This window comes from Perca flavescens, chromosome 8, assembly GCF_004354835.1.
Source record: "Perca flavescens isolate YP-PL-M2 chromosome 8, PFLA_1.0, whole genome shotgun sequence".
NCBI lineage: Eukaryota > Metazoa > Chordata > Actinopteri > Perciformes > Percidae > Perca > Perca flavescens.
Genome location: NC_041338.1, coordinates 21,620,732 through 21,904,845, shown reverse-complemented (window position 1 = coordinate 21,904,845; position 284,114 = coordinate 21,620,732). Strand labels below are relative to the sequence as shown.

Below are 284,114 nucleotides of genomic sequence, written 5' to 3'. Positions count from 1 at the left end.
GCTGGCTTATCTGCCGCTATCAGAAGAGAGGAGCCGAGCCAACTTTCCTTCTCTCTCTCTCTCTCTCTCTCTCCCCACTGTGTCCTACAGCCCTGTTGCTCTGTCAGACTGCAGCAGATTTGTGTAATGACATCAGAGGGAGACTGAGGCCTGGCGACAGTGGCCCAAAGGCGCCCGAATCGTAAACCTAATTGTTGGCTGTCGCAAGTTAACTACATAGCAAATTTCCACATTCTCCCTGTGCTGCTTTAGTATTTGAACGGCGGCGAACTGGGAATAGTGATTTTAAACAGCTTTTGTCATTTGTAAGCAGCTTCTGTAGCCTATATGGGGGGTTGCATGTTGTTCAGATGTATTTATTCACATTATTTAAGTATTTCAGTACAAGAAGTTGCTATACCTTTAGTTCTACATCTGTATATCTATATCGTTTTTGCTCAGCTTGTTGCATGCTTAACTTTGCCTTGTAGTGAAGTTTTGGGAACATGAGGACAGGTTGCTAGGACATAATGAGGGAAATGATGTGCACATTTATGAAGGATATTTGCCTTCTTTGCCTGAGGAGCCATTATAATGATGTGTAGGCTGCTTTGGTTACACAGCCATAGTCACTGCACGCAACCACAGTACCTCTGCCGGAGGCACCCACTCTGCCACCACATTCAAAAATACTGTTTGGCCCAGCCAATCAGCTGGCTCCACAGCCCAGGGTTAAGCGGCTTCCCAACCTCAAAGCAAGGGGTCAGTGTGGAGGAAAAACATCACACAAGAGCCACAATTGCAGCCCTCAAACATGAAAAGTCTCTTTTTATTTCTGACAGGGATCCCACTTTTAATGGCCGGGTCTATGTGCTGCATAAACAAACAGTGAGGCTTGGTCTGTGCAGGTAGCCAACAGCGGTGGCTTTGGTGGTGAGCTGGATTACAGGCTACGATGGAGCTGTGGTTAAGATGGCACACACTGAGCTCCACTCAGACTCTGTGACAGTCAATCGAGCTCTCTCCCACTTTGTAACAGCAGTGGTGACTGCAACATTTCCAGATGTCAGAGCTGTGGCTTCTACAGGAGCCAATCCACACTGCAGGCTCAGTTAGGTGTAAAATATTTCTTGCATCTGCTGTTTTAATATAAACTCATACTCTGACTGTGTGTGTGTGTGTGTGTGTGTGTGTGTGTGTGTGTGTGTGTGTGTGTAGAAAACATATATGTTTAAATCATAAACCTTATATCACTGTTTCACCCCTGTAGGAATAGATGTATTGTTCATCTTAAAAGAAAGCAGCCTCAGTTTTTGAGTAAGTCAGCTTTTAAGAGGATTTGTATCACTGTATAAACTTTAAATGCAAAGTCAGGAGTTCCCTGTATACAATAACGTTATATCTAATCCCCCTCATCACATATCGCTCCTGCTTGTGTTTATGTTTGTGTGCTGCTGCTGCTGCTGCTCTGATGAATCTGTCTTTTCTCCTCCCATTCCTGCTGCAGCGCCTCCTCTTTCCAACACTGCTAATGACAGTAAGTTTAATTAGTGCCAGCAGATCCCCCCACTAACTATAACTTCATTAACCGCTGTCAACAGGCTAAGCAACGTTACACATAAACACGGCTCATTATGACTCTGCCCTATCTTTTGTCTCCTCCCTGCTCCAGAATCCCATACTATTTATCTTTCTCTCTCTCTCTTTCTCTCTCTCTCTATCTCTCTCTCTCTCTCTCTCTCTTTCTTTCTCTCTACATATACATGTATAAATCTCACACCATAATAAGGGTCCCCCAGTTGGGATGGATGAGAAGCTGTAAGGTCATTTTTCACAGACTGTGAAGCAGTAAAAGCATGCAAAAGCCAGGCTTTTGTTTTAGTTTCCCATTAAAAGGTGGAAACAGCTGTGATGTGGTGTGTGTTTCGTGTGGAAAATCCTGGTTTTGGCGGCTATTATCCAAACAGTAAAGTGATGGTTCATATCAAATGAGTCTTAATCATGAGGCTATTGAATACATGGTGGAACCCGGGTGGAACCCATGTGAAATTCATCTCATATGGATTTATTCTCTGATCCATAAATCTAAAGCATATATCACTACTAACTTTACAGCTCACATCAAAATGCATTGATTGACCCCTGCACAATCTTTAGCAGCAATATCAAATTTCTCTTATAAGGATCTGTGATGTTTAGTATAGGTTTATGCATCCCTAACAGTAGTTCCGGAAACGTGTTAGTAACATTGTGCCAGTAAATCACGGAGTGATTTATAGACTGCAAAGGGTGAGCTTTCATGTATTCATTTTCTTTTCTGGAGAGCTGTGTATATGACATGTAAATGTGATCATTTGTCTGGTCAATTATCCTCCATCCTTACTCTTTGGCTGGCATTGTGCAGTGTATCAGCACTGTTTGACTGCTGATATAGCGATAACCCCAAGCCTTGTTAGATTCCTGACAGGCGCGGCTTGTCAGTCTGTGGTTCTGAAACCTCCCTAATCAAAAAATCTCTTGGAGCGAGCCAGTGGATTCTGCAGGGGTGAGCATCATCAAAGCCTTTCATGTTCCCTGGCTAAAGGGAGAGAGAGAGAGAGAGAGAGAGAGAGAGAGAGAGAGAGAGAGAGAGAGAAAGGGAGGAAGCTTCAGCAGGTACAGTGTGCTCTTTGTTTACCCTTTCTCTTACCAATCTGGTGCACAGATGGCCAACAATTATTTCTCTGTGTGCGCATTGCCGCTGGCGAGCCACCATCTTTTCAGAGATTGGTGTAATCCTTTATTATTTATGATTGTCTGGGATTTTTGGATCAAGATTGAACACAATCTGTTGAATAACTGAAAGAAGCAGGAGGCAGCAGTGTGGAATGAAATGCAAACAAAGAGAGTGGAAATGGAGAAGTCAGGGCATCCGTAATGAAGATGTGATGCTCACTGTTAGAAGAACTGCTCCTGAATCCAGCACACTTTAATCCCATTAACACTGACTAAATATACCATTTGTTTTAAGCTTGCCAGTGGTGGTGTTTATGCTAATAGCCTGGTCGCTCCAGGCGATTTCAGAAGACGTTTGGAGGGCACTGGCTAATAATTAGATTTAATAAGGAAGTCAATTTCTATCCTCATTTGAAATAAAAATAAGAGGCTTAGTCTCTCGTAGGACAGGCATTAATTCGTTGATTTGCTCTCGCTTTCTCTCTCAGGGCTTCTGTCTCCATAATTCTTTAACCCGTTTGTGTGCTTGTTAAAGGGAACAAAAATACCCTGATAGCAATATTCTGGGGACCATACACACCTACACGATCAATCACTCTGATCACATGTTAATGATCTACTGATTCCCAAATTACTTACTGTAATGAAGGCTGCTGAACGGTGAACAGTGGTGGAACGTAACTAAGTACATTTACTTAAGTACAAATTTTAGGTACTTGTACTACAATATTTCAATTCTCTGCTACTTTGTACTTTACTACATTTTTGTGTCAGCTGCCGATTAAGAATTTACAACCAAACCAAATGATCAGTTTAAAAGATATGGTCCATTGTTTGTTACCAATTAAACTACCCAACAGTATTTAAAATAGACCAACTGCAACAGCTTTTTAATACATTTTGCTGATAATACTGAATTAATACAAAACCATCTGGGAAGTTTATTTTAGTTTAACTGATAACAACTCATAGACATCTGAAACATGGCAATGGGCTCCAACTACACACTGCTTTTTTTGTAAGAACTCACAAGCCAGTAAGGTTGGGAAACCTTTAACTTTAACAACACATTATATTTATAAACTAAACAATGCTAAACAATACTTTTAAGTTAACGCTACATCTGTAGGGTAACTATTAAGTAACTAGAGCTGTCAAATGAATGTAGTGAAGTAAAAAGTATATAGCATATAGTAATTCTTCCCATGGAAATGTTATGGAGTGAAAGTATAAAGTAGCATAAAATGCATAGTATACTCAAGTAAGTAACTCCAAAATGCATTGTAGATGTAGTTAGTTATTTCACTACTGCTTAAGTACAGGTTGATTTAAATACCTTCTCCACCAATGATGCTGAAGTGAAGTGTTGTGGTGCAGATGTGGAGTTGATATACACTTCAGTGTGTAGGTGATACTGCCATGACCTGTCCTGTACAGCAGAGTTCATCTTCCTGGTCGACTGCCAGGCTCGTGAGCAGGGGTTCCAGCTGGAGGAGCTCTCTGATCTGCTGTCAGACGGCAGGCTCACTCTCCGCTGCCCTGATAACTTCCTGAGCTCTCTATTATTCTTCTCAACCCAGTCAAGCTTTTTTTCTTCTCCCAATCCCGTCGCTCTGTCTCTCTTTTTCAACTTAATAATGGAATCAAGTATCCCTCCAGAGCAAGCAGCATAGCTGGCTGCTGGTGAAGGAATCATTTTCGGAGCATGTGTCAGTCAGCAGGTATAGGAGCACTTGTGGAGTCAATTTGGCATGGAGGAGTGGAGCTATATTACTGTGTGCCAGGGAATATGAAATGCTCCTCAGTGAGGCAGAAGTGCTGAAATGCATTATATGAGGAGAGAAGCTTGCGGTCTCATGAGGAGATTTCTGAGATACTACACAGATCACATTGTCATTATGAAGCTGGTTAAAGAGCTCTGCTACTATTCATTACACTCTGCCATAAATTCATCCCAGCGTTGACCTCTACAAAGTTTCTTCTTTACATTTCTCACCGTTGATGTTTTTTTTCTCACCCGTACACGGTTACATCTCTGTTTGATGTCAGCCAATGTAATGTTCACCCTCGTGAGACACTTCACAATTCACAGACTCTGACCTCAGAAGCGATTGCACTTTTCTTGCATGGGCTGTTACCTTGACAACACATTTTCTTTCAAGACATCATTACAGTCATGTGAAGTCATTCCCATGCCATGTGAATTTAATCATGGACCATAACTGAATTTAGGCCTAAAGAATCTTTTTAATCACATTAGCTATTTAGCAAACTGCATTACGGTAACACAGTCGTTGTTGAGCAGCTCAAGGTCTTCTCAATCAACTGGTAGAGCTTGACCCTCTGATCAGTTTAATGTTGAATCTTTTTATAGCATTTGTGTCCAGATGGAGGCTGCCAGCAAGGAATAATTCAATGCACATTGCTACTAGCTGTGAGCCTGTAACTAGCTGTAATCTGCAGGTTGTTGTTAAAATAGAAATAATGCAGCTATACATTTCCTGAGCTGAGGGTCTGTTGAACAAGCTCTCTCACTGCAGGAATTCTGATTCTGGATTATGCAGTGTGAAGGGTGTGAATGAAATTTAGAAGGGCTATTGTGTGCCACCATCACCTTTCTGAAAGTATGCTGCCGTATTTAAGTGGATAAGAATATAGCCCTCCAGCTCTGCGGTGTGTGGTGGACACAGAACAATCAGTAAAGAAAAATACTTTGCACATCTACAACGTAAGACAGATGCGTCGGAGGGGGACAAGTAGGTCAAAAGTTGCGAAGAAAACTCCTGCACACTGTCTAACTTGCAAAAATATATAAAGTTTAATAGTAGGCAACGTTTCGGTACTAGACCATCTTTAGGCAAATGGTGTTACCATAGACTGTATATTATTAGTCTATGGGTGTTACAAGAGAAGCCATCTTTTGTAGGAGGTGACTGTTTTTTGTGCACCAATCAACAACTTCCACATGAAATCAGGCATACGTGCATAACATTCATTCACATATCCATTAATAGATAGAGCTTAAACTACAACCCCTGTATAGTAACCATAATCATATTTATGATCATACCAGAGCAATCTAGTACATGGATGTCGATTTCTAATGAATCCATACAACAAATGATGTAGAGCATTCATATTCAGGCATATTTCCAAAACCTGCTGGTACCTTATCTATTATAACACAGAACAATAACAGCATAGCAAGCAGTGGTGGAATGTAACTAAGTACATTTACTCAAGTACTGCACTTAAGTAAAAAATTTGAGGTACTTGTACTTCGCTTGAGTCTTTTCTTTTCATGCCACTTTCTACTTCTACTCCACTACATTTCAGAGGGAAATATTCTACTTTTTACTCCACTACATTAATCTGACTGCTTTATTTAGTTACTTTACAAATTTATATTTTTTTCCACACAAAACACATTTAGTCTATAAAATACAATGTTTGATTATAAATTAAACTACCTTACAATATACAGGCCGGCAGTTTGCTACAGCTGACATGATTAGCTGATTAAACACTTGATTATCAGAACTGTTTTGATCGTTTCCAGTTTCTAAAATGAAAGAATTCTTCTGCATTGAGTACTTTTACTTTTACTACTTTAAGTACATTTTCCTGATGATTTCCTTACATACTTTTACTTGAGTAACTTTTTTAATGCAGTACTTTTACTGGTAACAGTGTGGTATTGAATACTTCTTCCACGACCACTGAGAGCAAGACAACAACTTTGTGTGGAAGGACAAGGCAGAACGAGGAGGAAGAGGTGTTGGTGTATCAGCTGTGTGAGTCCTGCTGGGTCAGCACTGAGACGTGTTACAGATTGGACACAGAGCAGAGCTTCTGAGGCTTTCTGTGTCTTACAGTTTTACTTTACAGCATCACATTCTTTACCTGCATGGACTCATTGTGCTGAATTAACACAGTGTGATTTATATGACTAACTGTAATTGGAAGATGAGGACATGTCATGGTTGCCAGAAACATGGATTAACAAACACAGCACAGTTTGGATTGTTACCCTGAGCCTTTTTTTTAATTGTCATGTTAACTTTCTGGATGTTAACAATGTTCTGCACTTTTCATCATCACTTTATGTTACATTATTAACACACTATTATGTTTAGTATGTATGTTAGCATGTTAAAGCACTTTCCCCAAACCAAATGATGACAATGATGACACACGTAACACATAATAATCTTGGCAGATAAAACAAGAGTATACATATGCTTTCAAGACATATAATGTGTCTAATTTTGGTGTGTTATAATTGTACTGGCAGCATGCGTTGAATTGTAATAGTGACATGCAATAGGAACATGGAATATGTTGAGAACCTTTTCAACTATAAAATATTTTGACACATTTTTCGTTTTCAGCTATGGCAAGAAATTGGTGTGAGATAATCCTCCAGGAAAGGGTTTACATGACATATTTCTGAAAGAAATTGTGGCTTATTTACATGAAACAAGATGCAAAACAAGTAATTCAACTCTTTCCAGAAGTGAAAAATGAAAACATAAAAATACTTAAAAATTATTCTTGTGTTCTTTTGGAGGAAAAAAATTAACCTAAATTCACTTGAGATTGACCTACTTGATCACACTCACGCATAAAGCAAACTTTACCATGCATAGTTATTTGTATTGTTAATAACGTCTGTATTTATCAGTAAGGCAGTAAAGACTTCTTTTTGTTTTGAGACACTCTTCATGTCTGCATTTTTCTCCTTATAAGGACTTTCATCCTGTTTTCATTGATTACTGCCTGATGAGTCATCCTGATAATACTCTACAGGCATTTCATCTTTCCACCCCACAATAGACCCTTTGTTGCATGGTCTGTGTGACTGTGTGACTGTGTGTGTGTATGTGTATGTGTATGTGTGTGTGTGTGTGTGTGTGTGTGTGTGTGTGTGTGTGTGTGTGTGTGTGTGTGTGTGTGTGTGTGTGTGTGTGTGTGTGTGTGTGTGTGTGTGTGTGTGTGTGTGTGCTCGCGCTCGTGCATGCGTGTGTGTGTATGTTTGTGAATTTCTGCCTCCTGCCTGCGAATGACGTGGCTGCGATACATAGCGTGTGTGTGTTTGTTTGTGAATGTGCAGTATGTGCATCTCCATGTAAACAGCATGCCAGTACCCTGAAGTGTAAGTCACTGCAGTATACAAACCCAGCCTTTGCAGTAACAGGGCCCTCATTTTCTGCTTCATGAACAGGAAAGTGAGCCTGCATGAGAGAGAAAAATGGCCAAGTGTTTTATTAACTGCAAGTCACAATAATGACCCAACTCTGTGTAATCTCCAAAAACATTGAGTAGGTTGATGATGAATAGTTCAACCATATCGTTGATCTTTGCTCTGCGGCTGCAAAACCTTGATTTCAAACAGTACCGATACCAATTTCTCCACAGAAATACATGCAGAGTGTGACTGCTTGGACAATAAGCCTCGCAGTAATTCTTATGTGGAACAAGCAAAAATATTTGCTCACTAGCTATATCTGAGCTATGTGGAAAGTGAGTTGCTCCTCAGTTCAAAGTGGCAGGAGTGAGGACAATCCATGCTCTGTCAAGATTAAGAGCCACCTCTGCAAATAGGCCAGTGTGTAATGCCTGAGGGTGGGAGTTTTACTGAGGCTGGGGTTTCCGTGTAAATAAACAGTGTGGGGGTCTCAGTAGGCGGAGGGCCCCCTCTCCCTGGGGTTTGGCCCGGCCTTTTGTTGCCTTTAATCCAAGCACTCTCTATTGACAAGCATGAGGGGGTGCCTGGCTGAGATTAGCCCGCCAGCTCTTATGTGTGCTTGAGTTTCTCACAGACTGCCTCCATACTTTTGGAAATAACACAGTCATCCCACATCCTCAAGGTGGCTGACAAGAATGACAAGTAAGACCACAACTGGGCAATCTCAGACCTTAACATGACAAAATGACCTTAGCATTCCCAAAAAGCTACTGCTATACTAGCTGTGTGAAACATAGCTGGTTGTTTCACAATTTAGTCACTTTATAAAGGTCTTATACAGACCACACTTTAAATTTGCTTTATTGATAAAACCATAATTAAGTTCCATTTTGTATAAGATTACATGTTATAAATGTGTTGTGCACAGACTCCAAATGTCTTGCTAATTTAACAGCTTTGAATGTGTGTTATACATTAAAAGACTGTAGATAATTTAATTAGGCTGCTATTTTTATTCATCTGGCTGTTGTTTCTCCTTATTTCTCAGGCTTGATATCACAGCCAAGAAATAACATACAACCGGTTTAAGTAGCTTTTTAAAAAACAAGAAGACAAGTGTCTTATTTTTGTGTGTTTGATTGTGGAAGCACTACATCCCTCCATACATCATAATATTAATATTACTCTCAGGTTTAATGTTAGAACATTGGCCTTTGCGATAAACAGAACAGGTTTATAAAAGGTAAACAGAACCCTTTGTCTGCTACATAGGCCCATATGTAAAGGAAAACTACAGGTTGTAATGTTACAACTGTTTGCATGCTTCCTTTCTTCCTTTGTTTAATGTAGGCTCTCATTACCACGTGGTGGTAACAGATTGTTTGAACTGGGGAGAAAAGCCATTCGAAGCTAATTAAGCAGCCATTCCAGGCTCTATTCACAGGCAGAGGACCGAGGAGCACAGGCATTTGTCAGCGCTTGACCCCGCGTGGTATTGATTGACAACGCTGCTCCGTGAATGACAGGCTCCACGCTGCTGGGCCAATGGGAAGCCAGCAAGTAAGTGCACCGCGCTGCCATTGGACAAGAGGCCTTAAAGCCGCAGAGGAGTCCCACGTGGGGCAGAGTTGAACCTTCAAAACAAGGCGTAGAGGCTGCGTTCAGACATGGCTCATGTTCATATCAGACAAAGGCAATCATCTCTTCTCTTCCCGCAGTACAACTATTACACAAATGCTGATAGGTTGTTGTGCAAGAATCGCGAGCTATTTAAGGCAAAAAATGTATGTCGAGTCGGCCTCGTGGCTTTAATTTGGTGGATAGCGTCGATCGATTGGTCATTAGTGTGTCCTTCACGGTGTACGTGTGTTGGGGGGAGTTTAACCCGCACGTTTCTGATTTTGGCTGTTAGTTTGGCTGTTTCATAGTAACATTGCTTCACGTTTTATAACCATGTATTACAAACAGGCTCCCACATCCCCTCCCTTTTCCTTGTATGGGGATAACAATTCAAGAATGCTTGTTGCACCGCACACCTCCCTCCCCGTCCCGCTGGTGGTCTCACCCAAAAAAATTATCAACTTTATTTGGGCGGTAAAAAAACACCCTGATGAAGCGCGGATGTGGAATTTGTGCTATCTCTGTCAAATTTGGATATCATCGTCGGCACATCAATGCCTGCTGTTGTTGTTGTACATGGGTGGACGGATGGATGATGCCTTGTGGATCCGCGGGATGATGTCATGTATCGTTGCACCCCACGTGGGGGCCGTCGCTCTCCGATAGGCAGATGTGGCCGTATTCCTTCCGAGTAATCCGATTGGACAGATAGGCGCTTTCACGGCAGTTCAGCCCTGCTGCCTGTGTGTGGCAACCGGGGTAAACTGGACAACTAGGGGAAATGCGAGATTGCGGAGAGTACCATGCTACGCTTTTAAAGAATCTGCAATCTCTTCGAGTCGAAAGACAGATTTTGGAAGCATATATTTTTTTCCTTTTTGGGATTAACCAGCCACTAAAGGCGGACATTCCTCGGAGGTTCGCGGCTGATAATAGAGTAGTTTAATCGAGTCCGACCGCACCAAATTTTCTCCCAACTACTCCCCCATTCTGGCTGGGTGCGCTCCGGAGAGAGAGGATGCTTGTCGAGATCCGCGTCCACCACGTTTATGTTAGGGGGGATTAAGCACATGAATTATAGCCTACCCTGTTTTTTCTTCTTTGGGAACAAAAGTCGGACGGACGGTTCGGACGCACGCACGGGTATGTATTTCCCAGAGCTGTTGATTTCTTTTTCAGTTTCTTTGGGCGTACGCTCAACAGCGCACCGTTTCCATCGCTTTCCGCGGAGTCAAACAGTCGGTGGAAGCCAGCTGCTGGCGGTCGTGGCCTGCCTGGAGCCGTCTAGAGCGGGGCTTTGGTCATTTGACGAACATCAGTCAACATTGAGTCCCAAACAAACGAATTTGATGCAGGCGTTTTAATTTTGACGGCGAAAAAGTAGCGTCTTTATTTGGTCTACGCTGTGTTCGCAGTAGTAGGGTATACATTGAGATGTTTTAATATAAATATATCGAGTCTATCGCTGACCATTGACCGAATAAGGTCAAGAAGACCGAAGCGCAGGACTAGTGCTGCTTTTTGACATGGCTGTAACTGCCTGCAATGACTGAAACTAGTTTGGTGTTCTGACTACTTATTATACAACAACGTGCACTGTAGTTGTTGTTTTTTTCGTCTAAAGATTAAACCGCGTCATTTTTCAACACAGGATTTTCACGACCTCCCCTGCCCCCCACCCCAGCCTGCTGAGACCGGTGTGGCTGTGAGCACATTTCAACCATTTTGCCAAAGGACCTGTACACTGGAGAGATAAACAAAGGATACATTTCAAGATGTATCCACAAGGCCGACATCCGGTAAGAAGCGCTCCCTCTATACTTAGCATTCTAGAGTTTACCTATTTATCTTACAACACTGATGTTGACATAGTTCCTGACTGTGTGTGCTGTTGATCCTCTGAAATCTGCCCTGCAAAGCGTGTTCCAATCTTAATGCAGCTCATCAGATCTATATGGTTATATCACAATGCATGTATGCTACACCAAAACATGCACACAGTGGTAAATGGATGCAGATGGTTTGCATGCCTGGATGTATTTACTAATCCATACACTAACATATGACTCTGCTGAACATGGGGACAGGTGGTGATTTTTATTCATTTTTGAGATTAGATTTCATTTTCAGTGTGAAAGCCTGTTCATGTTGTGTTATTAGCTTCTGGAAGTGTGAAATAGATCCTCCTCTCTGGTGTGGTAATGTCTTACTTACCACAGAGGAGATATTATCTAGAAAGTAGTCTAATGTGAGAACTTTCGTCTCCCTTCAGCAGCACAATGTAGAAGGAAAAAAATGAAGCTTTCTCTTGTGCCTGGACTGATGTGATTATTGCAACCTTTTCTTTCAGGCTCCACATCAGCCCGGTCAGCCTGGCTTCAAATTCACCGTAGCAGAGTCTTGTGACAGGATTAAAGATGAATTTCAGTTCCTGCAAGCCCAGTATCACAGGTAATGATTACAAAGTATGACGGTGTCAGCGTGTACTCTATCAAATAATAAAGGTTAAGGTTAATATTTGGTTGTTAAATGAAATATACACCGTTGTCAAGTGTTTAAGTGTGAGTGAGTTATTGAAGTGATAGAGATGCCTGAAATTGACACCTTGTCTTCTATTTTAGTCTTAAGGTGGAGTATGACAAACTGGCCAATGAGAAGACCGAGATGCAGCGCCACTATGTCATGGTAAGATTATGTTACAATAAGGAGCAATTATGGTTCCAAATTGCAAGGCTTGTTGGAGATCTAGTTGGGGTGGAGCGAGACAGGCTATTGTGATCACCTGTGTGGTGGTTAGGGCGGGTTGAGTGTCAGGTACAGGCCTGTGAAAGGCCCCGGGGGGTTTGATGTAGCTGGTTGTTATGGAGGAGCTCTTCCTGACAGACAGGAGGCAGTGGGCTGAGGCTACATTAAAGCGCGCCCCTGATCTCCAAGGGTCGACTGCAGTGTTGCCCTCTGTGTGTGCTGATCTGATTATTCTCCTAGGAGACTCCACGCTCAGACATATGCATGGCCATAAATTAGGTGTGAGCTGATGGTGAAGGGCCAGAGCAGTGTGTGGGAAAATGCACCACAGCAAACAAAATGGAGGACGTGGAACCTGCTGCAGCTTATTTTGCACTAAGTCGACCTTAGTTTCTGTGTAAACCTAAACTATTAGCTTTTATTTTAGCAGCCTTTTAGAAAAACATAGGCATGCTTATGATGCAGGAATTTAGCTCAGACACGATGCAATCAGGAGGTTATTCTGTGGCGGTGTACTCTGTTGTCCCAGGTCAACACACCACGGATGACTTAAACCAATACATGCAGGCTTAAGTTAAACATTCTTTTCACAGGAAAACAACATGTCAGCCTGACAGGGAGGAGGTTAGGTAAACATGTAGGGAAGTATCCCACAGCCAGCACTGGGTGTCAGGTTACGCTACGGCTGTGGGGCTCTGATCTCAGACAGAATGGCTCTCTTGTTTGAGAGTAATTTTCGAAGAAGCTAATGGACTGAATAATGCATTGGCCTCATCAAATAGACGCTGACTGGAAAGCCATTTCTGCCCTGGCTGACACTTGTGGGATCCACGGATTACATTTCAGCCAGTCAGACTGACCTGGCTTGAAATATCAAGAGTGTTGAGCAATCGCATTATGATAAGTAAATAGACATCTTGGAGATCTGAGGGCTTAAGATGGTGATCGATAAATCTAACCCTTTCTTCTCTGTGCCCACACTATAAACAACAAAATGTTGATTTATTCGCTGTTACGGCTGAAATAACTCCTTTCTTGTCTGATCTTAGTTTATCATGTTTTCCAGCAGAAGCTGGATTGTATTTAGGTTTTCAATCATAATGTTAATTTCCCTTTGACATCATTTGGTGATGTTATTAGTGTTGTGATCAATTAAAATATTGATATGTGGCTATATACAGTATGTTAGTCACATTATGATGATTATAAGAAACAAAAAAACAAATTTTTTTTTTAAAAAAAGTAATCGCATACGTATATTAAATGATCCACAACTTGATTGTAAATGAGTATATTTTGACTTCATTAATCACAATCAAATCTTTGCTTTCGTTTCAGTATTATGAGATGTCCTATGGACTGAACATAGAGATGCACAAACAGGTATGTACCATGATGTTCCTCATATTTTTCAGCTCAGTGGTTTTCCACCGAGTCAGGGGATGTCAGACCCAGGAGGAGCCACTCGTAAGTTGTGAACTGAACTGAGCATCAGTAATTACAGGCTGTAAACATCTACTGCACACAAACAAGGCAATACAATTGGAAACTTGTACCACCACTTGTACAATTGCAGGGACCGTTTTTACATGTTTTGGTCAGTGGTGTAAAGCCTGGATTTGCCTCAGCCTTTTGATAAGATTAAAGGTAGACTTTGGCAGGCTCGGCCTTTGACTTAATGATTAAAGAGAGAGGATTGCATATGGGTCAGTATTTCTTTTTAAGATTAACGGTAATTACAAGAGAGGTGCAAAAGTCCTTTAGTCACTTATTGTGCTCTTATCTTTATCAAAAGATCCTATCTTCTGCTCCACGTTATCAGTCACACTGATGCATGCAGAGATAAAGAATATATCAATGAGTAATCCAGAGATTCCCATGCATGCTGCTCTTAAACCAGTGAGGTTGTTTCCTCTCCTGCGACAGCCTAGCCTGGTTAATGAAAGCGTTGGAAGGCATGGCGGATTGGTGTGGTAGGGTGATCCATCAGTGTCTGGGCCGTGTGTCACACTGCCACATGTCTGTCAGGGCTCGGCCCGCTCTGATAGCTTCTGTCAGGCACTTATCGCCAACCAGAGGAAAGAGGAGGGGGATGGGAGCTGGAGACGAGTTGGGAGAATAGAGCTGGGGGAGGGGCAACAGCCCAGCTCTGTGTAAACAGGTTAATCGACTGATCCATTTTAGCGCCTGACTTTTATCAGGAACCTCAACAGAGCCGATTGAAGCGCTTGAATAATTCATCAGTGGGGCCCTAACCTGCTGAACGGCGTGTTTGTGAGCAAACAGTGTGGGCCCGTCCATGCAGCTCCCCCAGCTTATAGCTCAGGCAGGGGAGGAGGAGAAGATGGGGAGTGGTTAACAGGCAGGGTTGGAATGGATTATTGGATGCACATATGAATATTATTTTCCTGCCAGGAGATTTATTCCACAGTGAGGAAATCCATTCCTCTAACTATGCCTTTTTTCATTACAGTGCAGGGACATAATTCAGATTTCAGAACACACGCACCGGCACAGCTCAGATGGACTGATGTGGCAGTGTCATCTGATCCCTCTCTATCAGCCGTGACAATATGTAGATGCAAACGGCTAATTTCTGCTGTGTGATGTCAGCCACTAATTAACATCATCTGGTGCTTGTTTCCAAGAGCTGTTTGGGTTTTGGATGTTGCTGAGGCTCAATAATATTTGGCTGTTACCTGTAGTTGTATCACAGACCTGAGACACATGGCTGCAGGAATCATTTGCTAAGTAGCAAACTATCTGCCATACCCAGGGCCAAAACAAACTTGGTCAGCCAGTGGACTGTCTGCAGTGTTCATACTAAAGAGGCGTGCATTGAAAAGTGGTGGGAGAAACTGTGGCTGTCAATGCTTCCATATCCCCAATCTGTCATGTGGGACTGGACGGGAGTGTAGTAATTACAGGGTGTGAACTGTTAAGTGTCAGGTCCACTTATATAAACAGAAAGTTATTGTATTTTAAGATATGGCATGATGAAGAAGGTTATTGTTTTATGCTGTTTTTGTAATAATAAGTTGGTTTTAAGTTCACAGGCATCCTTTACCCAAGATAATCACTGCTGCAGCTCACAAGGTTAATCATAGTAATGACTCATGCATCCATTTAGGCAGGCTTTGGCCTTACTCAGATCAGTACAGATAACTTCAAATGCCAATTAGAAATGTATTCTGTACTTGCTTCACATTAAGCCTCTGAGGCTTTGTTTAACATTTCAGTTTAGAAGAAACGTGTCATTTTCTGGCTTGCATGAGCCATAGGGAAGTGCTAATCTAATTTTCTTCCTACTAGAAAAATCAGGAAACGGGCGATGCTGTCATCTGGGACAAATTGGAGGCCCTCTAAATCTGACTTGTCAAGTATTGTTTATAGATGGATCATGTGTGACCAGAGCCACCAGTAGTTTTCTCTCTGTATTTAATACTCAATCAGTGTCTCAACTCCGTTTTTTCCACTGCTGATAGCAACAGGTGAACACCTTTCTGCACACCATTGACAAGCCAGCCTGAGAGGGCTCTTAAAGTGGTGCTTCACAGGTCCGAGTACCTGTAATTGTGTAGCAGCCGCACAAAGCCGGCCTCTCAAGGGCCAAGCTGTCATCTACTTAAAGTGACAGCCCCATTTTTTATCTGCCAGCAGAACAAAAAAAATCCTCCCAGCACTGCACTGTATGTATTCTGACAGCAGTGGCAAGCTGAGTTGATGCCTTTTCCATGTATTTGCATGTAGTGTTGTGAGTGTAGAGGCTGCCAGTTGTTTAGGGAGCAGTGGATCAGCCACCTCCTGACCTCTCCCAGCCAGCTGTCACCATGACACTAAGCTACAGAGGAATGGACTGTGCGCTCAAGGCCTTTTCACAAATCCCGTCAAATGTTCGACTTCTATTGACATGGCTTATCTCAACAAACATGGATTATACAGGCTCTGTAGTGTTTCATCCATTTCTGAGGGCGTTCTTGAGCTCTTACTAGAGCACTTACGACATTGCATTAATACTAATGCTGACAAAACCTTCATCTAACCCTCTCATTGCTTTATTGGTTGTAGGTCACATATATAGTGTGCCCGAGGAGGCTGAAGTTCAGAGTCTTCCTTTTCTGCAGACAGTAATCAAGTTCTAATCAGTGTTGTCTTATGGACTATTGTACTTTCTGTAACGCATGCTATCATATATTTGTTTCACATTATTGCCTCTGATCTCAGGCTTTACTCTGTCTCATCTGATATTTCATCTTCAGCTTGTTGTTTGTCCTGCTGGCTTGCCCGGCTAAGTGGCTATCCATGTTGCAGCTAGGGTCAGCAGGTCTCGTTCTGTTGGACATTACTCTCCAATCTCTCTGGCTCTGCTCAGAGGTAATACGTCTGGCTGCCAAAACTGCCTGCCATTTCTGCCATGTGTAATAAATAAGCTGGCGGTCTGCAAAGTACATTGTGTGTGCTGCTCCAAATGAAAAATCGAGAAAATCCCTGTGATGTGTTTGTGTTCCGCAGTGGCCTTGGGTTGAACTGCAGCTCATAAATTCCATAGATGATGTAGCTTTGGCACTGTTATTTTTCTGCTCCCAGTGCAGAACTTGAACCTGAGAGTCTCATCTCCCATCCCTGGAAGAAGAGGGAGGCAGAACAAGCTGGCTGTGCGGTGTTTTTACAGGGGAGGGGGGTGTATCGCACCCACTCTGCACACCTCCCATTGCTCTTTTTATCCACCATTCATTTGCTATGTTCATGTGATTGACAGGCTGAAAATTCAATTTAATGACCTGCCTCCAAGCACGTAATATGATTTTAAAGCCTGTTACGGTCAAGCAGAGGTTCCATTTGCATAATGATCCCAGCAAGATAGGGCTGCAACCGTTGCCATGGCAGTTGGTAGACAAGCAGAAGAATGGAGGCAGGGATCTGTGGATGGATGGGAGGTTGGGAGGGTGGTGGGCTGGGCAGCTGATTGCAGTGAGAAATGACCCAGGCGTCTTGGAAGGACTGCCCACTGCACTCTTAATGTTTACAGGCTGGTAGTTGTCTTCTAATGGTATTGATCATAGATTTGAGGTGTGTTACCCTCGAGGTCATTATGGTTTATAACCTTTGCTCAAACTGCAGTTATAACCCTTCAATGTAAATTGCCCACACGGTCACATGTAAGTAAACCATGCAGTCCGGTTCGTGGGCCTCACTTCCTGGGGTGTGGTTGTGTGGTTTAACTCTGAGGTTAACTGCAGGACAGCGGAGTTGCAGATGAGGGGAAGGAGGGCAGAGTGAGAGAGGATCCTCTCAACACAGCAGCACTCTGCCTGCTCATATCCGTTTAGCATGGAGTGCACTCTCAGCACAGCTGTGCTCCATCCCCCTGGGCTCTCCTAATGTTTTAAATATTTCAAATGTCAATATCACGCTGTTTAGAGGATGTTGAGTCAAGCAGTTCTGATTGCCGCAGTAATTGACTTAATCGGTGTAAACATTAAAGGCGGGGTTATATGAAGTCACTGTCTGTTTCATACTTTACCGTCTCATTTTGCTCCCCTTTTGTTTTCCAGACGGAGATTGCCAAACGGCTCAATGCGATTTTAGCTCAAATTATGCCTTTCCTGTCACAAGAGGTGAGTTTTGAATGTTGCTCTCCAACAGCGTCACAATTTAGTACTAAAATAAAGTCGCTTATTGTTGCCTGTATTCTAAAGATACTACTTCAAAACATGTTTCAGTTTAAGCAATTTTGAGTAATTGTGTGTGGCGTTTGCCCTCACTTTTAAAATTGCAGCAGCACTATGAATATTAAGTGTGAAATTCTCTGATAAGTGAGTGTGGGTGTGTGATAGATGTTGGCATGCCCCAATCATCCTTTTGTAAATGTCTTCCCACAGCACCAACAGCAGGTTGCTCAGGCAGTGGAGCGGGCTAAGCAGGTGACTATGACTGAGCTGAATGCTATCATCGGGGTACGTGGACTTCCCAATCTGCCACTCACCGTGTGTATACCCCCTTTTATTCCTTTATTTGACCTGCATATAAGATGATCACTACCTATCAATACTTTTCTATGTAAATGTCTTCATGCACCAACTAATAGTCTGAACTGTTAATAGAATAAAATATGATGCACCACCTGCCAAAGTTACAGTGCTGAATCAAATGTGTTAATATATATATTTGTTCTATTTAGTTCTATATTCTTCACCAAAATATTCAAACTATATACAAGTGTAGCTCTCAAGAGCCGGTCTGTTGCTCCAACTTTGGTCTCGGCGGCATCTTCACTGCCTTGTTGTGTGTTTATAAATGCGAGCCTGAGAGCTCTTGAGATCCCTTTTGCAGCCTGTATTGCTTTAATTGGCTAAGGTTTTAACGAGGAGCCTCATCCCTCACTGTTGACCTGGATAGCTGTGGGAATTAAAAGGCTGAGGGTGAGCAGAACACAGCCAGCGCTGCAAGCTAGCTGAGACAGCGCAGACAGCAGTCAGCCATCACAGCTCTGCTGCACAGTTCTGTTTGCACACCGCAGCACTGAGCTGTGATGTGTGGTGTTCATCGCTGCTTCAAAACCCCATCTGCTCCTCATTGATCAGCTGTACTCACCCTGCCCTCCTGAAACAGAAGTGATTGGTGTCACCCTCGATACAAAGCTCAGGCTGTCAGTGGTCTTATTACTACAGTTGAATCTTGCAGAGTCTTTAGCATGCATAAGAGGCTGGCTCAAAAAGCAGACTTGATGACTGGAGGCGCATATTGGAATTCAATTAATGCCCCCTTGGTGACCTTTTGTTCCAGTATAATTGCTCCCTAGAATTTGTCTGACAAGGTGTCTTGAGGTGATGGAGAGCTGCTGGTTTTTATCTGTTGGACTAAAGCAGATGCTTTATTACACTTTCACCAGAGCAGCTGCAAGCTGCAGATGTTCCTAAGAAAAGCTAATTTAATTTGTGGCTCCTTCCTGTGTATGTGATTTCTTTACATTTGGAACAATATAATGCTGGAATATTTCTGTGCCTGTCTGAGTCTTTCACTGTGGCTCTCTGTTGGTCTTTGGCTATAATTTAAAATTAGTATCATTTAAAAGTCTACATTTTATAAAATATTGGACAAGCCCATTCATGATTTTAGTATATGGTCCTATTTGGCACCCGGCCTGTTTTATGAAACAGTCAGGCCTCCACCCAAGTCACGGCAGTTGCTCATGTCAGAGGAGGTGGAAATATAGCTACTGTATGTTTTACGAATACCTTTCCATTAGTTATTCATTGAGGAGAAGCTCTGTAGGCATGCCAAAAATCCTCATGCATATTGTAAAGCAAGGTGGGGTAAAAGAGCGTGCCAGGCAGACAGGCAGCATCCAGGAGCCAGCTGCATGCCTTATTGATGGGGCTGAGGGCCATTGATAGGATGCAACTAGGGCAGCTGCTTGCGTTGAGATGAACCTGACTGGTGGTGGTGGATACTGTTTTGATTAGGAAACACAAAATATTGAGCCAAGAAGTAGTTCAGATAAGCCCACATGTCTCCCAGCGACTGGCCACCTGGATAAACCCACACAATGGCTTTGTTTTTAAAAAGATGTAAAAGTAAAATATATTTATTTTGTCTGTAACACCATTCATTGCAGTATATAATGAGTATAATAATGGAGAGAGGGCGTCTAGAGCAGCTGTTGCCCTGACTGTTTTCTGTCCTCCTTTTCAGCAGCAGCAAGCTGCCTACCCTGCTCTCATGGTCAGTGGCATCCAAATCCACACACATCTGTGTATGTGCCATACTGTTGTTTATTGACTTGGTGTGTGCACACATCTGGGCTCGAAGGGCTTGTGCATGTTGCATGGCACTTTTTCTGTGCTATGCGTTTCACTATAGTTGGTGTAGTTAGTACACTAGAGATATACTATAATACATTTGCTCAATTTTTGCCTGTGTGTTTTTTTTGTTTTTTGTTTTTTGTAGCCCCACTCAGTCTGAGAAAAAAGGGGTAAAGAGTAGGTCTTTATCTTGGAATATTAAATTAGAGGAAATAGGCCAGATTCCTTTCTTTATTTATTATTGTCTTCATTTATGGCCCTCTAATGAGGGCTCTTGCTGATCAACCATGCATATTACCCATCAGTGCCTCATTAAACACAATGAGCGAGGATGGCTCTCCCCTGCCAATGAACTGGCTCCTTAATTTCCCACATGGACACAATATTATCTCTCTCTCTCTCTCTCTCTCTCTCTCTCTCTCTCTCTCTCTCTCTCTCTCTCTCTCTCTCTCTCTCTCTCTCTCTCTCTCTCTCTCTCTCATTGTGTCCTGGGTACATTTTGTAATTGGATTGACATCTGCCCAATGGAGCAAAGGACAAGGTTGCAAGTTTAAAACTTCACTACTTTCCAATCTAGTCTTTTCCACCTTCAGGGCAAATAATGTAGAAGCAATTAAAAAGACCCTACAGATAGGATTTTGAGGGCATGTTTTTGAAGTAGGTGCCCTTTGTAAGATCTACGACTGAATATGTTGTTTGAAAAAGTACATTTGAAAGATAGTTCCTGCTAAGTTAATGCATTTTTAACTATGTGTTAGGCAAGCCCACCACGTTGTACTGTGCGTTGTACCAACTCCCCTGTCATTACAAAGTGCCTAATATTCTTAAAATGGCCATAAATGGTCATTGATTGAAGTCTGTCTTGTAAAAGAGAGGAGGTGCGCGCTGTTACAGCAGCTGAATTATTCAGCTGGCTCGTAGACAGGTAATAAATTGCTGATGTTTTTATTGGTGTCTCAGCTAAGTATTATTTAACCTTGCTTTAAACTGCTTACTTCCATGCTGAGTGCCTTTTAACTCCCATCCATTTCCCTGTGCCTTTCAAATATTGATGGTGAATATTGGAGGGTTGACTGAGTGCCAGCATGGGACCCCTGGTCCTGGCTCCCACAGCAGCCTTCCACACACACACACAAACGCACTCAAATACTTGGTGTGAGAGGGAAGGAGTGCCAGCTTCTGGCTCTTAGTGTTCCCTCAGCCTCTTAAAGTATGGGTGTGCAAATGATTCATGTTCTGTTAATCCAGGAACATGACTATGAGAGGAGTAAATAGATGCTGGTTATGTTTTTGAAGTGTTGTAAAAAGCAGGTAGTTGTTTAGCCCACAGGCTGACAGGTTCCTACACAGCTTCATGTTCCTTAAGAGGATTGCTCAACTCACTGATGGCATAGGACGGCTGTAGTATGATAAAGCACTAGTTTACCTGATGTAAAATGATTCATCTGCATTAAGCACAGGTTAAATCACACTTTGCTTTGTCATTAATGTAGAATTAAATGTTTTTCTTCCTCTTTTTATTTTTTTAACTCCTCATCATGCACTACTAACAGTGCGATGGATTGTCTTTGAGCGCTGTGTCTTATGCATTAGACGTGTTGAGCAGGTGATCATAACTTCAACTCTCCTCAGCACAGATCTAGGGCTTATGCCACCCTGGTCTGGTATGGAAATAGCACTGAGGGGGATTGCTGTCGGATCCTGACAGTAATAGATGTGTGAAGGTGCTAATATCATCCAGGGTTTAACTGATCAGCTTCATGTTTAGTGTGTGGTTTCTCCTTGTCTTTTCCCTCTGACCCACTCGGTTTCTGTCTGTCTATCTCCTACTTACAGCAGCAGCAGCTCCAGGCACAGCACCTCTCCCATGCTGCTCATGGACCTCCGATCCAGCTGCCACCTCACCCCTCAGGCCTGCAGCCGCCTGGCATCCCCCCTGTGACAGGCTCCGGATCAGGCCTGCTGGCACTAGGTGCCCTGGGCAGCCAAGCCCACCTCCCAGTAAAAGATGAGAAGAACCACCATGATCTCGAACACAGAGGTGAGAAATTGAGCTCAGGATTATTGCTATCCAATTGGGCATTAGCTGCTGCTTAACCAGTTTATTTAGAATAATTGAAGTGTGTATTCATTTTAACATTATTGCATAGATGTTAAACAGGGGAAAACAATTTAGTGCGGAGTGCTTCTTACTCTCTAGAGCAGAATTGTATGGCCCTTAGGTGAGAAGCACATCCTGTCTGTTCACATTCTGTCTGGGTAATGAGCTGGTACATTCCCAGCCCATGACTGCATAAGCTATTCAACAGCTGCAACACACGTTGATAAGAGGGGCCTGGTGCCCTGCAGCTGATTCTCACACGTTCAGCCAGAAGCATCTATTATGATATGCTAACTGACGTGTTTTTCTCTTTGCTCTACTTGGTTTCCTCATCACCTCGGCCACCATTGTGATGTCTGCGATCCAGAGAACACGGTAAGTGTCCAAACCCGCAACTGTCTTTTGGTTGCAGGACTTGTTGGTTTCATCATTTATCACACTTTCATCTCCACCACAAATGTCAAGTAAAAATTCATGCCAGCAGCATGCTACTGGCTGATTTCATGCACTGTTGTAATCTGCTTTCAATAAAATGATTAATTGGAAATGAGGCTTGGAATATAACTCCTGTGTGTTTAATCCAGAAGGGAAATGACTGGTATCATGCTGGAGAGATTAGAAGCCTTGTAATTTCATCACAATTAAAGAAAGACTTTGACTTCCCCTTCTTAAAGGATTTATTTGATCCCTTCTACTGTCTCCCTTGTGTACCAGCTTGATCTCCTCCTTGGCATGGAATGAATATTTATGAACACAAATGGAGAATTGTTTTGTTTTTCTCCACCCTATCTGGCTGGACCTGCTAAAGCGTTTTATTGGAATGGCTGCGATCTCTGATGGCTTGTGATGTGCCTGTGAGATTGTGTTTCTGTAGGCTGGGCCAGCTGAATGGGTGCAGTCATGTCTGAAGAAATGGAACTCCTGGGCGATTAGCAGGCCTGTTTTGTTTCTCTGCTCTTGTCCCAGGTCATCTGATAGCAGAGTGGTGACTTTGGTTAATGAGTCACGCTAAGCATCTCTTTAAAGGTCAGCCATTATGCAGACAGTGGCCCTTTGCCCAGACTGCTAGTCTATTGGCCATTGTTCACTTCTCTGGGCTGCCACTGACTTAGTCCATGTTGTTGCTTTGGTCTTCAGAAGAAGTGACCGAGGGAATCAGGAGAACTTGGCAGTTTACATGCAAATGGCAAACTCCTGCGAAAGCCGCTGGACACCTGCCTAGTTCCTCCCATTCTGTTGCCGTTTGGAGTGAGCTGTCCCAGCTTGTGTGGGCAGGCAGGCTCCATGAAGAAGCACCAGTCAGTCCCACGCTGCCGTGCCCACTGGCAGGATATAGATTCTCTTTATCAGAGCTCAAAGCCTGAGCTGACATGGTGCCCAAGCGCGCTGCGGCAATCAATGCCCACAACATACAGTTTCTCTCTCTCTCTCTCTCTCTCTCTCTCTCTCTCTCTCTCTCTCTCTCTCTCTCTCTCTCTCTCTCTCTCTCTCTCTCTCTCTCTCTCTCTCTCACGCTTAGCCTGAATGACTCCAGAGAAAAGGCCCTCTGTTCAGCCACAACACACTGCTCATGTCCGTGTGAGGCTGTTTGTTGTCCAGTTATGAGGAGGAGGGAGCCCAGCTCAGAAAACAAGCCCTCCTCCTTTCAGTTCAGATAACGGCCCATTCTGTTGTTTGGCCAGGGACAGGCTTGTGTGTGAGATTGGGCTTGGCTGGTGTCAGGGTACTGCTTGGAGCTGGCCTACAGCTGCATTTTAAGAGTCCACAGCATCCATAGTTGTGTGAATGGGGCATTTTTAGTTTTTGGATTGGCAAGGTGTGTTCTCTGTGAATTTGTAACAGATGAATGACTCACTGCTCTCTTTTATAATGAAACACAAAATGGTAATGAAGTATGTTTGGTTCTCTCCTTGCAGAATAACTCCGTATCCCCATCCGAAAGCTTACGCACAGCCAGTGAGAAGCACCGCAGCTCCTCTGACTACAGTTTGGACTCTAAGAAACGCAAAGTGGAGGAGAAGGACAGTATGAGCAGATATGTAAGTCATTAAAGGAATTGTTCGACATCTTGGGAAATAACACTAATTCCTTTTCTTGCCAAGATCAAGATAAGAAGGTCGATATGACTCTCATGTCTCACCGTTAAATATGATGCTACAACCAGGAATTGGTAGCTTAGCTTAGCTTAGTGAAAAGACTGGAGACTGGGGGCACCAGCTAGCCTGGCTCTGTTTGAAGGTGAGAAAAACTGCACCTGTAAGCTCACTATTTAACACCTTGTATCTCGTTTGTCCGGACAACACCAAAGTGGAAAGACAACACATTGTGGTTTTATGGGTCGTTACATGCGAGACAATTTTTGGCCGGCAACAGTGACTTTCCAGAGTCTCGCGCTGGTTGCCTGGCAACCTCACCGTGACTCCAGGAAGTTATTGCTCCTGGCTTCAGGCTCATCCAACTCTCGGCAAGAATAAGTATATTTCCCAAAATGTTAACCCTCCTGTTTTCCTCGGGTCAAATTTGACCCATTTTCAAAAAGTTTCTATATCTGAAATGGGTTTCTTTGAACTCAATTGTCAAAAAAAAACATGGATGGTTCCATACAACACTCTTCACAAGTAAAATAAATGTTCAGTTTACTACTTTCATTGAATTTGGGTGTTTTATTAAATTTTATAGCATTTGAAAATAAATTTATGAAAGAACGTTGAAAAAGGTGACAAAAGCTTAAAAAACCCAACAAAACCGCAAAAAAAGTGCAGAAAAAACGGCAAACATCGGAAAAAGTGACAAAAAAGTCGCAAAAAGTGACAAAAACATAAAGAAAAGCGACAAGTGTCGCAAAAACACCAAACATTGAGAAAAAAAAAGGTTTCAATTTCAAATTTCAACCCAGAAAAACACAAAGTTGCATGGTCAATGGGAAGACAACACAAGGGTTAAAGTACTCCTTCGACCCTTTTCTGGTCAGACGTATTTCAAAGGTTTCGTTAAAAAAGGTGTCTAATTTGCTAATTACCTTTACAGGACAGTGATGGAGAGAAAAGTGATGACCTGGTGGTAGATGTGTCTAATGAGGTGAGCAGAGCAGCATGTAATTGTAAATGCCATATTGATATGTACTGAGATGAAGCTGTAACAATGTCAAAATCTATTGCGGTTTCTCTCCAGGACCCTGCCACTCCGCGGGCAAGCCCTGCCCACTCACCACCTGAGAATGGCATTGATAAGCCCCGCCCCCCAAAGAAGGACACACCCAACAGCCCTGCATCAGTGGCATCCTCTGGAAGCACCCCATCATCCAAGGCCAAGGAGCTCAGTCATGTAAGACACCAAGAGTTAAGAACAAACTAGGACAGAAAGGGTTTAAATGAGAATTGCAGAGAGAGCAAAGGGATATGTGCAAATAAATCTAGGACGTTTTCTGCAGTGGATTAGGAATGGCTGTCGGTGCTTTAAGTGCATGACTAAACGTCAGGGATAATATTGTCCCGCATCAGGATCAGTCAGGTCTTCTCTGTTAATAGCTCAATGTATTTAACTCCTCCAGGATTTTTTTCCCCCCCTGTGCCTCACTAAAAGATTAAAGCCAAAGCAGTAAGGGGATAAAAACGGCCCCATCTCCATTGTGGCCATAATAGGTTTTAGAATAAATAGCAGTTTATGACTCTGCAGGACTATGAGGGTTGTCAGAATTAGATTGGATTAAGTACAGTTTGGTCTCAAATTGTCAGTCTGCACAGTGCCTGGTTTCCGGGATTGTGAATGTGCTTCCTCTCTCGTTCCTTCAACAGAATGACAAATCATCCACGCCTGGCCTCAAGTCCAACACCCCCACCCCCCGCAACGATGCCCCCACCCCTGGCACCAGCTCCACTCCCGGGCTCAGACCCATCCTGGGCAAACCACCAGGCATGGAGGCTCTTGGTTGGTACCGCTCTCTTCCCTCGCTAGCAACTGAGATAATCTTTTTTCCATCCTCTCCCAATGTACTGTTATGTCACATGCCAATATCCTTCTCCTTTCTCCTGTCTTTGTCCATAGCAGCCCCAGCTTTGCGTACCCCTCTTTCCATCGCAGGCTCCTACCCTACCCCCTTTGCCATGATGGGCCATCATGAAATGAATGGAGGCCTGACTAGTCCTAGTGTGTATGCTGGTCTGCACATCTCCCCTCAGATGAGCGCTGCAGCAGCTGCAGCCTATGGACGCTCCCCCATGGTAACACCCTTTCCTGCCCTTTTTATGTAGCTGTATTTGGGATCACTCAAAAACACTGCACATACTTAAAAGAATAGTTTGAAATTTTGAGAAAGACACTCATTCTCTTTCTTGCCCGGAGTTGGATGAAGATCAATACCTCTCTGTATCTGTCTGCTAAAGGTTCCCTGTGGAGTTTTAGAGAAGTGCTGTGGAGCTAATTTTCTATAAATGGGTCCCTGTTTTGTTTGTCTAAGCACGCAAGGACTTACTTTTGGACAGAGCCAGGCTAGCTTTTTCACCATTCCCAGTCTCTATACTAAGCTAAGCTAACCGGCTTTAACGGACAGATGTGACAGTGGTATCGATCGAGAAAAACACCATGTGGATCATTGATGGTCAGTAACAAGTCTGTAATTCAAAAGTTTCCATCTTGTCATTTTTCAGGGGTTTGATCCTCACACCCACATGAGAGCTCCAGGCCTTCCAGCCAGCCTCACATCCATTTCTGGTGGCAAACCGTAAGTGTCTCACCAAATTGTTCTAGTCACACATTTAAAAAGAAAAACCGCAGTGATTATAAAACACTAACGCATGTCTTTTACGTCAGGGCTTACTCCTTCCACGTCAGTGCAGACGGTCAGATGCAGCCTGTGCCCTTTCCACCCGACGCCCTGATCGGCCCCGGTATTCCACGCCACGCCCGTCAGATCAACACGCTGAGCCACGGCGAGGTGGTGTGCGCTGTTACCATTAGCAACCCCACACGTCATGTCTACACTGGTGGCAAAGGCTGTGTCAAAATCTGGGACATCAGCCAACCTGGCAGTAAGAGCCCTGTGTCCCAACTGGACTGTCTGGTGAGCACCGCTGCTGATTCACGTTTCACTCATCGTCAACTTTTTTTACACCAAGTTCTGTTTGTGTAGTTGTTTTGAAAGGTAATGAGCTGTATACACAACATCATTCCATTCACAATGGGATAATCCTTTGTTATACACGAGGACCACAACAGGCATTTCACATCTCAGTGGCAGTTACAGCAAATGCACTGGTACACAAATACAGCTGATGCTTTCACTCAGTGTTTGTGTATACAAAGTACTTCTGGCAACAACAAAAGAACAAAATAATAAAACGCATGACATTTTCGGATAAATTATAGTTTGCTTGAAATTTGAACATCACCAAATAGATGTGTAAATGTAACAAGCTAGAAACTCAAAATATAGAAGCGTAGGTTTGATACCCTTAGCTTGGTTTATTATGACAGAAGGATTTTCATCCTCTTTCCCACCGGCTTGTTCCTAAATCTCTCTCTAGCTCCACTGACCTGAACATGTATTGATTTGCTTTGTCCTGTGTGCAACAGAACAGGGATAACTACATCCGCTCCTGTAAGCTGCTGCCTGATGGCCGCACATTGATCGTTGGAGGCGAGGCCAGCACATTGACCATCTGGGATCTGGCCTCTCAGACACCCCGCATCAAAGCTGAACTCACCTCCTCAGCCCCGGCATGCTACGCCTTGGCCATCAGCCCTGATGCCAAAGTCTGCTTCTCCTGCTGCAGTGATGGAAACATTGCAGTTTGGGACCTGCACAATCAGACTCTTGTTAGGTTGGAAGAAAACACTTATTCACACTGTGTGGGCTTTGGTCCCACAATAGCATTGCTGTTTTAAGCAATTTTAAAAGGTGATGTCAATAAATATTGGTATGCTTTCTGACTTTGATTGCAGGCAGTTCCAGGGTCACACGGATGGTGCAAGCTGTATTGACATATCCCATGATGGCACTAAGCTTTGGACAGGTGGTCTTGACAACACTGTTCGCTCCTGGGATCTGAGGGAGGGTCGACAGCTGCAGCAGCATGACTTCACTTCACAGGTACAAACCGTAACAGAAGAGACGGATAACAAACACACACATACACAGACTTACTGTAGAGGGCAGTTTCCTTTTAGCCCCAGAACTGTCAGTAATTACTGTTCTGTCTCGTTCCCAGATCTTCTCCTTGGGCTACTGTCCGACTGGAGAGTGGCTTGCTGTGGGCATGGAGAGCAGCAACGTGGAGGTGCTCCACCACTCGAAGCCTGACAAGTATCAGCTCCACCTGCACGAGAGCTGTGTCCTCTCCCTCAAGTTCGCCTACTGTGGTATGAACACACAGACATAAAAAGAGGTCCTATTTTATTAAGTGCTAAAACTACAGTGTCGTTTGTACAGTCTGAATGCCTATTGTGTTCTGAAGGTTACCTGCTAACTCAACTATATAAAGCTCAAATATGGGCCGTTTTACGAAAATTGATGGCTAATTGCAAATTTGGTAAGACATGTCGGACTTTAGGAGTAAATCCACAAAGTCACCCTTTGTGGATTACTACACTACCGGGGCTCCGCGGCCGGCTGCTGGCATAACTATAATATATTTACAGTTTGAATTTTGTTACAGCACTTATATCACAGCTACCCCAAGGTCTTACAAAGCTAACTGTTGTGTCAGATTTCAATTTAAGGTATTTTTATGAACGTTAGGAGTAGTGTTTTGTTAGGAGGAGCAGCTAGCTAGCTAGCTATATGTCCCATTCAATACAATGGGAAAAGATCATGGCTAGCTAGCTACACTTTCGGCATAACTATAGTATATTTACAGTTTGAATTTCGTCACGACACTTATATTACAGGTTCCCCAAGGTCTTACAAAGCTTTGCTAACACTTGTCCGATTTCAATTTAATGCATTTTTGTGAATTTCAGAGGTCTCGTTAGGAGGAGGCTAGCTACCTCTCATTGAGTGACTCCAGCTCACCGCGTGCTCTATCAATGAGACTCGCGGACAAGAGGCATTTATTTCCCCGATCGTTTGTTTAAATAACTCAACACACATGTCCATTATAAGATTAACTGGAACCTGCGGTAAGAGATTGCAGGCGTAACAAGCTCGCTGACCTCGCTCTCGGTCACACACCGGCCATTTAGCAGGAAGAGGGGAGGGAGAACAGCGAGCTGCAGGCCCTGGAGCTCTGTCAGAGCAGCGGCGTTTGGTAGTCCAGTAACTCAGAAAGGGTGAGTTTGTGCAGGTATTGAGCACCGCGGGCTGCCCACCGTGACGGAGTTCCATCTAGCTCACAGCAGGCCGGGGTCTGTGAAGGAGGACAGGCAGGGCGATGATGTAGCAACCCAAGCAGCACCGGCCGCTGAACTCAGACACACAGTCGGACAAAATTTGCAATTAGCCATACATTTTCATAAAACGGCCCATATTTGATCTTTACATAGTTGATTTCTCGCATAAAAAAGTTTCAGAAGTGAATTTTCTAATGGAATAGCAGAGATCTGCACGACCTAGATTCAGAAGACTACCTGATCTCAGGTCAGTTGTGTAGCCTATGTAAATGTTGGGGCGTGACAAAGAGAGAGACTAGAGCCAAATGAGGAGGAGCCGCCGAGTTGACGTCAACTAGGCGGCTTTTTTCGGAGGCAGTTTCAAACTGTGAGATTTGCAGAGGAAAGGGGTGTCAATGGGATTTTGAGGTTCTATGTATGTCCTATTTACCCACCAAACTGTCATTTTTTCAACTATGACAAGATAAAATCGGTTTTGCATTCTATCACCCCTTTAATTTGTAGCCATTTTTTTATACATACAACTTGAGGCCTGATTGCACTGTTTTCTTTGCAGGTAAATGGTTCGTAAGCACTGGGAAGGACAATCTGTTGAATGCTTGGAGGACTCCATATGGCGCCAGCATATTCCAGGTATGCAGATCAATACACTCTGTCTGCAGCCAGTCCAAAAGTATGCACAGTTGTCTCTGAGAGGAAGGGCACAGCGACCGCTGTCTGACAAGACTCTCCTATCAGTGAAAACTGAACCTGAATTATTGACCTGACAAAGAAGTCTTTTCTGAGGGGCATCAGGCCAGAACTTGATGTCATTGCAATCTAATCTTGCCCTGTAGTCAGCTAATCTTCTCCACTTAACTTCAAATGTAGATGAGTTAACTGCCTCCTGGACTAACATGTTTTTTTTTTTTTTTTTTTTTTTTTTTATCTTCTTCAGTCCAAGGAATCCTCATCTGTCCTGAGCTGTGACATCTCGACAGACGACAAGTATATTGTGACAGGCTCTGGTGACAAGAAGGCCACTGTATATGAAGTGATCTACTAGAACAGACTACTTTGGATTGGAGCATGCTCATGCTCAGGAACAGTAGACTCTTCCTCCATCTACCTTCCCTCACACAGACAGCATGGATGTTGCCTGCAGCCCCGGGGTGGATGGGCAGGAAGTTTGGCAGTGCCAGACTGAAGTGGACGTTGGTGCTGTCGTGGCCATGGATGCTGTGATCTTCGGCTCTGCCCTTCCTTCCTCACTCATGCAACAAACACTTGTACATCAAGTGCAGTTCCCCAAGGCACTAAGATGAAAATAATGTCTTGCTGTTTTTCTGTTTGTTGGATATTTCTTTTTTTATTCGTCATTTTTAATGTGGAGATAAAGTTCCATGACACAACTAGAAGCGGCGCTTCGCTCTGGAGCTTCTCCATGGAGGTCCTGTGAAAAGTGTACATAATGGAGTAATAAAAGGCCTTTTGTAGATTTATATTTTGGTGTCCAGTTACGCTTGTGATGGTTCTTTCTTGTTCTCTCCGTGATTTTCTGTCCCCTCTGGGGATGGAAATTAGATTAGGACTTTGTAAGAGGATATTCTATTTCAGTTTTTTCCCCTCCATTGCTTTTTTTATGTTCATTGTCCAGAATGACCTTTTCGGAAATCTAATTTGGATTTTTTTTCTTCTCCCTGACGACGGCATTTTTCTTCGCTATTTGCTGTAAGGCGGATGTTTGTCCCATGGATTTTAACAGTGGAGTATTCCGGAGAGGCCCTTTTTTCAGACTGGAAGGAGAAAATCTTGGTTTGCAGTTACCCTTTGGCCCTGGTCAGAAGGAAATTCAACTTTATAATGAAGACCTATCACTAAACACTGGCTTCTTTCAATGACATTGGCAATGACAATGGATAACTATCAACCGGAGGACTTATGGGTTTTATGGTGAAGGAGCTGTGACTTCAGTTCAGTCTGTTGACTTGACTATTGTATGAATCTCAATTTCTCCACTCAGCAAAGTTCAGTCATCAGTCTAAGAGTTAATTATTGCCTCTATCGTTTGACTGGGACTGATGTGCAAGACTTACGTGGTTACCCATAAAGGTGGCAGGCAAAGCCATTACAACATTGACATTTTGGGTATGCTCCGTTTGCTTTCTTCAGTATTTCATAATGTTCAACTTCGATCTTCTCATAGACAGGAATGGTCTCTGCATAAACACACAGACTGTGTAGCATACACATGTCAACATCCCTAAGGATTGTACAGTTGACAGTTGTTGATAAATCAATAAACTGTTTTTATATAAAAAAAATAAAATAAAATCTCTTGGCTGAATTTCTATAGTACTGGTGCCTTGCTACTGATACACGTTTTAAAGGAAAAATTTCATATTTTGGGAAATAAGCTTATTCACTTTCTTGCCAAGAGTTAGATGAGAAGATTGACACTACTCCCATGGCTAGTGGTCCGCAAATAGGAAGCTGCAGCCAGTTAGCTTAGCATACAGGTTGAAAACCGAAAGAAACAGCTAGTCTTGCTCTGTCCGAAATTAACAAAATCTGCCTATCAACAAGTAGTTTCCATGAATCTCCAATGGTTGCCTGGCAACCTCACGATGATGCCAAGACTCCAGGAAGCTCCTGGCCAAGCACATAACCCATCATAAAACCACAATGTGTTATTTTTACATTTTATGGTTATTGGATTAAACAAACAAGGTATAATGTGTTAATTAGTGAGCTTTAAAAGTGTTGGTAGGCTGACTTTGTCACCTTTGGACTGAGCCAGGCTAGCTGTTATCTTGTCTACTCTTAATGCTAAGCTAACTTCATATTTACCGTACATGAGCCTTGAAAGTAGTATCAATCTTCTCACCTAACTCGGCACAAAGACAAAGAAGCTTATTTCCCAAAATCAAACTAGTCCTTTAAGGAAGACAGTTTTAGAATATAGACACAGTAATATCTGCTGCAGTGAGACAGGGAGTGTAAACCAGCTAAAGTACCAAACTGGGGGAAATACACTACATGTATTGACATGCTGAATCTATCCTGGCTTGACTGTAAACCAGAAATGTGTCCTCAAAGTGTACATTGCCCTGAGCACTTGTATTGAGGGCTCTCCCTTCCTATTGTCTGCATATAATGTAGATATAGACTTACTCACAGCCTCTCCTTGACTGTAAATGGCTGTTATGAAAATGCATCCAGATAAGACTTTACAACTGTCTCAGGAGAACCGCAGGCATGAGGGGATGACGTGCTGTTAGAGAGGATGCTAGGGACCTCTAGCAATGGCTTTAACTCAGAAAAGTACTGACTTGTTGCAGCTTTCAAAGTCACAGTGTACTGTAACAAACTGGCAGCTGTCAGCCACCATCTTTTTTAGGGTTGTATCCATTTATGATGACAGCAATGAAACCGCACAGCCGTCTCAGAGTGATACAATAAGGCAGAGTATTTATGCAGTGCCACTTCAGAAATATGACGCAAACACTGCTCTTGAGTTCTCTTGAGTGGTCTTTTGGTAGTTGAGTACTTTTAGACAGGATGAGGTGAATGGCCCTGTCCTTCCACTTCAGAGCAAGGCTCTTCTAGGACTCTGTGCGTGAAGCTGTGAGCTCTTCATATGGCTGCCTCTTCAGAGATGTTGTTGTTAGATTATAAAAGCAGGGCCGGATGCTTTCAGCATGGAGCCAGCCGCCATGCTCGGCTCTCACGGGCTCATTTGTTAAAAGCTATAGTCTTTCTTTTCCCATATTGCTGAAGTGTGTACTTCCTGTGTGCATTTGTAGCTTAAGCTCGTTGCTCAAGTAGAATTTTCTTTCTCACTTAATCAAACAGTGAAATATCTGCAGATGAAAGGTTGTACCTCTGAGTGGCTATTGCTGGACACTGAGGGGGTCATTGTCTCTCCTTCCGCTGATCTACCTCTCAATGGAGGGCTTTAAGCAGGTTCTCATGCGAAAGCCCAGCTGCCTTGTTCTATTTAGAGGAGAGCTACACTGTAGACTAAGAAACTAGAGTGGCCTACGTGTTTTACAGCAGCTCTAAACTTAAGAACGTAGTCAAATTCTCTACTTTAGCTTGGATTGTTAGAGCCAAGACTCAAGGACCCTACAGAAAATCAAGGGGGGTCTGTAATGCCAATATGTGGGCTTGCATATGCAAACCACTATGAATGCTTTTTTTAGTTGCCAGGCATTGATCACAGTCCACCAGAATTCTGGCAGATTCTTTTGGCTGGCTTTCTGTTTTCCACCCTCCCCCATCCATCACACAGCAAATCAGGGTTTTTTCTTGCACCGTGCTGAAATGCAGAATAATAATCCCCTAATCACCTGAGTATTGCCAGTCCTAGGTTTTATCTGCAATGGATGTGAAAGCCCCCAGTGCCTAGTGATTACAGCATTTGATCTGGGTAATAATGTCTTCACTGTTGCCCTGCCTAGGGCCCGAAGGCAGTGCAGCTCTAATCCACAGTGCATTCTAGTGGAATCGCATTACACAAAGACCACCAGGGTTCTCCTCTACAGGGGAGGGGTGGGGGGTTGGGGCGGTTAAAGGAGGAGGTTGCCATGGAAACAAGCTTCTCTCTCTCTCTCTCTCTCTCTCTCTCTCTCTCTCTCTCTCTCTCTCTCTCTCTCTCTCTCACACACACACACACACACACAGAGACACACAAAATGCACACACACACTCTCTCTCTCTCTCTCCTGGGATAGATAAGCAAAGGACAGGTTCTACAGCCACCGACCACTGACAGCAGATAAGCGCCCCAGCAGAGCAGAGCAGTCATCTCCCTCCAACCAGGATGAACAAACCTGGGAGACCCGGATTCATTTGGATTAGGCTGGATTGCTACTGCTTTTGCTGGCGCTGCTGTGTTCAGACTACTGATGTTCACAGGACTTTCTACAAAAGAACTTGATGTTGCACTTCACCCCTGTGGAGTCTCAGAGCTTAATCTGAGGACACGGGTACAGTAATGGACTGGATGCTATTTTAGATATTGAGGTTAAGGGAGTGTCTGCACTGGGCAGGTTTGTGTCATCGCAGCTAGAGGACTGTTAAGAAAAACTTCATTCCTCCTGATGTGTCCTGAGGAGCAGGTGACCACACATTATCAGTATGTTATTTCACCAACTTCTCATTCCTGCCCTTTTTGTAATGGCCCTATTCCACTGGAAGGCCAGTTGGGACATTCCTTAGTATTTGTTCAAAGTATCCACTAAAACTCAGTAATTCAATACCCAGATTATTAGATTTGTATGATACTAATGCCCTGAGAAGGAACTAACATGCTCTTTGATGTTGATATTAAGATAACTACAACTACTTCTTTATTATATGCATTATGCTAACATGGTAATTATATTTCCACACACATTCTTTGATTAAGGCACAGCTGGAGGTGTACAAGCAACATGACTAATTACAGAGGAAATGGCGGTATTGAGCTAGAAGTGGTGAGTGCTGGATTTCTCTTTGGCCCCTTCTGCCTGTTTACTTGTAAGATGTATTTATTTATTTTTTATAAATCTGATTAACAGCTTGAGCACATACAGTGAATTAAAAGAGGGGGACTGTTTGTGTCAAAATTATAGTTTGAGTTGATTTTACACCATGTAATAAATACATTCTAGGATCAATATATTACTTATTGCACTTTAAACTGAATGAGTCCTTCTTTATCTAATTAAATGTTAACATGACCATAGTCCTTTAGTTTAAATAGGATATTATACAAGACTTTGATGTTTTGGTAGGGTCATACTGTACATACAACTGTACACTAATTCTATGAAGCTACACCCTCATTGTAAATGTTGAGGTTGCACATCAACACCTCCACATTATAAATCAGTGAGACAGACATTTTCTGATTACATTTCTAAATAATGTGTAAGTTATGTAAAAATAGTAAAACTTGTCCCATCCCAGTCACAGACAGTTAGGGCACCTGTCATCCCGTGCTCTCTGCTAGTTTACTCTGAACAACTTCTGCCAGCTGAAAACAAATAACTGTTAAGCCTAACAATAGTTTACCTTTAACATTTCGGCCAGTAAGCTATCGCTGGTAACTGCGATTTCAGCGTGACTTTACTACACACAATAATGTTATTTACCTGCCACATCTTGTAAATAGGCTAGAGCAAATGTTCCAGCTATGGATTCTAGCTAGTCATTTCGGGCTAAACTAGCCATTAGCTAGCTATAACATAGCCATATACGATACGATACGATACAACTTTATTGTCAGCCAAGGCTGAAATTCTTTGTGCATACCTGGGTAGCTCGTATAAAAAAGAGGACATACAAACATACATAAGATTAATAACACCAACAGACATACATGAAACATTACCACAAATGACATAAACTTCCAAGTAGGAAAACAAAGAAAACATGTATAACATCAGAACATGACATGAACATACACACAGACAATGTCTTGAAGACGTATAACCTTGAATAAGTATTGCACTGGATTTAATGTAGCTAGTTTTTAAGTCTGATGCGATTAAAAGAATGAACTCTAAAGCGTCTGTTTGAGGGCAGAAGCTGATATTCACTGTGCAAGACGTGAAGAATCGTTTGAAATATTTCTGCCCAGCATACTATTATTGTGAGCCTCCTGAAAGGAATGTGCTACAGGTAGTCCTATAATCTTTGAGCAAATTTTAAACTGATTAAATAGCTTTGTTTTGTTTTTAACTGAGTATAGAGCATGATACTCTGAATTATCTATCTATTATATAATCTGATGTGAAAAACAAAGAAATGATTTGGCTAGTAGCTCCAAAGGATCTCAATCTATGAAGAAAATAATCACGCTGTTGTATTTTTTTGCAGATGAATTCTATATGAGAGGTCCATGAGAGTTTTGTCTATCATGACACCCAGATATTTATAGACTGAGACTTGACTGATTACTGAGTTATCTCAGTATCTATGGCTACATAGCTAGAGAAGAGCTGAAAAATAACCAGGGGCATGGCAAATCAGCAAATAAAAAGGCTCAGCCTGAACCCTTATTACAGATTATTTTGAATTTAAAATATTGAAATTTGTTGTCCAGATTGATATGTCATACATTTATACTGGATACCTCGTGTCACTTACTGTATGGAACATTACTCTATGACAACATGTTGCTAAGGAAAGTGGCTCACCAGTCTCACATCAAGTTTTAGATAGTACAGTTTTTATCATAGACTGTACATAATATATATGTATTTACAGTCTATGGTCTTCTATCAAGTAAATTGGATCCTCAGAAAGTTTGTTACAGAAAGTTTAGTAACTTAGTAGGAGTTCTTTTTCTTTAAAAAATAATGTGGCTCAACATTAATACACGCACGCACGCACGCACGCACACACACACACACACACACACACACACGCTATATAAAGCCTATAGAAAATAGGCCCTGGGCAACCCTAACTATTTGCTTATCACATCAACCATACTATAACCACTGCCAAGTTATCCATGTACTGGTAGACTACTTTGAATAATTTTAATTGAAGAATCAATAATTAGTATAGCCTATGTTTTCTTCAGGACACATATCCCGATTACAATTCCATAAGGACTTTCTTAATTTAGATTTCAGCCTTATATTGTTCTAGCAGCACAGTTGACTAGTGTGAGGGAAAGGTCATATTTTTTACCCATTATCTGAACAATGTAACTGTCTCATACGTAGCATCTCATACTCTGTTTGGGAATACTGGGCCTTTCCTCACAGCAAATGCTCTCATTTCAGTATTGCTGTATTGCACTGTAGTCATCATTGGAGAGGTGCAGAGAGCAGCCTACAAGATTGTCCACCCTTGTCTTTTTGGCTTTTTGGAAAGCCCTTACACATAAGTAGTGAAGTGCTGCATGATCTCTGTGCTGGACAGCTCAGCTCTGTCCAAATACTCTGTATACTTGAAGCTCAAGTGTTATTCTTAACCATAGAGTGATACACCTACTGGGCCTCAGGAACAAAACGTTTTGTTAAACAAAGTTTATAAACCATAACTAATATATTATAAATCCAGTGGTCGGTAATATTTTTTAAGGCTGCAACTAACGACTTCATTGTCGATTAATATGCCAATTATCTTTCCGTATATAATTGTTTGAAAACAAAATGCCCAATATAATTTTCCACAGCCCAAGGAGATCTATTAAAATGTTATGTTTTATTCAACTAACAGTATATAACCAACAGGTATTCAGTTGACTATTATATATAACAAAGAAGCATTTGAGTTGCCAATTAACTTTCTGTCGATATATTAATCAATTTAAACTAATAGACTTACTGTTGCAGCTCTAATATTTTCCTGAAATGTGCTTATTTATGGTGACAGGAGTAAAACCATAGGCATGATTTTATGAACAAGACAGCTCTGCAGGGTATTTACTTTAAAAAATACATATAAGTAAACCCAGGAAAATGTTGACACCAGACTAATGAGATTTATTTGATGAAATTGTTAGTGAAACTGAATTTCTTGCCCCTGCTTCCGGTCTCTGGTGATTTTTCCTTTCCTGGTAAACACTTCATTTTTATTCCTGTTTGGTTCATTGAAGCATCTGTCATTCCCAGTGCTCCCACTGCGCCTGACAAAAGCAGAGCCATGTTAGATTGAAAAGAGAGAGGGGCAATCTTTCAAATGGATCTCTTTTCGAAAATATATTATGACATAATCATGTTTTCTCCCTAAAAGCCCAGGGGAGGCCTGTCTGTCAGATTGCAGTCCTCTCTTGGCTGCCTGGCCTGAACAGAAACAGCAGTTGTGTGTTAATAGAACCCAGAGGCACTCTGAAACCTTACCCATTCTGCTTTACGCTCTCAGCAAGGAGATTAAAGTCAGGGAAACATTACAGGAGGCTGGATAATTGCCCCTGTGTCTCGAGCAGACAAAAGGCAACGCTCCGGCAATTCCCTCGGTAAATTGTCAAGAGAGGCTCAAGGATCCTTCAAGGCTGCAGCAAATTGTACAGTGCTGTCTAACAAACTACCAATCTCTGGATATTATGAGGCTTCTATATCCTTGGCCATAATGACAGCTTGTACTGCTATAATGGAGTGCAGGCACAAGATAGCTTTTGTGAACACACTTCCAATAGAAAAATTACTACTTTAGTTCCCAGTCTGCACTTTTCATTTTTTTCTTTTGTTCCCATTTATATTTTTGATTTATTCTGCTATGATTTTTATTTGCGCTTTTTATTCAAAGCTGAGTGTTGGCTGCTGCCACCAACAGATGATTGCAACCTTTACTCCTGAGGGCCACTTGATCCCCTGACAGGAAAAAAAAAAAAAAAAAAAATCTGCAAGCAGTTAATGAGTTGCCATCCATGCCTAGTGTTAAGGGTGTCTACAAATTAACAGAGGCTTTTGTCAGGGCTCTCCCTCGCTCCCTCGCTCTTTCCTGCTCTTGCCTCCACTTTCTCTCTCATTCTCCTGCCCCCCTCCCTCATGTCGCGCTCCCTCCCGCTCTTCAATTTTCTCCCTCTACCTGCCTTCTTCACGCTCCAGTAGCTCTGTGGCAGGAGCAGCGCTGTCTGGCTTTGGCTCTGAGCAGCACTCATTGTCAGTGCGGTTCATGTTTAGAATTAGCCATTTAATGAGAACAAAAGAAATTAATTGGTGGTTTAAGCCTAATGAGACGTCTGTGAAATTAACGGGCCTCATCAATAGAAACAAATAAAATCCTTCAGCTTGTTGTTGTGGAGCATTATTCTGACAAAGCTTTTGACACAATGATGAATAGCAGGTCAGGAGAGACCATCTGTGCTTTTTTAAACCCCTGCAGGAGGGGGATGGAATGTGGGCTGGCTCGAAGAGATGGTGATAAAAGAGGGAGAGGGGGGAAAGGGGAGAGGGATTGGAGAAAAGAGAGGAAAAAAAGCTGAGAAAAAAACAAATTCACCGGCTTTATTCATCGCCCTTTAGCATGATACCGCTGTCTAACCATGGTTACAAAGGAAATAAAAAACACGAGCATTAGCATGTGAAAGGCACTGGGTCTCTGACTATGCGTCCAGAAAGCCAAAGAGCTCTGATTTCGAGGGATATTTAACCTCCATTCAGACAGCAACAAAGGCCTGGCTGTCGCGTTGAGAGCAGTGGTTCAGGCTGATTGGGGCTCGGGAGGAAGAGGGGGGGGGACAGGCAGGATCACAGACCTCATTTGTTCCCCCTCTTTACTTTAGCCTGTCTCTATTCCCACTGAAGAGTAGCATTTCCTCTCTATAATCCCCTCCTCCACCTCCTCCTCCTCTGAAAGTTGTAAATATATGACCTGAGGAATAAATTGGATGGGAAGGAGCTGAGGAGGCAGAGGAGTCAAACATCTCTATCATGTTCGGTGACCTTTATTTACCGCGCATTGAGCAAAATTGTTGTCCATGTTACGTGTCTGCCTCGCTTCCTTTGCTCTTAATGCCCCAGTATGGATGTTGTGTACGTGATGGAGGTGGTTATCGGCCTGTCTGCAGCCCCACCAGTGACTCTCTGGCCACCCGGCAGGGCTGGCCCAGCCCAGCCTGTTTGTGTATCATGGAGAAAATGTTTGCTTTCCTGCGCTGATCAAATAAACAGGCCATGTCTTTGGGGGGGTGGGAGGTTGGAGGAGTGGTGTATGTGTGTTGTTTAGCTTTCTGGGTGTAGATAAGGAATTGTTTGATGGGTAAGAGAGAAACGAGAGCGATTTAGGTCAGCTAATCTGATTTACACAGAGATGGTCTGGCCATTGCAGGGAGCAGTAATTACATAGAGGGATTAGAAGCCCCCCAAAGCTTCCAACCCACGGAGAGGAGAGAGGGGTGGAGGCTTAAAGGCCAGAGAACTGTTCGAGTATGTTGCTGCTGCAAAAACAACAGCTTGAGCAGTTCTTGGTGCAGATTAAAAATGGCTGAGATTGAGCACAAACAAAAAGAGGCATTTGGCTAAAACAGTATTACTTAGCTTGTTTACACACATTTACATCTGCTGCTTTGATCCCCAAAATGATCAGAATTAGTTTTCTGTTGCCAAATATCACAGTTGTCAGTGTCTGCCAGGGAATCCGGCGCTACCAGCTGATGTCATCAGTGTTGTCGTTTATCACATTGTTTTTTCTCTCTCCAGGAACTTGTTAACAAACTACTCAGCATAAAATCACGTTATGTTTCCCATGCTCTCGATCACCCTCTGTCATTGCCGCAGCTGCTCCGAATTTGAGTCCGCTTTGTGTGATACACAATTTGCAGATTGATCACTTTTAGCCTCGACATTCTGTTCACGACTAGCTATTTTTTCCATGTTTCCTATAGGTACAATGAGCAAATATTCAACGCTTCTCTCGTTGCCATTTGTCTGTGTATTTAAAATGCACAGCTGAATAATTGCACTGCCAGAGCCATTACTTCATCCACAGGAATGACTTGCACGCTTGGCTGCTGTTTCTAGAGTGTGCTTGGCTAATCCACTCATTGCTTTGTGCATTCAGTGCTGTGAACCATAGGGCACCCGCTTGGATGCCCGTGCATAAATTACTGCCATGGAACATAAAGTGCTGGGAGGATTTTCCTTAACGATCGCCAACGCTTTAAACGCTTCTGCTTCAACAGTCGATACTGCTCAGCCCATTCAATTATTCAGCGGCCCGTCCCTCATTAACAAAATCCTGACCTTGACATGTCTGCCCTATTTCTCTCCCTTGACAGACTCAGCTCTCCAAAAGACTGTTTGCTCTGATATTGGCTTGGAAATCTATGCATATTGATAAGTTGTTTGCAATGTAATTGAAAATGTCAGTTATGAGGCCCGTGCAGACAAAGGTTGGGCCCAAGAACAAAAGCTGTCAGTCTGCAATGTATATATACATACATATATATACATGTACATATATATATATATATATATATATATATATATATATATATATATATATATATATATATATATATATATATATATATATATATATATATATATATATGTACAATGTAATATATAGTATAGAGATGGAGTAGGATCACAGTTGAATGAATTCTGATTTATACTCTTGTATAAATCTTACTACTTGAATGTTTATGTGCCAAAATGATTAGTAAAAACAGAGAGAACATTTTAAGATGTTTTAAGTCTGAGGTAATTACATGACTCCACTCTCCATTTACAGTTTTATGGATTGGTTTGTGTTCACTTGATTGAAATTCTAATCTGTCTCCAAAGGTCAAATTGTTCATCATTCATATCTCATGGTCTGGGTAAACATCCACGGCTCAAACATTCGATAAGACTTATGAATATGCTCATCAAATTGGTAACCCACCATCTCTCGAGGAGTCACAGGTGTCCTGGGTGCTGTCGTATCGCAGGGAAGTGTTGTACCTTGTGCCTCAGTGTGATGTGTCAATCAAAAGTCACCACGCTCTGCATCTCAGAGCACTACGTGCTCACAATCGGACTGTCTTAATCTGCTCCACAGAGGTGGAATCCGAGGTTAAAGTGCTCGCCACTATTTCTACATAGACAAAGATTTGAACCTCAATCCCCAGGAGCCTCAGCTGGCCGACAGGCCCCCACCCCTACCATACCCCGTCCTGCCTGCAGGCAGAGTGGTGACTGCCTGCTGGTTCTTTAATCGATTGCTAATGGGTTCTATTCCATCGTTGAGGAGCTGCTTGGAACCTGGCCCTGAGACTGAATGAAGTGGAAATACTATTTGCAGCTTTATGAGCCATTATACTGCAGCGAGAGACCTCTATTCGGCATGCTTCATAGCGCTGCCGAGAGTTTTGCACCACCGCTTGATGGTTTTTCTTATGCCGGCTTCTACTGCTTTCGTCTCAGTGCTCTCCATTTACACTGTGCCCTTAAGCATTTACATCCATTCAATCTACAACAAAATTGCTTTGCTTTGCTGCATTTTTCACAAGGCTTGATGTGTAGGGTAATTACCATAGTATATATCCTGTGTACACATGAGAGCCCAACAAATTCATTCCATCTTTAAGCTGTGATATTATTCATCGTTTTTTATCAGTAGCATGTACCTATGGCCCTGTGTAACTCAGAGGCTTCTTGGATCACCGTGTCTTATTACCCACAGCAATGAGCATGCAGTTCAGACAGTATGAAATATGTGAGTAGTGGATAAGTTATAAAACTGCAGTTTTTTTTTATTGCAGTAACATGTTTCCACCTTCTGTAGATGTTGCAGTGAGAGAGGTTGTGTCTCACACTCCACACTCTCCCTGGTTTACAGATCTGCCCAGATTTCTGCAGTGCTCTTATGAGCTTGCTCTGGCTGAAATGCAAAGCTAAGCAGCCAACACTGCTCTACATTTCACATCCAGTCCCAGCAGACATGTGCTCTTTGAAGCATTTCTAGGCCAGGGATACAAGTCTTGTTTGTTCAGTACTTCTGGCGAGAGAGAAAAAAAAGAGAGAAAAATGTAAGCTATTTTTTTCTTTCACTATGGCAGAGAGTAACATTCTTTGACGTCTCAACAGAAAGTCTTGTATTACAGCACATGCTGCCAGATGCCTTGATAGAATCACCCATGTCAAACAGGAAGAGAAATAAATGCTTCATTGAACTAGAGCTTAGCTTAGTGATGGTGGGAGGGAGGAATGGCAAGAAAGAGAGAGGGAGGGGCGAGCAGGCTGCTATGTGGGTGTCTGTGGGTGTTGGTATACTAGCGGAGGGTTATTCTCAACCCTCAGTATAAGCACTTTCTTAGATGTGGTGGGAATAATTAGTGAGCCTGGCCTAGAAAGTGTCATCAATGAACATCTAATCTTCTAAAAAATAGGAAAGAATAAAGCTGTAACCAAGGAAAGCAACGATTTTGGTAGCTGACCTGGTGCCAGCAGTTGCAGCAGGGTACAAAGCACAGTTGTGTTTGTTCTTTCAGGCTCATCTTCCAGCGCCAAGTAGAGTATGACAGGATTTACATGAAGGTTTCTAATCTCTGTAAGCGAACCTGTTTCGGGATGTAATTCACATGGTATGTCTTTTGATTCGGATTAGTCTGAGCAATCCTCTTACCCGTGGCTCAGTATAACTTATCACTGACAAGGCCGTCTCGTGGAGCAGTGCAAATCCTCATATCCACCCCTCCCAGACTTCCAACTCTTAATTCTAATCTGTCCAAATCTGATCTGAGACTTTAACTTCCAAATACCTCTTGAAAGCCAGCGCTCAAGCTGAAGTTCATGCAAGGGCTTTGGATTACATAAATTGAGGTTAGGGATTTCCAATATGGCCTTATGTTTGAGAATAGAGCAGGATTTGGATGCGGGTTGTCGTGGCAAATCTCCTGCATTTTTATCATTTTTTCTCTTTAATGTTGAATCTTAAATAAAGGGATCATCACTCATGTTCTACCTAATAATAATCCTTTGGTAATTGATATTGTACCTTTTGTGTGAATTTACATAAAATATATTCCATATGTATAGTCCTTCTTTTGTTAATGCAGTTCATTTATCTTTTGAAAATTAAATTGTGGTTAGAAAAAGTTTTCAAACCAGCATACTTTAGTTGATGATGTGCTTTGACGTGAAAATACCATAACATATTTCAATGTATGAGTCACATTCCTTATCCTTTAAGGTTCTTTATAATTCAATAAACAGGATTTAAAGTAGAGCAGGCATGCTCCACTTTTTCTGCCTCAGCCGGAAGGCCACAAACGGGCTCTTATTAAACGTTGTAAGATTATGCCTTAATCTCACTGAACACATGTTGGGTGGAATAAAAGCAATTTTATTTCTGAAACAGTGCATCACACAGCTCTCTCTCTCTCTCTCTCTCTCTCTCTCTCTCTCTCTCTCTCTCTCTCTCTCTCTCTCTCTTTCTCTCTCTCTCTCTCTCTATAATCTTATCCCAGCTTCTGCTACAGAATGAAAAGTCTTGTTGGCTGTGTGTTTTGAGGAGGCTAAGAGATCAAGGTCCTAACTGAGAGTTAAAATCCATTAACGTACCTGTGCCTGACTTGGACTGCACCTACTGCCCAAAAGCGTAGTTCCCAGTCTGAGAGGATTTGGGTGCCATGTTCTCTGCTCTTGGTGAGACAGTGGTGTGAAGATGACGATAAGCCAAAGCTCTAAATCCTAGACTCAGCTGTCTTATCTGGAGCTGCTGGGCCGTGTGGCATGCTTTAATGGTGGCGGCTCACTGTCTGAGCTTTAGCTACAATCGCATTAAGATTCCCCTTCACCTCAACTAGGCTTGTTTGTTGGCAGTTTTTGATTGAATCTTGTGAATTAAGGTTTCATCTTGGTTAAGTCACCCCACGGTTTAGTTCTTCTAACTACTGTGTCCCCAGGAAGTAACAGTCTAATTGAATCTCTTTTCGTGTGGGAGAATGACAATAATACTACAACTAATACAATTAATATGCTGACAAATAATCAAACCTTGAATCTTCTGTAAAACAGATTTGCCTTTTCGACCTCTTTGTTTGCTGCAAAGGAGAAAACATTACAGTACAAAAAAAGTGATAACTTATTTTTATGCACATGAAATTAATTCAAGTTCTACTTCAAACTAAACACCACTTCTTTTAGCATCTGATGACAGAAAAATGGCTCCTTAACAAAGCTCTTTTAAAATAATACAGTGCAGTTGTTTGAGTATTTTTTTAAGGCATTTGCTTCTTCGCTCACCTTTTTTTCCTGTCACCTGCAAGTAAGACATTTTATTCTTAAGAAAACATAAGCCTCATACAAGTAAACAAAATGTTTATACAGCCACAGAGATAACTCATGTCACATACTCTTTCTATTTTCATTCAGAAGATTTGAGATGTAGGTGATAATGTGATATGGGTGAAAACTTAAAGGTTAAGATACAGGATTACATATGAGAAAGTTGCAATCCTAAACTGTACACAGTAAAGATCATTTTTAACTGTGTGTTTAAGTGTCCTTTATAGTCAGATGTTGACTATAGACTAGGAAACATTAAACAGATATTCCACAAGTGTGTTTGTCTATTGTCTGTTGTCTGTCAGCGTAGTCTGTTTTTAGTATCATTCGACTTTCGTAACCACTACTGTTGTTAATGAGGAAAAAGTTGTACATGAACAAAAGTAAATCTAGATCATGTGCTAATATCCTTTACCTGTTAAATAGTCAAATAATATTTTGTTAATCAAAAGAATATGAGGAATAGGGCGGATACGATTAGTTGATTAATCAATTAATTGATTGACAAAAATGTGTTGACATACTTAGATATCAATTCATTATTTATGGCACTGATGACACTGATGATATGGTACCGTGTACGGGGTCAGCTGGCAGGCCCTCGCAGCCATAGGGTCGTGTAGAGGCAGTTTGGATTGACCTTGTTTCAAAGTGATAGCCTGACCTGGCAGTACCTCTGGCATTGTTGTGCTGTTGCTATTATCTTTCCTCTGTTTATCCCGACCCCTCCCCTCCCCACACCCACCCCCATCCACCCACAAACACACACATGCACATGTGCACGCAGCACACTGATACCCCCAGTGAGTCCCAGTGTGTTTACTCAGGTGCCTGCTCGCTCTGTGCAGTGATGAACTCCTGTGCAGACTTTAACACTCCGCTGCCTCTCAGGCAAATGCCAAAACAAATCTTGTCATAATTAGCAGTAATCCTGCTCATTACCGTCTGCTTAATTATCCTATTAATAGCACTTCCTGGGAGAGCTTGTTTGCTACGCAGGCAAATGTTTGTTCCTAAATTAGCAGACAAGAAGACAGCTCCATTGTTCAAACAGCAGCTTTGACAAAGCAGAACAGGCAGGATTAACAGCAGACAGAACGGGCCACAAGCTCATCTCCGCTTGGCGCTGACAGGCAGGGAGGAGGCAGCCTGGGCCAACAACAGCACTCTTATCCTGCAAGCTGCTGTATAATCTACATAGTCAAGTACACACAATCAGCAACTTGTCATATCAGAGCTGCACTGTACTATGAAATAAGCATGAGTGACAAGAATAGAACAAGCTACAGGTGCACAGGGATTAATGGTAATTGTATAGTTAATATACAGTGTTTATAAATGTGTCTGATGGTTAGTCTTTCATCGCTGTGGATGGAGATAAAGTCACTGTGTTGCTCTTAATAGGATCCAGTCAGATTCCTCCGACCGGAGAGCCAAGAGCATTACTGGAGCACCCTGCAGACAACAGCCCAACTAACCTCATTACATTGCAGGTAACAAGACACTAATGTGGACTTACAAGGCTGTGTGACTTTCAAAGGGAGAGTTGTGCCTACTCCCAATCTTGTAAGGCGATAGGCTCATCATTGCAAAAATTGAGGTATTAGTGAATTGGATCTGTTTTATCCATGCAACCTCCCAAGTTCCCCAACAAGGCTCCAGAGAAAAGCTTTTAAAGTAAATAAGGCAAGTGCTCAGAGGGAGGTGAAGACCAGCCACACAGAGCTATGCACACTAACCTAAGCAGACCCAACACCTCACGCTCCAGCAGGCCTATACATTATAAATGACCCTCTCTCTTTACCCCATGCACCAACCCCTATACATACACAAGAGTGCCATAGCTGGAATAAGCAGAGCCCGGTCTGTGGAGCCCCCAGCACTGTCAGCCCATTGATGTACAACACTCTGCCCTTTGTTCCTTTGTACACAAACACACTTTCCACATTAATATTTCACAGGAAATGTACTCCGTGCTTGTGATTTAAAGCCTTTTCTTGTTAACAATGCTGTTTTCTCTATTCTGTTGCACTGAATTATGAAGGCAACTTGTCAGAAAGAAGACATGCCCATTAGATTATAATTCTACTAGAGATAAATGATTACTGGCAAGGCACATGTGACTTAATCCACTGTGCCTCGCTGTGTTCTATTTCAAACATTTTCCCTGCAGTTGCGCTTGCAGCTATTAGTTAAGCGGTGCAGTGTGCATACAGTATGTGTGAGTGAGCATTTGTAATGTGCGTACACATTGTGCACATATGCATATTATACGTTGCTTCATTGCCCATGCATTTTTTTTCTCAGATCTGTTTGTCGGAGTGTGAGAAAATGTACAGCCATGTGATGTCGCTTGTTTGTTCCTGTTGTCAGAGAAAAGGCAAGGATCAATGGATTTTCCTTGCAAGAGTGAAACATGACAGACATAACGAAAGCCTTTCATGAGAAATGAATGAATAATTCATGGGCGCTCTCTCGCTGTGCTTTGTTGTGTCTCATACAGATGGGATTACAGAAGGCTAGATCTTGGAAACATATGAAAGATTAATTTGTGATCTGGGACACTGCTTGCTTACAAAAGGACTAAATAATGATTTTACTGAGAGTGGCAGGAATGGGTGTGATGTGCACAGGGGGCTGGACACAAAGAGCCTGCAGAGAACACAGCACTCAGAATAATGTGACCTGACAGATATTTAAAAACTTTGTGTGAAAAGTGAACTTCAGCTTTCAAATATTTCTCTCATTACTTTGATTGATGTTGTGATGCAGTTCAATAAAAAACTGAAAGATAAGTATGTGTTGGAACAGCATTGTTAATCATACCCCCCCCCCCCCCATATTGATCCCTTTAAGAGCAATGTCAGTTTGCTTTACTAATTTTACACAGACATGTCAGACACATAGCAGCTACAAAAGATCTTTCCGAGCTGCAGAGATTTGCTGTCTTGCTCAAGGACACTTCAGCCCGCCAGATGATTTTTGAATCCAGGCCCTCCAGCTAAAGAACTGACTTCAAATTAGCAGCCTGCCGCCCAAGCTTTAACAACTGAAAGAATCAATGCTCCTGTCTTCACAGTTGCTGTATGTAGCATTAAGGGGTTGCCTGAAAACAACTCCTATCTTTTTAAAAGAGCCCTCCAATAATTCACCAGGGAGCACGAGAAGCTGTTGCCTGGTGTCTCCCAGATGGCAGAGACTCTAGGGTGGCACTGCTTGTTTTTGATGAGCTGTGCATATACAAAAGCAAAACATCTGGAGCCGCCATGTGGCCTCTCCATTTGGCCAACCCCATACCTCTCCGAGCCAGATGCACCCAAACAACTGTGAGCTAAACGGCATGAATGATTCATAGAGTGAGAGGCATGGTTCACACCAGACAGACCTGCCAGCCACTTTGATTGGAAATCTGAAAAAGCTATGAATATGCACAAGAAATTAAGGCTTCTAGGGTGGATGATTTGTCAAATGATCTGTATTTGACCAATATGGAGAAAGCTCTTGTGGTTTTTCTGATTAAAAAATAAGAAATTGAATGTCCAATTGCCAGGATCATTAAATTATTAAGACGTGTAAATGGTTAGCAAGGTGCTTTGGACTGGCATGGTGCTGGATTGCTGTGTCAAAGATATGCAGTGTGGAAGGAGAGGGATTCACACCTGCTCCATGACTCAGTTAGATCAAACCTAATTAGATTCTAAATTGGAGACACTTTGCATCTAATATCAGACCATTTATGCAAAAATCTATCTGTGGAAAAAAAATCAGTCAGAATGAACAGACGACTGTGGTGAAAATACATTCGGTCATTAGATAAGTAAGTGAAAATTTTGACTTATCATTTCTTATTTATATCCCATGAAAATCACAATTTTTGAAATGATATCCAATGAAAAGTAATTGATTTTCTTTTAAATACCAATAATTATATTGTAAAATATTGTAATAAGAATTGATTAAATTTCATTTTAGGGATTAAGATAACAATATTTTACTTGTTAGGGTGAGTTATTTCAGTACTAATTAGAATAAAGTTGTAGTTGTGGTTTGCTAACTTGCTAATTAATAAAAACTAGGGCTGAGCAAGTTAACGTGTTATTATCGTGGTAACTCATTAATTAATTAACGCCGACAATTATTTTATCGTGCATTAATGCAGTTTTTATTATTTATTTTATTATTGTAAAAGTCTGTTGCTCACAGGCTTTTATTTTGTAAAAGCCTGTGCTGACTGCTGCCACGCTTACAGGAACCGGAAAAGCCGCCATTTTTGCAAAAATAGGCTAACGATTGTGTCACATAGTAGAAGAATTACCGTATAGTACAGGAGAAGCTTGCAGGCAGTTTCGACTTACATGAGCTTTTTAGGTTTAATTACGAATGTTAACTAGCATGTTAGTTAGCAATAATTAGCCTGTGCCCATGTTATCTCCTTACATATACCTACGCTCTCCGTCTCTGCAAGATTGGGAATGATTGAGATTTCTCTTGGCACAGCTACCAGAACACTTACAATTTTCAGACTGGTTGCTCACGTCACATTTACTTTGTCTCTCTCATTTGGAGGCTGCGCAGTAACGCTCAGCGCTCACCGGAAAAGTGCTTCTAATATTCTTCACTGGTCTCCGTCCAGAGCAACGAGATCTGTTGGTCCATTCTTATATACTGTCTATGGTTCTTCCAGACGGCACAGTCGACAGAACCAAAGTTATTTGTAACCACTGCAAAGTTGAATTACAGTTGATACCAGCAAATCATTCAACGAAACAAACAGTGGCGCAAGACTTCGGCAGACTACGTTAGATGCAGCGTGTGGGAGAAGTATAGATAAACAAAGGCAAGAGAAGCTAACAAATGCCATCGCAAAGTGGATAGCTACACACTGCAGGCCGATTATTGTTGTGGAGGACGTTGGTCTGAGAAATATTCTGAGAACTGCAACAAATGACAGCAGGTATGAGATTCCCTCGCACCATCACAAGCAGAATACACGAGTTGTATGAAAAGGAGAGGACCGCAAAAGCGACAACTTTACAACGTGCACCCGCTGTTACTCTCATTGGGGACTACTGGACATCACTGGGTAACCATAATTAGGCCTACCTCAGAGTTACAGTTTTAATGTTTGATGATTGTGGCTCAGGATTTTGTGGGCAATTTTTTTTATACATATATATAACAAACAGAATAACATGAATGCCCTGGCAGTGGCAATAAGCTTTAATTTTGTATTTGCTTTGATTACATTGTTTAAGTTGAGATTTACACTAAATATTTTATTTATCTGCTAGTGTATAAACAAAATGCTGATGTTAAGTTGTTGCAGAACAAATGTTATGGGACTTTCGTTCATATGGCAGAACATTTAAAATAAAATTGCGCTATACACTACTTTTGAATTCATTATTGGAGGATTTTGTGTATAACAATGTGATTAATCATGGTTAATCAGGGAAATCATTAAAACTTTTAATCGTTTCCCAGTCCTAATAAAAACGTATTGAGTCCATGCAATATGCAATTTTTCATACTGGAAACGATGAGAAATATAACTTTCCCTCCAGTACAAATTGTACAAATTTCCTGTGAGATCAGAATCTAATGTGATTACTGAGTGTTACTGAGTGAAAAGGCAGAATGTAAAATTTGGGGGGTCACCTGTAAGTGCATGATATACCAAACATGAAAAGGGACTAAGACATCTTTACATTTGCTTTAAAATGTTACTGGACTCAGCAGTGGACAAAACAGACAGAAGTGCAGGAAGCAGAAAAAAAGACAAGGAATAGTTTGGTCCTGGTGATGCCAAGTTGTGAAAACTACTATCACAACTACTATCACATGTTGTTAAATAGGTACATGTTAGCTAAGGGATTTATGGAATATGGACACATTCGTACTCAATCTTGAGATACTAAATGGGGCCTAGAAGATATCAGGCATGCCTTCCCTTTAAGAAAAACGTATAAAGCTTTGACTATTTTGTCCTTGTGAATGATGTTGATGTTGTTGGATGTCTTTTCATGTCTGAGTCATTATTATTTATAAATATTCTGCACTTGTACTTGCACTTCTAATTCAGTTTTTATTTGCTTGAAACATTCTCTCTGGTGATGGGGTATGATTTACATAATCTGACAGGATTTAGGATATCCCATCATTTTTTAATTTACCTTATATACATGACCCTTGTTGTGTAAAATGTTGTTTTCAATATTTAGGACTACATACTTTTACAATTATGGCCTTGTAGGCTATATTTACGGTGGCCCTGAGAGGCCACAACACACAACATTAAGAAAACGCACACAAATAGACCACAACACGCAACAAAAAAACAACACATGCAAATAAACCACAACACGCAACGAAAAGAAAACGCACACAAATAAACCACAACATGCAACAAAAAGACAACACATGCAAATAGCCCACAACACAACGGAATTGTTTGCATGGGACACTTTTAAGTGATGCACACGTGGCTGCCATTTCTCAAAGTCAAGGATCCTTTCTGGGTAGGACTAGTCCTTCCAAGTCTGGTCCTTCAGAGGCTAGGCTCCTCCTTAGCATTCAGAGAACACGTAAATGGAACAGGCTAGCAAGTGCACTTCAATGCGTGCTTGCGTCATTGAAAATGTTTCACCTTCACTTCCGCACTGCATTTCAAAACACTGGATGAAATGGATGTGGAACTATCAACTGTGCTGTTGAATTTTTTTGTTTGTTGTTGGAGAAGGTGAATCAGTGTCAGTCTGCTTGTTAGAGGAGAATATTCTGTCGGCAACTTTGCCCGCAACGTGCAAAGGTAGGTAACGTTATCAACACTGATAGGCTATAATGCAAGCAATAGTAGTTTTCTCTTATTTATCCCATGTCAATAAATTAAAAAATTGTGGGAGTTCATGTTTGTAGTTGTCATAACACTTACCAGTAAGGAGAATTGCATTAATTAGTCTTAATTACATTAAGTTTACAGTAGCTAACAGTTTACATTAGCTTGTAGTTTACTGCATACATGTAACATTAGCTCATTGTCCAGTAGCTTCTAGCTTTCAAACAAATGCAGTGCAAAATACAGCAACTACAACAAGGTAAACGCTACCAGCTAATGAGCTACCACAGGCAGTATGATATGCAGTAAACTGCAAGTGAGAAAGGTTAAATAGTACTGTAGACACACAAGCTACAACCAACATATGAAAAGTCATAATAACAACACCATTGATAAACACCCACTAACACAGTAAAGGTAGGTGTTAAGTGTGTTAAATGGTCAACAGTTGTCAGACCATGATGAAGAAACTACACCACCACACAGTTGCATGAAGTACCTTCATGTTACAGTATACTTAAATATACTTGTGCTACAATTCTAATCTTAACCAGGACAGGTTGGATACTACTGGCCTAACCTAAAGGTTGGATAACAGAAGGAGAAAGCTTTAGGTTAGTCCAGACTAACCAAAGCTTTCTCCTTCTGTTTGCAGTCTTGAAGCAACCCCATCATCGGCAGCTGTGTCTGATCGCCGCTTCATGTTGAATATACTTGTGTACAGTTTATAGTAATGTTTGAATAAATGTTATAATAAAGATACACGTTTCGTTAATGTCTTTTTAGAGCTTGTATACCTAACAAGTTATTAAAACAGGTAGCATCTGAATATAATTATTCAGTTAGAAGTTTCCTGTGTCCAGGTCATAGTTTGATGGACAAATAGACATTGAAAAACATTTATATATATATATATATATATATATATATACACACCCAAAAACTTAAAGACACAGACAAACCAGTTAATTTAATGCATTTATTTTTTGAATGGCATTCGCTAATATAGCAAATAATCTAGTCAACACCTCTCTTTGGCCTCTGTCTCCCTGCTCTCTTGTGTTTTGCTTTCCCTCTCCTCCTACTCATCTCTCCCTTCTGGCTTTTCCATACTCAGTGACTGCCTCCATTTTTTCCTTAGTCCCTGTTAAAAGACAGCAAACACAAGAAAAATATGTTTACCGTTATTAATGCTAACGTAACGTTACGGAACGTTATACTTTTTACATGGGAAACTACTCATACATTTTAGCTTTCATTTAACATTACTAGTGAAGTTAACAAGGTGCAGCTTTACCTCCCATTCTGCAGCTACAACTGATAAACACACTAATTTCTAAATTTCTGCTAACGTTATGCATATACAGTAACGCCATATAAAAAGAGACGAAAAGTGGCTACTGCCACCCCTTTACATTGATGTAACACATTAACCAGTCCCTCCAGAAAAACGTGATTATGCGATCGCATAATTCAATGCACAATCAGCCAAAGTCTGCATATTTATGCGGGGGTCGCATTTTCCGCGCAAAAAATGCGGGGCTTGCATGATTTCATAATCCCCGCATTTTTGTTGCAAAAAAGTCATATATATCTTAGCAGAAAGTTGAAAAATGTTGCGTTTACTTCACACAAGAGCAGCCATTTTCCCCTGTTGCCATGGGAACGTTATGAAGTGATGTAATTACGCGACGTGAACATCATTGAAAATCAGGGTGTTGGGGGAATCACTTTTTTTTCTCTTTTTCATCAAACCGCAGTTTTTGCCAGTTCCCACAGTTTTTGCAAGTTCCCGCAATTTCATTGCATAAAATTGCATAAATATCCTGTATATTCCTACGCATTTTTTAAGAAAAAGTGCCGCATAATCAAGGATTTTTGCCCGCAACAATCCAAAAAAAACTCCGCATTTTTCTGGAAGGACTGATTAACGGTGATAACAAATGTACGGCAAACACTAAAGATCCGTACATTTAAATGATTATTGCGCTGTTAGCAATGCCGCTCCGACCCCACTTAGGTCCGCCATTTTTTTTTTTTTTTTTTTTTTTTTTTTTTAACGAGCCGGCAAAGCCGCGCGCATAGGATTGTGTGTGTTTTGGGAGCGCGAAGGTTACACATATGCATCCTTGGAAATTCTCTGAACAAAGGACTTGGTGGAATTTGGAGGATCCTCGACATTGGAACAGTCCTTCGACGGACTTTGATGACGTAGCATCCTCAAAATTCCGGCTTTGGAGGATCCTTCCCTGACTTTGAGCTGTATTCCTTCTAGCCTCAACCATCTGCAGCCATGTGTGCATCACTTAAAAGTGCCCCCTGGAAACACTTCCGTTGTGGTCTATTTGCATGTCTTGTCTTTATATTGCGTGTTGTGGTTTATTTGCGTGTGTTTTGTTATTGTTGCGTGTTATGGTTTATTTGTGTGTTTTGTAATTGTTGGTGTTGTGGTCTATTTGTGTGCATTTTCTTATAGTTGCGTGTTGTGGTCTATTTGTGTGTGTTTTGTTATTGTTACGTGTTGAGGTCTATTTGCGTGCGTTTTCTTATTGTTACGTGTTGCGGTCTATTTGTGTGCATTTTGTTATTGTTACGTATTGTGGTCTATTTGTGTGCGTTTTCTTAATGTTGCATGTTGTCATGTGGCTCTCAGGGCCACCATATATATTTCATAATATAGTTTACTGTTGAGTTACTAATGAACCAAACCACATTTCCAGATACTTTTTATGTAATCAATAAGGCTTTAAAACCTGTATGTCCTTCTGCATCTCTTTTTTTTCTCGGTTTCTGTACCTTTGGGATATTTTCTGTTCCTGCTCTATATGTGTTATGCATGCATTATGATTATTTCCTAAAAGTCTTTGGGATATGTTTGCAGTAAAGGGAGAGAAACATTAGTAGCAGTCTCCTGCTGAGGCAGTTACTAAGTATAATCAGTGTTGAAATAAGTTGATAATACGTTTAGGAATATATAAATATTCATTGTCACAAATTACACATCAAATCATTTTGTAACTTTAGATTTAGAAGTGTATTGTGATGTAGAGACAGATGTAATGGTCACCATCTATAAACAGACCAATAAACATGGAGAGCTGCTGCAGCAGGTCTGTGGAGGAATGTGTCATCAGAGCTCTGACTCAGCACTGATGCCATTCACTGTCTAATGAGATGAGTGCTCACTGCTAATTAACCCATCCATAACTCCCAGTACTCCATTCATCATACAAAGCTACAGTAAGTGTAAACAGACACAGATAAAGACAACAAAATGTTCAGACCTACTTAATGTCACTGCAGAGATTCAGAGCAACAATATCACCTACAAACAGTATATGTATATACTGTCAAGTTTTGGCTGTGGTCTGTGGAAAGGAAACTGTAACTGGTTGTTTGCATGTTTATAGTGTACTCGGAACTCGGATTTTACGAGGTCTAAATCGGAAAAAACGGCCCATGACCTCGGATTTCCGAGCTCGGAACTCGGGCAACGACCGAGTACCCCAAGCTCAAAATCCAACATGGCTGCTCCATGCATCAACAGTTGTGAAAGCTGTAGTAACATACAGTTATAAGCACTTCTGTGTTATTTGTGTCTCACTAAATCAGTCGTACACATAGTCCTGTCCAACTTATATCTGTAGACATGTTGCTACACTGTTTGTATGCACAAAAAACTGCGTAATGGGTTGTTATAAACTGGCATTGTTAACAATGGCTAACCTGCCTAGAGATAATGGAAACAACGAAAATCAGACTTGTAACTGGAACGAGTTCCGCCATCCATTTCTAGATACCCCAACTCCGACATTGACATCTAATTGTCTGAGTGGCAGCACTTCCATTGTTTTCAAACGTCCCACCACTCCGACAATTTTTGTTTCCATTAGGGTTAGGGTTAGGAGTTAGGGTTAGGGAATAGAAGCATGTCAGAATAGCGGCATGTTGGAATAGCGGCATGTCTGAATAGAAGCATGTCGGAGTGGCGGCATGTCGGACTGGCAGCATATAACCAAATGGAAAGCAGTCAACTCGGGTGTGACATCATTCCCAGCTTCCGAGGTAAATGGAACGCACTATTAGGAGAGTTGTCATTCAAGTGGTCATTTGAGATACTTTCCTAATGTCTTGTGTGAACTGCAATCTGCCTCAGTTAGATCTGCAAGTCAGTTTATTTTCACAGCTTCTTCTGGACATTTGCATTTATGAGGACAGTATTTCACTTTGTTTTGTTGTATATGAGAAACAGGGACTGGTCGGACCTTGTGTTGATTTGGGCTAATCTGTCTGATGGCTATGACATTAACCCATAATCCAGTTAGTAAAATCTGACACCTCTGTTGGCAGAGTTTTAAATGTCTTGTGTTTTGCCTCTCTCTGCAACTTCCTTCAGTTTACTGAGCCCACTCGCAGCCCTCCTATTGCCACAAAAGATAAACCCCTGCATGTTTCCTGTTCCTGAGCAACTGATATTCTATTGTGTGCAGGTTAGCAACAATAATAGAATGTGTGACTTATTAGCTTTATCATAGACAATGATTGTGCAGGGAACATTCATATTGATTAGTACATTTACATGCACACGCATTACTCTTTTATTGTAAACAATTAGATTAATGTAATACTTTGAGGCATTAAATCATTCATAGAAACCAGCCTTCCCTAACGATCTGAGTTCATAGGAATTGTTTGATAGTTAGGTCAATGTCAGGAAGGTTGTGTTTCCCTACGCGGATTTTCGGCATTTCATACTACTCGCTACCATAGTCGTGCTGTGATCACGAAAGATGCTTCCCATTGAAATACATTAGTTTAAAAAAAGTGCTGACCACCACGAAAAAAACGAGTTAAAGGTGTCTGAATACACGAATCAATAGATTAAATAACGTAACCACTTCACGAACTGCCGTGAGACTGGGTTGGCTGTAGCAAACAGACTAATAAGAGTTCACAGCGTAGTAGCAAACAGAGCAAATCTTTTTGCTCTGTTTATATATATATATATATATATATATATATATATATATATATATATATATATATATATATATATATATATATATACACATATATATTAAATGTGGTTACGTTTAGGGAAGGATGATGCTTAATGGCAATTAAAATATGGTTACAGTTGGGATGCAAAAACACTTGGTTTTAGGCCTAAAGGAAAGGATTGTGGTAACAGTAACTGAAAGGAAGCAAACGGTACATATAGGGCACACTACTTCCTGGGGACACTGGGCTGAATGAAAAGACTGTAGCTGTTTATTGTTTCTTTTTTCACTTTTTAAAGTATTTAAACTCAACAGAACTCCATAGAGAGCTGAAGTCACGCCCTTCTACTTCCGGCCTATCTTTCGGAAAAATATGAACGAGAGTCAATGGAGAGATAATATTATTTTTTGATCCCGTTTGAATTGAGCCATGAATTACAAATATGATGTCCGTCAATTTAAAAGATAATTTTTCAACCAAAGAAAGTCTCAGTTTATTGTTAAACTGTTGAAGTATAAGACTGTGAAAATACGTAATAAGAAAGATTACATACTTCAAAGTCGCATGGATGACGTCTCGCTGAAGCTACGATGTCTGTGTGTATCGTACCGGGGATGTAACGTTACTCAAATGAGCAGAGGATCTCGCTTATCTGCTGAAAACACTTCACTGGATAAAACACATCAGGTAAGATAACGTTACATGTGTTGTGGAACAGAGCTAAGCTAGCTAGCTAGCGAGCAAGTTGAGCATCAAGCTAGGTGACGTAAAGTGTGTAAGACGAGAGATGTAATTCACTGAGCAGTTTCACACAAAACTAAGTGGTCATATGACAAACTTACGGCTAACTGAGACTTTCTTCGGCTAAAAAACATCATATTTGTAATCCATGGCTCAATTCAAACGGGATCAAAAAATGATTTGCCTCTCCACGTTCACTACCATTTTTTCTGAATTAAGGTCCCATAAGGTCCACCGGAAGGGGCATGACTTCGGCTCTCTATTACAAGCCTTTGTGGCTCACCATATTGAATTCAGTTATGCAACCCAGCTATCTTTATTAAATCATGGTTACTCTTACAATTACCTTAATATGTGTAAGATAACCTGGATAATGTGTTGACCTTTCTCTCGTGCTAATTGGATTACAGTAGTATAGTGTTAACAAATGGAATGGTGCATTGTCTCTTTTGGGCCAAACTAAACGGCACAGTGGTCTAAAATGTCTCCACATGGAACAGTGAACTCAATGCAGCGAAGGGAGTCTGATGAAAACCCAAACTAAGGGAAAGTAAAAACATAATGACCTAATGCTGGAAACCTTTTATTGTTTGTGTCTGTTGGTTTCGTACATTATTCACAACTCTAGTTTTCTAATGTAAAGATCTTGGATTTTTTGTTTCTCAGCTTGTGTAACAATACATTGTGTTACAGTGAGGGACACAGATGAACAGCATTAGTGCCCTTGTATGAGAATTAGTTTGTATGCCCTTCTGCTTGTATTTGTTTCTGGTTTATTGCATTGATGGCAGCTTTCAATTTCCCCCGGTTCCCTTTGGTTTCAGAACTAAGCTGCGTAAAAAAGGATTAAGATTATGCTTTGAACGAGTCATCACTTTAAACTACAGATGGAGTTTACAGTTCAAAAGGGATTATAAATATTAAAGAGGGCATTATTTTTTTCTTCAAATGATTGGGTTTTGCTCCAGTGCATTGCTGAATCACACAGCATACACAAAATTCAAAGGATTAAGCAAACATAAATCTTCAAGGTCTCTCTTATGACTGGGTCTGCATTTGAATTACCTCTGAATGATATCCAATTAAATAATTCATTGTTTCTAATACAAACAGTCCTGTCAGAGCGGCTGAGTGAAAGCACAGGAGGTGAAGTCCACAGATAATCGGTTTGCTTTGATTTGCAGAGGGCTTCATCTGATCAAACGGCTCGGGAGCTTTTTGCTCTTTTTGAATTTTGAAAGACAGCGTAACTTTTGAACAAAAGCCTTGTTTCCTCAAACAGTACACTTTACTCTTCTGATCCCCAATCACTGTGGGAAAGATTTTATTGTTATTTCATTGATTGTTCTCAATATGTCACTACCGTAGTCTGTACTAAAGTGAATTTTAAGTGACCATCATCTTAGTATAAAACAAAACAACAGTAATGTGCACAGTTAGACATTTTCTTTTTTGTAAACATTGTAAAACATTACACATTATTGATTAAAGAAACAACATACAAAGTTAATTAGTGAGCCTTAGAGGTACTGACAGGCTGATCTTTAATCCTTGGACAGAGCCAGACTAGCTGTTTCCCTGTGTTTCTGGTCTTTATGCTAAGCTAAGCTAATCAGCTGCTGGCTCTGGTGAGATTTTCTAGTAAATAATTACATTACATTACAATAAAAAGGTGCTCTCCCATGCCTGCATAATTTGATGTGGGTTCATGGCCTCAGACGTTTTTAAATTGAATTTAATCACTGAAAGTGTTTCATTGTGGAAGCCTCAGCTCTAGGAGAGTGTAACAGAGAAACAGGCCATCATGGAATAGAAACCTCATATCTCAAATCAGTTTGGGAGCAAATTATTGGCGGGGTCGATGACCAGTAAGCACATGAATGAATCAATATCTTCGCTCTGAGGAAACAATCTTCACTTATAATGACAATGTATTGACTTGTTAATAACCGCTCATGTTTCAGTAGCGCTAATCATTTTACTTCCTCTGAAAATGGATCCGTGTGTGTGTTTGTCATGCATGGATAACTGGCTGCATGTAGCATTTGTGTGTGGTGTGTGGCATCTGTCTGAGGCTGAATGGATAAGTGTGTGTGTGTGTGTGTGTGTGTGTGTGTGTGTGTGTGTGTGTGTGTGTGTGTGTGTGTGTGTGTGTGTGTGTGTGTGTGCGTGCGTGCGTGCGTGCGTGCGTGCATGTGTGTCAACATGTGTCTGGGTCCCATTTATGGAATTAAGACGAACGTGAGACGACTAATGGCCCCAGTCTTGTCAAGTATCCCACCAGCTGCTTAAATTAAAAGTTTTTTTCTTTTTTTGTGGCTGTAAAACGAGATGCTTCTGGTAATTGAGAGCCACCTAACGGGTCACTTTGACTCTTCAGGTATTATGATCCTTGAACTGCCTGCCTGGCTATTCGTTAGTCCAGAACTGCAGGTTTGGAGGTACAGTGGCCAACATAAGCCATCCTGTTCGGACAGACTGCCCCACTAAGAATAAATGATGGACTGTGTGCGCAACGGTCAATGACTGAAATATCAGCACTGCTGACGTGCTGCTGCTTTCATCTCGCCCTTATTTCAAAGCTGGGAGGTGCAGGCTGCTCACACAATTTCACTAATACAGCATCTTTTGTTAGAGGTTTATGTAATGATCAATACAGCAGTGTGTGCTTCATGTAAGTAGTGTGTTATCAAATCAAAGTGTAAGGTAATTTTTTTCTGCTTTGTTTAAGCATGGTTATACATGTATACATGTGTTTATAGGTGTTTTTCTGCTTTCATGTATTCTTTTTCTGATTTACTGTATGTTTTATTCTTTCTGATTTTACTGTATATTTTATGTTTACTGTTGTTACTGTTACTGTTATTGCTGGTTGCTGTAAAGTGCTATATAAATAAATGTTGATTGATTGATTTATATAGCATGCTAACATGCTAAACTAAGATGGTGAACACTGGAATCTTACCTGCTAAACATCAGAATGTTAACATTGTCATTATGAGCATGTTAGTATGCCGACAATTTACTTTAAAGCTTTTAATTTCCTAAAAACACAACCAGTATAGCAGCTCTAAATCTGCACTTTATAGATAGATAGACTTTGCACACAGACTTGATTTGATTTTTATTATCAGGGACACTGCAACAATTGAATGTGGGGTTGGCTAAGTTCTTCTACAAACAATAACTTGTGGCATCATAATTATTTCAAAGATGCTATAATAACTTTGGCTTTCCTATTTATTGAAAGGTCAGAATCCAGAATTGCGGGTTTTTTTTAATCTTTTTGTGTGTTTTTGCATTTAATATCTACAATTCATAAGTACATTCAGTACGTATACGCTGTTTTTGAAAGCTGTGACTTTATTATGTGGTCAGTAGGAAGGAAGGAGGGAGGAAAAAGAAATTACCAAATTGCATAAATTCCTCATATTGTGTTCTTCATCATTTTGTGAGGAGAGCTTGTCCTGAGGCAACGGTGATGTTTTTGCATGAAAATCAAATCATTAAATTTTGAGGTACACTGGTAACGCTGTTCAGTTAGCAGCTATAAGAGCTGCCCACCTGTCACATACACTGTTTGTCTCAGCCTTGGATGTAGGCACTATGATAGCAGAGCAGAATTCATATAAATTAGGGCAGCAATGAGTTTTCAGATTTTAATGTGATAACAACTAAGCAGGCATTTGGCTGAGAAGCTCTGACATTTCTATAAGTATAAACTAAATGTTGGCATAAATTCCTGTTTAGGATTGGAAATACTTGCCTAATCTGACTTGCAAATTTGAAGGCTGATTTTTTTCTGAACTCGTTCTGTCTGAAAACCTAAAATCATTCCATTCGTGTATTCAAACAGAAAGCATAAAAGCTTTTGTAATATTGAAAGTCTTATACCACTCTCCATATTATCTTATAAAACGTAACCTGAGTGACAGATGGATTTGTACATATAGGTGGAAAGCAAATATAACCCAGAGTGCAATTTTCCTTCCCACTTGTGTCTACCTCATTGCAGTATTCAGAGAGAAGAGAGGAGCGAGAGGCCCTGTGTTAAGTGTCTTATTAGTGGGAAATGACTGCAGTGTCAGACAAGCCCAAGCTGTTACAGTGCAGCCGTCATTAGAATAAGCATGAGAAGCTCTTGTCGTGGATGGAATCACATTTTAATCCCCACCACATTATTACTGTGGTAAGGAAGGTCAGCACTCAGGCACATTTAAGCAGGAATAAACCCCCTTGAGAGCTTATGATAATGTCTTCCCTCAATGGGAAATATTGGTCATATTTTAGTTGCAAGCTTTTTGTAGACTACGGCACGGCTAATGAAGAGCCTAATGTAATGCAGCTGTGCGGGCCGCCATGGTAACCATGAATAATTCAGCCTACTTGTTCTTTGGTTTCCTGGTCTCAGGAGGGTTCTGCCTATATTGTCCATTATGACAGGCCATTATCCAGGCTTCAGCCTGCTAGCTCTCAGATGGTGCGCAGAGCCCATTTGTTACCCCTCTTGCCCCTGGTAACCTTCAACCAGCTGGAGAGAATGATTGAGACTATACTGTTATATAAACATGAGAGCAAGAGGTGCAAGAGGCAAGAAAACCAAGAGACCCCTCCACACCAGGGAATTCAAGGAGGCCCTTCCATTTCATTACAAGTGCATATTACATCTGCCTCCTAAGCCATCAGTTACTCTTTGAATACAAATTGCACCAACAGACCAAGACCACTGTGATATATTGACGTGCATTGTGCATGCCCTGTTTTGAGCAGTTGTGGAAGACGCATTCAGATGCTTTACATAAGTAAAAGTAGCAATACCACACTGTGAAAATACTCAATACAAGTGAAAGTCCTGTATTTGAAAAATAAATGAAGTATTGTCAGCAAAATTAAATTGTCAAAAGTAAAACTATAATGAAGAATGGCTTCTGTCAGCACTGCTACCATTATTATATATTATTGATTCGTTAAAAGCAGCACTAGAAACCGACTTTTACACATCAAAGTCTGTTTACAGGTTTGGGGAGTACTACTGCAAGTTGTACAAAGCCTTTTGTGGTTCCAGAGGGAGCTGTGCAAAAAAAATCATTTGTGACTGAAGACTGCAAGTTTAAAAATGAAAAATAATCTAGATGTAGAGTTTAAAAAAAGTGAGGTTACAAGACCTGTAGCCCGCTTGTCATCTCTGCTTGATGCTAGTGGCTTGATGCTACATTAGCTGCTACTAGCATAACACAACCAAACTGTCAGTGGTTGAGTTGAATTGTGGGTAATATAGGCACCAGGTTTATACAAGGAATAAGAATGCATAGGAAAAAATGAAGATATATCTGGTTCTGCTGCATCGATTCAATGGAAATACTAAAGTGTAAAAGTAAATACTCCAGTAAGGTAAATACTACAAGAAAATATTGAAGTACAGTACTTCAAAAATGTAGTACCGTAAAGTACCGTTCTTAGTAACTGTTCTTACACCACTGGTTTTCAGCTGTTTTCTTGTTGCAGTCTCACCGATATTTCATTCATGGTGAATATCAATGATCAAATCACTTCCTATGGATTAAAGTAAAGAAGGAGCTAAGAATACATTCACAAATCTAAAAGGGAATTAGTTGTGTGATTGTATTTGGTCTGGAATGTAGTCAGTATTGGACCTGCCAGTTGAGGAGGTGTGATGCATTTGATCTAGTCATTAAGACGGGCAGGGTGCTCTGCGCTCTCGTACCTCAGCCATTTCAAATCAATGCCTGTGGCGGGTCTTAAATCAATGAGCGTGTTGCATCTCAGAGACTCATCAGTGGGCAGTCCCCAGAGAGCTCAGATAGCAAGGAGGAAGGAGAGTGAGATAGACATTGGGAGAAATGGAGGGAGGGGGTACACTCTTACGCTTACTCTCGCTACTGACCTCCGTAATTACCCTGTGCTACTGCCTGAATCCAAATGTGATCCGATGGAGATAATTGCCTATTGGAAACACCATTGAACCTTACTCCAGTCACAGCTCTCGCTGCTCTCTGCCTGGACAATCCTGAACCTATGTCATGCTGTGGCCGAGCTGCCGCTGTGCTAAGGCCTGATATTTAGCAGAGGAGTAAATTGAGACTGGTGTTTGTGTTCTTGTGATTCCAGCTCAGCCATTGTCCCAAGGGCAGGGCAGTGTAATCAAGGCTGTGATAGCATCTCTTGGGGGTGGGGGGGGCAAGGAGGAGGAAGTAGGGCCTGTGGGCTGATCCAGAGGGCAGATATATTTATCTAGGTAATGAGAGCCCAAACACTGTAGCTCTGTGGGGAGGGCCGCGGACATGGCCTAGTGCGCTGAGAGACCCGCCAATGCCATGGCGGCACGGTCCCCGTGCTGCTCATTAAACTTCCATCAGCGTGTGGTCACCATGTTCCTGCCAGGCCTCCAAAGTGCCCGTTATTAATTCATGAAAGCACACTGCACATGTGATTGAGTCTGGCGAGCAGTGAAGCATTGAGGCACGAGAGATGGGGGAAATATTGTCTGTGTCTGAACACCCAACCCTCCACCAAACCCCTCCCACGCTTTCCCTCTGGCAGTGTGCCCTTCAAAAAAAAAATCGGAGACAGACACAGATACACTATGTTGTGAAACATTAATAGCCACTGCTGCAGTTTGCCTACAGCTGGAAAGAGAGCAATGCAGGTCATGTAAGTTTGTGTGTGTGGGTGTGTGAGAGCATATTTATGAATGTATATACGTCAGGGTGTGCATGCATGTTTTGAGCCCATTATCTTTAGTGTTTTATAAATGTGGAGGAGTTGGTTGTGTATTGTCGAGACATTCTACTTGAATATATTATCAACAGATGCAGTGTTGTTTTGGGATGGGATGCTTGTAAGTATGGTGAGCCAGCTGCTTTTATCTTCGCTGCACAGACGTGCTCTCTAAAGCTTGTGTTGGGAGGGCCGCCTTTAAAAAGGAGACAGTAAATTGGCCTGGATATGGATTGTTGCAATTGAATTTAAAACATTAGCTCCAGGATAATAAGGGTTGCTATAGAGAAAATCTAGGAAATGCATTTGGTCGTTAGAGCATGGAGGGATGGGACTAATGGCGCACGGGGGTGGGCTGGGGGTGGAGGCAAAAAAACGATGAAAACCATTTTTAGGATGAATGGGTTATTTCAGGAAGAGAGCGAAAAAGAGAGGGAGGGAGAGGAAGGAAAATAGAAAAGGGGAGATGAGGGAGACGGCAAGAGAGGGTTGTTACATGATTTCAAATTAACCATTATTGTAGGCTGTGACATGTATTATGTCTCCTGAGGCTCTGAATCTTGAGCTCATTTTCACGGAGAAGAGGGGAATAAGAGTCCACTGTCACAGTTTGAACGTGTACTGCTGGCTTGAGCTCCTCATCTTACAGCCAATTATAACTCCTCTTCTTCCAAATCCTTACCCCAGCTCTCCAAGGCAAATCTCACCATGCATATAGCTTATTGTTAGCCTTACTCAATGTCCAATTAACACAATGTTCCTTTCACTCCCTCCCCTCCCCCTGCAGTAAAAAATGACACCGATCAGTAAAACTGTGTTAAGCTGCAGCACTCTTTTATCAGTATAATGATAAGATAATAGAAGTGGGAAGATTTAGATGTTATGTCTAAGCAACATTATAATTGTATAATAATTTCCTGATAAAGACATTTTGTTGCTCTCACAAGTGGGAAGTTATTAGCTCTGTTCTTTTTCTGTTTGCATCATAATTAAAATTACAGTTCAGGGACTCTATAATATATCTATACCTTTGCATCAACACAGGCAGTATTGGAATGAAAATAGTATCTTAATCACTTTTGTATGGCTTTTCATAAATCAACAGTTCATATCTGCTTTTTCTGACAGTAATTGAGCTGTTCTCTGTGGTATGAGCCTCAAGTTATGTATCTACTCAAGTTCATCTCATAATTGGTGTTGGGAGGCACCAGAGATTAGACAGAAAATGAAATTGACCTTTTCCTAGCCTGTGAGGAAGACAAAAAAATACCTCTGCGTCAGCCTACCTTACATGGCTAGTCATGTAGAAAAGACAAAATGGCAACAGTCGAGTGAGAGATGAAGTCTCACTAGATTGTATTAGCTTGTGTTTACTATCTTGAAATGTGAAAGGCAGTGGTAATAATGTGCTGCTTTCCAGCCCAGGAGCATCTCTGTCAGATTTCATCAGAGTGCAATTAATAAGCAAGGCTGAAAAAGATCTCTACGTATTAATAGCCGCATTAAACTGCAGTGTTTATGATATCATTAGGCCAATATTTCTGGTGTCATTATCAGATGGGTGGAAAATGTAGCACTACAGAAATACAGAGAGGTTTAAGTCTAGTGTGAAACAAGCTATAATTATTTCATGAATTTCATTACAGACCTAATCAGCTATTCTTAGTTGTTTATATGTGCTATTAATTAATTTGGGATGTTGTTTCCTGGCTTATGCAAGTACATCAGTACCAAGGACCTTGCCCTCTTGGTGTCCACTAAGGTTAGCCAGTTATAGATACAAGAAATAGATACAGCATTGAAGCCAAAACAGTGTGAGTACAGTGATTAGACATTCATATATCCTATTTAATGGCTCACATGACCTACAATTGTGTACAAAATGACAGGGCAGATACTTATAGAAGAACAGGGGTCAAGGTTCTGTGAATTGATAACTGGGATTTACGATGGCAATCATAAATTTTACAGCGACAGTCACCTCAATATTATGGGTTTGCCATCGTAAATCAAAAGCATGACACCAGCAGGCGTAGTGATGTTGTCCATTCACCTACTGTACATAGGTGCTTTTTATTTTACCTTGCAGTATAGTTGACAATCATGAGAAACAGAAGACATTGTGATGCAGCACCTACAGACTGTGTTATAGTCTTTCTGACCTTATATTGGCAAACTGATCTCTCCTAAATTTTCCAGAGTTGGTAAATCAATACAAGCATTTCCCAAGGTAAAATTGATAAATGTTTGATTTTTCGGTTAATGTGTGTGTAAAATGCTTGTTCCAGGATCCCAAGATCCCAAAATCTCAAAGTCCTTGACCAAATACAGTATACAAAGAAGACTTTTTGCTACTGTGTCAAGAATTTTTCACTCTCATTAACTGAGAAATGTATACATTAACAACCTTTCCACAATGATTGACCATATGCAGTACTGTTTGGAAACCTGGCCAAATCTGGCATCAGGATGAAAAGCATCAGGTTGCTTTCATGATTATAATTATGCACATTACCTATTAACTGTAAAACAGCATCATAAAAAGTAAAGTAAAGTAACGTAAATTACAAGCTTTATTCAACTTGCTTCATTACTCTTAACCGCAAACAGTTAGCAGTTCATCAGGCTCAGGCAAACCAGTCACTGTTCTAGCAGTGTTCATGTAGGCTTTGTATGTTCGCCCAAAAGAGATGCAAGAAACGGTGCATGTAATCTACAGCAGTGGGTGCCAGCCTCTGGGTTGCAACCTCCACAAGGGGTCCTGAGATGAAGCTAACAATATCCAGTCTAGAACATAATAATACAATGTTTTTGTCTTGTAAAATACTATATAACTTTACCTCTTCAGGCTTCTGAAAATATTCACTTAGTATAGTCTTAAAGGTGCTGTAGGTAGGATTGTGAAGATCCACGACTTAGCCAAAAAATTTGAACATCGACAACTCAGTCCCTCCCCCATTTCCACTACAGCCCAAAATGGCCTCCTAAGCCCCTCCCCCCACAAGGGAGAATGAATGCGTGTGCATGAGCAGTGATTGACATGCAGTTAGGCAAGGCAAGGCAATTTTATTTGTATAGCACAATTCAGCAGCAATGCGATTCAAAGTGCTTTACACAAGACATAAAGACACAGTTAAAAATGTCATACAAATTGGTAACAGATAAAAAACAGTTAATACGGGAAAAATAATTTATAAAAAATAAAATTGAAATACAAAAATGAATTAAGAAAAGGCTGTGTTAAAAGAAAGGTCTTCAGCCTTGATTTAAAAGAGCTGAGATTAGGTGCTGACCTACAGTTTAGCTGTAGTTTGTTCCAGATGTAGGGACCATAGAAGCTGAACGCAGCTTCCCCCTTTTTTGTTCCGACTCTGGGGATGGCAAGCAGACCCGTCCCTGATGATCTCAAAGATCTCTGAGGCTCATAGTGTAGTAGCAGATTCGAAAGGTAAATTGGTCCTAAACCGTTTAGTGACTTATAAACTAACATGAGTATTTTGAAATGTATTCTTTGGTGCACAGGAAGCCAGTGTAAGGACTTCAGAACTGGAGGGATGTGTTAAATTTTTTTGGTGTTGGTAAGGACTCGTGCAGCAGTGTTCTGAATCAGATGCAGCTGTTTAATAGACTTTTTAGGAATACCTGTAAAGACACCGTTGCAGTAGTCAAGTCTACTGAAGATAAAAGCATGGATAAGTTTTTCCAAATCCTGTTGGCACATAAGTCCTTTTACCCTTGCTATATTTTTAAGATGATAATAGGTAGTTAGACCCCCCCCCCCGCTTCAAAATAATGGGTTAAAGGCAAATAGATACCTATGATACAGGTACCATGATACTTTATGTGGAAGTCAACTTAAGAGCCACAACTGCTGGGCAAAACAACAGGGGTTAGCTATTTGGCCCAGCTGAGTAAAGCACAACAGGTCCAGCATTAGTAAACAGACATCTCTGATAGGATCAGCTTGGGTCTGAAAATGTGTACATGCATGTGCATACAGTATACAAATATACATCGACACAGGGACTCACACACACATAGGCTCAGACAGACACACACCACAGACGTGACTCCTCTTTTGAACAAACCCCTCTGAGCTCCTCCAGAGAGCAATTTCTTGTTTCACCTTCAGAGTGAAAGGCGTACAGTATTAGTTCATGTTTACTGCAGCTTGGAGAGAAGCGTGCTCTCTTCCAGCAGAGCAGAGATTTACCACAGCCAAATGTGTGCCACCTGTCTGTCTGCCACCAAAGCTGCTGCCCAAGAGGAACCATTAGTAGACACTGCCTCAGCTCTTACGTCACTGGGCAGGACATCATCAACTTTTCCTTTTTTAGATTAAAGCTCATTATAAAGTAAGAAATAGATTGTAGATGTTGCAATGATGCACAAACATTTTGATAATGCAAGAAAATTAACTATCTAAGAAGCATTATGTTGTAATTTTAGCTTTCAAATTGCTCCTCCAAACCGTCTGCTAAGTCTTTAGATACAGGACTTTCTGGAGCAGAAAGACATCTGTGTTATATGTGTCAGAAATGTGTTAGTAATGTAGTTGTCGCAAGGGGCGCTGTGGAGGAACATGTCCCACTGGGAGACAGATTGCTGTGGCCACAGAAGTGCGAGGCGTGTGCTGGCTCTGCACATTCACTGTAGGGCCAGATCTCAACACCTCACCCCTTTCGATTAATCAAGCCTGCTTTGGTTATTTAAGGCCCCCGATTAATCATGCAGGATAACTGAGGTGATAGATTAGGGTTAAAGGAAAAGTTTGGGGATTTGAAGATAAAAGGTTTATTCAGGGTTAGTCTGGCACTGCAGCTAACAATCATCTGACCAAGAGGCTGGTATCAGGGTATCAGGACCTTTTCGTGCAGTGAGATTACATAGTAAGTAATGTGATATTTTGACTTGGTGAGCTGTGTCAGTGTGAAGTTACTTCTCTCTCTTGGTAAAATGTGAATGATACTGCAGGTGGAAATGCAAAGGTGTTAATACGGGGAGTGCCCTTTTTGAATTCATTATGAAGAAGTGACGTTAACCTTCCTTAAATGATTGTTTTTTTTAAATCAGAGGTGACATAAGTGTTAATTCATTCTGATAGGAAAGTGAGGCAGTGAGAGCTTGAGAGCAGTGCTCTTCAGGCCTCTTCACTGGTAATTTAACTTCAGTATGTGAGAGGATATGCATACATCAACACTCAACACCTCAACACTTGCGATTGGCGGGGACTGGGGGAATGTATGTGTGTGTATGTGTGTGTGTGTGTGTGTGTGTGTGTGTGTGTGTGTGTGTGTGTGTGTGTGTGTGTGTGTGTGTGTGTCTGTGTGTGTTTCTGCAGCTCAGCAGAACATTGGCATTGAATCTGCACAAGGAGGAGCCATCAGAATAACATTGGAGTCCCTCACTATGTTAATGTTAGCTGATGTTAAGAGTTGAGAAATCAAGATTGCAATTACTTGTGTTTATGAAAACGTGTTTCACGTCTCCTTTCAAGCAGCAGGTCTATCAGTGTAATCACAGCATTAGGTTGTAGAAAATAATGTCTTCATGAGCAGGCATTCCCTCTGCACTGCAATAACAAGTCCTTGGTTTGCTAATGAGCGTCTAAAGTGAGACAGTCTGGTGTGCCGTTAAATGGCAGGGAGAGCTGTGAGGATCTTATTCTAACACTTAAAGCTGACTTGATCTTCTGTCTTTACTTCTGCCAGCTGCTCTTTGCTCTGACAGACATGAGCACATTCCCTGGAAAGAAGATTCTGGTTGAGTCATTTACCTGCCAATCAAAATCAAAGGGGTCAACCCCCCCCCCCTCGGGGAATAGCATGCTCTCACGGCCTCGGCTCGTCATGCACCGCCGGTCTCCAGATAACCCTGTCGCATGTGTGTTGATGTTGGATCATTTGAGCATGTCAGCCTGCAGGCCAGCACACAGCAAGTACACCACGTCTATAAGGGGCCACAGTTAAGTTTACACTAATTAATGGGGCTGAACTTTTCAAGGCAATGCATAGCTTTCCAAGCAGCAGGACCACAATTCTATATTTAAATCTTACAAGCAGCAGGTTTATTTACAGCTGGGAACATTATCCACCACCTCATTTTGCTGAATCCAAATGAAAACCACCACCTGAGTGCACAGATTGGGAGACTTAAGAGACGCTTGGTTCTTCCATTTTTTAAATATATGTTCAAAATGTTACTTCTGTAAAGCACAGTAATGTCAGCAGAATATACTTTACTTTTCCCTTTTAGTGTTATATGTATATTGAAATATATGTATATTATTATTATTATTATTATTTATTAGTATTAATGTATTAACTTGCAAACAGAATTTTAATCGTATGGTTGATCAAGATGGTATTTTACATAACTGCTTGAAATATGTATAGGTAGTTTAATATATAAATGTAAGTCATTGTTATTGCTGTCTATCTTCGCAAGAACACTCTTGAAAAAGATATTTTTCATCTCAGTGAAGTTTTCCTGGTTAATGAATGCTTATATTTTCTATAGAAAAGTACTCGAGTAAATGCACTTTTGTATGTATAAAAGGGAGGACACAAATATGGAAGGATACTGTGGCATTTCACAATAGCAGTCTAATCTGAGCTAACCCTCTTTAACAATGTAGCACCTGATTGTTGGCTTATCCAGGGGCCTGTGGTTACTGAGGCCTGTCGTCCAGCCGGTGCCCTGCTCTCTTGGGGCTTTAGTGAAACACTACTGCTGGGAAGGGGAAGGTGAATTGCCTGCTGAAAGGGGTGGAGTGTGTAGCAATGTAGGGGTGCTGAAATTTGTGCTCATAAGACTCTCTCCTTCTCCCATTCTCAGCAGGTGCCTGTTGCCACCTCCCCCTAAGCCCCACCACCCCACCCCCCCTGTTCCTTCCACATGACAGAGGAGCCGACGGAGCAGCTGGGGTTAGGGATACTTGTCAGCAGGGCGATTGTGTGTCCTCTGAGTCTGTCCCATAGCCACGTCGACTGACAGCCAGCATCAGCTGATTATCGCCACTGTGGCAGTAAAAGAAACCCACTTTGGCAGTGACAGGCTTATGACCTGCAAGACATGCTCATATTGAGTAACCAGCACTTCATCCAGAGGCTCAGGCTGTGTTACCCTAGCCTTGAGAACACACTACTGGGCAGATAGTCTGACACATTAGCAATCTGTTTAAGGTTAAAGGATCAAATCATAGCCACAGTTATAAATTGCATCTGTTACCCGTACAAGATGTTTATATGTTTGTACGCTGTAATTGAACTTTATTGCTCCTTTGATATCCAGAGAAGAGTGTTTGCAACGGGCTAAATGTAATTCTAATTATATCTACAAAAACACGTCTAGTTGATGATTAAACCAAAAGATTTCTTCATCATTAAACTGGTGCTTTGCTATGTTTGAATAAGTTATATTACTGACCAAAGGCAAGTGTGGAAACGACAGTATATGAGCATGGAACTCAGAAAAGTTATTTTAATCCCTCCTGGCCAGTCGTGCTTGGTGTTTGTGTATTTTGAGAATCTCTGAGAGGTTAACACCCCATGTGCTCAGAGGCTCAGACAGACTACTGGTGTCTGGTATCAAGCTGAATTAAAGCTATGTCAACACATTCAGTCAGCCAGGCTTACATGACAGAGGCCCCTATTCGTGTCTTATCTGAGGCACAGACATACAGTCAGCTACATTACACACACACACACACACACACATTCAGATCAGATATTCCACTGTTCTCCGTGTTTATTCTCTAAATATATTTTTGTGTTGAAATTTAAATGAGTTTGGAAATCTTTCTATTGTCTAACATGAGGGCATGTTTGCCTTGTTTACAATGCACAAAGATTAGAAAGCACTGAGATATATTATTTATTGATGGAATCCAATTAAAAGTCTCATATTGGTACCCAAAAGCATCAGCATTGGAATTTAATTATTAAGAATACGTTTTTGGGGTTTTGTGCTGGCTGGAGTATTGTTCTGGAGTGGCAGACATTGTAACTTCCTTTGCTGACTGAGTGTGTTGTCACCAGCCTCGGGCCCTCATGCTGCAGACTAACAGTAACTGACTAGCTCTGGCTTATGCTGTTATGTAAAGAAGCCCGGTCCAATGGGAGAGGTGGATTGCTGCCTGCCCGCCTGCTAAAATCAGCGTGAATGAGGCGAGGTTGATGTTGTCCTCAGACTCCTGTTGTTGTGTTGTTTGCCTGTGTGCTCGGCTTGTTAGGCTGCTGAAAGCATTGTGTTTAGCCCCAGAGATGGTGGCTTGAAGGTGACATCTGTCTGGGAGGTAGAGGGGAGAGGAGAGAAGAGTGCTGCGCAATGCTGCTATAAATACGCAGCGGCTGTGACAGCTCACAGAGGAAGCAGCTGAGAAGAGGAGCTTTGCTATGCTGCATACCTCCTAGTGACCCTGTCACTTCCACAGAGGTCTTAATTATTCTGCACTGGCAGCTCCCCTCTGCTTACTGCTGAAGCTGTGACACACAGGGGCCTGTCAGAGGAAAGGGCCACACTGTTTTCTCTAACTTACAGCCCCCACATAACATGTAAACAGCAGTTTGGTTCAGTGTATGAACACAGTAGTCCCTATACAAATCTGTCATTTAGGTTTTAAATGAGTGTGCCCTCCCTGTTTACTCCAACTCTCCATTTTTTTGCAGCCTGATGCCATTTATTCTATGATTATTTTGTACTTACTCCTGAGACTACATGCTGACACACTGAATTTGTCATCTTTAGGCTTACAATTACTTCAGTGGCTCTGTAACTGATATTGCAAATTCATATTCTTTCTTTCCTCTCTATTTATTTATATAGATACACCCATTAGTTATGGTCACACCTGTTTTATTTAATTTTACAAGTTCTTTCTTTTACTGTGTTTGTCTCTACATTTCACCACATAAATGATTCAGTTAGATGTGCAGTTTCTAATCTTATACTCAGGGTTGCAGTCCATAAAACAAGTCATATTTTAGCATAGTGTGAATGACCTCTGTTACCCTGTGAATGACGCTAGTGGCTTTAACGGCTGGTACTGGTATGGAGGTACATCTTTATCACCTTTGCAGGCCTAATGGCAACTTATAAATGGGGCTAGTGTTTCCACACTCAGGTTTCAGTGTGGTCAAGGTCACAAAGTTCCTGTTACACATGCAAATACTCACAGACATACACAACATTGACACACACATACTGTATACACGTGCACATTTCAAATTTCTATATTTTTGTGTTTTTTCTGAAGGGAAAACAATAATGTTTTCCAGGAGTTTAGGTTTGTGTGTGTGTGTGTGTGTGTGTGTGTGTGTGTGTGTGTGTGTGTGTGTGTGTGTGTGTGTGTGTGTGTGTGTGTGTGTGTGTGTGTGTGTGTGTGACACTAACTGGCACCAGTGGATAGATTACCTAATACAGTCCAAGCACGTTATTAGACCCCAGGGCACTGGCTAAGTCACTCTTAGTTCTGTTTCTGGCCTTTTAATTATTCATCAAGGTATTGCCTGGGATGTAACCTCAATTACTGTGGGCTATGGGGCCAGGTCACGTGTTGTTAACACTGCGCTGTGATCAGAGCCACAGGGAAGGCTGCCAATGGGAAGAAGTGCTCTGTGGCTTGGCACTCCACCCACCTCTGCTGATTGGCTCACATTTAGCAGGATGCTGGCTGCACTGGGGGCAGGGAGGGGAGGGGCATTCCTCAGATTCCCTGTAGCCACAATGGGGACAGGAGGATGGTGTAAATACTGTAAATCAAAGCTTGATTGGTGTGATCAGCATGGTGTGAGCAGCCGTATGAGGCTGGAGGAGGGAGGAGGGGGAGGAGGGAGATGAACAGCTGAAGGTTTTAATGAGCCAAGAGGAGGGTGAGATGTGTGCTCTCTCTCTTGGGCCCACCTGTAGTGGGCAGACAAGCTGTGCACCTGCAGTCCCGGAGCCCTTAGCACACAGAGCAGAGGGCGAGAGGAACTGGCAACCCAGCAACACTTGAAAGAAGGACACAGGGATGAGAGGCTGGTTTGATTTAAGTGGCTGGAAGGTGCCAAAACTAAGGCCGTTTTCCATAACATGCGCCCAGTTTTAGTCTTGTCAGACACGTTGAATTATCTCACCTTACTTCTTCGTGTTTGAGAGAAACTCAATTGAGCATTTCTGCCTCTCAATTTGCACCTTAACAAGGCATTTGCTTTTTCATTTGTAACATCCATGAAGTCGAGAAGCCAGAGCTCAAGTTCTGTACTTCCATCAGATTTGGTGAGAGTGATCAGACATCCCATTTCTCGGCTGATTTGTGGCTATCATGTGTGGCCGTCCCCTGTGCCTGCGTCGCTCTGACAACCATGTCATGCATATCCAGGTAGTGATAATGAGAGCTGCTGTCATGGCGATCTATGACTAACAGCAGTTTCACGCTGTGTTAAATCAGAGCTGCTGCCTTGTTAGAGTCTGCTCCCTCAGGCCACACCTACCTTTACCATCTGATAATGAGGCCCCCAAATCCTACGAATTAGGATATAAAAAGATGGTTATTATAAGGTGACAAATGTACAGATATTTTTACTGACAGTGTTATCTGCACAAATAATCCACTGTCCCCTGATCTTTCACTGCAGTGATCCAACACAACACCTGCCAATTCTGCTGCTGTGAACCCTGTGCCCTGGTTAAATACACAGGATACTAAATATTACTGTAAAGATTAGTTCATTCATTGAGTAGTCAATCATCAGAAAATTAAACAATTTTAACAATTTCTGATCAACAATTTTAATGATTGATTAAAAAAATCTATGCAAAAACACTAAACATTCTCTGCTGCCAGCCTTTTAAATGATGATAGTATGATAGTTAACTGAATGTCTTTGAATATTTAATTCATTTTGTCCAATCAAAGTTTTCCTACATAACTGTAAAGTATAGAAGTAGATGCAAGTATGTTACAGAATAACTAATAACTAGTGTCTAGACAAAACAAAATATATATATATATATATATATATAATATACATATTAATTTACTTCCCAACTTTTTTGTTTTTATCTGGAGGTTTAATTATGTCTTCTCTCTAAAGGTCACATAAAACGAGCAATTTGAAGATCACAAGAAGTCACCCAGCTCTAGGAACTTGTGATGGACATTTTTCACTTTTTCAGACATTTTATAGAATTGTTTTAAATATTGAATGAATTATAAAAATAATTGTTAGCTGCAGCAGTGCGAGGATGCACACATGCGGGTGACGTGATACCAGTCCGACCAACGGCATCACATTATTCCACTGACCTACAGGTGGTGGTAATACCAAGAAACGCATCAATGGGCCAGCAAAGGCAGGGAAGAAGAGGACTACAGGCTAATAATTGAGAAGGAGGAATGTTACTTAATACTTAAATGATTAATCGTTGAACAAAATAGATGCTTATTATTTTTATGTTTATCAACTAATTGAATAATTGACTAATCGTTCCAGCTCTAGATCAAATAATCAGCTATAAGAAAAATCTATTGTTGCCTCCCTCCCTGAATCATATAAACATGTCTGGAGACAAACTGTTTTGTCTGAGCTGTAGCTCCGCTGCTGTGGGCGACAGTATTGCATTACACAGAGGAGATGAGCAGATGTCCCAGAGAAGTGCTACTAGAGCTCCAGTTGAAAGATTTAGAGGCAGCAAGAGTGTTCAGTGAAACACGTGGACAATGTTTAGAGTTATGCCCTGTGAATGACATATTATATTTAATTCATTTTGTACGATTAAAGTTTTTAGTATATAAAAGTAGATGCAAGTAGGTTACAGAATAACTAATAACTACTGTATACACTAAGCAAAAATGCACATATTAATTTACTACCCAACAGCTTTTTGTTTTTATCTGGAGGTTTAATTATGTCTTCTCTCTAAAGGATTTGTTTAGATAATGTAGTAGGTGCTAATTAACCAGCTCGTTCTCCCACTTGGAGCTAAGGTCACAATATTGCTTTGTTCATGTTGATCCAGCAGCTAAGCCATAGCTCTCGGCTTTCCATTATGCTTAAAACCAGAGAACGCTGAAGTAAACCTACAAAATGAATTCTGGGGCAAGAAATGCAAACGCTATGCGAGCCTTGTGAGCTGAGTGGATTATCTATAGCTGCAGTCCTGCTGCTTCTCTGGGATAATGCCTTTTATTATGGAGTGTTTTATTGCTGCCAGGAGTAAAGCTGACAAGGAAGAGGCAGCTATAAAATGAAGCCTCCCAATCTTGGTCGTCTGCCACCTCCTGTGAAAGCTCTGCAGTCTGTATGCATGCATGTCCATGTGTACTGTATGTGCATGCAGGGGATTGATGTGCATTGTGAGGTTGTTTGTTTGTTCAGTTGGTATTAGATGAGAATAAATATTCTAGAATATAAATTCTAGAATAAATATAGCATCAGTGATTACTTGTGTGTCATTGTAATCTATGTGGCTCTGATACCTAATCTCTACTCCAACCCCGAAGTGCATACAGGAGTGTATGTGTAAAACAGCATCAGTAGGGAGTTTGAAAAATGATTAATTTTAATGTGCTGCCACATCTGTTTTTAGGCTGACAGAGTTTTGGCTAAAATTAAATGTCCCAAATATTTTTCCAGAACCCACAATGAGCTAATGGCCCCATCCATAAAACAATATTTCAGCAGTGCTGTAGATCAGTGAAGTGTGTTTGTGTTTCACCTCATATCTCAATTAGTTCAAACGATCAGGATCAGTAGTTATAGCTTCCCTGGTGGACAGTGGGACACACCCAGGGAGATTTTTCCAAGCTGTGTGTGCATGTGTGACAGCGTGCAGATGACCATGTTCACATGCTTTGCAGTGTGGAGCAGCAGGGATCAGTGGAAGCACAGCGCTGACAGGTTGACCCATACCAAAGCCCTCTGTCATTACAGGGATCAAACTGTTCAAGGCCACAGACTTTCACTTTTACTCCTCCCACTGAAAAAAAATGCAGCTCCTGCCCTCCTCACTCACACAAGTAAAATTACACGATCCTGTAGTTCGAGGACCACATCGGTTTAATTCTGGCCTCTCGACATTACTGTCAATGGTCCCTGTCTTTAGCAAATTGTGCATAAGTGTACATTATGCATGCTTTAGTAGATTGTAGCCTGACTGCCACTCATGTGGAAAACACTCTTTGGAGGCTTGAAAGTTGCCCAGCATCCATTATTTTACCCTTGTGAAAATGATGCAGATGCTTATTTTTGATTAAATTACTGTACTACTCTGTGACAATCCGTTGAAGTTTTGCACATAGATATGAAATCTCTTTTACTTTTATGCTTATGAGAAATTAATGTTTTTCCTTTGCTGCATTGCCTTTGGCCAAAAAGTCTCTGGCCTGCTTTCATTGGGCATTTCATGCAGGAAAAATAAAGACAGATGGGAACAATGCAAGTCTTCCAAAACAGCAAAGACTTGATATCAGTTTCCTACCCTGTGTCATATAAATTACTTTTATATACGACAGATTTGTTTTGCCAAATATGTTTAGAAGGAAACATAATTGCTGGCCGGTTTACAGACAGATGTTTTTCCCATTAAAGGAAATGCTTAGTTTTTGTACAAAAGTCGTTGGGAGGCGGTTACTTGACACAGGAGGGGTTCACATCCTTTTCTGTGGTTAGGTTTAGGCAACTAAAACATTTTGGTTAAGGGTAGTGAAAGATTGTGGTTTTGGTTTAATACTGTAAAATTAGACATGTCAAGTTGCACATGTCAATGTTGATTTTTTTCTATATTTAACCACAGACCACAAGCTTTTACTAACCTTAACCTTAAAGTGATTTGAGTGCCTAAACATAACCATAAACAAGACTGAGAGTCTGCAGCCATGCTAGCGGCTCTGTAAGGCTGTACTCTGCATGCTAACATGCTCACAATGACAATGCTAACATGCTGATCATTAGCAGTTAATGTTCACCAGTTTTAAGCTGACAGGACAATCTCCAATAAAGGCAAGAAGTCAAAATGACGCCAGTCTTATTCTATAATTGTCTTTCCAGAAAAGGATGAATCGATCACAGGTTCAGCAGTTGTGTGAGCAGTATATCTGGTACCATAACAGTACATTTGTACAATGTGTACATGTGTTTGTGTGTTTATGTTTTCTAACAGTAGGGGGAAAAGGAAGGTGTCTGTTGCGAGAAAGCGTGTTTTCTCTCCTCTCTCCTTCTCTGATTACTGCTGTTTTGGCAGCTGACACCCAGTAATGGAGATCTGGCTGTCAGGGAAATTTGTAGCTGTCTGCCGTAGCGCGGCTCTTCATTCCAATCAGCAGCTGTCAACCCAGCCTAGGTTGTTATTAATGATGGCCACTAACTGCCTCACAAATTCTCGGCACTATTTGAGAGCCAGCGTGAAATAAGGTTACACTCGCCCAGTGTGCTGCTGTGGGTTAATGGAGAGGTCTCAAATATCAAACAACACTACAAACTACTTCTGAGCCTTCTCTAATTTTGATGAGCTCATGCAAAATATAAATAAAATATGTTGTGATTGTTGAATGTAAACAATAATAAAACTAAAAAAGGGGTTGTCCTTGAAAATAGTTCAGCTGTTGGAACAGTTTGTTCGATGTGTCATTGTTATCATGCTGATGCCTGCATCGTCACGTCTGTGTGTACATGGCTGAAGTAGTTGCTCTACTTGATTGACTGAGATAACTGTATCATAAAAACTTCTTTATATCCTTGTATGGTAGAGGTTGCACTAATAGAATTGTGTGTGATGCCATAAATGCGACCGTGACAGAAAAAGCATGTGTTTGTCAGCTGTTAAACATGGGCCATGGGCATTCACAACAGCACACTGGGGAACAGCTGCCATATAAATCACTCACCTTTGAAATGCTGTGATGAGCTCTCCGCCCTCACCGTCACTCTGCGGGTGAACAGGGAAGCGATTCAGGGCAGGGAGCGGCTGACACCGGGAACATGACACCACCTCCTATCTGCCTAGAAGGCAAGGCAACAGAGAACACTACCGGACACCTCAAGGCAAAACGGTGCGGTGTGGCACCGCCCAGAAAAACACAAAGAATTTTACCACACGCTACTTCTCTACGTGGTTGCATTGACTCACATGGTTTCCCTCTTATCCTTCATCTGCCAGATTACTTACCCACCCTTTTAGGTTGATGAGTTTTACCACAAAGAAGATTGATGCTCTTGGCTATTATGGGCCTTGTAAAAGAGGGAAGATTCCTGTCCTGTGACAGGTAGCAATTAAGTCTTAAAGAGGTGTAACAAGGTCCTGGATTTTCCTTGTCAGAGGTCATATCAAAGAACAACATGTCTGCTATTTGTGAGTTGCTATAGAAAGATGAAGTAGATGGAGTAGATTTTGTAGTGGATTTTTTTTTTTTTTTTTTTTGTCTGACCTTTGGTTCACAGGTAATCCTTATCTCAGGAATCTTGAGCCTCAAAGGTGCGGCTGTTTCCTACCCTCATTTACAGGACAATCAAGGAATGCTCACACACCGGTAGCACTTCACCCAAATGTGAAGCCTGTTGTGAGAATCCAGCAGAACAACCTGCTTCTGCTAGCACATGCTGATCACTCTTCAGATAACAAGATGGTGTTTTGGCAACAGCCAGACTATTTGAAGAAATGATAGAGCAAAAGAAGGGATGATAGTTATAATGATAATAATAATATTAATAATAATAATAATAATAGTCACTGTTATATGAGGTGGTGGCGCCCCAGAGTCCTGCAGCTGTTTGCGGTTCATTAAGACCTGTTCTCCCTCTGCTTTAGTGTTGAGCCACATTCCACAGGGTGTTAAGTTGTTTGTTACTGGCTGTGTCGGTGCAGTGGAGGGTGGAGAAAGGGATATGTGTGTGAGTCAACAGCTCCACTCATCTGGGATTGAAGAAAGAGCTGTGTGATATATAGCTAACCGCTCAACCACCTGTCAATCCACACACACTGTTACCACCCCACCCTGTAGGCACATCATTGGAAAACCGCTGACAATTACAGGATGCTGTAGATACAATTTCTCTAAGAGGTGGAGCGAACAGTTCTTCAAGTATTCCATGGTATTTGACCTGCAGTGTCAGGTTTATGATTTAAGTGCAGTTGCGTCAGGCTGATGCTCCTCTGTGGATTCATCTCCCATCGGCTGGAGAGTGACAGGACAAGAAGAGGCTGGTGGAATAACTTATGATTGCCCATCACGTTTGCTCAAGACAAGCAAGGCAGAACAGTCAAGCAAAAGAATACAGGAGCCTGAAGGCACTCGTGTTCAAGCATTATGTCTAGTTTCACATATCAGTTCAACTAGTTGTCATTTGTTGTCAATCAGTTTGACTAATTGTTCATAAGTAACAAATATAAGTCTGTGAAGTTTGCTGGCTGCTTCCTCCTTGTTTGTGGTGTAATCACAGTCGGACATGTAACACCATCACACATCTGAAGAGATGAAAGGAGAGAGTGATGCGACAGAAGGTCACAGATCCCAAGGCAGCCCAAGGCAGCGCTAGGCAGGCGATGTGTGACGCAACACACACAGCAAAACCAGTTCCATCAATTTGTTCTTTGTTTTTCTTCTTGCCTCCAGTTTTCCTCTGGCCTGTGTTTTCACCAGTTGGATTGATAGGCAAAATCACACCCAAATATGTTATTATTTCCCATTATTAGTTCAATATTGGCATATTGATGAGAAATTTTAAAGATCGGTCCCCTCCAAAAGTTCATGACAGTCCATCCAATAATTGTCGAGATATTTTACCGAAAACCAAACCAAATGTCAACCTCGATGTGGTGAAAGAGAGAAAGTCAGGGGATCACCAAAGTTATTGGGATTCATCCTCTGGGGGCCATAACTATCTCTGTGCCAGATAGCAATATATCAAATAGTTGTTGAGACATTTTAGTCTGGACCAAAGTGTTGAACTGACCAACCGACATTTCCACTTTTAGAACCACATCGCCAGCGTGGCTAAAAAAAACAAAGATAATTTATTTACATAAGAGTTTCTGGCTTTATCTGAACTTAATGCTTAATAAAAACATGATTTTGACACAAAAACTTGATTTGTCTCTCTCAGCAAAGATTCACTGTGTCATAAAGTTTCCACTGTAGTTGATGAGAGTGAATACACTTTGATAAATTTCAGTCAGTCAACCTAAACATATGTGATCTCACAGCAAGGCGTTATCTCAAAGATATTTATTTTCATAGAAGAAACTTCAGCCATCATCAAAGCAGCAGGAGAGTAGCGAGCAATAGTATTTCAATTAAAAGAAACGGTGTCGTATCAATCAATCCCAACTCTTCAAATCAATAATGTTTTCTAAATGCATTTTTTAACACCGCAAATCTAATAAAACAGTAGATGTTTGTGTGGTATGCCTGTGTTTTGTGTTTTAACTTTATAATTACCGTTATATATTTTTATAGTGACTTTAGAGACTCTTTTATATATATTTATTTATTTACCTGCTTTGCACTTTTACTGATGTTTTGCACTGAAAGGACTGCATTCAATTTTGTTGTACACGTACAATGACAATAAGGACTATTCTATTCTAGATATTACAGTACATACATTATGTTAATTTAATAAATTAAAAAAATTAATCAATTAGATCTAGTTTCTGTTTTCTCCTAATAAGTTATCAGATGACAGAAAACTAATTGCCAATTATTTTAATAATTGATTCATTGTTTTAGTCAAAAAAGGCTAAATATGTCCAGGTTCAAGCTTCTTAAATGTGAAGATTTCCTGCTTTTCTTTGTCTTGTGTAACTGTAAACTGAAAATATTTGTGTTTTAGACAAAACAAGTAATTGTTAGACATATGATAGCTGAAACGATTAACTAATTAATCAATAATGACAATAGTTGTTAGCTGCAGCTAATAATAATTAATCTCTAATTGTATCATGAATGCTGAATTATGTCAGAGCTGGGTACAATTATTTCTTTCTAGTCATGGCTGAAATTAGCTTCTGTGTTTTTTTCCGTAAAATATACATACAATTTTAAACACATAATGTAGAAAGGACATATATTTCTTTGTTAATTGACTCACAGAATCTTCTCCAGAACAAATCTAAGCAATGCTAGGATCTGCTAAATCCATCAGCTTTTGTAAGTGTAACAGCAGACTGTCAGGGGACATGGTAAACCTCACTTTTGTGCATGTCAAACATAACATGATGAACAGCCATAAAGTCGCACAGCATTAAAAGTTCCCTTTTCCCACGTCGCACTGCCACAGAGCAGGGCACGTCTGCAGAACCACAAGACCATAACTCATGCACGCTCTGTAAACTAATCACTTCCTGGGTTTCCGCACACTCAGGCAAGACTGTTTCATCTCTGTGCAGATGAAAAATCTGGGGTTGTGAAATTTACACCCACTCATGTATCAGCTTATTCTTAAATACTCAGTGGACCAAAAAAGCGCAAAAAACTATTTCATAAGGGAGCTGTTACATTCGCAGAGTCACCGTTCTTCTGTGCACTTTTATGGATCTAGTTTCAGGTCCATGAAATAAGATTCCTCTGTCTGAGTGAGACCGAGACATGGATGTCTGTAGGTGTCGAAATTGAACATCTGTGTGGCTGGGAAGTTATTTTAGCTCAATTCTCTAGAGGAAAAGCAGCAGTTAAAGGGCGCTTTCTAAAGAAAGACCGGTCTGAGTAACAACCACTTCAATCCTCAGTGGATTTCACACTTCCATACATTCACATTTAAATGTATGTTTTCTGGTTCACTTTAGATGAGGACTGCACAAATTGCACCGAGGCCTCGTGAGGTTGTTTCCATTGAGTACATTATTTATTGAAGTGTGAAGTGAAGGTTTCTGATCTTACAGACCAGTTCCTAAAAAACACTACAAGGTGTCACTTTAGGATGAGTGTCACAATAATTTTGAAATATGTGTCTTGCTCGTCATTCAATCACCACAGCAAAATGTAGGTAGGTCATCGATTTATTCAATAACAGACCGGATTGTTTACGCTCTCCACATGATGTGAATAGTGGAGCATCATGCGGGTCAAATCAAGTTTATCAGAAGACTCACACTAAATGATAGTCATGTTAATGTACCATGTAAATAGTTTGATTACTTTTGACAAAATCTCCCCTCAAGGTCCATGTAGTAACTCTTCTGGAGCTTTCAATCACATTATGTTGACGCTCTGAACACTTTGAAGCTTAACTTTAAAGGTGCAATGTGAAGAAAATAATAGCAACAGAATTTTCAACAGAATGTAAAGAAGTAACAATTTTGACATGATGTCAAGGATGTCTATGTATTGGGTAGCAGAGAGCTCTACTGAAATCAGCATGCTAACCAGCTAGCCGAAGTAGAGCTACAATGCACAGATGCAGTGTAAAGGTTGATTTATATTTGGGCCTACGCTGTTGTGAGAATTTACACTTGTGTGCTGGTGTGTTTGCGTCGTTCTAGCATATCTCTTTAAGAGAATAGCAGAGCCGGTATGTGTGTATGTGTGGGGAGAGTGTGGTAGATTGAGTGAGAGAGTGACGGGATTAGCTTAAGCGGAGCGAGTACTGACTCTATAGAGTCATAGTGAGAGAAACAAAGTGTCTCCCCTGTGCTTTCTGACCACAGTCGGAAAGCTGATGATTTAATGTTGTTTACGGAGAAGGAGAACCTGGAAATGAGGAGAGGGAAATGTGATGCCTCCAAGCCCAGCCGAGTGGACCAATCACAGTTGTTGCGGTCTGCGTCAGCGTGACGTGTAGTTACATTTCTGGGGAGGTGTACGTCCGGCTAGGGTACGGCGCATACCTACAGCGTAGATTCAACACAGAACAATAAATCAAGCTTTAGCAGTAAAACAGTTAGCAGTATTACACCTAAAACCAAAACTAAAATTAAAACCTACAGCCGAGTGCACAAGGTGAAATCTTTTTTGGAGCATGTGGCCAGGAACTACACATTGCACCTTATAAAGCCATCATGGATGAGAAGTCCTTAAATGGTTCAGAAACAGAATATTAGTAACATCCACAATTTCATAGCAAACTTGGCAAACTCTGCTGATTAACAGTGCGATATGATCGAAAGCTCCAGAACAGCTACTAAATAAATGTTCATGTGAGATTGTCTTGTCAAAGTTTCAGAGGCAAGTTAGGAAAGGTAATAAAATTATGCAAAAATTAGGCACTTAAAATAAAAGCCAAAAACAAGATTATGGCTTTACATTTTAGTCACAGCCAAGAACAATTATGAAAAGCCAAAAGTAAGAGTAAAGTGCTAAGTAAAGCAAAACAACATGGTTTAAAGCAGGGATTTTAAAAAGTGATAAAATCTGCAATCTGAAGTTTCAAAATTGTTATGTCAACTTTAATTTTAAGGCTGAATCTGGATCTACGCTTATGTTTAGGCTCTGAAGGGGTTAAAATAAAATCTATCCCAGTTTTAAAATGAGGAATTAGCAGTTATTTTAATCAATTTACAAATATTAAAAATGTGCATTACAAAAGCCTATATGAACAAGACAATGATATCATTTTTCTGATTCTCCCAATTTCGAAGTGTACTCAACTTTCACTTTAAATTCCTCGTGGCCCATATAACCTTAATTGGCTAATAGATTTCTGCCAGATCTTTAAATCAGGTGTAAAATAAACAGGAATCCAGAATTTGAAAAATACGGCAGCTAATATTTCTTCTAATCCTCGTTAAAAGTGTGGTTGTGATTAACTTTATTGTAGCCAAGTCGTTTCATGGATTAGATCACATTATTACAGCCCACATTTCAAAATAGCTACCTAAAATGCACTCCTGTATTATTTTAAGAGTGACCCAGTAGACCTATTTATCATGGAGGGAGCACAGTGTGTACGGCCTGTAGGCTTTCATGACGGTGCCCATGATGGAGTGTCATGCTGAAACAGGCTTTGTAAAGAGGCACCTACAAATATAGCAGCCTGTTTCCCTGACTGAGCGTTTTGGGGGTGACAGGGCTGTAAATTGTGGGTAAGAAAATGGATCATGTGAAACACACGAGGCTGACAGAGTGACACTGAATATCTGTCCATTTTATACACTGCCAGAGAATACTCAAAATAAGGAAAGGAAACCATGGAAATTAACAATTTTGTGGCTAAGCTATTAGTGGCGTTTTGGCTGCCAATGCTAAAGATGGATAGCTTATCTGACTTTAATAGCTGGCACAGCAGTATTAGTGCTGAGCTGGAGCGAGGAGAGGAACAATACGGCACATTAGAGGAGCAGCCAGCACATGCCAGAAACTGCTCCAGACTTCTAATTAGCATTCATTAACAGTAGGGGAAAGAGCGATTATGGTCTTTAAGTAGTGCATTAGCTAATGTTGCTTTTTCTCATGTCAGCAGATTTAGATAGGGAGGAGTGTGCTGCCACATTAGAGCCACTGCTTTGTGCTGACTGGGAGGTTTTGGTTGATGTTTGTGATGACCTTAAAATACACTGCTGCTGTTTGTTTACACTAGTTATTACTGCTAACAAGGCCACAGGCTCAGTCAGACATGACTGACTGCTTGCTACCATCACAGCTGCTGCAGAGGCTTAGCTGAATGTGTGACCGCCCTCACATTGTTTTTATGTTGCTACTTTACAGACTTGCTTGACAGATATAGAGGAAATGCAGCTTTCTGTGTGATATATTAGCCTGATTATAGACCTCTGAATCACTGCTCACATCTCAGATTCAAACAGTCAATAATGAAGTGAAATTAAATGGCAATTCAGTTAAATTATCTGCTGTGTGATCTACAGTTTACAGTATGTATACTGTCGAGGTATATGTATGTTTGTATGTATGTATGTGTGACATCACCTTTTAAAGAGCCCTGGCAACTTCTAACCAGTGAAAAGATTGCGATGAAATCACAAATACAGAATCAATAACCAATATTTTAACTTCTTGTTAATGTGGGACCCCATCACTCAGAGCACTGGTTTATAAACTGTATGGCTTGTTACAGCGACGGCCCATGTCACACTTTGCAATCCTCTACAGGTTGTAACCTGGTCAAGCAAAAAGTCATTATCCCATATATATCCTATATATAAGTTTATTTAATTTCAATATTTTTACATGCTTAAAGAGGTTAAATTCTACTGTATTTAAAAAATAAAAAATAAAAATAAAATCTTGTTTAGCAGTAATGTATTTTTCCTTTTTCCTATCATGTTCATCATATTGGGATCATTCAGATTTAATTTGCAACCCTTTGGGGGTCCAGACCTAGAAATTGGTTATCAGAGCCCTAAGACCCATACACCCTTACAAATAGAGTATGAATGATAGGAATAATCAACATACCACAATGCTGATCAATAACATTTTACTCAGATTGGCAGATGCAGAAGCTCAATATTTATTTGTTTGTTTTTGCAGAATCTCCAGTAAATTAAACTGTGCTGGTGGATGAATCCTGAGCAAACAGAAGGTGCTGCTAGCTGATGGGTTTATAAATTTGTCTTACTTTATAATTGCACATGAGGCAAAAATCAAACATTGTTCAGCTGCCCTCTGTAATTAAAGCTTTATTCAGCCACACATACGCCTTATGCCACTACATGTTTTATTTGGAGAAATCACGGTTAAGGCCTTTAGTACTGACTTTGTTTTGACTTTATTCAGCCACAGCATATTTATTAAATGGAAGATTTAATGTAGTAGTTGAGCAATCTGATAGTGAGAATATCATAATCAGGCTGTTTATATTGGCAGCTGTTTGACCTTGAATAAACTGGAGAGAAAAAAACTCTCAAGTGAAACCATCTGAAGTGTTGAGCTGTTCATGTAGAACTGTCAGCAAGTCCAAGCTCGACTGCACAGAGCGCCCTCGGCCAGCAGAGTGAGGAACTCTGACGTCTAACAACAACATCCACATAAAAGACAGGCGATGAAAGAAATGTCACTCTTGTCAAACACGGAAGCCACTGAGGCAAAAGTAAGCAGGAGTTTGCTTTCTTCCCTTTTCTTATTATCTTTATTATTATTACTGCAGCCGGCGGTCAAGGTTCACTAGCAGAGCACACTTAACCGTGTATCCTGTCTCACACACACACACACACACACACACACACACAACTCTGTCTCTCTCCTAACACCAGTCCTGCTCTGTGTGCTCTGCTAATATTGACTCTCCTGACTAACACTGCCTCTATTGAGTCAAACACAGAACTGTTTGACTAGAATTAGAACATCATTGAGATAACAGCCGTGGACCTGTCCAGGCTGGAGCTGTGGTGCTAATGTAAAGCAGAGCAGGAGAACCGCAGCCGATGATTGTCAGTGAAGTGAGCTGAAGGTGCAGAGGTGGGGCTCGCAATCTGGTCCCTACACAAATGTTTTCTCACTCTGCGACTTTTATCAGCGACGCACAATAACAGCCACTTGTGAAATCACACACAGCATTCTTGTTCCGTGTGGGCAAAGCTGTGTTTATGTGCGTGTGGTTTTTCTGTCATTAAGCTCATTGAGTCCTTGAGGGTAAAATGGGCTTGTCACTGGGGCCATTGTGTTGTTTGTGCCTCTGCCCCGAAAACAAAGTTATGTCAAACTTGTTGGCAGCAGGAATAAAAGCTTGTGTTGTGTGCCAAAGCACGTTTTTAATCTGAATGCAGGTATTAAAATCTTATCTTTGGTTACACATTGCAGCTACAGTATAATGTTAACAGCTCTACTCAACCATAAAACACACACACACTCACACGCACACAAAGAACACACAGATAAGCCAACCTACTAAACTACTTTCAGGCCTACTCACTTTATCGCTCTTTATCTCTGTCGCATACACATTACCTAGACGCAGGCTGTGTCCTAAATCAATTGCTATTTACAATATAGTCCATTATATTTACCCTCTGCCATTTTATTTGAGTTTGTAATTTATGTAGTGCCCTGACAAATGTTCACAATGAATGGAACGGAAAAAAAACAGCATCCATGTCATTTACACTTTCTGCAAACAATACCAAAATGCAATGTGTTGCCTTTTACAGATGCAAAAATCACACCTGTCTGTTAGGACACAAAATGACGATGATTGATAAACGTCCAAAATCTTGATTCACTGAGAGTGAACTACTGAGAGTCTATTAACGAAGGAGCGGTTTTTGGACACAGAATTACTCACTTAGTCTACTGTTAAGCCTGTTTTCTCATATGAACTCCAGACGATGTCCGTAGAATCAGGTGCGGACATTGTCCGAAGTTGCCCTTTGACACAGCACACAGACTGAGATTGTCCATGGCAGACGCGTTCTCACTTACTGGCAAGACTCCCATTTTGTTTGGACGAGGGCTGCGCCTTGGTAGAGCATGCAGGAGGCAGGACATGACGCAGATTACACTGCAATCACAGAGCCCATTCATAATTTAGTCGTAACCCACCGAGTCTCTTACCGCTAGTTGAATTTTCTGACGATTTCGGTATCGGCCATTACCGACAGAAGTTACTGTCGTCTCTCCAGTTAGACATTTCTGTTGCCGTCTTCGTGTAAATCACCCTTCTTCTTCACCCTCGGATGTTTGTTTTCTTCTGATTTTATATGCATTTTTAGTTAGTCGGTTAAAAGTTGGCTTATGTTTAAGCAGGTAAACAGTGTTTTTCATTATGGTTTGCTCTTATGTTTTTGGCTTTGGATCCTTTAAACTCTTTAAATACCAAGTATGTCTCTTTTTTACAGCCCCATGCTTCAAAAAATCTGGCCAGGGCTGGTGGTCAATCGCTGTACAGGGGAGTTGTTTAGCAAACGGTCAACTGTGCAATAAATGTTTCTGTAAATTATCACCTGCTGTTTTTATCTGAAACTCCTTGTTGGGCCCACACATCTGGGTGAGGGGCATGCCACATGAAAGGGGAAGAGCTGAATAAAAGGCTGTTGCAGATGGCAGTGCAGCAATCCTTCCTGCTTATGTGGTTTCAGTTTATCCCTCCAGGCCATTGTGGTATTTTGAATTGCCCTGGGTTATGTATTCACTCGGTCATGTAGGCTAAATGAACCATCCATAATGTAAATGAGAAAGAAAGAGAGATTGAGAGAGAGACAGAGATGCTAATGCAGTGGTGCCCCTGGTGTTAGGAGGGTAGAGAAAGAATTGTCAGCATTTTCCCATATTTCACTTTCAAATGAGCCACAGCTGACTGGAGAGTCAAACCTTTTGCACTGCATACATCAAACAGTGCAATTACTTACCAAAAGATTCAACAATATGTGAATTTAAAAAGTCAAAAGCATCACAAATGTGGTATATTGTGTAATTTATAGAAAGGGCTTCTCATCCTTGTCTAGGATTTGCATGTAGAGAGATGATTCAGTCCCAGCTTCATCATTTACAGAGTTGCTGACTCTCTCTGATGCCTGGCAGGAGTTATGTGCTTTTGTGTTTATTGTGGTTGAACCTCCACCCCCACTTCTGCAATACCCACTTAGCACACAAAGTCCCAAATGCACTGTTTTCCCATTTAGGAAACGGAAAGCACTTTTTTAAATAGTTAATAGCTTTCCAGGGACACGGGTTGTGTTATGAGTGCAGAATATTCACTGTTCAAGTCATAACACAAGGTAACCACATAACAACACTACTGTTGTCTGTACTCTATCTCATTTCAATCAGTAATCACCCGGCATATTTGCACTTGGCACTGCAAAACATGATGCAAGTTATTTTTCTGTCCTCAATGAGAAATAATTCCTGGCATTTATCTGCCTCCAAAGTGTTACAGCCAATTTGATATTAGATAAATATTTGAGCTGACATGCCATGAAGCGTATGTCATTTGAGCAAAAAGCACTGGCACTATGGATGCATTTAGCTGCTCAAAGGGAGGAAAAAGACAAGGGAGAGGCCTTGTCTGTTCTCCATTAGATTCCACTCAGCCCCTCTACAAACAGAGAGGATTCAAGCCAAACAAGCTTATTCAAGGGGGTTCTGTGTGGACCGTGTTAGCTCAGCAAATCCAGCTCCACAAACATGCTTCAAAGAATCCTGCTATCTCCGCAGAGCCTTTGATGTGGGTATTGATCATGCAGCGGTCTGTGAGAAAGAGGGTTGCAGTGGAGGTTTAATATTGTGTTTTTGCCTCGGATAGAATAGATAATAGTAAAAACATGAACTCCCATCACGGCGCGCTGTGCTTTAGTTATGACAGCTGCACAACCATTTTCTGGCTCTGAGGTAGATGTGATTAGGAGTAACAGACAAGGGAAGAGCAAATCAGATCATTTGCCCTGAGGACAGGTTACACTGACACACTACGTTTACCAGGAGCCCGAGCAGAACACAAATAAAGTCAAATCATTGAGATGACAGACACACCTCCAGGTGACAGTATAGAGATTTGTCCACCTACTTCTAAAAACATTAAAAAAAACATTACTATTTTATAAGGTCACCTAATTCTCAGGCGGGAAACAGGAACAACAGCAACACACTTTTTGATGGTTCCTGGTGTTTCAGTACATTGACAAGAAAAGCAAACATAAACAAAGCCAACACTTCCAGAATCACACAGTCACGGTGTATGCTATAGAAAGACAAACAAAGTCTGTTCTTCTTAGCATGGCAAAACAACCACCCACAGCCCTGCTCCTGTCTCACACTGAGACCATTAGTCACGATGATTTCTCTGCCAGCTTTCCTGGTGTTTGCTTAGGCTAGCCTCGCAGGCAGGTTGAGCCTCATTTGAATTCTCACTTCAGTTTATTAGGCATGCGCTGGATCATTAGTATCCAGTAAGGCCCATGCAGATGTGTTCCTCAGGTAATGTTCAAATGCAAATCTGAACGGCCATTAATCATGCGGATAAACACACCATGAAAATAGCGTGCTCTGCGAATTATATGAACCCACAGTAATCCAGTGTTTTTGCTTTTTGGAACAACTGTCCTGTTCACCTTGTCAACAGCAGTTGCAGCAATGTGCTCTAATCTTATTTGTGCACATGGATGCTGTAATGTCCAGCCTTTATACTCATACCTGGCCCTGTCTGATAAGTTACTGCTTCATTAGAAAGAATGAACTTAACCATATCTAATATAAATATCTAATGAATGAAGTAACAACTCCTTAAATCGCCATGTGTAATAATTGCTTACCATTTACAAAGTGCAACATGCAAGGTACTGGGTAAGAGCAGCAGTGCGGCAGACTATTTTAAGATAAACAGCTGATGTGTGCGTTCAAAGTGGCCTTTGTGTTTGCTTTTGTGTGGGATTTTGTGTGCAGGGACCTGACTGAGCTTTATGCAGATATAAAAAATCATGTGGTGCTATTTCACCCTTTTCCAAATGCCACCTATGATTGTTCACAGATAAGCTGGTTTCAGTGTGAATAATTTGCATGAAAGCATTGGCAGGATAAAGGTTTGAAATACCATTCTACTTCTCACTGTAGCAAGCAAGGAATCAAAGATATCAGTTTCACAGAGATGTTTCTAACACTCATTTATTCTTTGTATTGCAGAACTGAAGCTAGAAAATCCATATGTGAGAAAGTTGAGTCAATCTCCACCACATCCTAAATACCATTTAGTCATCATACATCATCCTGCATTGTGCCATTGTCAGTACAATCATTTCTGGCATCTCCTCTCCTTTCATTTCATCAGCAAACTGCTTGGAGCACTGCTTAAATAATCAGCCAACTGCACGCAAAGCCCGGTTACGCAGCAGCATTAACTAGATGAGATCAACTACTTGTAAAAAAGAAGTCAGATTTTTCTGAGGGACACAATGTGGTTAAAATGAAAGTGAGTCCACGGAAATCAGTCATGGCATACTGTCACCACAGTAAGGACACAGCCAGCTAAAAGTGCAGCCAAGCCACATATACTGGGCAAAGAGAATACACTCAACTGACAGCTGCAAGCACTTAGTCGGCTGCCAAGAACAAAGACAGGGAGGAAAAAACACTATTCAGCCCAATTTGGCTATAATGAGCCTACACAACAATGGCTTACAATATTTTCAATAAGAAATCAGTCATGTCTTGAATTACGTTTGTCAGAGGTCAACTCTCAGTGTTGATGTGTAACCACAACAACAAGCATGAGGACAAATGGATTCTTCATTACAACTTGAACTCAAAATGATAACGTCAGGAAATCAAATTGACAGTGACAGACTCGGCATCTGTTTAAGTCATCTTTGGGAGAAAAAAAGTCAACAGCATAAAGTAACAAATCAGATCGGCGAGATGTAGACTGTCTCACAGAGTCCGAGTGAAGCAGCTAAGTGACATATCGGGCTAAAAAGCAGAGCAGGAGGAGGCAGCAGATGGGATGAGGTGTTCTGAACCACTAACCACTTTCTCTTAAGGGTCAGAGCAATTCTCATCCAATGTGCTTCTAAACAGCTGAAAAACCAAACTCTACCTCCAGGAGTCTCTGCGGGTTTGTGACTCTTTGACCCATCTGCTCGTCACTGCAGCACCAGCAGAAAAGGGTGCGTGGGAGCTTTTACCTCTTATTAACACTGAACGCGCTGCCTCATACCTCCACTATGCATTTTAGTATGCATTAAGGCAGAGGAGCGTGAGGTGAGCAAGCAGTGAAGAGGAGCCCAGCAGAGAAAAAAAAAAGCCAGATGAGTCCCAAGAGGCTGGGAGATGGGCTGAATGACAATTGACTGGCTGTCAACACTCATCTGCGTTCGCATATCTTTCTGGCCCGACACATTTAGCTGGCAGGCAGCCACGGTCTTGACATATGAAGACGTAGTGTAGGCTACAGACCACACTCAGAGCTTTGGTTTGCTCTGCTCTCATGCAGTATTTACTTGTTTGCCACTAATTGGCTTTCATTGTCAGAGAATTGTTATCCTCGCCACTAAAAGAAAGGAGAAAACCTTGTAATGGGTTTTGGTTTAAAGGAGAGCTGTGGCTGTGATCTAGAATACTTGCTTCGACATGTCCTTCAAATCAGCAACCATTCAGATGTTATGATACAGCTTTGGAAGCAAATGAAACCGCCATCATACCTCAGATGCCGTACAGCCAAGTTTAGAGTGCTACTGGATAGGGTTACATTTCATCACACCTATTTAAACTCATGCCCACTTTTCACAGCCCGATTCAGTGCAGCGTGTTAATCATGTGAGCAGAGAGGTCATGAACCTGCTCCTCATGTCAAATTTACCAAAACAAAATAGCTACTTTAAAGCTGCTATAATCAATATTTTATGTTAATAAAAATGCCTGTGTAATGTAAAACGTGTCACTTGTAGTAACAAAGCTACAGCCCTAAGGAGCTTTAAAACATCTTTCAGCTCATTGTTTAGATTTGTGGGCCCTCAACTTTATTGTTTTGATTCACTCTCACCGCTCTAATAGCGATGATTTTAGCTGCAGCGGGCAGCTGTTTTCAGTGAAAAATCTTTAAGAACTCACTGTACACTACCTGTTCAACAACCAACAGCAGACAGACACAGTTAGCGACCAACTGATGAACAAAGTGAGCAGAGCATTTAACAGCTAAAGAGCAAGATATTTCCTGTGTGGAATATTGGACTAAAGGACACAAACATGACTCCAAATGAATGCTAATGTGTTCAGTGTCTGCTGAATATTTGCTAACAAGTTTGCCAAATCAACTTAAAAGGTGATATTATGTCACGTAATGGTTATTGCAGGTTTAAATTATATTAAAAGGCTATCTTTTGAGCTATCAATGAGTGAAAATAACATGTAATGAAAGTAAAACAAATATGGTTTAACTCAGATAAGGTTTGAGGAAATAATTAAATGACAGGTTAAATAGTGGACAGTGTTATTTTGAACCATACAATTATGAATGGCCCTCATCAGCATCATAGATTGGTGTGAAAATTATGTAATCATGCAGTGCCAAAAGGCAGCTTAAGACCTCTTTATCAGAGTAATTTAAGCAAAGAGTCAATAAAACATTGCAATTAGGCTTGCTCTTTTAAAATCGGAGATGGTCTAATTGACTGTGTATTCATGTAGAACATCAGAATTCCCTCCAGCGAGCTTAATAACATTGATAAGCATAATGTGTAATCATAAGCCTGAAGCTCTGAAATGCAGAATGATGTATTCTTACCATACAGTTGGATGAACAGTGTTGTCTTTAGAACTTATACTTATTGGAGGCCTTTGTGTTTCATTTATTTTCCCCAAATGTCTCTTTGAAACCGGTGATGTAGATCAGGGATTCAACAGGAGTTTCATAATAACATCTTTATAAAACTCGCACCACTTGGTTGTGGAGGGCTTGCAGTGAGGAGCTGGGGATAATAGTGTGGTGCAGCACACCAAACAGAGCCTGGTCAAAAAGCAAAGCACTCGATATCTCATAGGAGTGAATTTAATGGCCACTGGTTGCTCTGGGCTCTTGACCCTCTCCAAGAGGCTCCATGTTAGTCACTCTCCAGTGCTTTCCAATTGAAACCCAGCCAGACTGGTAGTAGATGAGATTTCAACTGTCTACTCAAAGCCTGGATGACTGTACCACTAGCTTTAGCTGGTCATTACACTGGTGATGCTCAGTTGATAAGAGATAGTGAAACTGGACACTAACATTTTAGTACATTGGAGTTTTGTTGCAGTTCTCAAGTGTAGGGTTTTCTCGCACTCCAGTCTGCTTGTAGTGGTTTGAAATGCATTGTAGATTGTTTTTCAAGCAATAATTTAGTTTTCTTTTCCTTTTAATCATAACCAAACGCAACACAAATACATATACAGTGGTGGAAAGTACATTTACTCCAGCACTGTAACTAAGAACAACGTTGAGGTACTTGTACTTAACTTGAGTACTTCCATTCTAGGCTACTTCATGTTTCTACTCTACTACTGTACATCTCAAATATTGTATGTTTTACTCCACTACATCTATTTGACAGATGTAGTAACTAGTTAAAGATCACTATAATACATACAAAACATATGATCTGCATATAAAATGTGATGCATTGATATAGATTAAATTATCCCCAACAGAATAAAAGGTAGTAAAAATCTAATATAGTATTTTATGGTGGTATAAAGGATCTTATTACTTTTCCATAAATACCAACATTGGCCCAATCTCTTTGTTTGCAGACAAAAGTCTAATACTGAAAAAGAAAAAAAAAAGCTTGTACTGTAGGTAATGACCGACGGTGAAGGCCTGGACATACTAAGGCTTTTTAATACCTGGGACCCAGCTGACTTCACCTGAAGGCAGCCAACCGGGCTAATTTAATGTGGATTTATATACAAGGTGTCTTGTTTAACATAATTGAGATCTAATCAAGCATGAGCACAAGAAAGCAATTTATGCAAAGTAATTGAAAGCAGACTTTGTTTATATGATAGAAAATATTGCTACATTCTTGGCAAAGGATCACCCAGAGCTCTAACAGGACTTTAAATCTCTTTCCCCCATCCTTTTGAAATAAACGGGTGGTATCTTATTAGCCCATCAACAGTTCTGCTGACTGCCAATCTGCTAGCATTTTATCATAGACAGTTAAACTATGTGCTTCCCTTCAGTGCCATTCATAAGTTAGCATTTCTTGCCATATTGTTAACATGCATACAGAGTATAGTATAAAGCATCATGTGAACCTCAAGTATTCCTGCAATGCAACTGAACCTGTGTTCAACATGTATAATGTACTGCTGTCCTGTGCTGCCATCTAGTGCTCAGAAATGATCTTGGCACATTATGCATTGTGCTGTCAGATTTGCATTGTAGTCAATTTATTGCGTATATACACGACAAACTGGTGCTTCAAAGGAATTTTAATCCTGAGTGTACAGTGAAGGCAGGAGAGTTTAGTTCCATCAGTGGCAGAAGCTAATTTTATAAAGACAGAAATTCAAAAATAACTGGATTATTCAAACTCTATAATTCACCAATCAAGAGACAGGAACAGTATGTAGCAGACAAATCAACATTGTGGAAGCTTCACAATGACTCTTGTGCCAAGTAACAGATGTGACTATGTTACACACAAATGTGCAAACAGACTCTTTTCAGCAGCGCCACAGTAATATGTGCCACCATCCTTTACTGAATCATGTAACACTTGCTTTCTATTGGTTCAAATAAAACATAAAATATTTTTACAAAACAGCTTTGGTGACACGTATATACACTGCATATATAAAAGCTTGGAAAATGTTTAAATATCATCACTAGAGCTAAATATAAAAAAGTTCAGACTATTGCACAACAGCCAGGTGAGGGGAGTGACCACTGGAGCAGCTGTCAGCTGCTTTTAGGGTTTTCTGCGCCTATAAAAGAGAATAAGGTTAATAAAATACTGTACTGGAAAGGTAATGCTATTCACAGATATGATCTATAGACTGCTTACTTGGTGATCCCGTGATGCTCATAGCCAGGACCCATGTTTGATCCAGCCCTCATCTCCACCGCCGCAGAACACTGAAAACATAACACAAATTAGGACCCAAATCTACTCTAAAGTTTTGTTTCATCTGGAAAATAAACACTTTGTTGCTTCTTTGTTAAATGTCAGTCTATGTTTGGTTGTGTAATGTTAAGAGTGCTACATGAAGGGACCTGGGGTGGATTATGTCCAAAAAAAATAACAGACACACACACACAAAGTGAGTTACTAGTTAAATCATGTACATCTCTACTGTAACCCAATACAAGAGCCCTGCAATAAATCCTATTTTATGGTGCTTGTGTTCTGTGTATGGATTTAACTTCCCTATAATGTTTAAATCTGTAGTTAGAGGGTGTTGTATTGGGCTGCATTGTATTCAGATTTGAAATTATTGATTGATTGTTAAAGGTCCAATATGTAATATATTTACTGTAATAAATCCAAAAATGACCCCAATGGGTCATCAGATATTAAGGAAACGTGCTAAGTTGAAATACTATCTTTAGTGACAACAATGCTAATGACAGTATTTTCTCCTTTTGAAATTTCCGTTCCGTGACGGAATTTCTGTTTGTGTTTTGGCCTGTGTGTTGTTATCAACTGCCTAGTTTGACAGCCAGGCCAGGTTGCCAGATATACCTGTAAAAACGTAAACCCAGCGCACTACAGCTGTAACGTTAGTACAGCCATGAAAGCAGCAAAAAAACGAACAGGATCGAGATGTAACAAGCCTGGGTAAATATTGGAGATGTATTTGAAAGATCGAGACAGCTTAGAGCCCAAAAGGACACAGAATTGGCTAATTCTCCTCCTGAACAAGTAAGCATTAGGTTCAGGCTAATTTATCACGGCTACAATGGACAGGCATTTGATGTAATTTCAACATTTGTGTATTCACATTGAATTATATAGCTAGAGTACCCGAGTTGGTTACTCGCAAAAACAAATTGAGACTCAGCCAGTAAAGTGGTCTGGTCCTGGCTAACGCCGCCATGCTAACCCTGCTCACTGCTAACGTTAGCGTTAACAACTCTCTCCAGTATTTTGAATTTGTAGTGCAGTAACTATTTTAAACACTAGCTGTCAGCATTACATATTGTACCTTTAAAGTTATTTTACTACTCGTCATGGGGGATTTCTTAGCATTGTAACTCAAAAAAATTAAAATAAAATTGCTGACAAAAACTGACAATTTATTATGAAAATAATTGTTATTTGTAGCTTCTAAGTATCTAATTATCATTTTTATCAGATCATAACGTCTAACTGAAAGAACAAAAGACATGTTCGGATGTGGCCACCTAGCTTCTATACATATACAAAGTCAAGTTCATTACATTAACCGGCTGCTTTCTAAACCAAGACACAAGCAATGGTAGTTTATTGGAGACTAATTCATATTATCCTACCCTTGTCTCCACATCAGTCCAAGCTCCATCGGTGTGATTTCCATTGGCAAGTGTGCCTTCTGAAGATTTTCTTTTGCGCCTTCAGACATAAATGTAAAGTAACAAAACAAAATGTTGAAACATCATTGTAACACCCAGCTAATCTGCAGCTAATAACAGTCTGTCGGCTGCTACCTTGGGACTGTGGTAAGCTCCTGTTTTAAGGTCTCAATGTCAGTGAACTGGACAGCCTGTCCTCCTCCTCTGGTTTTAATCACTTCACCCTGAAAGATGGAGAACAGGTATGAGGTAATAGCCAATTTTAATTAGTACTTCATCCAAGTTAGTTTACAAATAAAACATAGTAAGTTAGCCAGTGCAGCACATGTTAGGATTGTCTAAAACAGAAGTTACATTGTGGGTCACACCATTGCCTTAAACCACTGTTAGCCGCTAGATGCAACATACCAGGACTGGCACAGAAAAGGCATAACATGCTTTAAAAAAAAAAAAAAAAAAAAAAAAAAAAAAAGAAAACTGTTCATAGATGATTGCTTTGCCTTATTTGATCAACTGTGAGGTTTAACCTGCCAAAGGCCTACTTCTTTAAATATTTATAGACCAGACCCTTTGTGCAGTTTGAAATATCTTGCTTTCCTAAAGCCACCAATTTAAAATCGAGCTGTTGTTCTACTTCAATCCATTAACCGAAGGATCAGTATTGGTTCTCTAGGACTTAATAACCAGCCTGAAATGTGCCCCTTTAACAAATGACATGTGGGTTGACATTCTCAAGCAGTTCCTGATTCAGCGGTGTCTGTCTGGCATACTTTGTGTGTAGGATGGCCAATTTAATCCGCCAGTCTTCATCGATATAGTAACAAGTGTCACGTATCACTCGCTGTGAGCGCTGTCCAGCAGAAATAGAAGCCATAGAAGAAGAAGGAAAAAAAAAAAAAGCAGCTTAAAACAAAAGCTTGCAGATGCAACTTTAGCACTAGCAAATTAACTAGAAGTTAAGAAATAGCTTGTTGGCCTATTTTTAGAGATGCACCGATAGACGTTTTCACGTGCTCGCCCATGACTGGCGACCGGCAGGTCAGTCTTGACATATGCCGCTTTCATGCCGGTCAATGCTACAATTAACTGACAACATAAGCTATATGAGTTACAGTTCTCAAGGACGCATGCACACACGGACGCGACAGCACGGTCTCTTTTTCCTCTCCCAACTTTTCCACTGTGTGTCGCGCGTACCCGCTCGCGGTGTGAAGCACGTGTCTGCGCTATTCTCGCACATGTAGGGAACCTCGTGAAGTAACCTGCAACATGTCAGCTGTTTGGGAATTCTTCAGCTTGTGTGCAGAAGATAAGTTTGCAATATGCAACACCTGCAAGGAGAAAGTAGGGCGTGGAGGGACGACACCAAAAAACAAAACCAAATTTTTTTTTTTGGGATATAGGATGTGAAAAGAAGGAAATGGTTCTAACATTGCACTTTAGATGTGTGAATTTCCCACACCAGGAGTAATTTATATAGTTCTACTTTATAGTGATCCATTATCTGTTCAAAAAACATAGGACCAGCTTCCACTGTGACTGTTGATTAGGTTAATAATAATTAAAAAAAAAACACCTCCTTAAAAGAAAAACAGCCAACATGAACATGCTAGCAGACCGTTAATCTGAATGAATTGCTATTTGGTTTCACTTCACTTCTCAGGCAAAGCATCTGGCATCAGATGCAGACTTTTCAAAACGTGCCATATATCCTGTTGCAGCCTACTTACCTTAATAAGTTGGGTCTGGATCTCGCCATCAGAGGCAACCTCCTGGTGTGTTAACACGTATCGGTCACACTTTGACAGGGCCTTCTCACTCGGTGTAGACACCTGGATGGAATTGGGGATAACAGGCTGCAAAACTGTACCCAAGTCCAAGCTGGACGAGGGCTTGTGGTCCACCCACTTCTCCCCGCCAGCGGAGCGGGAGCGACGGTGCAGCGGCCGCACTGGCGTCACCGTCTACAGAGTGGAGATGCAACAGAAAAAGAAGAAATAAAACATACATATAACTAGGGCAATGGATAAAATCAAATCCTGACAAAGCTATTCATCATGGTCAACAGCTGGGGACATCTTCAGTTGTAGGAACCCAATTTTGTGAAAAGCTGAAATATTCTGCCTGATTAGTGGAGAGGATAACAAAATCCTGATCAGAGACACCGGTTTTTACTATGAAACCTCAAACTGCTTCCTGTAGCTAACTCACTGACCCTGTAGCTTCTCTCAATTATGTCTAGATCAAATGTAGGGGAGTTGTCCTCTTCTTCCTCTCTAGCACAACACACAGCTCTCCTCCTGGCCCTGCTGGCTGAGGAGCATGCTGGGGACTGGGTTCTTGTGGGTGTACTAGGGGAACGGTAACCCTGCCTGCTGTCCTGGGCCACCCGATGCTCCCAACTAGAGACGCAGTTAGCCACAGACAAAGAGGTACTGGTGCTGGGGATGGGGCAGGACGGCCTTGGGTTCATCTCAACCTCCTCAACTCTAGTGGCACTGACTGGTTCTGGCCCTGGCCTGACATGGGGAGAATCGACAGGGCACTGGGGAGCAAAGGGGAAAGACTGCACAATTACATACATGCACGGTTAGATACAGTTAGTACAAAGAAATCACATGAGAATTAAATTTTACAGTAGCTGGTGGAATGGAGCAGCAGCAGACACCTGCACAGTCTAATGTAATCAAATACTACAACCTGGAAATACAGTCGACCTTTGTGAGGATTATGTTACAGTTGTGTTGAGACCGTGTGAAAGAGTGTCTTCTATTTTGAGTTTGGCGGTTCATCATTTTAATTGACTGTTCGATAAATCATTTAAGTTATTGTTCGAGCAAAAATGCCAAACGTGATTCCAGCTTCTCAAATGGTTAGTTGCTTTTCCTTGTCATCAATTATATTGATATTGGACTTATTCAGACAATACGAGACATCTCATGACGTCACAATGGCCTAAAGTACATTGTTTTTACAAATGATTATTCAATAATGAAAAATAATCACTAGTTGCATGCCTACTGTATGTAAATGTAAAATAACACCTTTGATTATATTCCAATGTAGAGCTGAAACCATCAGTTGATTAATTAACATTTTTTCCTGATAAATAATCAGTTGTTGCCATTTAATTCCAATCATTCGCTGTTTGAGCTTCTTTGATTTGACAATTTGCTGCTTTTCCATGTTTAATATTGTAAATTAAGTATCTTTTGAATTTGGACATGACATTTTTCTTTTGAGTAATTGAAAAACATTATCCATAGATTTAATCAATAATGAAAATAATTGTTAGTTGCAGCCATATTCACAGCCAACTCAACATCACAACTTTAAAAGTTACCAGAAAATTGAATCAAAGCGGTCACATTAAGTTTTACAACAGTAGTTAACTAGCCTAGAAATCTAGACGCACCCTAGCGGCAGCAAATTTAATTTGCAGCCAGGGGGGTCTAGGCACTCTGTTGACTTGCGAGCTGGAAAAACCAAACTCTGGTCAGGCCAATCACATCGTGTATAGAGTCGGTGGGCGGGGCTTATGGCTGCTGCTGCTGGGAACAGTAGTCTTCTGGAAGACTTTGAGTTAAGCTTTTCTTTGAGAAAAAACAAAGAACAGCACTGAAGTCATTCTTAAAAAAGGAAGATGTGTTCGGAATTTTGCCGACCGGATACGGCAAAGGTTTAATCTATCAACTAGCTTCGCTACCTTCTTCATTGCTCTGCCTGGTTGTAGCGCTATCCTATTACGTGCAGAGGGAATTTGAAAGACAACAGTTTATCCTGCCCCTCAGATTGAGCTCCGTCAATGGTGAGTTCCCAGACCCTACATCTTGATGTGGGTCTGGCTTGTCAGGCTAGTAGTTAACTGCTGCAGGAATAATGCACTGTACTACATTATGATGTACTGGTGTTTGTATGTGCATCTACTGCATCACAGAGGGATTAGTAATGTTAGTCCGGTCAGTAAATTATTAGTTTTAGGGAGAAGAGCACACTAGCTGTTAAATTTATAAGGGACAGAATTCTGTTTATCTGCCACTGTTGTGTCATCTAACAATATTAAGTAACAGCTGCATTAAACAGGAGCTAGGCAGGTGATCTAGATGTGCATCATCAACACAACATACAGGGACAGGTGAGGGCGAGGCCGATCTCTTTGCAGGGAGGCGTTCCTCTCTGGAAGGCCGCTGAGGCTGACTCTGAGGCTGACTCCGAGGCTGAGTCTGAGGCTGACTCCGAGGCTGAGTCTGAGGCTGAGGCTGACTCCAAGGCTGATTTTGACGCGGAGTCTGGCTCTGAGGCTGACGCTGCGTCTGACGCGGTGGAGGATCAGGACGACCAGGAGTCTTGCTCTCCGTCACTATGGCCTTAAGCTGCTTCAGTTTCTCGTCTTTCACCCAGAGCTTGTTCTGCATCTCCAGCTGCATCGCATTAACACGTCGGTCCTGCACAACAAGAGGCGTAATGTTAAAAGGTCAACACCAGTAACTTTATAAATGATCACTGGGAAGAGGCATGACAAACAAAATAATCCACAGTGGATTAACAAACTGTGCTACATTAGCAGGCTATAGTACACAGAAGGCTACCTAATATATCAGCCTCAGAGTAACTCACACATTCTTTCTCCCACTTGTACTGGGTGTCTGTGACCACGCCTTGCATGCGCTGCTCCAAGCGCCTCTTGTCAGACTGCTCCCTCTGCAGCCTCTGCTCTCTGGTTTCCAGTTCGTACTTCAGTGTACGCTGGTCGTCCTCATAGATTTTAGTAGTTTTCTGCAGGATGTCAATCTGGAACAGAACCATGTTGGGACATTTAAAAAACAAAGCAACATATCTACCAGACCAACCAGCAATCTACGGGTTTGAATGTTTTTGTCTCTCACCTTGTGTTCTTGCATCTTGGTTCTCTTTTCCAATCGCTCAATCTCTGCCTTGTTATTCTGGATGATTTTGTCCTTGTCCACCAGTTTGCCATTTTGTTCATGAATGACATTTTCTTTGGAAATGAGGTTGTTGTCCAGTTCCTGAAGCATGGACTTCATCCTGTTGGCTAAAATAACATGAAGGAGAGAACATGAGAGCCAATATAAGAAATCCAACTCAAGTAACCTGAACTGTCAAAGCCGTGAGGCGAGAGTCGCGCTAGGATGTGAGCATGCACCTGCATTGTTGTATTCATCAATCATAATCTGCCGGATCCTGTGTCTGTTGTGCAGAGCTTCGATCAGCCTGGGCAGGGTGATGTCATCGTTGGGGTCGGCCAGCTCGGAGGAGGGTAGAGGTGGGAGGCAGTGCACCATGGAGTTTATAACAGAGGGCACATCTAAAAAGGAAACAGAATTAACACAACTGCTCATTTGTGTTTTTAAGTGTACAAATATAAAGATACTGGTCTATATTTTTCTGCAAATTAGGAGTTTCTTATATTTGAGGACTAATGCCATTATGCATTAATATAAGCAGAAGGTGAACGTATGAGCTTTATAGGAGCGTAAGTATATGACTGCATAATGAACTAAAGGAATGAGCATTACCACAAAGAAACCTACCAAATACTTAAATTCACTGCTTCATGCTCATTCTGAGATTAAAATTAGAAATGTCAATGGGCTATGGTTTGACATGTTTGTTGCGTTTCATTTGAATAACTTAAGGTCATGTTTTCACTTTTTTCGTTTTTAATCAATCGACATTATCAATTGACAATATATTTAAATATTAAATATGAAAGGGTTTTATTTATTTATAAAAATGTAATTTCTTCTAACATCTGGCTTTTTCTTAAATTCGTTTCAAAGTGATATTCTAGTAAAGCGTCATAATTGACCACAGTCTTATTTACCAGGGTTGGCTTGTACAGTGCATAACTTACCTCCGTCTATCGGACCACCGCGCTCGTCCAGCTTGCGAGACAGTTCCTCTTTAAATGCCTGGTTTCTATGGCGACGGCCCGGGGTGAAGCCACAGATGGGCCTGTCCACTGGCCGAGCCACTTCGACCTCCTGGGTCATCTCTGCAAAACGCATCACCAGCTGGACAAACAGAGCGCGTCTTTTGTGTGTCAGACAGAAAGCAACTTACACGTTCATAAAAATACCGTAAAAGGTGCAGGATGAACTTACCAATGTTTCCTCGTAGTCATCAGCTTTGGGATTGACGCAGACAACCATTCTGACTTTTCCCTCTCCGTCAAAGTAGTTCTTGAACAAATGGGTTACTTTAGAGTCTCTGTAGGGGACCATCTGCAAGAGAAAAATAAAAAAACTTACATTTACCTACATGGTTCATCGGTACATATGACAGTCTTCAACATGGTGATTCATACCCTGTTTGTGCCACAGATCTGGTTTTCTCGAAGTATCTCGATGCACGTCCGCAGATTCAGCAGAGACTGATTGATGTTACCTGTGAGGTTAGAATGTTGTTTAATCTCACAAACTTCAGCTACAAATAAACTAAACTTTGATGTTGTTGATGGGTAACAAACCTGCTTCACGTATACGGGTGCCTTCTGCCCCTGTCCTACCGGTGCGCTCACTTCCTGCCAAGTCCACCAGGCACAGCTGACTAACAGCCACCTGGTTTTTATCCTGACAAACACAATCAGAAAATACTTCAGTATTAAACCTGGAGCTTTTGATTCATCCAAATAAGAATATGAAACCAGATATTTGGTTTCAATTTCAACTAGTCTCGCTTTGCTAGACCTTCCTCCACAGCGCTGCGGAGGAGGGTCTGGCTAGGCCACAGCATTCAGGGGTGGGAGAAAAACATGTTCTGGTGTATTAGCATTTCTTTAAACCAGTCACAATTGTCTTGGGCAGCGCTAAGCTCCGGAAGGTGCTACTGTGCCACTGCAAAATAGCCTCGGGAAGTTACTTGTTTTGGTGGAACGTGTACGTTCAAAAGTTGTTTTAGTCGTGCAACAGAAAACTCAGATTGTACAAATAGTCTAGCTAGCCGTTTGGATTTACCCTGCAGAGATCTGAGGAGCAGTTAACTATTATCCTCATAAATCCACCGGAGATTAAAATTCCAACACAAAGAAAGCGTAAGGAAACAAACATCGGCTGAAAAGACATGCATCCGGCGGAATTTCCGGCGGCACCGGAGCAATCCCAGAAGTGGACCGTCGTGGATATAGACTAACATTTTCAACTGACCTGGAGAATGTTGTCGCCATCTGCATCCAGAGGAGCCTGAGCCAGTTTAATAATGAGCACACTGTGGGAGCGACTGGACTCTCTGTTCAAGCGGGTGTTTGCAACCTTCCTCTTCTTCTGACCTGGAACAACATGGAATAGACAACTTTGCAACCATGTCTACACACAGATAGCATCTTTGCATGCAATTTCAACTAAACTATTTTCGGGACAAAACTTTTATATGACCTGCTCAGAGAGAAGATAAACTGAGGTCATTTCCTGGCCAGAGCCAACCCGGAGGTCAGCAATGCCAGTTCAGTCACATCTACATCATCAGTGCAGTGTTTTTCCTTACTCCGTTTTTCCTTTAATCCCTTAAAACGCTTTGACTTCCAAATGCTGGTCTTACAACAACTTACCTCTCCAGAATACTTGAAACGCCTCCTCAGCAGACTTGACTTCAACCTCCATACAACCAGCCACATACATGTTGTGGTTCTGATCCTCTCTGAGGGTTTTAGATTGAGGCGGTCTACATTGAGAGCATAAAAGTGTTAGTTACTGACGACACAGAATTTCTTTCCCCCCATGCAACAGATATACAGTATCAAACATTTGGAGGGGGATATTAATGTTGCTTAATTCCAGCCATAAAAAAAATAAGCAGCGACAATCATGAAGCAACAGACAGCAGGTTTAGGGACATTCAGGAGCTTTGCCATTACAAAGACTACAAGCAGTAGCAGGGGGTGATGTAATGATTTTAGGACTAAATGAGCACTCATCAACACTGGAGACATAAGGTAGTGTAGCTTGCAGCTCTGTCAGTCAAGTTTTGGATTGGTGGTAACAAACCTCAATATTTTATGGGCACTGACCGAATGAGTCTGAAGCACAGAGTGCTTGCTTAGATTCTTTAAATCTGCCAAACCATTTGATTTAAATTGTAATTTTCCCAATTAGAGATTTTATTCAGGCAAAGTTCTTGTACCATTGCTTGTGTTTGAGAACATTGGCTTTAGGGCAGCAACTAATGATTATTTTCCTTATTGATTCATTTGGCCCTCATTTTGTGGTTTAAATCAATTGATCATTTGATCTATAAAATGTCAGAAAAGTCACACAAAAAAGCCTGTTACAAATTCCGAAGTGATATCTTCAAATTGCTTGTTTTCTCTGACCAACAGTCCAAACCCTTATTATGTTCAGTTTACTAGCACACAAGACAAAGAAAAAAACAAGTAAGCAAAGCAAATGCTCACAATGGAGAATAGTTGCACATTCTGGTAATTTACCAAATGTTTAGTCATTTCAGCTGTATTTGGTGTTTTGCCATAAAGGTTTATTTCTCAAAGTAAGGCATCAACTGGGTCCATGTTAGAAATAAGTCATCATTTTAACAGCTCATTTCTTCAATTGGTGTATTTTGTAAATAAAATTTATAAAAGAATTGTTTAGGTATCGGTCCTGAAACGCAGCCCTACTTCTGTTCTTTTAAGTAAAAGAAGTTTCCATAACAAGTCTGTAAATTAAAAAGAAAATTCTCCAGTGTTGACAAGGCTCAATTTGTGTAGCATGGAGAGTTTATCTTAATCAGGCTACTAGTCTGGTGATGTACAAATATTCACTGGTCACATACGTGAACTCAGTGTTCTGGCGCAGAGGTGTGCCTCCACCATTCCACCTAGTAAAAAGAAAAGACAATTGTCTTCCAAAATGAATAACCTCTACAATTTAGATATAACATGTTGATGTCTCTGAACAGTTATAAGAGAATGCTGATTCACTAGTCATCAGTCTTTAAATGCATGTTTATATTTCTGAATTATGCTCCTTTCACTTTACATTTTCCGGACTCACTTTGGTTTGATTGCATCCTCCTGATTTTCCTCCAGGAGGTCATAGATGTAGTTGTTGTAGATTTCTATGTAGGAGACAAAGACGCTGTAGCTGCTGTCCTCATCCACACCTTCGGTTTTATACGCCTCCTCTGACTTAACCATGTCAGCAATTTCAGGATCAAGCTTTTGTCTGAAATCAAAGTAGTGACTTACATGTTATATATCAGTTACACTGTAGCAGAAGACTGGGGTTTAACAGGACTCAGACTTACCTGGAGGAGGATGATTTAGGAACAGACGAGTTGTTTTCCCGTCTTTGGCGCTCCAACAAAGCATCAACTTCATTCTGGACCTCCATACCGTTTTTGTCATCAGTCTTGAAAATCTGAAAGAAAACAGGAGGAATTAAATTTGATTAACACATGTACATACTATACAAAGTATTAGAGCCTGAACGATATATCGGCGGGCCGATATTATCAGCCCATATTAGGCATTTTCCAAACTATCGGTATCGGCATTTATAATGGCCGATAAATGAATATTTAAAAAATAAAAACGGATGAAACACCCTTCAACCATGTTAAGAGTGTTGGCGTTGCATAGTGTGTCCACCAGAGGGCACTCTACAAGAGTCATTGGAATGGTTATATGAGTTTTTTCGGGTTGAATGGTGGTCGTCTTGCTTCCCACTAGCGCCTGTGAGCGGAAAAACCACCCTTGCAACTTGAGACGCCGAAGCGCCAGGAAGTATCACGTGATATCCGGTCTCGCGATATCAAATTGCTTCACGGCACTGCATAGATATGCACATTCAGGAACCGGCTAACAAGGTAGCGATAGAGTTTTTCACACTATTGTCATGGCTGAGGCGGCTAAAAAGAAGCAGAAAGCTAGGAAAGCGTTGTGGGAGGAACAGAGAAAGAGGAAAGGGCAGACTGACCGAGCGAGGAGTCAGACACGAGTAAACATCGGAGCTGCCAAATATCTATTCCGAAGCTGTAGGGAGAGCTCTATAGAGAAACCTGCAAAACTGCATAGCGCCTCTTTAAGTTTCATATCTTATACATTTTATTTATCAGAACTTTAATATATTTTGATGTTCCTTTGTCCTGTTGTTACAATAAAACACGTTTATTTTTAAACTGCATTATCATATTATTTTAGTGAGGATTCAAATAACTACAAATAACTAATGTTAGGGAAATCTGTTTTGTTACGCATTTATACGCATAATTAAATATATCAGCCGATATATCGGAATATCTGATTTTTAAAATCACCAAATATTTGTATCGATATTGGCCTTAAAAATCCTTTATCGGTCGGGCTCTACACAGTATTATTAAAGTGTGGCAGTAAAAGAGATGATCAGGTTTACTGTCTTACATATCTTTTGGCCTGGTAGGGTCCTATACTGTTGAAGATCATGTCAAGGGAGCGAGGTAGAAGTCCACCCTGACCGGGAGAGCCAGTCATGGTGTAAGTCTTTCCACTTCCTGTGACCCCGTACGTGAAGAGCAGACCTGCGACAATACAGCAGAATTACTGATGTTTAGTATGCAAATTAGGCAACTGGCTATAGTTAAACTGTTATTGTTTTGGGGGGGAACATAAACATGGCTTCTTTTTTGAGATGGCCAGTGGTCCTACCATTTTTTCCATGAATGACGTCATCGACAAGAGGTTTGGCCACATGCTCAAACAGCTCTATCTGAGATATTGACACTCCAAATACTTTTTTGAAGGAATACTGTGTCTGAGAAGCAAAAGAGAAATGAATAATTTAGTTAAAAATATATTACAGCTAAAGCTGGCTTAATGACATTTTTTTCTTATTGTCAACAAAAGCCATAACAACTCTAAAACCAACAATGTTCTAGTTTGTCTCTCAATACTTTATGCCTACTAAACAACACGCTACATAGACGATACTTGTTAATAGGAACAATATATTGTTGGTTTTGGACTTTTCATGGAATTTGCTTACTCTAAGAAAAACACGGACTGTAACCAGCTGTATCCTTTCAATTAAATTAGCCAAGTTAAAATACATTAACATTGTGTAAATGATAACAAACACCTCTGCTAGAAACTAAGGTTACTAGATCGGTTACCTCTTTATACTCTCCATTGCGGTTTGTTTTGAAGCCTTCAGGGGCATGCAGCTGGATGGTGGTGTTGCTGATTACCTCAATGCAGCACTCCTCGTCCTCCACACCCAGCGGTCGTACACGGCAGTACACCTGAGCAAACGTTACAGGAGAATAGATAGACACTTTATTGATCCCAAGAGGAAATTCAAGTTCCCAGTAGCTTAAAGACATCACACACAACATACACATAGCCTAAATCACAAACAAGATAAAATAACAAATCCACATGAATAGCATGGACAATAAAAGAAAAGATACTAAACAAAAAATCCCCATGAATGTACTAAGGGATGTATAAAAATGAGACGCTTGCAGTGACTGACCCTGTTATTCAGTCTACATGGTAAGGTGCTCTATGAATCTGTGTGTGTCATGGTGGTAGTGCAAATATGTCCAATAGTGCAAGGATAAAGTCTAGAGACCAGCATTAAATGAAAAGGAGGATGTGTTATTAGTTTTTACTCCAAGTGTACTGTGTGTATTTAGGGAAACAGTTAACTAGTAACAAGTTTGACCTTATAACTAACGTTACAGCTTGCCAAACATTTACACAACACATCCCAAAAGTACGTTAATGAATGCTATTAACGTTAACGTACAGTTTGTATTCTTGAATAAACTTAAGCGACACTCACCCCAACCGGGTCTTTTTGGTTGCTGGAAGGCTTTTTATGAGGCCTCCGCGGGGTTTTACACTTCCTGAAAAATAATATTTCATTAGCACTGTAACTTACATTGTTAGCGGTAGCTTTTTATTACAGTAATAGCGATGTGATGCGTTAACAAAGCCGCTAGCTAGACGGCTTAGCCCCCGGCTAACTTTAAGCTAACTAGCTTGTCTTCCATTGTTTGCGTTGGATTTCGTCGACAAACCCGTAAACTGCAACACGACATCAAGCATGAGCATAATACGTGTAGTCAATGTACTCAATTATTTAATGAAAAGTTGTAACTCTACTTACGCTTGTCGGATCATTGTACCTAGCTGGTTCTTGGTGTTTTACCGTCCCTGTTTCTACAATTTTGAACTTTCCCTCCGCCTCACGACTTTTTCAAAACGGGCCGGCAGCAGCCAATAAGATTTCACAACAACAAATACGTGTTTCCGCCTCTATTTTCGAGCCTTTTGTGGAAACATCAGAAATGTGAAATATGTAAAGTCTTCAGAACATAGCAAAAAAAGCGTGACAGCCAAAAGGTCTAAGAAACCATATGCAAACAAAAATAAACAGCAACCAGGAGAACTGGAATTTTCACGACAGTTGTTTTATCATATTGTTGTATCTAATCTAATCTAAGTAATTTACATTGTTAGAGATTATGCTATATAAATTAAAATGCAGCCTATATTACTTTTTTTATATTTTATTTGTTATTTATTTTAACTTGCACTATTCTGTCTTAGATTCTTATTTATTTTTTTCCTTGAGACCCAAGTTTTTTATTGACTTCATTTGCATTGCTTTTGTAATTGTTTTATTATTAATAATACAAACTTGACATTATTAAGGTTTAAACCGAAAATAGTATTTACAAAGCTTAAATGTATGGTATTAAGCTTTTTCTTTCTTTTAACATTTCATTTTAATTATGTAACTAACCGTCTTATATTATTTATTAATGTAATCAGTTATATGTGTCACTCTGAACTCCATAATAATGTGTTTTTTACGTAGACTGTACTTCATAAATAAGGGCACTCAACAATCTGATCCTCAGTTTGTAGTCCTACTACCTGAACACCAAACATGGCGCCCTCTCAGAGTTGTTGGGAGATAAAACCTGACACCTACCGGCTACCAGCTGTTACACACATCAAAGTTACAAAACAGACGTGCAGCCACACGTGTGCTGCTGCGTTATGCAAACATTGGAGTTCCTGCTGCATTAAACACTGAACGCCGCAGGTCAGCCGTCTGTTTAAACTTGATCGTGGCAGCTAGCTGGATGACTTAGTGTCGAGTCAAATCTATGTGTCGTGTTGTGCAGTAACAATCTCTATTTTTTAGTGGGGAGAAATGAAAATGAGACCGAAGAAGTCAGCAGATGCGTCTGAATCAAAGAGTAAAGTGAAGAAAAGAGCTGGGGAGAACTCTGGTCCAACTCTCTCAAAAAAACTACGAGAAAGAAAAGATGGCGAAACATCTAAACAAGGTATGCAGCCCTGACCGAACAGCTTCAGTAACGCTACATTGCACATGAAATGTTCTTATGACAGTAAAGTTGGTCTTGCAGGGCCTCATCTCAAGTCTGCAGGAGCCCAAAAGAGAGGAGGGTATGGGAGCATCCTGCACTACATTTACAAGAGCACTCTGGGACAAAGTCTTCACTCAAAGATGAGACAGGTGAGACTGTACAAATACACAATTTAACAGTTTACATTCAAATATAATGCCATCACTGTATGTGAACGTAGGAGGGTTCTCTACATGTATTACAATTTAATCATTCCATGCGTGCAAGGTATGTGTGCATCATCATTATCATTTCGTAGAAACAAGTCTTCATAGCTAGAATATCTCGCAGTTGTACATTTAACTCCGTTGTCTCTTCCAGTGTCTCCAGGAACCTTTTGTTCGCTCGCTCTCATCCTATCATTTCCACGGTGCTACCAGCCCTTTCGACCGCAGAATCACCTGTCTGGAGTGGCACCCCACTCATCCCACCACTCTGGCTGTGGGTTCCAAAGGTGGTGACATATATCTGCAGGACTTTAAGGTGCCCACGAAGAAAACTTTTCTTCAAGGGGTGAGTTCCTGCACCAGATACTTGAATGACCAACAGTACTAGTTGTTCAACAAATTATCAGTTTTTTTTTAAAAACGCTGCTTATAAATGTTGCAACACTTTGAGGACAGTTGCATTTTTCTTTTTTTTTTCTTCTGTTTATTTAACACGGACCATACAAGCAAACATAGTTACAATACAAAGCCCGTAACCGATGCGCAGCATATAGAGTTTATAGCTAGAGCTAATTCTCAACTCTTGTCCCTGGTTGGGCATTTCTGAGAACATTATAAAACCAATACATACATAAGAAAAAAAAGAAATTTAAAAGGAAAAATCATAGGCATTTCTTCATACACACACACCTTCACTCACTACACAAGGAAAATAAGAAAAAAAAATAGTACTAATACTAGTTAAAAATGGTTACAGTTTTGATTTGCCTTTAGCCAAAACTTAATGCTGGAAGTAAATTTTTTGAAGTCCGATATGACCTTAATGTCAGCTGGTAATGAATTCCATAGTCTACAGCTCTTAACTGAAAAGGCAGTCTGTGCAAAGCTTGTCCTACAGTATGGTATTGTGCAGTTATGATTTGTACTGCTTCTGGTAACTCTTTGGTTGCTCTGCATTTGAATAAATCTACTAAGTGGCTCAGGTGCTAAATTATTAATACACTTAAAAATTAATTTAAGAAAACATAAATTAGTAAAGCTTTCAAAGCTTAATATATTATATTTTTCAAGGATGTAACAGTGATGGTAGCGGATGGGCTTTTTGTCCATAATTTTTATTGCTCGATTGTAAAGTGAACCAATACGTTTTATTTCAGACGGAGCTGCTTGCGCCCAAACTGTCATGCAGTATGAAATATGTGAAAAGATCATAGCATGCATGTACAGCAGGGCTGCCTGGTTTGGTATATAGTTTCTAATTAATTTGAAACAGTTTAGATTGCTTTGTATTGTTTTAGAAATTTTCTTTATGTGTTTAGCAAATTTAAGTTGAGGATCTATGACCAATCCAAGATATTTAAATTCTTTTACAGATTGATTTTTTTCATTTTGTAATTCAATCTTAAATCTCTCATTTAAATCCAATTTCTTAATAGAAAAACGCATGGAAACTGTTTTTGTAAAATTTAGCACCAACTGATTATGATTGAGCCACTGTCCAACATTAGCCAGACATGCAGATAGTACATCAGCTGCCAACTCTGGTGACTTAGCGGGTACATAAAGAACTGCATCATCTGCATATAGCTGGACGCTGGCACTTGAACAGTTCAACGGTAGGTCATTAATAAAAAGGCTGAACAGTAAAGGGCCAAGTATAGAGCCCTGTGGTATGCCCATTTTAATGTTCATGATTGATGATTTTTCCTGGTCAACTTTGACACAGTGTACTCTAGCCTGAAGATACGATGCAAACCAGTATACTGCCTCCGTAGAAAAATTAAAAAAAGACATTTTGAGGCTGTGATTAATTCTCAAAATCAGATTTACTTGATGACACACTTTTATTGGTTCTCTGCTTAGATGGGGGTTGGAGACACAGTTACAGACATGAAGTTTAACAAGTTAAATCCCAGTCAGCTGTTCACCTCGTCAATGGGGGGTACAACAGCACTGCGAGATTTCAATGGAACAACTCTAACAGTTTTTGCCAACACAGACCTACTGAAGTAAGACCAAGTCCCCTTGTTTTCTGTAAGCTACAGTCTGAAAGGGTTGTAGATTGTAGGCCTGAGCATCAGTCTTTTTGTTGGGTGGCTCTCATGCAAAATATTTGTGTGGTAGTGTAGTGCTGATAACTGCCCTGTGACAGGCCTGCATGTGTGTTTCTGTGCACAGAGCGGAGCAGGAGACTTCATCGCTGGGATGAAGTTTTGCCCGACAGACCTTTCCAAAGTCTATGTAGCATCTGGTGAGGGCACATTGACCATGCAGAGCTTTGAGGGCCGCACACCCACCGTTCTGTCCAGATCTCAAGACTGTGGTCACGATCACCACAATGTTTGGTGAGAAAACTACAGAAAAGACTGATGCTTAGCTCAAAGAGAAGCTGTGATCTTGTTAATGTTATGCTAAACTATAATGTGTGCATCTCCAACATTTCAGCTTTTCATGAAATAAGAAAGAAAGCTTTGTGTTATGATTTGTAACACTGCACTTCTTAGATTATTCAATGTGTTTTTATAAGTGTTTTTTAGCTTGAGACCTATAGGATCAATGTGAAAACTTTAAAATCCCCAAATAAAAAAATAATTCTCACTGGACAGTAATGATGGGGAATGTTACATTAATTCATGTGGTCTTTTTCAGATATTAACTCGCATCCCATAGAATATTTAAAAAAAAAAAAGTCCCTATGGAATCTTTGGCTTCATCTTTGTTTAATTTTTCATCCGTTATATTCCGTAAACTCACTTTGTTCTCTGTTTCTTACAGTTACTGGTACTGCTGTGTTGATGTTTCTGTTAGTCGACAGATGCTTGTGACAGGAGACAATGTGGGACAGCTTGTACTCCTGGGTTTGGATGGCCAAAAGGTAGGTGTCCATTATTCTACTTTATATTAATGAATGAACTTATGGCCACTAAAGATATTTGTTCGGTTTTAATTTTGTAGATTTTCAGTGACAAGTTGCACAAAGCCAAAGTGACCCACGCAGAGTTCAACCCCCGTTGTGATTGGTTATTGGCGACAGCCTCAGTCGACCACACTGTGAAACTTTGGGACCTGAGAAACATCAAAGACAAGAAGAGTTTTCTCCACGAGATGCCTCATGAGAGAGCCGTCAATTCAGGTAACACTCACAGTTACTGCTTTCCGTCTTTGCTACATAAGTTTTTTTTTTTTTAGAATATTCTGCAACATTTGTCCAATATAAATGATATGAAAGTAAATGATAACACTAAGTGTAACTTGTCCATGTTTCTCATTAATAAATATAGTTGTGTAGTAGTAGTTAAGTGTCCTTGTTTGTGTAATCCAACCCTGTTCAGTTTTCTTAATTTATTTTATAAAAAAGGTAGGTACAAGAACCTAGAAGATGTTAATGGCCTTGATTCTTATGGATTACAGTTGCTATGACAGGTTGTTAAAATAATAAAAAACCTATAGATTATTTTGTAAAGCTGTTACTGTCGGTTCCTCACAGCCTACTTCAACCCATTGGACTGCTCCAAGTTGCTCACCACAGATCAGTACGATCAGATCCGGATCTACTCGTCCTTTGACTGGTCGAAGCCTCAACACATCATCCAACATCCACACAGACAGTTTCAGCATCTCACACCCATCAAGGTTTGTTTCTTCTCTAGATGTGTATGTATCCTTCTGTAACTTATCCTGAGGGATCATGACTGACAAACATAGTTTACTTGCACAAGTGATCGACGCACATACACAAACCGCAAGAAAGCAATTCACAGACATCATTACCTTTGCAGATAATAAAGAACCAGGTGGTATTTGAAGAGACGTGTCGGGGGGAAGCAATGTCTTGTGTGAGAATACAGTTTGTGACAACATATTTCTGTTATTTCTCTGTAGGCCACATGGCACCCTTTCTATGACCTAATCGTTGTGGGCCGCTACCCTGATGACCGAGTTTGCCCCGGAGATCAGAGGACCATCGACATCTTTGATTCCAACACAGCAGAGCTCGTGTGTCAGCTGCAAGATCCCACCACTTCAGGGATCAAATCTGTGAGTATGTTTTTAAAGCACCAGAAAAACCGTAAAGACGTGAAAACACGTTACTAACACAGAGAAATATGTATTTACAGATCAACAAGTTCAATCCAATGGGTGATGTGATTGGATCTGGAATGGGTGAGTTTTTCAAAAGCACTCCATTGATAGATGTGTTTATCTGATCAAACTAGTTCTATGAGAGGAGGTCAACGTGTGTCACTAAAGCTGCTTAATGTTCACTCACAGGTGTAACGGTGCTGGTCTGGGATCAAAACGAGTCACTGATCAGTGATCGGCACAAAGCACAGGAGAAAACCTCGACCTCAGTGGACAGTTTAAGAGGCCAGCGAAGGAGAAGGCAGCAGCGCTCCAGCAGGGACAGGAGAGGTCCTGTTGTGGATGCAAAGCTTAAGAAGAAACTGGCTTCTCTGGAAGAATCAGAGACCAAAACCAAGACCCACGCTGGGTGTGCCAAACAAAAACAAGCACAGATGAGGAAGAAGTAAACTATGTAATGGTGTGGATCCATGTATATATTCCTATGTTTACTGTTCGTTATGTCTCTAACTTCAGGGATTGTTTGAATGTTTGGAAAAAATGTTTCAGATGTTGTTTTTTTTTATATATAAAGTGTTTTTCTACTGTACTATAATAAAAATGATCATGTTTGATACACAATTGAGTATTTATTTGACCACATCGATACTATGAAAACACATTACAAGAAGATTTAAGGCAAGTGATTTATTGCATACACCTTTATCTCATATAGATAGGCAGTTTGTGTATCATGCATAACTGGAGAGATAGTTTCCACGTAGTTCATGGACCGTGACATTTGCCAGCTGGAGGAGCACTTCACTCCAGGCCTCCTTTTCCTTTCTTCTGTCCTGTTGCCAGGCCTGTTGGGCAGAGTACACCATGCTCAGGACAAGAACATCAAACTGATCATGAGTCAGCGGCCTGCTTCTCCGATCCTTCAGTGTGGTCACCGTCTGCACCATGGAGCTCAGACTTCTGGGGATGTTGTCATTGATCTGAGACAGAAAAGCCCGCCCCAGCCTCATCGATGCCATCTCCTCGTCGAGCATTACAATGTTGTTGTCCCGGTCGATCTCCACCCCGCCCAGCAAGAACTGCACAAAGGGTAGATAAGGAAATATGCATCACTTACTCTGCAAGTAAAATATGGCACAGTTTGTGATTTAGTGGTGTGCAGATGTCTGTTAACTCTAAAATGAAGAACTTACCTCAAACATCAGGTTTGCATCAGAGACTGATGAGCCAGTTTTTTGAGAAGTTGGACTACTGCCTGCAGCCACATCTAAAGTAGAAAATACTGAAGTTTAACTAACAATAAAATGCAAAGAAACTATCAGTGCCTGCATACAAATTTTTTACTTTTTACTGCATATTGATCAGTGCATGCAGTATCATTATATAACAACCTAAAAATGCTCAAATGCAACAGAAGATATTCTGTTTCTACTTACCATGCAGCACTTGTTGAATTGAAAGCCATAAGATCACCTGGAAGCAGATTTTAAGTTGCTTATTCATATGCATTTTTCTTCTGATTATTGCTAACTGATAAAACACCACATCCTTATCTCTTCTCCCTCGACCACTTTTGTGAATTCTGTCCGAAGCAGCTCAGCCTGAATACCACTCGTTTTTCCACCTTGGAAAAAAGGAACCAAAAGCCAGATGGCTGTGATTCAGAACAGAGGGTAATAAATAAATCCTGTTTCTTCATCCACAGCATGCAGAACTTTGAGTTAGCAGAACTCTACTCCTTTCTGTCCTAATTCAAGTACAAACATTTAAGCTATTACCTGAATGATGAATTTTCCCAGTATATTCTTGATGTACAATACAAAACAAAACAAAAGATAAATAAAAACAATCATTCATGTAGTCTGTATCAATTAACTAAGGCTAAGGGTCCTTCTCAACATAAATAAGTTGAATAAAAGAAGAGGTGTTAGTGCATTTTTGGAATTTTTTCATAAACTGATGGGATTTTGCAGGTAGCTTTAGTTAATTTTTCTATACGTTCATCCGAGGCTTTAACCTTTGAGTATTTGCAACAATTAATTAAATATTTACCCAATAAAATCAAATTATTCACCACAAAATCAAAATTTTACTACTTTACATTAAAAGTCAATAAAAGCTTTAACGGGCATCAAATTCAGTGGGTGAAGCCATCTTTGAAAAGATAGCCAGAATTCCTGCACTAATTCACACTGGATAAATATGCTCTACAGAATCCACAAGTACTATTATCCCAATTAAACCTTTTATGCGAGAATTCATTGGATGAATAAATGTAATTTGAAAGCTCACCCCTTTGGTTTTAGGTTGAATAGGATAAGACAAATATATAACATAACCTTAAAATCTGATGCTGTTGCTGTAGATTAGACCTATACAGTGCATGCTGTAACAAAGGCATTATCTTTATCACACCATGCCCTGGAGTCATTAACTATGTAGCTAATAGCAAAAAAAAAAAGTAATTAGTTAAGTCTCCAACCTAAATAACGGACTCCTCAAGCAGAGCCCGTTGAAAATGTGCCTGTTTGGAAAGGGACGATTGCTTGGCCTGTGGTATTGCTTCTTGTAGAATTCATCAAAACCAAATTGTACCCCAAAATGAATTACAGAAGGACCCCAAACCACTTCAAATGCAACTCCACTGTATACCCTACTACTGACTTACTGATTTACCTGACAGAGAACGGGGCAGATTCAGAATGTAATCACAAAATATCACAATGACAATGTGGAGTAATCAGACATTAGCCTCATGGACTCATGGTAGTGCCCTACCCACCCGGCCTGTTATGAGAGTTATGAGAGCTTGTGTGTGTGTGTGTGTGTGTGTGTGTGTGTGTGTGTGTGTGTGTGTGTGTGTGTGTGTGTGTGTGTGTGTGTGTGTGTGTGTGTGTGTGTGTGTGTGTGTGTGTGTGTGTGTGTGTGTGTGTGTGTGTGTGTGTGTGTGTGTGTGTGTGTGTGTGTGTGCAGAGAGACGCTGTTGTCTCCTGTAGTATGAGCAACTCATGAGTTAATTTAAAGAGTCTGGTGAAAGATCTGAGTGAGTCACGACTCAAACAGGTTTAGTGCTGTCAGTGTGCACTGTGAGAGGGGGAGTGACCAGCGGCCAGAGCGGCAAAAGCCAATGTGTGCTTCTTTTACCAACGATATCTTTTTAATTTCTAATCCAAACAACGTCAAACTTAGCACTGCACTTACTCGTGCCCGTAGAAAGACACCTGTCAAGTTTGAAATCCATTGGGCTAACGGTTCGAGAGATATGCGCCACACAGACAGACAGACAGACGTTCCTGCAATTTATAGATAGATTATAGATAGATAGATAGATAGATAGATAGATAGATAGATAGATAGATAGATAGATAGATGTCTACAGCATTATTTGCATTAGAAGTATCCTATTTCCAAAATAACAGTTGTAGTAGCATAGCTCCACCACATGGAGGCAGCAGTTGATACCAGCGACTCGTTTCGTATGTGACCGATGAAAAAGTTTATTTACTTCCGGTGAAGAGTTCAGCTGCTCCTGGATATAAAGGTAACGACGATTGTTTACTTACTACTTCTTTTTTTTTTTTTTTTTTTTTTAAGCGTTACAATTCTTTTGCCTCATTTTCAGTCCTAGTTATAACTCTACCTCCATGATATCGCGGTTGAATTGTGATTAAACGTTAGCCAGTTATCTAGCTAGCTGCTGTTGGCTGCTCTGTATAACCGTAGTAAGCGAGTTGTTTTTCCTAGGATGGCGGAGGCATGTTCCGCCCTACTCTGCTTTACTTTGCCTCTGATTGGCTTACCTTGACATCCTCACCAGAAACCCACTCCTCTTGCCTAAACCTAGCCAACCCAACCAATGGAGGCAACGAGTAGTAGCCAATCAGAGGGAGAGTAGGACGGGTCATGCCATTGCCATCCTAGGATTTTGTTATTGTTGCTAACCGTAAACACAACATAGCTAGCGTTAGCCTGTCAGACAGAGCCTCTGGCGTTAACTTAACAAACATAAAAACGTGTTTCATTTAATAGCAACATAACCAAGCTTTGGAGCAGCTGCCTTGTGTTTTTGCATATTATAGCGATAAACACTCTTATCACATTAATTTCTAATGTAGCTAAAACTAATGCAGTGTAATTTAACAGTAATGCAATAAGTATGACTTTTATAAAGGTGATCATGTTCATTTTTTGTTAAAAGGTTTTAGAGGGGTGTTAATTTAACTGTATGGTGATTTTGGAGTTTGTCGTTTTGTATTGTGCTGGTATGTGTGTAGTCTTTAGTTGAGATAAATGAGGTGGAGAAATGATTAGAAACACCTTTCAGCAAAATGCAATACAATTTAATACTACAGTCTCCAAAATGACCAATACATGATCAATACCAACGCTAGAGGGATAAATCAGGCGCACCGATATTAGCGTATACTGTATATTGATAAATCGGCTGATAGGTAACAAGAAATTGCAGTACAGAAATGCCCAAATGTGTTTGACTCTGTCACCACTATTAAAGTCCACAAAAAAAAAAATCTCCTGTTCAGTACATATTATTGTCACTAAGAAAAAATTAATGCTGTTTATAGTTATATAACATATGGAGAAGATCAAATATCACAATATTTTTTTTACCAAATACCTCTATCGATATTGCAACAATATTGTAGGGTTGACTAGTGGTGCTTTCACTAAATATTTACACAATGAGATTTTTGACAATCATCAATAATGTGGTTATGAGTGGGCAAATAATAGAACAGATAAAACAGTCAGGTAAATTTAGAGAACTAAATCACTTTACTGTAATGTAGCCTTAAAACCAGGAAAAGACAACATATTATGATATTACGATATCCAAAATCTAAGATAATATCTAGTCTCATCATAACAGTATTGATAAAATGGTGATCTATTGCCCAACCCTATGTTATAGTTTGTAAAATACTCTGATGTGAAAAATATTTCTTCTTAAAAATGTATTTCCCACATAACAAGTTAAAAAAAACAAGCTCTTTCTTTCTAATTGACAAATTCTTGATCCAGCCTTGCGCTAGTTTGTCCGGTGAAAGAGCAATGTGCATCAAGATGGCTAGCGTAGAGGAAACATAGGACAGTTTCAGTCATACACGTTTGAGCCTCAGTCAGACCCAGACTCATGCCGAGATGAGGAGTCTGTTGTGCACCAAATTCAGTGACAAGCAGATGTATCAGAATGATAAGTGTAGCTTGCATCTTATATTTGTTAATGTTGTTTGTTGTAACCATCAGTGGCTGACACAGAATTAGTAGTTGTGAAATGTACAATAATATCGCTGTCTGTAATTACAAGTCCGCTCTGCGCTGGAGGTTTTAGGTGTCTTTTCCGCGCTTTTGCATATTAGACAGTGATTGGCTTTCAACGTTGTGACGTAGCCTACCAAATCTAGCTTGCCCGGGACACGTTTGAATCTCTAATTTGTGTACACAGACAACTCCCCCTTCAGGAATGTTAAAAACACATATCTAGTGACAAACTGCACAGATACAAGTCAGCATAGTCAACGTCGGACATCTTCCAGGACATAAACATAAGATAAACACATTTTTGAGTAGAGGGCGTCTTTATTGTGTTTCGTATTAGACTGCATTAGTTTTAGATATATCTTATAAACTGGCAACTGAGTGTAAATGGATACAATGCTGTTTGGTGACTTTGTTTAGGCAAGCAGCAAAGATGGAGTCCAGCGAGGAGGGAGGCCTCAGTGTCGGGGGCTCTGTGGGAGAGGAGAACTACTTCCTGGGATACACCTTCACCGACCGCTCCCACTCCAGCCGGGTGGTGAAGAGCATCATGGACCTGTGTCTGGAGGACGGCCTGTTCGCTGATGTCACCATCACCGTGGACAGCAAAGAGTTTCACCTACACCGGCTGGTGCTCTCGGCACAGAGCAGTTTCTTCCGCACCATGTTCACCTCCAACCTCAAAGAGTCCCACAACCGCTCTATTGAGCTGAAGGATGTCAGCGCCACTGTCTTTCAGCTGCTGATTGACTACATCTACCACGGCACGATTAAACTGAGGGTGGAGGAGCTTCAGGACACCTATGAGATGGCAGATATGTACCAGCTGACTGCACTATTTGAGGAATGCTCCCGCTTCCTCTCACGCACAGTAGAGGTCAAGAACTGCCTGCAGGTGATTCACTGTTTTCACAAGCCTCTGCTGCTTGATAATATATAATTGTGTAGTATCAGTGTAATGATTACCTGTTTTTGCCCAGGTGATGTGGCTTGCAGACAGACACAGTGACCAGGAGTTGTATACTGCAGCCAAGCATTGTGCTAAAATCCACCTGGCCCAGGTGCATCAGACTGAAGAATTTCTTAATCTGCCTCTCTGTCTGCTCTTGGACATCATCAAAGGTATTACCCATCGCTGTCCTATGTGTCTCTATGTGCCAAAACGTCTGAAACAGTGTTGTTCCATTTACTACAAGACATTTGCTGTATTGTTTAAATTACTCCTTGCCAAATCATAATGGCTAGCAGTGACGACATCATACATAATTTAAAAATAAATAGTTAATAAACCGTTATAGTCCTGTCACCTTGAATACACATTTTATGGGCGTCCTGGTAGCTGAATGGTAAAGCAAATTAGGAAATTAGCCAACCGCCCCCCTTGTTTCTTGTCTGCCTCTTCACTTCACTTCACTGCCACTATCCAACAGAGGGGAAATGCCAAAGAAATAATATAAATTGTATTAATCGGACTCGCGAGGTCTGTCTATTTGTCTTGTCTTGTGTTTGTGTTCAGATGGAGTTCCGAGCTCCCAGAATCCAACAATGGCCATCGAGTCGTGGATAAACCACAACAAGGTGGAGAGAGAGGAGTTTTCTTGTATCCTCCAAGAAAATCTCAAGGTAACATTCTTTCATCTAGAGCTGAAAAATATTTTTTAAAGAGGGTGCTCTCATTTGATGTCTGCTGTAATTATTTGTATCTCTGAGGTCTGATATGTCTTTGTCTTATATGTCTACAGGAAATTGGGGAAAATGTCCACATTTACCTGATTGGTAAAGAGGAGGCGCGGACTCACTCCCTGGCTGTGTCGCTTCACTGTGACGAGGACGATGCGATCAGCGTAAGCGGCCAGAACAGTTTATGCCATCAGATCACTGCAGCCTGTAAACACGGAGGTGACCTGTATGTGGTGGGGGGGTCCATCCCTCGCCGCATGTGGAAGTGCAACATGCACACCATGGACTGGGAGCGCTGCGCCCCACTGCCCAGAGACCGCCTCCACCATACAATGGTCTCTGTCTCTACTGAGGACGCTATCTACTCTCTAGGAGGTAAGACGTTGCAGGACACACTTTCTAACGCCGTCATCTATTACACAGTGAAGGACAACATGTGGACAGAGACCAGCCAGCTGGACACTGCAGTGTCCGGGGCTGCTGGTGTAAACCTGGGAGGTACCATCTACCTGCTTGGAGGGGAGGAGAATGACATGGACTTTTTTACTAAGCCGTCTCGACTGATTCAGTGCTTTGACACCGCCTCCCAGAAGTGCCAGATCAAACCTTACATGCTACCGTTCGCGGGCTGCATGCACGCTGCGGTCCACATGGATGTGATCTTCATCGTAGCAGAGGGAGACTCCCTGGTGTGCTACAACCCTCTGCTGGAGAGCTTCACCCGCCTGCGCTTCCCTGAGGTGTGGAGCTGCGTTCCTTCACTGTGGAAGGTGGCCAGCTGTAACGGCTGCATATACGTCTTCCGGGACAAATGTAAGAAAGGTGACGCAAACACGTTGAAGTTTAACCCGGCCACGTCTGTCATCTCGGTTATCAGAGGTATAAAAATCCTCCTCACAAACTGGCAGTTTGTTTTGGCCTAAACCAGCCTCTGGATGTTCATAATGTGGTCCACACAGCTGCCACGGAGGAATCAGGGAAGACTGTTGGATAACTTACCATGACTTCACTGTTCAGACATCCTGTGAGGAGACCTGCTTTAAATGTATTTACTCAGCTGGTTTCTGTGTCACTCATTCCATTGTGACACCAGACCAGTAAAAACAGCTCAGCGGTGTGTGTCTCTTTCCTCTATTATTCCAGTGTTTCTCATTGTGGACACTTAGAAGTAGCTGAGAAGTCAAACAATTGAAGTCATTGACAATTGATGCTGTAACCAGTGATGAACTAATCAACATTGTTTCCTGTGCACTGCTTGTTTATTGACACGCATGACCAACTTCGGTGTAAAAACATAAAACATCCTTCGGTATATCGTAAGTAAATAAATGTATCATGATGTTGTAGGTTAAATATTCTCAGATGTCAAATGTGCATAAACATGATAACAGAGGATGTTTTCTAACTTTTCAATTTTTCACAGTTTCTTGTCTTGAGATTGTATTTTTTGATGTTCATGTTCAACCAAAATCAAAAATGGGAAATATATCGCTGTAGCTACTGTACAAGCTGTCACTGTTGTTCTGATATTTATGGCCCTTTAGCCTTTATGCATTAACCATGTATTACCAGAGATTTAGGATCTTTCATTCTTGCAATTATACAGCGATGCATTTAGAAATGGTGTGCTTTGTTGCGGCGTAGCTATTGAAAGCTTTGCCACAACAAAGACATAACTCCTAACAGTATTTATCTTTGGATTGGTAATGCATCTTGTGAATGGCGAGGTGGTAAAGGTGCCTGTTTTGTCCTTGGGGGAGGAAAAGGGGAGTTGAAGGAGAGAAAGCTACTACAGAGAGGCCAAAACTTTGATCCCATTGATGTGTTGCAGGAGGCTGTGCAGCTGAAACCCAAGCCCAGTAACATGTCAGACTTTGTGAACTATTCTAGGCATCAGTTGCTGACGCCAAGATGAGGGGTGGGGGTTTCTGGGGGCACATATGCACCTCCATAAGAACTCGCAATAGGAACTGACGGCCACTACGAGCACCATCTGACATGCAGTCGCTTAACGTTGGGCAATAACGCTGTTTATAGCCCCCATATCACAGTTCACAGTCCCACATGTGAGAGTCTGGTGAGATCAATTTGTGGATGTGTGTTTAATGCTCCAGAGGGTTGTAATGTGTAAATGTGTAGTCCAGTGTTTGGTCAGTGAGTGAGGTTTAGTGCAAAGGTAGATCGCTAGGAGCTGTAGTGACCTTGGGACTGCTTGCTGAGGGAAGGACAGAATTCCTGAAGGGACACATGGTCTAGAGTGACAAGGCCATCTGCTGTAGCGCCAGCAGTAGGAGGAAGGTGGAGGGGGTTGGACACAGGGGGGGGGGGGCTGAGAATTCCTTTTGCTGGGGTGTGGAGGGAGCAGATATTCTGGGATATCACTGCTAGCACTCCGCCGGGAAACGTGTTTCTTTGGCATTTTTCAAGCGGAAATCTGAGGGAGAATTTTTAAACACTTGATGGTGAGAGGGGATCATTGCAGGGTTAAATGGGGAAGATATTTTTCTGGCTCTCCGCGAAGCGACTGGTGATAATGGTCTTGGTGTGTTGCCGTTTTACTTTGGTGGATCCAGTTTCCTCTCCATCTCAGCACAGCCGGAGCTGAGAGAGCGGGATCTGGCAGGACTTCTGGCAGCGGCCTCTCGGAGGATCGTCTTCAAGGGATCTTCTTCGGAGTTGTTCTGTGCATGGCAAGGATCTATTTTCTTGCTGCCTCACTGAAATTGCATGGCCTAAACGAATGAATATTTTTATGAGGCGCCTTGCACCAGAGATGGGCCAGGACCAAACCAAGCAGCAGATAGAGAAGGGCCTGAGGTTGTATCAGTCCAATCAGACAGACAAAGCCCTGCATGTCTGGACAAAGGTGCTGGAGAAGACCTCAGATCCTGGAGGGAAGTTTCGGGTGTTGGGGTGCCTGATCACAGCTCACTCAGAAATGGGAAAATATAAAGATATGCTCAAGGTAAGCCTCCTAAATAACAGTATGCTACATTCCATAACATTTATAACTTTTTTTCCCTTGCGGGATTAATAAAATATGTCAAAATAAAAATCTAGTTAAGTAACCAATTTTATATATATATATATATATATATATATATATATATATATATATATATATATAATCAGTGTCCTACTCTAAATATCTGTGTTGTCATTTGGTTTAAATAATTCATTAAGACATTTCTCACATTTTTACTATTGTGTGTGTGATCATATTTTGTTATGCAACCATTAATGTGTGTGTCACTAAATATCCCATTGATTTTATGTCATCATTATCTCCACTCAGGAGTGGTACAGTTTGTGCTGTAGTTGCATTTTAACACTTCTACAACGTCCAAGTGACTATTGAACAAGAAGAGGTCAAAGGTCACCCTCTTGGTTCCATTTACAGTAATCTTGAGAAGCATGGGTTAATTTGTGGCTTCCACACGACGCTGAGTAAATAAGTGCCCTGCAACCCGAGTATCAGTGTGGGGTGTCTTGTTGACATAACCACAACTTTATTCAAGCAGCACCCACTCTCTTTCACCCCGCTTTAATGAGGACTTAATAAAGTAGAGGCCTCATGTCTTTCTAATTATATATATTTTTTCTATACATCTTTTTATTTAGTATCTATTTAAATTGATTCACAATTTGCCATCACCTCACACTCACTCTCTCTTCGCAGTACGCTCTAGATCAAATCGACACAGCCAGAGAAATGGAGGACCCAGACTACCTGACGGAGGGCTACCTGAACTTGGCGCGCAGCAACGAGAAGCTGTGCGACTTCCAGAAAACTGTGTCCTATTGTAAGACCTGCTTAAACATGCAGGGAACCACTGTCAGCCTGCAGCTCAACGGCCAGGTATGTCTTAGCATGGGCAATGCCTTCCTGGGCCTCAGTGTCTTCCAGAAAGCTTTGGAGAGCTACGAGAAGGCCCTTCGCTACGCACACAACAATGACGACAAGATGCTGGAGTGCAGAGTCTGCTGCAGTCTGGGAAACATCTATGTCCACCTTAAGGTATAAAATCAATGAGATTTGATTTTTCTGAAAGCTTTTGCTCATTTTAATGTGTGCTGCACTGCAGATACTACCTCCTAGTCTTTGCTCAGCATTACCTTTTTGACTAAATGTCTTCAAAATGTATTCTTGTATCACATAATAAAATACAAGGAGTCTGATTAAGAAACTTTCCTTTCCTGAAAAAAAAAAAAAACAAAATACTTTGATCGTTGCAGACTTCTCAGGTATTTTGTTTGGGTGAAACATGCATTGGACTGCACGTGTGCCTTGATTGCGCAATCAATACTGATGTTGCCAACGTGTTTGTGGTCGGAGTATGATAACGCTGCCGAGCATCCAAGCAAACATCATCAATGGCTAGCTCATGTGGGACTGGGCATTGTGAAACAAGGGCGGAGTGAGTGGGCTGGCCGGCGGGGGACTCATGTAGTACCCTTGACATCAGAGATTTGTAAGAGTAATCCCTCGGCTTCCTAGGGAGGATTGGTTTAAATGGGATTGTGATGAAGTGGCGTTTGAAGAATGCTCTCATATGACTCGTTATTTTATGAAACAATTGGAGACACGTATATCAAAAATACAAATTTTCTAAAAGGTTCTTTGTTTAAATACTGTTAAAGGTTGAATTGTCTTAGGAAGGAATGACAAACCAAAAAGTCCATGCCGGTAGTTTCTAAATAGAATGTCTAAGATACTGCCATTTGTGGGCAAGGTCTTACTCATCAATAACCTCTTCCAACAGGACTATGAGAAAGCCCTGTTCTTTCCCTGCAAAGCAGCTGAGCTGGTCAATGACTACGGCAAGGGTTGGAGCCTCAAGTATCGAGCCATGAGCCAGTACCACATGTCTGTCGCCTACAGGAAACTGGAGCGCCTGCCAGACGCCATGGAGTGCTGTGAGGTATGGTTTTATAACCGTCCAACACACGATAACAGTCCTCATAGACGGGACTCACCCCCACAAAGACAAACTTGCATAACTTCTGAAGAATGTGACAGTTTTTGTTTCCTCACAAAGTCGCTGTCCCCTGATGTGTTTGTCTGTTTTGATGTCAGAGCTGGAGAAACAGTAGATGTTGCGCTGCTGACAGGTGCAAGCACCAGTTGTTCTGTTGTACCAGGCCTTGACAAAAATATGCTCACAGAGGCGCTGGTTTAAAGTGTTAATGAAGAGGGTGGCTTTGGTCTTTACTCTGTTCTAATTATGTACTGAGGGTGAAAAATAACTTAATGTCATTGCCTTGGACTGCAAAAGTAAAGTAACAAGACAGCAGGATGCATTTCAGATTTATTACCAAACGCATTTAGACAAACAACTTACAAATGTAGTCATATTTACAATACCAGAGTACAAAAGGAGTCCTAAAGGTAAAACAACATCTTACGTTTTGCATCACTTATCAGTCTAGTTTTATTTGAAAATATCTTGAAACTGCTAAATGAAATAATATGCCATTTGTAAAAGTAGTTTCAATATGACCTTCGGTTTCAGGGTTCGCACATCTTTTCATTATAAACAACTCTCTGCTTAATGCTCTCATCCACAGAATGTTTGTTTTTGAGTTAAACGTACCCAATGAAATATTTGCATCCATATTAGGCTTTATTTTAGAAGGCATATTATACATTATGTTACTGTATAGTTTAATACTGCCATTCAATTAAAATGTATCTGCTAATTAAAAAAAACCTGACTAACTTGAAAGTCCAATTTCCATCATTAGAATTTGGTCTCACAGGTGAGGGGGTCAGACTCTAAAACCCCTGTCTTCCACTTGAACAGGAATCTATGAAGATTGCTCTGCAGCACGGTGACCGTCCTCTGCAGGCTCTGTGCTTACTAAACTTTGCAGACATACACCGCTGCAGGCGTGACGCTGATGTAAGGTGCCACCATTTGTGCAGACTTGTTGGATTAACAATAAGATTTTATCTTTTGATTTATATATTTTTGCATTTCTCATAGAAAGTTTTGACTGAACTACTTAGTATTTACTTAGTATTTTCCTTACACTGTTTGTTGCTCTGGCATCTATATGGGGAGCTTTATTTTGGCATTTTACTTCATCCATCTAGAAAGCATTCCCTCGCTACGAGTCTGCACTGGGTATCATGACTGAGATCGGAAACCGTCTCGGACAATCGCAAGTCTACCTGGGAGTTGCAAAGTGTTGGCTTCTGCAGAAAGAATTTGACAAGGTACCATCATTTTATATATATCTCAGTCTTATGACGGATATAATTGTTGTATTATTTCTCATAATAATGTAGTAATTATGTAATGTAATTGTGACACACCCTGTCTCAATGTTTATTTCTCAGGCTCTTGATTCTTTACAGCGAGCACAAGAATTGGCAGATGGGATGGGAAACAAGGTAACTGATGTTACACAGGATACATGTAGAGCTGTAACTATTAGTAGATTAATCATTAAGTCATTTGACAGAATTAATCTGCAACTTGTTTAATAATCGAATAATCGCTTTAGTCTTTTTTTAAGCAAAAATGCTTTGTCACACATGATTGTAATCTGAATATCTTTGGGGTTTTTGACTACTGGTCGGGCAAAACAAGACATTTTGAAGACATCAACTTACATTAAAATGATTACCTTTAGTAATGTTTAGTTTCAGCCCAGCCCCACATACTAGCCTGGGAACAAGAAGAATCTGCCCAGCTCATGTTTAATTTGCTCAGGCAGATATAAGGCAGAGTCTACATATCACGTTGTCTTTTTTCTGATTTGTATCTTAAGCTGTGTACGCTAAAGGTGCACTGCCTGAGTGAAGGGATTTATCGGAGCCGGGGGCAGCAGGAGGAGCTCAGAGAGCAGGTGGTGAAGTTCCTGCAGTGTGTCGAGGAGCTGGAGCTCTACTGCGGCATGTGTGGAGAGTCCATCGGGGACAGGGACCAAAAACTGCAGGCCTTACCCTGTTCCCACATTTTCCATCTCAAGTAGGTGTTTTAGCGTACTATTTAAAAAATGTTGTCAAACATTTCAGAAATGTGTATTTCTTTATTTTAACAGGCTTACAAGCCGACAGATAAAGCAGTTGACACTCCGCCTTTTTAATCCTTTCAGGTGTCTGCAGACAAACGGGACAAAGGGTTGTCCTAAATGTTTCAAGTCCTCCATGAAACCTGGATTTGTGTGATTGTGAGACTGTGTTTGTGCGTTGGATCCGCAGACACAGCGTGAAGCCTCCCAGGCTCCTGACTGATCTGAGAGAAGCAGGCAGCCTCGGGATGTGCTTTGAGGAGTAATAATTCACTGCTCTGTGAAGAGGATGCTGAACCGAACCCAGAGTGTCGCAGAGTGCGGCTCTGAGGACACATTCAAGGCATCCATCTTATTAACAGACATCAGTCTGTGAGTTACAGCTGGCTGAGGAGGTATAAACGACAGTGTTACATTTTAATTTAAGCTGCAGAAGAAAGAGCCTACATTGTTTCTGATGACTGGACTTTTTGTTGCAGAATTTAAATCTAGAGGAATATGGACCGTCCAAAGAGCATTTATAACTTGTCATTGCTATTTCATGCATTAGAATTATTTTTCATAAATCAAGATGAAATGATCTTCAGCGATCTGAGTCGCAGGGTTTGTTGTTCATAGTCTGATTACCTTTTACACAACATCCACTTTTTCTTTTATCAACAATTTTCTTTTTTTTATCAGAACACAGAGCCATTTCTGAATTTAACTAATTTCATACATGGTATATTTATTATTGTATTCATGTACATTCTATTCTCATGTTAATTTGTTTAAAAGGTTTGATTTATTTGAAGTATTTTGTAAAACCTAAAATGCGCTAAAATCTCTTAACCATTCAAAAACTAGTATGTCTTTACAGAACAGGTTCATGCAGCTGTTTCTTTCCTTATTCACTGAGATTAAGGAGCCGGATCAACACACATTGTGTTCATAGAAATTCCTTTTCTGTCCATGTTTTACTCTTAAGTCTGACATCAACATATTGTTGCAATTTAAGGACAAATATCGTTGAGAAGGAAACCTATTGGGAAAGGATCTTCTTTGACCAATTACACACTTGTCAGATAACTATTTAGAGGAGATACAGTATGTTTTAATGTAGTGTTTTCATTTGTAGTCATGTAAATATTGATTGGTAAAATGTCAGTAGTCAGATTGAGATCATTTACTTGCAGAGGCATTGTAAGGTTGTTTTAGGGAGAAAGCCAAAAAACAACTATCACATCAGTTAATGTTGCATGTATTTACAATGCCAAGCAGCACAGGATTACATCAAATGATGTATCCATGTAACTATATTTACTTATTTCGGAATTGTTTATTATAGTATTTCTTAATATTCAGTGGCTTTTATCATTCATATTCCTTATATATTTGTTCAATTTATTTGAGATATATTGTGATTTGGGACAAAAAAAAAAAAGCCATGTCAAATAAAAATCATTGTGGCTGAAACAAGGTTTTTTATATACAGTCGGTTTTCCTCAAACTGTAAACTCTTACTAAATTTTAGTAAGACTAGTTACAGTGTACAAAAGTACTCTTTTAAAAAACCTTGATGTGAAACACAGATAATATGGTGAAATCATATGGTGAAAACAGGATAAATTGTTAGTGCTGCGGGGACAAAATCATTTCTTTATTAACCCTTTTTGAAACATTCATAATGAAAGCAAACTTATATAACCGAACTTGAGGAATAAATACAATACTGCAGCTTTAAAACATGAAGTATTTTGTACTCTCTCTATACAACGTGAGTCGGTTGACAGCATGAGAAGAGAGACCAACACATTTACTTTTACTGCACAAGCACTTATGTTTCTCACACATCACTGCTGGACCTCACTTTCTGAACAGCACCTGGTTCTTGTTTGAGGTCCCTGCATCCAAAATAATGTTGATTCACTGTCTGTTTACCTGTAGTACAGTCAATGTCAAACTCTTGTAAAGCATGGACATTGTCTATACTTTTTATTCTTGGTTCTGGGGTATAAATAAGATCATCTTTAACTACCTCTGTTTTTGCCTCTAAGCTTTGCCCTCAGAGGATTAATGCAGCAATAACACAACATTTAACTACATGTAGAATTATGTTTTTCTAGACATCATGTTGATACAATCATGGTTTAATGTCTGACTAAAATGCATTGTTAATATATTTATGCATTGAGTCAAACCATGTTACTTTGTTGAATATGGAAAATAAAGTGCACCGAAAGGGAATGTCTCTTATTTCACTCACACACGGTTTTGACATAGTATGTGGAATGCGCATTTAACCAGTCGTACTAGTTTGCCAGCATTTTTAGAAGTTACAACCAAGCGTTCAGGGTTGTACCGCCTAGTTACAACAGCTCAGGGGAAGGAAGTTTTCCTGTCCCCTCACTTCACAGGAACCCTTAAGCCTGATGGCAGCGATTTCATTCTCTGAAGAGGACTTACTTTGTCCTCAATGCTCTGAGATTTATTACCTTCCTGTTCTCCTAAAATGTGGCCACAATATTTGCAGAGTTTGTTTACAGAAGTTCTGGGAATGGAAAGGATGTCGAGAATGTCCTGTGTGTCGCACTGTGTCTGTCCCTCAGAGGCCTCCTATCAATTTGCTACTAAAGATAGCTGCGGACGAATATCAAGTGCAAAAGACAAGCAGGAATCAACAAGTTTGCCTTCTTCACAATGAGAAGCTGAAACTTTTTTGTCAGAATGACGAAGTGCTCATCTGTCTCGTCTGCCAATCGTCAAAACAGCATAAAGTTCACGAGTGCTGTCCAGTGGAGGAGGGGGCCCAACAGAGAAAGGTAAAAATAGAAACAGAAGAAACACAATTAGTCATCTGTGAGAGCAAGAATGTGTTGCTACTGTGGTTATAGTTTTTTTTTTTTTTAGGTGTAGAACGGAATTTAATAGGGCTGCAACTAACAACTACTTTTTGTTTTCTCAATTAATTGATTTATCATTTAGTCTGTAAAAAGTGTCCCATCACAATTTCCCAGACCAACCAGTCTGAAATTGTGTTAACGATTACATAAAACAGAGAAAAGCAGTTAATCAATTATCAGGGAAATTGCAAATAAATATTTTGTCTATCGACTAAGAGATTCATTATTACAGCGACTATCTAAGCGATGTCACATGTTTTTTAGGCTACATTTTTTGTCACATACAGCAAACATCTCACTATCCGCGAGCTGCCTGTCCCCTAAACATACTGTAAAAAAAACACGGTCTCTGTAGACAGCCCAGGCTCCACAAACGGCAACAAAAACAAACCTGCCAACCTGCACCACCAAACATAACAAACAGTCTTCCAGCGTTCCAGCCAATAACCGACAAGAAGGATTTGGGGGTGGGGGTTGGGGGTTAGTGCGTGGAAGCATGGAAGGGAGGGAGAGGGGACGGGATGAGGAGGAGGGAGGTGCGAGCTAGCCTTGTTTTGTTTGAAAATACTTCAACAAGGTCAACAAGAAGTGCCATCACCCAACATCATTTAGAGCACCTTTAATTAACTTTTTTTTAACATTTCAGACAGAAATTTCAGCCATGCTGGTGTCCTTGAGTGAAAAGCTCAGAATACTAAACAAGGCCAAAGCGCACTGGGAGGAAACCAAAAACTATATACAGGTAAGAGTTATTTATTGTGCGTATGAGTTTTGTTGTACATCTACTCGCAGTTATATTTCACTATTTATGGAGCTTAACTGTTGGACATTTAAATTCTGAATCTTTACTGTTACTTTCTGCCCAAAAATCATCAACATATATTTGATTTACTGTCAAAATAACCAGCTCTCTCAACATTACAGAGTCAAGCTTATCAAGTTGAGGAAGCGATTAAGGAGGAGTTTGAGAATCTACGCCGGTTTCTTCAGGAGCAGGAAAACCGTAGACTGGAGGTGCTTAAACAGGAAGAGGAAATTAAAACCCAGGTGATGTGTGAGAAGTTGGAAAACATCGAGGGCCAGATCAAAACCCTCTCTTCCACCATCAGTGATATTGAGGAAGCCCTCAGAGCGAAGGACTTACCATTTCTACAGGTACATTTATAGCCATTATGTACAACAATATACTGTATACAACTATATATCAAGCATATTAAAAAATATCTCAAATTCATAAAAAAAAAATATCCAAAATAGTTGAGTACATAAGGAAATCTTATTCATAACAAAAAGCAGTTTGTTTCACCACTATACACATATACAGTACAGGCCAAAAGTTTGGACACACATTCTCATTCATGTGTTTCCTTTTTATTTTCATGACTATTTACATTGTAGATTCTCACTGAAGGCATCAAAACTATGAATGAACACATATGGAATTATGTACTTAACAAAAAAGTGTGAAATAACTGAAAACTTTAAAGCAAAGTCCTCAATCAGAGCAAAGGGCAGCTACTTTGAAGAAACTAGAATATAAGACATGTTTTCAGTTATTTCACACTTTTTTGTTAAGTACATAAATACATTCATAGTTTTGATGCCTTCAGTGAGAATCTACAATGTAAATAGTCATGAAAATAAAGGAAACTCATTGAATGAGGTGTGTCAAAACTTTTGGCCTGTACTGTAGGCCTACATCATACTTTTCTAGTAACGCACACATAAAATACACAAAACTCAATTAACAGCTTCATTTAATAACCTTTTATTGTCCGAGCCTGAAGTCAAATCAAGAATATGAAACATTTGAAGTAAACTTCCATATTTTGAAGTTAGATATATTTAAGGTATAGTTTGTTGATAGTTGTCCACATTCTTGACAATAACATACATGTTACACGTATGTTAGAAAAACAAATCATCTGTATTTACTTGTACAGTGGTGTTTTGAGCTAAATGTTAACGACAGCATGTTAACACATTCACAATGACAATGCTAACATGTTAATGTTTTAGGTACAGTTTACCATGTTCACTGTTTTAGTTTAATGGGTTAGCATGCACAGTTTCCCAGGTATTTGGTCATAAACCAAAATGTTTACTTTCATGTTTGTACTATAAACATCCGACTGGGATCAAAACTTTGCCCATTTAAATAATTGTGCTTTAGTGTCAGTGTGCAGGTGTTACTTTTTGTATCACTGCTGATTTTCCCAAAGCCTTGAACCTACATGTGATGTGCATATAGCAACACACCTGACATTTTGTTAATTTTTTTTTTCCCCACTTTCTTTTGGTAATTTAAGGACTACAAGCAGACAAAGAAGAGGTATGCATAACTCACTATCTCCCAAAATGAATACAAACTGTCCCCTCTCCATAACACAATGTAGTGATTACTTCAACATGTTTCAGGGCCAAAAGCAACATTCAACAGCCAGAGTGTATCAGAGATATCCTGATCAACTCTGCAAAGCATTTGGGATTACTGAGGTTTGGAATTTGGAAGAAGATGGCCAACATTGTCACATGTGGTAGGTGAACAGACAACGCCTTAAAAGGTAAAGTTTACGATCAAGTATTTTCAATGTACTGAATTTTGTTTATACTTCCAGTTCCCATCACCCTGGATCCAAACACTGCTCAGTCCAACTTAAAGTTCTCTGGAGAGTTGACCTGTGTACAATACAGCAGTAAGCAGCTCCTACCTGACAACCCTGAACGTTGCACCAGCCGTGTGTGTGTGCTTGGAGCGACTGGCTTCACATCCGGGAAGCACAGCTGGACCGTGGAGGTGGGCCAGGGCAAAGACTGGTACATTGGAGTGGCACAAGAGTCCATCAAGAGGAAGAGTAGCGTCTTCCTCAACCCGAGCGAGGGTTTTTGGGTGATCGGCCTGTGCAATAGAAACTCATTATGGGCCCAGACCTCGCCTCGCACCAAGCTTGTGATGAAGCAGATGCCTGAGAAGATTACTGTACAGCTGGACTATGACAAAGGAAAGGTCGTTTTCATCAACGCTGCTGATTTGACAACAATACACGCATTCAAAGACAAATTTACAGAGAGGATTTTCCCCTACTTCTCCCCTGGATTGTGTGCAATGGGGGAAATGTCAATCCCACTGAGAATCTGTCCTCTGACAGTAACTGTGTGTGTAGGGTAGTCACATACAGGAAAGCACATGGCACTAGAGCTGAAGAAGACTTTGTTTGTTGAGTGTGTGTGTAACAGGTGCTACAACTGACAAAAACACATTGCATAGTTTCAATTTAAAAATTCAGCAGCAAATTGTATATTACCAAACTGTGTCCAATGAAGGTTAGAAAGGAAACATACTTTATATTTGATCGACTTAATACTTTCAAAACATTTTTATTGTTTAATCTTGTTCAAAAACAAAGTCCCCGGGTATGTTAATGTAGAGTTGATTTGGTATCATTAACTTTCATTCTCTTTGTCTTTTTTTGGTTTCCTCTGTGATGACATATCTTTCAGTTTAGAGTCCAGTTTCCTTTGCAGATAGGCTTTCTTACTGGGGTCCATGGATTTGTCTTTCTTCCCACTCCCGGCGTAAAGAACGCCTTCTTTGCTTATTCTCATTCGAGCATGAGACTTGGCTTTATCCCCACAGCCGTGAACCTAAAAAAGGATAAGAGCATGACAATCAGATCAGAAATTTTCTTACATTTAAGAAATTGATTTTTCACACATGTGGTGAAATATGAATATGCAGACTTTTAAAATACTTGGCATTATCCATGCGTTTTCAATACAGCAACATACTAAAAACCCACAAACCAAAACAGCTACTATTTGGTTAGGGTCTGTTCCTGTCCTACCTCAGGTATATGATGACTGAGACAATACTGCCTGTTGCAGAACAGGCAAAGCTGTCCAAGTGTCAGCACGGAAGCTTTACACTTGACAAAACTGCATACGCTGTCGGCCTTGATGACAGCGTTGATAAGTGTGTCAAAGTCATCATCTGGAACGGCGGCAGCAGCGATGCCGCAGGCGCCTGCCTTCATTCGGCTCTTTCCTGGGAGAGAAATGGTTAAGAGCTGAATTGTTGTAAACATATCGGAACAGACGGGTTCAAATAACACTTTAAAATTAGAGGATTCTATTACAAACCTTTAGCCGACTTGGGCTTCTTTAATGACTGGGCCTGAGCTGGTGGAACGTTGTTCTGTTGCTTTTTTTGTTGAGCATTTTCTTCCCTCTTCTGCTGCTCCCTCTTCATTCGCTCTAAATGTAAACTTTTGAGGTCTAATGGAGGTTGACACAGCGGCTCTATTTGGGGATTAGGGACTGCTTCTTCTTCCTGAGCTTCTTCAGCTTGTCTTGGCTCCTCAGCTGGTGTTGACACCAGGGGCCTGGCAACAGTAATACACCTGTCTTTCCCCTCGCCCTTACTCTCATGCACGAGGCCCAGCTCCTCAGCAATCTGGTGCACCAGCAGGCGGTCATGAGAGTTAAACGATGATGGGAACTGTAGTTCACTCTGATTTGAGGCCTCTAGAAAGCTCTCCACCTGCGCTCTGATCTCAGCATATCTGTTCTTCTTCTGCTCTTCCTCAGTCAGTGTGCTTATGCAGGACTTGGTGTTCTTCTCTGTACCAGCAGCATTTCCATTACTGCTGCTACCAGTGGACTTCTTTTGTTGTTGCTTGGCCCTGCTGGGAGGCTGATCTTTGACCTTCTGTTTGGTGGACGTGGAGCTGCTGGCAGACGTAGAAGTCTTTGTGTCTTTGTGGTCGCGGGTGTAGTTTTGTGGCACGATGTCGCTGATGTACTCAAATGCCGTTCTGACCTCGCCAAACTCAGTCATGTGATTGATCAGGGACTTCAGGAAAGCATGATTCTGGACAGTCTGGGTGTCGCACACAACAGCGATGTGACGTCTCGCACGTGTAACAGCCACATTAATCCTTCTGTCCTCTGCCAGAAATCCAACTTCCCCTAAAATTAAAAGAATGAAAAAATGAATAAATGAATGCTGTCAACATTCATGGTGTGGCAGAAAGAAAAAAAGAGACTTCAGAGCAAAAATAAAATACCCTTTCTGTTGGACCGAACTAATGACAACACCACAGCCTCTTTCTCTCTGCCCTGAAATCCATCCACTGACTTTATCTCCAGCTCCGGATGCCTCGCAGAAAGTTTCTGACGCAGAAGATCAACCTTAACGGAGATAAAAACATTAAAAATCACATCAATGAGTCATTTTGAGACACTTTAGATTTCTATTTTAACAGTAAATTTTTTCTACCCTGGAAATCCATATATAAATAATAATAATAATAATAATAATAATAATAATAATAATAATAATAATAATAATAATAATATATGAATTTGCTCAGCGAGTCACTCTGGCATTGAGTAATGATGCTCATTAACTATGCCCTTGTAGCCGTGCTGCACCAATCACATCGTTGTATCTGATCTAGGCGGGCCAGAGGCGAGCTAAACAGATGACGACAGTTTAATCTACCAGTTAGCTCTCTGGTAGCTAAGCGCATGGGGCTCTGGATACGTCACCCTGTGTATTGTTGTGATTGGTCGTAATGTTAGCTAATTGCGTGCAGTGAGATTTTCAAATGCATGCTTGGTGCCGCCCCTCGAGTTGGGTCATTTTCATCACTCAACATTCAACATTCACTCAATGCCAGACTCTTAATCTTTCAGATTTGGGTCTGGATTTCCAGGCTACATTTTTTCATTTTGGGGGATTTTATTTTCATGACTGTGAAAGTGTAAATGTTGTATTCAAAATATATGGACACTTACCCTATGCAATATTGCTTTGACACAGTACAGTAGTAGCAGTTGAGTTAAGATCTATTTTACAGTTCCTTAAATCAATCAGTGACTTACTTGTAGATTGTAGGGAGCAATAACAGCGATGTCTTTAGCCTTAACCCCAGCTTCAGTCAAGGCCTTTATGTGCAGTTCAACAATGTCTGCCTCACCTGAGGATAAAGTAAACTTACGGTTAGATCCCACAACACCCTAATTATAATAAAATGATTATTATTTTTTACAATTAAAATGACTAACCTTGATTGCCTTTGGACTGCTCATCTGTGACCTCCATCTCACTCAGACCGCAGCCCGCAGTGTCGATAAGAAGAAGTGGCGTGCTGGTCTCTTCAACGCAGGTGACTTCTGGTAGATCTCTTTTGTATCAATGACATCATTTTAACACTTTAATGAGTTATCATTCACTGAAATACAAAAGTGAGATACTTTCCATCATCAAGCTTGCACTCACTTTAACAAGTGTCTTTCTACAGAGCTGTGAGCGGTTAGTCTTCCCTGGTACATCTCTTTGGAGGTCCACTCCATGATGGCACTGTGCATGCGGTACTGAACTGTTAGCATACGGACCACTGAGTCCCCATACATCTGGATGAGTCGCTCCATGAGACTGAGAGACAAGCCTTTTGATGCAGCCCTGTGGAGCACAAAAAGAAAAATGTGCAGCAAACTTTCTGAAAACGTATTTCTCAATCAGCTTCTCAATTTGGCCGATGGAGTCCTAAAGAGAACAAACATTTTCTGCCAAAGTTAGAGCAGATTTATTTTTTTCATATGAGAGACACCACAACAACACCTTCCTGATGAAGCAGATTAGCTGAGTTTCAGAGTGTTAAAGCTCAGAAAAAACACCCCAACTTGTTATTTAAGAGCTAAACTCTGATTGTTTGTCATAATTGTCATAATTATTTAAAGGTCCCATGGCATGAAAATGTCACTTTATGAGGTTTTTTTAACATTAATATGCATTCCCCCAGGCTGCCTATGGTCCCCCCAGTGGCTAGAAATGGATTTCAAACGAGCAAAGTGGCAGTTGGTCAAGGCCACACCCCCACCCTCCACCTTGCCCCCCCTCTCTCCTCCTCAATAGCTACAGACACAGAAATGGCATATCCTAAGGGACTGGCTCCAGTGGCTGTAATTCTGCACCAAGGCTGAATTTTGGGAAAGCGACTTCAGATACAGTATTAGGGGACCACTAAGGCCTATATAAAAGCATCCAAAAAGCAGCATGTCATGGGACCTTTAATGTTATGACGAAAGACTTCACATATGTTTTCAGGGGCTTTATAGAAAATGTTTTAATTGTTGTCACAGGACAATTTATTTATCAAGAAATGCATTAAAACCATACCTTTGTGATTTGATAGTAGGCGGTAACTGCTTGTAGTCTCCAGCCAGAATGCACTTGCGCGCTCTGAGCAGGGCGATCCAGCAGCTGCTCTCCAGGGCCTGAGCACACTCGTCTATCACCACCCAATCAAAATGCCCTGCTGGCAGGAACTTCAGAGGGCCATCACCAGAAGCACCTGCAGACACAGACAAGTGCTCTCTAATTGCCTTTTATCATCACTGCAACGACTGAAGTACTTTTTCTTCACTCGAGGCTAATACTGACCTGTGTTAGTTGATAACACAACATCCGCACTTTTTAGGATCTGGGCAATGGCTGTTGATTCCCTGGTTTTCAGCTCTTTTCTTAGCTCCCCCATTTCCCTTTTAAAGTTCACCCGGTCTCCTTTTTCACGCATCTTCTTAATTCCCTTCTGATAAAAATAATAATAATAATAATAATAAATAAATATATATATATATATATATATATATATATATATATATATATATATTCCAAACCGTTCAAGATGTTACACATTCTATGAGGAGCACACCAGGGTTATTATATTAAAATAAAACAAAAATAAGCAGTGAAAAATATTTTAATTAAACTAAAACTAACACCAAGAAAATATAAAAGTAAACTGAAACTATAGTGCCAGGTTAAAAAACTAATGTGAATGTGAATCATTTCAGTTTTAGTTTTATAGCGATAACTAATAAATAACATTTATAATATTTAGATAACACTAAAATTAGTTTTGCGTTCACGAGCAGCTCCGCTCAAATATATCACAACTACATATATAAAAACTAAACCTTTCTGAAAAACTGAAACTAAACTACGATTAGCAAACACACTCTGAAAAAAAAAAAGTTAAAATAAAAACTAATTAAAAATTCTAAACTACAACCTATATAATAGGTTATAGTTATAACCTTGGAGCACACACACTCAAATACTTACAATTGCTTTATCCATGTCTTTACGGATGTCTGCGATGATGTTTGCATTTTCACTCTGAGCAAGGATGGCGTCTAGTGAATGTTTCTGTATGGACTCAAGCAGTCTGGCAGGGTGACCTAGCCTGAGGACCTTTGCCTTGCACCTGGCTAACCTCTCCACTAAATTATCCACAGCCACGTTAGAGGGGGCACAGCACAGGACCTGCACAAACACAGAATCCAAATATGAAAAGAATACTGTCTAGACTAAAATGCTGAAATTACAATTGCAGCAATAAAAGACAATGACAGAACAGGGTAAATGTAACTGAATTTCTGCACCTTTTGGCCTTGTTTGACTGCTTGCAGGATGATCTCCACCACTGTGGTGGTTTTCCCAGTGCCTGGTGGTCCATGAATCACAGCCAGTTCTCTCTGAGACAGAGTAAAGGACACAGCTTCTCTCTGGGAATCATCCAGGTTTGAGTTAAAGAATTTAACTTCATCTGATGAAACATGATAGAATACCCAGAATTAGTCTGTGTATTGTATGGTCCATGCTGATTTGCAAGTTTTTGAAATCAGTGTATGCTGCATACTTGTGTAAAAGCTACCACCAAGCACAATTACATAGAGTAACTAGTTTTTGATAATATTTGCTTTGTGAAGCGCAACTTGCTTGGCTGCGATTGAGAAGAAGGTTTTGTGTCGCCAAAGAGAACATTTATTAGATTGGCAGCTGGTCCATTGCTGTATCCATTTAATGCATTCAAGGCACTGCAAGCACAAAACACACAGAAAATAAGTTGTTACACAGTTTCCTAACTCACTTGTAACTGTCTTATATTACACAATGTCACTCACTTTTTCATTCGTTTGTAGGTGACGTCATTTGCTAACTTTAAGAGGTTGTGAAGAGCATCTGTATCAAAGCTAAGGCCATCCTTTGAATCGTCAAAGGCCACACTTATAGAAGCTTGGCTAACCCTCGTCACTATTCCTGTGCCAATCTGTGAAGCTGCGGTGCATCCGCCAGTGTCATACAAGCCAACAATGTCCCCTGTAATAAAAGACATAAATGTCACATTAAGCAAAATATGAAACAAAAGTAACAAAGAAACCTAGAGATCAGATGGCTTATTCTTCCATCTCACCAGGTCCAAAGCTGTTGCTTGGCAGAGATGAGAAACCAAGATACTTTCTTGGCTCGAGGACGATGACTGTGCGACCATACAGGCCTGTGGACTGACTTCCTATCTGCAATTTCAGAAGGCATACTCCTTTATTTTGAAGATCCTTGAGAGAGATGTTCTCCTGCCATATCCTGAGGGCACAGAACAAGTCATTTATAGTGACTGCTATCTACAACAAGACAAGGCAGGGAGATACTACCAAGTGCAATTATGGTAAGTGTAGGATCCCGTGTTTTTGGAGCTTGACCCATACCAGGTACAAAAAACAAAATAACTCTGTTGCTTTATTTTGGACCACTCTTTAAATCTGTCTCTTCCAAGTAGGGCTGGCTACCGAATTCAATACTTTTTAGGCACCAACCAAATTGCCTCTGAAGTATTGAGTATCGAAAAATTCCTCGTCATTCAATACCCAATTTCAATACTTAAGGAGTAAATTTCATGATCGTCAGTGAGCCAATAAGCATGTAGCATGCTTCTACCAAGATCTAATAATGTTGGTGATTGGCTGTTGCGTTAGACGTTGTAGAGATACAGCTCACGTAGTAGGAGCTGAAAAATAAATAAAAAGATCTGTGATGTAATTTTTTAATTTCTTTTTATTTTATAACATTGGTATCAAAAAAGAATAATTTAGGAACCGGTATCAAAGTCACAGTATTGGTATCGGTACCGGTATACAACATTTTTGAACGACACCCAGCCCTACTTCCAAGTACCCCAATTTCATGGAAGTGCAGAGCAAAATTACTGAATGATCCCTTTATTTAGTGAAATAACGCAGTCTGGATGTTATTTTGCGTACCTGGTCTCCTCTATTTCAGCCTCCCTCTCCTCCTGCAGAAGCTCAAGCGTCTTTAACACAAATTGTTCAATCGCCATCACTCACTGAAAAGACCCAAAAGATGATCAGTATTACAGCATACCGCTCCAAACCAAGAGGTCCTACTTACTAACTACTGGTAGCTTTTAATGCAATACAAAGTCCAGGTCACATTTGATTGATAAAACCTTATGTTGTAATTCATGGCTAGATTAGTTCTCCCATTAACGAGGGTGAATCTCAGCAGTGGTGGCATGTAACTAACTGAATTTATTCAAACACTAGTATATCCATTTTATGCTACTACAGTATATACTTCCACACCCACTAGCTGCATTTCAGAGGCAAATATTGCACTGTTTACTCCATTTTATTTATTTGTAATACAAATTCATGGAGTGATTTTAAGTTGTAAACGTGCTGTACTATTACAACATGAAATCTTGCATCCAATTACATGAGTTATATTACATGTGGGTACATTTATGCTGATATATAGCTATATATTTGAACGTGTAACGTAGGCTAAGTAACATTTTGAATTCAGGACTTTCAATTTAAGTGGAGTATTTTATTACAAATAATAATAAAAAGCCTGAATATTTTTTTTTTAACCACTGAGTCGCACAGCCTCACATACATATTTCAATATTGTCCGTCGTGTTATTGGTAAATATATAACGTTACAGCCCCATGTTTTGCCTCTCATGCATTATCATTATATTCGATGGTTGTTAACATTACGGGTAATATATGAGGAACCATGCACTAGCAGGGTTTAGCTTAGTATTATGTTAAAGCTTCATGAAGAGTTTTCATTTCCAGAAATGCTAACATGTTAGCTTGCTAACCCTACTGCACCCAAACTAGCTACTTAGCTACTTTAGCTGCAGTTAGCAAGCGAGAATGACACTCACCCGTTAATGTCAGTTATCTGGAGAGGCAGAGGACAGAAAAGCTAATATTAATCATGCGGGACAACTTGAAACTTTCTTGACAATATATTCTATAGCATTAAACCAGTGGGTTTGTTTGACTCATGTTGTCTTCTTTTATTGTGCTAGATTTTTAGCATTCTAGCTACACTGACCCCTATCTGCTAAGATGACTAACTAACGTTAACGTTACTCTTCGCTCACTCACACAAATTTTATTTTGAAAAACACACAACGCGGAAGTTACCCAGCTCCGTTGACGCGCAAGAAACACGTTGAGCTTATTAGTTGTCAATCAAACTGGCACCAACCGCCCGACAGCCAACACCAGGTTGTTTGTTATAAATTGGATATTTTAGCATTGTGAGCGGGGCCGTTTTGGCCCGTTGGTCTGTGTGACTTCAAACCGCAGGAGGATATGCTGTTTTTTTATCTACCAGATCTCAGTCAGGAAGGAAGTATACTTGCACTGCAAACCTGCAGACTCTGAGCTAACCCATTTTATATGTAACTGCTTCATCACTCCTGTTCACTGCGTTTTTTGGAAATGAGAACGACATTATTACTGCTGCATGCCATCTCATGCTGCTGGTTGGTCACTGCCACTCTTTCAAAAACTGATGCAAAGAAATCGCATAAAGCTGAGGCCGAGGTGAGTTAAACTTCCAGTCTGTACCTTGAAATGGGTGCGAGTTGTGTGTGCTGTCACAGGTCATACAGGTCCTCTAGTTTCCCAGGCGTGTCTCTGGACTTACCTCCAGAATCAGGAAGAAGCCCTTATCATCGCCTCTCATATGTCCAGTCATGATGTTGGTTATCTGTCACTGAAATTGTTTTTTATTCGATCTCACTGTTTAGACATCTCCATCTGAGTTGTCTGTGTTGGAGAGAGGCCTCGTTGTGTCAGACCCGCCATGGAAAGACATAGTGAAGGAGGAAAAGAGACACTGGGCTCACATCAAGAAAACATTTCAAGGATCAGTGCTTGGATATGTCACACCTGTAAGTCACCAACATATCTCTACACGCTCCCTTGCTGCTGTTTAACATTTGACAACACAGCATTAAAGGATAGGTTCAGATTATTTCAGGTCTGTCCTAATGCTACACTAATGCTCACTCTGCCCATATGCAGTGGCAGAAGAAGGCAAGTTTGTTTATACAGCACCATTCAGACACAATAAGGCAATTCAAAGTGCTTTACAGGGGCACAGACATACATTAAACATAAGATGTTTAAGAAAACATTAACATTGGATTTAATAGACAATAAAAACAAAAAGCAAAAGCAAGCAAACAAATGGTTACAGATTAAAAAGAAGTTATGTATCTAATTTATTGGAAAGCTGCAGTAAACCATAATGTTTTGAGTCCCCCTGATTAAAATGAGCTGACAGTTTAAGCATACTGCAGGCATTCAGGAAGCTTGTTCCACAGGTGGAGAGCATCAAAACTAAAATCTTCGTTGTGTACAAGTAAATCAGAGATGTATTTAGGTCCGAGATGATTTGATGCTTTATAGACAAGTAATAGGATTTTAAAAGCTATCCTTTGACACACAGGTAGTACATAGTCTGGCTATCACCAGACCAATCTCAATCTTTTAAGATTGAACATAACTCTGGGGAATCTGCTCTGTATTTTCTCTGCACAAGAGGCGTGATCAACGGGCATAGTTAAAATGACTCTGTACGAAAAAAAAAAAAGCTGAAATAGCTGAATAATCGATTCTCAGATAATTAATTGTCAACTTTTTTGATAATCAATTCATCATTAACACCTTTTTCAAGCAGAAATGACAAACATTAGCTTATGCCTGGTTCCCTACAGTAAAGATTTTATGCTTTTCTTTGTCTTATATGATGGTACATTTTAGATCTGTGAATTATGGTGGCCATTTTTTACTATTTTCTGAGGTTTATTAGACCAAACAATCTATTAATTAAGAAGATGGCAGGCAAATTAATCAACAATGAATGGAATTGCTACTTCTGGCCCTTAACTTTAGAAGTTACACAACGTGACTGTCTCTCGTGCTGTAGTTGTACAAGGAGCTTTAGGGCCAGTATGTGTAGGGGGAATGATTGCAGTGGCAGATAATTCTTTCAACATAGATATAGAAATGTAGCGGTTGTATTAAGACAGACTTAAAACGTTCCTTTAATGTGAACCTATTCTTTGCATGTAGATTGTTTTGAGTCTTCATCTTTAATCGTCTTATTTTTCCCATCCTCCAGTGGAATTCTCACGGCTATGACGTTGCCAAGATTTTTGGCGCTAAACTAACTTCAGTGTGTCCAGTTTGGCTTCAGCTGCGCCGACGGGGACCTGAAACCTTTGACGTCAGCGGACTCCACGATCATGACACAGGTAGAGGACCAACGTCACTGACCAATGTCCAATGGGAAGTGTTTTCTAGTGACTAATGTACGAGGGTCTTTTTGTCTGTCCAGGCTGGACCAAAGCTGTACGCAAGTCGAACAAAAAAGTCCGGATGGGTGAGTATATGTCCTCCCCACTGCCCACAACTCAGATCTGTTAATGTGTGCAAGTGCTTTCAGATCAAACTGTTATTGTTTGGTCATTTGTTTTAGTTGCTTAATTGTCTTTACCCTCAGTGCCTCGGCTGTTATTTGATGGCTGGTCTTACCAGGACTACATGAGCGTGCTGGGGAGTGAAGATGAAATTGAAGAGCTCGGAAGTGAGCTGGTGGATGTTGCAAAGGTAATTAAGTGTTGTGTTTATCTTTAACTCACTCGCAATAGTGTTGTGTTTATCCAGCGTCTGTCTAATGAAGCTGTGGCCTTGCAGACGGAAGGTTTCGATGGTTTCACGTTGGAGCTGTGGAGCCAGCTGGGAGGAAACAAAAGAAAGTGAGTTATTCTGTTAACACATCTGTATTACAACCTGTCCATCATTCTTTTTTTTTGTCTGAGATTATTCAAGAAGACAATATAAATAATCAAACGTGCAAAATATTCTTCATACAGGGAGCTGGTCCATTTTGTGAAACACATATGTGAGACTTTGAAGGCTAAAAGATTAGACTGCATTCTTGTCATCCCACCTGCTGTGACAAGGTGAATACACTTAATTTACTTTCAAGGACTATAAATACTATATAAAGATTGGTGCTGACTTTTCTTTGCCTTTCTTTTCTTTCCCACCATAATCAGTGTGGGGCAGCCGGGTATGTTTGGCAGGGAGGAGTTTGAGGAGTTGGCCCCAGTAGTCGATGGATTCAGCCTCATGACATACGACTACTCCAGCGGTGCCAGGTGAGTTTCACAGACACTTCATTGTGGTAGAAATGTTTTAGGTAGTGACATGATGAGTAGAGTAACAATGTTCTAAATTATCTGGGTTTATTGTTTTTGTTTTTTAATAGACCGGGCCCGAGCTCCCCTCTGCCCTGGATGAGAGACTGTGTCCTCCAGCTTGCACCCACCACTCAGTGGAGGCAAAAGATCCTTCTTGGACTCAATTTGTATGGCCTTGATTTTGCAAGCCAGGGAACAGAGCCAATCCTGGGAGGAAGGTAAGATAATACTGTGACTACTGCTGGACTAATTTATTTACAGTTTTATACATTTCAAACTTTAAAAGAAGACTCCACCGATTTTAGCATTTTTTTTTTTTATTTTTTTTTATATGATCAAAATCGATGCAGCAGAACCAGAGAGATCTTCTAGGCATTCTTCTTTCTTGTCAAAACTGGCGCCTACATTGCCCACAATGCAACTCGACTAACAACAGTTTGGTAATAGATATGCTAGTAGTGCTAAAATAATCTAGCCTCAAGCAGAGATGAGGAGCAGGCTAGACAGGTCTGGTAATCTCACTTCTTTCTAACTCCACATCCCCAGATTCTTTGTTATCAAACTTGTAGTCTTCTGCCCCAATCGACACTGACTCAAGTGACATCACATTTTATCAGCTTTTGCAAAGCACCCTCTGGACCCACAAAAAGGCTTTATACTACTTTTTTTCCCCCATATGCAGCAGTATTCCCCAAACCTGACTTTGATGTATACAATTTTTTTTTTATTTAACCTTTATTTATTCAGGCAGCCTCTCTGTTGCAGGAACGCCCTGATCACATCCCATTCACACAGTTACACATTTACACCTGGAAGCTGCCCGGTACAACAACAGTCTGATCTGCTGGCCACTGAGCAGCTCCACTGGAGCAGTTGGGGTTAAGTGCCTTGCTCAAGGGCACCTCAGTGGTGGTAATGAGGGAGGGACAAGCGCTTTCCTGGTGATGATGATGATGATACATTCAAATCATTTCTTAACAAAGTATTCATGACCAAATAAGCAACAATCCACTTTAAAGTTTAACCCTTTAAACTGATTGGTATTTGACATCATCTTTTCCAACCAAGCCCTTGTCTAGCCAGTGAGAAGAGCAGCAACTAAAAACATAAATCGCTCAAGTAAAGTAACTACAACTTTATTTTTCTTTGGTTAAAAAAGTTTTGTGGTATACAGTAGCAAGAATCCATGACATTGTAGTAAAAGGCTGGAAAAAAATGAAAATAGGTGTTCAGGGTCATAAACTTGTCTCTGATTTCCTGCAGGTACATTGAGATTTTGCGAGAACACAGGCCAAAACTTCTCTGGGACGAATATTCTGCAGAGCATTATTTCAGTTACAAGAGGTACTTATTTAATTACACTTAAATCGTAACTCTCGCCAAAATGCAACCGTGGGTCTTTTTGTGAATGTATATGAGTCAAACTTTCGTTTAAAAGCATATTTAGGACGGAAGCACCACTTTTAAGATTTACCCTATTTTCGTTTTTTCGGTCAAATGGCCTTTTGAATGGGAGTAAGGGGCACTTTTATGCTAGCCTCAAAATAGCTATTTTTAAAACACTAAGAAGGCTCGACACAACATGAAACGTTTCTCGAAGTATCACCAGGGGCTCTACACCTTAATGAAAGACTTTGACAAGAATTGACAACATTGTTTGTGTACCCAGTGTTTACAAAAAAAAAGTTTTTTGAACAACTCACCGTGGCTCTGGTTGTTTCCGGCCGCAGCCATTTTGTCAGTCATAAACAATCGATTTCCAAATGCAACATAACAGGAAAGAGTAAAGATGGAAAGCTCCTACAGCTTAATTCCATATAAATGCACGGATTATTTGTTGTTTTATCATTAGTGAAAAACAATATTGACCTTGTAGTTGAAAAAGGAGCCTCATATGGAGTCCGTTCATTCGCATTCAGATATCTACTCGTTTTGACTGCTGAGGCGTTAGCGGAAGGAAACAACAAGAGCTAGGGTGAGTTCTTCAAGACCTCTCCTTTTTAGTAAACTCTGGGTACACAAACAACGTTGTCAATGCTTTTGTTAAGGTGTAGAGCCCCTGGTGCTACTTGGAGCAACGTTTCATGTTGTGTTGAGCCTTCTTAGGGTTTTAAAATAGCTATTTAAAGGCTAGCATAAAAGTGCCCCTATCACTCCCATTCAAAAGGCCATTTGACCGAAAAACGAAAATACAGTGAATCTTAAAAGTGGCGCTTCCGTCCTAAATATGCTTTTAAACGAAAGTTTGACTCGTGTACATTAACAAAAAGACCCTAGGTTGCATTTTGGCGAGAGTTACGCTTTAAAGTCAACAAATTATGGCTTGAATCTTAAACTTCCAACAGCATATTTTAACAATCTGTGACATTCATTTCAGGAACAATGCAGTTAAGCATGTGGTGTACTATCCGTCACTGAAGGCAAGTCTTTTGCACATTTAAGCATTTTATGAACATCTGCCTTTCACTTTATTAAGTGAAGTGTTTTCATTATGTTTACTGCTACATGGGGAGATTAACATTATTTACATTCTTTTGCAGTCAATCTACCTGAGGATCTCTTTAGCTACTGAACTGGGAACAGGAATTTCCTTATGGGAATTAGGACAAGGACTGGACTATTTCTATGATCTTCTATGATTGTTGGACTTGATAGTGAAGCCTGTGGACCATCAGCACTGGATGTTTCTTTGAACACGGAGCATAAAAAAAATTCAAACGCTGTATGCAGGTATTATTTTTGTGTTTGTTTCTAAGTCACATGATCTCTGAAACAAGCCGTTGACAGGATTTAGTTAAGACTCAACTTGTTTGAGGGTCATGAGTGTTGAGAAATCTTCTCTACATGAACAAATCTGGAATTTGTTGATTCAAACGACACTAGCAGCAGACATGAGGTACTTCAATATGGTTTATTCATTTTCATTGATGTTGTGAAACATTTTCAACTTGTACAGTTTAGTCAGAGTGCAGTGACACATCTCCATTCAACAAAAGAATGTGCATGATCGTCAATATGTATAATGTTTAAATGAAGGGTTATATTCTTCTCTTGTTCACGTGCCACACACATCTGCAGCCTCTCTCTTCAGACATCGTCTGCTGTTTTGCTCAAATATTTCTGCTCTTGGATGCAGCCTTGCTTGCTGTGAAGATGAACCCTTCTCTGGCTTTGAACATCCTCAAAACTGCATCTGCCTTTTTTTCTCATTTTTATTTTCGTATCAAGACATTTGATTGTGTGGTTTTTATAATAACAGCATTGAAAAGTAATGAAGTATTTACAGTGTTGCCAAACATCTGTTCTAAACCCAGCATCTTCCAATATCTGTCTGAGATGAACGTTTGTTTTAATTACATGAATATAAATGTGGGACAACTAAGCAGTTGAATTTGAGTGCTCCTGATGTTAACGTTTTCTATTTTTTACTTGGCACTAGAGAGCAGGATTAGATTATTTACAGCAAGTGAGGTTGACTGCATATTCTGACCAGTTATTAGGTGTTTGTCTATGACTACATGAACAGAATCTTCTTGACTTGCTGGAAAACAAAGAGATAAACATAAAAGTTGTTATTTATTTTTTTAAATGCTGATTAAGTATTTACCAAATTAGTATCTGGGCAGGTCTGCAGGTCAACTCACCTGTGTACGATCCACCACTGTCTTTCACAAAGTCTTCCACGACTAACGGTAGGTTGGCAAAGTCAGGCCTCCGCACCAGTTCAAACACTGATGGCTTTGAGCAAAAACAGTAACTGTTATTAAACACATTAATCACATAATGATATTTGGGTATACTGCCTGCACATTTAATTGAGGAAGACTAACCCCTGTTAGGCTGTAGTCACTGAAGATCCACCTCTGTCCCTCAGTGGCACAACAAAGCGCTGAAACTCCTTGTCCCACTGCACAAACAGGCTCTGCACACAGAAACAAACTAGTCTCTACACCAGACATATAGATTACATACTAATTGCTTTTTAAAAGTAGCCCCACACTCACTTTGGTGAGAGATGAAGTGTGTGAGAATGCGGTGCAGAGAGCCGCTGTGTGCCAGGTCATTTAGCGCTCCGGGACAGTCCGGGATGAGAAGCGCCTGGTATCGAGCACCTGGAGAGGGTCATCATGATTTAACTGAGTCCAACCGACAGCACACACAAAAACAGCCAAATGATCATGAAATGAATATTCTCACCATCGATAGATTCAAGTTTAGCAGGTGTTGCGTAGGGTTTTACGTTGAAGTCCTGCACCCATCTAGCAGTGCTTTCATCAACTCCAACAAAGTCTATTGGCTTCCCCTGCAATTCAAGAAAACATTTAGGCCCATCTCAGCTCTCTGTTACTCTGTGCGGAGGTCTCATAACATTGTCATAACATTCTTAGTTCTTATTTTTAGCACCTTTTAAGGAACCATTCTGCATAATTAGTTATTTTACTTTTCATACTTTAAGTACATCTTGCATTCAGGACTTTTACTTGTAATGGAGTATTTCTAGACCATCATATGTTACTTTAAGACAGAATGAGTAGGAATTTCCTAAAAAACTATGTATAGACTTACTAAACGCAGCAAAAGTGCCCTCTTGGATGCCCTTAAAATTGAGAAAAAGATGATGTAGTGCCACCTAGGCTGCTCTACATGCTAGAAAACTTTCTGCGCACTGTGCTGCATCCAGCTGGTGCCCTTTTTGTATTTTTCGCCCCTGCCCCTCAGACTGCCTGGGTCGGCCACTGACTGCAAACATATTTACTTTGTTGGGTTAGAAATAGTCTTACCCCAGGCGTGGCTGTCTGGAGATTAAACACTGATGCACAAAGGCTGAATGACTGATGAAAAGACGTTGCTGACACCCCTGAAGGAACAAAACACACCAGTTTAAACACGGCAGCAGAGAGCTCAGTGGGCAACAGAAAACGTAGCTTGATTGTTGGTCTAAACCGCGGTGAAGACTTCGCTGGGTCCGGAGTGAAGGTCTGTCGAATATCCAACTTAAAACTAACTAGGTAACAGGTTAATGGATAAAGAACTAACGTTAGCTAAGCTTTAATTGATACATAGCTGTCAGTAAATTCAGTACTACACTTTCTAATGATCACTGTGTTATTCACATTATTAACTGGTACAATGGACCCACCTTGAGGAGACGCACTCGCCACAATCAAACAAGTCGGTTTTGCAGACATTTCATTTATGTCCGTGTTCCGTCCACGTATTTATATATTTTAAGAAATAAATAAGAAGATAATTTTGGGTGAAATCACGCAAGGGAAATCCGCGAGGAGGAAGTACTGTCAGCTGACAACAACATCCGGAGAAGATTTCAGAATAAAGGTTTACTGTCACAAAACAATATGTGAAAGCATAGATATACTGTACGTGTGTGAAAAACATTTGGAATCATGATGGCAATCAATTGTATTTGCATTTGACCAAACTATAAAATAAAAAAACATTTGTTCATATAGTCATTATTTAATTATAATTTTGGTAGACACGGTATGATACATTAAAAACTAGATAAACAACAAGACCAACACTGATTGCAAATGTAGCAACAGCATGCTCATATTTCCCTGCTCTTTAAAATGTGTTTTATGGTTACAAGTTCATCCACAAATCATAATCTTAACATAAAAGGGAAGTTATTTTAAGCATGCTATGGCATTTTGTAGAAAAAGCAAATTGCTGCCCAGCAGCATTACAGCAGCTCTAGTGTGTCTAGTGTGTATTTTGATAATCATCATGTCATAATTTGAGTTGGCAACTTCACAGCATCCACAACTGTGTGAATGATTGGGGCTTTAAAAAAACCTAACCAAACTTTCTACAATTTGTTATGTGACACATTTTCAAACGAATAAATAAAAAATCAGTACGGATCTTCATTCAAATTTTGATAAAGGCAGCATGTAAACATCATCCCCACAAGCTGAAAGGAAAAAAAGAACTTGTTAGTTTCACAATGCACATTGAAACAACCATTGTTCACAGTTCATCTGCTGGCATTTTGCACAATGTTAAAAGAGATGTACATATTAACTTGTATTGTAACTTGTAACTTGTATGCTAAGTGGGAGTGCTTTACCTGTAGAAATGCAATCCCAATGCCCACTGCACCAAGAATATACAACTGTCTCAGGATGAACTCCTCCAGCTTCATAATGCAGCCTCCCTAGGAGCATAAATTAAGATGTTTTTATAATTTAACGTTTATCCACAGCCAAACAGACAGCTCTACCTACCTCCACCTTGTAGATGTTGGAGGGATGGTCTCTGCGGCCGCAGAGGTCACTGGGACTTTTACAGCAGCTATCAGGAACAAGCCGCTCGTTTTCTGGTGCCTGGATCCACACACAGGCTCTCCAGTCTGAGGAGTTGTGACTGCCACAACACTTAAACTGAGAGGGAGCCGGTGCAGAGAGGGAAAAAAACAAAAAAAAAAAAAAACGAGACAATAGTGACTAAAATTGGATTGTATTCATATGCAGGCTAAACTGTCATTTCAAATGTAACATTATCTGATCAAACTGACACTTGACACTGTGGTCATTTCAATGGCATTACTTTTTGTCAGTCTGGCAGTTAACTCAGCTGTGATTTAAACAAAGTATCACTTCCACACCTCCTGCTGAAGTTTATCCACAGCCTGCGTGACGCTCTCCTCCCCCGGCTGCTGATATTTTTGCTGCATGGTCACCTTCAGGTTTTGTCTGAGCTCCTCATCCAGCTGTGAGACAGAAAGCAGCACTCAAGTGAATACTCAGGAGAAAATCAGCTAATCTCCCATCAATAAAAATAGCCGCTCGTCAAGTTTCTTTCCTCCCCTGTAACATTCCTCTGTACCTGTGCAATGCCCTCACATAACCCCAAATATATGAGCTCCTCTGGCCCTGCTCTACATGAGCCTTCTTCAAATACATTTGTAAATAAAGATAGTTTTGTTGCTTGACTGACAAAGTGCAAACAAACCATTTTATATCCAGCTGTTAGGAAAAACAGGTGGATATTAAATGGCAGCAGATTACCTGGTAGCAGAAAGGGAAACACTGGAGCAAGAAAAGGGGGGAGAAAGAGAGGTGTAAGAAGGATGGAAAAACAAATGACAAATGAAGAACATTCACAGAGAGGCATGCAGAGAAGATTTCACAACAGAGAGTGCAGCAACCATGGGTGGTAGAAAAGATTTAAATAGAGATTATGGAGAATGGTGTTTGCAATCACATTAAGGGATTGTGGAATGACAAAAATACACATAAAATACATACAGAAAGAAAAGGAAATTTGATTTGTACAGATTTGTAATTGCTGCAGTGAGATTTAAAATCATTGGTAGCTAGTAAAGTACAAGAACTTACATAGAAATATACATAAGGATATTATATTGGACTAATATCTGTCACTATCATTTTGTCAAATATAAACAAACACATAAAAACAGAAGGTAAAGCACTTCACCTCTTGGTAGGTAATGTAAGCCAGCATACCAGCAATGATTTCCAGCAGGAAAATACAGAGCAACAAGACCAAATACTGTTGAGAAGGGACATGAAATAAACAAAAACACAACTGTGAATAAACTGAAGATGAAAATGATCAATTCCAGCATTTTTCAGATAGTGTTTCAGTACATTTCTGTGCTAAAAAAAAATGACAAAATGTTTTTAGATATGACGTAAACATTAAAAGTATGAATAAAAGTAATAAAGGTTTTACTCCAGAGATCAAACTGTGGTAAAGGAAGTTACTCATTACAAAGGCCGTGGTAAATTTAGAAATAGACATAACATCACAGAGCAGTTTTGCTTCTATATTATATCCTCTCACTTGTGTCTGTATGTCTGTCTGTCTGTCTGTCTGTCTGTCTCACACACTCCTGCGCCTGTGATGCCCTTCATTCCTCTGGCATGAGCTGCACTCTAAATCTAAACTCTTAAAGACACACTGCGTGACTTTGTCTGTTATAGCTGACACCCATGCCTGTGACCTAATGAGCTGCACTGAATGCAGGCAGACAAGACAGAAGGTCACCAAGGATTAACTTTCAATACACGTAGACTCAGACCAGGTTGTGTGTATAAACAGGAACTGGAACTGGAAGTGTCTTTCCTTGCTTTCTGATTCCACATAATTAAAAGTGATTTTATAGCTTTGGTGGAGTGAAATAAACATGTCTCTGCCAGAGGGCATGTGTTTTGTGTGTCTGATCCATCTTACCACAATCAAAATACTCTTCATCTCCTTCAGAGTAGCACAGCATCCGATGATCCCGGTCACTATTACAATGAGCCCTGCAGCTATCAGAATATAAGCTGAGGCTGAATAGAAGCTGGAGTTCAGTAAGCTGATGTAGTCGCTCTTTTCCACCAGAGTCCACACTCCTACTGCCATCACAGCCCCTCCTGCCAGCTGAAAGAAATACCGTTGTCAGCCCAACTCAAACCAGATGCGCATATTAAGACTGCACCACATAATTTTTTCTGAAGACTCCTAAAATGTGACAATGATGCAAACATGACAATGCCTCATCCTATCTCTGTCAGCCTCAAGAGACTTTCACCTAAATTAATTTTTTTATCTGATGTACATAAATCAGGGTTTCACATCTGAGTGCATATTTAGTTTTACAAGGACTGATTCAATCTACTCTTAAAACCTAAAATTAGGAACATGAAAGTTAAGAAAGTAAAAACTGAAATTAAATGTTATGATACATAGATATATTGTAGGATTGGCTGAAGTATGTATTGTAGCTTTTAGTGCACTGCAGACCCAAAATCATAGGATAAATGTAGTTCATAAAAACTACCGGTAAATAGAGCATATAGAATATTACACATTTTGTATAGAATATACGTAAGGAATAAGTTGTTTTTTCAACCATGAGAAACAATAGAAATTGTGCGAGCTGTGAAATGAGTCAGTGTCATAAAAGTAAAATCTGCATTAATATCTGTGGCATCTGAAGCAAAGCATGTTTAATGCTGTAAGTGAAAGTTAATTATTACTAATAATAGTAGTAATAATTATCATAGTAGCCAATAGAGCCCTTAACTGAGAGTTTTGTTGTCTTAAATACAGATACAATCTTAACACTTCCTTGTTAGCTTACCCAAAAAAGAATGTTAAAGAGAAAAAGTAAATATTTCAGACAAATTGTCCCACAGCTGAGTGTTTTTTCACCATGAACTTCCATTCTGAAATGAAAAATGTACATGTTAGTACACTGCAGGTTGATGTACATACCGGGAAAGCATTGCCAAAAACACTTTCAAGAGATTAGGTAGCAGCTGAATCCTGAATACAAGATGCTCAGAGAGCAGGCCATACCCTTCAATACTGATTATTATCATACAATGTATTATCTTTATACTTGTATGGCGGTGAGCTGAATCCATTTAGTGCTATATCTGATTGAGACTAGTCAGTTATGGTATCTTTACTGGGTAGAGTTCTAACACAACTACAGTATACATGTCATTTTAAAGTTTTAAATGTGTTAGCTTTGAGTGACATTAAACAGTAGACCAAAAAACGAAATGTGGCGCCTTTCAAACTTGTGAAAAGTTGGTATAACAGAGCAATGGAAAGAGCTCAAAAGATTAAATCAAATATGTTGTGGGGAAAACACATTTGTGAACGTATGTCACATGCCATGCAGCAGCCAGATATACATGTCCCCCATCCCTGTAACTGAACCTGATACAGTGATATACCATTGACTTTTAACTCTTTATGAATTAGTCTGTTTTTATCCTAACCTCAACTGAACTTTCCTCTGCTTCTATTTTAAAAAGGTTGACTCTGAACATCATGAGGGATAAGTGATCACTCTCTTTATGTATATATATATAATAAATAAAACAAATCAAGAAAGAGTAAAGGGACAAAAAAAAATATATTTAACACATTAAAAATTGAATGACCTCAATGTGTAAATGTAATTGTCCAGCAGCAAACAACATCTCCTAATGGTCATAATCTGAGTTATTTTTAACTCATTGTGTCATGGAAAAACTGCTCTCCCTTTCCACTGAGGCTAAAATACTCCTACCTGATTTTAGATGTTGGGCCCTGAAGGATGTAGATTATTGGGGTAACGTCTTCCCAGATCCCACCAACCCCAGTGTCAATGAGCTGCTTTCTTTGAAGGTTAACTGCAACAGCGTTAGTTCTCACTCAGTTGACACTCAGACCGGAGCCTCCTACTCAAGGGTCTGTCCTCTTTTGGCACAACAGGCAGCTCAACCCTTCACAAGCTGTATAGAGTACATGGCTGCCCCCAGCTGGTTTCTCACGCATATGAACTCTAAAACAATTGTGCAGCCTTTAAGATGTTGTTCAAAGGATTTCAAAAAGACTATGACAACAAAGGAGTCATCAAAACTATATTTTATTAGATGGGTTATAAACCAACATTACAGAATACTGTTCACCAGTAAACTTGTTTTGCAGAAAAATGTCGCTGTCTGTGTCTTGAAATGATTTAGGTGACCTCAGGACTTGGGCCTGGGAGTTTTTAGTTAAAAGTTTTTCAAAAGCCTTTCATCCTCTGTTTACGTACAGCAACCTCTTTTAGCTTTTACCTCAGTCAGTAAAAGTGCATCTTCTTCACATTGTTGATCATGCTTGGAGAGTAACATCCTAAAATGAAGAAAAATGATTGAATCATTGTGCAGCAGAAACCACAACATTTGAGAATAAAAATGAGTTTGTAGTTTACACTGCTGATCCTGCTGCCTGGCTTCATCTCAGATTTATGACAAAAATGATATGAGATGAACTACACTCAGATGGCAGTTTATGAGGTGCATCCCTTTTACATCCATGACAGTAGACTAAATAGTGCTGAAACAATTAGTTGATTAATTGATAACTGACATGAATTAATCGCCAATAAATATTTTCCAATTCCAGCTTCTCAATTGTAATGATTTGCTACTTTTCTATGTTTTTTATCATTGTAAACTGAATATCTTTCCGGTTTTCACCTGAGCCTCTGGGAAGTTGTATTTTATGCCAACAATTACATCTAACAATTAATTGTTAGAACTAAACAATTCATTGATTAATAAAAAATGGCAGATTATTCAATAATTACCAGCCTTATTAGACACACCTCTTGGTATAACGCAATACAATTCAAATGCACCACAAACGACAGCCCCAAAACTGACTATAAAGTTGAATCAACACCTCTCCAATATTAAGGTAGGATTTGTTTTGCATGGCTGCTGTATGAGACTGCATACCTAATAAACTGGTAACTAAGTGTATTTTGACAATACATGTTACAATGTATTTTGATATAGTGACAATTAAGTGTACAAACAAAATGCCAACACAGCAGATACAAAGATAGAAATAAGATGCCTTACCCAGCCAGACAAGTCATCAGCTCCTCCATGTTACATCCAGTTTTGGCACTGCACTCATAAAACAAAGCTTGGTGCTGCTGTAAAAACCAGGAAGTAAAAAACAACAACATTTTAATACATTTCTTTCAAAGACAATGATCCGTCCTTAGCAGTGTGAGTAAATCACTGCGGAAATATTTGAGTGTGCCTGACCTCTGCTAGTCTCTGCCCCTCGCCTGTTGTCACTTCTCTGCTGTGACTGTCTGCCAAGTCCAGCTTGTTCGCCAGCAGCATCAGTACCGCACCTTCACACATCTTCTCCTGACATTTAAAGACACTTTTATTAGTGTTGAAAACTGAATCAAAAACACATAAGGTAAGGAAATATTCTACATTATCCACACAGACGTCAAACAAAAACAACAAAAATCGAATTTGAGATTTATCATGGCATTAATGTCTACAGAGATTCCTGACGACAATCGCCTGCATGTGTATTCAAATTGGGGCAAACTGTTTTGCATGTTTTCAATCCATGACATCTCCACCTGCTCACCTTCACAGAGTCAATCCACCCTCTCACAGCGGCGAAAGAGGAGGATTGAGTTATGTCATACATGGCAAGGATACCGTCAGCTTTCCGGTAGTACTGCTCAGTGATGCTGCGAAACCTGAACAATGAAAGGAAGAAAAAAATAAATAAATAACACCCACAAAAAGCTAAACTGAGTTATTATTAGGTAGCAAAAAAAAAAAGATGCCACAGCTCAAATTGTATAATGTCAAATATCTAAGGCTACAGAAAAAGCACATGGCTGGTAAACGTGTTTTACATCTGACCTCTCCTGTCCTGCAGTGTCCCAAAGCTGCAGGGTGATGGTGGTGGAGCCCAGGGTTAAAGTCTTCATCTGGAAATCTATACCTAGAAGCAACAGAGACTCAGCGTGCATACTATTAACCTGTGCTGTATTAACGCCTCCCTCATGAGTGATGTAACCTATTTCATCTTTTTATTACTGCTTGTTACTGCTTTGCATGGTTGAACGGTGCAAGAAGATGGCTCGGGTCTGTGTTGCTTGGCTGTGTTTTGATGCTTGCATGGCTTCTTATGCTGAATGGGGATACTGTTGATGTAACTGTGCTAATGTCTTGCTGCTTCCTGTAGCTCTGCATGGCTTATTGAGAAAGCTCATGTGTTGCTCTAGCTGTCTGTATGGTGTCTTGTTGACTATTGTCTGTATAGTTTAACCTGTATTAAAGTCTTGCTGTTTGCTGTTGCTCTGGTCTAAAATCATCTGGCCAAAAGACTACAGTTGAAAATTAGCCGTCTGGCTAACACTGGCACAGTTACAGAACTGTTAATTAATGTGTGTTGTCCTTTATAAAATAAAGAATAAGAATACTTTACTTATATATACACTTTTAATCATTTAAGCATTGCTGTGAAAGAGTGATAATTAAAGAAAAGCTTACCCACTGTAGTGCTCATTTTACTGTAGAAATGTCCTGTGCAGTAGTGCTGGATGAAGGAGCTCTTACCCACCCCTGTGTTACCCAGGAATACCACCTTGAACACTCGCTGAGGACTGACAACTGTGCTCTAAAATTCAGGTAAAGGGACCACACTTAACATTGTGATATCAATGTCATTTCTGCTTTGCGTTTAAGAGGATGCACATTTAATCTGGTCTTCATCATTGCTGTGCAAGTACAAAAGCCTCAGCATATCATCTCATTAAAAGGTCTCCAGTTATTATATAACGGTTATATAATTAATGTATTTGTAGGTTTAATATGTTCCCTACCTGGGTTTGCACTTGTTCAACATTTTCACACCTGACTCTACATGACGGTTGGTGTCTCTTGGATGAATTTGTCACCTCTGTGTCTTTGTCCTGCTCCAACTCATTGGATGAGCTCAGCTGTCTTCAGAATCAATGAATACACACAATTAGTTGCTTCCCCGGGCAATCTGCCTCACATTACTGCACAGAGGATAAATGTGATGTCAGATGTGGTTAGTCATACAAACCTTTTCAATGGCTTGTCCTGCAGTAAGTAGTTACCTATGATTGACCCTTTCTTCTGCAAAGGCTTTGTGACATTTGGATTCTAAAAGTTTTTTGTGGAAAGTGAGGCAGAAGAGATTTTTATGTTTTTTACAGTATACATCAACATGCTATTGTAGGTTTCCAAGGAACATTTAGTAACAATGTGTTCTCTGTAGAAATAATAATTCTGCTTCACACACAGGCAGATTAAATATGTTTAAAAAGCAAGTATTCAGTCCAATTGTGATATTTATTCTGCTGCAAAGAAGTTTAACATCATCATTTATCAGTAAATACACTTGATTATAAATTAAATGGCAATACAAAAGTACAAGAAATGTCACTCATGTTCATTGTGTTATTGTCAAGATGAATATGTTGTATTCTTTGTGAATTATTTGTTCAGAAACTTGGATAATGAGAGATTGTTGGAAATTCAAATAAAAAAACAACAAGCTACAGTTAACAGCTTTGGCAAAATGTCATAAATTTAAGAACGTAGATGGGATAAAGGACCCCTGCTAGTGCAATATACAGCATTATTAATGAACATATACACTCTTTCCTTCAAACTGGCACAGATAGAATAAATTTTGTCTTTTCAACAAAATCCTTCACTTCACTGACCACATCAACAAGAGGGGGGAAAAAAATGGCTGACCTTGCAAAAATTCCAAATGGGGTCAATGAACACATGTTCAATCAATAACCAAACAATAACAGCTGCCCATATAAATATTATCGTCCAGAGGATGGAATAAAGCATTAAGCCATTTCAAGACTTAGTTTAGGTTGGATAAATCTGCTGAGTCCACGGGGTACAAAGGTCTTCACTGAGGTAATAAGTTAATGGCAGAGGAGGAAGGACAGAGCGTCTGTGACTAACCCTCTTCTGAGACTGTTGGGCATCTTTCTCATCTCGCAGCCTTTTGTTCATATCCCTGACACAAAGAGAGAAAATCACTTAGAAGCAGCATCACACTGGCGGATGTTTAGAGTGGTGAAATGTGATTGAAACAGCAGACAGCAGCTGTGTGGACCTACCTCAATAGCTCCAGTTGTTTCAAGAGACTATCCTTCTCTTTCTGCATGTTCCTTGACACCTTCATCACGTTTCTACAGTGAAGCAAACACATAGGTAAAGATTGTTATATATCTGTATTGTTAACAAACCCCAGGAAAAGCCCCAAACCAACAATTAATTGATCCTTTTAACCCTTGTGTTGTCATCAACCTTGAAAAATATTTTTTTTCAACATTTTTGACGGCTTTTTTTCTGCTTTTGCCAACGTTTTGTTCTGTTAAATTTGTCTTCTACACATTTTCAGCACTTATTTTTACATCCCATATTTTCTGATATAAAACAAAAATTGAAAACGGGTCAGTTTGACCCGAAGACAACATTAAGTACTGCCTATTGCTTGGCCTGTGGTATGCTGCTTGTAGAATTCATGAAAACCAAATTGTACCCCAGAATTACTTACAGAAGGACCCCGAACCACTTAATATGCAACTCCACTGTATACCCTACTACTAACTTATTGATTTATGTGACTGAGAACATTGCAGATTCAGAATGTAACCACAAAATATCACAATGAAAATGTGGAGTAATGTGGCCGGGTTGACTCAGTGGGTAGAGCAGGCGGACATATGATTAGAGGTTTATGCCTCGATGCAGTGGTCCAGGGTTTGAATCCGACCTGTGACGATTTCCTGCATGTCTTCCCCCTCTCTCTTCCCTTTCTCACCTAGCTGTCCTGTCGAATAATGGCGTAAAAGCCCAAAAAATAATCTTTAAAAAAAGAAAATGTGTCGTAAGCAGACATTAGCCTCATGGACTCATGGCAGTGTGCTACCCACGTGGCCCGTTATGACAGCTAATCAGCACATATCTGCGTTAATCAACCACCAGAACCCGACTGTGTGTGCGCACAGAGAGAGAGAGAGAGAGAGAGAGAGAGAGAGAGAGAGAGAGAGAGACGGTGTTGTCTCGTGTTGTATGATCGTTAACGAATAAAAACATTTCAGCAGAGGTGTTAATTTCCATACAGGTTTAGTGGCTTGACAGTTAACGGTGAAGTATGGATTTGATTCGCGGGGGAATTTTGGCGACGGTAATGTTATTAGTTAGCAGTAGACTTAATTAACCCGGGGTGAGTCTGATGAAAAGTGCTGTCTGCCCGGTTCAGCTCTGAGATTTTTTCTCGCATTGCACAGGGCTGTGAAGGAATAATCTGAAGCGCCTTTTTTTCGCCAACCTTATTCCACAAAACAGTCGCGATGAGGTGTATTTCACATTTTAGCTCCTAAAGCTCCACTGCTTTCTTCGACCCTCTCGGTTTCTGGTCCTGCGCTCTGCTCAGTCAGTGTGAAGTGCGAGAGGGGAAGTGGCCAGCGGCTAGGGCAAAAGCCAATGTGTGCTTCTTTTACAGATATATATATTTAATGATATCTTTTGCATTTCTACTCTACAAACATCGTCACACTTGGCACTGCACTTACACGTGCCCGTGGCAAGACACCTGTCAAGTTTGAAATCCATCGGACTAATGGTTCGAGAGATATGCACATAACACAGAGACAGGCGGGCAGACAGACAGACAGACGTTCCTGCAATTTATAGATAAATAGATAGATAGACAGAAGATAGACAGAAAAGGGGAAGAGAGAGGGAATGACATGCAGCAAAGGGCCAAGGTAAATGAGCAAATACTTTTCGAGTTATTTAAAATAAGTTCAAAAATAAATGTAAATGGGGCGCTTGCTCAACCAGGTGAGCTAATCCACGACAAAAAAAAAGTTCCCAACTAAATTTTATTTCTGTTTAAGTGTTTTTTGCAAAAATGATAGTACTCAGCTCTTTTAGTTTATCCTACCTTTTTAATAACTATATATTTGTGAGCAGTCTTGAAATATTTATGTCCTCAGTAGGGATAAATGCGCCTTGCCACAGACAGGGTAGTGAAGTCGGAAGATATTGGGAGACTAACACATTGTTGGTTTGGTCTTTTCGTGGGATTTGTTGAAAAATACATAATCATGCCAGCCTTCTCCTTAAATAAACTTCTGGTATTCTTGCAAATATTATCAGATCAGCTGCCAGGGACTGAGAAAACAAGTCCTTTCTTATTGTTGTTTGTTTCATTTCGTTTTAACCTTGACTGACATGGAAAAGTTCTGCATCTTTTTAATTTAAACTCACATTGGCTATGGATACAAAATAAAAAAAATAAAAAACTTTTAACAGCCTGCGGATAGCTTTTTTTTGTGCCATTTTTAGGCCTTTATTGTTGACAGGACAGCTTAGACTTGAAAGGGGAGAGAGAGGGGGAAACACATGCAGCAAAGGGCTGCAGGTCGGAACCGAACCTGATGGCACCCTACCAGGTGAGCTACCCAGGCGCCCCTGCAGATAGTTTGACTGGCATTGGAAAGAGATCAGATGACTCCCATGTGTTTATTATGTTTTGGTTTTTCTTTATAGCAAAGCAGTCAAGCGTTTTCTTTCTGTTTCGTGACGTGCTATTGAAATAAAAATGATCAGCATTATTATTATTTATAATAACAAAAATATTTTCAGCCATACCACAAGGAGAGACAGTGTATTGATGACATGCATTTCTGATCTTATAATCGGGACCTTCATGCAGCTTCTCGTGCTGTAAGCCACTCACCTCTGTCTGGCCACTTGTTCTTGGGCAGTGCTGAGCTGCAGCAGGCTGAGCTGACCCAGAGCGGCCTGCAGCTGCTCTCTGCTGCTCTCCACCTGCTCCTGTAACTGGGTGTTGAGGCTCCGCAGCTGCTGGTTCTGCTCCTTAATGTTTGCCTGTTCACAGCTCAGCTGCCGGATTCTGATCTCCAGCTTAGGACAAAGACAGGTCCTGTTGATTCACTCATTAGACTAAAACTCTTTGGAAATAACATTAGTACTATTTGGACGCCTACCTTTTTCTGTTGGGTCAGTGTATTCTCCAACTCTTGCTCCTGCATCTTCAGCTCCTCCTCAAGTTGTTGCGCTCTCTGCTTCTGTCCAATACTGTCCTTGATTTTACAATAAATTCATTCAATGCTATTATGAGGATCACTTTTGTTAATTAAATGGCACAAAGGCTGGACTAAACAGCACACGTCTGTACCTGAGACAGGTGTTTCTCTCTCTCCTCTCTGATTTGGTTTTCCATTTCTTCATATATGGACCGAACAACCTGATCATGTTCACTCTCCCGTCTACAACAGAAAGAAATTGCAGTTGAATGATTTTAGAAAACTCAACACAATCTTAATACTCACACTTAAATAGGGCACAATGAGTTGTTTCATGTGCAGAGGACAGTGGAAGGAGGCTGGGACCTGCGTAGAGCTTGTTCCAGACTATCTCTCTCTCTGATGGAGTCCTGTAAACGGGACACTGCGTGGATCAGGACGCCGTCCAGGATGCTCAGCAGCTCTGGTCTGTCTCTCTGGAGTTCACACCACAGGGAAGAGAGCTCCTGCTGACTGACACACAATACACAACTGTTAAAGCACCTGATGATATCTAACCTTAACAACACAACATCACTCACTTACATCACAAAAGATGCTGGGTTTTAATGACAGACTGTATATGTACAGTATCTGTGCATCAAGCATCTCGATCCTTTGATTCCTGTAAAAGTTATCCAGCTCAAAGATTAGCATTGTTTTGCTCAAGAAACTCATTTTTAAAATGTTTTTGTTTAACAGAGAAGAATAAAGATAAATATATATATATATATATATATATATATATAAATAAATAATACAATAAGATATTGTATATACAAAGTTTTCATTCAACTTTATGGTAACTTTGGAGGCTGCAGTTTGAATTATATCGCATTCTTCTGACAGGTGTTTCTACTTTTTTGTCCACCCCATATATGACAATGAAGGTATGCTAAATAACAGAAACATCTCTGTATTAGACTGCATTCATTTTAGCTAGGTGTACCTAATAAACTCAGTGTAGATGGTACTATATTGTTGCTACTGTAGAAGTCCTTCTTGGGATTCACTGGCAATGAATCTATGACAGTGATCTTACTCTTTGAAGAGTTGGTCAGCTCCCAGCTCCATCAGTATGTTTACAAATCTAAGTACGGGTGGTTCCTGGGACCAGTCCACATGGTCCGGATCCTCTTCTGCTTCGTCTTGACTCATCTCAATCGTGTCCTCCAGCCCCACAAACTCACCTGCACCCCAGGCAGAAAGAGGCACAGAGGATTTGGTTTACCCCTCATGTTATCCTCGGGTCAAATTTGACCCGCTTAAAAAAAAAAAAGAAAATGATAACAGAAAATATGGGACGTCAAAAATAAGCACCGGAACTGTAAAAAATTACAAAATATTAGAAAAAAGCAACAAAAAAAAAAGATTTAAAAAAAAAAACGTGATGATAAAAAATTATCAAAAAGTAAAAAAAAAATTAAAAAAAAAATAAAAACGTTTTTTTCATGGTTGACGGGAAGACAACACAAGGGTTAAAGTGAGTGACAGACATTTATGAATGAACTGCAGCTTTCCCCATAGACAACATAGTGAATAGTGGTATCAGATCACTCAAAACACTAAACTTACCAAGTCCTGTGTTGAACTCAGCAGGAGTAAGGAATCCATTGCTCTCCCGGTCCAGACTCTCAAACACCGTCTCCAGCTGTTCAGGAGACAGCGGCAACTCCACTTCTAGCCTCTGAACAGATGAAGATAGAAAGTTCAAGACTCCACAATCTGCCTAAATTTTGTAATTCTACCACATAGGCTGCTCACCTGCATATCCCGCTTTGTGATGAACCCTTTCCCCTCTTTGTCACACAGCACAAACAGCTCCTTGGCCTTGCCCATGGTCTCTGCCAGTGGGCTTCCTGGCACTGCCTCTCTGGCTCTGGGTGAAGCCAGTGGACTACGTGTGCCCCATCCTGGCCTTGGGCTCCCAGCTGGTAGGCCCGCAATCTGGGGCTCACTGGTACTGCCTCACCACTGCCTTGACCCACCAGCACTTCGCCATCATTCAGCCACTTAGACATTACTGCAGAGAGGCCAGCAAGTATGGGTGGGGAGTTGCTGTGTGTTTCATTATATCTTATATACTTGTTGACCTCTCAGTATGTCATTTGGTATTAAATGCTTCACTTTACTTGTCTGGCAGTCATGAGAAGTAGAGCTGAAACGTGAAACATGACAAATAATCTGCAATTATTTTGATAATCAATTCAGTGTTTTTAAACCATAAAAACATGCCAACCATTCTCTGGTTCCGGCATCTCAAATGAATGGATGCCCTGCTTTTCTATTTCATATAGCCTACTGTATCATTGTAAACTCAATATCTTTGAATTTTTGACTTTTGGTCAAACAAAAAGAAGATATTTAAAGACGTCTCTGTGGACTCTACAGTAGGAGGTTGTGACGGGCATGTTTATCCCTATTTTTGACATGTCATAGACTAAACTATTGGAAAGAATGATAGGCAGGTTACTCAATAATTAAAGATCATTATTAGTTACAGCCCTAATGAGATGTCTCAGTTTTTATCAGTGTACTACCAGTCGGAATCATAATCAGAGACATTTGCCTTTATTTTCTTGATGAACCAGAATGAATTAAAAGACACTTTGGATCTTCTCTCTTAGTGCTGCAAGATATTATGATAAGCTGGCCCTACAGGTCCTCCCTTGTCAAACATGAGGTGCAGAACAAACTAAGCTGTGACTGTACACATTATCTACAGCTGCTGTGATCAGGTGTTATTAAGATGAGGGAAACTTAAATAGATTTGACGCTGCCACTGCTAGTAGCGCCCATGACTTTGCACCAGGATGTTTCCAGGGTAAAAAACAGGATGGTGTCATGTGAGAAGAGTTTCTGTGGGGCAGGGCGGATAGCCAGGGGAGAGGAGATGCAAATAAAACATTTGCAGTTGTTTGCATTTTCAGAAATACCACAATTGCAAACACATTTTACTACTGGGAAAATATGCCTCAATATCATGAACATTCATAAAGCAGTGATTTATGACGGATACAACAAACATCACACATAAATCAGTCTTCAGGTTAGATAACATTTCTATTAGACAGGAAGGAATGAATTAAGGAAGTAATTAAACCAAATAGTTTAATTTAAATAGAATTAGAAACAAAAATATTTCTGGATGTCGAATTCTGTGTCAGTGTTAAATTAAATATGACCTCTCCTTCCTATCTCTCCTGTCGTGCAATCTATGATCATGAAACCAATACCTAAAAAACATGCACTGATAATAGCTAGAAAGCTTCTTTCTGATTATCTATAAAGATCAAAACGTCCTTATAATAGAAGATAGATAGATAGATAGATAGATACTGGGATAGCAGATAAGAAACTATGTAAACATTATGTTAAGCAATTGTGAATGCCAGTTAGCCAACAGCCACGCCAAAGGTCAAATAAACTCTTACACACCTAGCTAACGCAACACACACTACTTAGCAAGGTCTGTGTGTGAAGCAAGGATCAGGGAAAGTCAATTTACAAAGTGTACAACATGATATAGACTACAAAACTGTCACTCAAACTTAAAAAAGTCCTACACTTTATGTATCAACATAAGACCGTCTAACCATGAGAACATATGCTGCTTGAAAAAACTGTGACAGCTCTGATGATAAAACAGTAACTTAAGTTAAATGACAGTATGTGAAATGCAGCTTAGCTAGATTGAAACTCAGCTCGGAAACCGACAGTGAATAAAATGGCTTAACGTTACATTCGACCACTGTTGGAGCCTTGTTTAACATTTATTATTAAAGAAGAAAAGAACCCCACACAGCAGTTAGTCCGTTGTTAATGCGCCATAGTGGGGAGCATGAACATAAACGCTTAATATCTGTAAACAACCTACATTACTGTATTGTTATATCAATTCTGCGAAGTTGTAGAAACTTTGACTACTCACCTACAGTGTGAGTGTACACACCTGACGCAGGTGTCCACAACCACAGGAGTCAGCTCACAGAGTAACGTACTTCAGTCACGTAGCTACTGACGTTAGCCGCTGGGTGGCAGTGAGCACCGAGCACCAAGTATGGTGGAAGTTTACCGTAATGTTTGATGTAGCTAGCCCGCGAAAGAAGCCACACACTTTCCTTCCTAAATGTCCATTAATTGTTTTCACTTCCCGACAGCAGCTAATTTCAGTAACATTTAGGAAATAACAGGGCCACTACAATCAATACAACGAAGAAATATACCGTAATCTCTATAGTTTTGAGGAATATTCCTAGAACCTATAAATCTGTTATTACGGTAAGAAGGAGCGTTACCATGGAATTTACGGAAATACATGCTGAAAAGCAGCAGTGGAGGCTACAAACTACAAACGGCTCCAAGTGGGTAGCATTGTTTGCCGATAAAAGTAGAATATGAGCAATTTAGGAGTTCTTCTTGGCTCCGGGTGACGTATTTTTATTCGTTACACGTTTTTTTGGTAAGTGGGTGTTATATGGTATTTGTAAAGCCGATTTATAACGTTACAACACTGTTATGTGATGGTTGTAGCAATCGTGACTGGAGGGAGTTCCTCGAAGTGAAAATCCGAGCTGTGCCACTGCCAACAGAGTGATTTGTTGTGGAAATGAGATTGTGAAACAGTTAGTTGTAGGCTTACTCTATTATCTGTCCCCAGGATTAGCTATCTAAAGCCAGGACCAAATGACCTAAAGTAGATTAGATGCGTAAAAAGGAGTGTGTTACCAGAACAAGAGACAGTGGGGTCTGGATTAATCTGTAATCCCAGTTTTGACCTTTCCATTAGGTTTACTGCTAAATCTGCGATAGACGACAAGATACACAACCATCCTCCGCATTGGAGATGGATGCAGGGCAAATTAGTTGTGAATATGCTTCGGAGGAGAAAAAAAAACATCACAATGCTTTTTCTTCCAACCGTACGACAACGTCTCTGTTGTTTCACAGCTTTTCTGTTCTTCCTAGCAGGAAATGCAGCAGACGAGCAGACTTTCCACATCAAAGATGTCCACATGCAGAATATGAAAATATCTTAATCTGATATTTTGAACTGCCTGCAATCTTCACCAAGATACTTTTCTCCTAAAGGACAACATGAACAGAAGGACACACTGCAGTGAAGAAAACCTAAAGCAACAGAAGATTTAAAGGAAATGGACAATTTATGAAGTCAGTACTGTCTGCCTGCTTCTAGACCTGTGCAATGTTTTTGTACTCCAGTATGTACAGTAGGGGGTGAATCTAGACCAAATAGACTTGTGTCACCACCATCAAGTACTTGCATATTGCAAGCATAAAGAAAAACAGCCAGAAGCAAGGAGGCAAATAGACTGTGAAGCTTTGTGGTTTGCAGAATCCATCCCTGAAGATGCTCCAGACTAGTAACTACTCCCTGGTGCTGCTGATCCAGCTGACGCTGTTGGCCTATGACCTCTTCGTCAACTCCTTCAGTGAACTCCTGAGGGGAGCGCCTGTCATTCAACTAGTGCTTTTCATGTGAGTCACTGAACTGCATGCTGATATGATTATTGATGTAACATCAGTCAATTATTTAAAAAAAAACCATTGTGGTTTGATGTCTTTGATATATTTTAGACCAACCATTTATATCCCATTACTGTATCATTACAAAATGCCCTGGTCAGTGAATGAAGCCTTGTCATAACCAGAGCTAATGTTTGTGAGATGTCATCAGCAACCATACAGGGTCTATATTCATTCATTTTTACTATATGACCTTTGTTTAGAAAACTAATAATGTACAAGTCTTGCAAAATATCCTTTTCTCTGATATGGTCAGTACTGCTGCATGAATAAGTAATTTCAAGGCACACAGTGCTCACTCCATCAGAAACCAATATTCCAAAAAATATCAACCAGTGAAATCTATGTCTACAGCATCCAGGACATTGCCATCTTGTTCAACGTGATCATCATTCTGCTGATGATGTTCAACACCTACGTGTTCCAGGTTGGCCTGCTGTCCCTGCTGCTGGAGAGGTTCAGGGCTCTGCTGATATTGTCTGGTCTTTACCTGACGCTCAGCATCTGCTTCCACTGCTGGGTGTTGGTAAGCTTCGTCACACCAACACAGACATCTGCACGTCAACTGAGCAAACGCTAAATCAAAACTTAAATTTTATCATCTAAGTGAAATATTTATGTAACCAATGTCATCCTATATCAGAGTTAAGTGTGGAGAATTGTGATCCATACAAACTACTCCTGATAATTATCTTTTTTCTAGAACCTTAGATGGCTTAAATCCAACCATTTAGTTTGGACTGATGGTCTTCAAGCTCTTTTTGTTTTCCAGAGAACAGGTAATTGATTAATCAATTCAGAGATAAATTGTACCCATCACTTTCTGTAGTCATTGAGTAACTGTCCTTTTTTCTGTTAACAGCGGCAGTGTTGTATTACTACTTATACAAACGAACAGCAGAGTATATGGGAGACCCAAGGCTGTATGAGGACTCTCTGTGGTTGCGGGGAGCCTTTGCCAGAGCTCGTCAATGAAGAAGAGACAGTTTTAAGAAAGACCTTAAAAGGCTCTGCAAAGAAATCCCCTTCTGACTTAACACCGGGCATCATCATCAACAACTCAGAATTTTGGACTATTTTTCCATTTAAAAAAAGAAGCTCTGGATTAAGCAAAGTCTCAAACCAGTTTGTGTTTACTGGCTCTTTGTAGCCAAGCAGGCAGACGGTTGTATTGGATTACAGTGGCAGGTAAACCAACCATAGCAGTATTGTATTAATTAGGAAGATTGTGTCTGTTAATCTACGTGGCCTTTGTAAATCAATTTGAGTTGCAGACAGAATGCAACACATTGGAAAAGTTCTGTTATTCCCCTGCAAAGGAGGAAACCTGTTGGTTTGTGTTGTCTTATGTAATGTTAGTGCTGTTTACATGGTTAGTGTCATTTTAATAAGCCAATGTTCATGTGAATCCTGTTTTCTTTGAGTGGGGGATCTTTTTGAATCGTGTTCTTGCTGTTTTTATTAAACAATCCTTCTCTAATCCCGGTGTCATCCTTCATCACAAGGGTAGTCAGTATTATCCTGTAGACAAGGTGAAACAGACTGATATATTCAACACAAAGATTAATCAGGGATTGGGGTTTTAGGCGCCACTAGTGAAACACACCATAGTCTTCAGTGTGTCAAAATAACCTTCTAATCTCAAGAATCCAACAGGTTCAATGAACTTTAGGTCTCATCTAAATAAAAAACAGTTAATCAACCATTTATACAATTGTTCAAATCTATTAGATCTGTGGATTATTGTAATTGTTGCAGATATCAGGATAAACAAAGAAAGACACCAAAAGTTTTACAAATCCCCTTTACTTGTGACAAGAAAACCAGAGTCCATATGATCCCAAAATGTCGTCAGTGCAGTCCAATTAAATCCAGTCCCATGTTGTGTGTGATGTCCTCCGTTCCACTGGAATGTGTGATATTCTTTTAAGTCAGTCACCCCAAACTGCAGGAAAACAAGGAGAGGGAACAAAGTTAACCACTAAAAAACTGTTTCAGTGATTAAAAGTAAAACTAGATCTTAATAATATTTTAAATGTACCTTCATACATAGATGCCAACCCAGAGTAGTAAGAACAGCACACCGAAGCCCATGAAAAGTGAAGCCACGAGGGAGATCAGCAGCTCTTTGTAGACGTCCCTGGTGTATTTTGTTGATGTCACCTCGTAGCTGACGAGAAGTTAAGGGCTAGCCCACTGAAAATACAATCAACAGCTAAATTTGCTCTTGGACATGTCCAATGCCTCCTGCTGTGTAGCCTATTATAATATAAATAATACAATAGCATTAGTGTATCACAGTATTAGTGTACAGTCATTCTGTATTCTTTAATGACACTTACATAAATTGAATGAGATAAAAAAATGAATGAACAATTGTCAAAAACTGAGTATAATTTAAACATGGTCCACTTCACCAGTTTTATTATCATAAATAATGTTAAACAAACTTTTTACAGCATCTGAAAATATTACAGACTTAGATTTCATCTGTCTTATTTCCAATTGTGGATTTCAAATTTTCTTTTGGTTTGGTGGTATGAGACTAGATATCGTCATAGATTTTAGATATCGTGATATGACATAAGTGTCTTTTCCTGGTTCTAAAGGCTGCAATACAGTTAAGTGATGTAATTTTCTGAATTTACCAGACTGTTGTAACTGTTATTAACTGTAAACTACTATTTGCCTTTACCCACATAGTCATTATATCCACATTACTGGTGATTATTTATCAAAAATCTCATTGTGTAAATATTTTGTGAAAGCACAAATAGTCAACCCTACAATATTGTTGTGGTATTTGGTCAAAAATATCAAGGTATTGGATTTACTCCATATTGCCCAGCCCTAGCTACCATTTGAACTGAAGCTACAGCTGAGAGTGAAAACACCCAAAATATCTGCAATACTCTCCTATTGTACACGGAAACTGCGTGGAAACCCCAAGATCCATAGGTCAAAGATGAAGCTGGAAGTAAGTCTGTAAAGTGCCATGTTTGGATATTAAAACGGACAACTTTATCATTCACCTTCATTTTCTCTTCCAACTAAGTATGGCTGGGAGTTTGTTTTTGTGCATTATGTGTGAGCAACTGACTGTTTGAGTTTCTTGTCTCATCTTATTTATTTATCTCAGCAATTAACTATGTAAGTGTTTGTATTATTGTTATCAATTAAAATCACTGGCTGAGCTATGGATCCTAAGTTGTAAATAACCGGATTTATCATTTAAAAGTCCCATGACATGGTGCTCTTTGGATGCTTTTATATAGACCTTAGTGGTCCCCTAATACTGTATCTGAAATCACTTTCCCGAAATTCAGCCTTGGTGCAAAATTACAGCCACTAGAGCCAGTCCCACAATGAGCTTTCCTTATGGTGGGTTATGTTTGTCTTGTAATCGCAACTAATAGCTCGAGTGTGAAATCACATCCATGTCGAAAAATGGATAACCGCGGATTGTTGCATTCTTTTTGTCACACAATACTACGAGTCGGAGAAAAGATGGATTTTTGTAACATTTTTAGTAACATTTAGGATTCTATTCACCCAGTTATTGACATATTACACAAATATATTTCACAGTTTGATACATGAAAATTACGTTTTGATTAACGTTAGGCTACTGCTCTGCTTTCTGCTCAAGACTCGGCTTAAAGCCATTGTTGTCATATAGCAACAGAGCGTCTCTACCCAATTTCAGCTGCACAAGCTACAAAATAACTAATGAGGCGGTATTTAACTCATAATACGACTGTAGCGACATGCCCATAGGTAGCAGTATACAGTGCTATGTGTACTTCTTCTTCATTTGGTTACAACAACGACAAAAGTGCTTAAAATTAAAACCACGTTTACTACGTGTGATGCACGACAAAAAGAACGCACCATTAGTATGTGCCATTTCTGTGTCTGTAGCTAGTGAGGAGGGGAGAGGGGGGGCAAGGTGGAGGGTGGGGGTGTGGCCTTGACCAACTGCCACTTTGCTCGTTTGAAAGCCATGATGTCTCTCTCTCTCATGGGTTGGCCAAATTCTCTGGGCGGGCAAAGCAGAGAAAGGGGAGGTAACCTTGCTCCTTATGACCTCATAAGGAGCAAGATTCCAGATCGGCCCACCTGAGCTTTCATTTTCTCAAAGGCAGAGCAAGATACCCAGGACCCGCTGCCCTTTGCTGTGTGTTATCCCCCATCTCTCTCCCCCGTTCTGGTCTATCCACTGTCAATAAAGGGAAAAGCACCAAAAAAATAATATAAAAAAAATAGGGTGCCTGGAGGGTTGAAAGAACAAATATCTAAAAACCTATGGTATGGTTTTACTTATTGTGCTCCATGAGAAATGGCAAACCTGTGCTACTAACTTAGCTTGAAGTAAGATGGGATACAGCATGTAAAAGCACTAATATGATCCTTAACGTAATATTGTACGGTTTCACTGCAGGTTGCTATTATGACCCCTTCTGTCATGTTACCCACATACATAGTGTTATGTGGAACAAGCAGGGAAAGGATACACGAAGAACCAGGCAGTGAAGAACATGCCGATGGCCAGCAGGACGACAGTAAGGTGGGGGAACACAGCCGGGTTCACCGGGCTGGTGTATCTGGTCATAGCCTCGAGTTCCTGCAGCCACAGCAAAGAGTTTAGATACAGTCAGGTTAGACAAGCTACATCACCTCCATAACCGCCAAACTGTAATTTAACTTACTACCACAATGTACCGCGTCTATAGCGTTTAATTAGTGTTGAAATAAGTATTCATTTTGTTTAAATAGAGCGGCTAAATCAGTGGATTTTACATGAGAAGCTAACGTTGCTCTGCTAGTCTGCATATACGTTACTGCACAAAGCATAATTTCACACCGAAAACGCATTATTTTGCTGATTAAATAAACTTCAAATCATTGTATATCACGGTTAGTACTTATATAAACAAGATAAAGATGAGTAATTCTACCATTTTTGCACCGAACCGGAGCTGCTGTTTAGTTTCTATGATCCAAGATGAGAAGGCCACGTACTACTACTGACTATCATTTCCGGGTTTCTTTCGTGACGTACACATGACGTTTGCGTTGACGTTTTGTCTCCCTGGCTCATATGGCGCATGGATGTTAACGTGTATGGAAAGCCAAAAGGGTCACAATTCGCACGGCGTTTTGAACGGCTTTTGTGACGCCACCTGGCGGTTAATAAACGCCACCACCTGTGTGACGTCACCAGGCGTTTAATAAACGCCTGGTGACGTCACAGCCAATAGATTTGAACTCTAATCACCCAATCAGTAAAGAAGGAGGTCAGGCAACACTAATCAAGCACGGATCTCCTTTGCAGCTTGTTTAAGTAGCCCAAGAAAATGCACAACTTTGTAGTATGTCACTTTTGTATTGCCAGACATCAGTAGGCACTGGGTGCTCATACATTATTTAATTAATCAATCCAAATCATCCTCCCAAAAATGTAATAAAAAGTGGTAAGGAGCTATTTTCATTATTACCTGCTTAAATTTAATAAGCGCTGTCACACTAAAAACTGACTAAACGCTGTCACATTAACAACCTAATGGCATCACGTCTGCCTTTTATTGTACATTTTATCTGGGTCTATTGTTAAAAGGGTTTCAGATATGGTGATATTTAACCAAGAGAGGGGTTAACATGAAGACTAAGCAGATTTTCATAAAATACTGTACTCTTAATTCAACTACTAGGAACCAAAGAGTAGCTTACCAGAAAATCTGACAACTCTGAAAATCTTGACAAAAAGGATTAATAGTTTCTGTAAAGGGCATGCAACAATCAAACCTAAATATTATTATAAATCTTATTTAATTACTAGAAAAAAGCTAGTTTGGGACAATTTAAGACAGCCACAGCTGTCTTGCATACAGTCAGTTAAATAAGAATTAGTTATATCTCAATAAAAACTAAATTAAAATTATAATGGCAACATAGGGCACTATCACCATTTATTTTAATTCTAGTAAGAGCAATTGACCTGAAGATGGCTAGATATGCAAATTATTTCCTCTACTTTCATATCTTTATGCAAAAAACACCCACCAGCGCTCTATATAAAGCAACTAAATTAAACATACGTGTCATACTTCATTTTACCTTTTAGGAGACTTACCTTGACACAGGAACAGCGGGTGTCAGATCCCTCAACACATTCAAATACTATGGTTTATGATCTTGAGTCAATTGGACTTTAAGTTGTAATGATAAATCATTATAAGCATTTTAATTTATTTTTATTCCATGCATTACTAAAAATGTAAAGCTGAAAAAATGTACTGACAAACACAAAAGCATGACAGATATAAAACATGACATTTATTAAATAACATCAACAATTCAAAATTCATATTTATAAGGACCACGTGACATCACATTGCTTTGCTGTCACCATTTTTGTGTCTGGTCAAAGCTAGGGGACCTACGTCATATGAACCACAACAGCTACAGGAGACGGATACGTGATACACACAAGAGAATACGAGGAACAAATAGGTTTTGTCCATAATGTTAACCAGCCGTCAGCCCTTAACGAACAACTTGCTAGTTAACCTTACTTGTGTGATCAATCTATACTTAACCACCACAAAAATAACACTGTTGATAATTGATGACTTGCATATCCTGTTATCACATACTCTACATTTGTTTTTCTTCAACTGCCATATCTTGGTGTCATTTACCTCTCCTGCAACAGCGTATTGATGGGCATCTGTACTCATGAGATACTCCAGTGTATGAGGATGTATTACGTACAAGTTAATGTTAAATGTGCCAGGAAAAGTAAGTAAGCAATTTCTATATACATTTTAGAGTATCGTTCAATATGTTTGATGTTGAGATGGAAAAAAATGTGCAAGGTCCAGTGGAGGTGAGTTAAGCAGGAATGGTTAAGGAGGTTCTTTTATTGACTGCCATGCAAGTCATGCTGCGATGGAGAGCTGACAGTCAAGTGACACCTTTCAAAACAATGGATGACCCCGCAGCCTCCCCGGGAAAAGTTGAACTGGATCAGCACTGTTTCGGAGAATGTGATCTTCCTTACCGGAAGATGTAGATGGAGCGGATGAGGGGAGTCACTAGGGTACAGAGAGAAGATGACATTGGTGGAAGTGACAGACATTCAAAGTTCACTTCCGTACAAGCAACACAAAATATTGGTTATTCCATCCACTCAAACTTAGGAAAAAAGCAGGCTACAGCAAAATTAAGACTTTACAGTAACAATAAAGACAAGTATTGAGTGATTGTATTTTAAATGAGCACAAGTAAAGCAGAACTGACGTAACAGCTGTTATATATGTTAACGTTTGTTTTGAAGTTTTATTTTGAGGGTCTTTTAAAAGTTTGCATGCTGTCTCAGCTAGCGGTTAGCCAAATTAGCTGTTAGCTAAACTAACGTTAGCTTAACTGTGGAGGCTGACGGATGGCAGACCGCTACAATCAGCTAGCGGTTAGCCAAATGAACTGTTAGCTAAAGTAACGTTAGCTTCCCAGTGGAAGCTAACGGCAGACTGCTATAATCACCTAGCGGTCCGCCCGAATTAGCTATTAGCTAAACTAACATGAATGAGCTATTAGCTAAACTAACATTAGCTTCCCGGTGGAGGCTAGTGTGGGAACAGATCGGGTAAATCATCGTACCACAGCGCATGCGCGAACATCTTGCGCATGCGCAGAACGGATTGTGCAGTTGGAACGGATCGGGTACTGACAGCGGGCTGGATTTTGATACCCGAGTTTCCCAGTTGGTGACGCGTTGTTGACAACTGACGTTTGATGTCGGCGACTTTGGGTCACTGAACATATTTTAATGACAATAAACTGTTTATTGTGGACAAATGCCTCTTCCAAGAAACATACACAGACATAATATGTTTCAAATTATTCATAAATAGGCCCACGTATAAAAAAACCAACACATTATCCGTGTCCTTTCCCGTTGGTTGTCCTGGGGCCTGTTTCACAAAACCAAGATAAGGGATTAAGCCGGGATTTCCTGGTTATCCTGGATGAATTTAGCCTTGACTCGGTTTCACGAAAGCAGAGGCACATAAATCACCATGGAGATTTATTCTGTGCAGCTAGCCTGGTCTTGACCAGGCTAACAGCCAGGATTTATTTAATCCTGGAACCTTTTCTGTTCACTCAGCAGTGGTTTTACCCTTTTGTTATCAGCCTGGATTAAAATACAACAGGTGCATATTGCTGTTCATTTAAGTACTTATTATTTAAAGTTGTGACCATTATTTTTTTTTATAATTATAAATTTGTCATTGTTACTGTTATATTGCTGTATGAAGACTGCTGTTCATATTGTTGTAAGAAGTTTGATGAATATATTATGGCAGTTGAAAAGGCTGATAAAATTTCAAATGAGTTTTAAATGAAGTCTGTTACTAAGGGCAATACATACAATGCTGTACATTTCTATAGTTCCCCAATGCACCTTAAATTATTTTAGTGTATCATTTCTTTTTTTATTCTTTAACAATAAGGATCATGTTTGTTCTGCTTCCATGTGCATTGTATTTGGCATTCTTAGCACACAATTTGTGTTGTCCAGTAAACTGGGACTATAATTTGGGAGGATTGTACAATCTGTACAATCCTCCCAAATTATAGATTTAGTTCACTGGATCAGTAACTATCTAGTGATGTAGGCTACTGTACGTTTATGTAACAACAGGGAGAGGACACCTTAATGGTTTTTGACCTTATATTTTGCCTGGGGGGAAATAACTGATGAATATACTCTGTTCCATTCATGTTTATAGTGTGCATGGAATTTACCACTTTATCATCTTTATAGTTTCTAGATTTTACAGTTCAATTTCTTCAGTGTCTTTATTTTCTATGTCCATATATACCAGGGAGCAAGGCATATAATATGTAGAGAAGGAAACTCGTCCTCTATAAAAAATAAAAAACGCGAGAAAAAGCGTGACAGATAATAGCGGACAGACTAAATGATAGTCTAAAAATATACATTTATGAACTACTGCTCTTAAATGAAACCATTCAATGTGTCACTTGTCATTTGCAAAAACGAACACCTGTACACTTTGCATTAAAAGCGAGTAGTGGAAGTTAATATGACTTAGGAAATTAATATTTTAGCTAGTGAGAGAGAGGGAGGAACAGAGTGAAAGAGATATTTACGCTTCATATTCTAGCGTTATAGAAAATGGATCTTCATGGTAAATTTCCTGAGTAAAATTATCTTCTGCTTACTTTTAAGGCAAAGCGTACAATTGTTAATTTGTGCAAATGATTAGTAGCCTAATCATTGAATGGTAGGAGTATGACGGTTTCCATTCAGAGCAGTGGTCAGTTAATGTATATGTTTAGGCTGCTTACGCATTCAGTCGGTCTGCGATCGTCTGCTAAGCTTTCTCTCGCTGTTTCAGTACAGCGGCCGTGTTATTTTCTTTTTATTCAAATAATGTGTTTCACGTCATCATACTTCCACAAGAAGCTGCTGCTCACTCTGTATAAAGTAGCCTATGTACAATGCGTATTCTTCATTTTGGCATCAGTAAATCTGTGCTCGACCTCGCGGTCTTTTGAGGAAATCCGTGGACGCGCATCTATCTGAATTAGTTCAGCCTGGCGCGACCTAGTCGCTCCTCCTCAGCCTGGCTTGGCCTTCGTGAAACGCACCAAGCCAGTATGCACAGATTAGACTAGGTCAAGCCTCGCTTTATCAGTTATCCTGGATTTATATTCTGCTTTTGTGAAACAGGCCCCCGGTGTGTGAAAACATGGAGGCCACAATAACAAAAGATTTTCTGCTGTTTTCTTGAGCATCCAAACAGCACATAGCCAGGTGTTTGTTTGTGTTATCTGCAGGGGCCTGTTTTATATATATATCTTTATTCTTCTCTGTTAAACAAAAACATTTTAAAAATGAGTTTCTTGAGCAAAACAATGCAAATCTTTGAGCTGGATAACTTTTACAGGAATCAAAGGATCGAGATGCTTGATGCACAGATACTGTACATATACAGTCTGTCATTAAAACCCAGCATCTTTTGTGATGTAAGTGAGTGATGTTGTGTTGTTAAGGTTAGATATCATCAGGTGCTTTAACAGTTGTGTGTAGTGTGTCAGTCAGCAGGAGCTGATATTAATAAATCTCAGGCTGCCATCTAATGGACAAAGTGAGCAATTAGTTTTCAGTTAAGGAAGCAGTTTGACAATCAAACACTACAGAAAATTCAATCACAAATTTATTTACTACATGCATTTACATAGTATTACAGCATTTTTTTTGACGAAAGGCTTTTAAAAATGTAATGATAAAATGGCCTAAAATGACAAAGTAGTGATATTAAAGTACTCAACGAGTTTTAGTGTTTTGGAATTTTCTCCTAACAAATAGTGCTACAATTAGAAATGCATTGCTATGTGTGTGTGTGTGTGTGTGTGTGTGTGTGTGTGTGTGTGTTTACATGTTTGTCAATAATTTCTCGGCTCCATTAGCTAAAGGTTAATATATTATTGATAATACAACAACCCCAAAACATATCAACTATAAAAACAATATGATAAAACACATCAGATAAAAAGGAGCATTGGTAGTAACAAAATGAAGCTATACAGTTACATGTAATGCAGTTCTACCAGAGTAAATGAAAACAGTCTGGTGCATTGGATAGAGCAAGCAGTTCATATATACAGTGCAAAAAGTGCTACAGTGGTTTCATTATGCTAGCTGGTGCATTATAAATAAGCTAAAATAGTACACTATACCCACCGAAGTCATACAAATTATACCGAAAGCATTTTACAGTGTCCTAATAATATGATAAATTCAATAAACGTTTGTCTGATGGCTCTTTTTCCTATTTAATATTGATTTTACATTTGAGATACACTATTGTATTTTTTTCTTTCTGAATACAGACACATATGGAATATGAATTTAAAAACAAATTTTGACAAATGCAACAAGAGCATGGTGGTGAGAGTAAGTGGAGAATGGCTTTAAAACAAGAAAAGATAATAGAAGAAAACATACATACAATCCAGTTATACTCAAAGTGTTATTACTACATATTCTTAATTGTAAAAGCACAGGAAAAGTATTCAAAACATCCAGAGAAATACATGAAACCGTCCAGTGTTTAATTTTATCTCTGCGGTGTGCGTAACTAAATGTAACTCCTCCTCAGCTTTATGATCGAGCCATTAAAAATGAATTTTCATAGCTGAAGCATTTGAGTTGCCTCTGAGCGGAAATGTATAATTTTAGAGAAATGATTGGGCATGCAACTGAAATGATTTTATGCCATTTATTGCCTTACCAGCATTCTGTCTGGTTAGCAAATACAGTGTAAGCTATTCCAGTGTTTCTATAGTCAGTGTTGGACTTGTTGCATTCACTATCAGATGCTAAGAGCTGTCAGTGTTTCTACATGTTCAGTTCCAGTGAATTGTTTACTTTGTTTATCAGTCTTATCGCATGTCTTCCAGTGAATCTGCTGAAAGTAGTATGACTTGTATGCCTTCATTTTTGGAACGATAATATAGATTTCTGTGTAATAGTATGCATATACATAAACATTTAATGTAACAATTTGATGTTTCACTTAATGTCACAATTGAGATAGCAATACTGCACAGTATTACCTTCTTTGTACAGTGTTTAGTCAGATGCTGCATGATGAGAAAGTCGACTGCCTCCTGGGGGGGCCCAGGATTTTGCCAGTGTGCGCTACTGAGGTACAGTATATTTTCAGTGCGAATTGCAACAATTCACTGAGGCCTTCAGCAGAGGCCAATGATCTTCTTTCCAGTGTATAAAACTATTGAAAAGTGTTTTTGTTTTTAGTCGACACTGATTTCATCGTACTTAGAGATTCATTGTATTAAAAAAAAAAAAAAGTGCAGCATCTACTGTATCTTAGCCTGGACTTTATTTAGAAACTTGAATTCTGCTAAAAAGTATTTCTGGCTTGTATTAAGTATGGACTTGGTGATCATTAATAAAATGACCTATAAACTCATGGACTCAGTTAACAGTGACACAACACAGTCGTCAATTACAGTGATCTAAAACATTTTCAGTGACAGAAAAAAACAGTGTTTCAACTCCAGTCATCACAGCAAAAAGAGATGTCTTAATGCATATACATGTGGAGGCGATAACAGTGACAGGGACAGTGGTATATAATTTGTTCTGTATGAATATCTTAAAAAAATAACGTACAATAATGAGACAAAATCCTATCCTATCACAACAGCGTACAAATGGAACCACAAATGTGGTGTATTGTAAAGGCACTGGGACACATTGTCTTCCTTCTCACACACAGCTGCTTTGAATGATAAAATGGTAGTCAGAGTATGATGAGGTTTCTCCTTCAGTGGCACAGCTTGCCTCACTCTGTCAATGGAAAGCACATGAAGATAAAACATGTATGAATCAATCATTGTCTTTTTTTAAACTAAGTACTATAATAATTGGATCAACAACATACAGGAACCACGCAGCGTCTGAAGCCTCTCATATTTTAGTTTACTTACAGACAGGGAGACACGGAAGTGATAGGTGATGTCCTGGAAGGACAGCACAGGCACTGACCAAAGGTGATGAGTCCCCTTAGAAAAAAGTATGAAGAATATAATGAGTCAGTAAGTAAGTCATTTGATTTATAATAATAATAATAATAATAATAATAATAATAATAATAATGCTAGTTTAACATATTTGTAGTGGTACAAAATGACAAAGAAGGAAATATGTTTTGATTATATGATGGATCATGATTCTCATTATGTACCTTTGTTGATGTACTCTGTCCCCCATAGAGCTCTGTCTCTGTGTGGTTGGGGCATAAACGTCCGTTGGTGGCCCCACATTGTCGTACCCACACGCTGTTCGTGGACCTGCAATGAATTAAATATGCTTGCTGTCTCTTTGGCCTACAGTTGAAATGTAGTGTTTTAGTTGCACAGGTTTTACTTTGTTTAATATCAGCTGACCTGCTGTGCACTGACTACAATAGTCTTGGTAAAGCTAGTTTAGCAATTATTGGAATTAATTCATTGGAAGTGTATCGATGAAAACTTCTTCTCTAGTCTCTATTTTACAAATAATTACTGCCAAATTCCATGGCTCTTGACAGGAAACCTTTGGAAATGATGGACCTGTAAAAGTAAGCATTACCACTGCATGCATGCAGTTATGTAGATAGTGTGATGTTTGTATACTCACGTCATGTGCAAAGTGATTTGTGAGATGGAGGAATTTCTGTTTCCATGGAGTGATACTGTATAGCTAGAGTCAACATAGAGATAAATAGCATCAGCATTAAGCATTAAGACCTGAATTTAAACTGTAATTGTATAAAAGGAAAACACACAGAGAAGTTACAAATGAAAGGAAAAATTCACATAAATGAGTGGAGAAACATTCAGATGCTTCCGTCCAGCGCATGACGTTTCACGTAGTAGTTTGATGACTTGGAAAATTATGTGAAATACATGCTATGGCCTTCACAATCACCAGATCTCAACCCGACTAAACCCCTTTGGGAAACTTTGGACCGAGAAGTAATATAGCACTCTCCACTACCAATATAAAAAGACCTAATTAGTGAATATCTTTTGAAAAAATGGTTTTCATCCCTCAATGTCAACTCAATACTAGTGCAACTTTTAAGTATATACCTGCAGCTTTCTGGTGTTGCGCAAGTTTGTGCTGTGATCTCTTGGTTTGTCTCCACGATATGTAGACTAGTCAGAGAGGGAGCTGACCTTCCTCCTGCAAAAGTAAGAAAAGCTGCACTATGAGCACCGTACCCATAATGTAGAATTCCATTGTATAGTATGTAGATAAGCTTTGTTTGCTGTTGTCAAACACATGGCTTTACTGTGTTTGTATACTGCATGTTATATGTGTGAAGAAAGTGCCATGTCTGGGCTGTGTTTGTGGATTTACCCTTTGTGTGTAGGCTGCGTTGTCTGCGTGGCAGTGTCGGCTGACCTGGGGGCAGACGGTTGGTAGCTCCCACTCCGCCCAGGTCTGTAGGTGCCGGCCTTTTAGACTTGGCAAAGTACAAAGGTGCTGAGGTGTGACTCAGACGGTTTCTATTGCGGCCATCCTTGTCCATTGGTCTGGACTTGGCCTTCTTGATCATAGTTCCTGGTGTGGGAACCAGGCTGCCTAAATCTAGAGAAGGAAGATTTTTAACCTGCATCAAAGACAAATATACACTACAGGAAAACATGTCATATTTCTTGCTTACTTACCTGGTGTGGATTGGTTGTTATTCAATGTCAAATCTATAGTTGATTGGTTATTTATGGCTGTAGTTGAACAGCAAGCTGCAGTATTTGTAAGAGAATGAGAGAAAATGTACAGATCTGAGTTAGCCTGTTGATTTCTATGTTTTTTAAAACTACCAAACTTAGCCAGGTGGTCAGTCACTCCACTCACCTGGTGCAGGGGTGGTGGACAGTGGAGTATATGGACTCCTACGTGAGGATCCCAAAGCAGCTCTGGACCTGCACCAATCAGATGGCAGTACAGGAAGTCAAGAGCATGCTTTCAGTAAAATAATGATACATTTCAAACTCAATTACTTTTACGGTGTATAGATATGTGACTCATAATCTCCTTTCAGAAAGGAATAAGGAAACACCCAACTAAGCAATCAAAGATAAGACTTAAAGAGTAGATCAGAAAATTAAACAATGAAGTAGCAAGAAAGGCAGGTACCATGGGCAGACAGGTGGACAGAAAGTTACAGTGGCAGTGAAGATGGGCATCCAAGAGATGTAGAGAACACAGGAAGGAGCATAGCTACAGAAAGCAGGAACAGTTTATATAGAAAGATATTAATGGAGGAGAGATTGATTTATTTTACTATCAAGCTTAAGCGTCTCTTTCCCTCAAAAGCACATACCCATCTTTCTCTGTGACGTCTCCTCTATGGTGAAGAGTCAACACATAAAGGACGGACATGGAAATGACACTGTCGGGGGACAAATAAAGATCATGTCACTACTGTACGCAGATGAAGCAGATTTTTTTGTTTACCCACCACTCCCTCCCCAAACACATTTTGCTCAGTCTAACCTGAAGGCCATGACAATGACCAGTGCCAGGATGGTTCCCTGCATGAACCTCTGGCTGATGCAGCCTTGATCTGGAGCTGAATTCTACAATAACAACACACAGATTACATTAAAGTTGTAATCAGAATCAGAAAAGGATTTATTGCCAAGTAAGGTGAGTAACACAAGACATTTGCCTTGATGGTTGGTGCATACATAAACAAACATATTACAAATGAATATGAAATAAACAATATATACAAAATAGCTGTTTAACATACGAAAAAGAGGCTGAATGGTTTAGTGCAGAATCCTGCTGTTAACTTATAACACCGTTTAAATACATAATTATCACCACAGACCTTGCTCCCAGGTTTGACTGTCTTCTTCCTGAGTGGGCCACTTCCTGTTCTGCTGAAATAACTCCCTGATTGGCTACATGGGTAAGAAAAACAAAAATAATCTATCAATTCTTTTCTAATCATACAAGATTATTTAACACCTGCCCTAAAGCCAAATTTGAGGCGACTTCTGCTCATTGCTCTCACCTGACAGTACTTCCACTCACGGTGCTCTTCATGCTGTCAAGACGACGTAGCTTGGCCAGTTTTCGGCTCCAGCGCTCCAGTTCATCTATACGAGTCTCCAGGTTGTCCGTGAGCTTACACAGCTCCTTCACCGCTCCCACGTTCTCCATGAAGATAAGGTCCTTTGAAATAAGAGGGAGAGCTGGTAGTGTGTATGGAAGTGATGTCTGTGTACACTGTATGTTTATGTGTTTTCATTACCTTGTTGACCACTAACAGGTTGGAGATAGTTTCTCCATTGGCACACACCACATCACCCCCATCCTTCACTGCTTCAGGCAAGATTTGCTGAACCTCTTGAGCGATCACTCCTGCAGGAGAATATAACAAGTGCTGAAGTGAAAAAGAGCAGTGAAAGCATGACTGCATGCTCAGATACAGAACACACTTGCATAACAATGCACATGGAGAAAAATACGGATCAAATATTAAGACATTAAGATGATAACATGATGTACAGCGTACAAAGAATGAGATGATGGATGCAATAATTGAAATTTGTTATTCGTGAAGTTGTTACCAGTCTCTGCAGTGTTCTCTATGCCCACGGTGGCAGCAAACTCAGGCTTGTATTGATAATGGACCAGCCTCATCTGAGAAATCCGTTTCAAATTGTCTGTGGTGTTGACCTACACACAGACAGAATGACAATGATGTCCATGCAGATGGTATGAAAACACAATGTTCCTGTTGCAGATGAAAATGCTTGAACCAAGAACAATGTAAAGACAAAACTCAAGAGTTCAACTGCACAGTCAGCTGTGCTGAGCATGGGCATTTGGATGACATGATTCATGATGACAAGCACACAAGGCACACAATGACACACTAAAACACACACACTAAAACACACACACACAGACACACACACACACACACACACACACACACACACACACACACGCACTTCCATATACATACACACTGAGTGTCATCCTGACCTCCTGCACATTTTCTTTGGCCCTGATGTCAGACGGGTGTACCAGGGAGCCCATGACCTTCAGGTTGCCATGGACAACAAGGGCCTCATCCGGCCGGTCGGTGTTGATGCCAACTCTCCCGTGGTGGTAGACTGAGTCTGGCAGTTGGCCACGCTGCCACAGCACCTCGCTGTCACTTTCAAACTGGCCTGGGTTGGATGCCTGTAAACAGACAAAGGAGAAGGTGCACAGGCAAACCGTAGTTTAGATGTTTCTAAAAGATATGCCAAAAAAAAAGTAATCCAAATAATTACAATGTTTTTAAAGGAAAAGTTCGACATTTTGAAAAATATGCTCATTTGCTTTCTTGCTGAGAGTTAAATGAGAAAATCAATACCAGTCTTCCAGACAACCAGTAGAGACTCCAGGCAGTGCTCTGCACATCTCCCAGTTAAGAAATGGTCTAACACAGCCTTTCTCAAACTATGGGGCTGGGCCATGGAGGAATGCCTGCTGGGTTGCGGGACCCCCCCCAAAAAAATAAAATAATTGTAGCCAACGGAGCCGCAGCAATGACAGAGAGGCACGCATGTGTCGTGGCTTGAATCAAACAGGTGTCTCCCTCTGTTTAGGCAACTCCATTGGTGTCGCCAGGTTATTTTTTTCCGGGGCTTTACCCCTGAATGTTATGATTGTAGCCCAGAATGTAATTTTAAATGTAGGTAATACAAAGTTTAGGTGAGCAATAATATTGCCACATTTTGTTTAAAGTTCCAGTGAAGTGACGTTTACAGTCTTTTACATTTTACAGTTTATAATGGACGCACTCTGCTGTTGGCATGCCGCGGCAGAAGTGTCATGTTCATGCGCCATGTATTTCTGTAAGTGGGCCCCAGAGGATGAGGGCCAAACATTACTGGGCCTTGGCACAAAAATGTTTTAAGAAAGGCTCTAACACATAACCCCTGTAAAACAACCCCAATTTATTGTTTTTACACTTTTTTTTTGTTGTGAGCTTTAGAGGTGCTGGTAAGCATATTTCATTGATTTGGTTTTGTTGGACAGGCTAGCTGTTTCCCCGTTTCCAGTCTTAATGCTAAGCTAAGCTAATCAGCAGCTGCTTCCAGCCACATATTATCTTACGCATATCTACAGATATAAGACAAGAAAGGTGTATTACCCAAAACGTGGAACTATTCCTTTAAAACAAGCCTAAGATGTAAAGGGTTGACTTTACATTAGACTTTATAGCTTAGTCAGTGTTTAAATGTTATGAGTTTATATATATATTATATAAAATTATTCACCAAATTGTGTTCTCATGTAAGCCCATTAGCTAAAAGTAAATGATTGTGTAGCTTTCAAATAGCTCTAATACTTCTTAAGCTCATGCAGTTAACTATACACTGTAATTACATGTTTTAGACAGTAAGTACAATGACATCGCTGTCCAGTGAAAACAATGTAAAGGCTGACGTTTTGAAGATACATGGTTTTCACAGCCCTGCTTACTGCTTATATTGGATTTCACAATAAGTGTGCTAGGGATCACAGCCACATAGATAAAAGTGGAAAGACAGACAATGTAGAAGATGTTGAGATCTACACAGTGGTTTTGAAGTGCAGAACGTTATGTAAAGTAGACCAAAGGTGTCACATTCACAAGGGATATGATTGTTGTAGGAGGCAGACAGACATGGCCAGACGTTACCCTGACGATGATCCTCTCGGATGCTTGGGCAGCCACAGTGTAGCTCTGACTGTGGGACTGAGCATGCAACGCCACCACCAGCATAAAATACCTGCGATGACAAAAACATCAGGAGTAGATATGACTACTGGAGCTATGACGAGATCATAGTGAATCATATGTTTACATGTGATGACATGTCGTTCACCTCTGGTCAGGGTTCGGTTTGCCCTTCTTCCTCATGTTATTTGCAGTGGTCTCGCTGAAGTGGAGCCTCCCCACTGTGACCTTTGTGACCTGCTCTGAGGGCAGAGTGACCCTGGGAGAAACAAAACACAACATGTTATTCAAAGAAATCCTCCTTTTACAGCTAGATACTGTTCTGTGAACCTTTCCATTAAAGTGTTCAGACTAACATCACTGGCTTGAAGGGTCTCTTGCTACGGTCAGACTGTGACTGCTCCACACTGATAGATTGATTCACGGCCTCCACCTGGCAATGAAGAGAGAAATATAACGTACACTTAATGCTGTGGAGTTAATTATCTAAGTTGATGCCATGTTCACTATTTTGCGTCTGCAAACCTTTACTCCATTGAGTTTGAGATAGAAGCAGTCAATGGGCTGCAGGCCGTCACTTGTCTTGATGTACTTGGGATCTCCCAGCATGCCTATGTATACTGTGACCTGGAAATGATTCTTCTTCTGGCAAACAAAAGCATCATCAGCCAAGGAGAAGTTGAAGCCCTTGTCAGCATCAACACGGTAGGTTGGCATTGGACTGAAGACAGGGAAAGAGATTGTGACATTTGAATAATGTGAATAGATGGCTTATATATATGTTGTAAGAAAAGTGGAAAAACTGCTGCATACTGCAGAGTTTTGCCATTTTTATCACCAGGGGGAGACTCTTGACTGTATTACAGGGGTCTTCCACATGTTTTTAGGTCCAAGCCCTTAGAGAGATGTAAACAGAGCAAATGTAACATATGTAATTTGGTAAAGAAATGGACAACATTTTATAATGTATGTGGTGAGCTAATATGGAGATGGTGACTGATACCCATATTATATTCTTGTGATGCTGACATAAAATCCAAGCCATTTTTTTATGTAAATAAACATCTCCTCATTGGTAGAGACCCCTGCATAGGCCCCTGGACCTTAGTAGTTTTGCCATTTTTTTGCCATTACTTTACAACACTGAGGACTGAGATCGTCCGAAAGACATAATAAATCTAATTTAAAACCAATGAAAACTGGGCTATAAGCTAAAAGTTGTGATGGGCAACCAGATGGTTTTGATTACATATCTGAAAGGTCTTGTGAGTTCATTTTAACCTTCCTCCCTATCTATAGCTTTTTTTTCTATTTTGGCATTGCAAAAGCACCCCTCCTCACGTTGTCTTCCTAAGCCGAAACCCTGTACTTGTTAACTCCTCCGCAGAGCTCACCTCTGAGGAATTTGTAATCCTGCTATTCCATTGCCACTCCCGCTGTATACTTTGAATTATTCATTTAACCAATTATAACTTCTTTAATTTTGGGCTCTGCAGAGTGCTTTCAGCCTTTTCTTCCCAAAATAAAGACTTCAAGATGTACCGACATGCCAAAAATAAATTCCACCCACAGCTCTTTGCAGTTTGCGTCATACAGTGGTGTCCACTTGTTCTGCTGGTGAGGCTGCCACTTAATGCACTGATAGTTTGGGTCCAGGTAGGAGTTGTCTGAATCCTGCATTAAACCTGTGACAAACAGATCAGCAATTAAAGCAAGACAGAAAAATGCAATGAATGTCCGCAATTGTTCTGTAAAAGTCTTTATCTGTGCAAGAGTTAAAGGGTAGGTAAGGGTAGGTAAGAGCAGGTGAGCGTGAGGTAGAGGGGGTGAGGAAGAAAAGAAAGATGCCTGCCTACCTGGTTCTTGTTTGATGATACCTGTGAGGATTTGGGAATTGAGGGTGCTGTTGGGAGAGTCAGAGTGCTTCCTCTTCTTGGCCTGGTGAACAGGGATGCCGCTGTGTGAGAAGATGGAAACACAGTCAAAAGTGGCACACATTTCTACTCAATCCCATCATTCCTTTTGCTCCATACAAACTGGACACCACAACCCTCCCTCCCTCCCTCCTGCATATCTTCATGACTCACTCCTGCCCCTGTGGATGCTGCAGTAGCTGATGGAGCATCTGAGTCTGCTGCATGTCTCCACTTCCGCTTGTGGCTGGACCAATGGGATACTGTGATATCATGGACTCAGGCTTCATGTACATGTCCCGATGCATGCTGGGATAGTGCCCGTGTGGTGGGAGTGGTGGCGTTGGAGTCATGTGACACATGTTCTCTGGTGTCATGGTCCTGATCATGTGAGGATCTAAAAGACACAATGGTGAATAATAACAACAATAATGTCTACATGATACATACTATTACATTTGATCACACATAGAATGCAGCTTTTTCTTCTCAAGACTGATCTGTCCATTCTGCATTTCAGACTGCATTTTTACTTCCCTCTAACCCAAGGGGATAAACCTCTCCCCGGAACGCGTAGCTCCTATGGCGCCATTTTGATGCTACTAAGCCATTACCTCCCGTTAGCATTCCATTGACTGCCATTCATTTTGGCGCCACTTTGACCATTGTTTATTTCTAAAGAAACACGACAATTTATTCGACAATTGTTAAAGTCTTTAACGACATCCACTCTAACACAGATAGTGGCAAAACCTCAGTCTTGGTGTTACTTGATCTTAGTGCGGCATTTGACACGGTCAACCATGACATATTACTAGATCAATTGAAAAACTTGATTGGCCTTTCTGGATCAGTTCTAAACTGGTTTGAATCCTATCTAAAGAATAGATACTACTTTGTGTCTATAGGTGATTGTGTATCTGAGCGTAAAATTATGAGTTCCCTAAGGCTCAATTCTGGGACCTCTCATGTTCAACATCTACATGCTTCCATTGGCTCAGATTATGGAAAACAATAAGATAAGTCACCATAGTTATGCGGACGACACACAACTTTATATAACTGTCACGCCAGGAGACTATAGTCCAATACGAAAACTGACTAATTGCATTGAACAAATCAACAACTGGATGTGCCAAAATTTTCTAAAATTAAATGAAGAAAAAACTGAGGTGGTTGTTTTTGGATCAAAAGAAGAGAAACTGAAAGTCAGCGCTCAGCTTCAAACGGCACTGTTAAAAACAACAGACAAAGCAAAAAATCTTGGTGTAGTCATGGACTCAGACCTGAATTTTAACAGCCACATTAAGACAATAACAAAGTCAGCCTATTACCATTTTAAGAATATATCAAGGATTAGAGGACTTATGTCTCAGCAGAATTTGGAAAAACTGGTCCATGCTTTTATCTTTAGTAGACTTGACTACTGTAACGCCGTCCTTACAGGTCTTCCTAAAAAGTTAATTAGACAGCTGCAGCTGATTTAGAACACTGCAGCAAGAGTTCTCACTAGGAAAAAAAAAAAGTGGATCACATCACTCCAGTTCTAAAGACTTTACATTGGCTTCCTGTGCCTCAAAGAATTGATTTCAAAATACTTCTGCTGGTATATAAATCCCTAAATGGCTTAGGACTAAAATATATTTCAGATCTGTTAGCGCACTATGAACTACCCAGACCTCTCAGGTCGTCTGGGACAGGTCTGCTCGTGGTCCCCAGAGTCAGAACTAAACAGCAGCGTTCAGTTTTTATGCTCCACATATCTGGAACAAACTACCAGAAAACTGCAGGTCTGCCCCAACTCTCAGCTCTTTTAAATCAAGGCTGAAGACCTTTCTTTTTGATGATGCTTTTTGTTAATTTTTGTATACTGAACAGTGAATTTTATTCTTGTATTAAATTTTAATACAGAACTGTACATTTTATTCTTGGGTTTTTATTCTAGTATTAATTGTTATACTGAACTATGATTTTTATTTATTTATCTTATATGTTATTAAATTTATATTTGTTAATATTTTAATTTACATTTTTAATCCCTAATTTGCTCTTTGCTTTTTAACGTTTTGTGTAAAGCACTTTGAGTTGCCTTGTGCTGAAATGTGCTATATAAATAAAATTGCCTTGCCTTGCCTTACATTCGCTGTTTAAGTTTAATTACTAATGTTAACTAGCATTTTAGTTAGCAATAATTAGCCTGCGCCTATGTTATCTCCTTAGATATAGCTACGCGCTACGTCTCGGTAAGATTGGGAATGATTGAGATTTCTCTTGGCACAGCTATCAGAAGACTTACAACTTTTAGACAGGTTGCTCACGTCACATCTACGTCTTCAAGCTCAGTTGGAGGCTGCACAGTAACGCTCAGCCATCACCGGAAAAGTGCTTCTAATAGACTTCACTGGTCTCCGTCCAGAGCAACGGGATCTGTTGGTCCACTTTATATACTGTCTATGCTCTAACCTTAGCTAAAGGTATTTCTATTGTTTCTAACTGGAGAACTGGAGGGATGCCCATCAGATAACACCTCTTCCACACCTTCTCACCAACGGGCAAGACCAATGGAGGTGTGTGAGCAGCAAGAAGTACATGATAACTTTGAGTACCGTTGTTGTTGTTCAACTTGTATGTTCAAACAGGTCAAACATATGCTGGCTCATTCTTTGTGGAAACCCTTGAAATGAAAGCTTGTAAAGCAGAGTTAAACATTTTTTATTTCAGTTGATAAAATCCATTTTCCAGACAAATGATGTAAACTCCTGATTAATAAATGACAGATACACGCTGCATTTAATATATTGATTGGTTTGCACATGAACTTCTTTTTGTCTTTATGCTCTGTTTAAATACAACAATGTGATGAGTAACAGATATTGATTTGGCTGTGACCCACATACACCTTGAATACTTGAATACAGTGGCTTTCTCTGACTCTGTGTCTGAGTGCAGTCTACAGATTAAAGTACCATGTTTTTTATATGTTCTACTTTGTGTGTGCTCTTTGTCAAAATCTTTATACACATTTTTGCAGGGAGAGGAAAAATATGTGTTACTTACCATTCACCTGCTGTGGAGAGTACGGCTCTGAGCTGGAGTCTGGGGGGGACTCAGGTAGTGTCCTGAAAAAAAACCCCAGAAGGCAGTAGATGTTATATTCACAAAACACACTAATATTCAACTTTTAAATCATAAAAATTAAAATACCATGATTGAAGTTGGGAAGCCGTATATTCTTTTTTCTAAACTGCCATTATATGTGAGGGAGAAACTCTCCTTTGGGAACAGAGTGTGTAGACGTTCTTTACACAAGATTGTGTGCGTCAAGACTTCTTCGCAGGATGTAATTTGACTCTCTCTCTCTCTCTCTCTCTGTTATCAGTCTCCCTCCCCCTCTTGACCAGTTAGTTTTTTATTTATACAAATGTAGCTAAATCAAGTATTGATTGCATAATGGGCCTGTAGTATTGTTTGTTGGTTTTGTTGCAAGCTTACAAAAAAGATACTGCGTAATCTGCTGCTACTTCTGCCCGATTTCATGTTTAAATTTTGAGTGTTTGAGCATCTTCAACATTTCTTGAACATTCCTAAGTATCAGCTTGTGCTATACTTTCTCCTACTTGTACTTCTATCCATCCACCTCCTTGGTATTGTGCTTACCCTGGAGCGTAGTGGCCACTGTGCTCAGGCTTGATGTGAGCCTGCTGCTGCTGCTGCTGTTGCTGCTGCTGGTGTTGCTGCTGCTGTCCCAGGCAGAGGTAGTTGTGTCGGAGGCCCAGGGATGGACCTGGGGGGTAGGCGTTCTGACAGTTAGGAGGCCCAGGCGGAGGGGCTCCTTGGCGCAGTGGAATAGGGGGGCTCACACCACACACCAACCCCCCAGAGGAGGACACTCCTGCCTGGGGAGATGAGTAATTTGGTCCTGGGGTGCTGTGGACCTCTGAGAAACAGCTGGGAGAAAAAGAAGAAGAAGAAGAAGAAGAAGAAGAAGAAGAAGAAGAAGAAGAAAGGAAAGAAAAAGGGATTAGCCTTATCAGAAAAAAACAAATTCCTTTGTAACGACATGATCTGATGTTGGTGTATGTTGTTTTGACATTGCTGGGCATTGCTGGAGTCCCTACTGACATGTCAGTGCTATCGTCCTCCTTGCTGATGTACTCTTCCAGGATACTTGTGTCGATGTTGGCTGGTTCCAGAGAACTGATAATATCATGACCTGTGGTGAAGGGAGGGTCGGGAACACAGAGGGGAGATGGAGAGCATCTGGGAATTAGCAACGGGAATCTTTCAGCAACTCCACACACTGACACAATAGCTCTTATTTCAACACAATGTTGTAAGAATCTATCTATCTAATAAGATATTTTTAACTCATATTATCATTCATAGCTTATTTTGCATACTCCTGATTACAACAGTCTAAATATGTGTTAGTAGTCAACATTACAGATCACATACTGATGATTCAGTGCCTCTAATTGCTTACACATATAGACTGGAATCACTCCAGTTGACGGTTACTATTTTTGTACCTCAGCTGCCTTTCCCCATTAAAAAAGAATCACAGTAATAATCAATTAGAATAAAAAAAAAAAAATTAAATTACTAACCGAGTTACTAAACTAGATTGTGTAGTTCCCATTTTCTATGTTCACTACAATTGACATCTATGATGAAGATAACCTAAATCTAAAAGTCTGCTTCTTCGCATTGTGTGTGGCATGTTTTAGATTTGATTTAGTTTCAGCTTTACTTAAAATACTCTTATAAATAGTTAAAAACTTAAAATACTTTTATAAAAATATATATATATATATATATTAGTAATGAATTTCCCAATGCTCCCTTTACTTCACCCCAGGGTCATTTTCACCCTTTGATAGCCAAAGCCTCACAAATCCCAAACACATGACCTCACTTAATCTTAAAACTCCAAAATGCAGAACAAGCACTCGCTTATGCATATATTTAGAAAAGATTAAAGGACTTTTTTATAAACCAGCCTTCTATGCACCAAGAGCATTCAACTCAAATGTTATATGAGAGAAAGTGATGCATTTTCTTTAAAGCTGTCACTAGTTGTCCCAGACTGCAGATGCTAGAAACAGAGTGAGTGTGAGAGAGGAGAGGGGGAGCAGGACGGAGGGGGTGAAGAAGAGGGTAAGGACCTGGTATATAGTGGGTGGGCAGGCAACCCCAGTCTCTCTCTCTCTCTCTCTCTCTCACACACACACACACACACACACACACACACACACACACACACACACACACACACACACACACACACTTTCTCTGATAGATTAAGCAGCTACTCAGTTGGGAATGCAAGGAATTTTTGTGTTAGCATTGGGAAAAAATCTCCTCTTCCCTCTTTTTTATCTTCCACTAATGCTTTACTCTCAGAAACCCAACAGAAACCCAACAGAAATGTCAGTTATTAGTATTATAGTCACAGTTTCTCTCCTAACTCTCTCTGTTCACCACAAATGATTTATCTCATTAAAAATATATGCTTTGTCCCATCGAAGCGCAGAGCTGACAGCATGAACATCTTACAACCTTCAATTACTAAACCCACAAACCAAACCACTTGTCTCCAAACAATTAAATCAAGAACACCCCATATTATATTGTTTACCATTATAAATTCTCATGTTACCATGTTATTGGAGAAAACTTGCATGTTTACACTGACTAGCTTTCTTGACTGGATAGAAACAGATGGTTAATGTCTCTTAATACGTGCCAGTGCAAGGGGAGAAAAGCAGTATAGTTCCCCTTAAATAACATCCAGATGTGCACCCCACCCAAATAGGCGGTAAATTTAAGCTGGCAGGCCTGATAACGAAAAATAGAGGGATGGAGGGAGAGGGGAGGGTAGATAGATGGAGCTTGACGAGAGCAGGGGCAAAAAGACAGAATACAAGTTTGATGGCCAAGGATGGAATGATAAAGGGAAACCCCTACAAGGAAGACTGAGAAGAGAAAATTAAACAGGGCTATAATAAAGTGTCCAAGAGAAATTCAAGAACGAGCGCAGTTAAGTTCAAGTCAAGAGTGGCAGAAGTTCAAGACCCTGATCAAAAACCAAGTCCTCTACCAAAACCCAGTTATGTATAATCAACAATTTTATACTATTTTATATACTACTATTATATATATTATATGTTTTGGCTATAAACTATATACATACATATGACACCTTTAAATTCATTTGACAAACTTGTTAACAAACAATGAATGGAAGTCCAATATTCACTTTCTGTAAGCTCTGTTTTTGGTCTCCACCAACTCCTGATGGACATATTTGGCTCTTTAGCTGCTAAATGCCGAACAGATAAACAATGAGCTGATACTCTCAAGCCCTGTAAAGTCGAGGGGAACTGCAGATTTGACTGACAATTTTCAGCAATCACCCCTTTAGTCACATAATTTTCACGTTGTAATTTGATACATTGTTATAGCACAAAATATTGATTACAGCCACTTCAATTGTGTTGAACCTTTCAAAGATTGGAGCATGAGGAACTACATTTTTTAGATACCAGTGTTACACCTTTATATATTTGTCTAAATGACTTTTCAGTGGAACAACAGTAACATTTATACTTAACACTTAACACTTTCTGCAAACAGATAAGAATATATTGTAGTTATCTGTTTGCAAAAAGTGTTAAGAATATATTGTAGTTGCAAAAATGAATGGTAATCTTATTTGTAGCCTTAATTATCCACCTGCATGAACTCCAATGTATAGGGCATGCCGCTGCATATATTTTAATGACGTTATATTATTAACTACTGAACTGTAAAAAGCACAGGTAAGTTGATCACTGTGTGGAGGCCAATTTTACATTAAAAGGAGGTAACAGGAAGTAAACAGGTGTACAGTTCGGGTGGATAATTTTCAGACTAGACTGTGAAATCACTGGTAAGAAGAAATGTTACAAAAAATAAAATTATGTATATAAAAATCCAAAGCCTAACAAACCTACAAAAGCCAAGGCATTAAAATAGCATTTTTCTAAGTCTCTCATAACTTTTCTGCTGATGAACATGTTCACTGAGAAAAGATATAGTACGTTTGGTGCCTCTTGAAGATACTTTGACCATTGTAACAATCAACAAATCAAACAAGAGTTTTTGCCATTTGTAATGGTTGTAGGAAAGTTATGGGAAATGCTGTCATTAAATGCTATTATTGTGCAGGTAAAGAGTAATAGAAAGATAAATCAAGTAACTGTAACCTCAGAATCACTGAATCAGTTAAGTTTGAATTGCTGTGAACTGGATGTGTAAATCCCCCCGCCCTCTATGTTTTCTCTGTCCAGCTGTGTTTAACAAGGAACAGTGAAATGATTGTCAGTCCAACTTCGATACAGACTGGCCTTTTGAGAGATTACGGGCTGAGAGGCGAGTGTGTGTGTGTGTGTATGCCTGTAGGCATACGCGTGTGTGCATGTGTGTGTTTGTTTGTTTGTGTATGTGTGTGTTTTATGCCACCATTTCAATGCCTGGGTTGTCAGCAGTAATAATCTAAAATGAACACAAACAAAGGACCAAGTGTTTGAGTACCCATTAAACATGATTTGACTTATATCATTCAATCAAATGAACAGCTTTTCCTTACATTCTTCTTTTAAAAATAGTAGCATATAACTTGATTATCTTCCTGTAGAGTTGTGTATGCTATTACTAAGACCACAGGCATGCAAGAAAATTAATTTGAAGAACTTGAAGATGTTTTGCATCCAAATGAGATTTGTACACACTTACATGTGTGTTAATAATTAAACACTTTCAGAGGAACAAAGTCCATCTGATTACCAAACAGCTAGACCAGAATGAACTTGGCTGCACATAAACGCACATATTGTACAGACAGTGAACACTTTCTAAGATATTTAACATCAAATTACACTGAACCAATAATTTAAAAGCTAATTTAAAAAGCTTTACAACTAACATTAAAACAGCTGTTTGTATAGAATTATTTTACGTATTATATAACAGGTAGATATCTACAATAAATTAACAGGTGCTATTAGTCTATATGTCTTACATCTCAATGCACTTATGGATTTTTATTTTCACAAAAATCAACTAAAAATAACCTGACAGATCTTAGTAATGTCCATATAATCAATGTACACAAGCAAACAATCTCTCAGTTGTTCTACAAGATGCTGCACAGTCTATGAATACAGGGATTGTTGCTCCAATGTACAATTTAACACACATACAGACATAAATAGTAAAAAAAAAAGCGTTAGACAGCTCTGACATATTGCCTTAGAGTTATAGACCTTCTCCATTTGTTTACAAGACAGGGTTAAACTGGTAAAAGAATGAAAAGCATCACTATGACACGGTTATTAATTAAGAAGTGAATACAAACACAAAGCCGCTCCTCATGTAGGGACTAATAAATCACAGCTAAAGAGAAGCAGAGTGGACAGAGCGGCAGAGTGGACAGAGCGGCAGAGTACCTGCGCGTAGCCAAAGCATGTTGATGTCCTTGAGATGAAAGCACCTGAAACAGAAGATGAGAAGAACAATTCCTCTCTAATTTTCACATGTTTCCCTACTCGGGCTGAAAGACTTTCTTCTGTAGACCTGAGAGTCGCAGATCAGAGTAACAAATGTGTGTGTGTGTGTGTGTGTGTGTGTGTGTGTATGGCATGCATGCCTATGTGTAAAAGCATATGTGTGTGAGTGTGTGTGAGAAAGGCTCGGAGAGTGTTATAATGAGGATTATTCCTCAGTCATGAGAAAGGGCTGTACCAGGCTACCACACACAGCCCTAGTCGCACACAAGCACTGGTCGCACCGGCGGACCTGGCTCAGGAGATTACAGGAGTGACAAGGCTGGGGCCGGGACACGGAGGAAGGCTGGAAAAAAATCACGAACACTGTGAATGTGAGGTTGAGTATGAGGGTTAGCACTACACAGAATTACAGAACACGGCAAGAGAGAGAAGATGCAAGAAGATGAAGAAGACATCGAGGAGGTAAAAGAATAGAAAGAAGATGTAGAGTAACATGAAAAAGAAGAAGAAGAAGAAGAAGAAGAAGAAGAAGAAGAAGAAGAAGAAGAAGAAGAAGAAGAAGAAGAAGAAGAAGAAGAAGAAGAAGAAGATGAAAGATTGGCATATTATAATGCTCAGAATTCAGTCATGTAGATGAATAAAAAACTGTGTTTTTTATACTATATACTATAGGATGACATTCAGGATGCAGACAAACCCCCTTGCACTCTAATACTGCAGTCAAAGTTTTTTTCCCTATAATAGCCTCTCTTTAAGTTATAACAGACACACATTAACACACACATAAAATTAAGAATTCATCTCCTGAAGTCCAGTTCAACCACAAACAACATGCACCGGCTGAGGATTACTCAGTTGGCAGTCAGCACTGATTGGAGTGAGCCACAACAATGAAAAACAAAACCTACTTGTAAGCACTGGCTGCTCAAAAACAATACATTCATCTAACTGCAATTTATTGCTAAACCTGTAAATCAGAGAAACCGTCCAAACTTCGCTCTGTTTCACACAGGTTTTCCAAGATGGACGACGGCCTTCCCATCCATGATATATAACTACTACTGTGGGAGTACAGCGGGACTTAATAGGAATTTTGATATAGTAACATGTGTGATGAGTTCATCTTCTAAGGGCAATATGGAGCAAGAAGTTGATTAATTCACCTTCAGACATGGTTAGGAGGGGAATATGCTCATTTTCAAAATATAGGTTTTCAGCCACATTAGCAGCGGCAGCCGGTTCTGTGGATAGTAATGTTCACTGCCGTCGGTCCAGAATGAGCTACCTTAACAACTAAAACAGGGTTCAATTTCTACCCTTGGATCCATTATCCAAAAGGTTTGAAATCCTCTTCACCAAATTATTCAATGACAATTGTACACTTGTTCTAGGTTGACCCTATATGCGTTTGCATAATGTCTTTGTCCATTATGACAAATGACAGTAGAGTCAAAACGTTAGTCTGTTTGCACGATTAAAGGCTGCAAGTCACTCAGTGTACTCAGGTTACAAAGCTGCTATCATGGTTATAGGTGCTTATTCTAGTTCATATACATATATGTATATATATACAGTATATATTTATAGTCTAATGTCTGCTGTATCCACATTTATTGCAGGGGCAAAAACAATTTGTCTGCATACATAATCTTCAAAACATTGTACATGAATGTTTCAATTCCAATGCATTTGGTCTTCAGGACATGATGATGATGAAAATGTAGCACAGGCAGTGTGGGTCATCGTTTAATCAAGTGTTTGGTTGACTTAGGATGGGGTAACACAACACAACAGCTATAAATGTCATGATCCTTTTATGTGCAAACATGGTTCTGCGACTGTGAACGACTGTTTGTTGTCTAAAGTGAGTCATAGAGGAGAAGGTCAAGTTTTGGGGGAGGTTGGTGGTTTAACTGGGTTTCTCTCAACAGGCCAGTCTCTTTCCATCCTGAGTCTGCACTATCTCACCTCCTCACCCTGTCTGCTCACTGTCACTCTAATGGAGTCAGAGGGAGAGAGAGAGAGAGCGCCTGGGGAAGGCCAAATACTCGAGGAGAAACACCAGTCTCACCTCATTGTGTTTTAACAGCCACTGGGGCAATGCCAGGAATGTACACTGTGCATTAGTGTGAATGTATACATATTTCACTAATCCTATTAAAACACAGTTTACCAGTGCCGGAATCCATTATAGTGCAGTGTGTGTGTGTGTGTGTGTGTGTGTGTGTGTGTGTGTGTGTACACTTCTGTATAACTGTGTCTCTTTCAGATAAAGGGCAAGATGAACATGGACACTAATTATCTAATATATCAAATTGAAGGCTTATTGATGTTACTTTCTGTCACCAATTTAAATTCAAGGTTGATTACCAAAGGGCTTGATTCCGAGATCTGAGAGAGATATAATGAGGAGTTTGATATCACTAGTGTTAGTTAAGAAAAACAACACGTTAAATCAGAAAACAAGCATCAGTATACTTCTCATGGACAAGATGACATTTTAGTCCAAGCTAAAAGTGGCTGAAATAAAGCCAAAGTAAGAACATCTCTTTTACTCCCAAAGCAAGAATGTAAACACACTAAATCCCTGTCAGAGTGGCAAGGAACCTTTGACAGTCATGGATAGCTGTGTATATTTAAGTCAACACTCTGTGTATACTATAATCAAGTGTTAAGTCTCTCTACAGATAAGTTATTATACATAAACCACAGTATGTGTTTTATGTGCACTTGACTTCTGGAACATTTGACATTAAGTTTCTTTAAAAAACAAAAACAAAAAAAGATGAATTTTGTGGCAAGCTGAAAGTCACAGAGCGCAGTGAAAAAGTCTTTAAACAAAAGTAACAAAATGTAATTGTCTTGCTTGTGATATTTGAAAAATAATTGCAGAAATAAATTCACAAAGGGATTACTATTCTCAAATTGTTACAGATTAAATGAACACAATTCAGTCAAGATCTGTGTATAAGCCAACACACACACCCAAGATGTAGTTAAGAAAAAGTGTTGGTAAATTAGGGATGTAATACAGGAGAAACCAAAAAACTATATATACTATATAAAACTATATGTTGAAAAAAGTTTATTTATCTTATTATTTAAAGTCATAGTATTTAATATTGTATCTTCAACTAGATGATTTTAAGGGGATACACATACATTGGTGGTTTTCTGAACAAATTGTGGATCTATTCATGGTCGTTTGCCTTATGATGAGCAACACTACATCACTATCACATTGCTCATGTCTGTCTCTAACATACACATTGTGCCACAGCACCCTTGCAAAACACACCATTTATCTTGACTTGAATTCCTACACCCTTCCAACTCTCAACCCCACCCTCCTCCACCTTGTTATTTTTTTTTTTACTTTAGGATTCCCCGTTTAACTTGATCTGTTACCCATCACCAGCACTTTTGCTCCCTGCACCCGTTAAACCTCCTGACTTCTTACATTTTTAGTTTTTAAGATGAACAACAGGTAGCTTAAAGTGCAGTGCACATTGTATTTGGGAAACAGCTATTATTATTGTGATGTTAACCACCTGCCATGTGTGCGTCAGAATAGTTTAAACCAGGCTTTGTGACACTGAAGTTAAACTACAGGCTATAATAGTACACCAGGAAAAACTAGATTTGACAAGAGCTTACACTTAAACACATTTAGTTTCGTTATTCGTCACTAAAACAAATAATGTCAAAGTGATTGTAAAAGTAACACAAATCTCATCTTTTCCGCTCTATTAATGTTCTGTACAATGAGTTTTAATACCGAAGTGTATTGGTAAATACATATCATAATCAGATATTCTTACCTTCAAAAAATCTCTGTAACGCTTCTGTTTCATCTACCACGTCCATCCTAGCGGGTCCCACATAAAAAATCCATTAAAGTCCCCCCCTGTCCGAACGAAATATATTCGGATCGGGGAAACTTTCAAACACACATCACGGAATCCAGATTATTTTCTTAGTGACGACTTCTTGTTTTAGTTCACATAAATCCAACGCTTCATGCGGAGAACTTCTTTCTCCTGTTCAACAAGTTGGCACTGGATTGACGTCCTTCAGCCAAACGCCTCCAATGACGCTAAGGTTTAGGCTACAACTTTAAAACTAAGGTGCCAACAAAAATCCGTATATGAACAACGTTAAAAATGTTGCCTTCAGGCGCACCTTCATTTCAGCTCCCAAAAGTAGGGTCATAATAAATCTTTGGCAACAAAAAAAAAATATATATATATCATCAGTCTGTGGAAAAATCGACAGGAAAATATAAGTCTTTCAAAATAAAATAAAAATGTGCGTAAAAGTTGACTAAACTTGACTAAGAAGTCTCTTCTGTTGATTCTCTTCCTCCTTCGCCTCTCCCTCTCAAACAGGATGTGTGCAGCACAGACTCGGAGGAGAGGAGCTGAGGCAGGTGAGGGATGTGCGCCAGGCTGCTGCAAATATCCCCGGACCGCGTGTGTCTCTGTGGTACTCAACAATTGGTTTAAAGTTTAAAGTTATCTTACATTTTATTTTTTAGCAATGTTATTTACCTCATATAAAGACCTCGTACGAGTTGCGACAATTAGTCGATTGATTGGTCATCTACACAAAATTAATCAGCAACTATTGATAATCAAACAAGCACAAATGCCTGAACTTTGCTGGCTGCTTTTTTTTTGTCATATTTGTTAGTAAATTAAATTTGAAAACATCCCTCTGGGCTCTTTGATGGGCGTTTTGAATTATCAGAAATCCATAATATAATCCATAATTAAAATAATTGTAAGTTGCAGCCCTACAAGGACGAAACAAATGGCTTGATATTTGAAACAAATATATTTTTCCTTTCGCCTGGAAGAGGGACCCTCTGTTGCTCCTCCTCCTAAGGTTTCTCCCTTATTTTCTCTTGTATGTGCATTGAGTTTTAATTCTAATAGAGGCTAGGGTGTTAAACTGATTTTTTCTTTGAGCTGCTGTAGCACTGGAATTTCCCCAGGGTGGGATTAATAAAGTCTATCTTATCTTATTTTACGTTAAAGCATTGTGATTTAAGTCATTGACATGGCTTTGCTTTAACTTTATGAAAACACTTTAACTTAATAAAAACAGCATGCCCTTATAGGTCAGGTCTGGATGCTTTGGACACACTTGATATAATGTGCTGTCAAGTGCGATTTTAACACTACCTGACTCATGGTTCTTGAAATAAATTAAAAAATATATTTTCTCTCTCCCTAAACTAACAGCGGAAAAATATTTGATCTACAGTATGTTGTGTAGTGATTTTTAAAAAATCGGTGCCGTCTCTTTACATTAAATTCCATCTTAAACAACCATACAGTAACAGAGTGTTTTGTGTCAAGGCTTCACAGGGGTTTGAGGGAATGATCCATTTCTCTCAACCTTATCAGCTGCATCCCCCTATAACAATGCCACTGTGTGCAGCCCCCACAGCCTTGACGCCCCCTCCCCCCTGCCTCACCCACATGTGAGATGCTGTTGTGTTGTCTTGTTCCCCCACAGCTGGAGCATCTCCCTCTCCACCCCTTCCACCCCTCTGCTTTTCCTCCATTCAACCCAAACAACGCCTCCGTTCTTTCAGCCACACTATGCAGATTGTTTCAGAGGACAAGCAAGAAAGAGAAACAGATAGAGGCTGCAGCGGACAATGAAACAGCTGGCTATGCTAAAGCAGTTCATTTTGGTATTCTATATTTCTTATCTCATATAGCTCTCTCTGCATGTTCATGGATGTGTGTGTGCGTGCGTGTGTGGGTGTGTGCATGCGTGTGTGTGTGTGTGTGTGTGTGTGTGTGTGTGTGTGTGTGTGTGTGTGAGTGAGTGAGTGAGTGAGTGAGTGTTTAGCCCACTTGTACTAATCTCAACTAAGCAAGTTGTATGGAGATAAACCCTGTTAACAAAGTCACATTACGGCAACTCACCTCCTATTTTGGGACAAAAGGTGAAATATAAAATTTTAGGATTAAGGTTAGGGGGTTAGGTAATGTTGTGGGGTTAAGGTTTGGCAGGTAAAGTTAGAGTGAGTCTCCGGGTAATAAATGTAGCAAGGTCAAGCAAGGTGCAGGTAATTGGCAAAAATAAGTTTGTGTGTATGCTGATGTCATTATTTAAAAAAATATGTTGCTTAAGTGACATGAAAAATTGTGTCCTGATATATCAAACTTTGTGGAGGGGGTTTAGGCCCCCATTATTTTTCTGTGTACTGTATTATTGTGAAAACTTGATGCAATGACCACTTACCTTGGGATCTGTCTTCCAATCATCATCCATTATTTAAAGTGGCATTAATTGGTGTTTTGTCCACATGAGGGCAGCTGAACAAGCTGAAATGAAAAGCATCAACATATTATCACCTTATAAAGTTGCTATAATAAACATGTTAGCAAACATGGTTGCAAATCCAGCGGACATGGAGCAACATTAGCATTCATTTTCATTCACTTGTCAAAATAAATATTTAGGCTACTTTTTTTTTTTTTTTTTGCTTTGGTCTTTGTTAACTACTGAGAAAATGTGTTGCCTCTTTAGCTGCTAGCTAAATGCTTCACCAGCAGCTAGGCTATCTTAGTTGCTAACATTTGTCATTTGGTGGTAAGAATGTAGTGTAGGCTACATACATAGCTACAGGGGGTTTATCAGAGCTTCTTTGCTGGAGGTGGATTAGAGCAGAGTGAGTCTTAACATTTAAATAAGGTTGTGTCAATTATAGTTGCAGTTTTGAAATACCTTGTGCAGTGACTGACAGTCGTTAATGGAGCTATGTTTAAGCAGCAATCCATGGCATTCAAACAGACGCCTGCAAGCCCATCGAAAAGAAATAACATTTTTTTTTACAACATGCAATATACAAACATACAGGTAAACAAACATTAGCATGCATAGATCAACAATAATTTATACACAAATATATTAGCCTACGAACATAAAGTGAAATATTAAGAAAAAGAAAAAAAAAGAAAGATTTGGTCCAAAGATTTTGATCCAACGTACAAAAGTTATGTTGTAGCTACATGCTTGCCCTGTTGACAGATATTATTAAAATAATAAAGTCCTGCAGGACCCATCCCATCCCCATTGTTAACCCATAAATATATATATATATATATATATATATATATATATATATATATATATATATATATATATATATATATATATATATAAAGATATATCTAAGCGCGGTGGAGTAAGGTCTGGCAATGCGAGACTATTAATTTTAACCGTAGGCCTACTTCTTACATACATTCTTACAAGACTGCGCTCTTTGGCTGTTGTAGTTCGTCTTCCAGCCAGTAGGCAGAGACGTGCATCCTTTTGGTTGGAAGTGACAAAGCTGAGGAGGAAAAAAAATCAAAATGGCGATGCACGGACCTGGTAGGTAGACGCGTTGCTATGGTTGCTACAGGCACGCTTTTAAGCTAACTGGCTACGTCAAACCGCTAACAAATTCATTCATATTATTAACAGCCACTTTGAAGAGTTTGAGTATCAATACTCCTCACTGTGTTAATTCAGGGACGTAAAGAAAATCAGCTAACTTTGTTAATTGCGTTTCTGCCTGTCTGTCTGTCTGTCTGTCTCTCCTCTCTCTCTCTCTCTCTCTCTCTCTCTCTCTGTCTGTCTCTCTCTCTCTCTCTCTCTCTCTCTAGGAAGATCAGCTAACGTCAGTGCAGTATCCTTTTCTTTTCATTCAACTGAGTAACGTTACGTCTAAAGTACGTCAACTACTTAGGACGACTCTCTCTGTCGCTGACTGACTGACGAACGATAACACCTTAACTCTGCACCCAGCTGTCATCTGTTACTTTCCAGTTGCTGCTGAAACTGACAACAGTCTATTTTGTCTTCTATTTCCTGTTCACTCTCGGCTTGATCATCAGAAAGAGTGAGTGCTGAACATGTTACACAGCCCCGGGTTATTTTTTTTGATGTACCTGTGTACAACAGTGAATGTGTCTGTCCCTGTCAGGCTTGGTGCTGCCTTATCCTGTTGATGCTCTGGTCTGTGATGTCTGTCTGCTGTTCCTACTGGCTGCTCTGGATTTCCTCCATTTTTTCTGTGGTGAGAGAACAGAGTCACACATTGAACCATGACTGACTTTCAAGCATGCCTCCCTTATGGGCATGCTGCCACTTTAGCATAGAGCCCATGACCATGTCGGTTAACTTTCTGCATACAATTAAGTACAGTATACTTGATTGCATTATCATGCATTATTGTTTACCATCCATTTCTCAAAGCATATCATACACATGTCATATCATAAATTCAAGTACACTTTTACTTGTACTGATGTCATCACAACCATATATATTTTACAGTGCTTCTTCTTACATCTAACTTATACAGTAAGTCAGGGCTGGGCGATATGGAGAAAATCAAATATCACAATATTTTTGACCAAATACCTCGATATTGATACCGCAGCGATATTGTAGTGTTGACTATTGGTGCTTTCACAAAATATTTACACAATGATTTTTGATAAATAATCATCAGTAATGTGGATATAATGACTAAGTGGGTAAAGGCAAATAATAGAACAGTCTGGTGAGTTCAGAAAATGACATCACTTTACCGTAATGCAGCCTTTAAAACCAGGAAAAGACAACACTTATGCCATATTACGATATTACGATATCCAAAATATAAGACGATATCTAGTCTCATATCACAATATCGATATAATATCAATATATTGCCCAGCTCTACAGTAAAAACTGGTAAAAAAACAGGTAACACTTATTAGTAGGCAAAGGACCATTGGGAATTCTAGTATCTATTGCACTTTACTTAAACGTCTGAAATGGAGCAACATACAGGGTTCATACATTTTGACAAAACCTGGAAAAGTTATGGAATTTGAAAAATGCAAATTCCAGGCCTGTAAAGGTTTTGGAAACATAAAAAAACCCAGAAAGTTTTGGAAAAGTCATGGAATTTTTTTTAACACAGCATAATAATATGTGATTAATAAATGTATTTTCACGTCGTCTTAACCTCAACGTTCTATTCGGGGAGCGATATTATGAATCCCACTATGAACCACATAAATTGTCATTCATTTTATAGTTAAACCTCTGAAGGTAAACTTTAACACAGATTTGTATTCTTATTGTATAATGTTGACTGACATTTTCAGGAACACAGTCATGGAAATTTGCCAAAAAGTCATGGAAAAGTATTGGTTAAAATGCGTATGAACCCTGGACATACTTGAATCAGACTTCCCAGCAGCTTTCAAGTTGGTCCTGATTGAGTCTTAATCGAACAGCAATGCAGTCAAAACAACTGCTACAACATCATGATTTCTTATTGTTTGTCTTAGGAATTACATTTTCTATCAACGTGGTTTATATGTTCAAGGCCAATGGAGACAAGAGATATTTAAAAACAATCCAATCTCTTAAAATGAACAAAGTGTTGACTTTACGTAAAGATAGAAGATTTTCACTGAAACATGACTCTCCTGAGTCTGCAAGTGTGATTTTGTAAAGTGCTAAAATAGGTGGTAAGCGAGAGTTGCCTGTAGGATGTCAAAAACACGTATATTAATCTAAAAACCTGTGATATGCTTTGAAAAAGTGGTTGAGCATGAGACATCCTGATTTCAATTCCTAGCATGGGTCAAGCTCTATAAACACTGGATCCAACATTTCCCATAATACAACTAATAGCATTGTTTCGTTTCGTTTGAGCGTCCCTGTCTAGTATGTGCCTGACCCCTGTTTGTAATGCAGACTTTGTTATACATTTTTTGTTTTCCCTTTAACAACATAACACAACAGATTCAACAGTAACTGACAACCTTCTCCCACCGTCTTTGACCCTGTGCAGGTGTGAAGGGCAACCTGACGGAGAGTGAGCGCTATATTCTGGCTAACCTCATTGTGACAGGGACAACTATCCTGCTGACGATCTACTTCCTAGTGTGGCAGACGTACGTGATGAGGGCAGACGTAATCATTAGCAGTGTCTTACTCGTTGCCTACGGCTTAGATGGAGTCCTGGCTCTCAGCACTCTAGCCCGACTGGCCAGGTCAGTCCCACTCTCATTAGTTTTCATCACAGGCAGTGTATATTAAACCTCATTGGCCATAGACTGGCTCAACGGATGTACATTGCTGGGATTGAGCCTGACATCACGTGCCTGATGCACCTCCCCTCTCACTCTCTCCGCTATTGGGGCTTAGCGCCACCCTGGCAAGGTCTGACAATGCAAGACTACACCAGCCATGATAGATGGCTTTATTGGATTTTTGGACATGTGAGATCACAAATCTTTTTTTGACAGTTGCACGTCAGCATAAATGATAGACGGGTCGGTAAATTGCAATATCTGGTGTCATACATACACTACATACTGTACTTCATTATCACATGAAAAGACTGGCCTACATTAATAGTCTCCATTTATTTTGATTGACAAGATATTTCAACATAATTAGCATCTCATACGTATGTTTTGAAATACCTGACTGCACTGAGCTTTCCTTTTGTTCATGCTTTAGTCCATGATTGAAATAAGCCCTGGTTCCCTTTAGGACTAGTTTGAATTATTGATATGGGTGGCATTCATTCAAGTGATACTGTATACCTTGTACAATGTCGTCACATCCACAAATTTTCCTCTCAAGATAGATCCCAGGACAATAATCCAATCTCTTATTCTGAAAAGATGGATATTGTTGTATTCAGGTGGCTGATGGCCGAAATACATTCAAATACATCAACATGGATGAAAACTTAACTAAACCTGCAGTCATTTGCAAGATTGATTTTGGATAACTACACATTGTTTCATACACTTTTTTGTGTTTCATGTGCTTTAAGTTTGTTCAGATACAGCTGAATATACAGTAATAACTGATTTGTTTTTGCTCTTCTTTGTGTCTTTTAGTGTTTATTCATGAAGACGCCTTCTCTTCATCTTCATGTTGTGTGTTATAGCTGAACTCACAGCCCGTCTGCACTTCTTTGGTACGACCAGAAATTAAAGTAACTTTGTCTTTAAGACAGTTTCAATATTTATAAGGTGAAAACTGTTTGTTTGGACTGTTAATACTACGTACTGGTTCATCTGTGCTAGCAGGATCTCTCAGGGATTTAACTTTGGTCCAGTCAGACCTGTTTGCCATAGAGACATAGTAACAGATTTTTCTTTCATTTCCCTATGCTCTTTTTATTTTATTTTTTTACACATGTTGAAGATAAATATATGTATTTGTGTTACTATTGATTATTTATATTAAACATACCACAATAATAAGTCTCATGTTATTTCATCACCAGTAGAGGGCAGAACTGTTTTGATTTAGATTTGAATAGTGACAACACTGATTTTATTACTAAAAAAGGAACATTTGCTTATCCCATGTCTTCCATTTTTAAAACTCAGGTCAACTGGAGTGTGGTCACACTCGACTATACATGCAAATAACCTTCCAATATTCCTATTCATCTGTAACGAACTATAACATGCTTTTAGTTGTGCTTCAATCTCTTTAGAGTATACCTGACACTGACTCAAATGGCACCTGTAAAAACATATTCTGGGTTGAGAATGAATGTTTTAGTTTGGCTCCTTAAACCTTTAACTGCACATATTTGATGTCAGATTGTTGTAACTATTAGTCATTTCCTCCCCCACATTCCTCAAACAGGTGATTTCTTTTACTGACAGCTTAAGTTAATGATCAAACCCGATGGCATGGTTTCCAAAGTAACCAGTTTCAAAACAAATCCCATTTCAGAGTGTCTGCGCTTGAGCAACAGCCGAGCACAGACAAACACTTGTGCGTGGCAGTGACTGTAGGTCAAGCCACTGTGTGTGTGCAAGCATTTATATTTCCCCCTTTTAATCACGTCTGACTGCTGGTTTCATGGGGAATGTTCAATTCTTTACATTTTTGTTAAAACACAATAATTAAAGTAGTTGTTCAAATACAGTAATATACCCAGAAGAGGTCAACTGCATTATCTTAATGATTTTCTTTGCAGGGACAGCTTACTGCAGCTGGACAAAGAGTGGTCATTCTTACCAGCCAGTGACATTGAAACCTGGGCAGTGTTCCACACTGTTGCTCCTTTCTGTCACTCTGTTAAATCCAACTAGTTTAGACCAGTCACTACTTTGCTGCACAAAGGAAACCTGCGGAAATGGAATGATCGCAAAACTGAAGAGCTTGCATATAAAATGGAATTGGGCTTATGCATTGTAAATCATAAACAGCATTTTTTTTATCTGTTCTTTATTGCCATATAAATGTTGTAAATGTCACGTAGGTCATCGCATATAAGGTCGTGGGGCACTCATGCTTTACAGCATTGGCAACCTTGGGGTTGGGATCCACAAAGCGTCCCAAGATAAATCAAGAGATGATTAAAGAATGAAAAAAGTAATTTGTTACAAAGTAATGTTTTTATTCTTACTCTTCTGTAATTTTTGCTTTTGTATTCTTGTGAAATACTAAAACGATTAGAAATCCTTTAAATCAAACTATCTGAAGAGGAAAAATCACACTTTGGTTGTAGTCCACACTTAGGCCATATCTTGTGATGGGACAAGTAGATATAGTAGCTTGATTTTAAGCCCACAAACCATAAGGTTTGGAACCACTGCTTCACTTTTTACTAAGATTTACAGTACATTAGATACCATACGGTAATTAGACACCAGAAAAATTCACAAATAAGAAGCTGCTCAGTGTGGGTTGTTTTATGTATTGCAGGTTAATAAAACAGATGAGTGAGTAGTATCACCAGCATGCAATTTGAGTGAGAAAAGCTCACAGTGACCGAGCGGCCCACCCACCAGTAAAGTGTCCGTGGAGCTCCTCCCCTCTCAGCTTGAGTTACCTGTAGAGTCACATATCACTCACCTGCACCCGCCTTGTCTCCTCAGCGACTGTGTTACTGCGGGGAACCGGCAACAAACGTCTGCGCTCTGTGTTGGACGGCAACTGTGTAGTTTACAGGCTGGGATTTTAACGGTTCTACCTTAAAACAAGCGGTTACAAATATCGACAATTTCCTGCAGAGTTTCTGTCCTGATCGGGCTGTGATGTCAGGCTGATGCTTCAGACGTTGTCTCGCCCAAGTTTCTCACCTTGAGCATCCCGTCTTGAAAACACCACCACTGTGAGTTCCTAAGATAGACTACTTCTTTCTTTCTTTCTTTCTTATAAACATGGCTCCCACTTGATAAATCTCACCACAAAAAAAGTCCACTCAGTGACTGTTCTGGAGTTTTCAATGATCTTCCTCAGCAGGTGAGGTTGACTAATTACTGTTCAACTTCATAATTATATTTGTCCAATCTCTTTTTTATGACTTCATGTTGGTTTAAAAGTTGAGATTGGTTGTTTATAGAGATGATGTATTATTAATGATTTATTGTGATATTAGGAAGTGTGTATATACTAATTGTCAGCACTTTATTAATGTTTTGTGATCGAGGCTGCAGGTTTGACATGATATTGATACACCTAAACTGTACCCACCCCAAATACCTATTATAATTTCCTTTACATAAATAAAGACATTTTCACCCTAACTTGATGCAGAAAAGGCACAAATTGTTGCAGAAAAATTCACCACAATGCAGGAAATTAAGTGTTTGATATGCTCAAAATTTCAATTATTCAAAAGTGGAGATATCAACACCCCCAATGTTGAACCCAAAGTTATGCCCTTGGATTCATCTATGAAGTAATACACATACTGTATAAGATATAAGATATACTTTATTGTCCCCGAAGGGAAATTTGTTTTGGACTTTGTCCGTTCCGCAGAACAACACAAATCACAGAAAATAAGCATCTCTCAACACATACTCTCAACACACTCTCATGCAGCACAATGTCCTGTTTGGTATTGGTTCTGCTTGCTGCAAGAGAGCAGACAACTACATGCTACCATACATTTAAATCTGATGTCACCCTCGGCGCCTGGATATCTCAGTTGGTAGAGCGGGCGTCCATATATAGAGGTTTACTCCTCGACGCAGTGGGACCAGGTTTGACTCCGATCTGTGGCCCTTTGCTGCATGTCATTCCCCCTCTTTCTCCCCTTTCACTTTTTCAGCTGTCTTGTCATTAAAGGCCTAAAATGCCCCAAAAAATAATCTTTAAAAAAATCTGATGTCACCCTCAGCCTTAATTGCAGCATTTAGCTCTGTGGTGAGAGAAATGTGCTTTCATTTGGGTTCAACAAGTTTAGGAATAACCTCATCATGACTACACATTAACAACCAAATGAGAAAACCCATTTTTTTGTCCTGGAACATGATTATTTGTTCTCTGTGTGTTAGAAAGGTTATATGAATGTTACGTGAATGGATAGGGATAGAATCTGTGAAATATGACCTGATTTAGTCTTGTGCTGGTTCTCTGTGCCCTGATTCAGAGACCTGTATACACTAAATAAACCCTTAACATTCCATGGCTCCATGGCTTGAAATACATAAAATCAACTGTTATTTCTTACAAAATGCTTACTCAAGAGCATGGAGCAAAGTCCAGATTGCTCATATCAGTGTAGGCTCATCTTTTTTGTAGTTGTTACTGTGTTAAATGTCTAGTTGTGCTGCTTTTCACTAACAGAGTTATCATTTTGTAGCATTACATGTGTTTCAGACTTAAGCTTCTAAAAATCAGTTGTTTTGTTTTTGTTTACAATTGGCACATGAAATTAGCTCATGACATCCTCGGAGCATAAACTCTTACTGCAGAATCCCATGTCCAGTAAGAAAGATGCACGTTATAATGCTGCTTTGGTTTTGTCAGAGTTTCTAAACTTGAAGGTCGAAAGTTGCAGTAAATTACCAACTATGACATGTCACCTGTTTATGTGTGTGTGTGTGTGTGTGTGTGTGTGTGTGTGTGTGTGTGTGTGTGTGTTTAAACAATGTGTTTATTGAGTGTATAAAAAACTTACATAAATGAAATAAAAACAAATGATAAAGAGTAAATACAGACAAAATGACCTTTCACCTTGGTCTGATCCTTTCTTGTAGGATATATCTGGAGCATCTAACCAATCAAACAGTGTCACAAGCCAATATAAACATCTCTTTTCCACATGAAAAATACTAGATTAATCAGAATTCCCCTCATTTGCCAGAATATCACCCACATCATTTTGTTCAATAAAGTCCAAGAATGGTCCCCAAACCTGTTTGAAAGTATCTTGTCTATCCTTAACCATATATGTTATTCTTTCCATTGTTAGGCAAGAAGACATTTCTCTAAGCCACCGCCCAATACTAGGCCTATTCACATCTTTCCAAGCAAAAGAAATCGTTTGGCTTGCAGTAAACACATAAGTACTTTTATCTCTTTTTTAAGTTAGGGTCAGATGGGTACAACCCCAGGATAAATACTTTGGGATGGAGAGGCAGCTTAACATACACTATTTGAAATATCACTATTTGAAGTCTTTAAATTACAGTCCCACAAACATTTGGAGCAGGGGTCACCAACCTTTTTGAAACTGAGAGCTACTTTATGGGTATTTCCAGAAGGGTACCAGTTTGATTTGATTAACAAATTTCCCAGTTTGCCTTTAGTTATATAAACAATGATTAAAACAAGACACTGGTCATGTTTGATTTCTCACAATAATTTCAACAATGACTTTGGGTAACCGATAATATCAATATTCAATTTTCATTTTTAGAACAGGCCTTTACTCATGTGGTCCTTAAACTTATGTAACCCCTGCTTTGGGGTAATAGATCTGGGTTTACCCATTTAGCCTGGGGTAACATGTTTGTATTAGCCAATTATATTGTAGTAACCTAAGCCTGGTATTCACGGTCTGTTTCTATGTGTGTGTTTTTGAAACTGTCAGCATGTTAGATGATAAAATGATGAGTTGATGAGATGAGTTTCAATCCAAAATTTGATTTCATATGTGAAAACATAAACAACACAGACCACAGGACTGAACGAGAACTCTGAAGTAAGCATTGTTACTCTTACGCTCTCAAATGATTTGTTAATATGAAAACACTTGTCTAACCACATTCCAATTAAATGAAATCAAAATATATTATAATTTTGTGAAGGGCAGAATTGAATTAGACATACTTGCCTTTACGAGTAAGCCTTTAAGATAAACGTCCTGCACACTCATTTTTGTGCAATTATTGTTATAATACTGTGCAATCACAACTGAATAAAGGGTTGTCAGTACTGAACAATAAGCACCTTAGGCTGAGTGCAGGAGAGGTGTGCCGAGGGCCTCTTGCCATGAGGTTGACAACACATGACACCCAGCCTGTCCTGCTCCAGCTTCACCTCCCTCCTGAAACCTGGCGGCAGGCCAGAGCTGGGAACAATAGTGCAGAGGGATGATGACCAGAGAGATAAGGACACAAAGAGGAAGTCTACCTTTTGTGCAGGCTTACTAAAGTAAATAGGATTAGTTTTCTTTGCTCATTTGCATTTCTCAGTAAGCTTTTGTTGTAGATGAATCCTTTAAACTGGTCGCAATGGAGCTACATGTGTGTATCTGAATAAAATCATACATTGTCTGCAGGAATACAGTGACTTTGGTTAATATCTTAGAGCTGTTGTTGTGATTTGGCCTCACTTTACTTCAGCAGATATGAGCAGATTAGAATCTCTGTTGAGGGCGATTATGTTTATGATCTGCGAGATAAGCTTGAGTGGCCGCGCCTGTAAACTGTCATACACAGTATTTACCTCATGTAGTTTACCGCTGCTAGTTATGCAAAAACAGTTCTACTATACTTCAGAAAGGAGGTAAGGCATGTCATGAGGAAATGGCTGTCTCATAACACTGTCATGTACAACTGGTAACAGGTTAGAAAATTATACAGAAATATGTACAGCTAATTGTGGTAAGCACGGCCGGTGTCACAAACTGACACAAGGTCAGTATCTTACAGGTTGGATTCTCACAAAACACTTAAAATACTTGCTGGTGACACAGGATCCAAACCTCTCGCCACCAATTAATCATACAAACTGAATGGGTTGTCTAAAGGGATACATGGCTTCTTGGAGTCTAAAAGTCACAAACGTTAAAAGGTGATTATTATCTCCAGTGGTAAATACAATTTACTTTAGCCATTAATGTAAGAACACTTATCAGTGGTTATATTTATTTCAGTATAAATTATTGTGAGCTTAGAAAAAATCCCGTACACTGACCATTTCGCAAACGTTTCGGTCTTAGACCTTCATCGGGTATATTCTGATTTTGACTTTTGGTCATATCCAACGCACCTGCCTGACAAAAGAGGTGTGCAAAAAGCCTTCCTACGTTTGACTGAGTATAAATTATTGTAAAGTAAACCAAGCAGAGCACTCCTCGTTGTGTAACAGCTCCTTAGGGTCCACAGTAAGGCTAGTCTATATCCTTTGTGTTACACTTCTGGTATTGCTCCGCTTCCTTCTGCTTTCTTTGTGTTGGAATTTTAAATTCAGTGGATTTATGAGGACAATGGTTGACTGCTCCTCAGATCTCTGCAGGGTAAATTGAGACAGCTATCTGTCCAGTCTAAGTTTTCTCTCACACAACTATTTTGCTGCGGCTCTGTGCGGAGTTTAGCACCGCCCATGACAATTCTGATTGGTTTAAAGAAATGCCATTAAACCAGAGCATGTTATCCTCCCATCCCCGAATGCTATGTGGAGTAGCCAGACTCTCCTTCAGCGTGCTTTGGAGGAGTGTCTGGCAAAGCGAGACTACTGTTAGCTACAGTGGGTGTTTAGCTATAGAGTGAACTGTAAACCTGATATATTTGACATAACCTTGTCAGTACATGCCTTGACAGACAAGTCAGAGTCTCCAGGCCCAGAGGGAAAGGTGTGCAAGAGTTTCAGACTCTCATTTCCTGCTCCCGTTAACGGGATTTAGATGTAGCACACCATGGTAATTATCAAATAGTTAGCGTGGCTGAGTGTAAAACAACCAAATAAATTAATTGCAACTATGTAGCTATAGTGATCAACATAGTGGATCTAATTACACAGTGCATATCAGCCTGCTGTTTGCCATTGTCCCAGATCAGTCCCCTGACTACCAGCAGTACAGGCCCAGCACCTGGCTCTCCCCTGGGGAAGAACAGGCTGTTGGTATAGTATGCCTTAACTTTGCATACCTACTACTTTAATGAGGTAAAAATAAAAATGATGCAACAGGCATTTAAAAGGGTAAATAATGCATGTTTGTTTTGGTGGAAAATGTTTGCCCTCTGCCACCAGCCACCTCCCTCTCTCTTAGTCTTTTATTAACACCCACTCTCTTTCTTTCTCTGTTTCTTTCTTCAGGTGGATGCCTTAAATCATGAGTGTCCTGGGACCTCAGTCGAGGCAAGCCAAGTGAGTGTCACACACATTCCTGCTTCCCCTCACATATTTACCTTTCTGTGTGTTATGCTGAGTTACTGTCACGCAGGCGTGAGAGACTCACTAACCCAGTATGCAGAAGGTGGTGTGGGTCAGGGACTTCGGGCACAGAGCGTCACTATTGAGAATTGTTTGCTTTGCCTGGGTTGCTGACTCTAGCCTCTACCAATGTCCCACACACCTCCTCTTTCCCTCCCCCCTCTCTCCCTTTTCCACTCTCCCTCTCTCTCCCTGGCTGGTCCATATGTTCAGAATCTCAGGCTAATCTCATCCAGTGCTGGCTGACTGCTCGCCGTATATCCCTTCTATTTTGTGGGCTTGCGTTCATGAGAAGTGACAGTGTGGGAGTTTCAGAGGGTTTGAGACACTGACATCCACAGGTGCCGGGGAGAAGATGAAGAGCATGCAGCGTAACCCTGTCTCCTCTTCTTGTTATTGCAGTGGAGTGGCCAGATCGGACAGCAAAATCAGTGCCAAGGCCCTATACGGTAAGTGACTGCAGAAAGCCTATTCATTTTAATGTCGGCCTATTTTAAAGACTTTGCCTTTACATGCCCTTTACCTGTAATTACACCTGCTCTTATTTATGTGGCATGAGTCACTACAGACTGTTTACAGTTTATAACTTAGGAGCTTGACCACTGACATTTTACTTCATTACAATGAACATGGGCACTGTAGTTTATTTCGAGTCAATCCCGCAGACACCGTCCTACTGCTGTAAATAATCTCTAGTGCACTGAATGTTTATTAATCCGCATCTGAAAATAGTCCCCGACAAATAAATGTTTTACTTCTGTTGGAGTAATATTTGCCCATCTGTTTTTATTGTATTTTAAATAAAGCTATAGTATATTTGAGACTCATTTTTAAATGCATTTGTGTTAGATATATCCTTTGATACCTTTCCAAACTGTCAATAGTCAAGCTGTGTGGATCAGCCCTGTAATTGATTCAAATCACAACAATATTCAATTTGCTATGCAAATGACTGTCAGGAAATCGTGCACCCTGACTCTGCAGCACATTGATGCAGCCTCACAGGACTATCACAGTCCTCTCCCCAGAACACACACACAGTGATAAGAGGGGGCCAAGGTCCTGCTGAGGGGCCCTGTCGTGCTCAGGCTGCTGAGGGACATGGGAGGGAGGCAGGGCTCCTGAAGGGGACATGAGTTTCCAGCTCTGTGCCAGGCCTGCACAGCATGCTGAGATTTGTTGTCAAATGCATCAGGCTTTTGGTTTGTCTGCACTTTTGTAGTCACGTTGTGTGCACATGTATATTAATGTCTAATGTTGTCAGACTTTCAATTTTTTGTGCATACTTTGAATTGAAGGATATGTTTGTGGTATTGTAGGACTCCATTTACATCTACATTGTCAGGATCCATATACTGACTGTGGTGAAACTCAGTATGGCATGACACTACATTTTATTTTAGCTGTTGCAACTTGGGCGTGTGGGTGCTAGGGGTGTGTGTGTGTGTGTGTGTGTGTGTGTGTGTTGGACACTGAAATGTGCTATGTTACAGTAAGAGGGAGTGCAGGGTGTGCCTGTTTTTAATGTGCGGTTGGAACAGGGTGGGTAAACCCATGTTTTGCAAGTGAATGAAAGACGCATTGAAAAGTGGAAAGTAAGAGGTGGACTCACCTCTGGTCCTCCCTGCGCGTCCCTCAGACATTAGCTCACTGGCTCCTGCCAGCATCTCCTCCACACTGTGGACATAGGGGGACATTGTGCAGCATATCATAGGTCAAGATAGAAACCTAAACTATGGTTTGTCAGGACAACCTGCTGTCATGCATGGATTCACTGTTCCAAATATAGAATGGTCTGGCCTTCAATGACAGATGAGGGTATTGTAGGGGTGCAAGATGTTCCCAAAGCATCTGACTGTGCACCTCGTTGTCTGTGAAATAATTTTGTGCCATAAGTCATCCAAATATCCACAGGACGCATCAACTCCTGTGAGCTCTGTGAAATATCCCACTGTATGTGTGACAAGGCTGTGCTGTTTTTCATTGGCTAGTGTCATCTCGTGTGGCAGATGGTCACCACTACCTTCTCACTGCAGTATGACAGCAGCATGCCTGTCCTCCACAATACTGTGCACCATCCATAACAGTGAGAGATATTTGGATAGATATAAGTCTACTGGTGAATAAACATGTAGAGGAACGACAGCAAAAGTCCCAGCTCAATCTCCCATATGCAAAACTCCCCGTCATTCACACTGTGCAGAGCAGCACACCACTGATGCAAATGATGCACAGGTCCTCCCACCTGATCCGTTATCAGCAGCTTTGGGGTAAAGCAGAGAGATGCCACATCAGAGTCATCCTCCCTGGACTTCAGACCATCTGGCAGCTTTCTTGAGTTTCTCACTCTGTGGCATGTCTTTGTCAGGTAAAATGTGTTTGGGCTGAAAGACTGAATTAACAGGTGGAAATTCAAACGTCGATCTCGTCCTTTACCGCTGTTTTTCTTTCATGTCTGCGTATGTATGAAAGTCAGCTGAATGTCTGTGATAGATCCACTACTTCTAGTGTCATTTATATTAATCTTGTTAAAGCAGAGTTATCAGTGGCTGTATTTAAAAAGAAATAATGGTACGTGTTTGGCCTTTTACTCTCTATAAACAATATGCGATGTAAATCTGTATTAGTTTTACATTACTTTGACAGGACAACTCTATGGTGTACAGTATCAGGTTGTGAGGTGTGTTGATGTAATACTCTAGTGACATTTGGACAAATATTTTTTGGACACAGCAGCACACTTCCATATTGCTTATTGTTTGAATTGTCATTCAGCCTTTAGATGTTGCGATACAGGATTTTAATAATATAATACAATTTTATGACATTGCATCATACAAATGTACTGTCTTGGTTTTGGGTTCAGTCATGTTAAATCGGATTGTTCTGGGCCATGTATTGGTTTGATAGTCTGCCAAGCAGCCATGTTTATCACTGGTCATTGACTCTGGAGAGCTCTGAGGATCTGCCCATCTGCCTGCTAAGTGGCTCTTATTGCAAGCTGTTGCAGCGCTGTGAATTGATTGACATAAATGTCAGGCCATTAATAAGACATGGGACGAGCTCGACTTTCAGTACGACACCTGATGCTTGTGTTTCACCGGTGGGGAGCCAACCAGGAAGAAATCAGCTGAGACAAAATGGCAAAAACATCCTTGCATTATTTGGACAGGGACAGCGGTTGCATGGTTAAAGAGGTGCTGAGAACTTGGAAGAGTCTAAGCTCTATCAAGCATGTTTACGTCACAGTGAATCATCAATAAATGGATATAAAATATTGGAATGTACTTAAGGGGCTTGGCACACATTTTAAGTGTTATACAAACAGCAGAGCTTTTGTGTCATAGTCACCATGAAGCACATAAAGCAAAAAGTGGCTGAACGTCTGCATGGAGAGAAAACCATTGCATCAAAATGTTGACTCTATTTGGGTTGGGGACAGAAAGAGACCTGATATGAGATCTGGCAGTGGAGTCGATAGGAACATACTCTCATTTAACCGTAATTGTTACCTGCAGGCTATTCACCTGGTAAAGAGGTCAATGAGCACACTGGCTCATTCATTTAACATTGGCCTGTATAAAGACAATGGTCCCAGCCAACAGTACATACAGTGCTGTGAACAATGATGTCTTGAAAAACAATTTAGTGAGCTCCAGGGTTTACAAATGACATTCAAACTTTGAACAGGTCACCACATTTGAACTTCATTGACTAAATCTGATTTTTGATATCTTGTATTGCTTTTTCAGTTCATTTGATGCTTTTTTCAATCTACCTCAAACTTTAAAGCAGCTTTAATCAATAATGTGTATATCAGTGCATCAAATGACTGTGAAAACAATGTTACATTGTTAAAGAGGTCACTTATAGTGATGAACCTACAAAGAATTATCACCTTAATCTGTTGCGCCCCTTAGCTTTACAGATCTTTAAGTGAGTTTCATCTCATTGTTTAACTCTCACCGCTCTCATAGCGTTTTCGGCTGCAGCAGGCAGCTGTTTTTAGTGAAAAAGCTCTATAAAACACTGTGCATTATCTCTTCAGCTCCAAACAGCATACATACACAGTTAGAGACTAGCTGGGGAAGACAGTGAAGCATTTAGAAGCTAAAGAGCCAAATATTTACCTCACGAGTTGGTAGAGACCAAAAACAGAGCTAAAAGAGAGTGAATATTGGACATTCGTCAGGTGGACGGAAACACAACTCCAAATGAATGATAATGTTGCTCTGTAACTGCCAGATGTGTAAATAAGAAACTGTTTGCAAACAGATTCGCCATATCATCTTAATAGGTGATGATGTATAAATGTTGTATATATTATTCAAGATGTTTAAATGAGGGAGAAAGAGTAGATTTGCTTTTAGAGTGTGTAAATAGTTTATTTAATTGGTGTTTGTGACCAGACACAAATTGTTATTTAGAGCAGAGTATGTCATGTCTTAAAACATGTCTGGAGTGGATCTTTATTGTGTGGATTTGCGTGGTGACGTGACATTTTAATCTCACTGGTAGCACTGACAAAAAAATAATTTACATACCACATGTCGCTATTTACAGTACTCTCACCTGCTTTACTCAACAGGTTTGTTCTAAAAAAATTAAAGCATTTCAACTTCATAGCATTTTTACCAACTAGAAAGTTATGCATGACAATTTACAATACTGTGCCACTGATGAGGAAGTGATCATGGTGCTGTCGAGAAGTTGATCACTGATCTTTGACCCTACAGTAAATCTGTGATTCTAATTGGTGCCCCTGATAAAGCAAGATGTCAACCTGGCCAACATACTATAAAGATTGAAGAACTCAAGTATCACAACTCTTTGATATGAGATTTAATAATTAACTTCTCAGATAGGTGTTTTTATTTTACTTGCCTTCTGGCAGGACAGTTTTGGACACACAATTGTGTTAAAAGATGTAATATCACAAGCCGCTGTGGTTTTTGCGGCACTATTGTAAATTATACTGTGAATGATGCTGTCGTGTCTAAAACTATCACCTTATTATCCATACAATATTTATGTGAATATCTAACAGTATTGTTGACTGTGAAGTCCACAGTTGAACCATAAAAACAAACGGTATGTTTTCTTGTCACTTCCTTATTGCTCTGCTGGTCTTTTTAGCCAGCACACTAGTGTTTCGTTTCATCTGTTCACTCTGCTGAAAGGTTGGAAACGTGCAACATGTGGAGTTTAGGTCAGTGTCACTGCAGGCTGTTTACATAGTTGTATATACAGTAAGATCAAGGGCAGGACTTGGTGGATTGTCAGTTTTTCACTTCTACTATCTTTGTTTTTTTATCAACAGAACAGAGGAAAAAATACTCCAACTCCAATTATATCATGCATGAGACGTCACAGTATCATGTTGAGGTAAGATCTGCTCTGTTTGTGTTGCTCTAAAAAAAAATTAAGTTGTGTGTTATCATTTTGACCATTCCTGTATTTAAAAAAATGTTTTAGAAATACAGAACTTGGCAAAAGATTTGAAACTCAACCACTACATATTTATTCAATGGTGTTATAACGTTATTATAAAAGTTTAAAATAATTTTAGTACTCATTAAAGTAAAAAAAATAAAATAAATCTGACTATAAGTGATCCTGGACATTTGCGGTTTACTAAACCTTGCACTGTGTATCATCATTCTGTATTATTTAAATGTTTTATTCACTTTTTCATATAATGTACTGTATTATTATTATTATTATTATTATTATTATTATTATTATTATTGTTGCTAGTGCATTTGGTACCTGTTCACCTGCCTTGCGACTGGGATGATAAATAAAGACATCGGAGAAAACATAAAATTAACTAAAAAAAAGGTATAAAATTTAGCAACTCAGATTGGAAACCCAGCTCTAATTCTGGTAACCCAGTAGTTTTAAACCCCATGTACATTGCGTCTCCAGATTAAATCTGTCTGAGGACATTTGTTCCAAGTCATTCCTCTCTCATTCCTCATTCCTCAACGTTTCCTGTCTCCTTTACTGTAAACTGCCCAAAATACAAAAATCAGAATCAGAATAAGATTTATTCCTAAATTAAGTTTTCACTTGCATGGAATTTGCCTTGGAGTGTTTGATGCATACAATAAACATATGAAAATGGAAAAAAACAATAAACATGGAGCAAAGTACTGCAACAGTCAAAACATAAATATAGAATAGAAATATGGCAATAAAAATGATATAAAAGACAATATAACAAATAGAGAGATACAAGAGATAAATGCTGACACAATCTCTTGATTGCGTGTCATTTACAGGACTCTTTAATAATAAAGCAATCAGGATTACAGCATTTAGGAGCTGGTATTGGGAAGATTGAGTCAGAGATGTGCTTTAGGTCAGGGATGGTGTTGAACTATGTCCTGTGTCCTTTCAGATAGGATTTCTCTAAGTGCCTCCCCATTATCACACATGGGCAGGTAATCACAGATAACTGCCACGCTGACAGCAGCTGCATGCAGAGAGAGCCGTGGAAGTAGTAATATCGCAGTTTTGATATTAGATTAAACAAGTAAATTACACAGCTAAGTAACTAGAGCATTGTGAATTAACTGTAAGAAAACATTCCTAAAATGATATGTAATGTAAAATATACAGTTAACAATAACAGTTTAAGAAACTGTTTTTGGAAATATCATTATTTATATTATATATATATATATATATATATATTTGCTTTCTTGCTGAGAGCTGAGAAGCTTTGGACAGAGCCAAGCTAGCTGTTTCCCCCAATTTCCAGTCATTATGCTAAGCTAAGCTAACTGGCTTGGTATCATTGTTCATATCTAACTCTTTGCAAGAAAGCAGACAAGTACATTTCCCAAAATGGCAAAGTATTACTTTAACAGAGCCAGTTAACTAGAAATAATGTGTATTTTCAAATTATGTCCTTTAACTTTCCAAAGCATACCTTTCCTACCTTCCAAACAGCCATTGCTTTCAGTTCACACCAGGATATACGTAGCCCCCTCACAGCCAAAAATTGTATCCGTCATTTACAAACTCACTGTTTTCTCCTCAGCATCTCTCCACATTCGTTATGGACAAGACAGAGTCCATCACGACAGTGGACGATGCCATCCGGAAACTGGCCCTTCTGGATTCAAAAGACAAAATCTGGACCCAGGAGATGCTCCTGCAGGTCACCGACAAGGCGGTCAGGCTGCTGGACTGTGATACACAGGTACTGCTCGACATCTTTCCACACATCATGCACATCATCGGATTATGTTAACATGCAATAAGTGTCACATTTACAGTCACTGATTTGCGTTTGTGATTAACAGCATCACAAACTGTACAACAAATGCAGAAAACCTTAGAGAGTGGGGGCATGAAGTTTGAAAGACGTGAGCATTTAACTAGGCAGTGAGTCTGATTAAAGATGCTATGAAGATTCATCATGGGAATTGTTGGATTCAGTGTTTTTGGAGCTAAAAGTTAGAACATATTGGTCTTCTGTGCATCGATATTGACCATTCTTTTTTTCTGTCTGTCTCTCAGGTGCCTTTTTAGGTTTTAATTAAATGTCGTACAGTGCAATGAAATAATAAACAATTGTTTTAGATTCGTCCTAATGTGATTCTGATTGTGTCCATCACACATTGAACAGCCTTTGAAAGGAATAGTTTGACATTTTGGGAAATTTGCTTTTTTGCTGAAAGTTAGATGAGACTGATACCACTCTCATGTTCAATATGAATCTTGAGCTAGCAGAGGGTAAGTTAAGCTTAGCATAAAAACTAGAAGCAAACAGCTGGTGTGACTTTGTCTGAAGATAACAAAATCACACAAAACTCCACGTAAAACAACACATTTTCATTTTGACACTTCAGCTTTCATGAGAATCAAACAAACAATATATAATTAGTGTTAATTATTTTTGAGTTTTAGGTGTTTGGAGCATTTGTTACTGTTGGACAGAGTCAGGCTAGCTGTTTCCAGTCTTTGTGTTAGATAAGTTAACCAGCTGCATGTGGCAGCTTCATATTTGCTGTGCAGATATGAGTGGTATTCATGTTCTCATCTCGCGTCACTTTTAGAAGACTATTTGTAGTAGGCCTACTGTTTTATCTTACTGAGCAATTTGCCTACTCAGATAGTATCTTGCTCTTTCTCTCCACCTCTTCCCCTCTAACTATTCATCTGTTGTGCTTCTGCAGGAAGAGTTGGAGAACTTCCCTCTTCCCACGATCCACATGAGTCAGTCGGTCCTGAATCAGACACGTTATCCCTCCGTGCTGCTGCTGGTGTGTCAGGACAAGGAGCAACACAAACCCGACATACACTTCTTCCACTGTGACGAGGTGGATGTGAGTCTCAGTTTGAATGTTGCAGGCTTGGCCCAGTTTGCATCTTTTATCGTCCGTGCGTGATTGGCTTGCTTTGTGTTTTATGTCATTTGTAAATCCAAGCTGCTTTTGTTGGAGCGCCAGGTCAGATTTCAGTGCCGTTGGTGGCAGTGTGCTTGTGTGTATCCTTTTACATTTTTTACAGCCTCGTTCAGAGATATTTGCTCAAGGAAGGATCTATCCCTGAAATGATGTAATATTATAACTCACTGCAAAGACAATACCTCTTTATAGTTCAGAATCACTTCTAGTAAGTTAAGGCAAGGCAAGGCAGCTTTATTTATATAGCACATTTCAGCAACAGGGCAATTCAAGGTGCTTTACAAACAGATAAAAAAAAAAAATTAAAAACAGATAAAATACGAGAATAAAAGTTACAGTGCAGTATAAGAAATTAAACATTAAACAGCAGTTAAAACAGTTAAACATATAAAATAGGAATTTCTCTTTATATGTTTATATAGATTTTCATACAGTTTCAACAATGTAACTTCAGTATAACAACTGAACAGTTATTTAAAGAAAGGCAACATCAAAAAGATAGGTCTTCAGCCTTGGTTTAAAACAACTGAGAGTTGTAGCGGACCTGCAGTTTTCTGGGAGTTTGTTCCAGATATGTGGAGCATAAAAACTGAATGCTGCTTCCCCCTGTTTAGATCTGACTCTGGGGACAACAAGCAGTCCTGTCCCAGATGACCTGAGAGGTCTGGCTGGGTCATAGTGTAGCAGCAGATCAGAAATGTAAAAAGTTAAAAGAAATACTTGGTTGACGGAAGCTGTTGATCATCATATTGGGCTCATAAACACTGACCTGGGTGAATATAACAACTTTTGGATTATCATAAATATACTTTTGTCTTCTTTAAAAGAATATAAAAGAAAGTGGAGTTTCTTATCTATTGAAACTCTGACGCTTCTGTGATGTAATGTGAAGAAAGAATAAGAAAGCATCTTCAAAATTCTAAATATGTTTTTGGAGAAAAGCTAAAATGTTATGCAATACACTGATGTATTTAATGTCATCACCTTTTAGCTGTATGTAAATATGTACATATAGTAAGTCGGTTAATTTATTTCGCACTTTTGTAGAATGAGCATCACAGTTTGCATCACAAGTCATTATAAACAAACAAATGGACAAACTACGCACTAAAAAAACATAATGTCAATGTAGGTTTGTAGGTTCACACTGCTGACCTCTCTAATGTCTGTAAAGGTAACTCCATTGCCTTTGGTTGTAGATTTGAAATCCAGACGACAGCATATCAGAAACAGGAAATACAATTCTCACCATGCATGCCAATAGCATTCCTAAATATTGTATTTAATTGATCACTTTGACCTGTTTAGAAAATTTTGAACCCATCATGAATTAGATATTATTGTCAGTTTGCAATGAGAAATAAGCTTTAAGCATTCAATTTGACATTGACATGGCAATATTGCATTATGATCTAGGCCCTGTATCTTTTACTATGGCTGCCAGTGAAACTGCTGTCAGCCTTAAAACTGCACATATACATGGTGTATATATTTAGTTTGATTTTGTGTGTTTCTCCTTGCTATCTTTAGGCTGGGATGATTCATGCAGATATAGACAGTGCCATTGGAGACAACAAGCATGGAAAGAAAATGAGGCTTCAGACTCTGAAGTGAGAACAATTCTGCTACACACACACACACACACACACACACACACACACACACACACACACACACACACACACACACACACACACACACACACACACATATTCTTGCAATCAAATACACATTGAAGGAAGCGACACTGACCTCTGATTAGAAGTTAGCTAACTTGATGTTAGGGTGCTGAAGGTCTTGATGCCTCCTCTGCTTCCTCCAGGGTGAATCAGGAGAAAATGAAGCGTCACAGAGAAACCATTCTCCCTCCCTCGGCCTCTAAGGGCCCCTCACCTGCTGCAAAGGGACGTGTAGCAGCCACGAACACACAGGGTGAGAATACACATACTGCTCATGCACTCAAAAGAAAGCCCTTGTCACATGCAAAGCTCACATTTGATTCAATAGTTGCATTTACATTTTTACGTTTTTTGCATTAGATCCACGAGCCTCCGGACAAAATGACACTGAGTCACATGAAAAGCTGGCCCAGCGCATTGAGAAGGATGTAGTGAGTAATTTTATCCACACTATAACACCTGTCATCACATTACACAGTCTCCTAATGCTATATATATATTCTTCATGCTAAACCCCAGGATTTGTCTCCCTCAGCAAATCCTCAATTGTGCCTTGGATGACATAGAGATCTTTGTGGCGCGGCTGCAAAAGGCAGCAGAGGCATTTTCTCAGCTCAACCAGCGCAACAAGAGTAAGAAGAATAAGAAGAAAGGACCAGCAGGTCTGTCTCCCTTTCTTCTGATGTGGTGGCACGAATGCAGTGACAATATGTTCATATTGCTCACATCGCCATACTTATGTCTTTTTGTGTCCTCTGGCCTGGGACTGTCATCCAGTGATGCATGTGTGGTAGCAGTGGCCAGTTCAGGGTTCTGTTAAGTATGTGATACATTACTCAGTTATCATAACTGAGATAATATTATTACTTCTTAATCACTCCCTGTGAGTGCTGATCTGGTGTATTTCTGGCATGTTGGTGATTTTAATGTATTATTATAAGTGTGCTTCTGTCTGAATTAGAATGTTATTGTTATGTTATTGCCTGACAAAGTCAAAATATTGGCAATACCAAAAGGAAGCAAAATTCATTTAAATGTTGAATGAAGACTGACATGAGAGGCATATTAGATGAATCAAAACTATTTGAAGCTTTGCTGGATTTGAAAGCAAAAGTGTCATCTTATTTATGGACTGAAAGTGTAATAGCAGCTGGTTCCCCTAGTGAAAAGTAATAATATTACTGTAAAATGTGGCTGAATAATGTTTTACCACCCAACACTGGTGGTGTGATGCTGTGTTTACATCAACACCCCTCATTCCTTCTGCAGTGTGGTCAGGTGCAGACGCATATAGAACGTGTCACTTTTCCACACATCATTTGGTAATAAGTAATGCATATATGTGTTGTCCTTGACTACACAGACAGATGTGCTGAAAATGATGTAATCTCTATCTAGCGAATCAGTTTCTCAACTTTTGGGTCAGAATCCTACATGTAGGGTCATATGCTGATCAAAAGGTTGGTAAGACTGGTGTATTGATTGCTATGTTTTAAAAATATATCTTGTATACAGGGTTCATACAAAGTCTTAAACGTTTGGAAAATTACGTTAATTTTATGTTTTCAAGGTTAGGAATATGATGGATTTTCAACATAATCTGATAATCTGTTTCATCTACACAATCACTTATGTGAACCAAAAATCTTTTAATATTTGAAATTAAACAATCTCGTCATCATATATGCTTCTTGTTTTCTGGCGTCTCATACCAACCTAAACATAAAATCAAATAACAGCTGGTAAAATTAACATTGATTGCTGTGGGTAAAGGAATTCGGTAAACTTTATTTTTCGCAATTGCATTTATAGTAATAATTTAGATGTAATGATACATTCTTCAAAAGCCTGGAAATGTTTGGTTTAGGTACCTTAAAAATGCTTAAAAATACTTAAATTTTACTCTTAAAAAGCTATACAAACCCTTCGCTGTACGAAGGTATGATATATCATAACCTTTATGTAATTTGGAACTTCCATACCCCTGAAAATACAATTTAAAAGGACACTACAGTCAAATGTATGTAATATGACTCTGCTCTGTGGGGTTGTGAGAATTTTGGGACCTTTTGGGTCACAAGTTGAGAAACCCTGATGTAGCACATTCTTTATGGGCTTTTACTCTCTGGTCAAAGCTGTTTATTAACTAACCATTATTGTACTCTTAACCTTTTTTTCACTGGAAAAAAACTAAATTTCTTTGAACCATGGCCAGAAAGTGAAACCTGCATCCTGCCTGTAGTATGTCTGTATGGAGAGCTGGTAACTCTGGAGTCTGTGTGTGGTCATTGTTGCTCTGGTTGTTTACAGAGGGCATGCTGACTCTGCGGGCCAAGCCCCCCTCTGAAGCAGAGTTCATCGATAGCCTGCAGAAACTGAAGCTGGCCCTCAACCTCTTGGTGAGATATCACAGCTCCTAACCTCTCCTCCTTCATCACATTCATCAGTTGTCATGTCTTCATTACCTTCTCACGGTGTATCTTTCATGGCGCCCCCTGCAGGCCAAACTGAAGAAGCACATACAGAATCCAAGTGCGTCTGAGCTGGTTCATTTCCTCTTCGGCCCTCTGGAGCTGGTAAGAGCTAAAAATCTGTTCTGTGTGTGTCTGATGTCAAATAGGTTTATATAGATGATCATCCTGAACACATGCTGATTTTTCTGAATGTCAACTGTATAAATTCATGCCAAATAAGTTCTCCATGTCATTGGATACCCTCAATGTCGACTGAGGCATATCTGACAAAAATGTCAGATATGCACAGAATCAAAGCAGTTTAGAGTTTGCATTGTCGCCGTCAGACATTCCTCTTATTGTTTTTATTTTTTCTGGCACCACACCCACTGCTACTCTGCTAAAATGTCACCTGACTGGAGCGACATGGCTTTCAGCTCTGACTCTAGGTGCTCTAAGGTGCAGCCACACTTACACAATGTCGGTTTGCCAAGCTACAGTGTTCAGCCACACCTTCGATACTGCTGGATAGAAACACAGAGCTGTGATTAGGCTCTGCCAGTTAATGTCGTGCAATAACCCCTGGACATGTTGGATTTGCTTGATAAGGTCAAGATAAAGCCGGAGCAGTAATATTCCAAGTGTGGCCGACACTATGCCTTCTGAAAGCAACAAAGCACCTTAAGATAGAACAGCAAAAATGTATTGTTTACTTAAATTTCTTCAGTAAATACTAGGGCTGGATATCAAACCTCAATATTTTTGGAGGATTGGCCAAAATGTGTCCCAAGCATTGAGTATGGAAAACTTTTAAGTATCAAAACTGGCCCCTGAATGTTTGGCCAGATCTTTACACTGTCCTATTTACTTGCAATAAACAATAATTAAGAAATACGTTTCGGTCATTAGATCTTCATCAGGTAAAACAGAGAATGAAAATGGCATTCCAAACAGATATAGACAATGCCTCCTACAGTGAGGCCGATTAGTGACCATGAACTGCCAGTTCCACAGCCAGTGTGCACTTAGCCTATTAGAAGGCACTTCACACCATGAACAAATGGACATTTCACTATATAGAATGGACAGCAACCATATCAGAATATATACAAACACCGAACAATACAGCTAAAGTCAAAATAATATCCAAAATAATAATATTATCAGGCTAACGGTAGCTCTCAGTGTAACATCAACTGACAAGTTGTATTTCTAAATACAAGTATATTGCAAGTAAATAGTGTGCGGGAATTTTCTTTTTTTGTCACCTATGGGCATTTCCTCCTACGCACCTGTCCAAAAGATATTGAAGCTGTGCATGAGCCTCCACAGTCTTGATTCACCTTGTTTGATATAGTTTAGGCAAAGTTCTTGAGCTGCTGCTTGTGTTTAGACAACATTAACACCAATACATTTAGACTTTTGGCATACTTTCATGAATGAAAAAAAGGTTTTGTAGAAAAACATTTTAAATATTTTTTGAACCAAGGTATTTAAAAAAAGAAGCAGTCGATCAGTAAACTTGTGATTACGTCCACAGGTGCTGCAGAGCTGTGGGAGTCCTGAACTGGTGCGTTCAGTAATCTCTCCTCACCTTTCCAAAGACACTGTCGACTTCCTGCGGGGACACCTCAGCCCCAAAGAGATGACCATCTTTGAGCTGCTGGGGGATGGATGGACCAAACCCAGGTACATAAATGACTGCATTTATAGAACACTTTAATCCGAAGCACTTTACAATTTGCCTCTCATTCACACACACAGTCTGAGCTGCCATGCAAGGTGCTGTCCTGACCATCGGGAGCAATCAGGGGTTCAGTAACTTGTCCAAGGACACTTAGACATGGGTGCATTATTCATGCTGGCTGTGTCTGTACACATGTGCAGCTTAAAGGTCACCTTTTGACCATCTTGTCCCTCCTCTTCCTCCTGCAGAGCGGAGTGGCCCAGGGATCAGTGTGCTCCTCCTTATCACCCAAAGTTTCGGAACGGCTGGGAGCCGCCGGCGGAGTTCTTCAGGACAGCCCCATGGGAAACAGAGAGACCCACTGGGCCACCGGGGTCTCCCATCAGCCCCGATTACAGAAAACACTCAATTGAAGACGTAAGGATTTAGTTTGTTAGCCTGTGAATGTGCCGACCATTGCAGGTCCCAATCCTGAAAATGTAACAATCTGTATGCTTTTTTAGTATTATGGAACTCATTCCTCAAACTCGTCAAATGGGTAAGTAATGAAGTTCCTCACACACTTTACACTTTGCTGTCTCTTATACTCACAAAAAACATGTCAAACTGTTATGAGAGGATGCCATGTGTCTTAACAGGTCTCACAATGGGATGGCCCCCACCCGTAAATATGCCAAAATTCGCTACCACTTTGTAGCACAGAATGTCAACGAGCTGTCAGTGCTGCAGGACGAAATCCTCGAGGTAAAAACTAGGTCAAATTATGTTGCCTTTGATGTGAAGATTGACATGCAATTTTGAATTTAAACCAAAGGCAGATGTACATTGTAGCATACGGCAGGGATGATGCAAACCCAAGGCTAGGGAAATGTAAATTGACCTTCTGTGAAGTTAAACATCTCAACTTTGCTAAATATGTTTGTGCCTGCTGCTTGCAGGTGATAGAGGATGACAATCAGTGGTGGAAACTGCGGAATCGCAGCGGTCAGGCCGGCTACGTCCCGTTTAACATCCTGGATGTTGTAAAGATCGAGGAGCCAGAAGCCGTCTTCAACCAGGTGATCTGCTGTACTATACATGCAGTGCATTAACATTACATTCTTTGATAAACACCCAAAAACTTTGGCAGTGTATGTATGAGCTCTTAAAAGGAAATTATTCAGTTAAACACCTTTTTTTCTGATAGCATTGTGAAAAACTCACACTTGACATTTCTGAGGCTATTTTGTGACTGTGGTGTATTTTTAGCATTCCCACAGGCAATGTTTCCAGCAGCTTAACATAAAACATTAACTATGTTTAGCTGCAGTATTAAGTTTTGAGTTTGTCTGCTTCAGTAGACCAGAATGCAATGCAGTCACATGACATGTTTTTTCCAGCTTTTTGTACCATGTGTCGGTGTCACTTTCACTTACTTCGCCTACTGTCATTATCCTTATCTCAGCTGCACAACCTGAGGCGTGTTGTCAAGAGGTGTCACAATAATTTCTGGTAAATGTAGGCAATCAGTTACTAAAGTATAAGGTAATGAGAGGGGTCAAGGTTTCTTTATCACTGCTTGTGGATACATTTATTTTGCAGCTAGGATTAAAAGTACAAAAGATGAGTAGGACACAAACAGATAACACATTTGCTACAAAGTGAATGAGTTTGTAAGATTTTCCAGAGGAAAAAAAAAAAGTAATCGAATGAATACAAAGCCTAGATACATGACAAACAATGTGTAGTATTGTACAAAATGATCATTTTATTTTTTAAAGTTCACAGGATAATTCATTGAACATCACAGATAAAAGCTAGGAATGTTTGCAGTCGTATCATCTGAACACTGGTCCTAGGTCAGTGCAGCTTTGTGTACAAACACTAATCACTTGTTGTGACCCGACACATTTTGCAGCAATGTTTCCACCCTCACCAAAAGCCTACATTCCTATGCTCATATTCATGCTGCACACAGGTTCACCTACGCCCTGCTGCAGGTGCTGCATGCAGCTTCTCTTCCTGGTGTAAAATATTTCCACACACATATTTTCTCTTTTGGCTCCTGGGCAAAAATGTATCAACCACCAGATAAAAGACAAACCTGTTTTTGTAATAATAGTTGTTGTTTGTGCATGTGTGTGCAGAAGGGCTACAGGACTTCACCTCCTGGTTCTCTGAGCCATGGAGAGAGCTTTAACAACGGTAGACCAAAAAAAGAAAAAAGTGAGTGAACACAAAAAAGATCTAGGAATCAGATATGTAATAGTTGCTCTTGTTCTGACGTCTGCTGCCGTCCTGTTTCTGTGCTGCAGTGATGGATCAGGTCAACAATGAGCTATTAACTATGATCACTGCTAACAAAAAGCCACCAAAGTTCCGTGTGGAGCGACCATCCAGCCAAGTACCACTCAACTTTGACTCAAACCCAGAGCAAGTGACCACATGGCTCAAAGCAAAAAAATTCTCCAAAACGTAAGTCACCCACAATGCTCATCAATCCAGAAAATCAAAGTACCGTCCCACAACTTCAAGTTCTGACTGACATGTTAGAAAGTATTACAAGCTGCATTGTATTTATTCACCATTAACGTACTGTCAGTAATAGACTTTAGTATATTGTACAGACATTCCTGGTTTCTGGCAGGTGAATCCTACTGACTTTGATGGCCCCGACTTTTCCTCTTGAGCCATCATAAGGTTGACATTTGTGATTTCGACAAAAAATGTCTAAACAAATATTGGATGTATTGCAATAAAATTTGACATTGATGCCCCCCTCAGGATGATTTGGGAAGAACAGGTCTAATTAATAACACTAATGATAGCTCAGTAACATTACAGTTTTTTTCGATTGCTAAACGACAGTGGGCACAACTTGAGTCACATGTGCAAAACGCTAACTACAGTCTGTATAGCAGCAGTTCATGTGGACCAAACTCTAGTTCGTTTTTCATTGCTTGAACACAGTTTTCAAAACTCTACACACTTGTCCCATGACTTTAACCACAACGTGCACAACACTGTAGATTTACAGCACTTTGTTCAAATGCTAACACACTGCTGTCAAAACTGTTAACCACACATTCAAAACAGAATAGATTTCAGTCTGGTGCCTATCAAACACTGCTGAATGCAATTTTAGCTGAAAGCCTAAGTAGGTGTCTTATTTTAGACTAGTTAGTGAACATATATGGTATTTATACAGAGAAAGCTCAGAAAGCCTTTTTTTGTACAAACACCAAATAAGAATGAAACAATTATACACTGTACCGTTTGAGAGAAACAGGTGAAAGAGCAAAGATACCAACATGTCCAGGTAAGATGTCTGAGGTTATGTACACAGCTATAAAAAAAGTGAAAAACACTATCTTTACAATAGTAAAACTGTGTTCTTACTGTTTATCAGAAAGTAATGGCGGTGAAAGCAATAGAAACACCATATTCATTTTTATTTAGAGATGATGCAGACATCCAATGTGATGAAGAAAACCTGCCACATGATGCTAGAGCGAGGCAGGATTAGTCACACTATTCTTTGGTACTGTTAGGTATGTACCTTTAGTTTTTTTCCCCCAGTAATTCCATAAAGTTAAAAATTATTGAAGAAAACTGCTGATTTTCATTCCTTCTTTTTTACCTTATGTAAAAATTGGTATGCTATACAATCTATATTTTGTCCTTAAATAAACTATTGAGTAGTGTCAAGTCACTCAAATTGTTCAAACTGTAAAGATGAAAAAGTTTGTAATTTCTGTATTGGTGTTTGACGCTAGTGTTTTTACTATCAGTGTTTTCTGAGTGACAGTGTGTGTTATCTCAGTGAGGCTTGTGCATAGTGTTTGGCTGCACTGAGCCTGTTTTGCAGGTGATGTGAACTGTTTAGCTCAGGTGACTGTTGGTAGTGCAGACTGTAGTTTGAGTTTTGCACATGTGACTCCAGTTGTGCCCACTGTCGTTTAGCAATCGGAAAAAACTGTAAATGTCCCAGCAAGCCAGCATGCACAATACCAGGATGCTAGAACAGACACAACCCAGAGGAGTCCGGTTGTGATTAAGGTTATTGATTACATCTGTGCTTATCCTTCTATTGCATGTCAAACTGCCACAAAGGTTGTCTTTTTGGATGGTTTACTCACTACTGGACACTGTGTACAAATTAATAAATACAGTACATTTATACTGTATCTAATAATAAGTAAATTAATTGTCTGCAGGACTGTTGAATGTTTGGGGATCCTGACTGGAGCCCAACTGTTTTCCCTCAACAAAGATGAACTGAAGAAGGTGTGCAAAGAAGAAGGCAGTCGTGTCTACTCTCAGATCACCGTGCAGAAAGAACAGCTGGAGGTAAGTCACACACTTGTTTAAGCATGCATGTAAACTGCTCACAAACCTGTTACGACAAACATTAAAAATAGACATAAAAGTACAAAACCCACAAATGAATAATACCCACCTATCTCAGTTTTCAGTCTTATCTGGGCATGTTAAGACAAGTCAATACACATATATAAAAGCTGGTGTCAGCTATCAGACTATTACAGTCATCCTCTATTATAATAAATACAGGTGCAGTGCAAAAGTGGGTGTGTACGCGCTGTAATCAGGTCAGAACTAACTAGGCAGGATTGTCAGACAATTTAACAACTCCCCACAAGGATAATAACATAATAACAAGCAGTTATGCAGGATAAATAAATACACAAAACACAATTATGTCGAAGTGCCACATTACAATATACAGTAGATTAGAGCCCGACCGATAAAAGATTTTTAAGGCCAACATCAATACAAATATTTGGTGATTTAAAAATCCGATATATCGGGCAATATATATTTAAAAGAAAAATCCAGAAACGCGTAACAAAACATAAACAGATTTCCCTACCATTAGTTATTTGTAGTTATTTATGAGTCCTCACTAAAATAATATGATAATGCATTTTAAAAATAAATTTGTTTGTTTTATTGTCACAACAGGACAGAGGAACATCAAAATATCTTAAAGTTCTGATAAATAAAATTTATAAAAATACAAACTTAAGATATGAAACTTAAAGGGTTAAACACGAGTGTTGCCAACAGGGACGTTGTAGAGCGCCCTCTGGTGGACAAACTATACAACGCCAACACTCATAACATGGTGTTTTGTCCGATTTTATTTTATTTTGTAAATATCCATTTATCGGCAATTATAAATGCCGATACCGATAGTTTGGAAAATGGCTAATATCGGCCTGGCCAGTCTGGCTCTACAGCAAATGAATGTCCTTACACTACAATGATGTAAATATAAATTTAGTGACACACCTATCTATGAGACTAATGTTTTAAACTCAGATCTTAAACTGTAAAATAAGTCATTGCCTGTGATATTATTCATCAAATGTACAATTGACTTTGTCTATGAGGCTGTTTTATGTGGAGAGGGTCAAAAGCAAACATAAAAAGCATAAGTACAGCATTCATGCAATGACTCCCGACTCAGCAGAGTGGTTTAGAGAAATATGAAGGGGACAATAAAAGTGCCACAAAGAGAAACATTTTGGATCTCTCAGTCAAAGATTATTTTGGCCTGGATAGAGTTCAGAGTCTTTCCCATATGTATAAAAAAATATTTAGTTTTGATGATGCTTCTCGTCTTCTCTCCCTCCTGGTTTTCTCCTCACCTTTAAGGTGACAAGTTTCTGCCAACTCTTCCTTATTATTGTTTTTTTAGTTGTTGTTTTATTTTCATTAATTTTATATCAATCTATAATCCATGTAGAGACGTATTAACCTATTCATTCATGAGCTAATTATATATTAACACAAAACATGCAACGTTTTTGGAGTACATTTGTATTAATTATGCTTATTTCCACGACAGCTGACAGGATTGTTTACTGAAAGTCTGTTGCCATTGCTTTTGCAACTTTATGTCTAAACAGTGCAGTTGTTGAAAGGTCCAAGGTGGCTTCTTTTCCTGCTCATAGCATTTGTCTCTTTGTATTCTACGCTTTGTAATAGGGGAATCCTTGGACAAAATGTTTGAAAAAGCGCAATCTTCTTGTGTTTGCTTTACAGAAGACCGACGGAGACTCAGAACTGCAGGAGATCATGAAGCGGCGGCAGGAGAGGATCGACTCTGGCAGCAAAGACTGAACCTGCCGTCACAACCCACTCAAACGCTTTTGCTAACTCACTGCAGCAGCTTCTTCAATCAATCTATTGTTAATTATGACCTGCAGTAGAACATAAGGAATGGTTGTATACATATTTAATTGTATATTTATTTTATATCACCCAATGTGTATGTATATCAGTGTTTTCTTATGTAATTATGTTGCTTTCATGGTCTCATTAAATTTTGTTGTCGTATGAAAAGAGGAACATATGAATCGATGTACAGTTTTTTGTGTGTGTGTGTGTGTGTGTGTGTGTGTGTGTGTGTGTGTGTGTGTGAGGGAGCATGTAAGCACAATGCATGCATGTAACATAGATATTTGTACGAGCAGTGTGGTTAATGTTTATGCTCATTGTCAATATTGCAGCTGTTTACTGAATGACTTAAATAAGTAGATCTTAGCTATTGCATATCTATATATACATATATATATATATATATATATATATATATATATATATATATATATATATATATATATATATACATACAACCAGCATGAGACTACTTCTGACATAGAGCATGTTTTATTATTTATTTTACTTGTAAACAGCGATGGCCTATATATACATATATATTATATTGTTAGGCATATATATATATATATATGTATATATATTAGCCAGTTTTTTTCATATCGCTGTTTACAAGTAAAATAAATAATAAAACATGCTCTATGTCAGAAGTAGTCTCATGCTGGTTGGTAACTGCAGATCAGCAGTCGGTATTAATATAAATAATGTTGCTGTTTATGATTACAATTCAGACATTCTGACAAGAGAAACTGTCAATAATCCTGCATGAAGTTATTGTGAATAACAGTGAGATTCTGTCATTAATGCGTATGAGACTGATCTATGCAGCATGATATTTTGCAGTGTAAACGGCACAGACACACAGGAATAAGGACACATAAGGAATATATAAGACTATGTTGTTCTAATATAAATAATTAAATGAAGATGTAGACAAAACATTCAAGGGTTTATAAATATTATGGGACACACTGTTTAAAAAAAGGCAATCAAAAGAATAAACTTGGTAAAAATTTGATATCACTTCATTTTGTACATAATTCTTGTATTTGTCACTGGATTAAAATACCAGAGGTAGAGAAACAGTCAGTACAGTTCCTTTATTTCATACTGTAAAATCAGAATAAGAGTTGCAAGTAAAGAAGGAAGTTAAATTAATTACAGTAACTTTAAATAATCCTCAAACTGGATTCGTCACTTGTCCGCGTAATTTTCATATTTTATTGTTCAAACTGTATCACATGATTGATAATGAAAAAACATCACTTTAACTACCCGAGAATCACAGGGACGTTGTTAGGCCTATTTTATGGGTGCTGAAACTACCCTAAAATGTTCCTAAGCCCCCCTAAATAATAATAAGAACAACAATCAATAATAATTTGATTTGATAATTTGAAATGTGATAATTTGATGCAGACCGGAGCGTTGCAAGTAACTGGAGGATTCATCTTGTCGCTATCTTTGGTCTGAACTTGCTGCTACTGCATGTAGCCTACCAGTATCAATTCAATTATTTGAGCAGATGGATATTTGAGGATATTTTAGCAGAGAGAAAGAGAAGCAGGAGATTGGCAGGGCAGCTGATTCTGAGGAAGCCGGCGTGATTGAGGTCAGTAGTGGTCTACGAGTCTAAGGAAATGTGGGGTGTTTTGTTTTCTTCTCACAATAAGCATTTGTTGGTAGGTCTAGGCACTGAGGCATAGCCTAAACTAAATCATTTCATTGTATTTATTATATATGCTAGCTATATTCTGACCAACTTAACTTTCTGCATTCATTGGCTGTGATAAATAAATATGTAGATGTTACCTAAATGTAGGCTAGGGTAAACATGAGCATATGCCCACAGATACACATAATAAAATGAAAGCAATCCTACATACAGTAATCGTTACTCCAAATCTTTTATTCCTTCCTACATCAGGTTATTATATTAAGACAGTATTTTTAAATAGCATTCTTTGGACAACGTATCTATAGAGAGAGGAATTAGATATAGTATGCTTTGTACTATGCTAAGCTAACTAGCGGCGGCGCTGCCGGTGTTGCACCGGACTAAAACAATGCATGCACAAAAAATGTGTTGGCCCACCTATCTACAGCTAGGGGAGACCGTGATAAGCCCTATTTCAACAAACGGTGGCGTATCCCTTTAAGTCATTGGTTACAGAAGAACTCATCAAGAGAAAAGTCTGGCCTAAGTAAATTCCCCCATGCAGCTTTGATGTGTCTAAAAGCTAACATTACAGTAACTTTTGTTGAACAGAGTAGAAATGAAGAAGAGGATATGTCACTTTTTATTTGTTAACATCTTGGTTTCTTGACTGGTTGTTGACATAAGTGTAGCTCTAATACAGTAACAAAACATGTGAGTGCAAAGATTTTGCAAACACAAGTTACAAATACCCTGGGGGCTAAGCACCCCCTGTCTTTAAATCCTAGTGACGTCCCTGACGCCATACTACTGTTGTTCAAGACACTGTAAGGCAAATCAGAGAAATCCTGTGAGCACTAAAAATCTGGCACAGAATCATAAAAAAACGGAACTATGACACCAACACTAAGAAAAGATAAATCCCACACCATTAACTGAATTATAGAACCAAACAGATATAATCAATGTATGATACAGAAGAGACAGCAGCCCTTGTAGGTACTGTGCAAAGAATAAAAGATGTCATTTATGCAGATATGCATCAAGCCAGAGGTCGCCTGAATGTCTCAGTGACCTAAAAAGAAAATAAGAACAAAAATACACACATATATCAGGCAAGCGGTTCATTATTAATCTTGTTCTGCAAGGGATTTATATTAAATTGTCTCCTCATTTTGTCTTCATTATTCAGTCAGTTGCACTTCAGGTTCATTCCTTTGTTTTGTCAGACTGAATAATGTCTTATTGTTTTCAACAACCTCACCTTGTCTAATCCTGGCAGTAAATAATACTATAATAATACTACTATTATTTTTGGACATACCTGAAAACATCAGCGAAGCCCTGCTGCAATGTTTTCACCTGGTAAGGAATCCCATGTTTCTCACACAGTGCGCGGACCAGCGGGGCCACCAGGTGGTAGTTGTGGCGCGGCATTGTTGGAAACAAACTCCAGAGACAAAAGAAACAGAAGGGGTCCATCAGCATAAAACATGTCTCAACAATTGTGTTTTAAATTTAAATAAATATTAATAATAATTCGAAGAAAATATTGTTCAGTACAGTGAAGCATGTTTCACAAACTACAGAACAGTTGTATCTTTTTCCTGTTTAGTCTTCCCTTTAAAGTTTGAGTTTGAGTTTATTGAATTCATGCTCACAGTTAACAACTGAATGAAAAGCAGAATTTACATCAGTTTAAAACAAAAAAAAAGTCTGGCCCTATAAATATAAATAAATGTTATTTATTGAAGGCTCTGAGAACCAATTTTCTCAATCACCTTCTTACTATGAGTGAAGGTGTCTGACATGAACACACTATTTTCTGCCAAAGTGAGAACTATTTTATTTAGATTTTCACATGAGTGATTTTCTGTATTTGTCCAGATGAAGCAGATTTGATTGATGCGTTTTTGAGTGTTAGACTCTTAATAAATTATAACAATGTTTTTTTCCCAAAAAAATTGGATTGATCCACACTTTGTCCTGCATACATTTCGAATGTAATTTGAAATCAAGGTTGTTAAAATCATCATAAAAGCATCTGCTATACTGTATGATGTTCATGCTGAGCCCGTCTCAAGTCGCTATTCTCTGGACTTGTGACTCGACTTGGACTCACGTGCTAACTTGGAGTACTTGAGTCGTGGACTCAAGTCCGATTTGAGTCGCTATTCTCTGGACTTGTGACTTGACTCAGACTCAAACTCAGGTAATGGTGACTCATCGGGCTCAAACACTCGGGGACTTAACTCCGAGTCGTCAGTTGGTGTGCTGAATAAAATATTGAAATTATTTTGAACATATTTCTCTAAAATTTAGATGGACATACCGTATCACTAAAAATGTTTGGATCTCCCCTGAAATAAAAATTTTCAGAGATGTTTGATGGACTTTTACTGCCTTTTGTATCTACAGAATTATTATTTCTCATATTAATTTCAGGAGCTTTGTGTCTGTTTTTTCCTACAAACTTTTGAACTGGTGAACACACGTTCTCCTTAAGGTGCTGACACACTAGGCCGATTATCGGGTTCGTGGGACAGTCTGGCGAGGTTAGTGACTCAAATCTGTTCGGTGTGTCCCGTGCCGTCGTCCGTCTGGGGGGCTGTCGGCGTTCATTTTGGCCGACCTGACATGTTCGGTCGGCGGCAGGGCCGTCGGGACTCACCTGGAAATGACGAGCGGGATGAGGTGACTAGAGTCTCTCAAAATCTGACAAAAATCTTTTAAACTGACCTTTGTCGATCTGAAATGAAGACAGATTCAGCAACTGCATGGCCTTTTTCTCGCTTAAAATGTTTTCAGAAACACGTTTCAGTGAACTATTTTAGTACAATATGAGATCGTATTCCGCCATGACAGTCTGGCTTTGAATTTCCGGGGAAACCAAATCCACGTGACTCGTTCGTCCTATCAGCTGTTTTTATTTCTTGGGAAACATCACAGAGTAGCGCCCAGTGGTTGCGCCATGTACTTCACTAGCAAACCAGTGCACGAGAAAACCGGAAGTGATGATGGTCAACATACCAGATAAAGGAGGGATGTTCCGTCACCGGCTGCCGTAAATTCCCAAAGAAGAAGAAGATGTTGCGCAATTTCCGGTTTTCATTTCTTGGGCGACAATACAGAGTAGCGCCGCCTGCTGTTATCAAGACGTATTACGTTTCTCAAGTTGGTGTCGGGTGAGTGTGTCCCACGGCAGTTTTTTGGACGCGACTGATCATATCGACGGGGTTTTCTGTCAACGGTCGGCCGTCAGCTAAATGTGTCTACACCTTTAGACTCAACCATTCACTCACTGGTGTTCGATTTGAAAGTTGAGGTGTCCGCTGAACCAGTCGTTGAAGAGGGACTGCTTTATGTTACAGGTGGCTTGTAACTAAAGTAGAGGACAAGACAAAAGATGAGGTTACACATGAGCAGCACAGTGGCTGACTGTGGACTGTTTCCTAATAAACCAGGTACCTGCATGGACAGCCAGTCCTGGTTCTTCTCGTGGTCGATGTCCATGGGCAGATGACTCATCTGAGTCACCCACACAAACCCGTGACTCTCCAAAATCCTGTCATTTATAACAAAACAACACCTTGATCTTTATAAAGGGTTTGTACATTGAAACTAATGTGGTTATTTAAATTAGTATGTAAGTAATTTATGATTGAACTTTTAGATTGCCAGATTCACTGATGTTAATCCCTCTCCATCATAACTTTTTCTATTCAGCTTTTTACTGTAAGTTGTAGTGATAATGACTGTGTATCCTTGTGTGAGAGAGCGATATGTGAAAGTGTGTGTGTGTGTGTGTGTGTGTGGTTTGATGGCAGTATACCAATATGGTTAGAGGTGTTGAAATTAATCAAATAATTGATGCTGGACAATGTTGCACCGATAATCGTCAGGCTCATAATCGATTACAATTTAATGTAGGCCTAACAACATTTCTGTTTACATGTTCTGTTATGTTTTGCACATTCAGGAACTGCCATGTGCTCAGTGCTGTAGTTTTATGTATCCAATTTATTTAGTATTAGAGCACTGCGGAATGTTTTGTTTTTGAAGCTTGAAAAGCTATGAATTAAATATCCTACATAGCTTTAATAGAAAAATTTATTTGACGCATCGTGATGCATTGTGATGCATCGAGATATCGAATTGAATTGAATCGCTGACATGATAATCATAATTGAATCAGTGAAGATTCACACCTCTAATTATGGAACTGTAAGTGTGTGTCATAGTTGTTACCTGATGAAGCTGATGAACACCACTGAGCCAAACAGGCCAAACATGGGTATAGAACAGCACAGGTAGCGCAGGTAGTAAGACAAAGCCCAAGCCAGATCCTTCACATGAAAGGAAGGTTAATATGACTCCCTGAAACTCATCTCTTATTTTTATTTAGCCTATAATGTGAAAATCTTAAAGGGGTGATAGAATGATTATATAGGGTATTTCACACTGTTCCTTAAGGTCTCCAAATAGGGTATGTAACATTGGTTGGGCTGAAAATGGCCCGGGTGCTGTTCTATGCGCCCTAATGCAACCTTGTGAAATAGCCCTGGATTGAAACGAGAGGTTTTTTTCCCTTATATGGTATGCTGATGAATATTTAGATGAGCTGCATGCTGATTGGTTTGTTTACGACGAGCGACACACACACACACACACACACACACACACACACACACACACACACACACAGAGAGCCCCACCCCTCTTTACAACGAGCTGAGCGAAGCTGCAGAGGCTACAGTGTTGCCAACTTAGCGACTTTGTCACTAGATTTTGCGACTTTTCAGACCCCTTTAGCAACTTTTTTTCGAAAAAGCGACTAGCAACAAATCTGGCGACTTTTTGTAGAGCACGAGCACGCAAAGGCAGTGGCGGTTCTACATTGAATTACACCCAGGGCGAAAAAAAAACAAAAAAAAAACACAAAATTGCAGAATTACTACATTATAGTGTATATTTATTTTAAGTTCTGATAACTTATCCTGTCATATTTTGTGTAGAATTGTGTTCATTGTCTTTTGAAAATGTTGGAGGTGGAGGTTGTGCAACTTAAAAAGTGTTTCCTGTTGTAATTGCAATAGTTAAATAACTGGATTCTCTTAAAGGAGAATTCCAGCCAATTTTTACGTTAATCTTGATCGCTATAAATATGCGTGTACTTTCGATTGAAAAAAACCCGACCCGAATCAGTGCAGGCAACATGGAGTAGCTGCAGCTACGTGTATGAGCTTCCACTGGGCTAAAACGGCAGTTGTCGGGGCAAGTGCCTTTGTGCCTCTTAACAGACATAAATGCAATTAAAATGTCTGTGCAACATGAACAGGGCCCTTACATGACAACAACATGCGTTTTCAACTCAGGCACCCGCCGGCTGTTACGTCAGACTGTGGAGCATCTGAACACTGACACAGTCGAACCAAATTTACAATTAGCCATAATCTTTCGTAAAACGGCCCATTTTTTTTTTTTTTTTTTTTTCTACATAGTTGATTTCTTGCATTAAAAAGTCTCAGAAGTGAATTTAGTAATGAAATAGCAGACAACCAATGTATAAAGTGTCTAAGATCTGCACAACCAACATTCAGAACACCAGCTGGTCTCAGACCAGTGGTTTGTATGTACATTTTGGGGGGTGACAAAGGTACAGACTAGAGCCAAATAAGGTACAGCCACCTGAGTTGGCGTCAACTACTGGCTTTGTGGAGATTCGCCCGTTTTCAGCGGCAGTTTCAAATTGTGAGATTTGCAGATGAAAGAGGTGTCAATGGGACTTTGAGGTTCTATGTATGCCTATTTTACCGTCGTAATTCAACTATGACAAGGTAAACTCGATTTTGCATTCTATCACCCCTTTCTGCAATAATAATCTGTTACACTCAGAAGATGGCATCTTACCACCCACTGACGGCGGGAAATCATGGTGTACATTATTTGAATGTTGAAGAAAACTGGAATGAGAAGCGGTGGTCCAACTAAAAGAGAGAAAAGAAAACAATTATTCCTGTGAAGTTTTCATAGTTTTACTCTTTTAAATGACTCCAAGAAACTTACTGAGAAAGAAGTACTTGTGTTGGTGGTGATAAGGCATATATTTGATCTTTTTTATGCCATACTGCAACAGAGAGAAATACAGAGTTAGAATTAGCAACTGGTGAAAGATTTAATACAGAATGTTTAAGAGCTGTTTTCGGAAATCAGTTACTTGCCTCCACTGGTTGAGTTTCTCCAACTACGAAGATGTGCAACATGTTGACATCAGGGTCCTTACTGAAGATGTTGGGTTTAGCGTGATGCTGGAAATGCCGGTGATTCCACCAGTTGGCAGACGCTCCCTGAAAAAACAACCTTTAATGTCTGTGCAAAATTTCAGAAATAAATATGATTATGATACGATTGAGAATACCAATTACCTTCAAATGACCAATGACAAACTTGTGCAACAAGTGATTCCAGCTGGACTTCTTGAAGACAGACAGGTGGCCAAAGTCATGCTGCAGCCATCCAGCCTGCAACTACAGAAGATGAAGAGAAACCGGCATTGACTTACAGTTCGTCAACAACAATAACAGATAATGATGTTCGAATCACCTGAGTGGTTGCTAGCATGACGGCGCTCAGAAAGGTCAGAGTCCAGCTAGTTCCCCAGACCCAGATGATCAGCCAGGCGAGGGCCTCCAGCAGAAGGATGTGACCCAGGTGGAGGCAGAAGAACAAAGGCCGAGCTCGAAACAGACCCTCGCTCTCCACCTGAGCACGTAAAGTATGGAAATCCTGTATGATGGTTGCCTGAGAGCAGAGAAGAAGACATAGACACGTCCTGTAAAGCTCAAAAGAATCAGAAACAAACAAGGCATTAAGGCAGTTTGAGTTATTTAACAGCATTTAACAGCTAAAGAAACATGAGTGTCCAGAATCTCAGATGTGCCTGAACACTGTAAGACTCATGAATAACATATCTGTAAATGGTCTGACCTACTCCTCTTTTCCTCAGGTGTTTCTGTACATGGGATCCATCCTGCCATGTTGTCCCACTTGACACTAAAGCTGCTACACGATTAATAAGATTAACAGATTTTTATTTGAGGAGTCTGAGACGGAGCTCACATTTTTGTTTCGGTCCTGGCTGGGCTCTGTCGCTGCCAGCTCTCCAACCTGCAGCGGCTTCAGAAACTTTTGCACAAACTTTAAATCTGGATGAAAAGCAGTGAATGCCTCCTGTAAAACAGAAATGAAGGATCCTGTCAGTGACGCAGTAATTTTAAGTAATAAAAATTGATCAGATGTGGAAGGAGCACTCAACCTTCTTGCTTTCTTCTGTGTTTAGAAGTACAGAAGTATTACAAAAAAATACCTAAGTGTCAAAAATAAAAGTAGTTTCTGCAGAAATATGGCTCCTGTGAATTATATATCATTAGATTTTTGATACTGATACATCAGCGTGTATGCAGCATTTTAATGCTGGTTGAGGTGAAGCTGTCTTTACTACTTCATATAATATTTGTAATTTAGTTCAGTGGTTCCCAACCTAGGGGCCAGGCCCCTTCAAAGGGTCATAAAATCAATCTGAGGGGTCGTGAGATGATTGCTGGGACACAGAAGAAGAAAAAAAACAAAGTTCTGCTATACAGATTTTTATTCAATTTCATACTTTTCTCTAATATTTTACTTTCTTTTGTAAAATATTGAATATTTTGACCTCTTTGGGACTCAAACAGTTATTTAAATGAAACCATTTGAAGTTTAGATGGAAAATGAAACAACAACTCAGGGACATCTGAAATGTAGGAATAGCTAAACACTGCTTCTTTTTTTAATGTGTCACAGGCCAAAGGGGCTGGAAACCACTGGCTTAATATTTAACAATGTGTTGGACTTTAAAGCATAGCATGTTTCTTATCTAAAATCTGAATCTAATCAATAACAACCCTGGCTGTCAGATAAATGTAGTAGGGTAAAAGTACATGTTCATCAGAAATGTGGTGGAGTAGAATTAGCAAGTATACATGAAATGGAAATACTCAAGTAAAGTAGACCTACCTCAAAGGTTATATTTATATTCAAGATAATAATTAAAATAATTAAAACAATATACCGTGGCATTCTCTCCAGCATAGTGGCTGATGACTCGAATCCCTCCTGGGTGTCTTTTGGCCCACTGTGTGATGTTGTAAACCTTTCGATCTATCACCAGCCACTGGTCATTCCGGTTGCAGTGGCTTTGCACCTCCTCCCAGGTGTAGACACCAGCAGCTCGCCCGCTGATCGGCTCTTCTGGCTCCGTTAGCTGGCCTCCACCTCCCATCCTCACTGCTGTCTCTGTTCAATACGTCGCAGTTCATGCGGTTATTGTGTAAAATAGGACATAAAACAGACACATCAAACCACAGACTGTCGCCTTGATCGCCTGTATATTGATTAGTTGGACAAAAATCGCAGATAGCGGGCGGCAGGCAGTAGCCTATAGGCCCAATAACTGCTCTTTAATGTTTTTAACTGCTCTTTAATGTTTTATGTAAAGCACTTTGAATTGCCCTGTTGCTGAAATGTGCTATATAAATAAAGCTGCCTTGCCTTGCCTTGCCACTAGGAAGATTAAAAATAGTTCACACTTACAGTGTCCAGATTTTGGCTACTCTCCCCGGGTTTCAGTCACATTAACACGCCAGTTCACTTTATTTGCTCTTGTTCCGTTCAGACCCATGTTATATAGTAATCATCCCAAAAAATCATCCAATTGTCTTCCTTAAAATGTTCACAGACTCATTCACCCACTCATACAGTACAAATTCCGATCATTCGAGGGTTTCTGGGCCAATCGGTGTACAGTATATCCTGGACCACTGGCTGATGTGTAATAGGCTCAACAAGCAGCTCATCTGAATATCACACAGTCTCTGTGCACTCACACAGAAACAGTCACCTCTACAGAATCCTACATTAGACTATATCTTTTTACATTATAATGCACCGTGTGTTACAATATTCTATCCATCTATCTATCTATCTATCTATCTATGGTGGAAGTTTAATCTTTTATCTATCTATTTTGCAAATGTTGCAAAGTAGGCTACTTTTCTCTACTTTGATGTAAGCATGGGCAGAGGCGATTCTAGGATCACACCTTTAGGGGGACTCAGCCCACACACACACACACACACACACACACACACACACACACACACACACACACACACACACACAAAACCTGACACTTCATAGGTCACAGTAATAATGACCAATTTGACACAATGTTCTAACATTCAGCAGTTTTAGTTGCTTATGTTTACATTTTTGGTTCTAATCTGTGCCATGAAATTACCAACTTCTTCTCTGGGGACTACCAACCTTAAACTTCACAACCGCACTCCTGCTCTCCCTCTGACAGAGCGAGACTCGGCCAAAGCCACAACCACCTCCGATTGGCCAAAACTATGTTTCTGTTAACCCTATCCTTGACTGGGTTACTACTGCTGTACACAGGGAACATACTACTACTACTACTGCTGTACACAGGGAACATACTACTACTAATGGGTTACAGGTGCATAACATCGGCGACAGCCACACAGGATATTAAACTTGTTTCAAGCCCTTTGAACCTGTAATTGTTTATCCTCTGTTACTAACAGACAAGTTCGCAAACTCTAACTTGAAGCACTAAAATTCATTTAATTTTTAGTTTTTTATTATTATAATTTCTAGGGGGCTGACATTAAATTTAGGGGGGGCTTGAGCCCTGCTATAAAGGGTCTAAAATTGCCAATGAGCATGGGCGTAGCACACAATTCTGGACCCTGTTCATTAGGCTTTCTCAATCCACGGTCATTCATTCTAGTATTTTGTGGGCCCTGACTCAGTCCCCCCTTCTCCACCCCCCTTGTTGTAAAACATGAACATGAGCAGTTGCTAAATGTACAAATAAGTGCTAATTTATGGTTCATAATGTTTTGGGTTTCTTACATTTAACTGCTAAACATTTGCATAAACTTTGCAAGAAAAAGACAAATATTGGCCAATTTTAGAATATTTGGGGGGACAACATACTTTTACAGATATAAATAAAAATCTTAAATGCCATAAAATGACGTCCCACGGCTGTCGTTTCCAGCGCGAAGGCCCTGCAAGCGAAAGCCCTTGTGGCGCTTGGTCGTGCACCTCTGAATTTTTGTAACTATGCGCCCAACGCGGTCGGCTGGGAAGAACAGGTTCGTCTGTACAAACATCTGTGTTATTCTCCATGTACAGAACACAGGGAGTTAAACAGAATAAAATATGTGTTTAGAGAGAGACACACCACACTGGGAGAAGAAGAAACATTTGGCTGGAGAGTGTGGAAAAACATCGTTTTAGCCAAGCTAAAAAACGGCTTCATGTAAAGAGTATTCTTCAGTGTTAAAGGCAGACAGTCATTTCGATTTGGAGATAAACAACAGTCACGTTAATTATTAGAGTAGATAAATGTAATGTTGGTCTGTAATGTAAGTCTGTGGTTTAAAGGGCAACTATTATATAGCATTTTGAGGATTATACTTGCATTTTGTGTTTGTACTAGAACATTTTTACATGCTTTAATGTTTAAAAAAAACCTTTGATTTTTCTCATACTGCCCATGGCTGCTGCACCTTTATTCACATAATTTAGTTTAGGCTATGCATTAGTGTCTAGACCTGCCAACACATGCCTGTTGTTAGAAGAAAACCAAACACCACAATTTTTTAGCCTTGTAGACCAGTGGTTCCCAACCTTTTTTCCTTGGCGCCCCCCCTACTTATGTCTAAGAAAAGCTGAGGTAACTCTTGAGATAGAGCCTTACTTTCTTTTTTGATACAAAGGAGTTATCAGCACTTTTACGTTTCTCCGCCATGTTTCATTCATAAAATAGTGATGCCGTGGCGGCAGGAAAAAATGAGGATGATAGCAGCTAGCAGCTGACCTGATGACAGCAAGGGTCACAGGTTAAGAGGTCCCGGAGGTTTGGCCTACTAAGTAGCCTGCCTACAATTTTAAGCGATAACAAAAATATATAGTTTTTATTAGGGATGGGCATTCGATTAAATGTTCTTAGTCGATCATCGGGAGAATTAACGATCGAGTTAAACTGAAGGTTATAGATATAGATTATAGATATGCGCTGCCGTGCGGTGCTCTGAAGCAGCAGGACCTGCAGCTGCGAGCTGGCGTTCTTAAACAGAGACCCTCGTTTGTTCCAAAATAATAAATAAAAAGAATCATGTTAAATAATAACTTAACCAAAAACATAATAATACTTAGATCTGACAGGTTTGTCAAAATGTAACTCAACACTATCCAAGGCACGGACAAAGCCTAATAAAAAATAACCAGTAGGCTAACTCACATACAACTTCTGCACCAGCATACTGATTTGTGTTGAGAAAGATAAGCATGTTGCTGATCTGGGGTCAGACGCGACCGCTACCTGGTGACCGTCAGTCCAGCCGGCCAAAACACCCACGTTGCCGGGATGCACGCCGCGCTAACTTGGCCAGCCCGGGGAACCTTATTCCGTTCTTCGTAGTGAGTTTCTATGGTTTCTACCAGTCTGGTGATGGTACGTCGTGATGAAATGTGATATGCTGGTTCCAGTATCCATCTCAGTGAACTTGCTAAGTAGCCTGCCTACAAGTTTAACAAGCTACACACAACGGCACGAATGAAGTAAAAGAAAAATAACAGGAGTGATACGGTTCATTGACGTATGGCACTCGAGTCTCCCGGTTCAGTGACACGAGTCGGGTTCATTAACCGGCTCTTCGGTCAATTCGTCAACACTACACTACGCAACGCAACCAGCATTAGTTTAATCGATAACAAATTAACGTGATCGACGAAATTCTTAATAATCAATTATTGATCGTCGAGTAATCATGCCCATCCCTAGTGGGGACTGATATTGTTTTTAATACTACAGTGAGGCTATATTAATGGCAAAGAATAGAGAGATTTGGATAGCTAACTAGGTTAGCTTCTTGAATTTCACTCGTTCTCTCTAGCTAGACTATTGTTTTCCATAGCCAGTTAAAATATCCCTTTATCTTTACCTCAGTTAAATATAGCTAAAGTTAGGCAAGTAAAAGTAATTTACAACAACTTAGAGTTTCACTCTGTATCACTCACTGTATGTGCAGTAGCAAGTTCAGACCAAAGAATCGTGACGATATACAGCAGATGAATGTCCTTACACTACAATGATGTAAATATAAACTTGGTGACAGACCTATCTATGAGACTGTTATAAACTCAGATCTTAAACTGTAAAATAATTCATTACCTGTGATATTATTTATCAAATGTATAATTGACTTTGTTTATGAGGCTGTTTTTTGAGGGTCTAAAGCAAACAGAAACACATTACATAGTAGGCCTACACACAGTACAAATACAGTAGGATTCATGCAATGACTTCTGACTCTGCAAAGTGGTTTAAAGAAATATGAAGAGGACAAAAAAGTGCCACAAAGAGAAACTTTTTCGATCTCTCAGTCAAAGATTATTTCAGCCTGGATAGAGTTCAGTTTTTTTTTTTTATTGATGCTTCTCGTCATCTCTCCCTCCTGGTTTTCTCCTCACCTTTAAAGTGACAAGTTTCTGCCAACTCTTCCTTATTGTTTTTTATTCATTATTTTCATGTCAATTCATTATCCATGTAGAGACTTGTTGACTTATTTATTCATAAGCTAAATATATTAACACAAAACAGTTTTTGGAGTACATTTGTATTAATTATGCTTATTTCCACAACAGCTGACAGGATTGTTTACGGTGTGTAGACTTGGATAAGAAAAGTCTGTTGCCATTGCTTTTTCAACTTTATGTCTAAACAGTGCAGTTATTGAAAGGTCCGAGGTGGCTTCTTTTCCAGCTAATGGCCTTTGTCTCTTTGTATTCTACGCTTTGTAATAGGGGAATCCTTGGACAATATTTTTGAAAAAGTGGAATCTTGTGTTTGCTTTACTGAAGACCAACGGAGAGATCATGAAACAGCGGCAGGAGAGGATCGACTCTGGCAGCTTTGCTAACTCACTGCAGCAGCTTCTTCAATCAATCTATTGTTAATTAGGACCTGCAGTAGAACATAAGGAATGGTTGTATACACACAACATGCATGTAATGTAGATATTTGTACGAGCAGTGTGGTTAATGTTTATGCTCATTGTCAATATTGCAGCTGGTTACTGAATGACTTAAATAAGTAGATCTTAGCTATTGCATATCTAAATATGTGCCAGGGTGTTTGACACATTTTCTGATAGGCTATCTAGCCAATTTTTTCATTTAGCTGTTTACAAGTAAAATAAATAATAAAACATGCTCTATGTCAGAAGTAGTCTAATGCTGGTTGGTAACTGCAGATCAGCAGTCGGTATTAATATAAATAATGTTGCTGTTTATAATCAGAATTCAGACATTCTGACAAGAGAAACTGTCAATAATCCTGCATGAAGTTATTGTGAATAACAGTGAGATGCTGTCATTAATGCGTATGAGACTGATCTATGCAGCATGATATTTTGCAGTGCAAACGGCACAGACACACAGGAATAATAAGGAATATATAAGACTATGTTGTTCTAATATAAATAATTAAATGAAGATGTAGACAAAACATTCAATTACAAATATTATGGGACACGCTGTTTTAAAAAAATTTAATAAAAAATAAACTTAAATGTAAATATTTGATATCACTTCTTTTTTTGTACATAATTCTTGTATTTGTCACTGGATTAAAATACCAGAGGTAGAGAAACAGTCAGTACAGTTCCTTTATTTCATACTGTAAAATCAGAATAAGAGTTGCAAGTAAAGAAGGAAGTTAAATTAATTACAGTAACTTTAAATAATCCTCAATTACACTGGATTTTGTCACTTGTCCACGTAATTGTCATATTTTACTGTTCAAACTGTATCACATGATTGATAATGAAAAAACATCACTTTAAATACCTGACAATCACTTTTCACAATTGTATATATAACGCCATACTACTGTTGTTCAAGACACTGTAAGGCAAATCAAAGAAATCCTGTGACCACTAAAAATCTGGCACAGAATCAGAAAAAACTGAACTATGACACCAACACTAAGAAAAGATAAATCCCACACTATTAACTGGATTATAAAACCAAACAGATACAATCAATGTATAATGCAGATGAGAGGAAAACACATCAGTCCTTGTAGGTACTGTGCAAAGAATAAAAGATGTCATTTATGCAGATATGCATCAAGCCAGAGGTCGCCTGAGTGTTTCAGTGACCTAAAAAGTAAATAAGAAAAAAAATACACACATATATCAGGCAAGCAGTTCATTATTAATCTCATTCTGCAAGGGATTTATATTAAATTGTCTCCTCAGGTTCATTCCTTTGTTTTGTCAGACTGAATAATGTTATTTTTTTCGACAACCTCACCTTGTCTAATCCTGGCAGTAAATAATACTATAATAATAATACTATTATTTTTGGACTTACCTGAAAACATCAGCGAAGCCCTGCTGCAATGTTTTCACCTGGTAAGGAATCCCATGTTTCTCACACAGTGCGCGGACCAGCGGGGCCACCAGGTGGTAGTTGTGGCGCGGCATTGTTGGAAACAAACTCCAGAGACAAAAGAAACAGAAGGGGTCCATCAGCATAAAACATGTCTCAACAATTGTGTTTTTAAAATTTAAATAAATAATAACAATTCAAAGAAAATACTGTTCAGTACAGTGAAGCATGTTTCACCAAAAAAAAAAATACAGATTGTTTGCTGTATTTTTTTTAAAGACTTTTTACAACAACACAGAAATGGCAATTCAATCACACCACTTTCATTTCACTGGAAATAAAAAAAATATTTTAATTTATGTTTTTAGAAACAAATACAGTTGTATCTTTTTCCTGTTTAGTCTTCCCTTTAAAGTTTGAGTTTGAGTTTGTTGAATTCATGCTCACAGTTAACAACTGAATGAAAATCAGAATTTACATCAGTTTAAAACATAAAAAAAGTCTGGCCCTATAAATATAAATAAATGTTATTTATTGAAGGCTCTGAGAACCAATTTTCTCAATCACCTTCTTACTAAGAGTGAAGGTGTCATGAACACACTATTTTCTTAAAGGTACACTGTGTAGTGTTTTAATCAATCAATCAATCAAAATGTATTTATATAGCACTTTACAAAACCAGCAGGTATCCAAAGTGCTTAACATCAGAAACACATACACCAGAATACAATAGAAAGAATGAACATAGAAAACAGTAAAATCAGAAAAGGTTACACAGAAACAAAAGAATGAAATTGTCACACCACTGCTATGTATCAAAGGCCAGACAGAACAGATACTTTTTGAGTTTGGACCTAAAAAGAGCTACATCTGTGATAGTGCGAATATCAAGGGGTAATTTGTTCCAGAGTCTCGGGGCAGCAACTGCAAAAGCCTGATCACCCCAACATTTATACCTTGACCTAGGCACTTCTAAAACTCGCTGATTTGAAGAACGCAATGACCGGTTGTGCTCCCGCAAAGTTAAAATTTCAGACAAATACTCCGGGGCCAGACCATTTAAGGCCTTAAAAGCAAACAACAAAATCTTAAAATCTATTCTAAAACGCACAGGAAGCCAATGTAGAGTGTGGAGAACGGGAGTAATATGTGCACGTCTAGGTGTATTTGTTAAAAAGCGAGCAGCAGCATTTTGTACAAGTTGAAGACGTGAGATGGAGGTTTGATTCAGACCAATATAAAGAGCATTACAGTAATCCAATCTTGAACTGATAAGAGCATGAATCGCCTTTTCTAGATCATGCCTGTTCAGGAAAGGCTTAACTTTAGCCAGGAGACGAAGCTGGAAAAAGCTCATTCTAACAACATTACTGATCTGTTTGTCAAATTTCATGCTGCAATCAAAAGTAACCCCCAAGTTTTTGACAGATGACCTAATGTAGGATGCCAGAGCTCCCAGATTCAAAGCTGGACCATCTTGCGTGGCTGAAGCACTGAAAATAATACACTCCGTTTTATCTTCATTCAATTTAAGAAAGTTTTCTGAAAGCCACAACTTAATATCAGCGATACAACTAAGCAGGGAATGTAGTGCAACACTGTCATTAGCTTTCATAGGCAAATAGATTTGCAAATCATCTGCGTAACAATGAAATGACAGGTTATGCTTTCCTATAATAGCCCCTAAAGGCAACATGTATAAAGAAAACAAAATGGGGCCAAGAATTGAGCCATGGAATACCCCACAAGAGAGAGGAGCAGCTGATGAGGAGAGGTCCCCAATCATGACAGAAAAGCTTTCTATTTAGCTTCTATTTCAAATAGGAGCTAAACCATTTAAGTGCCGAGCCTCTGATGCCTACACAATGTTCAAGGCGAGAGAGGAGGACTGCATGGTCCACTGTGTCAAAAGCTGCTGTGAGGTCTAAAAGCACTAAAACAGTAGGATTCCCGGCATCTACTGACAAGGCAATATCATTATGTACTCTCAACAGTGCAGACTCAGTACTGTGACGTGATCTAAAACCAGATTGAAATTTTTCAAACACAGAGTTCTGCTGTAAAAAGGCTTGTAACTGTGTAAAAATAACTTTTTCCAAAACCTTTGACAGAAAAGGCAGATGAGAGACTGGTCTAAAATTGGACAACATTGTGGGGTCAAGATTAGGCTTCTTAAGAAGAGGCCTGACCACAGCATGTTTAAAGGCAGCTGGGACAGAGCCTAAACTAAGACAAGAATTTAAAAAAGTAAGAAGACTCAACCCAATGGTGCAATTAAAAACCTCCTTCACCATTCTGGCGGGAACAATGTCTAAGGGACAGTTGGTAGGTTTCATGTGTTGTACCACCTCACTAAGTAACGTCAGAGAAACTGGCTTAAATTCCTCGAACACAGCTGAGTGTGCAGGAGAAGCAGGTACAAACAACTTAAAATTAGCACTATATCTGTTATAAGTATTTTATTAGCTAATAATATATAAATATGTCCTCATTTGTCTAAAATTACTTCTGCCAATGATCTGACTTATCCTCGTAAGTGAAGAATTTCTTTCTTTCTAATCTGTATTTACATTGGACGGGCAAGTCGAAGGAGGCTTCCACGTTGTTCCGCCATTTTGAAAAACTATAATCATTGAGAGGGACATAAAGCCCTAGCCTACCTGTCTACCTAATCCACAACGCGTTTTCGTTCAGAGCCAGCGCCACGTGACGGAAACCAGCTGAAATGGAGAAGGAGATCAGTGAGAGGTGCTTGTCACTGCCCCGGGAAATTTGAAAGCCTGCACTGCACTTTAGTTCATAATTAAGGATCATACTTATGCCGAGCCACAGGAGAAGGAATCCTCGTCGCCAAAAAAGCATAAAATGGAATTATAGCTAATGGCTACCGTAGATGCAACACGCATTTGAAAAAGCAAGGTGCTAGAGAGCACTATTCGTTTGAATGCAAAATACAATTTCACCGCTAGATGGGAGAAATTCCTACACAGTGTACCTTTAAGTGAGAACTATTTTATTTAGATTTTCTGTATTTGTCCAGATGAAGCAGATTTGATTGATGAATGAGTGTTAAACTCCTAATAAATAATAACTAACTAATCTTTTTTTCCAAAATATTTGGATTGATCCACACTTTGTCCTGCATACATTTCGAATGTAATGGGAAATTTGAAACCAAGGTTGTTAAAATCATCTGCTATACTGTATGATGTTCATCCTGAGCCCGTCTCGAGTCGCTACTCTCTGGACTTACTCGACATGGACTCACGTGCTAATGACTTGGACTTATACTCTGACTCAAGGATTTATGAAATCGGACTTGAGCATTAAAGAAATAGGACTCGGAAGTTTGATGAAGTTTCTGACTACTTTTATGTCTATAGGCAGTGATGGAGTACAAACTGGATCCTTGATTTTTTAAGTGACAGAACTCAGAGAGTGAGGGTGAATGGATGCATTTCAGGAGAATTAAGCTCATCTACAGGGTCCCCTCAGGGCTGTGTCCTTTCTCCGCTACTCTATATTCTCTATACTAATGACTGCCGCAGCTGTTAAGACATCAGATTAATTTTAAAGTTTGCAGACGACTCTGTCATAGTCAGTCTTCTTCATGCTGGTGAAAACAGCCATGGTCCTGTTGTTGATGAGTTCATACAGTGTTGTGACAGTATATTACTTCAACTGAATGTAACAAAAACTAACGACATCAGCACTGATTATAGGCACAAGCCATCAACCCCTGAGAGTAGTATCATCAAGGGACAGGTGGTAGACTTTGTCCCTTGATAGGGGTGGTAGACTTTGTAATCTACCACCCCATCTCCTTTTTTTGTATGACTATGTTGTTTTTCATGTATTGTACCTTGCAGAAAAATCAATTGCCCTCCGGGGACAAAAATAAAGTTGAAAGTTGAAGTTGAGTCCTGGACTTAAGTCCAATTTGAGTTGCTATCCTCTGGATTTGTGACTCGACTCAAACTCAGGCAATGGTGACTCATCGGGCTTGAACACTGGGGACTAGAGACTTAAAGGTCATAATATGTAATATATTTAGTGTAATAAATCCAAAAATGACCCCAATGTGTCATCAGATATTAAGATAACATGCTAAGTTGAAATATTATCTTTAGTGACAACAATGCTAATGCCAGTATTTTCTCCTTTTAAAATTTCCGTTCTGTGACAGAATTTCTGTTTGTGTTTTGGCCTGTGTGTTGTTATCAACTGCCTAGTTTGACAGCCAGATATACCTGTAAAAACGTAAACAGTTAGCTAGTAGTTAGGTAGTACAGCCATGAAAGCAGCAAACAAACAAACAGGATCAACGGATAGATTCTACCCGACCTAAAAAAAAACAGCATGTTTCTAACAGTTGCGTGACCAGAGACCAGTGGTGTAGTCTATGTGATACGCAGCCAGTAAAGTGATCCTGATTGGTCCTGGCTAATGCCGCCACGCTAACCCTGCTAACTGCTAACGTTACCGGAGGACCAGGCAAGCGGGCCACGGCTGTTTACAACGTGTAGCCTGTTCAACGGCCGTAGCCGACAACGGTGAGTTATTTTAAGCCAAGAGAGGGGGGCTGTAAATCGGAAAGAGGGGACCGTGAGTTTGCAGTGTGTTTAGTGATTGTTGATGCTAAGCCAATAAAGTGTGTTCGGGTGGAGAATATTAACTTTTGAACTGGTGAAAACATGTTACTTAGAAGTTCCTCCTTAGACTCAACCATTCACTCACTGGTGTTCGATTTGAAAGTTGAGGTGTCCGCTGAACCAGTCGTTGAAGAGGGACTGCTTTATGTTACAGGTGGCTTGTAACTAAAGTAGAGGACAAGACAAAAGATGAGGTTACACATGAGCAGCTCAGTGGCTGACTGTGGACTGTTTCCTAATAAACCAGGTACCTGCATGGACAGCCAGTCCTGGTTCTTCTCGTGGTCGATGTCCATGGGCAGATGACTCATCTGAGTCACCCACACAAACCCGTGACTCTCCAAAAACCTGTCATTTATAACAAAACAACACCTTGATCGTTATAAAGGGTTTGTACATTGAAACTAATGTGGTTATTTAAGTTAGTATGTAAGTAATTTATGATTGAACTTTTAGATTGCCAGATTCACTGATGTTAATCCCTCTCCATCATAACTTTTTCTATTCAGCTCTTTACTGTAATAATGACTGCGTATCCTTGTGTGAGATAGCAATATGTGTGTGTGTGTGTGTGTGTGTGTGTGTGTGTGTGTGTTGGACAGTATACCATTATTGTACTATAAGTGTGTGTCAGGGTTGTTACCTGATGAAGCTGATGAACACCACTGAGCCAAACAGGCCAAACATGGGTATAGAACAGCACAGGTAGCGCAGGTAGTAAGACAAAGACCAAGCCAGATCCTTCACAAGAAAGGAAGGATAATTTGACTCCCTGACACTCATCTTATTATCTTATATTTTTACTTAGTCTACATGTGACCTGACAAATCTTAATATAATCTGCACTGTAACACTCAGAAGATGGCATCTTACCACCCAGTCACGGCGGGAAATCATGGTGTGTATTATTTGAATGTGGAAGTAAACTGGAATGAGAAGCGGTGGGCCAACTAAAAGAGGGAAAAGAAAACAATTATTCCTGTGAAGTTTTCATAGTTTCACTCTTTTAAATGACTCCAAGAAACTTACCGAGAAAGAAGTACTTGTGTTGGTGGTGATAAGGCATATATTTGATCTTTTTTATGCCATACTGCAACAGAGAGAAATACAGAGTTAGAATTAGCAGCTGGTGAAAGATTTAATACTGTATGTTTAAGAGCTGTTTTCGGAAATCAGTTACTTGCCTCCACTGGTTGAGTTTCTCCAACTACGAAGACGTGCAACATGTTGACATCAGGGTCCTTACTGAAGATGTTGGGTTTAGCGTGATGCTGGAAATGCCGGTGATTCCACCAGTTGGCAGACGCTCCCTGAAAAAACAACCTTTAATGTCTGTGCAAAATTTCAGAAATAAATATGATTATGATACAATTGAGAATACCAATTACCTTTAAATGACCAATGACAAACTTGTGCAACAAGTGATTCCAGCTGGACTTCTTGAAGACAGACAGGTGGCCAAAGTCATGCTGCAGCCATCCAGCCTGCAACTACAGAAGATGAAGAGAAACCGGCATTGACTTACAGTTCGTCAACAACAATAACAGATAATGATGTTCGAATCACCTGAGTGGTTGCTAGCATGACGGCGCTCAGAAAGGTCAGAGTCCAGCTAGTTCCCCAGACCCAGATGATCAGCCAGGCGAGGGCCTCCAGCAGAAGGATGTGACCCAGGTGGAGGCAGAAGAACAAAGGCCGAGCTCGAAACAGACCCTCGCTCTCCACCTGAGCACGTAAAGTATGGAAATCCTGTATGATGGTTGCCTGAGAGCAGAGAAGAAGACATAGACACGTCCTGTAAAGCTCAAAAGAATCAGAAAAAAACAAGGCATTAAGGCAGTTTGAGTTATTTAACAGCATTTAACAGCTAAAGAAACATGAGTGTCCAGAATCTCAGATGTGCCTGAACACTGTAAGACTCATGAATAACATATCTGTAAATGGTCTGACCTACTCCTCTTTTCCTCAGGTGTTTCTGTACATGGGATCCATCCTGCCATGTTGTCCCACTTGACACTAAAGCTGCTAAACAATTAATAAGATTAACAGATTTTTATTTGAGGAGTCTGAGACGGAGCTCACATTTTTGTTTCGGTCCTGGCTGGGCTCTGTCGCTGCCAGCTCTCCAACCTGCAGCGGCTTCAGAAACTTTTGCACAAACTTTAAATCTGGATGAAAAGCAGTGAATGCCTCCTGTAAAACAGAAATGAAGGATCCTGTCAGTGACGCAGTAAATTAAAAAATAATAAACATTTATCAGATGTGGAAGGACCACTCAACCACTTTACTTAAGTGAAAGTACAGAAGTATTATAACAAAAAGTGTCATAAGTAAAAGTACTGTTTATACAGAAATATGGCTCCTGTGAATGATATATTATCAGGTTTTTGATACTGATGCATCAGCGTGTATGCAGCATTTTAATGCTGGTTGAGGTGAAGCTGGCTTTACTACTTCATATAATGTTGGTAGTTTAGTTCAGTGGTTCCCAACCTAGGGCCCAGGCCCCTTCAAAGGGTCACAATCAATCTGAGGGGTCGTGAGATGATTGCTGGGACACAGAAGAAGAAAAAAATCTGCTTCACAGATTTGTATTCAATTTCAGACTTTTCTCAAATATATGATTGATGATTTTCTTTTGTAAAATATTGGATAATTTGACCTTTTTGAGGCTCAAAATGTTATTTAAATGAAACCATTTCAAAAGTTTAGATGGAAAATGAATTAAGAATAGCACCTGCAATGCAGGAGCTAATGAGGATCCTAAATAAACAGACAAACAAACTCAGACATCTAAAACGTGGTGGTGATGGCGCAGTGGGTATGACACAAGCCTTTGGTGTGGGAGATCTGGGTTGCAGTTATTGACTATTTTTGACTTTAACATTCTTCAAACCTGTATATTTGTGTTTAAAATAAAATATAAAAAAAAACAGATTTACCTTATAGTTTTAGATATTATGTTGCAAACAATTCACATTTCCATTATTATCCAACTAGACAGGCTGAGAATCTTCATATTCCCTTGTACAAAAATCCTGGAGTTATTTTGTGGAATGAAAATTTACATTTAATGGATTCCTCTGTCATTATCTAGGTATAAAAATAGCCTTAGAAATGCCCTGCTGTGTAAACCATGTGATTTTGGAAAAAAGATAATGAACTGTTGTTTTTATTGTAAACATGAGAATTATTTCTATTTCTCTGCATGTTTTTTTATAACATCTTTATGATCTTTTTTGCACACTAACACTTAAGTGTACTTTTGATTTTGTACATCTACATTTGCGTTTGTACTTTGGTTGTGTTTTTCATATAAGCTGCTACAGGTTTCTACCACACCCTCCCATGTATTTTTGTATTTCTTCAATGTAATTAGTTTTTTATGTTCTGTGAAACAAATAAACTAAACTAAACTTGTAAAATCTGAATCTAATCAATAACTACCCTGGCTGTCAGATAAATGTAGTAGGATAAAAGTACAACATGTTCCTCAGAAATAGGGTGGAGTAGAAGTATCAAGTATACATGAAATGGAAATACTCAAATAAAGTAGGCCTACCTCAGAAGTTATATTGCAACATTATTCAAGAAAATAATAATAATTAAAACAATATACCGTGGCATCCTCTCCAGCATAGTGGCTGATGACTCGAATCCCTCCTGGGTGTCTTTTGGCCCACTGTGTGATGTTGTAAACCTTTCGATCTATCACCAGCCACTGGTCATTCCGGTTGCAGTGGCTTTGCACCTCCTCCCAGGTGTAGACACCAGCAGCTCGCCCACTGATCGGCTCTTCTGGCTCCGTTAGCTGGCCTCCACCTCCCATCCTCACTGCTGTCTCTGGCCTGGGTCCACCTGCACACTAAAGGGCCAGTCAGCAACAAACTTTGACACCTGGATGTAAAAGCAAAAAGAAGGTGTGGTCAATGCCTCTCTAACAGTGTGCAGTCACAGACTGTGCAGAGGGAGCAGCAATCCACTGACTGATTGTTGTAACACAAGTGAAGTCAGACAAAGAGCAGAGCAACATCTTCACTAATAATTGATGATGAAATCCGACAACAAGGGGGCTGTTGGTGAAGCAGGGCAGATTTCCACATGTGAGCATCATTTGTCTGTATCGACATACACCTTCGATAATGGAAAGCATCTATATTTAGCTTGCAAGTGCGTTTTGTGCGACGATTTTTTTTTACAGCAGCACATAAGCAATACGTCGCAGTGTATGCGGTTATTGTGTAAAATAGGACATAAAACAGACACATCAAACCACAGACCGTCTATCGATCAACGTTAATCGCCTGTATATTGATGAGTTGGACAAAAATCGTATCCTAGATAGCGGGCGGCAGGCAGTATCCTATAGGCCCACTAGGAAGATTAAAAATAGTTCACACTTACAGTATCCAGATTTTGGCTACTCTCCCCGGGTTTCAGTCACATTAACACGCCAGCTCACTTTATTTGCTCTTGTTCCGTTTAGACCCATTTTAAATAGTAATCATCCCAAAAAATCATTCTTTTGTCTTGCCTAAAATGTTCACGGACTCATTCACCCACTCATTCAGTACAAATTCCGAGCCGATCATTCGAGGGTTTCTGGGCCAATCGGTGTACAGTATATCCTGGACCACTGGCTGATGTGTAATAGGCTCAACAAGCAGCTCGTCTGAATATCACACAGTCTCTGTGCACTCACACGGAAACAGTCACCTCTATTAGACTAGCCTATATATTTTTACATTATAATGCATTGTGTTACAATATTCTATCTATCTATCTATGGTGGAAGATTAATCTTTTATTTATTTATTTTGCAAATGTTGCAAAGTAGGTGACTACTTTTCTCTACTTTGATGTATAAGCACCTATAGGCGTAGCACACAATTCTGGACACTGTTCATTAGGCATTCTCAATGAGCCCCTCCCCGCATCCACGGTCATTCATTCTAGTATTTTGTGGGCCCTGACTCAGTCCCCCCTTCTCCCCCGAGTCCGACGGACGCCCCTGGTTGTAAAATATGAACATGAGCAGTTGTTAAATGTGCAAATAAGTGCTAATTTATGGTTCATAATGTTTTGGGTTTCTTTAACTGCTAAACATATGCAAAAACTTAGCACGAAAACGACAAATATTGGCTAATTCCAGCATATTAGTGGGGACAACATACTTTTATATATTAATAAGAATCTTTAATGCATTTTCTTGTGTCAGAGCATTCATGATCTTCTTAAAATGTTTGACTCCAACAGAACTAGTGACCAGTTAACATAGCCAGCACAGTCAGCAGTAATATAACTGTATTTAAGCACATGGCGGTTGCCATGTCCTGAACTCATAAATGTTTTTTACATCCTGACAAAAGGAGACTGGTAAGTTTAGTGTGATATATTATTATTACGTAATTGTTAACAACATATTATGAAATGAATGTGTTGCAGTTCTCTCTTTCACCAGCAGATGCTGCAGATGTGTTCCTGTAATCAGACACCTTCTTTCTCCTCATTTAACCCCGAGGATGCAACAGCAGGTATCATTACAGTGTTGTGTCTGTCATCATCCAGAATACATGCAACCGTGTACTATAACCCAAATATAATGTTTGATTATTAAGGATTTTCTCTTGGATGAGGGAAAGCAACCATTCAAGTTTACATTTGTTTTAGTGTTTTTATTGTTTTGTTGTCTTACAGTATGTTTCCAATGCTGGTTGGGGTCATGCAGAGCTTCTGCATCTGCATTCAACACATTCACCTCAGCAGTCACATCCACTCACCGCCCGGGGTTTCTGTCTGTCTGTCTGCTGCTTACAGTCCATTGTGTCATTTCAGGGTCATTTGAATGCGATGCAGAAATTTGCAAATCAGCTCTTTTGGTCCTCAGCATATCAGACAGGATTATCCTCAAGCAGCGTGCGGCCTGTCTCCCTGTTTGTCCGCTTCTTCTGCCACAGCTCATCAGGGTGACAGAAGCGCTGCACATCCGACCCCAGCAGCTTTTCTAGGCTTTTCTTCAGTATTACAACCAACAAAACAGGCTGCCAATCAGAAAACATTTCTGCTATTGTCAAAAATTCAATAAAGTAAATAAGTGGGCCTGTATTTAGTACAATTTTCATGTATTGGTACTTGTACTTGGTACTGAGTATTTCTATTTTGGGAAAATTTCTACTCTTCTGCATTTTAAATTGACTTATGGAACTTTTTACTGCACTAGATTTATCTCACAGCTGAAATTGTATATATAGTTGCATTTAAGATTAATATTTTACATTCAAAACATGTAAGGACTTGCAGATTAAACAACAGTACATGAAGTAGTTTCAGTCTATGCACCACCTACACCTGAATCAATAATACTATTAACACGTTAATGCATTCGTAAAAGAGATGCTATTTACAATGCACACTTTGACCAATTATGTAAATACATATTGCTGCCAGTACCATAGTGCTGGAAGAAATATTCAGATTTTTTACTAAATAGCAATATTCACAATGTAAAAATACTGCATTACAAGTAGACCTTCCTGCACTCAGAAGTAGAACTGAAGTAGTTTTACTACAGAAAGATGTCATTTAAGTAATACTACAATATAGTTTTAATTAAATAGCACTGAAATGCACACATGCACTTAAGCAGCAGAAGTACTCATTAGGCAGCAGAATGGCCACTGTCAGTGCTATATTATTGTTGTATTATTAATATATATATTACTGCATTTTGTAATTTTACTGATGTATTACTTTGTAAGCAGCATTGTAATGCAATCTATAATAATGCATTGTGTGTTTTAATCTGCAAAATAGCTAGTTACTAAAACATCCAAATAAATGCAGTGGAGTAAAAAGTACAATATGTCCCTCTGAAATGTAGTGGAATCCTCAAGTAAAGTACAAGTACCTCAAAATTGTACTTTGGTATAGTACTTGAGTAAATGTACTTAGTTGTAGGATACTCTTAGTATGCAGTTGTAATAGAGTATTTTTACACAGTTTTAACTAGAAAAGGATGTTAATATTCCTCCACTGGATAAAGTTAGCTTGTGCTGCAACTGCTGTTGCCCTTTTTATTTAAAACTTGCTCTGGGCTCATCCAAATTGTGGAGCTATTTTGAGCCACAGTGGATGAATACATTTTAGTCGTGTCACATTCCTGACTATCTGAACTGCATTTTAGTAGGTTTTGTTATTTATCTGAGGTGGTGAGTCATTCAATACTGTAGATCTATAAGAAATGTTTTACTTTGTTATAGGCATTTGGTGAGACTTTTACTCCACACTGCTTATCGGTTACCATTGGTTCTCAGACTGAACACTGAAGGTTGGCAGCAGTTTACAGGTCATTTTTGTGTCTGTTTTGTGTCGGCAGAAAGTCTCATGGAGATTATCGTCACAGCTTTTTAATTGGTCTATAAAAACCTGCTGTAGCTAAAGTTTGGAGTGTTTGATACAAACCAGCACTAAAGTTACCAACTGTGGCGATACAGGAGACTGTGTGATGATTACATTTTTTTTTTTTTTTTTTTACTACACTGCGTTATGTATCATTATGTATTTACACCTGTGGAACAAGTATTTAGATCCTTTAGTTAGAGTAACATTACAACAATAGAAAAATACTCTGTTACATACGGAAGCATAGTGCTGCCATGCCTGACAAAGAAAAACGTATCAGTATCACGTGAAAATGTTGTTGTAATACTGGAGCAATGTTTTTCATGTTTTAACAAGATATTTTCAAGTTATAACAAGAAAATGTTCTTGTTATTACAATATACTATTTATCACGTTATAACATGAAAACTTTCACATTATAATAAATTATCACGTTATTACATGAAACTTCACTTTTTCACGTGATATTCAGCAGATTATCCGTCTGCACATTGTGTCTTCAAACAGGAGTTTCATGTTCTAATAAAATATCACGTTATAACGTGAAATGTTACAATATTGTAAATTATCACGTTATAACGTGAAAAGTTTCACATAACGTGATAATTTATTCTTATAACACAAAACCTTTCATGGTATGACATAATAATAGCTATATTGTAATAACAGGAAAATGTTCTTATTATAACTTGATTTTGTAATAGTTTGTATGTTGTAATAATGGGAAAATATCTTGTTAAAGTGAAAAAAAATATCTTGTTATAACATGAAAAACACCTTGTTATTACAATAAACTTTTCACGTAATAATGTGATACCAATAGGTTTTTCTTTTTCCAGGCATGGCAGCATACACTTCTGTAGTTAGGCCTACAAGTAAAAGTCCTGCATTCAAAATGTTACTTTAGTAAAAGTATCATCAGCAAATATACTTCAAAATCAAAGTTCTCATTATGCCGAATAATGGCTCCTGTCAGTGTTATTGGATATTCTTTTATTGATTTCTACGTTTACGCAGTATTTTATCGTTGTAGCTGGTCCAGATCAATATTTTCAAATTCAGAATTGTAGTGACTCTAGACCACTGTTACATGGCATACAAACAACATACAATACAATAATGACAACTTTGGGTTTATCTACAGTATCTGCAATAAAAAAGTAAATGTTAGCATACTCCAAATAGACAGTTTAAATACTTTGGCAAGTGTAAAGGAGTGTTCAGTTTTAGAGGTTGATTGCAATCGTCATGGGGCATCGGTCAGAATGCATGAGTGAGCCACAGAGAAGTTCAATTCATTCAACAGAGATTTATTTAACAAAAGGGGATGAGGCAAATGATAATGGATAATGTAATAGAACAGACACACACATGGGTTGGAGAATCTAGGAAGAAACAAAATAGAAATTAGAACTTAACAAAGTCAATATTCTTACATGTTCATCATAAAGTAACTAGATACATAAAGCTGTCACTCAAATATCAGACACTTTATCAAGAAATAAGGTGCAAAGTAAACCTCATCTTACAAGCTGCCACTCCATGTGAAGGTGTAGAAGAGACTGGCTGACTGAGTGCAGTCTTAAATAAGGAGTGACCAGGTGAACTCAATCAGGTAATTAGGGTGGAAACAAAAACCAATCAGTGGTGATGAAAGGGGAGGAAAGGAAGTGAGGTAGGTGTGGAAAGCAAGTGCCAAAATAAGATAAAAATAGGGATCTTTAGTACAGCAAGTATAGGCTTCTTTTCCCCTGTTATTAATTGTGTTAGCATTGGAGGTTGGTATGATTAGCCTTTATATCTTCCAGTGGATTCTGTTGTGGGGCTGCTGATACAGTTTAATCCAACTCAATTTATGTTTTGTATATTAAAACTTAATCTGCAAAGTTACTCGTAATTATCAAATAGATGTGGAGTAAGAAGTACAATATTTTCCTCTGAACTGTGGTGGAGGAGAAGTACTGTATGAAGTCGCATAACATGGAAATATTCAAGTAAAGTATCTCAAAATTGTACCTAAGTACAGTACTTGAGTAGATGCACTACTTTGCAAAATTATTGTTGTCTTTCTTATTGGAGCAGTGAGGCTTAAAACGTTTTATTTGTTATATTAGTGCAGACATTACAGTATATGGTTACTGTAACAGAGATAACAGATAAAAAGAAAAAAGACACACAATAGGACAAAAGGTTTACATATAGGCTACAACGTACAATGCTAGACCTACAGTTGGCATTCCAACAAAACAAACGAGTAGTAAAGTAAACGAGCTAGACAAACGAGGAAAATGATGGTATGAGATATATAAATCTAGACCAGCCTATATGTATATTAGATATCTGTAGCCTATAATAAAAATACTAGTAGAGATACAAATAAAAACTCAGAAAAAAGGGCTGTGTGTAAGCAAAAGGGAACAATAAATACATCAATTAAAATCAAAATCTACAAACACTTCTAATAAGTATGTTTAACCCTGAAAGTGATGTAGTTTTCTTAAACATCGTTTTAAAACACATGGTAAAAATGCGAGTGATAGGAGAGAAAGTTTTTTTTTCCTAGGCTACTACTACTTTATACACACACACACACACACACACACACACACACACACACACACACACAGACGCGCACGCACAGACTGGCCATGTGATGTGAATGCCCCCTGTTCCGGTTACAGAGGGAGGGAGGAGGGAGGCAGCAGTTCAATGTAAACCTTCACACTGATGGAAAGAAGCGGCCAACATCAGGAGCAGAGTCCCTCACTCAGCCAGCGCTGCAATTTACCCAAAATGTTCAATTTGTTTCTCCAGCGCGGATTAAAACTCCGCGAGCCCTCGGCCTCTAATGGGGAGCAGCTGCATTAACTAGTGGACAGACTTCCATTAACAGTTTTTCTTTGCCGCCGGCCAGGTCACCGAGCTGAGCAAGCACTGTGACAGGAAGAGCGACATTAAACTGACTATTTACTAATGTGGCACGTTTTTTCCTGTTCTGATAGAGAGACCGGATCACGGGGACAGGTGACCTTAAAGCTGCGCGTTATCTTTCTCTGAAAAGCCTCGAGGAAGTTGAAGAGGAGAGAACGGGTAAGGGACTGCAAGAATTCAATTTCAGCTCTAAATTATGCTTTACTTTGTTGAGCTCAACTACCAGCACTATTACTATTACTACAATGGACTGTAAAAGAAGATTACTACTATCATTACTATTACGCCACAGTTTGTTAGATATTTTCTACTGGTGTTTTCTGATCGAGGGGTAGATGAAGGGATCAGGAGACACCTGACAAACTGCTGAGGCATATGGCTGCAGGAGTGTTGAGTGGCCTGCAGCGTGATGCCGTTTGCAGCCGGTGGGTTTAACAACAAGACAACAGCAGCTCCCAAGAGGAGGGTTAACTTGTCACAGACACTACCTCATCAAATGACTCTGTCCTGACTCACATAGGAGCCAAGGGCTGCAGGCCACAGCATGGGCAACTCCTCCAGAAAGGGAGAGGGAGAAGAGGAAGAGGAGGGGGCGAAGGGTGGCGAGGAGGCAGAAATCACAGAGAAGAAGAAAGAGGAGGAGGAGGTGGAGCAAGAGCTTCCAATGGGGGTGGAGGAGTTGTTTGAGAGTGGAGATCCCGTGCTGGACTTGAGCTACCGTAAATTTAAGCGGTTGCCTTCGCGTGTTAGTGGACTAATGCATCTGGAAAAGCTGTATGTTTGTGGAAACAGCCTGCGCACTTTGCCCGACAGCATCTCCCAGCTGCAAGGTCTGCGGATCCTTGCCCTAGACTTCAACAAGATGGAGGATGTTCCCGCAGCCGTCTGCCAGCTCACTAACCTCACTCGCCTCTACCTGGGCAGCAACCGGCTCATGTCACTCCCGCCCGAGGTGAGGAACCTGCAGAGTCTGCGCTGCCTGTGGATGGAGAGCAACTACTTCCAGATGTTTCCACTGGAGCTCTATGACCTGCCCAACCTCAAGTCCCTTCAGATTGGGGACAACCGGCTGAAGAGGCTGCCTCCTGACCTCTGGCGTATGGAGGCTTTGAGGGGATTATGGCTCTACGGGAACCGCTTTGAAACTTTCCCCAAAGTCCTGCTGCGCATGGAGGGTTTGGAGATACTGGATCTGGACCGCAACAAGATATCAGAGTTTCCCAGCCTGAAGCGCCTCCACGCCCTGCGCCTCTTCTCCTACGACCACAACCCAGTGGACAGCCCACCTAAAGTGGGCGAGGAGGTGCTCGTGGTTGGAGAAGGTGCTGCAGAGTTCTTGGAGAAGCGTGAGGCCAGAAACGAGAGACGACGAAAGGCCGCAGAGCAAGAGGCCGAAGAGTTGGCTCTAGCAGGAGAGGAGCCGGTGATTCACGGCATCCTGAAGAACAGCAGCTCCAACTCAAAACAAGCTGTGGTGACTGTAGGGGACGCAGACATTAAAGAGGAAGAGGCAAGGGAGGAGGAGGAGGAGGATGTGGAGGTGCCTGTCACTGAGTACGATGGAGCTGAGCTTGAATATGACGAAGAGGGGGTTGAATATGAGACGGAGGAGCTGATATGTGAGGGAGAGGGGTTTGAATATGAGGGGGACGAGCTGCAGTACGAAAGGGCTCAGATGGACTATGAGTATGAGGAGCTGGAGGACACAGGGAGACAAGATGAAGGGGCATGAAATACCCCTCATCCATTAAGACTAAGATGATCTGCAGGCAGGTGGAGGTGAATGACAGAAATGAAGCTGACACAAATTAGCTGTGCTGCTAATCTATCGTTAACTGTGAAAATGAATTAGCATTGAGGCATTATAATACTGTAAACTGACAGCACCTGTGACATCTCAATCAGCTGCAAATGACCAAATCAGAGCAGGGCTCTGTGTGTGTGTGTGTGTGTGTGTGTGTGTGTGTGTGTGTGTGTGTGTGTGTGTGTGTGTGTGTGTGTGTGTGTGTGTGTGTGTGTGTGTGTGTGTGTGTGTGTGAGACACATTAGGGTTCTTTTCTGTTAGTACACATGAGAGCAAGTCTCCCCTTATTAAATATTATCAATTTGATGAATTCTGATGAATTTAGTGTCAATCATTTATGGGTAAATATGTCTTAATTGGAAACCAGTGAACGCACCAGCTACTGTTTACTTCACCAACACTCTGTAGTATTTCCACACATCATGGTCAGTGTCTGTTTTATGTGCCAGTGCAGCTTGGCTCGACTTATTGCTGTTTTTATAAACCAAGACATGTAAATGTGTGTATTGGATTTAAGATCTAGAAAATATTTATGACATGCTAAACACAAGCCCCCAACCCTTGTCAGTGTTGTGTAAGCAGTCCTGTGAGTGTCAGTGCCAAGAAAGAGAGGGAGACCAGCAGGATTATTAAAGGGATGGCTGATGGGAATAGCTGGGGAGCCTCACCATAAAAGGTAAGTCCATAGGGAGGCTGCAAACATGAAATAGATTCAAAAATATCAAGCAGTTTTTTTTTTTATTCAAATAAAACAAGCTGAAGCCCCGTGCAGGTCAGAGACTCAGGTCCGTCAGTGGCTGCACCTTTACTACCTCCGTCTCTAACATGAAGCAGGTCTGGCCCTTGTTCTCCTCTCATCTCTGCACTCATTATTCATGGGGGGGCTCGTATGTAATCCAATCCTCTCTCCCTCCACGTATCTTTTTCTCCCATCTCATTGAAAGAGTGAAATATTTATTGCAACACTAAAATATTTATGCTCGTTCTCCTGTGGAAGCGTGTCTCGACTCCTGCTTTCAACATTTGGAGAACAGACTCAAACTCATGTTTGCTTTTCCTATATTCTTAAATGTTAACATATAAAACCATATATTTTGGTAAGGGTATTTGTGTTATATCTAGGGCTGTAACTGATTATTTTTATTATCTAATTAATTTGCTGATTAATTTTCTTGATTAATTAATGGATTGATCCATTGAATATCAGAAAATAGTGAAAAATCGCCCTTCAAAGTTTCATAGACTGCAAGTTGATGTCTTCAAACAGCTTGTTTTGTTTGACCAACAGTCTAAAAAACTGAAGATACTGAGTTCCCAAAAAACAGCAAATCTTCACATTTGAAAGGCAGGAACCAGTCAGTTTTTGCTTAAAAAATAATTAATTTTCAAATGTGTTGCCAAAGTTACTGCAGAGCTGCAACTAATGATTATTTTCATTATCAATTAATTTGTCAACAATTTTCTTGACTAATAGCTACAATCGTTTTGTCTATAAAAGAAAACAGCAGAATAATGTTCATCACAGCTTCCGGAGTCCAATGTGACATCTTCAAATGTCTTATTTTGTCTGACCAAAACCCAAAGATAACTTTAATACCGTGATTATCATTTAAGACAAAAAGAATCAGAAAGTCCTTGAACTGGAGGAGCTGGAACCAGAGAATATGTGGCATTTTTGCTTAAACAAAAGAAAAAGTTTACAGCCACGCTTGCAGCTTTGACAACATGTTCAGTGACAAAGCTAATGTGCTGGTGTTTAGCAGGTGTAATGTTTACCATCTCAGTTGCTAACATTTGCTAATTAGCACTAAACACAAAGTACAGTGAAGGCTGATAGTAATGCAGTTAGTTTAATTAGACAAAATGAAATGTTGGCCTGATGATGGCACTAGAGCATCCCCAAAGTTATTACAATTCATCCAGAGGGTGACATAAATGTGTGTACCGAATGACAAGGCAATCCATCCAATAGTTGTTGGATGGTGTTGCTAGGGAAAAAGTCAGTAATGTCTGTACAATCTGTCTGAAAAATGTCATGACGATACACCTAAGTTGTTGAGATATTTCAGTCTGGACCAAAATGGTGGACCAGCTGACATTGCTATCCCTAGAGCTGCTAGCATGGTTAAAATTAAAAGCATATTATTTCACTGTTCACTTCAGGAAGATGGCAGCTAATTAAACATGATCTGCTGTCTATATTTTGCTGACACCAACGCTTATTTGCAGACACTGTGTGGTTTTATGTATCTCTTGTTTTGACACAGCAATCCCGTGTTTATTTGACTTGTGTTGAAAATGTAAAACCACTGCAGCTTCTGACAGTTGGCCCACTGTACAGTATGGAGCTATAATGACACATGATACAAATGTGACGCTTTTGGAAACTTGACGCTTCTTCTCAGTCTGTGCTCTGCTGCTCGTTCCACAACGGTGGGTGGCAAAACAGTTTGACACAACACAGACATCGATGGGTATGTGCCATACTTTTAGCGGGTATAATTATTTTGCTCATTAGTTTACACTCCTCTCATTCTCTGTAGGTCAGTGACAGCGAGGCAGTCAGTGCATCATCTCCTTCACTCCCTCTTTGGCTTTCACACGACTCACTTCACAGTTCACACTCACTGTGACTGGCAGCTTTTCAGCTCACACAAAAAGACTTCATAAAGAGAGGAACATGAGCCTGTTTTTTTGACAGGACTATTGTAAAACAACAAAAGTGGGAGTGATGAAGGTTTTCAGTATTTGATTATAAGGATATGTAATACTGCAACAGTTTTTACTCACACATCCAGTCTGCACAAATCAACCAGAGTAATGTGTCAAGAAACATTTTATTTTTAGTCATGCAGGTTCCATATCAGGTGTGTGAAGGTCTAGCCTCTTAAGATGAACCTGTGAAATTAAAGTAGGTCATGTGAGACAAAGGAAACGTACGCATGATGGGACTTCACGTGCGCGGCTTGTTCGTGTACCTGTCCATGTCTCGACGATTGTAGCCGCTGTCTATTTTTGCACTGATGATTCCTGCACCAATGTGGCCAGATTTCAACTTTTCATAATCGGCATCATGACAAAACCTGGAAAATAAACACTTTTTTTAGCTGGATATTTGACAACTAAACAGTATAAAACTGAAAGTATTAAACACACTTACATTCTTTTATAATGTGTGCTGAAGTGTGAACCATCAAAAGGTCTGTTAGGGAAAGCATGGTTGTTTGGAGCATTGAGAAGAAACCCTGTGGGCTCCTACAAAATACAACAGCAGGCTAAAAACAACATATGTAACATCTTTAAACACAGGTACTATTGATTAAAGGAAAAAACTAAAAGATAAATATATATAACCTTTTTTCCAATGGTCTTCTCAGTTGGTGCATTACGTTTAGTCTGGGGTGATGGCAGAAGGGAGGTCTAGAAGAGCAGACGGAAGGATGTTAAAGTTAAAGTGATATTAAAATCTTCTACAGCTGAATGGACGGGAATCAATACTTACTGGGCAGGCCAAGGGAGCGATGGCACCTCGCGTGAATCCTGTTTCTCGAGAAAAAAGGTTGCTGCACAGGCTTGGTCTCGCCTCAGTGCCCTCAAACACAAGCACAGAAAGATGCTGTTACAGATTATGAAAAATAACAGTACAAACTGCATCCTTTCAAAAGAGAGTCAGTCAGAGTGGATACGTTCTGTGGATTTAACCTGCAGAAATGACGGTGGCATGAAGTCATTTTTCATCACTGATCTGTGAGTCTGGAGAGGTTCAACCTGTACAAGACAAAAGAATGAAAGTAGACGGTGCTCGGGGGAAGACAGACCACACATATAACTGGTGTACCTATTGTGTGAGCACAGATGTAAATATAGTCTAGTAATACTGATTTATTTCACAAGAATGATTATTTACAAAACTTACCATGCTTTTTTTCTCCTGAAATGTATTTAGTTGAAGGTCTGTTCCCTCAGTGAAACCACTTTGTCCTCTTGGATGCACGGTAGCATGGTTCTGGGAAACTAAAGCAAGTGCAACATTTACAAACGGCAACTGGCCACAAGGAATCCTCATTCTCTTAAACATGGCAACTACAGCAGCCCAGAATATAATCTATTCATCTATTCTTGTTTTTTGTGTCTTTAAACTTTAAATTCACATCAACTTTATAATTTTACCTGTCGGTGTAAGACGATGTGGCACAAACAATCTTTGGTATTCTGTCTGAAGAGAAATATTCATGAGGACGGATAATGAGAAATGTACAACTCAAGTGTCGTTATCTTTCTGTCCTACCTTTTCCTCTACAGTCACTGTTCTCGGACAATTCCTCAACTGATAGAAGCCGCTGTCACTGGGTTTATTAATGAGGTTTGGCAAAGGCCCCGAACAATCAGACCAGATGTGAGGCCGGTAGTGTTGTTTGGTTTGAGACATGAAACTGTCCGATAACAAGAGTCTGCAGGGAAAAAAAGCATCACACCTTTGTTGAGGAAACAGGCTGTTTGAAGCTAAAGAGGAAGGTTGTTTTATTTCTCACAGTTGGGCTATGAACAGTCAATAGAATCAGTATAGGAAGTTGGTTTACAAGAATGCAAACACAGAAGAACCTGTGCTATCAAACATGTTCTTGTATCTTATGAATTCCCATGAATGAGAGGCTTAAATTGTCAGTTAAGCAAAATGACAAAAAATATACTTGTTTTCTTGTCGCTAGTGGTTTTGAGCCATGCCGATAGCTTTAAAGATAGCCCTCTTTTAGATTTCCACCCGAACAGAGGGGAGTGGTCCTCATTGCATTGAACATTTGATTTAACAAAGAGAAACAATAGTAACAGTAACTACTCTACTGTATATACAAGCTACTATTTCTTTGGTAGAAAGTAGCTACTATGGAAAGTATTAAGTATTATAATCTGTACATTATTAATTATTAAATAGGGACATTGTTTCTGCTTAATCACATTTTTCAATAAAATGAGCACCACAGATCAACTTCTATTCCCTAGATATATATCTTAAAAGCCCTGCACACCAATGGTAAATTCTATCTTATCAAGACTGTGTTAGCGAGTACAGACACTGCTTGATTGACATTATATTGAACTCTCCTGTTAGATTTGTTGTACCTATTAGCTGAACAAATATCACCTCTAGGCTTCTCTTTTTTTTCACGGCAGTCACATTGACTTTCCATTGTGGGAAAAGCATACATGTTGCTAATAACATGGCTTTGTTCTATTTAAGTGTCCCAGTAAGGTATAACAGTGTGGCAGTGAGCCAGAAACTGAATCTGAATCAGCTAAATGGGATTCAGCCATCTCTCACACACACACACACACACACACACACACACACACACACACACACACACACACACACACACACACACACACACACACAGAGTCTACCGACAAAGGTGTTTTCACTTGCGATTGTCTGATCCTCATTTTAGCTCCAGGGTGATTGAAAACCCCCTGTGGGCCTTTAAGGCTGCTCTAGAGATCAACTAGCAACAGGTAATGTTTATACGCCTCACCTGCCCTGACACTTACCCAAACTGGGGGTTGTCAATGCGGTCCAAACTGGGCCTGTAATATATGGCTGGTCTCTGGTTTGAAGTGAAGCCCGTCCCACTGAGATGTCCGGAATAAGAAGCGAAGTTCACCCTGCCCGGGTCTGACACAGTCAGACAGAAGTTATTTATGTTTATGCTGAGACCTTTTGACTATTTCCTTTAGTTTTCCCCCTCATCATGCACTCTCTCACCATGAAAAGTGTTGTAGAGTTTGACAGTGTTGCCGGTCAGTCGTCCCCTGCTACCTGTTGCTCCAACAGTCGGCATGACTATCTTCCCCTGCTCAGTCATCTGTGACTGCTGTAATGGAAACCTTCACTGACAGTGATGGATGGCAAAAGTACTCTGGGCATGTGCACAGTGCTGTAACCACAAACAAAAGCAAATATCATGTAACTCCTTTTGTTGTTTTTTTAGGTTTGACAGAATCCAACAGAACTCAAAGCTTTCTGAAGAAATGATTACAGTCTGTAGCAAATGATGCAGTAAGTGCTCCCTTTTATCAAATGCTGTTTGAGTTGGGAGAAACGTTCAGCAGCACTGCAGTACAGCTACAGCTATACGTATTACAACAGACATTAACGAAAAAAAGGAAAGTTTCACTAACTCCCCAGACGTACCTGCAACTCCAGGTTGTTCTTCACCTTTCTGTGTTGTGGTGGTTTTGTAGGTAAACAGGTCTCTGTTGCTAGGAGATTCAGCATCAGTACTGCTTAAGAGTGACTGCAGAGCATATTTACAGTCTATGCTCCAGAGTGAAGGGTTGGCTAATATGTACAGTTAACATCAGATAGTGTTTGTACTGTATATCAACTCAACGCTTTATTTCTTATACATCTGTCCTATGCAAATTATTTGATCATTACAAAATAAGATTGCAGCCTCTGGCACAAACGTATGTCACAATGTTTTTCATACAAGACACAGAAATCCTGGAATGTCAAGGCTTTTTTGTTTTGTTCAATAGGGTCTTTGTATTCGTAGAACCACCATTTGGAGTTGCAGAAGCTGGACATTTGAACCATTGATCAGCACTTATTATGATTATTTGTTGGCCTTTATTAGATAGGATAGCTGAAGAGGGGGAGAGAGAAGGGGGAGGACATGCAGAAAAGGGCCGCAGGTCAGACATGAACCCGGGCTAAGGACTGAGCTTTAGCATAATGGGGTGCACGCTCAACCAGGTGAGCTACCAGGGCACCCAGCACAGCAGTTTCTCACTTTTCGAGTTGTCAGACATTCTTAAAAGCAGCAGGTTGTGTTCAGGTGTCAGGGCGTGTCCTATGCAGTCTGCCTACTGTATCATAGCTGGTAGTTAGTTGGTTATTGTAATAATAAATATACCAAAGAGCTAATTTCTCATCTATGTGTGTGTTTGTTTTAGTCCTAAACACAAATATGTGAATATTTTTTACCAAATCATAATTTCATTTTTTTTTTACATAAATATATTATATATTTTTTGCTAATTTGCTCCATAATTATGACACATACCCCCAGGTAACTGCAGAAGTACCCCCTGGGGTACAAGTATCCTTGCCAGCCATATGTTTTTTTGGGAATCACCAAATGACCAAATGTTGCTCATTCAAACATGTCCTCAGTAATATATTATATCATTATTATTTCTAGAAGGACTAATTATAAAAGTAGTAGTCAATAATACTATATTGCATTATATTAAACATATTTTATATTATGCATTATGGCTGTATTCTGTTTACTTTCTATTAACATATTACATTATTTTACATTATTGTATCATTCATCATATGTTAACATTTATTATTTATAAGTAATATATAAAATATACTTGCTTATGTAAAAATGATCACATATAAGGCCATTTTAAGTGATAATGTACAGTATTTTAATTGTATGTCATATTCTCATTCATTATCTGTTCATTTACCAGAATCCAGTAATGGATGCTTTAAATGAGAAGTTTAATTTGTTGACAATACATCATTAAATAATTCAAAAGATATAATCTGCTTACAGCTACATTTTACTGTGTTATATACATTTAGTAAATGTATAATTTAATGCTTATAAATGCTTTATAGGGGTTAAAGTAAAGTTATGGTGTAGTGTACATACAGTATATTGCACATATATAAAAACAAAATGCCTTCATATATCTAATTTATTATTCTTATTTAAAACCTTGTAACCCAGTTTATATTGGTAACAGTACGCACACCATAGCAGCCTCTTTTTGATTCAGCATTATTCTAATAAGTCACTGTACTACCTTAATAAGATTATCCCTGCACATATATTTTGCACAAATGTACACTCACCTAAAGGAACACCCTACTAATACCGTGTTTAACCCCCTTTCACCTTCAGAACTTCCTTAATTCTTTGTTGCATTGATTCAATAAGGTGCTGGAAGCATTCTTTAGAAATGTTGGCCCATATTGATAGGATAGCATCATGCAGTTGATGGAGATTTGTGGGATGCACATCCAGGGCACGGAGCTCCCGTTCCACCACATCCCAAAGATGTTCTACTGGGTTGAGATCTGGTGACTGTGGGGGCCATTTTAGTACAGTGAATTCATTGTCACGTTCAATAAACCAATTTGAAATGATTCGAGCTTTGTGACATGGTGCATCATCCTGCTGGAAGTAGCCATTAGAGGATGGGTACATGGTGGTCATTAAGGGATGGACATGGTCAGAAACAATGCTCAGGTAGGCTGTGGCATTTAACCGATGCCCAATTGGTACTAAGGGGCCTAAAGTGTGCCAAGAAAACATCCCCACACCATTACACCACCACCACCAGCCTGCACAGTGGTAACAAGGCATGACGGATCCGTGTTCTCATTCTGTTTATGCCAAATTCTGACTCTACCATCTGAATGTCTCAACAGAAATTGAGACTCATCAGACCAGGCAACATTTTTCCAGTCTTCAACTGTCTAATTTTGGTGAGCTTGTGCAAATTGTAGCCCCTTTTTCCTATTTTTAGTGGAGGTAGCCGGTGGCGTCTTCTTCTGGTGTAGTCCATCCGCCTCAAGGTTGTTCATGTTGTGGCTTCACAAATGCTTTGCTGCATACCTCGGTCGTAACAAGTGGTTATTTGAGTCAAAGTTGATCTTCTATCAGCTGGAATCAGTCGGCACATTCTCCTCTGACCTCTAGCATCAACAAGGCATTTTCGCCCAGAGGACTGCCGCATACTGGATGTTTTTCCTTTTTCAGACCATTCTTTGTAAACCCTAGAAATGGTTGTGCGTGAAAATCCCAGTAACTGAGCAGATTGGGAAATACTCAGACCAGCCTGTCTGGCACCAACAACCATGCCACGCTCAAAGTTGCTTATGTCACCTTTCTTTCCCATTCTGACATTCAGTTTGGAGTTCAGGAGATTGTCTAGACCTGGACCACACCCCTAAATGCATTGAAGCTGCTGCCATGTGATTGGTTGGTTAGATAATTGCATTAATGAGAAATCTTACAGGTGTTCCTAATAATCCTTTAGGTGAGTGTATATACATCAATTCAGATATTTCCTTATGTATTTTCATAATCTGTTTTAAGGATAGTGGGTGTCGTAGGCTTTACAGATTGTAAAGCTGTTGAGGCAAATTTGTGATGTATAAATAAAATGGACTTACATTAAATTTTAGCTGTGCAGCTTTTTGGAGTATAACATCCTCAGCAGACTGAAGAGTTTCTCCATCTGTCCATTGGATGGCAGTGTGATGCCACAGTGGCTCTGACTTCAGTCTAGCCCAGAAAATATGTAAGGTTATGTAAAAAATGATGGATGGCTTGAAATTTGCATGACATCTTGATAAAAATGTCCATCCGAGACAGGGAGTTATCATCCACCGCTGTTAACAGGAGAATATGTTGGTACACCATCTATACATGCTTCATCTACATGAATATCTCAATTTTATCTGGAGCATATCCACCTCCTGTTGTATTTAGGCCATCTGTATTAAAAAAAACAGTCTCAGTGTCATTTTTCCAGATGCAGATATATATATACATATTCTTACTAATTAACCATCGACAGGAGGATATTTCTATTAAAGAGGTAAAAGAGTGTGGTATTTTTAAACAACCTCTACTTCATATCAGATATCCCATATGCTCTCCAAACACACAGTATGAACTTCAAAGTGTGATTTTCTTCCCTGTTTATTATGAGAATTACAGTATAAAATCAAACTGGGGTTTTTCCATGACAACCTGCCACCCCTGTGGATCACTAAATCTGACAATGCATCATCGTCACATCATCTCCACACATTGCCTTTCATTCTCAATCCTATTCCTTCTCTTTCCATCTCATTTCCTTGGACTCACACTGCATCTTCACCTTTGTCACTTCTTGCTCCCCTCCATCTGTCCAATGCTGGCAGTCGGAGGAGCCTATCTTTACCAAGCTGTTGCTTGTATTGCCGTTCCACAGTCTTTCTTGCTTGACGTGCTGTCGTGCCAAGCCTGGGACTGTTTATTATCTTCTCCAAAAAAATAACTACAGGGAAACGCCTGCATCATTGAAACTGACAGTCTCATTTCCTGCTTCTTTGCTCTTAAACACAATGTGCACATTATTGGCATTTCTAATTATAAACTCTCGGGGATCCATACAGCAGGAATAGACTAGGCGCCTATTTTCATTTCATTCAAAGATTACGCCAGATGATTTCACTTATTAGAACAACTTCAGCCTGAGAGTCAGAGAGGATGAACTGATCAGTGGCAGCACCTGCTGTACTGTTTGAAATGGAAACGTGATTGTTCATCTCTTCAGTAAAGCAATCTGTTTGTTCTGCATAATTCACATATAACATGGATGAGCTGTAGCCAGGCTCAGTTATAGGTTAGATTCTTGATCAAATTGACAATACTGGAGAAAAAAGAAAAAGTAAGAAATGCTACACCTTCTGCAACAGTTTACACTTCAGATACCATTTAGAATAGAGAGTGAGCTTAAAAGAGGGGAAAAAAAGTGGGTGCAGTGGTTCTAAAAATAGATGGAGGTGATGCAAGCACGGGTCTCCCGTTGAGCTGATGCGCTTGGCTCGCCTGCAGCCGTCTGTTGTAGTTCTGGGAGGGACGAAACCTCGGCCCCTGTCTGCAGGAAGCTGGCTCGGTGCTCGTCTGCGTTTCCTGCCCAACTCTGATACTCTACTGCACCAGGAGAATCTTGACGATTTCTCTGTCTGTTCAATAACCTGTTTCTATGTCTGCCATGGGATAGCATGGAATTAATATTTAGAGAGACATAAAGAGACAGCTCAGGCACTAAGACCCTTCTTTGTGTGTCAGTTCTCAGAGGTGCTCTCTCTGCTTCACCGCCTCACTGTTCTGGGTCTTATCTCCTCCCTGCTTCCTTTTTGACTTCTGTACTTAATAGGCAAATCTGGCACGGACGGATTGGAGTAAATTGCATTGTCATTTTTTTCCATTTTGATTTTTAGTCAGCTTTGGTGCATGCGATGCCAAAGAGGCAGGCTGTGATGGATTCAGGCATAAAATACTGTGAGACATCGTAAGTCAAAACATGTACATTTCCTGATGTGTACAAGACAGACTATTCTGTAACTCGATGAGAAGCAGATCAAATTAAAGAAAACCAATTTCACTATCATGTTAAAGTTGCAAGATATGCCTTTGAATGCTGTTTGATGGGTTGAAGCTGAAACACACAGCTGTTGATGTCAGAAGTGAAACAAACTGTACAAACAAAGCAAGAGCTAATTAATGAGAAAATCTGTCATCATCCTGTGAATGGGATAAAAGAGTGTAGCATGAAGTGGGAGATTCATTTACCTTCATGCTGACTAATGTGATTCTCAGAGCAGAAGCTTTCCACTATACATTTTTAATTGCACTCAAAGGCAAACAACCTTTGCAAATTGCTGCTTCTATCAGCAAATGGTAGAATATGTTAAATTTGAATGATGTCATTACAGTAATAATTATTTATATTGCAGTGTAATTACACTATATGTCCATGTGTGTCTGAGATGATTGAAAGCAGCAGAAAATACACCACATAGCCACAAGTATGTGGACACCCATGTCCACATTTTGATGTGGGGGCTGTTTTTTTCCTTTCATTTTTGGGCTTGAAGCCTTACTTCCAACTAAGGGAAATGTTAATGTTACAACATGTAAAGGTATTTTACACCAACCTTAGTGTGCATCCAAGTTGGCCTATTTAAATCTTTTTTTTTAAAGATATTTTTTAGGGATTTTCCTTTATTTAGAACAGCTGCAGAGAGACATTAAGCGGGGGAGAGAGAGGTAGGATGACATGCAGTGAAGGGCCTCAGGTCGGATTCAAACCCAGGCCGCTGGCAAAGACTGAGCGCGCTCTACCAGGTGAGCTAGAGGCCGCCCCGACCTATTTAAATCTTAAGTATTTTTTGTTCAACCAACAGCTCAAAACCCAAAGATACTCCGTTTCCTAACACAGAGGACTAAAAAACAGGGAATAGTCACATTTAGGAAGCTGGAACCAATAAAGTTTTTCTTTATCAAAACTACAGCCAGGCTAGGAGCTCTGTGAGGCTAAGTTAAGGGATCACCAAAGTTATTTGAATTTATCCTCTAGGGACCTTGAATATCTGTAGCAATTGTCATGGCAATCCACCCAGTAGTAAAGACATTTCATTCAAAACCAAAAATGTCAACCTCACGGTGAAACTAAAGAAAAAGTCAGGGGATCACTAAAGTCAGTAAGACTCATCCTCTGGGGACCATGAATGTATGTATAAAAGTTCATTGCAATCCATAGTTGTTGAGATAATTCCATTTGGACCAAAGTGGTGCCATCCCTAGAGCCACGCCACTAACATGGCTAAGAAGGACTCAGCTATAGCAGCATGTTAACACCCATGATTTTAGAATGAGATGCATACAGGTGTAATGTTTGAGTGTCCACATACTTTTGTCCATTTAGTGTATCTTAGTGTAGCTCTTCAAATAACCTTAAAAGAAAACAAAACACAGAAAGAAAGACCATTTAATCTGTGTACGCAGGTGTAGTAAAAATGATTCTTTAATATGGAACAAAATCAGAGCTCAGCTCCATGGCTCCGTCCACCCAACACAATCTGTAACACTGATGGGTGGAGGAGAACGAGAAAAACAACCAGTAAGATCACAGTCCGCTCGGCCAAAAAACAGGAGAGGCTAAAAAAAATCATGGAACGCAAAACCAAAGTGCTACTGGGTTTGACCTCGAGACGCCCTTGCTCCCGTCCATCCTGACCCAGGATGTGACCACAGGGACAGGCCTCTCTGCCCCATCCCAGGGCTCTCCCACCTCCTCACCTACCTCACCCTCCTCACCCCCCACCCTGGAGGTCAGTGGCTCCTCAAACCAGTCGATGACCCGCTGACCTCTCCCAGCCCGGTGAGGTCAGCGTGAAGGCGTGTTTTGGAGGAGCAGAGAGACGAGTGTGACGGTCTTTATGCTGAGTGAGCTGTCAGTTCTCAAAGGGACGTGAACACAGACAAGACGTCTTGGTTATTATCATGGCTCCGGTGGAAATGTCTGTGGTTCAGTCCCTCTGCGTTTTACTCCCAGCCTACGTAATCTAATCATGATCATCAAATGTTGCTCACTTTAGATTTGGATGGAATGTTTGAAGTTTTTGAGGAAATGAGACGAGATTGGAGGGAGAGGATGTCTGCGGAGGCCGCCCAGTAAGAACCCGTTACTATCCTAACACAGGGACATCAACAGAAGTA

General features: G+C 39.9%; 21 protein-coding genes and 1 non-coding gene across 46 annotated transcripts; 10 read left to right on the top strand and 12 right to left on the bottom strand.

Annotated features, from left to right (window-relative positions):
- Positions 1-9,984: 9,984 nt before the first annotated feature.
- On the top strand, positions 9,985-30,604 carry tle3a (TLE family member 3, transcriptional corepressor a). 9 transcript variants are annotated; one of them, XM_028584304.1, is made up of 22 exons: positions 9,985-10,645; positions 11,154-11,301; positions 11,853-11,953; positions 12,124-12,187; positions 13,586-13,630; positions 17,803-17,865; positions 18,130-18,204; positions 19,946-19,972; positions 21,889-22,093; positions 22,521-22,528; positions 24,070-24,192; positions 25,181-25,231; positions 25,325-25,477; positions 25,948-26,080; positions 26,198-26,373; positions 26,800-26,873; positions 26,963-27,212; positions 27,725-27,972; positions 28,094-28,241; positions 28,360-28,510; positions 30,036-30,112; positions 30,417-30,604. In XM_028584304.1, the coding sequence occupies exons 2-22, from the start codon at positions 11,278-11,280 to the stop codon at positions 30,522-30,524; spliced, it is 2,304 nt and encodes a 767-aa protein (XP_028440105.1). In that variant the 5' UTR covers positions 9,985-10,645; positions 11,154-11,277; the 3' UTR covers positions 30,525-30,604. The 9 variants fall into 9 exon arrangements, with proteins under 9 accessions (XP_028440105.1, XP_028440104.1, XP_028440101.1 ...); XM_028584303.1 differs by having other exon boundaries at positions 19,943-19,972; XM_028584300.1 differs by having other exon boundaries at positions 18,130-18,234.
- A 65,638-nt stretch (positions 30,605-96,242) lies between these two features.
- On the bottom strand, positions 96,243-110,647 carry kif23 (kinesin family member 23). Of its 4 annotated transcripts, XM_028586091.1 has the most exons (24): positions 110,430-110,647; positions 110,103-110,166; positions 109,429-109,557; positions 108,965-109,070; positions 108,701-108,837; positions 107,584-107,696; positions 107,331-107,501; positions 107,110-107,154; positions 105,890-106,002; positions 105,489-105,610; positions 104,813-104,915; positions 104,651-104,730; positions 104,448-104,567; positions 104,198-104,357; positions 103,487-103,648; positions 103,209-103,375; positions 102,940-103,113; positions 102,450-102,767; positions 100,538-100,867; positions 100,053-100,286; positions 98,458-98,546; positions 98,284-98,362; positions 96,836-96,906; positions 96,243-96,755 (listed from the first exon to the last, which is right to left on the bottom strand). In XM_028586091.1, the coding sequence occupies exons 1-24, from the start codon at positions 110,441-110,443 to the stop codon at positions 96,740-96,742; spliced, it is 3,117 nt and encodes a 1,038-aa protein (XP_028441892.1). In that variant the 5' UTR covers positions 110,444-110,647; the 3' UTR covers positions 96,243-96,739. The 4 variants fall into 4 exon arrangements, with proteins under 4 accessions (XP_028441892.1, XP_028441893.1, XP_028441894.1 ...); XM_028586092.1 differs by lacking the exon at positions 107,110-107,154; XM_028586093.1 differs by lacking the exon at positions 100,538-100,867 and having other exon boundaries at positions 110,430-110,645.
- LOC114560889 (Z30 small nucleolar RNA) lies at positions 105,717-105,812 on the bottom strand. The gene has a single exon (XR_003693270.1). It is a non-coding gene; the product is annotated as a Z30 small nucleolar RNA (small nucleolar RNA).
- Positions 110,648-111,209: 562 nt separating the features above from the next.
- On the top strand, positions 111,210-116,568 carry ddb2 (damage-specific DNA binding protein 2). Of its 2 annotated transcripts, none has more exons than XM_028585183.1 (11): positions 111,210-111,374; positions 111,477-111,621; positions 111,703-111,812; positions 112,024-112,215; positions 114,048-114,214; positions 114,645-114,744; positions 114,825-115,002; positions 115,357-115,502; positions 115,752-115,907; positions 115,988-116,033; positions 116,142-116,568. In XM_028585183.1, the coding sequence occupies exons 2-11, from the start codon at positions 111,486-111,488 to the stop codon at positions 116,399-116,401; spliced, it is 1,491 nt and encodes a 496-aa protein (XP_028440984.1). In that variant the 5' UTR covers positions 111,210-111,374; positions 111,477-111,485; the 3' UTR covers positions 116,402-116,568. The 2 variants fall into 2 exon arrangements, with proteins under 2 accessions (XP_028440984.1, XP_028440985.1); XM_028585184.1 differs by lacking the exon at positions 114,048-114,214 and adding an exon at positions 113,733-113,878.
- LOC114560043 (protein FAM180A) lies at positions 116,562-117,570 on the bottom strand. The gene is made up of 3 exons (XM_028585185.1): positions 117,389-117,570; positions 117,146-117,219; positions 116,562-117,031 (listed from the first exon to the last, which is right to left on the bottom strand). Exons 1-3 carry the CDS (start codon positions 117,459-117,461, stop codon positions 116,684-116,686), a joined length of 495 nt encoding a protein of 164 aa, XP_028440986.1. The 5' UTR covers positions 117,462-117,570; the 3' UTR covers positions 116,562-116,683.
- Positions 117,571-119,383: 1,813 nt separating this feature from the next.
- kbtbd4 (kelch repeat and BTB (POZ) domain containing 4) lies at positions 119,384-124,414 on the top strand. The gene is made up of 5 exons (XM_028585428.1): positions 119,384-119,493; positions 121,650-122,124; positions 122,210-122,351; positions 122,746-122,852; positions 122,972-124,414. The coding sequence occupies exons 2-5, from the start codon at positions 121,663-121,665 to the stop codon at positions 123,830-123,832; spliced, it is 1,572 nt and encodes a 523-aa protein (XP_028441229.1). The 5' UTR covers positions 119,384-119,493; positions 121,650-121,662; the 3' UTR covers positions 123,833-124,414.
- An 839-nt stretch (positions 124,415-125,253) lies between these two features.
- Positions 125,254-132,155, top strand: rapsn (receptor-associated protein of the synapse, 43kD). The gene is made up of 8 exons (XM_028585077.1): positions 125,254-125,874; positions 126,589-126,927; positions 127,673-127,831; positions 128,714-128,812; positions 129,007-129,129; positions 129,253-129,306; positions 129,687-129,886; positions 130,014-132,155. Exons 1-8 carry the CDS (start codon positions 125,650-125,652, stop codon positions 130,084-130,086), a joined length of 1,272 nt encoding a protein of 423 aa, XP_028440878.1. The 5' UTR covers positions 125,254-125,649; the 3' UTR covers positions 130,087-132,155.
- A 1,317-nt stretch (positions 132,156-133,472) lies between these two features.
- On the top strand, positions 133,473-136,021 carry LOC114560067 (zinc-binding protein A33-like). The gene is made up of 5 exons (XM_028585221.1): positions 133,473-133,553; positions 133,736-133,966; positions 135,121-135,143; positions 135,230-135,348; positions 135,430-136,021. The coding sequence occupies exons 1-5, from the start codon at positions 133,473-133,475 to the stop codon at positions 135,978-135,980; spliced, it is 1,005 nt and encodes a 334-aa protein (XP_028441022.1). The 3' UTR covers positions 135,981-136,021.
- Positions 136,022-136,173: 152 nt separating this feature from the next.
- ighmbp2 (immunoglobulin mu DNA binding protein 2) lies at positions 136,174-144,092 on the bottom strand. The gene is made up of 16 exons (XM_028585513.1): positions 143,854-144,092; positions 142,919-143,001; positions 142,075-142,244; positions 141,785-141,980; positions 141,600-141,697; positions 141,263-141,426; positions 140,943-141,143; positions 140,259-140,406; positions 139,995-140,169; positions 139,095-139,277; positions 138,881-138,999; positions 138,698-138,792; positions 137,878-138,001; positions 136,952-137,779; positions 136,657-136,856; positions 136,174-136,456 (listed from the first exon to the last, which is right to left on the bottom strand). The coding sequence occupies exons 2-16, from the start codon at positions 142,993-142,995 to the stop codon at positions 136,256-136,258; spliced, it is 2,979 nt and encodes a 992-aa protein (XP_028441314.1). The 5' UTR covers positions 142,996-143,001; positions 143,854-144,092; the 3' UTR covers positions 136,174-136,255.
- On the top strand, positions 144,038-150,574 carry chid1 (chitinase domain containing 1). The gene is made up of 12 exons (XM_028585517.1): positions 144,038-144,523; positions 144,730-144,873; positions 146,109-146,241; positions 146,325-146,369; positions 146,490-146,596; positions 146,684-146,745; positions 146,863-146,952; positions 147,049-147,150; positions 147,261-147,410; positions 148,456-148,536; positions 149,570-149,612; positions 149,733-150,574. The coding sequence occupies exons 1-12, from the start codon at positions 144,419-144,421 to the stop codon at positions 149,829-149,831; spliced, it is 1,161 nt and encodes a 386-aa protein (XP_028441318.1). The 5' UTR covers positions 144,038-144,418; the 3' UTR covers positions 149,832-150,574.
- gatd1 (glutamine amidotransferase class 1 domain containing 1) lies at positions 150,085-152,424 on the bottom strand. The gene is made up of 7 exons (XM_028585522.1): positions 152,333-152,424; positions 151,974-152,050; positions 151,390-151,495; positions 151,197-151,304; positions 151,023-151,114; positions 150,837-150,930; positions 150,085-150,733 (listed from the first exon to the last, which is right to left on the bottom strand). Exons 1-7 carry the CDS (start codon positions 152,379-152,381, stop codon positions 150,618-150,620), a joined length of 642 nt encoding a protein of 213 aa, XP_028441323.1. The 5' UTR covers positions 152,382-152,424; the 3' UTR covers positions 150,085-150,617.
- Positions 152,425-152,511: 87 nt separating this feature from the next.
- On the bottom strand, positions 152,512-157,404 carry cd151 (CD151 molecule). 3 transcript variants are annotated; one of them, XM_028585518.1, is made up of 9 exons: positions 157,250-157,404; positions 156,308-156,392; positions 155,413-155,604; positions 154,654-154,728; positions 154,224-154,244; positions 153,821-153,925; positions 153,441-153,596; positions 153,284-153,370; positions 152,512-153,127 (listed from the first exon to the last, which is right to left on the bottom strand). In XM_028585518.1, exons 2-9 carry the CDS (start codon positions 156,389-156,391, stop codon positions 153,068-153,070), a joined length of 780 nt encoding a protein of 259 aa, XP_028441319.1. In that variant the 5' UTR covers position 156,392; positions 157,250-157,404; the 3' UTR covers positions 152,512-153,067. The 3 variants fall into 3 exon arrangements, with proteins under 3 accessions (XP_028441319.1, XP_028441320.1, XP_028441322.1); XM_028585519.1 differs by lacking the exon at positions 154,224-154,244; XM_028585521.1 differs by lacking the exon at positions 152,512-153,127 and having other exon boundaries at positions 153,290-153,596.
- A 258-nt stretch (positions 157,405-157,662) lies between these two features.
- Positions 157,663-168,868, bottom strand: cracr2b (calcium release activated channel regulator 2B). 3 transcript variants are annotated; one of them, XM_028585516.1, is made up of 19 exons: positions 168,561-168,868; positions 166,577-166,787; positions 166,394-166,532; positions 166,205-166,316; positions 165,672-165,819; positions 164,957-165,103; positions 164,743-164,833; positions 164,552-164,647; positions 164,281-164,468; positions 161,648-161,719; positions 161,490-161,544; positions 160,585-160,664; positions 160,358-160,478; positions 160,026-160,152; positions 159,393-159,474; positions 159,109-159,223; positions 158,766-158,873; positions 158,574-158,650; positions 157,663-157,839 (listed from the first exon to the last, which is right to left on the bottom strand). In XM_028585516.1, exons 2-19 carry the CDS (start codon positions 166,648-166,650, stop codon positions 157,752-157,754), a joined length of 1,920 nt encoding a protein of 639 aa, XP_028441317.1. In that variant the 5' UTR covers positions 166,651-166,787; positions 168,561-168,868; the 3' UTR covers positions 157,663-157,751. The 3 variants fall into 3 exon arrangements, with proteins under 3 accessions (XP_028441317.1, XP_028441316.1, XP_028441315.1); XM_028585515.1 differs by having other exon boundaries at positions 166,394-166,652; positions 168,561-168,867; XM_028585514.1 differs by having other exon boundaries at positions 166,394-166,787; positions 168,565-168,867.
- A 51-nt stretch (positions 168,869-168,919) lies between these two features.
- Positions 168,920-171,686, top strand: tmem138 (transmembrane protein 138). Of its 4 annotated transcripts, XM_028585510.1 has the most exons (6): positions 168,922-169,091; positions 169,721-169,801; positions 169,986-170,128; positions 170,531-170,702; positions 170,880-170,955; positions 171,039-171,686. In XM_028585510.1, the coding sequence occupies exons 3-6, from the start codon at positions 170,001-170,003 to the stop codon at positions 171,149-171,151; spliced, it is 489 nt and encodes a 162-aa protein (XP_028441311.1). In that variant the 5' UTR covers positions 168,922-169,091; positions 169,721-169,801; positions 169,986-170,000; the 3' UTR covers positions 171,152-171,686. The 4 variants fall into 4 exon arrangements, with proteins under 4 accessions (XP_028441312.1, XP_028441311.1, XP_028441310.1 ...); XM_028585511.1 differs by having other exon boundaries at positions 168,920-168,993; positions 169,601-170,128; XM_028585509.1 differs by having other exon boundaries at positions 169,601-170,128.
- A 278-nt stretch (positions 171,687-171,964) lies between these two features.
- Positions 171,965-175,247, bottom strand: tmem258 (transmembrane protein 258). The gene is made up of 4 exons (XM_028585512.1): positions 175,135-175,247; positions 174,691-174,800; positions 172,218-172,346; positions 171,965-172,121 (listed from the first exon to the last, which is right to left on the bottom strand). Exons 1-3 carry the CDS (start codon positions 175,135-175,137, stop codon positions 172,220-172,222), a joined length of 240 nt encoding a protein of 79 aa, XP_028441313.1. The 5' UTR covers positions 175,138-175,247; the 3' UTR covers positions 171,965-172,121; positions 172,218-172,219.
- Positions 175,248-180,408: 5,161 nt separating this feature from the next.
- Positions 180,409-203,409, bottom strand: myrf (myelin regulatory factor). 4 transcript variants are annotated; one of them, XM_028585834.1, is made up of 26 exons: positions 202,801-203,409; positions 194,553-194,643; positions 194,088-194,378; positions 193,488-193,549; positions 190,605-190,827; positions 190,395-190,474; positions 190,088-190,202; positions 189,043-189,238; positions 188,874-188,950; positions 188,666-188,776; positions 188,431-188,569; positions 186,789-186,989; positions 186,368-186,476; positions 186,049-186,158; positions 185,809-185,969; positions 185,623-185,695; positions 185,283-185,365; positions 185,110-185,178; positions 184,641-184,708; positions 184,454-184,528; positions 184,143-184,373; positions 183,872-183,965; positions 183,417-183,479; positions 182,983-183,088; positions 182,726-182,800; positions 180,409-182,585 (listed from the first exon to the last, which is right to left on the bottom strand). In XM_028585834.1, exons 1-26 carry the CDS (start codon positions 202,844-202,846, stop codon positions 182,505-182,507), a joined length of 3,030 nt encoding a protein of 1,009 aa, XP_028441635.1. In that variant the 5' UTR covers positions 202,847-203,409; the 3' UTR covers positions 180,409-182,504. The 4 variants fall into 4 exon arrangements, with proteins under 4 accessions (XP_028441635.1, XP_028441634.1, XP_028441636.1 ...); XM_028585833.1 differs by having other exon boundaries at positions 190,374-190,474; positions 202,801-203,407; XM_028585835.1 differs by having other exon boundaries at positions 188,464-188,569; positions 190,374-190,474; positions 202,801-203,406.
- A 2,180-nt stretch (positions 203,410-205,589) lies between these two features.
- LOC114560455 (transmembrane protein 80-like) lies at positions 205,590-210,249 on the top strand. 2 transcript variants are annotated; one of them, XM_028585837.1, is made up of 7 exons: positions 205,590-205,670; positions 206,278-206,374; positions 206,650-206,672; positions 206,792-206,885; positions 206,970-207,062; positions 208,839-209,040; positions 209,902-210,249. In XM_028585837.1, exons 2-7 carry the CDS (start codon positions 206,356-206,358, stop codon positions 209,912-209,914), a joined length of 444 nt encoding a protein of 147 aa, XP_028441638.1. In that variant the 5' UTR covers positions 205,590-205,670; positions 206,278-206,355; the 3' UTR covers positions 209,915-210,249. The 2 variants fall into 2 exon arrangements, with proteins under 2 accessions (XP_028441638.1, XP_028441639.1); XM_028585838.1 differs by lacking the exon at positions 205,590-205,670 and having other exon boundaries at positions 206,256-206,374.
- A 1,645-nt stretch (positions 210,250-211,894) lies between these two features.
- eps8l2 (EPS8 signaling adaptor L2) lies at positions 211,895-237,922 on the top strand. The gene is made up of 21 exons (XM_028586168.1): positions 211,895-212,141; positions 217,304-217,354; positions 217,823-217,869; positions 222,741-222,805; positions 224,469-224,630; positions 225,610-225,759; positions 227,371-227,450; positions 227,663-227,772; positions 227,880-227,950; positions 228,055-228,181; positions 229,830-229,918; positions 230,021-230,095; positions 231,513-231,661; positions 231,908-232,076; positions 232,163-232,197; positions 232,298-232,403; positions 232,598-232,717; positions 233,786-233,864; positions 233,954-234,113; positions 235,856-235,988; positions 237,708-237,922. The coding sequence occupies exons 2-21, from the start codon at positions 217,320-217,322 to the stop codon at positions 237,783-237,785; spliced, it is 2,040 nt and encodes a 679-aa protein (XP_028441969.1). The 5' UTR covers positions 211,895-212,141; positions 217,304-217,319; the 3' UTR covers positions 237,786-237,922.
- Positions 237,923-240,124: 2,202 nt separating this feature from the next.
- On the bottom strand, positions 240,125-262,560 carry LOC114560045 (fatty acid desaturase 2). Of its 2 annotated transcripts, none has more exons than XM_028585186.1 (13): positions 262,508-262,560; positions 247,607-247,817; positions 246,619-246,729; positions 246,103-246,300; positions 245,925-246,026; positions 245,721-245,846; positions 245,566-245,626; positions 245,410-245,486; positions 243,748-243,845; positions 242,968-243,064; positions 242,802-242,881; positions 240,824-240,949; positions 240,125-240,574 (listed from the first exon to the last, which is right to left on the bottom strand). In XM_028585186.1, exons 2-13 carry the CDS (start codon positions 247,814-247,816, stop codon positions 240,523-240,525), a joined length of 1,338 nt encoding a protein of 445 aa, XP_028440987.1. In that variant the 5' UTR covers position 247,817; positions 262,508-262,560; the 3' UTR covers positions 240,125-240,522. The 2 variants fall into 2 exon arrangements, with proteins under 2 accessions (XP_028440987.1, XP_028440988.1); XM_028585187.1 differs by lacking the exon at positions 262,508-262,560 and adding an exon at positions 250,871-251,169 and having other exon boundaries at positions 240,196-240,574; positions 247,607-247,830.
- fads2 (fatty acid desaturase 2) lies at positions 253,241-263,164 on the bottom strand. The gene is made up of 13 exons (XM_028585188.1): positions 263,082-263,164; positions 262,297-262,542; positions 260,760-260,870; positions 260,244-260,441; positions 260,066-260,167; positions 259,862-259,987; positions 259,707-259,767; positions 259,551-259,627; positions 259,321-259,418; positions 258,929-259,025; positions 258,763-258,842; positions 254,008-254,133; positions 253,241-253,793 (listed from the first exon to the last, which is right to left on the bottom strand). The coding sequence occupies exons 2-13, from the start codon at positions 262,504-262,506 to the stop codon at positions 253,742-253,744; spliced, it is 1,338 nt and encodes a 445-aa protein (XP_028440989.1). The 5' UTR covers positions 262,507-262,542; positions 263,082-263,164; the 3' UTR covers positions 253,241-253,741.
- A 5,618-nt stretch (positions 263,165-268,782) lies between these two features.
- lrrc10b (leucine rich repeat containing 10B) lies at positions 268,783-270,932 on the top strand. The gene is made up of 2 exons (XM_028586135.1): positions 268,783-269,168; positions 269,530-270,932. The coding sequence occupies exon 2, from the start codon at positions 269,554-269,556 to the stop codon at positions 270,739-270,741; it is 1,188 nt and encodes a 395-aa protein (XP_028441936.1). The 5' UTR covers positions 268,783-269,168; positions 269,530-269,553; the 3' UTR covers positions 270,742-270,932.
- Positions 270,933-273,661: 2,729 nt separating this feature from the next.
- On the bottom strand, positions 273,662-277,050 carry saxo4 (stabilizer of axonemal microtubules 4). The gene is made up of 12 exons (XM_028586431.1): positions 277,004-277,050; positions 276,575-276,746; positions 276,361-276,484; positions 275,102-275,264; positions 274,984-275,029; positions 274,730-274,827; positions 274,516-274,581; positions 274,316-274,405; positions 274,168-274,233; positions 273,974-274,068; positions 273,792-273,896; positions 273,662-273,711 (listed from the first exon to the last, which is right to left on the bottom strand). The coding sequence occupies exons 2-12, from the start codon at positions 276,672-276,674 to the stop codon at positions 273,693-273,695; spliced, it is 972 nt and encodes a 323-aa protein (XP_028442232.1). The 5' UTR covers positions 276,675-276,746; positions 277,004-277,050; the 3' UTR covers positions 273,662-273,692.
- Positions 277,051-284,114: the final 7,064 nt, after the last annotated feature.

Excerpts from the sequence above, each read along its gene's own strand:
- chid1 (XM_028585517.1), top strand. The coding sequence starts at position 144,419 with ATGAGAACGACATTATTACTGCTGCATGCCATCTCATGCTGCTGGTTG. Across the intron at positions 146,242-146,324 it reads ACTCCACGATCATGACACAG|GCTGGACCAAAGCTGTACGC; the intron begins GTAGAGGACCAA and ends TTGTCTGTCCAG. Across the intron at positions 149,613-149,732 it reads TGTACTATCCGTCACTGAAG|TCAATCTACCTGAGGATCTC; the intron begins GCAAGTCTTTTG and ends ATTCTTTTGCAG.
- LOC114560455 (XM_028585837.1), top strand. Across the intron at positions 206,673-206,791 it reads GATCAGCTAACGTCAGTGCA|CTGTCATCTGTTACTTTCCA; the intron begins GTATCCTTTTCT and ends CTCTGCACCCAG. Across the intron at positions 206,886-206,969 it reads CGGCTTGATCATCAGAAAGA|GCTTGGTGCTGCCTTATCCT; the intron begins GTGAGTGCTGAA and ends TGTCCCTGTCAG.
- tle3a (XM_028584299.1), top strand. The coding sequence starts at position 11,278 with ATGTATCCACAAGGCCGACATCCG. Across the intron at positions 26,081-26,197 it reads ACCAGGCATGGAGGCTCTTG|CAGCCCCAGCTTTGCGTACC; the intron begins GTTGGTACCGCT and ends CTTTGTCCATAG. Across the intron at positions 27,973-28,093 it reads CACAATCAGACTCTTGTTAG|GCAGTTCCAGGGTCACACGG; the intron begins GTTGGAAGAAAA and ends CTTTGATTGCAG.
- eps8l2 (XM_028586168.1), top strand. The coding sequence starts at position 217,320 with ATGAGTGTCCTGGGACCTCAGTCGAGGCAAGCCAA. Across the intron at positions 225,760-227,370 it reads TCCACTGTGACGAGGTGGAT|GCTGGGATGATTCATGCAGA; the intron begins GTGAGTCTCAGT and ends TGCTATCTTTAG. Across the intron at positions 227,773-227,879 it reads AGCAGCCACGAACACACAGG|ATCCACGAGCCTCCGGACAA; the intron begins GTGAGAATACAC and ends TTTTTGCATTAG.
- myrf (XM_028585833.1), bottom strand. The coding sequence starts at position 202,846 with ATGGACGTGGTAGATGAAACAGAAGCGTTACAGAGATTTTTTGAAG. Across the intron at positions 186,990-188,430 it reads CTACAACAATCATATCCCTT|GCATCCAACCCAGGCCAGTT; the intron begins GTGAATGTGACA and ends GTCTGTTTACAG. Across the intron at positions 186,159-186,367 it reads AGAGAACACTGCAGAGACTG|GAGTGATCGCTCAAGAGGTT; the intron begins GTAACAACTTCA and ends ATTCTCCTGCAG.
- ighmbp2 (XM_028585513.1), bottom strand. The coding sequence starts at position 142,995 with ATGGCGATTGAACAATTTGTGTTAAAGACGCTTGAGCTTCTGCAGGAG. Across the intron at positions 140,170-140,258 it reads TGTGTTATCAACTAACACAG|GTGCTTCTGGTGATGGCCCT; the intron begins GTCAGTATTAGC and ends CTGTGTCTGCAG. Across the intron at positions 136,857-136,951 it reads GAAGCCCAAGTCGGCTAAAG|GAAAGAGCCGAATGAAGGCA; the intron begins GTTTGTAATAGA and ends TTTCTCTCCCAG.
- cd151 (XM_028585518.1), bottom strand. The coding sequence starts at position 156,391 with ATGGAAGTTCATGGTGAAAAAACACTCAGCTGTGGGACAATTTGTCTG. Across the intron at positions 154,245-154,653 it reads CTTACATTACCTACCAAGAG|TGTTTCCCTTTCTGCTACCA; the intron begins GTGAAGTGCTTT and ends TTCTTGCTCCAG. Across the intron at positions 153,128-153,283 it reads TTGGGATTGCATTTCTACAG|CTTGTGGGGATGATGTTTAC; the intron begins GTAAAGCACTCC and ends TTTTCCTTTCAG.
- fads2 (XM_028585188.1), bottom strand. The coding sequence starts at position 262,506 with ATGGGAGGTGGAGGCCAGCTAACGGAGCCAGAAGAGCCGATCAGTGGG. Across the intron at positions 259,768-259,861 it reads GAGAAACTCAACCAGTGGAG|TATGGCATAAAAAAGATCAA; the intron begins GCAAGTAACTGA and ends TCTCTGTTGCAG. Across the intron at positions 254,134-258,762 it reads AACTTTCAAATCGAACACCA|TTTGTTTCCAACAATGCCGC; the intron begins GTGAGTGAATGG and ends TTGTCTCTGGAG.
- tmem258 (XM_028585512.1), bottom strand. Across the intron at positions 172,347-174,690 it reads TTCACTGCCTGGTTCTTCGT|CTACGAGGTGACATCAACAA; the intron begins GTATCCTTTCCC and ends ACTTCTCGTCAG.
- LOC114560043 (XM_028585185.1), bottom strand. The coding sequence starts at position 117,461 with ATGCATATGAATAAGCAACTTAAAATCTGCTTCCAGGTGATCTTATGG. Across the intron at positions 117,220-117,388 it reads AATTCAACAAGTGCTGCATG|ATGTGGCTGCAGGCAGTAGT; the intron begins GTAAGTAGAAAC and ends TTTCTACTTTAG. Across the intron at positions 117,032-117,145 it reads ATGCAAACCTGATGTTTGAG|TTCTTGCTGGGCGGGGTGGA; the intron begins GTAAGTTCTTCA and ends CCCTTTGTGCAG.
- kbtbd4 (XM_028585428.1), top strand. The coding sequence starts at position 121,663 with ATGGAGTCCAGCGAGGAGGGAGGCCTCAGTGTCGGGGGCTCTGTGGGA. Across the intron at positions 122,125-122,209 it reads AGGTCAAGAACTGCCTGCAG|GTGATGTGGCTTGCAGACAG; the intron begins GTGATTCACTGT and ends GTTTTTGCCCAG. Across the intron at positions 122,853-122,971 it reads TCCTCCAAGAAAATCTCAAG|GAAATTGGGGAAAATGTCCA; the intron begins GTAACATTCTTT and ends ATATGTCTACAG.
- gatd1 (XM_028585522.1), bottom strand. The coding sequence starts at position 152,381 with ATGTCTGCAAAACCGACTTGTTTGATTGTGGCGAGTGCGTCTCCTCAA. Across the intron at positions 150,931-151,022 it reads GTGACTACAGCCTAACAGGG|CCATCAGTGTTTGAACTGGT; the intron begins GTTAGTCTTCCT and ends TTTTGCTCAAAG. Across the intron at positions 150,734-150,836 it reads CAGTGGTGGATCGTACACAG|CAAGTCAAGAAGATTCTGTT; the intron begins GTGAGTTGACCT and ends TTTGTTTTCCAG.
- lrrc10b (XM_028586135.1), top strand. The coding sequence starts at position 269,554 with ATGGGCAACTCCTCCAGAAAGGGAGAGGGAGAAGAGGAAGAGGAGGGG.
- rapsn (XM_028585077.1), top strand. The coding sequence starts at position 125,650 with ATGAATATTTTTATGAGGCGCCTTGCACCAGAGATGGGCCAGGACCAA. Across the intron at positions 129,130-129,252 it reads TGCAGAAAGAATTTGACAAG|GCTCTTGATTCTTTACAGCG; the intron begins GTACCATCATTT and ends TTTATTTCTCAG. Across the intron at positions 129,887-130,013 it reads TCCCACATTTTCCATCTCAA|GTGTCTGCAGACAAACGGGA; the intron begins GTAGGTGTTTTA and ends TAATCCTTTCAG.
- tmem138 (XM_028585511.1), top strand. The coding sequence starts at position 170,001 with ATGCTCCAGACTAGTAACTACTCCCTGGTGCTGCTGATCCAGCTGACG. Across the intron at positions 170,129-170,530 it reads ATTCAACTAGTGCTTTTCAT|CATCCAGGACATTGCCATCT; the intron begins GTGAGTCACTGA and ends CTATGTCTACAG. Across the intron at positions 170,703-170,879 it reads GCTTCCACTGCTGGGTGTTG|AACCTTAGATGGCTTAAATC; the intron begins GTAAGCTTCGTC and ends TCTTTTTTCTAG.
- LOC114560045 (XM_028585186.1), bottom strand. The coding sequence starts at position 247,816 with ATGGGAGGTGGAGGCCAGCTAACGGAGCCAGAAGAGCCGATCAGCGGG. Across the intron at positions 245,627-245,720 it reads GAGAAACTCAACCAGTGGAG|TATGGCATAAAAAAGATCAA; the intron begins GCAAGTAACTGA and ends TCTCTGTTGCAG. Across the intron at positions 242,882-242,967 it reads AGGACTGGCTGTCCATGCAG|TTACAAGCCACCTGTAACAT; the intron begins GTACCTGGTTTA and ends CCTCTACTTTAG.
- saxo4 (XM_028586431.1), bottom strand. The coding sequence starts at position 276,674 with ATGACTGAGCAGGGGAAGATAGTCATGCCGACTGTTGGAGCAACAGGT. Across the intron at positions 274,828-274,983 it reads ACATCGTCTTACACCGACAG|TTTCCCAGAACCATGCTACC; the intron begins GTAAAATTATAA and ends CACTTGCTTTAG. Across the intron at positions 273,897-273,973 it reads AGCACACATTATAAAAGAAT|GTTTTGTCATGATGCCGATT; the intron begins GTAAGTGTGTTT and ends TTTATTTTCCAG.
- LOC114560067 (XM_028585221.1), top strand. The coding sequence starts at position 133,473 with ATGCTGGTGTCCTTGAGTGAAAAGCTCAGAATACTAAACAAGGCCAAA. Across the intron at positions 133,967-135,120 it reads AGGACTTACCATTTCTACAG|GACTACAAGCAGACAAAGAA; the intron begins GTACATTTATAG and ends TGGTAATTTAAG. Across the intron at positions 135,144-135,229 it reads TACAAGCAGACAAAGAAGAG|GGCCAAAAGCAACATTCAAC; the intron begins GTATGCATAACT and ends AACATGTTTCAG.
- cracr2b (XM_028585516.1), bottom strand. The coding sequence starts at position 166,650 with ATGTCTAAGTGGCTGAATGATGGCGAAGTGCTGGTGGGTCAAGGCAGT. Across the intron at positions 160,479-160,584 it reads CAGGACAAGCCATTGAAAAG|ACAGCTGAGCTCATCCAATG; the intron begins GTTTGTATGACT and ends TTGATTCTGAAG. Across the intron at positions 160,153-160,357 it reads TTGAACAAGTGCAAACCCAG|AGCACAGTTGTCAGTCCTCA; the intron begins GTAGGGAACATA and ends CCTGAATTTTAG.
- kif23 (XM_028586091.1), bottom strand. Across the intron at positions 104,568-104,650 it reads AGATCTGTGGCACAAACAGG|ATGGTCCCCTACAGAGACTC; the intron begins GTATGAATCACC and ends TTTCTCTTGCAG. Across the intron at positions 104,358-104,447 it reads ATGACTACGAGGAAACATTG|CTGGTGATGCGTTTTGCAGA; the intron begins GTAAGTTCATCC and ends CTGTTTGTCCAG.
- ddb2 (XM_028585183.1), top strand. The coding sequence starts at position 111,486 with ATGAAAATGAGACCGAAGAAGTCAGCAGATGCGTCTGAATCAAAGAGT. Across the intron at positions 111,622-111,702 it reads TGGCGAAACATCTAAACAAG|GGCCTCATCTCAAGTCTGCA; the intron begins GTATGCAGCCCT and ends TTGGTCTTGCAG. Across the intron at positions 115,908-115,987 it reads CCACTTCAGGGATCAAATCT|ATCAACAAGTTCAATCCAAT; the intron begins GTGAGTATGTTT and ends ATGTATTTACAG.